The 288,358-nt window shown below is 36.3% G+C and overlaps 1 protein-coding gene across 1 annotated transcript; it reads left to right on the top strand.

Moving 5' to 3' along the window:
* Positions 1-94,507: 94,507 nt before the first annotated feature.
* On the top strand, positions 94,508-235,853 carry LOC131077989 (squalene synthase 1). Its single transcript, XM_058015602.2, has 14 exons — positions 94,508-94,811; positions 96,816-97,017; positions 115,051-115,093; positions 131,217-131,306; positions 162,385-162,460; positions 216,113-216,182; positions 226,418-226,561; positions 226,678-226,782; positions 227,600-227,746; positions 228,758-228,833; positions 233,203-233,291; positions 234,786-234,877; positions 234,991-235,036; positions 235,137-235,853. The coding sequence occupies exons 2-14, from the start codon at positions 96,823-96,825 to the stop codon at positions 235,191-235,193; spliced, it is 1,230 nt and encodes a 409-aa protein (XP_057871585.1). The 5' UTR covers positions 94,508-94,811; positions 96,816-96,822; the 3' UTR covers positions 235,194-235,853.
* The last annotated feature ends 52,505 nt before the right edge of the window (positions 235,854-288,358 follow it).

Here is a 288,358-nt window from a genome sequence, read left to right as displayed (position 1 = left end):
TGAGCTCTAGTCAGTGTGCCTGAATGCATGTCCATTTCCCTCTTGTAATATTATCATACTCCTGCTCACAGTATTATAATATTATGGAACGTCTCAATCCCACCGTGGTTTTTCCCTTTCTATGTTTCCACATAAAAATTTTAGTGTTATGGTTTTGTGCTTGTTTGCATTTTGTTTCTGCATTTTGCTTTTATTCATTTGGGTCTGGTTGTTATAGAATCAGATTAAGAAAGTTGTTAATTGCAGAACACTAATTCACCCCCCCCCTCAGTGTTCATTAATTCCAACAAAGAATACATAAATTAATTACTGTATATAAAGCTTAAGGATTTCAAAGACTCTCTTAATCTTTATTAATGAAAATAGTGGAATGCATTTCACATTTGTTTCCAAGTAATTTAATTTTTCATTTTATTACAATTTGCCCATCGTGCTATATTCCTGACCATTCTTTTTAAAGGCGGTGATCAACTTAATCATAGTTTTAGTGATAGATTTAAATCATCTTCATCAACTTTAAGTTGATAGGCTCACCATATGAGCTCAGTAACTTATTTTAAGGTGAAGGTATGTTATAATATGGACTTGTTCATGGAGAATATCTCTCATATTAGTGGAATGCTTTAATAAGCCACATGATACTTGAGTGAGAAAGATTAAAATAAACCTTTACTCATACATATATATGTATCTATCTATATAGGTACGCATATGTGTGTATCCTTGTTAACTATGTATACACACACACAAATGTGTGTGTGTGTGTGTGTGTGCATATATGCTTACCCAACAATCTCTCCCTTTTTCATTGATGAAAATACTTGACGACATCTACACCTCAAAGAAGAATAATACTGCTCAATATCTCTCTAAAAATATACATCACATTTTTGCACTATCTCTCTCAATCTCAATCTCTCCCTTTGCCTAAACATACTCAATCTCTCCCTTTGCCAAAACTTACTCAATCTCTCCCCTTTTCCATCAAGGACAAAGGTCACAACAAAACTACACACACCACTGCTCCCCCTAAGAGTAGCCACAACATCAATCCAAGAAAAGAAATAGGCATGAAAGTTAACCCTGGAAATATGCATCCCCATAATGCATATTATATTTGATTGAAATATGGAGGGGCTAGAAGAAGTTCAATTGGAATACATTTCTATGAAAGATCGAACTTCCTTCTTAACAAGTTTCTCCCTCAAATAATGATATTTGATTGAAATATGCTTTGTTCTCGAATGCATAACTAGATTCTTTGAAATATTTATTGCACTAGTATTGTCACACATAATCAGAATCGCTTCATCATATGTTGTACCTTGATATCTTTAATAATTTGTCTCATCCATGTCACCTGAGTACAACAAGATGCTACTATAATATAGTCTGCTTCAATAGTAGATAGGGAAACTGAATCTTGTTTCTTAGTGAACCAAGAGACCAATTTGTCCCCTAAAAAGAATGAACCACCACTAGTACTCTTATGTTCATCAACACTTCCAGCTCAATCTGCATTAGTATAGGCTTTCAACATAAAATCTCCATACTCCACAGTACCTTTCAAGTATCTAAAAAATCTCTTCAAAACTTGCTCATGTCTTACCTTCAGATTGGCCTTGTTGATGGGTCTTTTATACTCACCTAAGATGCAGGCCTCTCTTGAAAAGATGTAGGATTATGAAATCTTCGCTCCCAAAGGTCCTGTTGTTGGGTCACAATGATGCAAAGGTAACTCAAGGTTCACGTGACTTGTTCAATCAAGGTGGTATTGTTGGCTACAAAAGACACTTACAAGATTTTCTTAGAAATAAGATGCAAAAGATAAAAGGGGTAAAGAAGAACATGAATAATCATACAAGTTTGTTATATTAAAGATAAATACTTCACACAATCAAATTTTCATCCACATGTAAGATCTACAATCTTATGTGCAAAGGAGTCGATTAAATTTCATACACCATAAAGATGAAATCCACAAAAGACAAAACAATAGTGCTATCTAAGATGAAATAAAATATCAGATCTCAAAAATACTAACTCTATTCAACTTAGATCATGGAACAGGTGATCCACAAAAGTAGCTTGCATTGATTACTTATGAAATAATAATGGTACCAATGAGCATTGATACTTAGTAAGTTTAACAAAGTTTGAAACTTAAAATGTTGGAAATGAAAGTACTGCAAATAAAATCGTAAACTAGGGCCTCCAATCTTCAATTTTTGGACCCTTGAAATGGCTTGATTAGTTACATTTATAGTACCACACCCCCTATTTCATAAGAACAAAATATGCCTATAACCTAGTTACAAAATGGTGGGAGTCACAGTTGACATGCAAGTCACTGCTTTTGAACTCCACTTAACTAACACTACACACCCATGAACAAATAGTCTCTTTCATATGCAGTAGTATGCAAGGTCTACATGTGTGTTGTGCTTTCCTTTTGGTGGCACAATGCATGACAAGTGTACTAGGAATATTTCTTCAAAACTGTAGTCATTACCATGACAATGCCTTTCATGTCTATCGTAGCAGTGGTGCTTTAAGAGGCAATTGTCTGTTTGTTGTTTGTTTTCTTCGTAGTTTCGGTAGTTGCTCGAGTAACAATGAATTGAAGCCTATGGTGGACCCTAGAAGTATTCAATGCAGAATTTGGCAACCCTTAGATTTTCCTTGAGTTCTTCCATGTTGTTGATTAGGTTGTCTACTATTTGAGTGGCTTGGTAAGACTGGAGGATGAGATACATGTACCTTTCCATAACATCCATATTGAACTCTATAGTAGGAAAAAAATTTTATGACTTATATGTATCCCACTATTTAAGCACTTCTTCCTGATTAAGTGATCCTGTTCGCAGAAATTCTTATCCATGCTTACCCAAGACCTTTACAACATATTTCTCATATTCATCAAGGAAACTTAAAAGAGGTGGGTGTCCTTTCAATTCCCTGGCTCTACATTGGTATATAGTGTCTAACTTTAATTCCAAATCATCAATAGGGGCTTGTAGAATACCTCTCCCCCTAATAGATCCCCTCTCTTAATCACCTCCTCACCCAAATCTTTGATCTTCTTCAACATATTAATTTGTTTTGTGATTTTGGTAGATTGGGCCTTCCACTAGGTGGTAAATATGATCAATACCCCTTTCAATGAGATGAGTATCCTCATAGATATCCACAGTGTCTTGGAGAAACATCCTAACCTTACTTATTTGGTCTCCTGCCCAAGTCTTAACAATAGTAGCTACTCTCCTCATTTCATATAATGACTTGACTTCTTCTTGTGGGAGTGTTGAGGTAGAAAGTAGAGTGCCTCTGGTTCTAGAATCCAATGGTTTAGACATTTCAATGAGCATTTGTTTGTACTATTGCAGCTGAGCCTTGATTTCTTTCTTAGACTTGTGCTCCTTTTCTATTCTTGTTTTGATGGAAGTAGTGGTTGCATCTAGGGAATCTATCTCCCCTCATTTAGTTTGTTTACCAAGAATAACCTAACATATTTCATATTTTGGCGAGGCTCGATCTCTTTCTTTTGCATCTTTTTTTGGGGAGGCAATGCTAGCCACAATATCTCCAGAATCACTCCTTGAGAGATGATGAATGCTGATTTTTTTGGTATGCTTGATTAACCATGGGCAATAACTCTTATTGCCCTCCCAACCATAGACGATATATTCATCTCCCTCGAGCACTCTAATTTATATTGATCTGCATATTTTGTTATATTTTTATGTCCTTTGAATGAGATCATACATCTCACTATGTATATGTGATAGATGTCTATACACCAAGGGTCGCCACTCTTCCAAGTGGCACCAATTATTACATTATTAATTCAATATAATAATTATTGTATTATCATAAAATATAATAATTATACATTATAATTATAATATAATTATATTATCACATAATAATATAATTATATTCTCTCATAATAATAATATAAATATAATCACAACCTTTTGTGATATCAATGTTGGCTTGTGGATTCTGATCACATCTACACTAAAATCAACACTTCCTCTTAGCTAGGGAGGAATCCTTCTTAACCTTTAATAAGTTACATCACTTTATTGTGATGATTGTCTACAATGGCTACATCCATATGTGGAAAGGAAAGATATCACCTCACTGTGGTATCAAGCATTATGGATTATCGATAGATATCACCTCACGTGATATCCACCATAGATATATCCTCATGTAATATCCACCATTATGGCTTATTCATAGATATCACCTCACATGATATCCACCATTATGGCATATCCATAGATATCACCTCATGGGATATCAACCATTATTGTGAGATCGTCACCTCACAGTGATGGTAAGATGCACAAGTGTTCATCATTGTGAGATTGTCACCTCATAATAATATTCACCATGGCTCATCCAAAGGGTAAACACACTAGTACAAGAAAAATCACCACGAACTCTCTCACATGGTATTATCATGGCGTCACACACATGACATCCACCAAGAACCATATCAGAGGGTCAAGATTAGGGCTTTCACCTCAAATCTCCCTCAAAGAGAAATGCATTAATCAAGAGTTTACACTTTAAACATATTTTGAAAAAAATAATACATTAGTATAACATATAACTAAATCAATGATGTTAAGACTCAATCTCAGATAGGTCTTCATTCTCTATCATACCAAGCTTACCTCAAAAGTACACAAACTTTATTCTGAAGAGAGGCTTGGTGAGAATGTTTGTCATCTGCTCATTAGTACTAATGTATCTTAAGTGAATAGCATACCTTTCTACCATGTCTCTAACATAGTGATACTTTATCTCCACATGATTTGACCTTCCATGAAATACAAGGTTGGAGTCTGCATTACTCTTGGTGTATTCCAAGCTCAAAAATTATTCATCTATCCAGGAATATCATAACCTAGGAGTCAACATAAAGGCTATGGGACTCTATCCCATTAATCATAGTCCTTTGACTAATCACTAGAGAAATCATCTTGATATGGTCCACTCCCTCTGAACCAATATGACCAAGATCCTTGAATGTCAACTGAAGCACATCCTCTTAGCTACTCCCTCTAAAGCTGAAATGCCAAGCTCCCTTTGACTGTTGATTCTTCCTCTTTGAAGAGATGTCTCCATCCACTAACTCAGTCTCATGACTACAAGCATCAAGTTCTTCCTTTTCTTCCTTTTTTTTTTTTGCTTTGCTTGGGTTTTATAGAATCAAAACAATTTTACATCACACAATGGCCGCCAAACCAATAGATCTCAATTCAAAAAGGAGTCGTGGTTGACCAAAAAACTGCTCCACGTTGTAAACCATGGTGCCCTTGATACACTAGACCAACGAACCAAGAAAAGTTTCAATAGATATGGCTCATAGACAAATGTGATCAGAAAAGATCAAACACGATCAAATAGGTATGCCTTTTGCCTTGAGATATTTGAGCAAGACAATAGCCGTGAACTCCAAATGAAGAAGCACTAGCCAATAAAACCCAATACTCTGAAATAGTGAAAGGAGCTCACCACCCATTTTTAAGTCAATGGGCATACCATTACAAATAAATGCTTGATTTAACTACCAAACAAGCTGAAAGTCCAAATGATCCAACCACCAAGATGCAATAGCCAACATAATAGATCTCGATCACAGCACACCTACACACGACTCTCACAAAATTCCATTTCCAAGAAACAAGGGATTCAATACAGGCGATCCCCATCTATTGAGGCTAAATGAATTTCATTGAGTGTAATACCTAAGAGAGGCTAGTCATGTGGGCAATACAATACGAAACATAACAAAATGATATCTACAATCTCCACCACCAAAGTTAGTCAAGGAATTCATAACCCACGTACCGCTTCACTTGGATCATTGTGTATGCATGAATAGTTGCATACTATCTTTATTCTATTCTATGTCATGCCTAAATCTCCCATAACAAATTGTGGCTTATGATTTTTGGATTATTAACAAACTTTTGAAGTTTATACACCATAATTTCATACAATCGATGCTTTGGAGTGCATATTAATCTTTGTACACAAGTCGCTGCTTCTTTATCTGGATCCTTCAATTATCATTGATTAAGAGAATTAGGATGCCTTGGGGAATGTTGATCAGTATTCCCCTGTTAGTCTCATTTCTTATTTGAATCATTGAAATAATGGATCACTATTTTATCTATGTTATCGATGATATAAGCAGATAAAGACTTCAATATCACTAGGTAGTGATCAGGTTGCCTTTCCTGATGGTAATTTGAGTGCTTACAAAGTTAGGGACTATCTCCGTTATAAAATGATTCATCTTGTGCACCCGATACTATGACTATGACATTTCCCACCAAGAGAAATCAACCTAGATTATAAAATAAGCCACCAACTTTTTCTACTTCCAATGCTGCATATAAATTCTTACAAGAGATCATTGTATTGCCTTGCGAGAAAAGTCTGATGGCGGATACAGATAAAAGACTTCTTAAATGATCCCATCCATAAATTGTATATTTTGTCTTGACTTCTACAAAGGATCACATCTGGTGGTTTTAGTAGTGATCGTTGCAACTCATACGAAGACCAGGAATATATATGTTATGGAAGTATTTCGCCCGACAATATTCCTCATGTTGAATTGACTCCAAACCAATTTCCATCCCTTTCCACCAACCATGAAATATTTCTAAAACCTCATAGGCCTGGTAGAGAACCCGCTCTGATACCATGTTGATTTTTTTAGGTATGCTCGATTAACCATGGGCAATAACTCTTATTGCCCTCCCAACCATAGATGATATATTCATCTCCCCCAAGCACTCTAATTTGTATTGATCTGCATATTTTGTTATATTGTTATGTCCTTTGAATGAGATCACACATATCATCATGTATATGTGAGAGATGTCTATACACCAAGAGTCGTCACTCTTCCAAGTGGCACCAATTATTACATTATTAATATAATATAATAATTATTGTATTATCATATAATATAATAATTATACACTATAATTATAATTATATTATATCACACAATAATATAATTATATTATCTCATAATAATAATATAAATATAATCACAACTTTTTGTGATATCAATGTTGGCATGTGGATTCCGACCACACCTACAATACAATCAACAATGAAGAGTTTTAGCCCTTTTGGTTCTCTTGGATGACCCAACAATACTTCTTGTAAGGTGATACTAGGGAGAATAATATTTTCCTTCTTCTCAAAACTGAAATTCAGCCACTGTGGCATATTAGAGTCTGATTGTTTGCCATGTGTGGTAACTTGAGCAGTTACTATATGGATCTTTAACTGTTGCTCTCATTCTTTCTCATCCTTTTGTTGTTTATTTTCTTCTTCTTGTCAACGCTCATGTTGTTGTTGTATGAGCTCCTCGCGTTGTAGTGGAGGTTGTGAGATTTGTTGTGCCAAATATTCTTGTAGCACTTGTTCATAGCTTTGTTGCTACTATTGCTTCTCAAATTCTTCTAGCTTTTTGCCCACTCCTTGTTCTAGGCCTTATTTATTTACATGATCTTGCAGTTTTTGTTCATCTCTTTCTAACTGCCTAAGGAGTAATTCCTGATCCTATGGAGTGAGCACCATTTGTTCATCTTGTTCATCCTGCTCATCTACTTCCATGGTCTCTATTTGAGTCTCATATGTTTGTGTTTGGGGTAGCCTTGTTGTTAGGTCCTTAAGTTCCTCAACCAATGTTTTGGTAATTTTCTCATGCTGAGGGGTGGATGGTGCCTGTCTTTGCATAAGGCTATCCCTCCTTTTACTGGCCAACATAGAGATTGGCTCATAATCTTGATCTGAATTAGACTCAATATTTCGAACCCTCACTTCCTTGTGAGATGGAGTCGAGGTCGATGCATGTGTTTGAGCGAGAGGAGACCATTGTTCAGTATCTTGTGCTTGTGATGTGCCTTCTCCCATAGCAATACCAATTGTCGGCATAATAGGAGTAATTGAAGTTTGTGGCACTGCTAGTAGCCTAGTTGTTATTTTGTGCTATGTTGTTATTTTAAGGAGTTGAGACTCCTTCATCTTTGCATCTAGTTGTTTCATCAATTCTTCCCTTCCCATGGCAAGCACAGTAACCTCTAGATCTACTAGAGTATTTTTTCTAGATTCAGATCTTGTTCTTCTCATATACTCCTTGGTGTTCTTTGACTAGGGATTACTTGTGTCTTTCCCTTTCTTCTTGTCCTTAGACACACTGGGGCAGATTCTGAGACTCAACCAATGCCTCATCCTTTCAACTACCTTTTCAGTGACTGTGTTGATATCCACTTTCTCCTATTCTGACCATCTAATTAGAGAGAGAGTTATTTTGTCAACCATGGTTTCATCATAGGTTGGGTCGAGTATCACCCCATCATCCTTGAGCTCATTAGGAATATTTGTTTCCACCTTGAATTCCTTGATTTGGATAACCGTTAACCTTTAAAACCCCCTTTTTCTTGCTTCAAAGCTATCTTACATACCTGCCCAAAAATCTTCCAATGTAGGTAGATCGCCATCGTAGGATACCGACATCATAGCCTTAAGTTTTCCAAATGGATCATACCTTTGTCAGGCATAGTCAAATTATTTAAGGCTGAGATCTTGCAACTCATGAATAGTTGTTTTGGATGTTTGTAATGTATGACACTTATAGTACTCAAGAGCAATTGGAAAAGTGACCCCGGTCTTATGCTTCAGGGTCATAAGGGACTGAAGTCCCACAATTTGCCTCACCTATTTAAGAATAATGATGTGGTTGTTGCAGTATCAGGGAAGAAGGAGGGGTTTTCTTGTGAATATTCTTAATTGGATATAGGTGGAGCATTGGTTCTGGAGGAACCAAGTTCCCCATTCTTGTATCATTTTTATGGCCTCGGGAGAGATCCGATATCCAGCATTGCTCATCAGTCTCCATATGACCGCATATATGAAAGTGTCATTGATCCTTTTGAAATAAAAATTGGCTTGTTGGATGGGTTGTTGCTATAATATTCCCATGCTCTTTTTTCCCTAGGTGATTCTCCAAGCCTACCATTAGTATTAAACCCAAGGTAGATACCACTCCTATCCACTACCCACATTACATAGTAGGTCATAAAGAACTTCTTTTTTGCCAATACATTACATATTTGCTCATGGATATTATCAGATATAATTTGTGCCCAATCAAAGTATTCTTTCCCTATGAGAATAGTGTGAATGTAGTGGAACATCCATAAATGGTAATGCCTACAATCCTCTTTACCAAAGGCTCAACTAAGCATAATGATTAGGTCCATTGGTGCATCTTTGAAGTCATCCCTAACGATTTTGTCTGTCACCTTTATTTTTGATTTCCTTAGTTCTTCGAGTCACACCCCATTTATATGACACCTATTTTTCGTAACATTCTTATTGAAAATTTGGATTGCTTCCTCTTCGATTGTCTGAAGGACTTTCTTGTACTTTAGAATATCGAAGGTTATGGCAAGCATGTCGGGTGAGATGTCAACCACTACATTCCCTTTTGTGTCCATGCATCTCCGACTATCCTTGTCATAGTGTAGGGCTATTTCTAATAATAGTTTTGGGGACTGCATCGCTTGAGGAAAGACTATTGCTTCCACAAGCCCATATCTCTTGATCCTCTTGTATGCTGCCTTGAGGTTTGATTGAGCCATTTCCTGCTTAATTCTATCTAGTTCAATATTCCCTATTTCTGTATCGGTAACCCACTATATCTCATTGTCAAATTTGGAGACCAATTTCTGGCCTTGGTATTGGTACTTCATTGTGATTGGGTTCTTCTCAAGCTTGACTTCACTTATGACCGTCTTCTTCCTGGGAGTGGTTGATGTTTCCATAAGACTGCTTCAATCTGCACAAAAGAATATGCATAATTAGCGATTAGTTAATACCCTTAGAAATCCTTTCCATAATAGTGAACTATGAAATTCCAGAATCCTGTGGTTTTGGGTTTAAAATAAACCCTTAACCATGATTTCAAGATCACGGAATTTCGGGGTCCCAAAGTGGACAAAGACAGCTGAAAACAACCTTCGAAACTTTGGGAAACCGGGGTTTCAAAGTTGAGAGAACATGGGATAGGTATACCCTCCGAAATCCTGAGATCCCAAGGTTTCATAGTGGAAAAGGGCAATCCTTGAGAGGGGTTCCAAGATCCTGGGAACCCAGGGTTCTAGAGTAAGGGAGAGGCAAACCAATGAAGGACTCTGGGATCCCAGGAACTTAGGGTATTGAAGTGAGGGAAAGGCAACCTTTAAAGAGACTCTGGGATCCTGGGAACCCAGAGTCCTTCAGAGTGGAGGAAAAAAAAACCAACTAGGGATTCTAAGATTCCAGGGTTCTGGGATTCCAGAGTGGGAGAAGGCAAAGAACCAAAAGATTGGAAAACCCTAACTGTCGATGACAAGATTCGACCTATTGGAGCAAAAAATGTAAGCTACAAAACACGAATATAAATCACACCAAAGAAAAAAAAAACACAAACACAAGGTCAGGAAGAGGATAACTTACTCGGGCAAAGGAAGGAGAAGAGGGAAAGCACCTCATGGGAGAAACTGAATTGCCAAGAGGAGAGAAAAGCTCAAAATATGGAAGTGTGCAAATGAGCTAAAATTCCCCTTAGATGGCTATTTATATTCCTGACCTAGCGTGGGAACAAAGACACGCCTCGAGGTTTCAGGATCTTGGAGTTTTGGGGTGACTAAACGGAACTCTGAAGTTCCGAACTTCCGAGGGAAAATTAGAAAACAAAGAGAACTCGAAGTCCTAGGTTTCTAGGGTTCCAAAGAAAGACAAAAGGGAAGGCTCGAGATTCTGAAAACAAAAGGGGGAGAAACCCGAAATCCTGAGGCAAATAAAAGTGCAAACAAAAGGACTTAGGGACTCTGGAATCCAAGAGTTCTAAAATACAAGAAAACCAAAGGGATACTTTGGGATTTTGAGATCTTGAAATCCTGAAGCATCCAACAAGAAACAACAGAGACTGGAGGTTTTCGAAAACCCGAAATGTCGAAGTTGAACAAAAGAAAAAAGGAAACAAAGGGATGGGATGCACTTCGGGATCCCGGGAACTCAGGGTTCCAGAGTGTGAACAAAGGAGAAAACAAAAGGGACTCCAGGGTTTCAGAAACCCGAAACTCCAGAGAGGCAAAACAGACAACACCAAAAGGAAAGGAAAACACCAGGAAAACAAGACAAAACGGGGACCTGCATTTCTAGGAACAAAATCGAGGGAGCGATTATGCAACGCATAATAGGCCTAAAATCTACCTACCAAACAAACAACCTACATGATCTTTGCTCTAGATGTAGTCAAATACAACAATTCACCAATCATTGATATGTACTTCTTCTGTTCAATTTTTAAAGACTCATCATCTATACTCAACTTGCATCCAATAGTTAAAGGATTAGTAATCGATTTGCAATCATCAAAACCAAACTTCTTCAACATTTCCTTCACATACATGCTCTTAGAAATAAAAAATCTATCTTTTGTTTGATTAACTTGCAACCTAAGAAAGAAAGACAACTCACCAATCATTAACATCTCAAATTCATTTTCCATCTCATTAGAAAATTCTTTACATAGATCATCATTTCCTCCAAATATAATATCGTCGACACAAATTATAACAATCAACTGTTAGATAGTTCAAATAACTGAAAGACAACTGAGAGGAGGGGTGAATCAGTTGTCACATATTACCAGAACCTTAAGCAATTTAAAACTTTAATACCAAAACCCAAAACATTAATACCAGAATGCATAAACCAATTACCAAACTAGAAGATAAACCAATTAAGCATAAACAACAATTAGAGAATAAATACCATCCAAATAACACCAAGATTTATACATGGAAAACCCGGTAAAGGAAAAAACCATGGTGGGAAGCCTACCTATGGTCAAATAATACTTCTGCAATAAGTATGTGAATTACAATTGAGGGGCCTTCACTTACAGGAAGGCCAATAGCCTAGAACGTAATGCTCATCACAAAAGGAGTCTCACTGACTACATAGAAATCCATACTACAATTCGGAGAAATAAATGAAATGCAAAGATAGCATCTCCTATGCCTGAGTATAGTTCTAGTTAAGCTCAATACCAGAGGACTAAATCCTCTTACATAAACCCAACTCGATCTCCAATGATCAAACAAATCCTTTGCCTGAATGATATTACATTATTCGCTCATTACATCCTCACATATCCATTTCTTATATCTTGATGATCTACAATGAGATCTTACATCATATTTATACAAACCCTCGACCATAAACAATCAGGTCGGCCACCAAATAATAAACCAATAACATAATTACAAAATATGTTGGCCTAAGACCAAACAAACAATATCCAGCCCATAACGGAAACACGTCGAGAGGTCCAATCCACACATTACATTAAGCCGGTCCATAACCTAAACAATACCGGGACCCAATTTAGGTCCACACACGCTAAAGCAATGATCCCAATCCACCAAGTCTTGAACATGATCACCATCAACGTCTTGAATCTCCACTAGAAGCCACACCAACACCACTTATGCATATCATCAAAGATATTCAACAAAGCTCTGTCGGTGAAACCCTCGCTAAAACCACAAACTAAGCTTGCTAGAAAAACAAGATAGCATCTGATCACCGGACCAAAACCAACTGATTGAACATGAACCTGAGTAGCATGAATAAGCCAATTCCATAACCTAAACATACCAGAGCATACTGGATCATGTCGGATCCAAACCAACCAAAAACCACACAACCTACCAGGACCAGAAGGGTGCTGGTAAAGTAGCCAAAACAACTAGTGTTGACATCAAGGATAAAACATCAATGCAACACATAATCAATTCCTCCAAATGGCCAACAATCTCCCCCTTTGGCATTGATGGCAACACTAGATGTGACTAACTTCTAAGTACCAAGAAATGCCAAACAATTCTCCCCCAATGGAAAGCAGCCAACAATCTCCCACATAAAGATATAGCAATGAAGTTCTAAAACAAAGACCAACCTCCCCCTGTGAATGATATCTCTATAAAGCTCTGTTTTTCACATATATCTCTCCCCCTTTGGCATCAATGCCATAAATATGACATAAATATCAAAGCAAAAACACAAATCACTGAAACATAAGGCTAACTACTCCCCCTGAGTAGTAGCATTCCTGCATCAATGTCGAAATGAATAATATCTCTGATAATGCATACCGAACTAATGCTAAATAACATCAATCAGTTCTCTGTCGGAGGGACAAAAACCCCTAATCTGTTTTTGAGGTACTCAAATGATTCTTTAGGCAAAATTTTAGTGAAAATGTTTACAATCTGTTCTTTAGTGTTCACATAAACCAATCTGACTTCATTTTCTTCCACCTTCTCCTTCAAAAAGTTATACTTGATAGATATGTGCTTTGTCTTAGAATGAAATACCAGATTCTTTCATATGTCTATAGCAGCAGAGTTATCATAGTGAATAACTACCGGTCCAATGCAATGCACTTTAATATCCTTCAACATTTGCTTCATCCATAGAACCTGTGTACCGTTAGTAGCAACAACAACATACTTGGCTTTAGTAGTAGATAAAGAAGTACATGACTATTTCTTGTTGATCCACGAAACCAACTTCTTTCCAAGAAAGAAAGCTCCACCGAAAGTGCTTTTCCAGTCATCAACATCTCTAGCCCAATCAACATCTGTGTATGCACATAAAGTAAAGTCATCATCCTTAGGGTACCACAAACCATATTTTGATGTACCTTGCAAGTATCTAAAAATCCTTTTCACCGCACTCTCATGATTTTCTATAGGATCACTCTGATATCTTGATGCAATACAAATAACATTCATTATGTCAAGCCTAGTCTGAGTCAAATATAGCAGACCTCCAATCATAGACTTGTATCTTGTAAGATTTATCAGTGCAGAAACATCTTTCCTTATTATTTTCTCACTAGTAACCATAGGAGTACTTACTGGTTTAGAATCTTCCATGCCAAATTTCTTCAACAATTCCCTAGCATACTTAGTTTTACAGATGAAAATACCTTTATTAGTCTGAGTAATTTGCAAACCTAAGAAAAAATTTCATTTCCCCAATCATAAACATTTCAAATTCTTTCTCCATATTTTTAGAAAATTCCATGCACAACTTATCTTTGCCTCCAAAAATAATGTCATCAACAAATACTTCAATAATGAGTATATCATCATCAGTGACCTTATAATATAGATTACTATCAACATTACCATTAGTAAAACCAAGCTTCAAAAGATATTTATGTAACCTTGCATACCAAGCTCTAGGTGCTTGTTTCAATCCATATAAAGCTTTCCTTAACCTGCAAACCATGTTTTTATCATCTGAAAGTAAAAAACCATCAGGTTGCTCAATATAAACTTCCTCATCAAGATCCCCATTAAAAAATGCACACTTAATGTATCCATCTGATAAACCTTGTAGTTCTTATTGGCAACATAGGCAAGAAATAATCTTACAGCTTCAATCCTAGCTACAGGTTCAAAAGTCTGTCCATAATCAATTCCTTCCTTTTGAGAATATCCTTTACAAACCAATCTAGCTTTATTCCTTACAAATTGGCCATCTTCATTCAATTTATTCCTAAAAACCCATTTAGTTCCAATAACATTCTTATTTTTAGGCCAGGGAACTAAAGTCAATGTGTTATTCTTCTCTATCTGATCTAATTCTTCTTCCATAGCTTTCAACCAACATTCATCTTTACATGCTTCAATTACTGGTACCGGTTCAATTTAAGAAATTAAACATACCTCATTAGTTGCTATTCTTCTTCTTGTCATCATTCCATTATTATTATCCCCAATGATCTAATCTTCTGAATGATTCAATCTCACATACCTAGGAGTCTTCTGACTCTTTGTTCCTCTTTCTGGTTCTTCAGTTACTGTTTAATTTTTTGATACTGTCGGAGTAACTAGTTCAATATTTTGTTTTGCTAAAGGTGTTATCGGTTACGTTATGATCATTTCCACTGACGGTTCTTTGTCATAAACTCTTATTTGACCTTTATTCAGCTCATCCACCTTGACATTAGCACTCTCCACAATTCTCTGCAATCTCTTGTTATAACATCTATATGATTTTCTTTCATTAAAATAATCAATAAATATGCCTTCATCACATCTAGGATCAAATTTTCTAATGATATCATCTCTCCTAATATAACATTTACTACGAAAGATTCTGAAATACTTAACTGTAGGTGTATTACCAAACCATTATTCATAAGGTTTCTTACCGGTTTCTCCTTTGATATGTGCTATGTTGAATGTGCAAACCATTGTGCTTGTTGCTTCTCTCCAGTATATATGAGGTAGACTAGCTTCCATCATCATTGTTCTAGCAGCATCCAAGATGGTTATGTTCTTCCTTTCCACAACTCCATTCTGCTGAGGTGTTTGGGGAGTAGAAAATTATCTCCTAATTCCATGCTTCTCACAAAATTTATTAAACTAACCGGATGTGAATTCTCCACCATGATCTGACCTCAAACATTTAATCTTCAATCATGTCTCAATTTCCACTTTAGCCTTAAAGATTTTAAAATTTTCAAAAGCCTAAAATTTCTCCCTTAAAAAAGTAACCCACAACATTCTAGAATAATCATCAATGATTAGCATAAAATATCTATCACCTTGAACACTTTTAACTCTAGTAGGGCCACACAAATCAGTATGAATAAGATCAAGAACATCATTAGATTTATCTTGAATACTCCTAAAAGAGGTTCTGGCATGTTTTCCCATTTGACATTCTTTACATACAGAATTATAGGGCTTCACAATCTTAGGTATATCTCTAACTGCCTTAGTTGAACCGATCTTTACAATGCAATCAAAATTCACATGACATACACTTTTATGCCATAGCCAACTCTCATCAATTTGTGCGATCAAACATGTCTTCTCACTGGAATTCAAATGAAATATATTACTTTTTTTCTGTGTACTGGTTGCAATCTCCAAACCAGATCTATTAATGATTTTGCATTTTCCATCCTTGAACTATAATTGAAATCTCTTATCCACCAATTGTCCTACACTCAAAATATTATGCCTCAAACCTTCAACAAAATAAACATTATCGGTATTTTGCTTACCATCCAATGATATAGTTATTTTTCCCTTGATCATACATGCTTTGTCATCTCCAAATCTAACCAAACCGCCATCAAATTCTTGCAAAGATAGAAACTTCCTTTTATCTCCAGTCATATGATGTGAACATCCACTGTCAATTACCCATTCATCCTTATCTTCAATTTTAGTAGCAAGTGCCTTCTCTATGGGTACATTCTCTTCCAGTGTCAAAACAATTTCCTTAATAGCCAGGAACACCCATTCCTTTCCATTGCCGGAACCACTAGCAGAGTCTTATGTCGGTTCATCATCAGAATCAGTCACACCTTCCTCATCTTCTATGTAGCATGATTTGTCTTTGTTTTTCCTATACTTATACTTGTTTTGATATCTAGGGTTAGCCTTAAAAGATCTTCTAGATCTTTCTTCAAATCTTGAATTCCTTTTAGGACATCTAGATGCAAAATGACCTATCTTATTACATGCAAAACATTTAAAAGGTGTTTTTCCTTCATACTTACTTCCTACTGGTCCTTTAGGTACTCTTCTAGCAAATAGGGCTTCAAGTTGCTCAAATTATTCATCTTCTCTCTTTCATTTGCATATAAATCTTTCCAATCTTGCTTACCAGTTGATGATGCAGATGCATGAAAATCAAGTTCAGACTTCACAGCTCCAGAAGGTCCAAATTCTTCAATCTCAAAAGCAAATAATTTCCCAACCAAGGTATCTCTGTTGATAGAAGTATTAGCCATTGTTCTCAATTCATTAATAGCAGTAGCCTTCATATTGTAAGCCGGTGGTAAAGCTCTCGGAACTTTAGAAACTATTTCATCTTCACTCAGAGTTCTGCCACAACATTGAATTCCCATAACAATCTCATTTACCCTTTTCATGAATACAGTAATCATTTCATCTTCTTCCATCTTCGGGTTTTCATATCTCACCCAGTAACCATCAAGTTTAGCAATCTTCATAGTAGGGTCACCTTCATTAAGAGTCTCCAACTTATCCCATATAGCCTTTGCTAAAGATTTGTCAGTTAATACCATTATTTCCTGATCAGAAAGTGCACACAAGAGGGCTTCTCTTGCTCTACAATCATTCTCAAGCTCCTTATCCAAGTTTTCCAGAGGAGGATTGCCAGATGCCAGATTATGAGGTATAACACCATTCTCTGTGATCTCCAAAATCTCCTTGCCAAGACATCTCAGATTAGTCTCCATCTGGATCTTCCATACTCTGTAATTTGTTCCATCAAGCCTAGGAATATCTCTCTGAAAGATAGCTCCAAATGAACTGGATGAACTTGAACTGTTAATCATCATAGGATCTTCCTCAAGTGGTTAATCTTCTGTAGAGAGGACCAGAGTTCTAATACCAATTGTTAGATAGTTCAAATAACCAGAAGACAACTAAGAGGAGGGGGGATCAATTGTCACATATTACCGAAACCTTAAGAAATTTAAAACTTTAATACCAAAACCCAAAACATTAATACCGGAATGCATAAACCAATTGCCGAAATAGCAGTTAAACCAATTAAGCATAAACAACAACCAAAGAATAAATACCATCCACATGACACCAATATTTATATGTGGAGAACATGGTAAAGGGAAAAACCATGGTGGAAAGCCTACCCACAGTCAAATAATACTTCTGCAATAAGTATGTGAATTATAATTGAGGGGCCTTCACTTGCAGGAAGGCCAACAGCCTTGAGCGCAATGCTCATCACAAAAGGAGTCTCACTGACTACATAGAAATCCATACTACAATTCGGAGAAATAAATGAAATGTAAAGATAGCATCTCCTATGCTTGAGTACAATTTTGGTTAAGCTCAATACCAGAGGACTAAATCCTCTTACATAAACCCAACTCGATCTCCAATGATTGACCAAATCCTCCACCCAAATGATATTACATTATTCGCTCATTACATCCTCACACATCCATTTCTTATATCGTGGTGATCTACAATGAGATCTTACATCATATTTATACAAACCCTCGACCATAAACAATCAGGTTGGCCACCAGACAATAAACCAATTACCTAATTACAAAACATGTCAGCCTAAAACCAACCAAACAATATCCAACCCATAAGACATCCTGGAAACACATCGAGAGGTCCAATCCACACGTTACATTAAGTCGGTCCATAACCTAGACAATACTAGGACCCAATTTAAGTCCACACACACTAAAGCAATGATCCCAATCTGCCAAGTCTCAAACATGATCACCAACAACATCCTGAATCTCCACTAGAAGCCTCACCAATACCACTTATGCATATCATCAAAGATCTTCAACAAAGCTTTGCCGGTGAAACCATCGCCAATACCACAAACCAAGCTTGCTAGCAAAAAAGGATAGCATCTGATAACCAGGCCAAAACCAACTAATTGAACATGAACCTGAGTAGCATGAATAAACCAATTCCATAACCCAAACATACTAGATCATGCTGGATCCAAACCAACCAGAAACCGCACAACCTATTGGGACCAAAAGAGTGTCGGCAAAGAAGCCAAAACATCTAGTGTTGACATCAATGACAAAACATCAATGCAACACATAATCAATTCCTCCAAATGGCCAACATCAACAACTTATCTCCATCAATCTTGAAATAATGATTATTGTCTGCAATACCTTTCCTAAAATTCTATTGAAGTAAATACATGTTCAATCTTGCATACCAGGCTTTGGGCCCCTATTTGAGTCCATACAATGCCTTCTTCAATATGCATACCATATCTAGATCTTTTGTTAATCCGAATCCATCTGGTTGCTCAATGTAAACTTTTTCATCTAGATCCCCATTCAAAAACACTGATTTGACATCCATCTGATAAACTTTAAATTCCTTGTAAGTAGAAAATGCAAGAAACATAGGAATAGCTTCCATCCTTGCCACCAGAACAAAAGTTTCTTCAAAGTCTATACCTTCCACTTTAAAATATCCTTTACATACTAGTCTTTCTTTATTCCTTTTCATGTGTCCTTGCTCATTTAACTTATTCCTAAATACACACTTAGTTCCTATTACATTCTTATCCACCAGTCTAGGTACCAGCTCCCAAGTCTTGTTCTTCTGAATCTGATTTAGTTCTTCTTCCATTGCTTTTACCCAACTCTCATCTTTGTTTGCTTCCTCATAAGTCTTTGGATCTGCCATAGATAGAAAATAGTAATTATCTTGATCTTGAACTTCTGTAGTCTTCCTTCTTGTCTGAACACCTTTTATCTTATCTCCAATTATGTAATTCTCTGAATGATGCTTCTGAACATACTTAGCAGGAACTTTCTCTGAATTCTCCTATTCTTATTCTTCATCTTTATTTTTTTCCTTCTCTTTGCTTTCTTCCGGATCACCTGACTTTTTCCGAAACAACTAAAACAATCTCAACCTTTTGCACTATAAAATACTTGTTCTCCTCTCTATCCTTGATATAATATGCATTTTCACATGTTCTAACTTCTTCTTAAACTCTTTTACCAATCTTCTCCTTTCTGATCACACATCTGGTACTACTAAAATAAACTTCATACCCTTTTCTACATGTTTGACTAACACTTAACAAACTATGTCTTAATCCTTCAACATAATAAACAGCATTAGTCTTATACTTACCATCAATAGAAATGGTTGCAAACCTCGAATAGTTGCACCATCTTCTCCAACAAACTTCACTGATCCTCCATCATACTTCTTGAGATTAATAAACTTGTCTTTATCACCAGTTATATATTTGAAGATCCGAAGTCTATAATCCATGTACTCGGTTCAATCTTAGCATACAATGTAGTTTTAGCCAATTTTTCTACTTACGGTTTCTCCAAAGCATTCTCCTTATCTTGAATTGCTAGAAATAGGGATTCTTCATTCAAATCATCATCAACTTCATCTTCTGATGTATGCTCCTCAATAGAACATAAGCGCTTATTCTCTTTTCTATTAAAATCAAATCTCTTAAAACTATTCTTCTTCTCATCAACATCTAGTTTCTTATAATCTTCTCTATAAGTGCAATTAGAAGCATAATATCCAATTCTACCATAAGAAAAACATTTTAGGGGTAACTTACCTTTATATTTTCCAATTCCTTGTTATAATATTCTCACAAAATTTGCTTCAACTTCATCTAGATCTCCACTACATTTTGGATCATCAAGTAGTAAAATATTAAATGTTGTTTCTCTCTTTTCTCATTTCTCTTGCTCCATTTTTTAAATCTCTTAGGCTATTGAGGTACCAATAAGTTCATCTCCTTCATATGCCAAACACAACTTTTCTCATAAAGCTTTTACTTCCTTCAATCCTTTTACTCTTTTAAACATATGATCACTTATACAACTCAATAGCCTTTGCATTAGCTTCCTTCGACTTTAGCTCATTCAGAGTCTTAGCACTTCCCTGCGGCTCTTTATATCTAGTATGAATGATTTCCCAGATTCCATTTTGTAATGTCTCCAAATGTGAATCCATTCTCTCCTTCCAATACAAGAAATTTGTACCATAAAAGATAGGAACTTTGTAATTCACGTCATGTGCCATACTGAATCTAACTCAAGCGGTTAAGCTTACCTAAGAGGAAACTCTCTCTGATACCAATTGTTGAACCCAAGGTAGGACTAAGAGGGGGGGTGAATCAGTCCAAAACAAAAAACTAAATGCAACACATAAATAATTAAACTTCAACAAATATCCAACACATGAACACCAAGATTTATACATGGAAAACCCAAACGAGGAAAAACAACGGTGAGCACTTGCCCACAAAATATATCCACTATGTATATAAAGTTATTGGAGAAGTTGAGAAATACAACTTCAGAGATCCCAAGAACACCTGCAAGCAAAATACCTGTCACAAGAGAAGAATGGAGGCAAAAAAGTAATAATGGCTCTAAAGAAAAAGATTATCATTCAGAGAGGGAATTTGAAAAAGAAAATACAATACAATCCTTATAAAAAATGATTGTGCAACCCTAAAAGGTGTGCAACCCTAAAGAAAACCTAAAGGGATAATGTATTTTTAATAATAATTATTAAACACCTAATACATGATAACTCTAACACTCCCCCTGAAGATGAACTTAGGGAGTAGCTAAAAACAACTAAGGACTAAAAATGCATGAAAGTAACAATGGGTCCTAGCAACTAGGCCTGATGAGGTACCCAAGTACAAAAGATCTCTCACAACTAGATAAAAGGAGAAAAACACATGGGAAAAATTCCTCTCCTAAATAGAGAAATACAAGTGAAGGACTGAAGAAGCCTCCAAACAAGAGAATGTCCCAGAAAAAAAGGAACAAAGGATGAACATGAAGAACACCACTGAAGCATGAAGCTGCAAACACTGTCAAAGAATAACTGTCGATCTGAAGAACCTCCATTGAAATAGAACATGATCAGGTAGAGAATACTGTAATCTACAAGAGTGCCCTCAAATAACACTACTCGAATTAGATGGCAAACAAAGCCAAACAACTGAACTCGAAGATACAGATGGAAAAAACACCAAAGTCCGAAGAGCTTATCAATCGAAGATGGAAGGTTGCCTCCAAAAATAGGAATGAAAGAGTGTCCATATGGTAAATGATCCATCTCACCGAAATGTATAGGTAACCAGCCACTGCATCTGCCTAGTACATAGGAACAAATACTAGATACATAGCTCACTCCAACGAACCAAGGAAGCATTAGAGCCAACAACTAACAGGAGAAACCCCCCCATAATGTTGACAAGGGATAGGTGACGGGTACACTGAAACTGAATGCCAAGAAAAACTGCAGAATGAAGAACCAAGAACATCGAGAGTGCAACAGAAAGTACAAACACATATAAAGGCTATCGTGGAAGGAACACTCACTTGACACACATCATGAGGCTAATGTTGTGGAAGGAATACTCACCTGACAAAGGTAGATGGTAAATAAAGGCAAACATCAAACCCCCCCATGGCACTTTATAATGGAGTGCGAGTACAATAAGGCACAAGATGTGCAAGATCCCAAGAATGCAAGGCATAGTGGCACTTTATCTCAATGTGTTTGCAAAAAGGAAAATGCTTACAAAATGATATATACAATTCTCAAAGAAGACAGAAAGCTGGAAATACTTGAAAAACAACCAAAAAAGAGTCATCCCACGCAAACTAGAAGTTTTCACTAGCTCATATGTCCAAGTAATTAACTAGTGTGAAAACACAAAAAATTGAATAAAATGTACCTAGAGTAAAATTTGGAAAAACTGCATGGATGGCTATGAAGAGCTCTGAAACACCGTCCCAACACTGTTGGGATCACGAAAAATGGAGAAACTGGTGAAAAGATACGAGCTCGGGACTTAAAACAAAACCTCTAAATTCAAATGGCTATAGAATGTACCAGCAGAAAAACCAGGTGATGAAACCCACAAATCTGGAAAGTAGACAAAACCACCTTTCCAACGATATCTCGTTTGCCAAAAAATGATATCGTATGCCCAAGTTATGGCCAAAATTTTTTAAAAACCCTCTTTTAAGCCACAAAGAGGGTCTCAGGGGCCATGCAAAGGCTTTCGTACTGTTGACGTCAGAGCATGACGTCATGACGTCAACAGAATATTCCAAAAAGGCTCCCCTTTGGCCAAAAAAATTTCCCCATGCCTAAAAACTTGCCAAAAAAAAATATCACAAAAAAAATAAAGCTGGAAAAAAAAATCCAGTGCTTGAAACAATCCCCCTGCTGGGAAAACAAACTGCCGAAAAAAAATTTGTGTTAGAAAAAATAGTCGGCAACCAAAAAAGGGCGGATGGTCCAAACAAGGCACGGGGTCAGTGGTGGAGCCTAAGCAGCGAAGACCGGGCGGAAGTCATCACGGGCAGGGGTCGAAGACAAGGCTGGCCAGCAACCAGAAGGGTAGAGGGCGGGGATGGTACCACCAACCCTACTGCAAGTCGTACAGACTGCAGCAAGGGGTATGCCCCCCCCCCCCCCCCCCCCCCCTCCTTTTATTTTTTTTAAAAAAACTTTTAAAAAAAGTTCTTCACAATGTTTTTGCATTCCAGCCTGGGTATGCCGTAAAATTGCCCAAAAATAATTTATTTTAAAAAATTCGCGAAACCAGAAAAAGGGCAAAAGCCCAACAAACAAACAAAATCAGAGGCCACAGTTGTCCAAATTGGACAAATTTTATATGAAAATGGGGGTTTTTGGGTGTTCTAAGCTCAACAGTAAGGTCCATTTGAGCCCAAAATGCCAAAAACCAAAGAAGCACCCCATATTCAAAATAAATACTCTAAAAGTCTTGAAACCCTAGCCTCCAAAAAATCTTTTGAAAAATTAGGAACAAGTAGCAATAGATGTAGGCTGTGATACCATGAAGAAGTTGACAAATACAACTTCAGAGATCCTAAGAACGCCTGCAAGCAAAATAGTTGTCACAAGAGAAGAATGGAGGCAAAAAAGCAATAATGGCTCCGAAGAAAAAGATTATCATTCAAAGAGGGAATTTGAAAAAGGAAATACAATACAATCCTTATAAAAGGAGATTGTACAACCCTAAAGAAATCTTAAAGGGATAATGTGTATTTAATAATTAGAATAATTATTAAATGCCTAAGTTTAGCTTAAATGTAGAGGATAATAGACTAATAATTAAATAAATAATTATTAGCTAATACATGATAACTCTAACAGTTACAACAAAAAGACCTAACTACTTCATACTTGCAAAACTTGAAGCTAACTACACTCAAGGTGAGATACAAAAATGGTATGAAAAGAAGAATCTCTTGATCATAAAGTTGTCCTTGAACTCTGCATCAAGCGACCAACATCAATACACATAACTCTAATCTCAACTGCCAACACTCTATCTCAACTCTCTATCACAGTCTCAGCACAACTTGCATATCATTCAAACACAACTCTTCTTTTTCTCTTTACCAAACCTCATTGATTATCCTCGCTTCATACATCTACAATCCACACCTCATACTCATTTTCTCTGATCTTTGTTATTCACCACACCATCTACTACTCCACATCTCTCTTCACACAATAACTAAAACATACATGTCTTATATACAAGATAGATCATCAAAGTTTAAACCAAGTCAGCCTCAATCAAGATACATTTTTCGACCATAATACACACATTGATCAACTCCAAGAGAAAGAGGGGACAAAAACAAATCTTCCAAAGATCAATTCATTGATCCGCAATCACCGGAACATAACCAACAATATATCCACACTCTACATATCCATATAAGCAATTAACTAGTCAAGAACATACTCTCTAATGAAAATAACTCAAATCCGGATCTCCACACACTATGGTGAGACCCATGACATATCAAACACTCTTCCACATATCATATTTGAACCTAACGATAGGTCAAACATAGAATCTCACAACTAACAACGATCAATGCCACAACAGCTAGAGAACACAAGGATGTTTTTGAACCACAAAACCATCATATTCATGATACCAAAACTATACCCAATGAAGATAACAACAACACTCAATACTAGCAACAAATTCCGAACCCAAACACTTCTAGAACAACCAATAGAACAACTACAACATCAATAACACAACAAGATAACTTTGCACTACAAACATTTTGAACCAATATACATTCTGGACCAATCTGGAACAACAAGTTTGACATCAATGACAACCACAACAACACATCAACGCATTCTTCCAACAGAAACAATATATAATTCCACTGAAGGTGGATCACCCATCGAAGGTGGAATTTCTCCTACAACCATATTCCCTAGATATACAATTCCCTAAGTGTCTCATATGCAAATTACTAAGATATGCATTATCCTAAGTCAACTTAAGTGTAATTACATGAGACATAAATTACACCAACACATTCTTGCACTCCATAATATATTAAAATTTTATTTAATATATTAAAAAACTTTACAAAAAATTATCAAAGAATTTTTTTAATTAAAATTGTTTTTTTTTTCTAATATTTAACTTCATTAAGACTTTTTAAAAATTATTTTAAAATGATGTTTATTTTATAATTTTTACTTAAAAAAAACATTAAAAAAGTTAAATTAATAAAAGGGACTGCACGAGGGTACTGAACAGGTACCACTTGCGCAAGGCCCTATGCGAGCATGTAAGAATTTGCCTATAACAACCCAAGATCTAGAGGTCAATGAATAACACAAAAACAAGAGAGAACAAAATAGACAAAAACAAATTGTATTCTCATCAAGATGCAAAATGGTCAACTAAAAAATTTAAAATGCAAAAATTTAATTATCACAAAAGTAATTTTTTAAAGTTTTTATTTTTAAAAAAATCATACTCGACCTGCAGCAATGACGTACGTACGACTAGGGAGAGGGGACATTTTCTCAACTCGGGGTGAGGGTGTCCAATTTTGACAAATGAACATGAGATCTTGGGGTTTTTGGGCATTCTGAATATGATGGTGATGTCGGATTTGACCCAAAGTGCACCAAAATTGCAGATTGCTCCTAGGTCAGGTAACCACCCTCCACCTTCAAATGGTTGTAGATTTGGCCTTTGGTGTTGGATTTTGATGAAACAAAAGGCAATTCTAAATTTCTTGAACCTCCTCAATCCAATGGTAACCTATAATTTGACCCAACAACCTCCAATATTAGCCTGAAATAGAAAGCTCCAAAATACAAAACCCCAAATTGCACCAAATTTCTTATAGCAACCCAATAGCACTCTAATGGCTCTAATACCATGTAATAATTGGCTACGCAGGTAGCCACCCAAGATCTAGAGGCAATGGAAAGCACAAGAACAAGCGAGAAATAATATGTGACAATAATAAATTGTATTCCTATCAATGATGCAATAGTTGGATCATCAACTGGATTACATACAGTGTACATGAGCCTACTTATAAAGGAAAGGCTATAGGGAAATGAGAGCACACAATCATGACATGTGGCCCAATGGGATGCAAGAGTTGCTAGGAGTAGGTAGGAGAAACAATAGATAATTCCACTAAAGGTGGATCACCCACCAAAGGTGGAATTTCTCCTACAACCATATTCCCTAGATATGCAATTCCCTAAGTGTCTCAAATGCAAATTACTATGATATGCATTATCCTAAGTCAACTTAAATAAAGTGTAATTACATGAGACATAAATTACAACAACATATTCTTACACTCCATAATAGAAGTTCAAGTTATAATTCAACAATTTGTGATTTGATGCATCTAAAAAAATGTATAATTATTGTGTAACTTTATTAAGCATAAATTTTGGTAATGGAAAACTCAATCGCATTTCTAGGCCAAAATCTCATACTTGAAATTTGTTCTTCGTCTACTCCTTTTCATTGTCATTGTTCTCCTTTTTCTACTTAATGTTATGTTTCCTTGATTTCCATTTTTTCCTAACATAATCATGTCTCTATATATCACAAGATTCCTCAACTATATATGTTATCATCCCTCTGTTTGCCCCCACCGCAATGGGCTATTTTTAACCTCTACCAAGTAGTGGCAATATAATGGAGATTTAGTCTCACGTGGCTAAAATATTATAAATGTACAAGATATTTATGTAATAAATCAATTACAATAATATGCTTACAATTTATTTATTTATAACAATTACACAATGTAAATTGTTTAAATATCACAATTGTACTACATGATATCAAAATAAACAAATAATAACCACATATAGGACATGTTGCATGATATAATTTCTTGCATGATTATCTTATGTAAATCAAAGTAATAAAAATATATTTTCTTTATTTATTGAAATGTAAACCTATTGTAAACTCATCAAAAGCCCCATCACAAGCCTAGAATATACAAACAAATCAACACCAATTGATCTCTAATTCAAGTGCATGCAAATGAAACAAACAATGTATAACTTCACACACTGATAAGCTTGACTCCATTGTTCTCCGATCTTTTAAGACTTTATAGATAATAGTATTTTCTCCGAGCTTTAATCACTAACACAAGATAGAACAAAAGAGTAAAGTGTGGTTGATTGTTTATGCAAGTATGATAGCAAGAAATCAATGATAGCATGTACACTATATGCATGGCCATTAATGAGATCAAGAGGTTGGTTGACTTTTTGATAGAAGTCTAAGTTCAATGAATATAGATAAGGCAATTTAAACATGTGAAGGGGACAAAGTGAAACACTTGTCACATGACTACTAGTTTAGATTTTGATCCATGTGAACAAGATGGAGGGCTAGGATTAGATAGAAGAGGATAATAAATTAATTAAATAAAGAGAACTATTTACTTAATTAAGAGTTGAAAAAGGAAATTAGAATAATTAAATAAATAATAAATATCCATTTAGCTATAGGAAATAAAATCTTAATGAATTAATTAAATAAATAAAAATATTTATTTAATAAGATAGAGGAAAAGGATAAGGAATTAATTGAGTAAATTAAAATATTTATTTAAGTAATAGAGGAATAATGGTAAAATAATTAAATAAATAACAAATATTTATAAGTTCGAATAAATTTAGGTGTCTACATTTTCATACATATGTTAATCACACATCGCGATATAGCACATCATGAAAACATTTATGATTGCTAAAATTATTACATAATCAAACTTAATTAATGTAGATTTGTTATGACAAGTGTCTCTAAACGTTAATGAATTCTTAAATATTAAATACAATTCATATATCCCTATTCATATGCAATAGTGTCAACTAAACAAAAGTCAATATACATAATAATAAGCTAATCCTCATGTGACATCAACACAAATGGCCCTACATAACATTTCAAGGATATCAATTTTGAAATGCTACCTATCGTTATCTTATTTTTTCAACATCTAATATGTATTTATGTAATTATTACACACTAATAAAATAATAAATAAAATAAAGTACAGAGAGTTGTAACACCAAGAACTCAAAGTTTCTAATGTGAAATAAAAAAATGTTTTGTGCATGTCCTTATGTATTACATACATGGATCTAATGGTGCCCTAACCTTAAATCAGTCTTTGAGAAGTAGAATGTTCCATGGAACCCAACTCCAACTAATGGCAAACCTAAAGTCATATCACCAAACACAATACTATGCTTATCCAAAATGAATGAATGTCAACATGATGAGTGTGATACTTATTTGAAGATGACGTAGTAAGCATGTCTTTCATTACAAAGCAATTGATGACCCATGCAACTTGTCATTTATGTAAAGTCCTCTCCATATTCTTAGATTTGATCACTTGAGATGACTCATTTAGAATTCGTTTTTCTACTATGTCTTTCCCTTGACATTCAAAATTTAGCTCTGTGGACTAATAATTTTGCGAAAAAATTTGAGAGAAATCAAAATTAAATAATAAAATATGATTGATGATTTTTGTAATCAAGTCTTTGAAGATCAAGTTACGATATTTGAGAATCAATTAAGAAAGAATCAAGATATCTGATAAAAAACCAAAAATACACCACTTATATAACTATTGTAAAAGAATATAAATGTATAATATTCTTAATTACACTTTTTAATATTAAAAATTATAAATAACTCGCTTAAATTATGCAATAAGTTATTTACACATTAATTATTAGGAAATATTTTAATGTGTGCAATCTATAAAGAAACCTTGAGTAAGGTGATCACATGTAAAATTGGGAAGCATTCTTGAATTGATGAGCACACCCTTTTTGACTAATGGAAAATAAATATATATTATTTAATATCGATAAGGAGGAATTAAACAAGAGACACAAAGCGTCAAGTTCCTGCCGAGATGTTTTAGTTTGTTGACAAACAATCGAAGAATTGAACAAGGTAATTAATTGAGTTAGATGAGCAGGAAAGAAATGATTGACTGCAATATAGGCATTGTATTTAAGTTCTTGTACAAGGAGTTGATATTTTAATGTAATAAATATTCAAATTGGTATAGAGTTTGATGTTCAATTCATTTGCAATTATTATGTACGACCACAATTCACAAACAAAGACAATTAAACAAATAAATCGAACAAGAGATTCTGTTAATTATAAGAGAGGAGCCACCTGTCGAACTAAGAACTTAGGAAAAAGCATTTGATAACGTGGGCATATCTTTAACTTTTCGTCCAAGGAGCTCATAATAAGTTCAATTTTATGGTCAATTATGCACAGGATCTTTTGATTTTCATGTTATTTTGGTTCATAAACTAGTATATGAGATCTTATACGAAGACAAGATTTACTTGTATGCATAGAAATAAAAAATTGGGAAAGTTGGAAACCAGTTAGCAAACAATGAACATTGCTATATTTCAAGTAGAACAAACATATATTTTAAGTGCGAAAATTAGTTGGAAAAGAAGACAATCTTTGACATGATGAAATTGTCTATGAAATACTGAATAGAACAGGCATATATTGTAACTGCGGAATTTAGTTTTGTTTGAGAGGCTAAACACAGAGAAGAAATGGACAACTTAGTATAATAGTTTATCTTATTAGATAGTGCATATTATAATTAATTTGTCTTTTGAGCATTAGGTATTTTTAAAAAAGAGTTGTTGACTGTTATAGTGCAACATTTATGTAGGCAATAATTTCTAGAGTGCAAGATAAATATAAAGTTTTAAACAGAGAAAGCAAATTTGTATCTAATTTGCTTTGATTTGTTAACCAGTAGTAGTCTATTTGACAGCAGTTCTTCCATATGACAAGTATCCGTGATTTATGCCTTAGAGATTGTGTCCTTCCTGCAAAACATAAATTGGTTTTATTGTTTGTAAATTAGTATTTGTTATAATATAGAGTTAATAAAAATGTTTGAAATGTATAAAGGTTAATGTAATGTATCATGTTTACCTTTTTGTAGAAATCATTCGTGAAGAACAAAGGCATGAGTAATGAGGTTGTTTTGGTTGAGAGTGAAGTGGCCTTTTGTTGTAAAATCACATAGAATGAAGATAACTCTTGATTTGTCTTCTTTGTAATCTTCATATGTAGTATTTTGAAGTGCTGGCAACAATTGTTCAATTGTGGACTTATCAAGAGAACATTGTATAGTTTCTTTATTTTCGGCTATAAGTATTGTGTTCAACTGAAGTGAGTATACATAGTTGACTTTTTTGTGACACCTAGTGTAGTTAGCAGTGTTGTCTTCAAGCATGCCATAGTTCTCAAATTTGTAATTTCATTGTGGGCAAAATGCATGGAATGGAACTATGAATGGATTTGCCACTTTTAAGATACCATCAACCTGTAAGAGATGGGTAAATGTTACGGTGGTGTGAAAATAATGCATTTGAAAAATAGAGACATGCATGTTGTGAAAATAGTTACCTCATAAGTTGTATTCAATAAGCCATTGAGCCTTTCCAATGTCCTTTTGTCGTTGAGTTTGCATATGAATGTAGAAAGGCTTGTGCGAAATGTTATTCTTTGGTCCACCTTTTTTACAACATTTGTGAACAACATTGCAGGGATTTCATTCTTTTGTAGATGGTCTTCTATTGTGAGGCATTGTTGGCCAAAAATTTGGTGTAGGTACAACTATGGAGAGTAACATGGTTAGTTATCTTATGTAAAAACTTTTAGAATGCAAAGTTTTTTGTTCTAGTGAACAGAAGTTTGGAACAGATTATTTGGAAACAATTTACAAGTTTTTTACCTGTACTTTGTCTGTTTCGTTATCACCATCTTTGATGTCAAGTGTGTATTGTGAACCTTGTTTGCCTATCCTTGTTACCAAAGCACCAATTGTTCCAATGGGGTACTCATTTGTACTGAAGCGTAGTTATTTTATTGTGGTGCTTGGTATGAAATTGTATTCTTGACACATGCGTGGCATTGTTTCAATTGTTGTTGAATCTTTAAGGATTAGAATACAGTCGCTGTCACCACGATCGTAGTCTGTCTTTGGGGCAATATCAAATCCTGAAATGCAAATTGCAGAATTTGGCACTATCTTTTCTTCATATTTTTCTACAAGGTCACCAGTAACATTAACTATAATTGTCATTTCAACTTTTAAATCAGTTAGATCTACACGAAGGACAGGCCTTGATTTGTTCACTTTGTCAAGTGTGGCTTTATAGACAACAAGCACATCCCCTTCAAAGATGTTGCCTGATTTCCTTGCATTCAAGTCTTCAATAGATATGGCATTTTGTCCTTTCACTTTTGATCTACAAGAATCGTAAGACTAGTGCATTAATATTGTTAACTTTACATAATATTTCTTAATATGATATAAGATAAGTTCAATACCTTTTTGTGATCTATTCTTGATTGATTTGTGTTTGTTTTCCTGATCTTTTTGTGGGCTCCATTGTTCTCCTGCAAAAAAAGATATGTAGTATTGGAATAAATTTTACAATTATTGTGTTTTGTTTGCATGTATGGATGAATTGTTTGTGAATTGTAGAAGCCAACTTTTATATGTGTTTTGGAAATTGCATTTCTATTATATTTGAACACTATGTATTTGTGATTCTATTTGTTATACTTTTTTAGTATTTTGAAGTTTAGTTTGTAAATTCAGTGATATGCATGTTCATAAAAGTAGCAAGGTGATCAGTCTAGTATGCCTCTGTTTTATAAATGGAGCATGTGTTTTTGTATGAATTAGACCAGATGTGATCAATTAGTGGTTTGTTTACAGTGTGTGATTCGTCTAACAAGAAATGTATATTGTATTTTTTCATATAACTTGCAAGCATTTTTTGACGTTTGCTTTGTATGGCCATATCAATATTGAAATCTCCCATAATGTATAGAATTTCTTTGGGGGGAATGTGGGACAATACTTTATTCATTATTGTTAAAATTTCAAGTATGGGAGCATTTGGTCTTGCATAAATATTACAAACATTGAGATCATTGTGCGGGAGTGGTGTTGTTATTGTCATTGCTTCTACATTTCATGATCTGTGTTCTTTTGTTTTTGAGATTTGTAGATGTTTCTTAGTTAAAGTCATAATGTCATGAATGTTATGTATAGCAACAAAATTGTAAAGGTTTAGTAGAGTGTTACTTTGATGAGGATGGGTATGAACTTCTTGTAGACAAATGATATCAGAAGACATTATGTCATAGTCATTTAGAATATCATTTGTGTGTGCTTGTAAACTACGAGTGTTTAATATGCAGACCAAGAGTTGTGCCATGTTGTGGGAACATACATTAATTTTTTCAAATTGCCATGTTGCATTGGTTTGAAGGCGTGACATTTCAAGATGTACCTTTTTCTTTATTTTGAAATTGTTTGTAGTTAGAGGTTTAAGCAAGAATAATGATTGCATTGATTTGGTGCGTGAAAGTGCGGTATATGTGAGGCCATGTTGTCGGATAGCTGTGGGATCAAATGCTAGACCTTCCATTGTTAGTCCTTGTGACCAATGTATGGTTCTTGCACATGCAAGTTGTATAGGAAATTATTTTCTAATCATTATTTTGTTCTTCATTGATATTTTTTGTATGGGTCTAGCAATGCGAAGTATAGGTACCCATTGTTTATCAATGTCATTTGTGTAGCATTGAGCTAGTTTTTTCCTTTCCTGTTGTCCTATTGTAGGGTTGTTTATTTTGAGCCATACAGTGTCAATGTCATTGTATTCTATGTATGCTTTAAATATTCCATCCGTTCCATTGACTAGACCATCTTTTGTGTTATAGTTGCCCGCATAGATTTCCACAAGAATGTTTGGTTTTAATTTTATCTGTGTGGGTAACATAGTTGTATGATTGTACAATCTTATTGTAAAATTGTTTTCTTCATATTCATCTATTGCATCTATGACAATGGCATTGTCTGAAATAATAGATAGCATTTTATTGTTGTGTTCATCAACATCCTTTCTCCTATAAAATAGGTAAGGAAATGTTGGGTCAATGGGTGGTGGGCGTGAGCAATGTTGATTCAGATAATGCAATTCGTTGTTTGTTTGTAATCCAATGCGAATTCTATTGAGGATTGATATAAAAATGTCATCTTTTTGTCTCATTGTACAATTCAGTGAATAACACCTTATTTTCTCTTTCCAAAAGTTGTAGGGCATCAATTCTTTTTGAGTTGGTTTATTTTCAAACACATTAGAGTCAAGTACAGGTTGTGCTTGATATAGATCTCCAACAAAGATTGTGTCGAGGTTCCCAAAATGTGCAGTGGGCATTTGCATTATATCACGTAACCTTTTGTCAATGTACTATAAGAATGTAGAGCCCACAAGTGATATCTCATCTATAAGAAGTACACGGAGTTGTTTGTAATGCTTTGACATTTTGTCTAGTGTTTCAATATTGAGTGGAAGAAATTCGGATTTGTTAAATGGAATGTGAAATGCTGAATGCAATGTGATTCCACCTATGTTATATGTTGCTTTTCCAGTGAATGTTGTTTTAAGACCATTTGGTTTGTCTGGGTCATTTTTGAAAGAGCTGTTATAAATACGTACTAGTGCTTTGTATATCGTGTTTGCGGTGAAAGTCTTTCCAGTTCCTGCTCCTCCTGTTAGAAACAAGTGCAATGGGGTTTTAATATGTTTCAATTTTTTAATCACAATGTCCTTCACAATTTGTTGTTGTTCTTTATTAAGCATTTACCTTAATTTGAAGTACTCATTGTTATCCATTATTTGTGGGTGTTGTCCGATTTCAAAGGACGTTAAAAATTTTCTTGAAATTTTTTGGTGGCCTCTGTTGTTCATGTCTAATTGTATGTCATAGAGTTCCTTGTCTTTAGAATTTGTAAATGAAGAGGCCTCTTCTTGTATGTTTTGATTTTGTAAGTTTACATCATTGATAGCTTCGTCAATGTCACCCCATGCAGAAGTATTGTTGTACGTAAACTTTGAATGATTCATTTGTATTGTTCTTTCATGATGTACATATGCACTTACCCATGAATTGAAATTATCTTTCAAAGTATTCTCATGTGTCGTAAATGGCACATACAGTACCAATTGCTCTCTATAATGGTTTTCTTCATCTATATGTTTGTTGAAATTGATATAATGTATAATATTTGGTTTTTTTTTTCGTTCGATATGTGTACCATTTTTGTTATATTCGGAGGCGAATTGCGCAAGACAAATGTTTTCTATAAATTTGGGTCGATTTATATAATAGTCAATAATGGATTTGCAAATTATGTTTTCAGATTCGTTTGGTTCCTTCTTGATCTGTTTCATAGATTTAAGTATGAATGTGCGGTCATTATCAGATCGTGTATCTATGAATACACATTTTCTTGAGCTATAGTTTAGTGGTAGTGATAGAACAATGTGTGCAGCTTGTTGTGATGACATTTGTTGGAGGTTTAGCAAAGCATTTCCAAGTTTACTTATCATCTTGATTGCATTTATATTGTCTTGTTGGTGATCTTTTTGAATTTTTTGGAAAGCATGTGTCATTGATTTGTCAACTTTTGCCATGTATGAACTACAATACATTGTTGCAGCATATGCATTTAGGACATACTGTGCATCTGTATTAGCCTTCCATAGGGGGGTTATTTTTTTGAGAAACTATTGTTCCAGATTTGTGATGGCTTTCTTTGTAGTAGTAGTGTCGGTCTAAGTAATGTAGATCGAAGAGCTAATATGTAATCTTCCTTTGTTAATTGCATTTCATTTATGAACATGTGAAAGGTGTATGAATTATCATAGTTTTCTTTTTGCAATTTTGAATTTATATTTGTTGCAATTGTAACTAGAGTTTCATTTTTTTTCTGGCAGTGGTTGCATTATTGTAGTATTTTGCATTGGTGGAATGGGGAAATTGTATCTACAAACTCATCTTCTAGATCTCTTGCATTGCCTTGTGTGGTGATGTTTGTGTAGTATAGCTAAATCAGGAGTCAAATGTTCTGTGCTACAAGTGATATACTTGTCAACAAATTGTATTATGTCCGTATAGTTGTCTTTGCCATAGATCGGTGCTTTGTCAATCCATAACAAGAAATGGTCATGTTCATTTCCTCGATTTTGAAATTCAATTACAGAGAAGTAATCTATGACATTTCCAAAGAAGGTGGAATCTGTAAATATCAATTTTTTTAATGCATTTATCCTATGCCTGTAGTATCACGCACAACTTACTGGATCATTTTTGATCAATTGGAATTTATCAATTTCATTTGTTTGATAAGATTCATGTTTTTGTTGCCTTGATTGGTGTAAAGTTTGTAACTGTTGCAATGTATTTGTCAGGGGATCCCAATTTTGTTCTGCACTAGTGAAAGTAACAAAAAACGTTGGAGGTCCAAGTTGTCGTATCATTGCAAATATGTTCTTTTTAAGTTGTTGTGTGTAATCTGGTGATATTCTTATTCTTTTGAAATCGGTGTAACCTATATCTGATTTCAACAATCTCTCTAGGTTTGGCTTTTCCTTCACATCCTTTGCACATAGCTTTCTTCCCTTTAGCTGCCCTTTTCGAATTCGTATCCACATTGTGGACAAAACTTGTCGTATAAGTACTTTGATGGTTTTGAAGAATAAGTTTGTTGTGTGGTATGTAAATTGTCTATGTGAATTTGTCAATTCCCATTGTGCAATCTTTTGGTAGCTAAATCTTTTAACAATGTCTTCATCACGCGGATTACCAAAGAATAATGAGGGAAAATTCATTTCTTCAGCGTATGTGTCCTTGAAGATTCCAATTGGATAGAAATCTTGTGCAGGTGCAATTTCAATGACTTTATCATCCATTTTTTGTATAGATGTAGATTCAGTGAATCCATGTATCAATGTTTCAGATGGATGTTCTTGTTCATTCTCACTATCTGACTCATTATCAGTTGTACTAAGTTCACTGTTGTTTTCATCTTCATTGTTAGTCTCTAAATAGTCTTTCCAGTCCTCATTAATTTGGACATTTTGTGATTTGTATAGTTATGTTTCAACCAATTGGGTTAGAGCTTGCATTACAATGTTTGGGCGTATCATTCCCTTTTGGAAGGCATTTTTATATTGTAAGTGTCTTTTGAGATATACAGCTATCGTCATTGTACTATTGATTGGTTGTGGTAGTGCTTTTTGTATTATGTTCATGTTCACAGGAACGTTAATAATAGAGCCTGTAAGTCCTATTTGGGATCTTTTATAGCCTAGCTCCCATATTTTAGCGAATGCAATTCTGAGTGAAACAAGTCGTTCTTCTAGTAGCGACAGATTTTGTACATAGTCCAATGGTTTGTTTGTTCGTATATTACTTGGTGTAGCATACTTAGGCAACTTTGATTGCTTCAAAGCAGTAAAGCATATTCGACATATGGAATCTGATAATATAGTATTATCACATTTTACTAACTTATAATATATTTGTTTGAGTTTTCCTTTCATGGTTCTCATATCTTTTCTGAAATATAATACGTGGCATATTGTACATGTATGTTTTGGGGTGTCTTCAATTGTTCTTTGGTAAATCTCAATTGGACAATATGATTTTCTCCTTCTTGACTTTGTTGATTTTATCATTGTAGTCTGCCTACGTTGTGATTTATTATTTGAAGTTGTATTCTGAGTTTGAAACATTTGTTGCACTATTTGTTGGATGTTTTCATGTTGTTGATTATTTCTTATCATTTTCTTGAATTGGTGAAATGTTAATTTTTTTTTATGATTGCTATTTTGTTCTCGAGTTTCCTGTTCTGAACAGATATTGTTAATTTCAAACTTTTGTCTTTTGCCATGGTCTATAATTTTTTCATATCTTTTGTTTCTTATCATTTTCTTATGTTCGTGTAATGTTGTTTTTCTTTTATTATTGCTAATTTCTTTTGCAGTTTCTTCTTTTGAATTGCTATTGTTAATTTCAAACTTTTGTCTTTTTCCACTGTCTATATTTTCGTCTTCCCTTTTGTTTTTAATGATTTTTTGAAGTTCAGAGAATTGTGTATTTTGGTGATATATTGCCTGTTTGTTTTCAACTCTTAATAGCGGTTCGAAATGACCACTACAAGGATTAGCGTCACGGAACAAGATGTAATATCGTTGACTTTGCAATGATTTGTTGTAGTGCAAGTACTTCTTCCATGCTGTCGTTGACCAAACACATATTTGTATTTTTAACCAGTTCGATAGCCAATGTATACAAAATATGTCTCCCCATAATCCAACTTCAGTGGGTGGTGCACATGATTTTGCAGACAATCTCATCTTACGTAGATATGTTTCTTGATATGGGACATTGTGTAGTTCAAGAAGAGTAGGTGGATAGAGTTCAAGGTTGTATGAGTTGATTGCTTCTATTTCACCTCTTGCAAGACATGTTTCAAAGTAGTCGATTGTCGCATTTTGCAGTTGAATTGATGTGTATTTTCCTTCCAAGGGTAGTTCAAAGGAGTCAAATAGACAATCACCTACATTTTACTTGAAATTATGTGCCCTGTATAGTCCATAATAGTTTAGCACATTGTCAATGTTTTGTATTTGCTCTCGAGCAGAACACTTATAACTATCAACATCTACTACCTCCATTTCTTTGTTGTCAGTTTATTTTAATTTTTAAAATTTTTTGGTATGTTTTTGGAGAATAAAATTTGGCTATTGTTGATTGTGTCAACTCATCTTCTGATTGTTTAATATGTATGGAGTAGGTTGTATTTTGCTTAGCTTGTGAAGTTTAATTGTGTGGCATATCTCTTGTTTGTGAATACATGTGTCGATATCTACAAGAAAAGTAGATAATGTAAGTACAATATGCTTTTCTTGTATGCATATATATATATATATTTGAATGTACCTAATTACTTGTACTATTCAAAAGCTACAATTATTATTAACTTATGCATATATATGTATTTTCAAATGCATTCAATAAACCATGGATTAAAGTTTTTAATTTTGAAGTGTTTGAATATCATTTCATAATTGACAGTAATTACATTTGTATAAATTACTTTTCTCTAAATTATTTCGTGTATTAAATTATGGGTTTTCATTGCCTATTTCAAAATACATACAAGCAATACAACAATGAATACAAGTTGTAAATGATTGTACTAGTTATATTGTATAGTCATTAAAAGTATATGTGATTTGTACATGAACGACAAGTAAGGCATAAACCATTTCAAATGCTACTATGTATTCTTCTATAGATTTTGATGATAAGGGAGCAGTACAAATTATGTTTATTGACAGAAAGCTTGTTTAAAAATTCATCACCAACCCACCTAAGGTAGCATTTCATAGTTTCAATTTTTTTTCAAATGCATTGAAGAAGAAGGCGACGCTAATTCTTTATAGGTGCATTGGTGAAACGAAGATAATTAAATCCAATTTTCTTCCAATATAGTTTTCCATAAGACAGAGAACCTTCAATGTAATGCTTCGGAAGAACCTTGTAGGGCTTACATCGTTCAATGGTGCAAATAATCCAGTTAGCACAAAGAAAATTGATATGCCAACTAGATCATTTAGACACAAACTCTTCTATTCAGATTGAATAAGATAAATGTATAGAGACTGAAGATTAGAATCTATTATGCGACTTGTACTTTACAAAATAAATAAATTTATAATTTATATAAGTAGGGTTTTGAAAATATGCTCTTAAATGTCGTGACAACCGCCACAAGTATATATTGTTCTAACTATATATACATGGTGGTGGAAAATAATCTTTATTTTAGTAATTACCTTACAAAGTCAAACTTTAAGCATTTGTAAATAATACAAACATATAAAGCTTACTATTGGAACAAATATTCAGCTGGAAATAGTTTGCACCCTTCATATTTAATCTTTCAATATGTCTGCAAAGAAGGGGCTTGGCAAAGAGTTTGCACATTCTGTGAAGATTTGTTATAGTTCAAACTATAATAATATTTCTGCACAACTCTTGACATTGAATGCTTAATAATGTCTTGCAAATATGTGCATACTTCTTTACTTGTTGCATCTCTAACTGAACTTTTCAACACAACTGACAACATTGTTTTCTTTTCTCTGGCAAGCTCCAACCTTTCTATGTTAATGAATAGTAGACATTGCATTGATGTTCATTTGATATGCCATTATTGAGCTATTCACTGTTTGACATGCCCTCCACATTTAAAACATTGTCAGCTTTAATCTGAAGATTTGTGGAGAAATTGTCAGCTTTGTGGCATACAATATTTTGTTGAAGCCAAACTTGACTATTCTCTACAATATATGAGCAAAAGAAATTGTCAGTGAATTCAATTACTGGATAGCAATGCTAAAAATTGGAAAAATCATTTACAAATAAGGTTTATACCAGTTATTTGATGTAGGTATGCACACTTTGAAGTTGTGTGTCCTTCTTTTTCCAAGGCTGGAGTTGACAAATGAGGTGTAGCATTATAATTTTTGAAACAATTACAGGTAATTAGACTTGCATAATTGTCTCCTTTGCCTTTAATAATGTCGCAAACATCTGGCTGGAAAATGTATTTGTGGACAATATCATTCAACAATCTACTACCTGGGGAAGCAGTTATTGTGCTTGCCTTTTCCAGTGTTGGGGTAATTGTATTTGATGTAAACAGTTTTAAAGTAGTTGACAACATGCAATCATCTTCTTGAATGATATGACTAAGATTGTCAATGTCTATGGTACTATGTACAATGGAATTACCATACAAGATTGGTTTACTGTAAATAATTGCTCTAGACATTGGGCTACTGAGATGGTTAATATGAGGAGGACAATAAAAATATGAAAATAAGCATCGAGATGTACAAGTATTATACTTTCCTTGCTCTATCTAACTACTTTTTTTTGGCAGAGATGACAAAGGTCTTGTGTTTTTTAGCAATCTCTCCGTATTTTTATTAGCTTTCTACAACCCCTTGGTAGAAAACCATTAAACAATGAACAATGCAAAGAAGTAGTAGAATATTATGACATTGCATGTCAATAAAGTAATGAATAGAGGAGTGTCCTGTATTGTCATAAGCATGACAAATAGGATGCACATCTCTACAAAGAGAGCGCCTAGTTCTAATGGCAAGTTACTGGTGTAGACAGGGGGAACCATTGTTTAAAATTTTACAGTTCTCTACTACTATGTGCACAATGTAATTTCATGACCTGTACAAAATGTATAGGAGTTTAGTAATTTGAATGTATCTTCTATAACAATATTGTATTGAATATGAATGAGAAACAAATTTTCATGTACAAAATTTAAATCAACAATGTTTTATTTAATTTGTTGTTGTGCCTATGGAGCTACATTTAATCTACAATAGTAAGTACATTTATGTAAACAACAGTGAGAATATGCCAAGATCATTTATTATTGTCAAGATTTTTTCCCTCTCAATGGAACTACATTATCTCTACAATGCTAGGTTGAGTTCACAGTAATATGAAATTTGTACATAAAAAATAAAGAAGTGAATTGTACCTGTATTGCTCAAATCTCAAGGTAGTATTTTAGCTGATTTCCCTTGAATTTTGCAAAATTGGGCTAATTTGAACCCTGCTACAAAACTAGTCAACATAATGTATCAGAACCTACTTCATTGTGATGTCAACTATTTTGATTTGCTTAAAATTTGCAATTAAAAGAATATTTGTAAGTCATCGTTCGATTTATTACTATATAAAAGAACTATTAAATCAATTAAAAATTTGTACACATAAGGGCTAAGTAACTCCTGCAAATATTATTTCACCTCAGTTGAATATGATATTTGAATTATATACGAGGTATTTTCAGCTCAATATAATAGAAAAGAATAGTTAAAAAAAATTTGGTAACTCATAAATTTGTTACTTTTTACATAGACAAATAAGTTATTTCTTACATGTTAGTTATATGTAAAAATAGATAGTCACATTAATTTCATTTAATTCAACCAAAAATTAATGTGTCGTATTTAAGTATTGGTTTCTTATTGAATATTGCATTGTTTCAAGTGATTGGGTAGTGATATTTTTGTGCATTGTTGTTGTTTTTCCTTTGTTTACTGATTGCAAATCTAACATATTAAGTTTACAACATGCACAATTCATGATTGCAGTTACCGAACTCATATTTTCACACACATATACCTCAAATAGCAACAACAATGACACCTTTAAATGTAGACTTCCTTGTGAAAATGTTGTATGTTTATGGCTGAAATATATTGATATTAGTAAACATTGGAACACATATAACTTTTATAGTAGAATAGTAAAGCATAAACGTAGGTGCATGACAAAGATGTCCATGCAAATTAAGAAGACACTTGTGAAGCAAGTGTGGGAAGTGCAGTTGTAATAGGTGGATGAAGAGGAAGATGTGTGTATAAGAACATCAGTGCCTTGAAGACATTTGAAAGCTTTCTTGTCAGATCATGGCCCAAGTGCTCGTTGTGTTCTTTCAGGGCATGTGTAAAAACCAGCTCACAATTATTGTTCACAGCAACTTTTAAAGCATTGTAAACACAAGAAGTTGCATCACATAGTGCTATTGTGTCAGGCGAAAATATACCCCCCAGAAGACCATTATGGTTACTTGCATCATAAGCATTGATAGCTATATTGTAACCAATCGGTGGAGTGAAATAGTCTTGAATATATGAATTCACAAACTTTTCCACAAACTCTGGGTCTTGGACGAAATCCATGCAATTTGACAAGAAACAGGACACCACATCACTGTAGTAGACTGAACTAGAAGCATTCTATAGGAATTCTTCACCTAATATCATCCTCAGAGACTCTTCAATGGAGGGAGAATGAAAACAAAATATGTGTCCCATTGTAGTCGTATCAATTGGCCCAATAATTGGACAATCCCATTTTGGTGGCAGAATATATATTCTCTTACTGCTTCTCACAGTGTATATTTTGTGATAATATGTAATTTGAAGTACCATAAGCATAATTGAAGTACCATCATTTTCAAAATAAATTAAATTCTTTAGAAATCTTTATCTTAGTTAAACAAATGTGTCTATAAATTTTGATTTGGTATGTAAGAAATATTAATGAGAAGTTCAAACAATATATATTACTTTATTGATTGGAAACAATTATAATTGAATAAGTTAAATTCAAAACAATCAATTTGTCTATAGCTAATGTTTTTACAAAATTTGAACAAGGATATAATAGAGTCGCACTAGTTAAGTACCATTAGAAGATATACTGAATAAGAAGTGGAAATTGTAATCAAGAGAATAGAATATATAATATTAGTAAAATTCCATACACGAGTAAAATTTGGGCAGCCTTGTAAAATTCTTTCACTCAAGTAGCTAATTCGCTCAAAGTGAATGTCACTATGCTAAACTTTCCAAAGAGAAAAGAAATTAAAGGAATCTCTGTAATAGTTTTTCATATAGTAAAAATTTAAAATTTTAATTTATATTATTAATTTATTAACAGATTTTTTTTAATATAAATATTAATTTGTTCAAAATACATATAAATTGTTTCACTTTAACATTTCATATAAAATTCTTAATAACATATTTTTTTAGAATATATAATATTACTAAAATTCCATACACTAGTAAAAGGTGGGCAGCGTTGTAAAATTCTTTCACTCAAGCAACTAAATCGCTCAAAATGAATGTCACTATGCTAAACTTTTCAAAGAGAAAAGAAATTAAAGAAATCTCTATAATAGTTTTTCATACAGTAAAAATTTAAAATTTTAATTTATATTATTAATTTATTAACATATTTTTTTACATATAAATATTAATTTCAGATAGATATGTACTCGGACAACTATGTGTTCAAGTCCTTTGAAATGTAGAGAAATCTTAAAGAGCTTTCTGCTTTGTAAGTGCATATGTTCATATTCTAGAGATTGGTGTAAATATTGACAATTTCTTAAATTCAGCTTAGTTTGTTAGTTATTTGGAATTTTTAATCTATTTTACCAATTTTATTTTTTTTAATATAACTTTAATGACTTCCCCCCATCGTCCCCAAAATCTGAAAAGTTAATGCCACCCCGATACTCAGACGAACATTGATTTTAGTTTATCTTACAAAGATAGAAGGAAACATATATCTAAAACAAACTTGAGAAAATATATGTGTTCTCTGTTATTAGCTACTGAAGCTGATTAATCACTAAAAGTCATGATTCAGCAGAAAAAGTTTAAGTTACGATAGCTGGCAAATTCCTTGAAACCTGGTCTCTACTAGCACAGCAGGTAAGATTTAATGTGGAAATAAATCCCATTAGAAGAAGATGTTATAGTAGCAACTTGCAGGCCATATGCCGAAGAAAGGAGGACGCTAACACACTAATATAGCCTTGCACCCTAAAGATTGATTCCAAATTGCCATAGCGATTAGGCCAGGGTAAGACATAAAGCGCCTCTCAACTCACGGTTTTTATCCATTTGGCTTAACTAGCATGGTAATAAGCTAAGTTCAATACACAATGGTCCTGCTCTTGTGCTCATCTCGTAACTCAATGATCAAGCAGAAGATGATAATTGAAAACATAAGGCCAGAAATCAAACCTCAGACCCACATACTACTTCCAATTTACCTAACTGCACTCAATCTACTATTAAGCAAAGGCCTTGACAGAAGCCTTTTAAAAATTACTCAGAATCAAATCTTCCAAAGCTACATACGGCCGGTCCTAGTAATCCAAAAAGTTTTGCATGGCAGATTAAAAGCATAAATAATTGCAACCAAGCACAATGTGACGCACCCTTCCAACAAAGTGCCCGCTAAAAAGTATTGAGCGAAACCTAACATACAACAATAGAGATTTGGAGTGTTTTGAGCTTGCTAAACCAAACAGGACACACTGTTCAATATTTAGTCATTGACCCATACTAACACTATTCTAGTAAAATAAAGCAAAAGAATAATGAAAAGCTAAAACTGTGTGAGACTTTTGTAATATACTTTACCAGAGTATCTTATTAAGTCATTTGCTCCAACAATTTTTGATACCATTCGAACTTGAGCTGAAAAACAAACCTTTAAAACCCTAAATAAAGTTCATAGACATATCACAAGCTTCTGTTTTTAAGTAATACCCTCATAGATTTTCAAGGTACCCACACTCCGTAGCTCTGCTAGCTTCTGCAAACTCGTAAACACCGCTAACGAAGCTAGCTTTAAACTTACATTTTACGGAACACTTCAATGACAAACAAAAACTAAAAATACAATGAGAAATATTCACTGTTAGACGATAATAAAACAGAGAAGGCCAAGCAAAAACTTGTAGAATCGAGAAAAAAAAATGAAAAATCTAATAAGTAATGGAAAGTAGGAAAAATTTACCCTAGGGGAAAGTTATCTATAAAGTTAATATGGTGAATAGAAAAAAAATATATAGATGGCAAAGCTTAAAAAGCATTTACTGCGGATTACATCTAATTAATAAATAATAAAAACAGTAAACAATATGAATATAAGAAACAATAATATATTATTATGATAAACTTTTTCGCTGTAAATGCAATGGGGCAATTCAGCACGATCCAGTTTCAAATATTCTGGTTGCAATAAGACAATCTATCTAGCGAATATGTCCTAGGAATGCATGTACCCTTTTACACCCAGAAGAAAAACCTAGATAAATGGATTCAATAAACATTCCATAGACTTGACCAAGGGTTTCTACTATTGAAACCAGTGAGGCCATCCAGCAAAATCCAGGTTTAAATAACCTGATTTAAAAAAGGGAGCCCCTAACTCAGTGAAACTTTACTGCGATTGAGTGTTCCCTATTCCCCCCCCCCCCAAAAAAAAACTCTATAAATGCATTCCACAAACATTCTATCTGGTAAGTATGGAAGGATTGTTGGGCGAACAATCAAGATAACAAGGCACTTAGCAAGATACAGGTTCAAATCTCCTTACAGTAAGTACGAGATGTATGGTGAGATTAAGATATAGCAATTGCTTCACACAACCATTAAGATATAGCAATTGCTTCACACAACCAAGAATATTATTAGAAAGGCGATGCACATTTGAGGACAAACAAAAAATTTTAGGGACCTGTTAGTGAGTGGTCCATACTTTTCAAAGATGAATAAGCAGATTCCATTCTATTCATACTCATAAAATAAACCCAACTGATTGTGGTGTAAGGACACCGGAGGAATTCCACCTTTGATCCAGTTCGGAATCAGCTCCTCATAATATTGGGGAGCCCATAATTCTAAAGGCAAATAAGAAATTTCGCGGCCTAAAATGAACCCATAAATTTCATTCGAGAATGAACTATATCTACAAAATCCCTCAAATATGAACCCAAAAATTACATTTGAGACTGCCCCATAACTACAAAATATCTACAAAATCTCCCAAATATATTACTTATTTCTCCTTTTCAGATTAAAGACACCCTATTACCTGATCGAAGCTTTACAAGTTGAAAGAACACAATATAACTTGTTTAGAAGAAAGATATAAAGTGAATTGGATTGTGGGTATCAAAAACTCACGTCTAGACATTGACAGTCTCATTGTGGATGGTGAAAATGCTCAGAAGTGTGTGCTTCAGCAAAGACAAGAAACCATAAATAAACAATGCTTCACATAATCAATTATAGCCACTAATATCCAATGGGTTGTGTGTGATGGCAATGGTGAAAATTCAAGCATTCGAGACTCTGTTATAACCTCACCCTTGGCCAATGCTTATTAAGAAAAATGATTTTTAAAAAAAACAACAATTAACCCAGATCCGCCCAACATTATCAAGCAAAAGCATTAATTAAAATAAACCAATTAACACAGTTCCAGCCAGCTTTTAAAATAAATACAGCGCCTACAAAAAATTAAGATATGTCACTGGAGCTTTACAAAATATGTAATATGATTCAAAACTGCTTGGCTAACAAAGTCTTGGGCACATACCTATTTATCAACAGAACACAGACTTATATTAAGTATGTCTTATGTTTGCGGCCTTGAAGCTTAACTGCTCCTCCCAACTCCACAGCCTGTAAATTAAGGGCAATTTTCTCTCAACTTAGCAAGTTATACAAAATTCATAATGAAATATTCATCTTGATTGTGGAAACACATTAAGAAGAAACTTGTTGTACCTAAATCTATAAGCAGAAAGAAAACACTGATAAAATACTGTTCCACTTCTCTAGCAATTGCTACTCAATCGTTCCTGAGGTGACCAAACAGAAATAACTATTTGCAGTACACACAACTGACAGAAACTGATAAAGGCAAAAGAATGGAGAGGAACATTCTCCAGTCAACAAAAGATAATTAATACTCGAACAACTCCACAGAAATTCATGTGTATGCATTAACTAACGGAGGTTGTTTCTAGCCACTTAGTGTAGTATACATATTCTAAAATTTAATGTCTCGACTATATACACAGTAAAATGTACAATACTAATAGTTCTATGTATTGAATATATATGCAATTGTCAAAAAGTATAATAAATATGCATTGAATTATATGACATTTGTCGGAAGATACATATAAAGAAATAATTTTTTATTTAGATTTTCTTGGATCTCATTGAATGCCATAAGATTTTGGTACATCTTTATGGATTTCAAAGACCATCTATCATAATCAACAAGACCACAAATTTATTGACACTTTGGATGGTTCATAAAAATATTGACTAAATAATTGAAGAAAATAGATTTTTAGCAATAACTGTTTGCAAAATTCACCAATAAGAAAGCAAATAAATAGTATTATTTGACTTGTAAAAAAATAGGCAAAAATTAGAACTATAGAAATATGAACAAAGTTTTTAAAATACTCTCAAATGATTGGCTTCCTTAGAAAATAAAATGCACCAAACGGCAGGGACTAATATTGTCAATACATTTGTATTGTATCGACCTCAATCATTAATTATAAGGAAGAATCTTTGGTCATTTAAGATATTAGTTGACCAACTTCAACTTCACATCCCCTTTACTCATCTTACTCATAATTAGAGATATTTTTAATTAATTATTGGTGTGGGACCTCTCTTTATTCACACCTAGATTTATAAATAGAATCAAATTAAAATCTAATATAATTGTAATAGTAAAAATGTATAGTTTCTAATTTTTATTTTTTTTTCAAATTGTTTTATCTATATTTAGTTTTAGGAAATGGTTTTCATTTTCAAGTTTATTTATTTCTCATTTATATTTAAATTTGTATTTTACATTAATGATTTAGGGAACTTGCATAATTATGGTTGCTTAATTATAAGTTATAAATTGAAATGTTGGTACACTTGTTTTCCCTTCGTTTAGTTGTTATTTGTTTTCTTAAAACATGAAGTATTTCACTTGCGTCTTTGCAGTTGTATTTAAGGATTAACCTTAATTCATTTGAACAAGTATAATCTAGAGCATGTTAAAGATTTTTTTTTTTTTTGCATGGATCAAGGATCATCAAGGTAAGTTCGCATGGCATAAACATTATAGAACATACCACTTGGTTTCTTGTTTTCCTTTATCATTGTTCAAAGTCGTTGGCTTACATCCTTCTAGAGTTTGACACAAGGGACATATTATCACTATAATGTGCAACCCCCAACCACACAACCAAGTTTTAATACATGTTAAAAAACAAAGTCAAATAATTCCCAAGATTGAAGAATGCCACAAATCAAATTTATACAAAGGATTAGATATACAAAATTGTGGAATTTATTCCATAATTACACGAGGTATATTCATATTTGTGTAAGTGACCAAGTAAAAAAATCCAAAATTCCTTCATCCTCCAACACCTCAATCCCTATTCTCACCTTTTTCCCCTCAATTTGTTTTTCATTTTCACGTTTGTCTAGGGGCTCCCTTCACCTTTATTTATTGTTTACGCCTCTGTTTGTCATTTTTGTGTTTTTTGGTGTCGTTCTTTAGTTTTTGTTGGTTTTTTTTTTTTTTTTTGGTTTTTTTTTGGGGGGGGGGGTTTTTTCTTAGTTTTAGGTTAAATATTTATCAAAAACCAAAAATTAAACAATTCTTCAAAATATTTAAAAAATCCAAAACATAAAAAATTAAATATTTAAAATCCAAAAAAATAAATTAAAAGTTGAATAAAAATAAAATTCCTTTTGGGATCTCGAATCTCAAAAGAACTTTTGGACCAAAATCAAAAAGTTTAGGATCCTCTTGACATCTCAAACTCTGCCAAGAGGAAGGTCCCATAGATGAAAAGGTCCCAAAATTAATCAAAACCCTAAAATTGTCAAATCCTCATAATTACTTTGTTCAGAAATATATAGGTTCAATAGCAAAGATTGTGAAGATTAATCTTTATTCTGTAAACCAATCAAAGGATGAGATACAAGGCTTGCAAAACTACAACATTAATACTTGAAACTTATGTGCAAATCTGAAAATTAAGTTGCCTTAATATGGAAAACCATGCTTAAATCTGTCTTCTTAATGATGCCAAAAAAATAGCCTACATATCATGCTTAATAATCCTATGCGAACTTATAACAACAATAAATAAAGAATATCATCGCCATAAGATAGCAGCAATGAGGCACAAATTGGCAACTTAAGAACACCACATAACACAGGATTTACATGGAAAATCCCTTGTATGAAAAAACTCTACCAAGAAAAGAGGCCAAGTATGCATTATTGTAGTGTCGTAAATTGTATTGGTATACAATTTCATACTCACTTGGGCCTCACTTTGGCGTTTCTTCCTTCTATGCCCTAATAATGCCTGATTCTTCTTACACAATTCCAAATATGTGATCTTCATCTTCTACCTTGCTTCATAGACCTTGGTTCACCCCAGATGGGTTGGTCAAGGGTGCCTAGCACCATTGACCTCCTAGTTAGGGAAACCTAACATCCTTGTCCAAACCAAGAGGGCCCATTTTTGAACCCTCTGATGGTCAAGAAATATTGAGTTGAAACCTATTTCCCATGCTGGCCTTCTTAATTATTTTCAATATGTTTCATAAGGAGAGGTATAAAAGCAATTCTTATCCCCTCATTTGAAACATCTCTCCACAAGTTTCCAATTATAATTCTTCAAATTCAAGTGAGCAAGAAGTCAAGCATCATTAGAACAATGAAGGAGAGGTCAAGTATTCAAATTTAAAGTATTCAAGATACCATCCATGATCAAGTTCGTATGAAGACATACATGAATTCCTACATAACAACATCAATCTTTCCATCAAGACTTCAAGACAAAGAAGATTCATAAAAGTATAAAATTTCAATTAAGCATTTCAATTTCATATCTAGCCTCTACCCTATAAAGTCACACTTTTTTTTTCATTTCAATTCATCATAGGGTTAATTTCAAACCCGGTGTTTGACCTAGGCAAACCTTATCAACCTAGCAATATTTTCCGCTCTTGTGTGTGTAGGTGATAAATTCTAGATACAACAAATATATATCTGGAAAGGCCAAACTAAGATGCACGAGACCAAATTTTCAAGAAGCAAAAATATTAGGTCAAGGATGCCTAGCATCATTGACTGGCACTTTTATGATGAAATTCTAGAGAAATAATCAAAGCGACATCTAATTCCAAAAAAAATTTTGTTGCTTGCATCCAACACCTTTGGGTCAAGGTCACCTAACATCATTGACCCACATTTACGAGCCCCAATTTTAGCCATAGGTTCCTCTCTGCTTCCCATTTCTAGATCTGTACTTTATGTCTGCATATATTGTTCTGAAATTGTTTATGCATGTTGATCATTCTCAATTTTACATCATCAACCTTAGTTCTTGCATTCAATTCATATAATTCTAAAATCATTTTTAAATAAAATTAGGTAAGCGAATTCAGACTGTGCTCGACCCCTTTCCTGATAGATTTTGAGGATGAGCTACTGAATTTCATTTACTTAAATGTATTTTTGTAAAATTGAATTGATTTCCTCATTTGCATGCATAAACTAGTTATTCTCATTTTCACCTATTACAATTATAACAATAAATATGATTACGATGCATTCACTTCCATTGTCATCTTTTCCTGTGGAACATGGAAGTAGTGTGTACCTATGAATAGCCTCCTTATTGTTACCCCCTATCTGTGTTCCTACAAAATAACTCTACATTCATTTTTTCTTCATTTTATTGTATTTTCTACATCCAAAGAGTTGAATTTATAGAATGGAAAGAGCTCCAAAACCACCAACAAAGGTGTCCAAATAAGGCTCTTCATTCTAAATGACCACAACCCTTAAATTACCTCCATGGAAGCTGAAAGAAGACTAGTTTTGGCTTCAATACTTTCTGTCCAACTAGGACACCCAATCTTGCAAGTCATGCATTACATTAAATATAATAAAAGATGGAATACCAAGAGACACCTCTTGCGTCTTTCAAGAATCCACTTGGAAAATCCTAAAGGTCACTCATTCATCCACTTCCTAAGTCATTAAGTATTTCATTCTAGGTTTTCACATGTAGGGAAAATAATATTAAATAATTGTGTTCATAACTCACCTTTATCACTACTAGTGGAACTAATCACCCATTATGAATGTGTTATAAACAATAGTGAGAATAAATATTACAATTTATTTTTTCAATACTCCCTAAGTCCCATAGGACACTTTTCAAGGATGATGGAACCATGTCAAAGGATTTACAAGGCAAATGGCATATTAATCCTAACATTCTCCCACTTGACATCCAACAGTAAGGTCCATTTGAGCCCAAAATGCCAAAAAACAAAGAAGCACCCCAGATTCAAAATAAAAACTCTGAAAATATTGAAACCCTAGCTTCCAAAAAATCTTTTGAAAAATCAAGAACAAGTAGTAACAGATGTAGGCTTTGATACAATGAAGAAGTTGAGAAATACAACTTCAGAGATCCTAAGAACGCCTGCAAGAAAAATAGCTGTCACAAGAGAAGAATGGAGGCAAAAAAGCAATAATGGCTCTGAAGAAAAAGATTATCATTCAAAGAGGGAATTTGAAAAAGCAAATACAATACAATCCTTATAAAAGGAGATTGTGCAACCCTAAAGAAACCCTAAAGGGATAATGTGTATTTAATAATTAGAATAATTATTAAATGCCTAAGTTTATCTTAAGTGTAGAGGATAATAGACTAATAATTAAATAAATAATTATTAGCTAATACATGATAACTCTAACAGTTACAACAAAAAGAGCTAACTACTCTGAACTTGCAAAGCTTGAAGCTAACTACACTCAGGGTGAGATACAAAAATGGTATGAAAAGAAGAATCTATTGATCATGAGGTTGTCCTTGAACGTTGCATCAAGCGACCAACATCAATACACACACAACTCTGATCTCAATTGCCAACACTCTATCTCAACTCTCTATCATAGTCTCAGCACAACTTGCATATCATTCAAACACAACTCTCCTTTTGCTCTTTACCAAACCTCACTGATTATCCTCGCTTCATACATCTACAATCCACACCTCATACTCATTTTCTCTGATCTTTGTTATTCACCACATCATCTACCACTCCACATCTCTCTTCACACGATAACTAAAACATACATATGTCTTATATACAAGATAGATCATCAAAGCTTAAACCAAGTCGGCCTCAATCAAGATACATTTTTCGACCATAAATACACACATTGATCAACTCCAAGAGAAAGAGGGGACGAAAACATATCTTCCAAAGATCAATTCATCGATCCACAATCACCAGAACATAACCAACAATATATCCACACGCTACATATCCATATAAGCAATTAACAGTCAAGAACATACTCTCTAATGAAAATAACTCAAATTTGGATCTCCACACACTATGGTGAGACCCATGACATATAAAAAACTCTTCCACATATCATATTTGAACCTAAGGATAGGTCAAACATAGAATCTCACAAGTAACAATGATCAATGCCACAACAACTGGAGAACACAAGGATGTTTCTGGAACACAAAACCATCATATTCATGATACCAAAACTATACCCAATGAAGATAACAACAACACTCAATACTAGCAACAAATTCCGAACCCAAACACTTCTAGAACAACCAATAGAACAACTACAACATCAATAACACAACAAGATAACTCTACACTATAGACATTTTGAACCAATATACATTCTGGACCAATCTAGAACAACAAGTTTGACATCAATGACAACCACAACAACACATCAACGCGTACTTCCAATAGAAACAATATATAATTCCACTGAAAGTGGATCACGCATCGGAGGTGGAATTTCTCCTACAACCATATTCCCTAGATATACAATTCCCTAAGTGTCTCATATGCAAATTACTAAGATATGCATTATCCTAAGTCAACTTAAGTGCAATTACATGAGACATAAATTACACCAACACATTCTTGCACTCCATAATATATTAAAATTTTATTTAATATATTAAAAAACTTTAACAAAAAATTATCAAAGAATTTTTTTTATTAAAATTGTTTTTTTTCTAATATTTAACTTCATTAAGACTTTTTAAAAATTATTTTAAAATGATGTTTATTTTATAATTTTTACTCAAAAAAAACTTTTAAAAAAAATTAATAAAAGGGATTGCACGAGGGTACTGCACAGGTACCACTTGCACAAGGCCCTATGCGAGCATGTAAGAATTTGCCTATAACAACCCAAGATCTAGAGGTCAATGAATAACACAAAAACAAGAGAGAACAAAATAGACAAGAACAAATTGTATTCTTCTCAAGATGCAAAATGGTCAACTAAAAAATTTAAAATGCAAAAATTTAATTAAATTTTTCAAAAAATAATCGCAAAAGTAATTTTTTTTAAGTTTTAATTTTTAAAAAAATCATACTCGACCTGCAACAATGACGTATGTATGACTAGGGAGAGGGGACATTTTCTCAACTCGGGGTGAGGATGTCCAATTTTGACGAATGAACATGAGATCTTGGGGCTTTTGGGCCTTCTGAATATGATGGTGATGTCGGATTTGACCCAAAGTGCACTAAACTTGCAGATTGCTCCTAGGTCAAGTAACCACCCTCCACCTTCAAATGGTTGTAGATTTGGCCTTCGGTGTTGGATTTTGATGAAACAAAAGGCAATTCTAAATTTCTTGAACCTCCTCAATCCAATGGTAACCTATAATTTGACCCAACAACCTCCAATATTGGCCTGCAATAGAAAGCTCCAGAATACAAAACCCCAAATTGCACCAAATTTCTTATAGCAACCCAATAGCACTCTAATGGCTCTAATACCATGTAATAATTGGCTACGGAGGTAGCCACCCAAGATCTAGAGGCAATGGAAAGCACAAGAACAAGCGAGAAATAATATGTGACAATAATAAATTGTATTCCTATCAATGATGCAATAGTTGGATCATCAACTGGATTACATACAGTGTACATGAGCCTACTTATAAAGGAAAGGCTATAGGGAAATGAGAGCACACAATCATGACATGTGGCCCAATGAGATGCAAGAGTGGCTAGGAGTAGGTAGGAGAAACAATAGATAATTCCACTAAAGGTGGATCACCCACCAAAGGTGGAATTTCTCCTACAACCATATTCCCTAGATATGCAATTCCCTAAGTGTCTCAAATGCAAATTACTATGATATGCATTATCCTAAGTCAACTTAAGTAAAGTGTAATTACATGAGACATAAATTACAATAACATATTCTTACACTCCATAATTGAAGTTCAAGTTATAATTCAACAATTTGTGATTTGATGCATCTAAAAAAATGTATAATTATTGTGTAACTTTATTAAGCATAAATTTTGGTAATAGAAAACTCAATCGCATTTCTAGGCCAAAATCTCATACTTGAAATTTCTTCTTGGTCTACTCCTTTTCTTTGTCATTGTTCTCCTTTTTCTACTTAATGTTATGCTTCCTTGATTTCCATTTTTTCCTAACATAATCATGTCTCTATATATCACAAGATTCCTCAATTATATATGTTCTCATCCCTCTGTTTGCCCCCACCACAATGGGCTATTTTTAACCTCTACCAAGTAGTGGCACTATAATGGAGATTTAGTCTCACGTGGCTAAAATATTATAAATGTACAAGATATTTATGTAATAAATCAATTACAATAATATGCTTACAATTTATTTATTTGTAACAATTACACAATGTAAATTGTTTAAATATTACAATTGTACTACATGATATCAAAATAAACAAATAATAACCACATATAGGACATGTTGCATGATATAATTTCTTGCATGATTATCTTATGTAAATCAAAGTAATAAAAATATATTTTCTTTATTTATTGAAATGTAAACCTATTGTAAACTCATCAAAAGCCCCATCACAAGCCTAGAATATACAAACAAATCAACACCAATTAATCTCTAATTCAAGTGCAAGAAAATGAAACAAACAATGTATAACTTCACACACTGATAAGCTTGACTCCATTGTTCTCCATTCTTTTAAGACTTTATGGATAATAGTATTTTCTCTGAGCTTTAATCACTAACACAAGATGGAACAAAAGAGTAAAGTGTGGTTGATTGTTGATTCAAGTATGATAGCAAGAAATCAATGATAGCAGGTACACTATATGCATGACCATTAATGAGATTAAGAGGTTGGTTGACTTTTTAATAGAATTCTAAGTTTAATGAATATAGATAAGGCAAGTTAAACATGTGAAGGGGACAAAGTGAAACACTTGTCACATGACTACTAGTTTAGATTTTGATCCATGTGAACAAGATGGAGGGCTAGGATTAGATAGAAGAGGATAATAAATTAATTAAATAAAGAGAACTATTTACTTAATTAAGAGTTGAAAAAGGAAATTAGAATAATTAAATAAATAATAAATATCCATTTAGCTATAGGAAATAAAATCTTAATGAATTAATTAAATAAATAAAAATATTTATTTAATAAGATAGAGGTTAAGGATAAGGACTTAATTGAGTAAATTAAAATATTTATTTAAGTAATAGAGGAATAATGGTAAAATAATTAAATAAATAACAAATATTTATAAGTTCGGATAAATTTAGGTGTCTACATTTTCATACATATGTTAATCACACATCACGATATAACACATCATGAAAACATTTTATGATTGCTAAAATTATTACTATACATATAATCAAACTTAATTAATGTAGATTTGTTATGACAAGTGTCTCTAAACGTTAATGAATTCTTAAATATTAAATACAATTCATATATCCCTATTCACATGCAATAGTGTCAACTAAACAAAAATCAATATACATAATAATAAGCTAATCCTCATGTGACATCAACACAAATGGCCCTACATAACATTTCAAGGATATCAATTTTGAAATGCTACCTATCATTATCTTATTTTTTCAACATCTAATATGTATTTATGTAATTATTACACATTAATAAAATAATAAATAAAATAAAGTAGAGAGAGTTGTAACACCAAGAACTCAAAGTTTCTAATGTGAAATAAAAAAATTGTTTTGTGCATGTCCTTATGTATTACATGCATGGATCTAATGGTGCCCTAACCTTAAATCAATCTTTGAGAAGTAGATTGCTCCATGGAACTCATCAATTAGCTCATCAATCATAGGATTATGATATCCATTTTGTATAGTCTTCTTGTTCAATACTTTGTAGTCAATTCACATCCTCATGGTAGCATCTTTCTTCATCAAAAGAATCATAGATGATGTAAATGGGCTAGAATTGAGTTTAATGTGAGCCATCTCCAATAATTCTTTTATAGCCTTTCTATATTTTTTATTTGCATATTTGGAGATGGTACTACAGGTTGTTAATGACCCACTTAGAACCCAACTCCAACTTTATGATGTATTAGAATACTCCATCTAATGGCAAACCTAAAGTCATGTCACTAAACACAATACTATGCTTATCCAAAATGAATGAATGTCAACATGATGAGTGTGATACTTACTTGAAGATGAAGTAGTAAGCATGTCTTTCATTACAAAGCAATTGATGACCCATGCAACTTGTCATTTATGTAAAGTCGTCTCCATATTCTTAGATGTGATCACTTGAGATGACTCATTTGGAATTCCTTTTTCTACTATGTCTTTCCCTTGACATTCAAAAGTTAGCACTCTGGAGTAATAATTTTGCAAAATTTTTTGAGAGAAATCAAAATTAAATAATAAAATATGATTGATGATTTTTCTAGTCAACTCTTTGAAGATCAAGTTACGATATTTGAGAATCAATTAAGAAAGAATCAAGACATCTGATACGATGAACCAAAAATACATCACTTATATAACTATTATAAAAGAATATAAATATATAATATTCACAATTACACTTTTTAATATTAAAAATTATAAATAACTCGCTTAAATTATGCACATTAATTATTATGAAATATTTTAATGTGATCTATAAAGAAACCTCGAGTAAGGTGATCACATGTAAAATTGGGAAGCATTCTTGAATTGATGAGCACACCCTTTTTGACTAATGGAAAATAAATATATATTATTCTTTTCGATAAGGAGGAATTAAATATTGTCAATGCATTTGTAATGTATCAACATCAATCATTAATTATAAGGAAGAATCTTTGGTCATTTAAGATATTAGTTGACCAACTTCAACTTCACATCCCCTTTACTCAAATCTTACTCATAATTAGAGATATTTTTTTATTAATTATTGGTGTGGGACCTCTCTTTATTCACACCTAGATTTATAAATAGAATCAATTTAAAAGACCTCTCTTTATTCACATCCCCTTTACTCAAATCTTACTCATAATTAGAGATATTTTTTATTAATTATTGGTGTGGGACCTCTCTTTATTCACACCTAGATTTATAAATAGAATCAAATTAAAATCTAATATAATTGTAATAGTAAAAATGTATAGTTTGTAATTTATTTATTTTTTTCAAATTGTTTTATCTATATTTAGTTTTAGGAAATGGTTTTGATTTTCAAGTTTGTTTATTTCTCATCTAGATTTAAATTTGTATTTTACATTAATGATTTAGGGAACTTGCATAATTATGGTTGCTTAATTATAAGTTATAAATTGAAATGTTGGTACACTTGTTTTCCCTTCATTTAGTTGTTATTTGTTTTCTTAAAACATGAAGTATTTCACTTGTGTCTTTACAGTTGTATTTAAGTATTAACCTTAATTCATTTGAACAAGTATAATCTAGAGCATGTTAAAGATTTATTTTTTTTGCATGGATTAAGGATCATCAAGGTAAGTTTGCATGTCATAAACATTATAGAACATACCACTTGGCTTCTTGTTTTCCTTTATCATTTTAAAAGTCGTTGACTCGCATCCTTCTAGAGTTTGATACAAGGGACAAATTATCACTATAATGTGCAACTCCCAACCACACGACCAAGTTTTAATACATGTTCAAAAACAAAGTCAAATAATTCCCAAGATTGAGGAATGCCACAAATCAAATTTATACAAAGGATTAGATATAAAAAATTGTGGAATTGATTCCATAATTACACGAGGTATATTCATATTTGTGTAAGTGACCAAGTAAAAAAAATCCAAAATTCCTTCGTCCTCCGGCACCTCAATCCCTATTCTCACCTTTTTTCCCCTCAATTTGTTTTTCATTTTCACGTTTGTCTACGGGCTCCCTTCGCCATTATTTATTGTTTACGCCTTCGTTTGTCATTTTGTGTTTTTTGGTGTCGTTCTTTAGTTTTTGTTGGTTTTTTTATTTTTTGTTGTTTTTTCTTAGTTTTAGGTTAAATATTTATCAAAAAACCAAAAATTAAACAATTCTTCAAAATATTTAAAAAATCCAAAACATAAAAAAATTAAATATTTAAAATCCAAAAAAATAAATTAAAAGTTGAATAAAAATAAAATTCCTTTTGGGATCTCGAATCTCGAAAGAACTTTTGGACCAAAATCCAAAAGTTTAGGATTCTCTTGAGATCTCAAACTTTGCCAAGAGAAAGGTCCCATAGATGAAAAGGTCCCAAAATTAATCAAAACCTATATGCAATTGTCAAATCCTCATAATCCCATGGATGAAAAGGTCCCATAGATGAAATTGTCAAATCTTCACAGTTACTTTGTTCAGAAATATATAGGTTCAATAGCAAAGATTGTGAAGATTGATCTTTATTCAGTAAACCAATCAAAGGATGAGATACAAGGCTTGAAAAACTACAACATTAATACTTGAAACTTATATGCAAATCTGAAAATTAAGTTGCCTTAATATGTAAAACCATGCTTAAATATGTCTTCTTAATGATGCCAAAAAATAGCCTACATATATAATCTTATGCGAACTTATAACAACAATAAATAAAGAATATCATCACCATAAGATAGCAGCAATGAGGCACAAATTGACAACTTAAGAACACCACATAGCACGTGATTTACATGGAAAACCCCTTGTATGAAAAAACTCTACCAAGAAAAGAGACCAAGTATGCATTATTGTAGTGTCGTAAATTGTCTTGGTATACAATTTCATACTCACTTGGGCCTCACTTTGGCATTTCTTCCTTCTATGCCCTAATAATGCTTGATTCTTCTTACACCAATTCCAAATATGTGATCTTCATCTTCTACCTTGCTTCCTAGACCTTGGTTCACCCCAGATGGGTTGGTCAAGGGTGCCTAGCGCCATTGACCTCCTAGTTAGGGACACCTAACACCCTTGTCCAAACCAAGAGGGCCCATTTTTGAACCCTCTGATGGTCAAGAAATCTTGAGCTGAAACCTATTTCCCGTGCTGGCCTTCTTAATTATTTTCAATATGTTTCATAAGGATAGGTATAAAAGCAAGTCTTATCCCCTCATTTGAAACATCTCTCCACAAGTTTCCTATTATAATTCTTCAAATTCAAGCGAGCAAGTAATCAAGCATCATTAGAACAATGAAGGAGAGGTCAAGTATTGAGATTTAAAGTATTCAAGATACCATGCATCATCAAGTTCGTATGAAGACATGCATGAATTCCTACATAACAACATCAATCTTTCCATCAAGACTTCAAGACAAAGAAGATTCATAAAAGTATAAAATTTCAATTAAGCATTTCAATTTCATATCTAGCCTCTACCCTATAAAAGCACACTTTCCTTTTCATTTCAATTCATCATAGGGTTAATTTCAAACTAGGTGTTTGACCTAGGCAAACCTTATCAACCTAGCAATATTTCCCCCTCTTGTGTGTGTAGGTGATAAATTCTAGAGACAACAAATATATATCTAGAAAGAGAAAACTAAGATGCATGAGACCAGATTTTCAAGAAGCAAAAAGATTAGGTCAAGGATGCCTAGAATCAAAGACTGGCACTTTTATGATGAAATTCCAAAGATATAATCAAAGCGACATCTGATTCCAAAACTATTTTTGTTGCTTGCATCCAACACCTTTGGGTCAAGGTCACCTAACATCATTGACCCACATTTACGAGCCCCAATTTTAGCCATAGGTTCCTCTCTACTTCCCATTTCTAGATCTGTACTTTATGTCTACATATATTGTTTTGAAATTGTCCATGCATGTTGATCATTCTCAATTTTACATCATCAACCTTAGTTCTTGCATTCAATTCATGTAATTCTGAAATCATTTTTAACTAAAATTAGGTAAGTGAATTCAGACTGTGGTCGACCCCTTTCCCAATAGATTTTGAGGATAAGCCTACTGGATTTCATTTACTTAAATGTATTGTTGTAAAATTGAATTGATTTCCTCGTTTGCATGCATAAACTAGTTATTCTCATTTTCACCTATTACAATTATCAACAATAAATATGATTACAATGCATTCACTTCCATTCTCCTCTTTTCCTTTAGAACATGGAAGCAATGTGTACCTATGAATAGCCTCCTTATTATTGCCGCCTATCTGTGTTCCTACAAAATAACTCTACATTCATTTTTTCTTCATTTTATTGTATTTTCTACATCCAAAGAGTTGAATTTATAGAATGGAAAGAGCTCCAAAACTACCAACAAAGGTGTCCAAATAAGGCTCTTCATTCTAAATGACCACAACCCTTAGATTACCTCCATGGAAGCTGAAAGAAGACTAGTTTTGGCTTCAATACTTTACGTCCAACTAGGACACCCCATCTTGCAAGTCATGCATTACATTAAATATAATAAAAGATGGAATACCAAGAGACACCTCTTGTGTCTTTCAAGAATCCACTTGGAAAATCCCAAAGGTCACTCATTCATCCACTTCCTAAGTCATTAAGTATTTCATTCTAGGTTTCCACATGTAGGGAAAATAATATTAAATAATTGTGTTCATAACTCACCTTTATCACTACTAGTGGAACTAATCACCCATTATGAATGTGTTATAAACAATAGTGAGAATAAATATTACAATTTGTTTTTTCAATACTCCTTAAGTCCCATAGGACACTTTCCAAGGATGATGGAACCATGTCATAGGATTTACAAGGCAAAGGGCATATTAATCCTAACATTCTCCCACTTGACATCATACATTGTAAATACACCCATAGGAATCACCAAACAAGGGAAAATTATCCCTTAACTATCTATCTACCATATGAATCTTCAACATTATTTAATGCTCCAACAATATATCTCCAAAAGCAACCATGATAACCATCATCAAAAAAAAAAAAATCCTCATATTATTCGACATGTCACATATGAAAGAAAAAGAACATTCCAAGGTGAAAAATATCAACTTTTACTAGAACCTACACCAATCTTTACACAAACATAAGCACCAAATTTAAATGATAACAAAGGCTTTCAGTAATTGGCTTAATCATACCAGTTAGAATAGCAACCACAACAAATTACAATTCATACAAGCAACCGTACCTCAAACCAAGTTACCAATATAAAAAAACTTTGTGCCATCAACATATCAACTCTAAATATGCAATAAAGTCTTTTTATATCTATCCTCCTATCTCAATGCAACATACTAATGTCGAAATTACCACAGACAAAGCCAAATAAAAAAGTTTGCCTCAATACTAAAATAATATCATATATATAGAATTCAACATTCAATTCATCCAATTGCAACTAAATAGGTGATCATTTCACACAACTACATAACTCATAGATCCAAACACTAAAACATGCAAACTCATCATCACATCAATAATTAAAAAAAACAAGATAGTGAAGAGGATAACCATACATATATATAAAAACTCCCACTTCACGAGTAATGCCAAATCTAAAAATAGATAAAAGAATATGAAGTTCGTCTATAGTACTTTACATAGAGGATGTGGCTAACTCCTGCATTACATAGTGTAAAGGAAACAAACAATGATATGAAAATCCTACAATCAAATATGTTGCAATACCTCTCTTACCACTACTCTTCATAGCTTCCCCATGTTATTCACACTCAACCATGTGAATACAAACATCCAGAAAGAAGAATGAGACCAAAGAGAGAACTTGCAAATCAACCCATATCCTTGTTCCACACTAACGTGTACTAAGAAATGTAATGTAAAATCCCCTTCACCATTCCTAAACTAAAAGAATAAAAACATCTAACATTCAAATCAAATGAAACATGACAGGAATAGATGTAAACCTCTCATACCAAAGGCAAATCAAACATTACCACAACAAAAAGAATATGCCAAAAGTCACAAACCATTTCATGTACCTCACCAAATATGTCCTGAAAACTAGAACAATAGCTCAAGTCCAACAACAAGGAGAACAAAAAAAATCCATAAAACCTATATCTTCTTTTTAATAAATCCTCAAAACCACTATATTCAAGACTAAATTAACATGGGAAGACAAGATACAAAATAAAGAATGCATCTAATAACCAGGCAATAAATACCTCGTAGATAATTCACCTACTAAGTAGACCAAGAGTGAAAAACAAGATTATCATGAGCATACCATACTAAGCAATTCAAGATTGCAATAAATGGCAATCTTCTCTTCAGGTCCATAATGGGTTCACATCCACAACCAAGTGTAGGCTCCTCGGTCTTTATGGTAAAATTATCATCAAAGAGTAACCATCTCGACACATGATCCTAAAAAAAGGGATCTCATAGAATTACTTAAGTCTATATAGTCTCCATGAGCATCCACCAATAAATCCATGCCAACTTCAAATCCAACCCTGCAAAATCATGAAGCTCCATGCAAATGATTGATACTCGAAACCAAAGAGAACCAACAAGACCATTTTCAAAGATCTAACAATAAGATTAGGAATGTATCATGACATCATGATCTAATATCTCCTCAAAGAAATATCATACACTCCAAAGAAAATTTCATAATCAACATCTCACCAAAGAATCAAGAGACTTCCATGGAAAACCAATATGTCAGCATCTCCAAACAACATGAAGATAATCATCCATCGTCAAATGATGAACCCACATCATTGTCAAAGCTCCAACTAAACTATGTAACCAATCTCTCTGAGCATTATGATAACCATCTCCTTACTGAAGATCTTTTGTGGCCCCAACACAATCAAAGAACTTAATTCCAAGAGTTCTCAAATGGAAGAGTCAAACCATGATCTCCAAACCAAGAAGATACAACATCCTTTGTCAATAGAACGAAATATGTCAAAATCCTACTATAGTCCAAATATAGAATTAAAGAGCTTCAAATGACACCAACTCCCATTGCAAATGATTATCTATTTTCTAATCAAGTACTATTAATGGCTCACTACGCATTGCAACAATAACTTACAACCAAAATTTTGAAACAAAGAAGATAGAACACATTATGTAACTACATGAAGCTCCCACTAAAAGTTATACTGAGTTATACATGACATCATGACCAATATCATTACCAAAACTATAGTAAAAGTGAATAGAGCTTCTCATACACCGTAATCTACTTTCTAGGATTCAAATGAATAACAATATTAGGTACTCCCAAAAAATTCCTCTCTCATTGCAATAAACATACACATGTAACAACAGTGACCAACAACAAAGTCCACCAAACCAATTTTTCATCATAAAATTAACAAGATTAGCACATATGCAATATCTTAAATGAGAAATACATAGTTAATGCTCCAATCTTAAATAATTGAAAGATTCAACCCCACATTATTATTGTAGACACCTAAAATTGTCCTATCATAATTAAATAAATATTTTATTTATTTAATTATTTTATCTTAATCCATCTATTAATTAAATAGATATTTATTTATTTAATTAATTCATTTATCCTCTTCTAGCCTTTTCCCTATTTAAATAAATATATATTTTTATTTAAATTTATCTTTTCCCTAAATTAAATAAATATTTTATTTATTTAATTGGTCCCACTTCTTCTATTAATTAAATAGATCGTCATTTATTTAATTCATTCATTAACTTTTTCCCGCCATGGCACTTGTCACTTATCTCTTCATTTTATCCTAACTACCCCCTTCATATTTTATTATTTTCTTTACCTACCCTTTAATCCCAGCCGACCATTTATCCTTTCACCTCTTAATCCTATCCCTAAGGTGTTCTCTATATACACTTTTAAGCAGTCAAGCCTTCATGCAATCAAGTGACTACACAACCACAATCCGTTCTTTGTTGAGCTCTTGTGCACACATACAAAATCTGAGAGAAAATATATCAAACAAGATCAATGGAAATAGGAAACAATGGAGATCAAACCCTACTAAGCATGTAAATGGTATAATCTTTCTATTTTGTTATGATTTGCATGTTTTAGGTTCTTCATTCGTGTATGGTGGATCCTTGATTGTAGAACTAGGGTTTTATGTCATTGGATCTTTTATGGTTTTGCTATAGTTTTGATCTCCAAATTTCACCGTATACAATTATCAAGCATAATAGAGATAATAAGGCATAACATGTGGATTTCCAATACTCAAACACAAAAATAAATGCTATAGTTAATTTTTTGAATAAACCCACATAGGAGTAACCAGAGATCAATAAGAATCCTCCAATAAGCCATGCAAACCTATATTTGTCTTCATCCAAAACATCCTCAATTCAGTCTTATCAAATATATGCATATGGCTTATTTTATTTAACATGTAAAACCTACAAAAATATCTTTGTAAATCTGAAATCCACTTGAACATCCATACATTGACATTATATAAGGCATCTAAATAATGGAATATATACAAATCTACAAACCTGTTATGCCCTGCATATCTATCCCCTATTAGTTTCCTTGTGTCGACATAAGGGTCCCATGTTTCTGCTTTGTGTTGCTTTGTTATTTTGGTTTTTGTTTCCTTTACCTCGAAACCTCGGAGTCCCGACGTCTCTTTCCTTTTGTTTCTTTGCTTTGTCCACCTCGGAACCTCGGACCTCCAAAGTCCCGAGGTTGGTCTCTGTGTCTTATGTTTTTGTGTTCTTTACCTCGGAACTCTGGAGTCCCGAAGTCCCGAGGTGTGTGTTTTGTGTTCTTTACCTCGGAACTCTGAAGTCCCGAAGTCTCGAGGTGTATTTTTTGTGTTCTTTATCTCAGAACTCCAAAGTCCCGAGGTGTGTTTTTTGTGTTCTTTATCTCAGAACTCCGGAGTCCTGAGGTGTGTTGTGTTTTCTCAACCCCAGATCCTTGTGTTCTTTCTTTTCCTTTCTTTACCTCGAAACTCTGGAACCCCGGAGTCCTGAGGTGAAGTGTCTTGTTTTGTGTTTTGGTCGTCGAGCTCGGAACCTCGGGACCCCAGAGTCCCGAGGTCCTGTTTAAAGCTTTTTTTGGGGGGGGGTGTATAAATATGAATAGTGAGCTTTTTGAAGCTCATTTGTGCATTCCACCTTTAGATCTCTTTCTTCCTTGCCTCTCGACTGTGAGCTTTTGAACCTTTGAGCTTCCTTGCATTCTTGGGTGTTTTGTTTCACCAAGTCAGTGATTTTCCTTGCCCTCTTTGTTGTTTGTAGGTTAGATCTTTTCTTCTTTCGTGGGTTTTGTTTGTCTTCTTCTTTTTTGTTTTTTCTCATTTTTCTTGCTTGTTCCCGCATGCCCTAAGTTTCCTACCCCGGACCCTCAAAATTATGGGTTGATTGCTTGTCCCCACTCGGAACCCCAAAGGTTTGGATTATCCTTTGTTAAGACGACGTGCTCCCACTTAGCCCGGAACCTTGGAACCCCAGAGTTCTGAGGTCCACCTTTATAAGTCATCTTTCTAAAGTCCTATTGGGTCTTTTATTTGGCTCGGGACCCCGAAGTCCTGAGATGAGCTTAAACTTTAAACCCCAAAACCCTAGAGTTTTGAACTTCCTCCACACATACCCATCCCGGAACCCCAGAACCTCAAAGTTCTAGAACCATTTATTATCTACCCATCCCAAAACCTCAGAGTTCCAAACTTCATCCATGTGTACCTAGCCCAGAACCCCGAAACCTCAGAGTTTCGGACCCTGTTTTAAAAGGAAAACTTCCTACCCCGGGACTTCGGAACCCCGAAGTCCCAAAGTGAATTAATTTTGAATATTTTGGATAAGGAACTGAAACTTGCTTTCTTCTTGCAGATTTAAGCAGTTAGATGGACTCATCTTCCAACAAAAGAGGCAAAGATATTGATCGACTTCCAACGACCATGAAATACCACTATCAAGGACAAGTCTATGCCTCAAAGTTGGATGATCAAGTCAAATGGGTCACTGACATTGAAATTGGCCATATCAAAATTGAGGATATCATAACCCAGCTGGATAAGCCAAGATTGGAGGCCCCACATAAGAGAATTAAAAGATCAGGCCTAGTAGAGACGACTATCTTTCCATAATCGATGCAAGCACCTGACTTCATAATGACAATTGCCCAATTTTATGACCTTGATACCAGAAAGTGCACCAACACACAGGGAAAAATAGTCATAGATTTATCCCCTAACATGTTGGGATTCGTGTTCGGAATCCCAACCACATGAGATATTCCTCTCAACCGAAGAGGAGGCCTTAAAGGTATGGAATGACAAAGTTACAGTAAACAAAAGGCACATGAATGAGAACTGGTTGGAGGAAGAGAGGAAAATAGGTCTGAAGGCAACAAAGCTCCTGAGAGCAAAATTCAAGGAGACCCAAAGAGACCTGATTATCATGCTAAACAGGGCCTTTGGCAAGCCCGATTGTAAACACTTTCATCTGTGGATGTTTCAGTTCATGACTAATATTGTGATGGGAAAGAAATATTTTGACTGGCCTCAGATCCTCTCAGACAACATCTACAAACAAATGAAGGAGGTCCACCAGACTAAGAAATTCTTCTTCACATCTTATGTCATTTGGGTGGTCGCGAGAGCTGGCAAATTCCCAGGCTTATAGGTGGAGGGTCAATTAGGGGATAAAGAAGGACAAAAGAAGGTATGGGAATATTATTCCCAACTTCCCCTAGTCAATGCAAAGGCTCATTTCAAAAGATTTAATGATGCCTTCATTTTTCCAGTAATAATTAAACTAACGGGAGATACAGGATACCGGATTAGCCTGAAGGCTATGGCTATTATCCGAGAGTGGGTGTGTTGGTTTATCCAAAACCCACACTCCACTTACATCAGGGTCAGTGGATTCATAGGGAACCCGATGCTGCTTCCTAGGTATTGTAATGACAAGATAATTTTGTTAAAATATGTCAGGCAATTATTAGGCCTCTAATCCCTCCTGTCGTCTAAGCACAAAACAGACATTGATTTTTCAGTATCTATTGGATACTTCTCATGCTCTAAGATACATGTGGCAAAGTTGGCAGAGCCAGAGGTACAGGATTTAAACCTAAAAGAATTTGATTATGCTAGGGAATTCTATGATCCCTATGAGAAGCTCAAGCAAGTTATGCCTAAGGTATATGAGGGACACAAGCCTAGACTGGAGGATTTTTGGGCTAACCTCCAGGATAGTTTTGAAGTAAGAGATAAAAATTATAACAGGTTATCAGTACCAAAGATAAGAGATTTTGAAATCGAGACCAATCTCCCTAAAGACCTTAGGGATGATGGAGACCTGCTTGATGTTGCTTACAAAGGATTAAAAATTGATAAAAAATCCCTCTCCCCAATAAGGTGGTCCATGAATGAGGACGTGAATATAGAAAATATTTCCCAAGTGGTCATCAATAGGACCAAACAATGGCTAATTCAAAGGGTTAGGTCGAGTGCTTCAAAGGGAAAACAAAAGGAGTCTACCTCAGGGGTACCTTAGTCAAGGGGTTATAAGGAGTATGCTCGGAAGACAAGATCAAACTCAAGAAAGAATACATCTACTGACCCCAAAAAGCTTAGTGAGAAGATGAGGGAGTTTGAGTTGTTAAAGAAGGCGGCAGACCTCAGAGTGACAGATGGATTAGGAGTAGTACCACTAGCCAAAGTCCTTCCACCAAGGACAACTATAGGGCAGGTTGCAGGAGAGGGTGCTTAGGAGAAAGAGGAAGGAATAGAAATGAATGAAGATGTGCCCGCTCAACTTCCCCCAACAACTACGGTGAATGTTCTAGTTATCTACACCCCTACACCACCATTAGTTAATGTAACCATAGGGCAACCAGAGATACAAGGATTCAGGTCCAGCACTGAAGAGGTGATTATTAGAAATGCAGAATTAGATTCAGATCAGGAAGAGGATCAACCCGAGCAACATTGGCCACTTGGAGAGGAGAAAGAACGGGATGAAGCAGAAGATCTGTTAAATGAGAGACTAGTCTTAACTCCTCAAGACCAAGAAGACCTCTTTAACGACATAGTTGTTGAGCAAGGTGGAACAGAGGCGGAAGCAGATGAGGAGATAACATTCAATGAAGCAGTCAGCGATAAGTTAGGAGAGTTGCACAAGCAGCAACAACTGAACACTAATATTGCTCTCCAAATGAATCTAGTCCCTCACCTCATGATCTTAAACAAACAAATACAAAAGAGAGGGATGAAGCAGAGGAACAAGCAGAGGTGCATATTGTAACTGCGGACATAGTGTCACATTGAGGTGACAAAGATCAAGACATACCACAGTGGCTCAAATTTACTTTCTAGAAGAAGAAGAAGAGAAAGGTAGACCTCCCTAAGGTGACATTGCAATAGGTAATCATGGAGGAGCCCCCAAAGGTTAAGAAGCCAAAAATTGTACATCACTTATCAAGAACAGGTTTCAGTGAAGTGGTTGCTAATGTGGCAGTTCCACTTTAGGATGAAGGTCAAGCTTCTCCTAAATATCAAGTATCCCAAGTGAATTTGGGTAAACAAACAAAGTGGGGAGAGCTGGACATTCTAGAACTAGCCACTAGTGTTGTCAGGGGGCGCATGGAGAAGGAGCATACCTCCAACACGGAGCTTAAAGCACAACTAGGGCAATACAAGTAGTTGTTATTAGAAATGAGCAAACCTCTGGACTCTTGTAGGGCTGATGACCTACCTTCAACCTCATCATTGCCAGATGGAGAAGTGAAGGCATTAGTGGAGGTGAGACGGGTGGCCGCTGTAGCTAAATCATGGGCCCAAATAAATGCAGTGAAAATTAGATTTATTTTGCAGGATACCATGGGGATATATCAAGAGGCAGTACAGGCAGGCAAAGCATTAGCTTCTTGTTCTATGCAATGGGAACGAAAGCTAAGCATTTTTAATAAGGACTTTCGAATTTTGAATAAAGTTCTGCATCTAGGGGAAGAGTTAATAATGGAAGAGGATCTCTTGGGAGGAGACAACTCCAAGAACCTCCAATCTTACGCATACATTTTGGAACTGAAGGTTGAAATGCTTCAGCAATATGTGAAGGATATGGAAGAGATTCGAGTCCCTCTCCTTAGAGAAATTTTGAAATATGAGAATTTTGTGAAGCATATGCTCTTAGCTTTTAGGTTAGGATTAACCAGCACCGCGATAATGGAGGAAGAGAAAGTTTTGAATCAGTGGATGCATATGAGGCCTAACATTTGGGACCTCCGGCTCAATTTGATGTCACTCTCATGGACATATATACATACCTAATTACCCAATGTCAAGAGGTGGCAAAGACAATAGGGGAGTTAGACAAAGGAAAGAAGCATGCAAAGGAGGTTTTGCAGAAATACAAATTTAGAATTAAACATGTAGTTGATCCTCCTGTTCAAGTTGTTGCATGCATTATTGATAATTATAGATATTTTATTAAAAAGTGAAAGATGAACACATAGCTGCTAAAGATAGCAGGCCTTTTGCATGACTCCCAATTTTATATTTTCAGTTGCAGCTCCAACTCACGTTCCAGTTTTGAGCAAAATTTTGCATGACTACGAAAGCTTGGCTCACCTAGCATGGTCTTAGTTGTGCTCATGCAAGCTCCATTTCGTAGTAGTTAATTGGAGTATTAAGATAGAAACTTGTAGGTTAATTGCGACTCCTAGTTTGAGTTCTTAATTTATGTTAGATTTATTTTCTAGATAATAGGGTAGAAAACTTTTATAAATTGATAATTTGGATTCATTTGTAAGGGTCCCCAAATTGATGATTTGTGGCCCACTTAGAGATTTTTAGAGTATTTTGCAGATTGTTAAGAATTTGAGTTATTTTTGTTACACATTCATTGAGATTAATACAAGAAGTAGCTTGTAGATTGTCTGATCTACGTCTATATTCTACAAAATTGTTATGTGTAATTTGGTAATGTCTATTATTTGGAATTATCAACGTGGTTTGATCTTCTGTTTATTGCTTTATGAATCATATTGCGCATGTGAGTGGTGTATGAGAATTATTGTGGTAGGCGATATTGTTGATGATTTTATTTCCATAAGTCTGTGAAATTGATGATTTTGCAGGTTTACTGGAGGTCCGTTGTTGAATGCTAATTTGAATAATATTTGATAATTTCTTGGATTGCAGGGAGCTAACTGAGTAGTTTGTTAATTTGTTATTGAATTGATTTCATTGTTGTTTTCTTGTTCCCTTTACTCTTCGCAGTTTATTTTCTAGAGAATTTTAAATCATAAAATACAAAAAAAAAGGAAGTTTGGCCATTCACAATCAGCAAGATTTAGTTTTTACCAGGAAGCCCCTTAACAGGTACAACCACATCAACCATTGGGCTACCCATCACCGTCATGACCTGAATATAGAGACCTTGGAGTAGTGAGTTTTCCTAAACTCATTTCTTTTCAGAAGAGGTGGTGAGTGTTCACATTGGCTACCTGACTGTTGGTGGGTGTCTCAAAAATAGTCGTCAACAAAAACAACTGCTGAAAGCAAGAGAAACTGCAACCCGACAAGAAAATCAAGTTGTCCAGGAGCTTGAAACATATGAAACATATTATCTCCACAACTCATAAAGAGGTTAGTGACTTATCTTCCAACACACTTTCATGTAACCATGGGCTAAAACCATGAACCCAACATAAGTACCCCATTCCATAGTCCAAATAGTCAATGTCTTCATATAACTAGGTTGTTAATACCCATCCAACACGAACACATTCTCACTATACATGGCCACAAGGTAAAGGAACAAAACCACCAAACAAGAGGATACACACATATTATCAAGCAAGATCTCTAGGTTACCAAACCGTAACCAACTCCATGAAGATTCACAATCATGAGCTTTAAAAGTCCAACATAGATCACATTGACAATATCCATGGTTTCCAATCTCACAAATTTAAAAAATGAGGTAACTCATAGATTATTCATTGTAGCCCCAAAAGCCTTCCAACAACCTTGAATTGATCTTAATAGATTCTCGCAAGTTTTTCAAGTTAATTAATAAAAAATAGAGGAATACCCAAAACCGATTAACCATCATCTCTAATACCAAATGTTGGAAAGTATACATGTTCAATACCAAATATTGTGAAGATCAATCTATATCCAATAAACCAATCAAAGGAAGAGATATAAGGCTTCGAAAAATGCAACATGAAAATCTAAAACTTATATGCAATTTTAAAAATTAAGTTGCCTTTATATGGAAAACCACGCTTAGGTCCTTCTTAATGTTTCAAAAAATAGCCTACACATCATACTTAATAGTCCTATCTAATGTGAACTTAGAACAATAATAACTAAATAATATCATTGCCATAAGATAGTAGTATTGAGGCAAAATTTGGCAACATAAAAACACCACATAACACAAGATTTACATTGAGAAACCCATGCGAGAAAAAAATCCACCAAGAAGAGAGGCCAAGCATGCATTATCAATAATAAATGTGATTACAATACAGTCACTTTCATTCTTCTCTTTTGTACCTGTGAACATCCTTCTTATGCCTCCCACCTATAATGTGGGGAAATAGGGTTCACTAGCTTGTATGGGAAACTAGAAAGCTTGGGCCCATTTCTACTTTAATTACATTGAGAGGGAGAATGATCCACTTGGCCCAAGATGTTATTAGGAACAAGATGAATTTAGTGGTCCCTCGTGGGGGGATTTGAAAGGTGACTCTACAATTTAGGAAGAGGGATGCAAAATAGAGTGACAAGATGGTGCGGTCACGACAGGAGGGTCCTCAAAGAGATCAGTCTGAATTGTGCAACAAGAGTTAACACAACAAAAGTGACACAATGTGATGGAGATAATGTAGAATAGGCTTTATTTATCATGAAAATTAATTACAAACTGTCGGCAACATGCAGGCTCACAAGATTCAGCTCATAGGCCTGAGTACAAAACATGTATGTTATGCAACATTCAGGCTCAAGCAAGAATCCAAGCCAACTCCAGACCTCCTAACCTCAGGATTGTTCTCCTATGTTCTAATAATTGGTTACTGCATGCTTGATTACATTGATTTATATGATCAAGAATGATCTGTGTCAGCCCAAGATGGAACAAATGTCGATGAACGAAATGAAATGTGTAGAACAACAAGGTCGGCCTCTGCTAAAGAGATCCTTTCGAAAAACTTATAGAATGAAGTGTGGACCTAAGGGAAGGTTGACCACATGCCAAGGAATGTTGGAAACAATAAACTAAATATCCACAAGCTACGAAAGTCATCCACAAGATCCACCAATAGCCAAATAGGTCCAAGCAGTTCTGGTGTTCTAAGCCAAAAAACTGTCTCAGATTCCAGAAGTGATAACTTGCCAAAAGAAGATCCAAATGTCCCGCGGACTTAGGATAAGGTAGATGAACATGTCCACAATCAAAACCCATCTCTGCAATATTTGGTGAGCAAATGCAAAGACACACAAAAAGAAATTTTGAAACTGCAAAATAGGAAACAAACTAAAAAAGAAAATGTTTTTGGTTGATGCAAGATTACCATGAACCAAGGATGCTTCTGCATCAAACATTCGGGGTTGTTGAAAAAGTGAGTCCCTCACTTTGCTGGGGTCAGAGGAAAACCAAACCGGTCTACCTCTTTGTGAGAAATCCATGATGAATCTTCAACTGGTATGTCCTTCCACTTCACAAGATACTCCCTGTACTGATTACTCCGGGTGCTACATCCAATTCTACTATCCAAAATGTCTTCAATCTGATCTGGTTCCCTATGGCGTATCTGTTGACTTTCTCTTTGTGCATATTTGTCCTTGATGTCAAAACTGATTGTTTGGTTGACATACATTGATTGGTATTTGTCATTATGACTCATGGCACTTTGGCCTTGGCATTGTGATACTTAGTTCAGTTGATTTTGGCATACTCATTGGTTTAGTTATTCTTGGCATACTTGGTCTTGACATACACATCTTAGGTTGACAGTATTGTGATATTGACTCTTTTAGATTTGATACATTTTGTGTGGTATTGATTTGATTCGAATCCATGTGCAGATAAAGTTGTCTTGCCTATACAGGTGTTGGGTTATGATATTGGCTTTCAAGTGATGTCATTTTATATGTTTTGATCATTATAATTGCTTTGATACTGATATCATATTATTCAGACATATACAGGTGATAGCATTTTATTGTTTAGATTGAAGATAATATGGTTCTTCTTTTATGGCATTTGACTTTAGTTTACATGAGGTATATTGCATTCTCAGTGTGCTCTCTCGAGCTATATGATACACAGTCCAATTTTCTTTGTATTCATATTCTTGTGTTAGATATTTCGAGCTTCATAAGCTTCAAACTTTGTCATGCACATTTACACTTGATGAATACATCATTAGGAGGAGTGCATTGTTTATATTATGTTTATTGATACAATTAACATTGAGTTAGAACTTCATGACATATCACTTACACTTAGTATTTTTTTATGGTGTCGGGTTCATTGTCATATTACAATGCATATGTTATCATTAAAGTGCATACTTTACATAGCACTTAGCCAACCATACCATATGGTATTGGGATCAAATTAAATGTATTAAGTGTCAACTTATATGTTGACATTGCACAGTGAATTATCATTTGATATCGGGTTCACTTGATTGATTGACATCGAATTCACTTTGGACAGTTGATTTATGAGGTTGACTTGGCAATCAGGTATAATTGATTGCACTCGATATTCAATAATATTTCAATGAAAATGTCGATCATGTGGACACTGACCTTATTATGGACAAGGATATGTGGCAGTTGTGTTGGAAATTATGATGTTGGCTATTCACACATTTTTATATTGTATTGTCGGACTTAAAATGTTTGTTCAGTCTAACAAAGTAATCAAAGTATTGCAAAGGGAAAATAGGGAAAGTTTGTTATCATTATGTTTACAACAATCTTTCAAAACCCTAGCCGTCACTCCCTAATGGCAACGTTGGTTATCATGGAAATATGGGTGTAGCTGCTTATGAATTGGCTATTTGACTTGCTTGAGCTGAACATGGAGGTATTTTGGACAGTTATTTTATGGTTTCTCTTTGACTTTCGGCCGCCTAACGGTTTTTTCTATTTTGTTCTTTTTCAATTGGAAAGAAGTTCTTTTGATTCAGTCAAGAAGGAAGATGAAAAACAGTTAAGGATTATGTTTCAGTTTGTTCATTGATTTGTTTTACAAATAAGATGAAAAACAGTTAAGGGTTGGATTGCAGTTTGTTCAGCCTGCTTAATAAGGGTTTCGAGTTTTGTTCAAGTGGGTTGTGTAAACTAAAAATTGTTTTCTATTATGCTTTCATTGTTATAAAATAAATGGCCTTTTTCCATTATGAGGTTATGAGAGTTGATGTAACAATAGGGTTTGCAGACTTGTAAGGGTATTTATTGAAACATCTTTATATTGCAAAAATAAGGGTTTTGAGAGAACACTATTCTCTCTGGTTCTATATAGAGATTGTTTTTCTAATTGCAGAATATTTTTGTAAACAAGTACTGGCATTCATGGTACATATTTTGTAATGGGCTATAATGTAGACTATCTTATTGTATACTATTAAGATGTTGTGATTGCATAAGATAATTGCAATTACAGGACCTTGATAGTGTACATTGCTTATTGAGAAATTCATTGTAAGGAGTTGTTGCTCCTATGAAAGTTGATACTCATGATTTTGAGGTGTTGAGTTGGTGCTCCACCATTGTATAGAGTTGGTGCTCTTTGATGAAATAAAAGGACAGGTTACGATTGGTTTTTTGTACCCTATGAGGGTTTTTCCACTCAGGAAAATCATGTGTTATGTGATACTATTTGTGTTCAGTTTTTGTGCTTAAAAGTTAAAGTCTCTCATTCTGTTATATGTCAAATTGTTCATGCAATGCTCTGATACCTTTTTCATTGTTCAAATCTGTCATGAAAACTTTCAATGTGTGAATGTGATAAATCTGTCATAAAGGAAGTAGGCCATTCAATAATTGCTCTTATCTTCTCAGGATCCATCTTCAATCCATCCACATATATCACAAATCCCAAATAGACTAATTCTTTCTTCATGAAACTGCACTTCTTCATGTTTATCAACTTCTCTTCTCTCAACCTTTGCAAAACTTGTCCCAAATGCAACATATGTTCTTCCTTGCTCTTACTAAAAATCAAAATTTCATCCAAATAAACAATAACAAACTTACCCAATAATTTCTTCAATACCTCATTCATCAACCTCATGAAAGTACTCGGTACATTAGTCAATCCAAAAGGCATCACCAACCATTCATACAGTCCCTCATTTGTCTTGAATTTTGTTTTCCACTCATCTCTTCCTATGATTTTGATATGATGGTATCCACTCTTCAATTCTATCTTTGTGTAGTATCTAGCTCCACTCAAACAATCCATTATGTCATCCATCCTAGGCAAAGGAAATCTATAATTCATTGCGATCTTGTTTATTGCTCTAGAATTAGTACACATCCTCCATTCTCCATTCTTCATAGGTGCTAACACTGTTGGCATTGCACAAGGACTCAAACTTTCCCTAACCAAACATTTCCTCAACAATTCTTGTAATTGTCTATTCAACTCCTCATTCTCTGTCGGTGTCATTCAGTGTGCTGCTTTATTAGGCAAACTAGCTCTGGGAATCAGGTCCATGCAATGACTGATACTTCTCACAGGCGATAATCCATCAGGTACATTATCTAAAATGATGTCTCCATACTTTGTCGGCAACTCCTTGATTTCTTCTAGTAGTTCTCCTTCACGCTCCAGGTTGTTAGTCTTCTTAGGAACTAAGGCAAAACACACATTATCATGTCTCATCCCATCCAGGAATTTCCCTCCATCCACCAAACAAATTCTAGCACTTGTAAAAACTTCACTCTTCGAAGGCTCCTCCAAGGGAAACAAGGTCCGCTTCATCTTGTTTGCAACAATAGTGTATATGTTCTTCCTCCCATCATGTATTGCTTGTCTATCATACTGCCAACGTCTTCCCAACAAAATATGACATATCCATATCCATGATATCACACAAAACGTCATCATGATGAGATCCAATCTTCAATTTCACCAAACATTATTCACTTACTAAATCTTATGATCATCTTGAATCCATGCTATCTGATAAGGCTTAGGGTGCTTCAATCTCTCCAAATTTAGCTTATTCACCATCTCCTCCAAAACAAGATTATCTGAACTACCACTATTAATAAAGACTTTACAACACTTACCAAATACCTTGCATCTGGTCTTGAACAAATTCCTCCTTTGCAAGGGCTCCTCATCACCTCCGGTATGACACAAAGTTCTCCTTATCACCAACAATTCTCCATCTTTTGGTTTATTAGTTGATCTAGTATGGTCTTCTTCTACCAATTTTGCTCTCCCAATGTTATCTATCTTCTTACATTCAAAAGCACTATGTCCCCGCACTTTAAGCAAGTTCCTCTAAACACTCTCTTTATCTTGTCTTTTGTCCTCCTTTCCATAACCCTCATTCCAGGTTACATCGGGTTCTCTTCTCTGGTAAAAATTTATATCATCCTTATGGTATGAACTACCATCTCTACTAACTTCCTTGTCTTTATTCTGATCTGCACAGGGTCCTCTTCCTCTAGGATAGCTTCTTCGTCCTTGAAATTTTCCTCCGAAAAACCTTCCACCTTTTACCTCTTTGTTTCTGCTCATGTCTTTTGTTCAACTTTTCTTCTGCCTTCAGAGCATATTGATAGTCTTCGTCAACACTTTGCAACTTGATTAAATTAACTTCATCTTGTATAGACATCCACAACCCATTCAAATACCTGGAAACTCGTTCAATCTCATCATCAATATGTCCAGATCTGATATTCAACTTGTAGAATGCTTTGGTATACTCCTTCACACTAGATTCCTTTTGCTTCAGATTCTGCAACTTCTAGAATAGATTCTCTTGATAATCGGCGGGCATAAACTTCGATTTCAACTTACTAAGCATCTGCTCCCAATATTTGATCTTCTCTTTACCTCTTCTTTGTCCATCTACTTGCAAATGTTCCCACCAAAGAGATGCATGATCTTTCAACTCAATGCAAGCATATCTTACCTTTCTATCATTCGTGATGACTTCAAAATACTTTTCCATCTCCATGATCCAATCCAACAATTCATCTAAATCCAACTTGTCATCATAATCCGATGGGGTAAAATGTGGTTTGGTATTTGCTCTTAACAATGCTCTTATAAACCTTTCTTCATATATATCATTCGCCAATGGATTTTCTCCTTGTTCTCTAGCTACTTCTTCTTCCTCATCATCACTCACATCTTAAACATGTTAACTTCTTCTCTGGGCCATTTCAACAGCTTCCAATCGAGCTATAATTCCTCGCAACATTTCCATCACAACAGGGTCTGCATTTCCATGCACTCCATCATTTCAATTTCCTCCTCGTGCCATCTTCGCGCAAATCCTCTGCAACTGCAGGCTGGATCTGCAATCTGCTACCCTACAACAAAATCTTATAGGACAACACAATCTCTGGAATGAAAAGTCAGTCTGATACCACTTAGTGTAGTCATGGCAGGAGGGTCCTCAAAGAGAATAGTTTGGACCGTGCAACAAGAATTAACACAACAAAATTGAAACATTGTGATGGATGCAATGCATAATAGATTTTATTATATCAAGAAAATCAATTACAAATTGTCGACAATATGCAGGCTCAAAAGATTTGGCTCACAGGCCTAAGTACAAAACATGCGTGTTATGCAACATTCAGGCTCAAGCAAGAATGTGAGCCAACTCCAAACCTCCTAACCTTGGGATTGTTCTCCTATGTTCTAATAATTGATTACTACATGCTTGATTACATTGATTTATATAATCAAGAATGATCCACGTCGACCCAAGATGGAACAAATGTCGATGAACAGAATGAAAGGTGTAGAACAAGGTCGACCTCCACCAAAGAGATCCTTTCGTAAAATTCATAGAATGAAGTGCACACCTAAGGGAAGGTCAACCACATGCCAAGGAACATTGGAAACAATTAACTGAAGCTTCACAAGCTACGTAAGTGATCTGCAAGATTCACTAATAGCCAAATAGGTCCAAGCGGTTTCGGTGTTCTAAGCCAGAAAACTATCTTAGATTTTGGAGGTGATAACTTGTTGGAAAAAGATCCAAATATCTCGCGGACTTAGGATAAGGTAGATGAACATGTCCACAATCAAAAACCAGCTCTGCAAGATTTAAAGAGAAAATGCAAAGAAACGCAGAAAGAAATGTTGAAACTACAAAACAAGAAACAAATTGAAAAGAAAATGTTTTTGGTTGATACAAGATTTCCATGAACAAGGGATTCTCTTGCATCACAAGATGACCTTTTTGTGTGCACAAGAAAATAGTAAACTGATAGACCAATTTTGGAATAAGATCTAGTAGAGAAAACTATAACTAAACTACAAAAAAAATCTTAGGCAAAATTGAAGGGATTGAGGTGCCCAACTCAACCTACTCCCAAGACTGAGGTGCCCTACTTGGCCCGCTCTTGACAGTTTCAATTTTCATGAATTATAATTGGTAGATCTCCACATGCTTTCTTTGTACCTATTTATGTGGGTTTGTCACTTATTCCTACACATAGAAAAGAGGGAAATTTTTGGGTAGAAAGGGGTTTGCCTAAGTCAAAACATTGATTTTGAAATCAAACTTGAAATTGAATTGAAATGTACTTGAAAAGAAAGTGTTTTGATATGTAGCAAAGGATATATTTGAGAATGAAAATGTCTTATACCTTGATGATGCAAATTCTTCCTTGAATATGATCACAACTACTAATGCAATAGCATGTCTCCATAAAAGACCTAAAAGGAAATCATTAAAGACATTCTTACATGAAGAATTGAATTGAATTGCTTCCTCGTCCTATTCTTCTGTTCATTTTTCTTACATGATTCATTGTTCTTACTCAAAATGAGAGGATACCTTGCTTATATACCTCTCCATAGAATTTCAAGGTGCAAAACTAAAAGCAGGCCAACATAGGCAAAGCTTTTTTGCTTAACTATGCTAGCCAAATGTTATGTGGTTTGAATTTGGGCACAAACACTGGGGAGTATTTCTCCTCCAAGAGCAAGTCACCCTAGGCACCTTTCTCCTGCTAATGTGGCCTTAAATTGTCACCCAAGGTTTAAAATAGGAAGGAGAAATAGGAATGAGATGTGGAATTGAGCTGGGATGAATGAGACTAGATGCGGGAGGCCATACATGCTAAAATAGTGCCTAGCTAAGAAACAAATTGTACGGGGATGCAATTTATTACGCTACATTTATTCCCCACTTTAGCGGGATTATAGGCCTACAAACATAATCATAGTAAAGTAGAATAAAGATAAATAGATAAGATAGATCATTAAGTTCAAGGGAACAAGCCCCCAAATCAAGGATCCTAACTCATACAACCACATGCAAGGGCACACGAAAGGGGTTGGTACTCAAAACAAAGGCTCCAAGTCAACTATTCAAAGAGACTTTAATAATCAAAATATCTCAACCACTAATATCACCCTCAAAATGATATTGCAAGAGCACAAGTGGTCACCTGGAAAGAGAAAGAGCACATATAAAAGATGAGACAAGACTCCGTGGTCCAATCAACTAGAAAAGCATGCTATGGGATAATAGAGGAGAGAGAAGGAGAGCATGGATTCCATGAGCTAGCAAGTTTTGTAATGATAGGTGATCCATGAAAGAGGAAGGAAGATTATACAATAGTCTAACAAGTTATTTTATGCTAGTTCCACTCATCCCAAGAGAGTTTGGTGCAAAGAGAGAGTTGAATACTCCAACAATTTGTGTTATGCTAGTCAACCCATCCCAAGGATAACCAAGGAAAGAATTCTATCTAATGAAATCCACCAAAAATGATGCAAAAGGATGACCAAGGAAAGCATTGTATCCAAGGAAACCAACTAAAAATGTTGCAAAAGGATAACTAAGGAAATAATTGTTTCCAAGGAAATCTGATAAAATTGGTGCAAAATGATAACCAAGGAAAGCATTGTCCCAAGGAAATTCGCTAAAAATGGTGCAAAAGGATGAGCAAAGAAAATATTCAACAAAAAATGATGCAAAAGGATGACCAATGAAAGCGTTGTCTCTAAGGAAATTTGCAATATAACTCACAAGGAGGCCACATATATGCCCCCTCCTTAAGATGGAAACATAGAGCTATGGTGACATCTTAAGGAAAAGAAGAACAAGGATACACACCTTCAATCACCAAGGAGTTGTCCATAAACAAGAATGTACATGCAACCCTAGCCAAAGAAGCATAACTCTTGTGAGCCAAGGAAGAGATAATTATGAGATATCTTGCAACAAGTGTAAAGGGGTCCTTTTGAGGGATACACAAGAAGAAAGAGGAAAAGACCTTTGCTCAAAGACATCTACATCCAAGAGGAGATCTTAAACAAAAACAACATCATTGACCAAAAGAAAGGAAGGAGAACAAAAATTCACATCTTCCTCCAATTGGTAGGTAAAGGGACTCTTTATGAAGGATAACACACTTTTTGGCTCCAAGTGAGGGATTTGTTTAAAATAGAAATACATCGTCAAGTGAGGAAGAGGTTGTACCCAAGAATACAAACCTTTGGCATAAGAGACAGTCCTTGAGCAAACAAATAATTCCACACAAGAAATGACATTGTATCATAAGCAAATACCACCCAACGAAGAAAAAAAAAGTGGATCCCTAGAAAGAATAACAGATAGAATACTTGCAACTCATAAAACAATAGTCAAATAAAAACTAGAGATGGCGTGAACTATCAAAAATTTGAATCGACAACAATCCCTGAAGGAGCAGCAGGGCGATTGCAATGCAGAGAATGGCAATGGTCATGGAGTGAATCATGGTGGCGTGGGAATCTGGGCATAGGAAGCAGAAGATGTTGTCCCTATGGAAACCATCTGGGATCTGGCGGCGAAAGAAAAATGGAAAACTTCGAACTTGGAAAGACCTCGAAACCCACTATTACCACAAGATGGTACACATATAGGCATGCATCGGCTCTAATGGGTGTTTGAAGGGGCTAGACTGATAGTGTAGCAGAGCACCTTCAAAAACATGGGTTTAAGAAAGGTAGGAGTGGGTGGTTCAGGCAAACAAATATTTTGAAAGCAGATCTGGTTGACAATTGGAGATCCAAGAATCCAAGAATTGCCGCCCAAACCAATGAAATTTGGAAAAGAAAGGGAGACCTCAAAGAAACCGGTGAATGCTCCCGGAAGCATACGGAGGTTCAAAATTAGGTGAGTGACCCCTCCATTTTGACAATCCTTTTGAATGATAACAAAATTAATGAAATTAGGGAAGATCTTCCGAATAGATGCATTTTCACCAAATGGGGCGGGGGACACTAGGGCAGGGGCAATTTTGCTACCTGGTGTAGAGATAAATAGGGAAATGGGATTAAGGTCATGTCGCTCCCAAATGATTACTTTTTGGTTGAATTCTCGGATGGAAATAAAAGATGGAGAACCCTAAACAGTGGCCCCTATATATTGGACAATATTGGAGTTCCTTTGTTAGATTGGCAACTGAATTTCAACCCTAGGACCCATATTTTGCCTAAATGTCTAGTGTGGGTAAGGCTATACAATATACCATTGGAATATTGGAATACTGAGGCTTTGAAAGAAATTAGAAATTGCTTCGGATATTTTGTATCTGTAGATGAAATCCTAGAAGACAGGATCTGCAGAAGTTTTGCAAGGATTTGCATCAGTGTCAACCAAATCTCAAGCATGCCAAATAAAATTAGGATCTTGGGCAATGGGGAGGTGTGGGCATAGAGAATTGATAGAGAAGATCAAATGTTTATCTGTCTTAAATGCTCTTCGAGAGATAATATTGGGGTGGAGTGTGAAGCTTCAACAAAAACATCTAGAGCATATTCATGCACACAAAAGCCAAAATTGCCACATGTAGATAACCAGATCAAAGAACAGAGCAAGGATCCCCCCTTTGACTTAGAATTACCAGAGCAGATGAATGAAGTGATGGACAATGAAGAGCCCAAAAGGAAATTATTGGTTGAGGAAATTATGGGAGTTTTTGAGATCCCTATCATCCCTACAAATGGATCTCATCAGGAGATGACACATCAGTCTGACATTGTTTAGATTCAAGCAGACAAATCAATGGAAGACAATATGGTAGAGAAGACTGTTGTGGAAAGATTTGAACATGAGAATCAGAGATTGCAAAAGGAAATCTACATTCACCCTGACCACATAATAGGAGATCATGATGAAGGCACATGTGTAGATGATTTGGAAGTCCATCAGGAAGAGATTGGGGATGAGGATTCTGGATCGGAGTGGGAAGAGGATGATGAAAGAGTAACTAAGGAACTGGGTGATTGCAACATGAAAGGGTTTGAGGTCACTATATCTAAAATCAACAAACCTAACATCAAACCCAAGGGCAGGAGAGGGTGGAAGTCAGACAAAGCAATGTTGAAGCTAGCAGCAATGGCTACTAGACAAACCAAACTTTTAACAGTGAAGGGTGCTCCCCTTCCCCAAGGGAAATGAAGATCATGACTTGGAATGTCAGGGGCTTGAACGCCCCTGATAAATGGCGCTTGATCAAGCGTCAAATGGAGATATTTGGGTTCTACAAGAAGCTAAGTGGAATATAATTGATACCGATAAGCGAATGAGATTGTGGAGACAATGGACTGGGAAATTTGTGGAAGTTGAGGGTGCCTCAAGAGGTATAGGCATTATTTGGAATTTGTTGATGATCAAAGGAGAAGTTGTGGATGAGGGGAAGAACTGGCAAAAATGCAGAATAACTATGCTAAGTTGCAATGAATCCTATTTTATTTTCAATGTCTATGGGCCTACTACTACCCCAAAAAATATGGAACTTTGGAATCTCATCATGAGCAAACTATATGGATGCAATAGGGTAAAAAGTATAATTGTGGGGGATTTCAATGCCACCCTAAATGATCAAGAGAAGGCGGGTGACATTCAGAGACCCAACATTGTCCAAAGAGATTTCCAGAAATTTATTGACCACAATCAACTTATGGATACTGTCCCCAAAAATGGTGTTTTTACTTGGACAAATAGGAGGGCAGGTTTGTCTAATATTGTAGAAAGATTAGATAGAGTTTTGTTGTACATAGATTGGGCTACACAGAATCACCTGATAGACTACCTTATCCTTCTTCTTTCAGGCTCAAATCATTACCCTATTCAGTTGGATATATCCTCATTCCACCCCGAAGGAGGCATCCCTTTAAAGTTTGAAAAAATGTGGTACAGGGACCCCAATATGCAGAGTTTGATCTCAGTTTGGTGGGATAAGATTGATGTGGTACATAACTCACACTTGTATAAATTTTGTAAGAGGTTAAAATACATTAAAATGAAGATCAAAGAATGGAATCAAGAACACTTCAAGAATATTTTTGCAGAGAAAAGAAGAGCGATGGAAGAACTCGAGAGAATCAATGAAGTTATCATTTGTAATGGCATGAGCAATGAGGAATTTCTCAAGGAAAAAATGCTAAAAGATGAGATCAATGAGATCTTGAAAAGGGAAGAAAATCATCGGAGACAAAAATAAAGAGAGATATGGCTCAAGGAAGGAGACATAAATACCAAGTTCTTCCATAGAACCGCAATTGCTAATAGAAACAGGAGCAAAATTTCACAAATAAAGAAAGCAGATGCTAGCATGGCTCAGAATATGGAGGACGTTAGTAAAGAAGCACTGAGACTTTTTGAATCCATTCTAAATAGAGGTAATCAAGTGGATCGAGTTGCTAGGGATAAGATCTTAGACTCCATCCCAGCAGTAATAATTGAAGATCAAAACAAAGAGCTATATAGATGCATTGATGAGGGGGAAGTCAAGAAAGAAACCTTCCAGCTTAACCCGGACAAGGCCCCTGGTTCTGATGGTTTTCTTGCAACCTTCTTCCAATCCTACTGGGGCATCATAGGGAAAGACCTTCATCGGGCGGTGGAAGAGTCAAGAAATAGGATGACTATGTTGGGAGCTATCAATCATACCTTCCTTTCTCTAATCCCCAAAAAGAGCTACCCTTAGGAGATGGGGGATTTTAGACCTAATGCCCTTTGTAACATAGTATACAAGATTGTAACAAAGATCATTGCAAATAGGTTGAAGCAGATTATCAATCTCATTATTTTTTATGAGCATAGTGGTTTTGCCCCAGGAAGATCGATTGTTGAAGGTATCATCACGACCCATGAAACACTTCGCTCCTCCAGAAAATCCAGCGATGCTTGCATGATTTTGAAAGCATATGATCTAATGGATAGGGAATTTCTTTTCGAGGTTTTGGACAAGTTTGGGTTTGGAGATTGTTGGATCAAGTGGATAAAGAGTTGCCTATGTACCCCAAAGTTCTTTGTGCTAGTAAATGGGTCTGCTCATGGCTTTTTCTCCTCTACCCGAGGAATTAGACAAGGAGACCCAATCTCCCTCTTTCTCTTCATCGTTATGGCAGACGCCTTGGGAAGATCTATTTGCCAGATGTACCAGGATGGGCGTTGGGTGGGGGTGAATGTGGCAAATGGAGTTGAGCATACTACTCACCTCCAATTTGCGGATGACACAATTCTCTTTGGTGCTTCAAACATGAGTGAGGCTAGAGTCATTAAATCTTGCTTGGATGAATATTACAATGCATTAGGACTGAGCATTAACTAGAATAAATCAGAAGTCTTCTTCATCAATACATAACCAAGGCTACAAAGAGTCCGGTCTAGGATTCTAAAACTAAGGGTTGCAAACTTCCCAGGAAGGTTTTTGGGTATCCCCTATTTATACGACTGAACAAGATTAGTTATTGGGACATGTTGATTGCAAAAAGCAAGTCAAAGCTTGAAAATTGGAAGGGCAAGTGGCTATCTTTAGCCGGGAGACTCACTATGATCAAATTTGTATTAGTTGTGATCCTTGTATTCTCGATGGCATGCTTAAAAATCCTACAACTGTAGAAGATTACCTCATCCGGATCATGAGGAAATTTATGTGGAACGAAGTTGGTGAACAAGATAAGATTCCCTTGGTTGCCTGGCTGAAAATCAGTTGACCCAAGGAATCTGGGGGGGGGGGGTAGGAATTCACCAACTGTCTTTAATGAACCTATCCATGGATGCAAAGCTTATATGGGCCATGTGTAGTGGGGGTGATAAAAAATGGGTCAGAATTCTCAAGAACAAAAACCTGGATTTAGTTGAGCCAAAAAGAATTCTTACGACACTTAACCCTCCCAAAGGCTCAATAATTTGGAATTACATATTGGAATGCAGGGATACTATCAGTAGTCATGTTACTTGGGAGATCAGAAACATACAAAATGCATCCTTTTGGAATGATTCATGGGGAGGGGGGAAGATTTTGAGCTCGCTTCCAAATTTAAATGAAATTAAGGAGGAGACATCTTGGTTACGGGGAAGTAAGGTCAGTAATTTTTGAGAGATAGTTCAACATGATGGAGTAATGAAATGGAAATGATGGGTTCTTGACAATTTGGATGTAGATAAACAATAAAAAGATAGCTTAAATAATATTCTAAATGGTCGTATGATCATCACATCTGGGAAGAAAGACATTATTCAATCATGTGGATCTAAAGATGGAAACTACAAGGTCATCTTGGGCTACAAGATCAAACAAGCTACTAGAACTGATCAAGAATGACTGTTAAAAATATTGTGGAACAAGTGTTGTTTGCCAAAAGTCGGGGTATTCACCTAGATGGCACTTCAAAATAAAATTCTAACTAGCAATAGGCTCATGAAGTTTGGAGTGTAGGGTCCCAACATATGTGTTCTATGTGGGAAGAATTCAGAAACGACAGATCACCTGTTGATGTTATATGAATTCTTGAGCAAGTGTTGGTGGTATTTCATGCATAAATTAAACCTTTATTGCCCATTCTCGACAGGGATCAATGATTGGTTTAAAATGTGGCCACAAAGGACCAGGAAGGCAATATTTAGGGATCTATGGCTGATTCTCTCATCCATCCTAATTTGGGAATTATGGAAGGTATTTTTTAGGATAAATCTATGGACTCAAGAGTCCTCTGTCAAAAGATTGAATCCCTATTGATTGAACTAACTAACGAAGCTGCTAAAGGGAAGACTTTGAAGAAAAACATATATACAGGATGGGACTGCAGATAGAAACTCACCTTTCCAAACCTCTCAATAACCACTCTCTTTGGAAGCAATCCCAGTAACCCCTCGCCTTTCTCTAGACCCCCAATTCATTGGAATGCTCCAGATCTTGGTTGAGTCAAGGTGAATTTCGATGGGGCTTTGTTGGGAAACCTGGACCCTGGTGGCATGGGATGTGTTATCATGGATGAATTTGGAATAGGTTTAAGATTATATTGGGCATACCACAAACAACATGGCAGAGTTTCGGGTTGCATTACGTGGCCTCTAGGCGGGGGTCAATAGAGGGGCCCGAAAAAAACCACTTAGAAGGCAACTCCTTAAATTTGGTAAACACAATTATAAAAAATGAAACTCCAAGTTGAATTCTCAATCAGTGGCTTCGATCAATCAAATCCTTGTTGGATGGTTTGGATAATTTTTGTATTAGCCACATGTATCAGGAAGAGAATGTGATAGCAGATACTTTAGCTAAAGCGGCAACACTGTCTATAAATTCATGATTCAATGGTATCATGATCACATCATATTTTTAGTTGTTCTGTAATTATCTTCCCTCACGACACATCTCCCTCTCTTTTCTCGGATAGTGGGATCATTGATTTTATTCACTACCCATCCGGATAGATTTGATTTGACATTTCTTAGCAAGGAAAAGATATCACGTATTAACACCATTACAATTGGGATGACTTATGAGTTGGTTGGCACGAGAGATCATTAATGATAGAAGTGCTAGGACATCCCACTTCCCTTTGGCGATCATGAGAGTGTATGTATGGGTCTATTTATAGACCTTTCTCGTTTATTTTTCTCACATCTCTTGGTGTAGTTAAGCTAGATCGAAGTGGTTGGGTTCAGTGTGATAGGAAGGCTAGGGATTGATACGCCTATTATGTTGGAGTCTACCAAGTGACAAATGGCCAACTTGGGGGAAATCTATGACAAGTGGCTGCTAGTAGTTATGGCCACGAAGCATCCTCTCATTTTGCATGTTGTGAAAATAATTTTGGGTGGGGATTTTATAAGAGCTTATCACCACTACCGGGTAAACTCAGACATACCAACCATGTTCGTTGCCATGCTGATTTATATGGTGGCAAGCAAGCAACGAGTCAAGAAAATGACTCAAATGATATTTAGGCATTGCTTCCTTGGTGAGATTGATACAGTCCTAAATAATATTGATGCCAACTTGCACACCCCATTGCCACAAAACTACTATATGTCTCTGGGAGTGGGAGTGGAGGTCAAGAAGTTTGTGGTGGTGCAAGCCCTAGACTAGGAGAGCCTGGTTGCGGGATGGGACGAGAAGGACCAGAATATTTCTTTCCTACTAAAGGAAATTGGCATTCTGCGTGGCCTTAGTAAGGCATGGATGAAGCAGTTCATGTTGGTGGAGGGTCTGAGTGAAAGACAAGACATAGGAATTCAAGAAAATAGTGAGGAAGACCCCAAAAATGATTGGGGGTTTGGTCGCGACAAAGAATGGATACCAGATGATGATTGTCTCCCAGAAGAAATGATAGATTCTGAAGTCCATGCAGATTGCGAAATGGAATGCCCCATGGTGTTGAGAGCGGTCTTGATTCAAAAAGCTAAAGAATGCGAGAAGAGCCTGTAGGAGGAGGAGGGCAGTGAACCAGAGGTCGTTGGTCCTAAGGAGGCAGATGTAGGCTCTGTTTGAGCCTTAGGTTGCTGGTTTTCTCTTCTGTTTTTATTTTCTAGTATTATTATCAGGCAGTAGCCTATAATTTTGTAACCTTGGCATGATACTATATAGGGTGGTAGGATTTTTTGTAGATAGTAGTACTGTTCTCTATGGCAGTTTTTGGTTTACTCAAATGTATTACATGAACATCTAGCCATTTTGGGGATAATAGGCAGTAAGAAAGCTAGACATAGTTCAAAAACATATACATGTAAAAATCTTTTATATTAATATAATGGGTGCTGCCCCTCTGCAGCTATTTAACTATTAAAAAAAAAGGAGATAGAATCCTTGCCCCCAAGCGTGAAAGTCAAGGAAAAGGAGCTATTACGTTGCTCACAAAGTAATATTGAAAATGAAAGCATAATACCATGCAAAAAAAAGAGTCCCCTAAAATGTAAACTACTAAGATTACATGGTGTGGAGAAACATAAGAGGCAAAACCAAAAAAATAAGAATAAAATTAGTTGTAAGAGTAATACAAGCTTTATCATATTGGTCTTGAACAAATTCTTTAAAATCTTTACAATTTCCAAGAGAACGAGAATAACTATTATGAAAGAGACAATACACATCACCATCTTTGTCCTTATAATTATTGTTATATTTTATGAAAGAAAAAGTAACATTCTTATCATACTTCAATCTCCAAAAGATTCTTGTAGCTAGTTTTTCTTAATTACCAATTTGGATAGGTCTTGTATCTTGATATGTAGGGTAAGATATACTAGGCAAATAAAAAGGATTGTTTTCTTGTGGTAAAGGGATTAACAAAGAATGAGGAGGATTGTTTGATTAAGAAGCATGTTTAGATGGATGATAATCTCTATGTTTTGCAAAGTACTCCTTAAGTATTTGAACCTTACAAAGATCATCCATAGTTGTTGATGAATTGGGATATCCTAAAGCTTATATAGTAGATTGTAAGCGAATATCTATAAGGACCTTGATTCCTTGTTCTTGTTTTCCAACTACTTGTTCTCTATAGCCTTGTTTTGAAATAATATCATAGCCAACCTCATAGGATGTTTTTAATTGTGAAGGAGAGGGACTTTGATCATGATTTTTCTTAAAATTGGTTGTGTAAGGATAAGTTGAAGCGAAAAGGGATGAGTAGATGACGAAGGTATAAGGGTGAAAAATTAGGGTTTCCACCATTAGATGTATGAAAAAACCACTAATTTTTGCTTGGGTTGACCATTACATTCAAAAGAGGGAGAATCTAATAGATTCAGTCAAAAATCAACAAAGATTAAGACTGAATAATGATTGGATTGATTTGGGGGTTTCCTCTTTTGTGAGTTGAAATGCTGAAAATGAAGGTAAATATGCAGAAACAGTGAGCTACAATCATAAAATTTTTGCATGCACTTGGATCTGAGTAGTATATACGGATTTAGATCTGATCCTCAAAAAATCTCCAAAGATGTCGGGACCAATGTGCCCGTCGCCCTGGTCCTACTTTTTCGCACGTCAAAGAGGGTTGATTCGTCTTTGCAAATAATGCCTATTCTGAAGAGTGCAACTTTGTACCTATTTCCTACATACTAAAAGAAAGGGAAATAGGTTGGGAATAGGGGCTTGCCTTAGGTCAAACCCCTATTTTGGAAGTAACCATGAAAAAGATAATTGAAATTGTTGTAATGAAAAGTTCTCCTTTTGAGGGAGATGTTGAACAATGATTGAAAATCAAATGATATACTTCCTTGTGAAGTTTGTTTGTCTCCACACAAAATTAGGGCTTGATGAAGTCTTCGAAAAAATAGGATGGATGATGTCTACTTCAATGGTTGATTCTTGACTTTATTGTTGTTCCGAGGCTTGAAGGAAGACTGATTAATGTTCAATTACTCTTGAATTCTTGATTGCTTGATCTCACGTGTGCATGATTTCATGTTTGGATGCTTGTGGATGTTCAAATGAGAGGGGAAATCCTCCTTTTATACTTGCCCATCGGATAAATTGCTAATTTCCTGACATGAGTTGACACAAAGAGAGAAATCCTGTTGAATTTTGAAATAGGACCAAGGGGTCAAATGGAGCCTAGTTTAGGGGGGAACAAAGCATGGTGCCCTGCTCCTACCCCTTTTTAGGGCTAGGATAAATGATGCAATTCATGAGGGGTATGAACATAATTAGGTCCCAATTAGGCCAAGGGGTGCAAACGCTAAGGTAGGGACCCAATGCGGTCAAAATCGTACAAGGGTGCAATTTTAGGATGCTATAGAAGGAATATCCCTTGTAGGGAGATTCTTCTTTCCATCACCATTATTCATATCCTCTTTGGTATGTTTGGAAGGAGGGTCATCTAAATATTCATCTTTTTCATAATACTATGTTAGGAGACAAATCATGAATAAAATGCATAACATCATCTTGTTTTAGAATATTTTGATGGCGAATATAAGATGTAGGAGAATAAGGAGGATCTAAGGTTATTGAAGTGGTTAAATTAACATGCTTAGCTGGTCCCTGTTGCACCAAGGCATCCTTTCAAGGAGAGGGCCTTGGAGCATGGACTTTAGCCTCATTAACAAAAGATAACCTAGGGGAGGTACAATTGGTGTTCATTCAAATTTCATCTCTAGGATTGTCCCTTTTTACAAAAGCTCTTATGTGATCTACATATGCTATGCATTTTCTTAAGAATAACATCATAAAATAACATACAACATGGATAAAAGATTTGAGAAATAATTTGTAAGTAGAAAATATCTTTGAAATTATAATGATGTCATATGCAATAATACTATGAATGAATAAGCAACATGAAGTGAAAGAAACCATTATTCAACACATGATTTTGATAATGTAACTAAGAAGAAATGTAATCACATGTGAAATTGCAAACCAATTGGATTTAATGAATTCCATTATGAATAATGCAATACACAAAAATCAAATTTGAAAATAAGAAGATGAAAGTATAGGACACATCAGGTTCACCAAAATGTAATGTGGGGAAATAGGGTTCACTAGCTTGTATGGGCAAACTAGGAAGCTTAGGCCTATTTCCACTTTAATTACTTTATGAGGGAGAATGATTCACTTGGCCCAAGATGTTCTTAGGCACAAGGTGAATTCAATGGTCCCTCTTGGGGGGAGTTGAAAGGTGACTCTACAATTTAGGAAGAGGGATGGAAAATACAATGACAAGATGACCTTTTTGTGTGCACTAAAAAATAGTGAATTGGAAGAACGATTCCGAAAGAAGATCCAGTAGAGAAGACTATAACTAAACCACAAAACAAATCTTTGGCAAAACTAAAGGGTCCGGGCCACCCAAATCGACTTGTTCCTAGGATTGAGGCACCCTACTCGGCCCAATCCTGATAGTTTCAACTCTGAAGAATTGTAGATTGTAGATCTCCACTTGCTTGCTTTGTACTTGTTTCCCTCGGTCCATCACCTATTCTTGTACACAAAAAAGAGGGATAATGTTGGGTAGAAAGGGGTTTGCCTAAGTCAAACCTCAGTTTTGTAATCAATCTTGAAATTGAATTGAAATGAACTTGAAAGGAAAGTGTGTTGATATGTAGGAGAGGCTAGATATGAGAATGAAAATATCTTATACCTAGATGATGCAAATGCTTCTTTGAAGATGATCGCAAATATTGATGCAATAGCATGATTCCACAAAAGACCTAAAAGAAAATCATAAAAGACATGCTTGCATGAAGGTTCTTGAAGGTTGCCACAATGAAGAATATGGTGGGATGAAATGCCTTGAATACTTCAATTAAATTTCTTCCTTGACCTATTATTCGGTTCATTTGTGTTACGTGATTCATTGTTCTTACCCAAAATGAGGGAGGATATTGTAGACACCTAAAAATGTCTCAATAATCTGCAATAATTATTTGTCGCATTAATTAAATAATTCTTTAATTATTTAATTAAACTAATTAAATTCTTCCAAATTAATTTTAATCATTGCACCTCAACATTGCTAACTATTCTATTTCTATCTTATTAATCATTTAATCATTTTACCATTTATGTATAATTAGTTAAATATTTATTATTTAATTGATTGTGAACTAATCCTTTAATTAAATAATCTTTATTATTTAATTAAATTCAATTTCAAATAATTAAATAATTTCTTTAAATTATTTAATTAACTAATTCATTCTTCTAATCCAAATTTCAAATTTCAAATTCAAAATTCCCTAAATTCCAATTTCATGAAATTTCAATTAATTACATGTGCATTTCACTTTTCGAAAATCCAAATTAAAATTAAAATGAGAATGAAGTGTGAATTTCATGTCAAAATCCTATAGCACACGTTGAAATTCTAACTCCCACTGACTTTTAGTTTGACTGGGCAATCAATTCAGTCAACTGAGCAATCTATTCAATCATCTCCCCAGTTAACCCAGTTAACTCCTCAATCACCTTTTTCAACTCTCAATCAACTTTTTGGAATAGAGTAATATTGATAAATAGTTAACAGATCAATAAACTCAGTCATCTAATCAATCTAACTAGTTCATTGATTAATCAATTCAATCAACTCATCAATCAAATGAGTTAAACTATCAATCAGTTTTGTCTCAAGCAATCTCAACCATTGATCAATTCTATTCCAGAATGAATCTCAACCATCCATTCTCACCCTCTAGAATCTATAAATTCAGCCCATTTCTTCTAATTTTCCTTAACCACTATCTTTAGAATTATTGTGTCTAACTTATTCAGGAATCCCAGCGTGACACTGAGAGCCACACAACACAATATTGGAGAAGAGCAATAGAATTGTGTTTATTTTCTAAGTCATTGTTTTCTATTGTATATTTTATTGTGTTTATGGATTAGTTAATTAGATTAGAGTATTATTAGTTTACTCTGAAGAATTGTAGATTGTAGATCTCCACAAGTTGTACTATGGATAGAGAGACTTACCCCTTGCTAAGATGCCTTGGGTGTGTGCATTGGAATTCTATATAGAGAAATCACTGAAATTTTCTCTAGCTCTACTAGGAGTCTTTTGACTTGACTAGAGGCCACATTGAAGTACATGCTTATTAATTAAGATTTTGATTTGTCCTCTATTTTTCTTGAGTCTATTCCTCTTAATATGATTCACAAAATTGTGGTGAGAAGTTTTAAACTATGATGGAAAGATTGGAAGTGGTATTTAGATATACAATTTCATAATTGTAGACCTTATAGGGGATATGCTTGGTTTTCTTCTCACCTTTATATGGTTTCAAAATTGAATCATATATGATTATTGCAATCTTCTTTGGGCTCTTGGTATTATAGATTTCAAATTGTTTGGTCAAGTATCCTCAAATTGAAACTCACCTATTTTGCCTTGTGTATTATCTACCAAAGTCTTCCCATTGGTACCAAGTTGATTTAGGTGGGCATTATCAATACTTCCTATTCATTTCGTAAAAAAACATGAGAATTTTAAGAATCTATTCTAATTTTGTCCTAGGACCCAAGTTACTTGAAATTGAATTACTAATTCTTGTAGACCTTTTGGGTTTGGACCATTTTCATGGCATACACTTCTTTTTAGAGATTAACACAAAATTCTTGCTAAGATCATCTAGATTTGACATGTTTTTAGGGTGAAAATTATTTTTAGCATTTGAATAGACATAAATTTTGTTATTTTCTCTAGTTGTTTTGTTGATATTCACTTCTTTCTTTATAACAAACTATGATTTATTCCAATATTCTCATGCAAATTCAAGTGCAAGCGACTAAAGTTGCACTCGAGGTGGCTCATTTGCATGTGCTTTTGGATCATTAGGATGATTCATTATGTATGGTTGCTAGAGTGTCATCAACTTTTCTCTCTAGTAGAGGTCACTCATTTTCTTGTGGATGTGGATGTGGATCTAGTTAGAATGCCCAACGCAGACATGACTTTTAGTCACATGCTTCCCAACCCCCTCCAAGAAGAGCCAGGGACCAAACTATTTGTGGTTCGTCTCAACCATCTCATATTCCTTTCGACATTTTTGAGCCTTGTGATTACACGACCCTCAAAATTTTTTCTCTTCTTGCTTGGGTCATTTCCCTATTTGTGACACTCAACCCCTTGCTAAAGAAGAAAATGAAGAGGGTATGATTAAATTGGCTTGGAGTGTGTTCTTAAAAACCCAAACATTATTAATGTTTGAAGAAAGATAGATGATCATGATCCATCCTTTGCTAGTGACCTAACTCCTGTCCATTAACAATCTTGTCTCTTATCTCTTCAAGTTTGTTAGTTAAGACTATGTTCCCCTCCAAGAAGAGCTAGGGACCAAACTATTTGTGGTTAGTCTCAACCATATCATATACCTTTCGACAATTTTGAGCCTTGTGATTAGACGACCTTCAAAATTTTTTCTCATCTTGCTTTGATCATTTCCCTATTTGTGACACCGAATCCCTCACTAAAGAAGAAAATGAAGAGGATATGATTAAATTGACTTGAAGTGTGTTCTTAAAAACCTCAACATTATTAATGTTTGAAGAAAGATAGATGATCATGATCCATCCTTTGATAGTGAAATCTATTCACATTTGTTACTTAAGACTATGTTTTGTCTCAAATTTAAAATAATATAAGATAAATAGTCATTTAAAAATATTTAAAAACCTATGAACTACACAAAGACATTTAGTTTATAGAAAATAAAGAATTAAGAATGTTAAGTGCTAAAACTAACTCGCTTCCATGGTATTCACGACCTACACAAAAAAAACATCCCTGTAACATTCCAACACCCTCCGAAAAAATCACTGTTACTGTTAGATACGGACGTTATTCGTTTGTAACAGAATATTAACTATAGTTATCACTGCCAGCATGGAAATGTCTGATGAAAAAAAACAATCCCTTAATAAAACCAGACAAATTATTATTATTATTCTTAGATTCCAGCTGTACAAATAATAATATTAATAAAAACTGAATTTGTAATCAGACGTGCATGACATATGAGAAGCGCAAATTTTATTTTCGTGTTCGGAGAGTGGACTGGGCGGGGATCGAACACAGGACCTCTAGGGCTCCAGCTGGCCAGAAAATTTCAAGCGCAAAACCCTTTTAATTCAACCGAGAGCTCGAATAGCACTGCAGATCGGGTTTTTATTGTTGTCGTGCGAAAATTTTCTGGTAAATTTAAATTTTTTCTGGAAAGATTTGATCCGTTGTGGCTGGAAATTGTTCGTATTTGTTAGAGATTTTGAGCTTATGCAGTCGATTCGAAATAGAGTAAATGCTTGTGATGTTGAGTTAAATTCCTTTTTCTTTTAAAGTAGATATTCGATTTGTTGTGGCAAAACAATTGTCTTGACTCTAATGTATCCTTATTGTATACTCTAACTTTTTTGGACAACGATTTGATTTTCTGTTGCAAACAAAATGTCTATTTGTTGGAGTTATTTTAAGCCGAGAGACTTAAGTGTAGATAGAAAATTCTTCTTCTGCTGGCGTCAAGTTTTTCTGCAGCGATTTGATTTGTTGTAGCTGGAAAAATGCTTTTATTGCATGGCTTTTTAAAAAATTGTGAGAGCTACTTGCAGATAGAAAAGTTCTTCTTGAGCCAACTTCAATAATTTCTGCGGCGATTCGTTTTCTGGTCGGTGAAAAAAATGTATTTATGTATAAGACCTTTTCGAGAGAAAAATGCTGCTAGCGCTGACTTCAATTTTTCTGCCGTAACTTGTTTTATTGCGTCTTAAAAAATTCCTTTTCTGTATTTAAGATTTTTTTAAGTTAATTACAGATGGAAAAATGCATTGTGTCCTAACTTTAATTTTTACTGTAGCGGTTTGATTTGCTGTGGCAAACAAAATGTCTTAATGTTCATGTTTTTTAAGTTCAGAGTTAATTACAGACAGAAAATGCTTCGCGTGCAGATTTCAATTTACCTGTAGAGATTTGATTTACTGTGGCAGAACAAATTTATATTTGTTTAATAGAGTTTATTAATGTCGACTTTCTAATTTTCCTTAATCGATTTGATTTGTTGTGGCTTAAAAAATATTAATTCAGTATACTTTTTAGCTTATCCAGTCAGTTAAAAATGGATAAATGACTTGTGGTGTTAGACTTCATCTTTTTCTGCAGAGATGAGGTTTGTTGTGTGCTTAGGGAGAGGATTGCGGATATAAAAGTGCTGCTGGTTCTGATTTAAAATTTTGTTGCCTGAATAAGTCGAGAGCATTAATCACAGATAGAAAAATGCGTTTTGTGCTTACTTCATTTTCCACTGCAGCGGCTTGATTTGCAGGGGCCAATACAAATATTTATTCATTGAAGTATTTGTTTTAAGCTTATACGGTTGAACTACAGACTGTGAAAGTTCCTGCAGCGATTTAATTTTGTTATGGCTAAAATACTTCCCTTTCTGAAGTAGAGCTTTTTAAAGTTAATTGCATATAGATAAAATCAAAATGCTTTTGGTGTTTGACTCCATTTTTTAGGGATCAATCTGATTTATTTTGTCTGAAAAAGTGTATTTATTTATTAGAGTTTTTTAGAGTGCAGAGAGTTAATTATGAATAGAAAAATGTTATTGGTGTTGATTTCAATTTTCCCTGCCACGATTTGATTTATTGCAGGTAATTTTTAAAATTTGTTTATTAGAGTTTTTTTAAAGTTAGTTACAGATTTAAAAATACTTCTTGTGCTGGCTTCGATTTCACAGCATTGATTAATTGCAATTAGTAAAGTTCTTGTGGAGAATCTGTGTTCAAAGATTTATACATTGTGATTTTGGATCACAACATATATGATTTCTAGCTTTTTGATTCAACTGGGTTTGTTTTCTTGCATCAATGTTTTGGATTGCACTCAGTTATCTGAATTCTGAAACATCGATGCAAAAAAATCTAAAAATAAAATCAGAGTTGCATCCAAAAGCTAGAAATAATCTGCATGGACTGTGGAAAAGTCATGTCTAATATCAGAAGATATATCTTCGTCGTATTGATTTCCCCAAGGTTTAGCAAGGCAGCTTACTTGAAATATTGAGTTGAAAAGAAAAACTGCATTTATGTTGAGAAGTTTAAACTTTATATTACTTATTTAGAATATTGATTACATGATTTGCTTGATTTAAGGTTTGCTATACTATGTTATGATTGTAAATATCTGTGCAATGTGTTTACTTAGGCTAAAAATGTCGAGCATTGGGGCCATATTAAAGCATCCGGAGGATCTGCTAGCTTTGCTGAAAATGAAGTTTGCAGCAACGCATGCCAGTAAGCAAATTCCTTCGGATCCAGACTTGGCATTCTGTTACACAATGCTGCACAAGGTCTCTCGGAGCTTTGCCTTTGTTATTCAGCAGCTGGGAGTTGAGCTTCGCAATGCTGTAAGTGAACACATTTCTGTTTAACGTGACAAATGTATTCACTGTGGAAGTGGATTGGTGAGGTTCAATTTCTCTAGTTTGGTTATAAAATAAAAATTCATTCAGTACAAAATTTTAATGTGTATAAAAACCAACCTAGCCACTAGAATTAACTATAATTATCCACTAGCTTGAACAATGTGCAGCTAGAGCTTATAGTTCTGATTGGCCATAAAAGCCTTTCACTTAAATATAGGCTTTTTGAATGTCCATCCACTAGCATGTCTTTGTAAGCTGTCTCTTAGTTTTGCAATGATGATTTTCTTCCTGGTTACCCGGTAATGTGACACTTTTTTTCTTGCTCTCTATTTTGTCATTCCGAAAGCCGGGATGATTCAAGATCAGATGTTCGATTTCATTCTACCTTTTATCATTGCCTTGTCTAATAGAGTGAGTTGGATTTGTGATTAATTTGAACGATGTGTTTCTGCAGATTGTTATACCACTTGGCTGTATAAAACTTTACCAATTTTGAACAAGTCCATGCTGAAAAACTGGAAATTTTCAAGTATAAAGTTCTTCTTCAGACATGTTATGTAAAAAATTGTCTAGAGTTCTATGATAAGCTAAAATAAATGAAAAGTGGTTTGCCTCTTGCCTGAACAATCTGCATCTAGAGCATTTTTTTGTTAAAAAATCCTATTACAAGCCACGAGCATGGAAAAATACTGAAAAATTTCAAGAACTTATCTGACTAGGTTTCTATGGCTAGACAGTAGAATGAAATGTGATTTGGCACTCGCTTTAAGAATGTGCTCAGAGAATTTAGCTTTCTACAAATCTCTTATTACAACTTGTGAATTATGAAAACTTGAAAATTTTGAAGAACTTACTTGAAAATTTGTAATTTCAAATTTTAGCTGAAAAATTAGCACTTTGAAATGCTTTAAATAGGGTTTAGTTCACCAGTTTTTTTTCTTTTCATTTCAATTTTGAAGATTCAAACTGGCAACCTGGAAATAAGCAATTGATAATTTTCCTTGATACTTAAGGTGTTTCAAGGGTTCTATATACAGCCACTATGGCTAGGAACTGGCCTGTAAAATGTGCATCTAGAGTTTGTAGATTGGAAAAAATAACATTTTACTGAATAGTTTGTGTCCGTTGGTTCTAAGTTTGCAATGATGAGTACATTTTTGTATGCTGATCATATTCTCTGGTTGGGTGATGATGTTCTCGTAACATGAGACTTTTTTGATTTTGGATGATTGATTTTGTTCAAGATAGATGTTCTGAAACTCCAACGGTCAACTATTAACTATCTACGTGAATTATCCCCACTAGAATGCACTCTGATTTGTGACTAGTCCGAGTAATGTGCATTTAGAACTTATGGTTTTACTGTGATATCGAAAATTCTTATTAATTGCAAACTTTTCTTTGGTGAAAAACTGCAAATCTTTAATTATAAATAGAACTTTGAGTTCAAATATGAAAAAGCTTTTGTAGAGCTCTATGGGTAGCCACTAATTAACTCCAATTTGCTTCTTGGCTGATAAATGTTCTTCTAGAGCTTATAATTGTGAAAAAATGTCTCATGACAACTTGTTAACATGGAGGAAAACAATTATATGGTGAAAAACTAGAAATTCTCAATGTTAAATAGAACTTCAAGTTCAAAGCTTTTGTAGAGCTCTATGGGTAGCCACTAAATGATCTGTAATTTTCTACTTGCCTGATAAATGTGCATTTAGAGCTTATATTTATGAAAAGTATCTTATCACCACTTGTTAACATGGAGGAAAGTCGGATTATTTTGAGAATCTAACTGAAAAACTTGATTATTTCAAAAAATTGTCTATGAACTTGGAAAAATTCAAGAAGTTTAGCCAAAATTTTTGAGCTTTTAAAAGAACTTAGCTGATAAATTTGTACGTTGAATTTTGAAATACTATAACTATGATTAATTTTCCTTATTAATCCATATTTATAATCTGTTTTGAGGCTTTGAACAACAATCTCATCCATTTGATGGATTGTTCTACCTCAAACACAAGGAATTTCAAGGGTTCCATCCTTAGGCAGTAGAAGAAAATGTAGATTGGTGCAGCTTAAATTCTAAGGGTCTTATTGGACAGTTAGAATAAGCAGCCAAACGACTCACACATATGCAAATAACTACTCTGAAATTTCATTCCATTTGAAAATATGTTCATAGTTTAACAATTATAGTGATTTAGGAGTTCAGTTGCAATTCAAACAACATGATTCTTCATCCACCGTCTTGTCAAAAAACACTTGTTGAGAACAGCCAACTTCTTCTTTTTGTAAACATTGAATCTGCCTTATATATGATAGTTGGGAAGTTGAATCGTTTGAAAATTGTCAGAATTGAATTGTCACCAAACATTGTGCCTTCTAGGAATTTCAATCGTCCAGCATAATATTCCATTCCATTTTGTCTAAGGGTTTTAGCAAACTCTTTCATTGATGAACCTGTTTTGGTAAAATATTGAATGAATTAATGAAATGATCAAACGATCATTTAAAGAATTACAAAGATGATGTTTCTATAAAGAAACAATCGTAAATTGAAGAAAAATAGAAACTAACTAATATGTACATTATGTTACATTTTTGAACATTAATAATAAATAATAAAGATATTATTCTAAAACCCTCCTTTAATGGTCAATCTGTCAACTACACCAAGTTGCCCCCTAAATTTTAGAAACTTGTCTGGGCTCAGAGACTTGGTGAGAATATCTGTTGTTTGATCCTTTGTTGGAATGTACAGCAACTGAACTGATCTGTCTTCAACCAGCTTCTGAATGAAGTGACAATAAAGTTCAACATGTTTGGTTCTCTCGTGGAAAACCGAATCCTTGGCTAGTTTGAGCACCCCTTGATTGTCAAAGTAAAGGGGAGTATCTGCTTGAGGCATTTGCATGTCTGTAAGCATCCTCCGAAGCCAAACTGCCTCACAAGTTGCCTTAACTATTCCTTGATACTCTGCTTTTGTTGAGGAAAGAGCCACTGCTTGCTGCTTCTTGCTAGTCCATGTGATTGCACCGGATCTGAAACTGAAAACATACCCAGAGGTTGATTTTCTATCATCAATGAAACCTGCCCAATCTGAGTTTGTAAAACCAATGAGTCTAGGATTGTGACTCTTGTTGTACAGAAGACGAAAATCATGAGTGCCCTTCACATAACACAGCACACGCTTCGCTGCTACCTGATGATTAGCCTTGGGGGCTGTCATGAAGCGTGAAATGTAGCTCACTGCAAAATTGAGATTAGGCCTAGTAGCAGTAAGGTAGATGAGACTGCCCACTAGTTGCCTAAATGCTGATTCATCCACCACAGGTGAATCTGATTTGGCTGTTAGCTTCAGCCCTTTCTCCATAGGTGTGGATGCAGGTTTGCAGTCTTGCATCCAAAACTTGTCCAATAGACCATGGGCATACTTTGACTGAGATATGAAGATACTACCTTTAGTTTGCCAAACTTCAACACCTAAGCAATATTGCAGAAGTCCCAAGTCTGTCATGTCAAAGGATTGGCACAAACTTTGTTTGATCTAATTGATCAGAAGTGTTGAACTACCAATGATAATGAGATCATTAACATAGACAACAAGGATAAGAATATCGCCACCAGTGTTTTTGACATATAGATTAGAATCAGATGGACTCCTTTGAAAGCCATTATTTTTGAGGTACTTGTCAATTTTGATGTACCAAGCCCGAGGAACTTGTTTCAGGCCATAGAGTGCTTTCACCAGTTTGCACACCTGATGTTCTTTTCCAACAACCTTGAACCTTGGAGGTTGCGTCATGTGGACTTCTTCCTGCAACTCATCGTTGAGGAATGCACTCTTAACATCCATCTGATGGACTTTCCAACCAAACTGAGTTGTTAAGGTAAGGACGAGCCGTATGGTACTCATCTTGGTCGTAGGAGCAAAAGTCTCCTCATAGTCAATGCCTTCCTTATGTGAGAACCCCCTAGCAATGAAATGAGCTTTGTACTTGTCAAGGGTTCCATCGACTTTGTACTTAACCTTATACACCCACTTGCAACTAATGGGCTTCTTCCTTGGTGGAAGATTAGAAAGGGCCCATGTGTTATTCTTCAAAGGACTGTGTTTAGCTTCCATAGCCTTTTCCCACTTAGGAATTCGTTTAGCCTCAGAATATGTTTGGGGCTCAAAAACACTATGAATGTTGGCCACGAGAGCAAAGTTGATTGTATTTTGCTGCTTGCTCTTGTTTCTGGAAGATCTACCCTCGATGAGCTCATCAGGACGAAGATCACTTATGGTCTTTGCCCACCATTTAGGCTGAAGAGTAGAAGGACCAACATCAGATGTAGGAGGAATAACTGGAACTGGATCTAGAACAGGTGGAAGATTAACATCATCCAGAGGAAATTTAGGTAGTGCATCATCAAATTCAGATTCTGCATTGCCCCTCCCATCAGGTGAACCAAATGGAAGACATACACCCAAATTAGTAGCCTTCAAAGGCCGATCCTTAGAATTCTACATAGATGAGGATAATTGAAAAGGTCCTCGTTCTTCATCAAAGACAACATTGCAACTGAAGATGAGACGATCAATGTCTACATCAATTAGCTGGTTAGCCTTGTCGTTGTCACTGTACCTTGTGAACATAAGTTTTTGACTCATGGAATCCAACTTGGAGCGCTTGGCATCTGGAATCCAAACATATGCTAAAGAGCCAAAGGCTTTAAGATGACTGATCTTAGGTTTGTGACTAGTCTATGCTTCCTCAGGAGTCTTCCCCTTAACAGCCTGCGTGAGAGACCGATTAAGGAGATAGACTGCTGTATATACTGCTTTTGCCCAATATTTCTTGGTAACACTCGTGTGTTCCAAAATTGAGCTAGCCATTTCAGTTATAATGCGGTTGCGACGTTCTAGCCATTCTGTTGAGGAGTGTAAGGTGTGGTTAATTGGTGTTTGATGCCGTGTGTATCATAGAAGTTGGAGAAAACGGTAGAACAAAACTCCCCCGCATTATCTGACCTAAGAGTGACTATAGGATTGCCTGTCTCTTTTTCTACTAAGGCCTTAAACTTCTGAAATACAGTAAACACATTTGATTTCTGTCTAAGAAAGTACACCCACATTTTACTATTGAAATTATCAACAAAAGGCAAGAAATACCTGGAACCAGTAATAGAAGGTGTATTCATTGGACCACATACATCAACGTGAACCAATTGTAGTACCTTTGAGGCTCTCCATGAGTCACCATCCTTGAATGGTGTCCTGTGCTGCTTCCCAACTTGACAAGCTTCACAAACTCGATGATTCTAACTCTGGAGATTAGGTAAGCCAAGAACTAGATCCTCTTGAACAAGTTGAGCAAGATAATGAATGTTCAAGTGGTCGTACTGCTGATGCCAAAGATTGTTGATGGAAGATGATTTAGCTACAAAGGTATGCTCAAGAGAATCACCCGTATCCACAAGTCTATATAGACCATGATCCTCGATGCTAACAACCACAGTAGTGCGAGTCACATGATCAACAATCAAACACTTGTGTGAACTGAATACCACATCAAGATGAGGAGAGTGCCGCATAATCTGGCTTACAGAGAGAAGGTTTAGTTTCATGCCAAGAACATGGTATACATTGAGGAAAATGAGATTCCTCCCGACAGACTGAATCTGAACATTGCCCTTGCCAACAACAGTATACTCTTCTCCTCCAAAAATGACTAAACCAGTGAAAGGAGAGAAGTTTGTCAACCAATTACGTCGATGAGTGAAGTCTCGAGATGCACCAGAGTCTATATACCAAGCAGAAGTTTTCACATGTTCTACAGGTCTTTTCGCCATGAAAGCATAAATGCAGATTCTCTCTGCTTTGAGTGCTCTGCGACATTGGCCTTAGACTGAGACCCTCCTTGCTTTCGTTGTTCGGAAGCCAACTAATTCCAACAGTCCTTTATCAAGTGACCATATTTGTTGCAGCAGTTACACTTGACTTTCTTCTTCTTCAAGCTATCCTGAGACTGATTGGGACTTTCTGCTGAGATGACTGAGATTTTCCTTGTGAAAGAATTTGGCTACGAAGGCTTGTTCTGAGGACAAAGTGGCACTGCTACCAAATTGTTGTTTCCAACGATCCTTCTGCAGAAGTTTGGTGCACAATTCTGGAAATTTCAAGTCAACATTCGTTGAAGTAATGTTGAGCGTTTCTATGAAGTGCTCATAAGATTTAGGTAGACTCTTCAAGGTGATTACTACCATATCCTCTTCCTCCATTTTTTGACCAATTGCTTCTAGCTGATCTCGAATGCTCTTAATCTTTGTCAGATGCTCCTGTAAGGACATACGCTCATCCATCATGATAAAAAATAGCTGGTTGTTCAGAAAGAACGCACGACTCTTGTCTGATGTCTCATGGAGATCCTTCAACATAGTCTATATCTTTGCAACCGTCTTGCCGGATGGCACTTGAGGTAGCTAATCATTAGTAATTGAAAGTTTGATAAGCATGACTGCTTCTCGGTTGCACTCGTCAAACTTTTGTTGATCTTGTCCAGTTGTTGTAGGATGAGTCTCTTTACCCAGAACGAGATCATCAAGGCGACGATATTCAAAGATTTTCATCATCCGCTACTTCCAAGTGTCGTAATTTTTGCCATTGAATCGTTGACTGCCTTCCAACATTATGTTAGTCAAAGATGCCATTGTGCATGCTTTTCGAGGCATCGAAAATGAGAATCTCTAAAGAAGCGAAAAAACTGATTTCTAAAGGGCACAAACCCAAGGCACAAATCCCAATGTAGAAACTAAGGTAGATTCAGGTGCAGACTTCAAGACAAAACAAAGTACGAATGGCACAAATCCCAAGGTACAAATTTTGTTAGACCCAAAAAATTCTGACGAAGACCCAAAAATCTTTGTAAAAAACACACAAAGAATCACTAGGTTAAAATTTATTCCGACAAAAAAATGTGAGGATATTTGCCGCCAAAGGTTGTACAGCTGCAAAAAATTGTGTCGAGTTGAGCAGAAAACAAAAAAAGGCGCCTAAAAAATCCATCGTGTGAGTTGGGTGTGGGCAAAAAAAGAATTGTGGCTGGAAGAAGAGGTTCGTTGTGGAGATGCTCAGAAAAATCGCAGACAGAAGAGAAAACACGGGCAAAAAGAACAAGCAAAGTTGGCTCACGAAATCCTGGAATGCGCGTAGATTGTTCCTAAAAAAATCGCAAAAATAAATGCTGATGGGTCAGTTTCAAAACCCTTGATGCAACCCGCAAAACCCTCGAAATTTTTCAGAAAAAAACTTCCATGAACTTCACCAAAAAAAAAAAACTTCTTAAAAAATTTCTTTCAAAATTTTAGAAAACGATTTTTTTTGTTTTCTTGCTCTGATACCATGTTTTGGTAAAATATTGAATGAATTAATGAAATGATCAAACAATCATTTAAAGAATTACAAAGATGATGTTTCTATAAAGAAACAATCGTAAACTGAAGGAAAATAGAAACTAACTGTAGCGTCCTAAAATTGCGACACTTGCAATTTCGACTGCATTTCGGTCTTCACGATGGCGACGCAACACGCAACCTGAATGGAGACCCCGAAACTTGTCCACGACACTGAAAACTGCATTTTTCAAGCACCCTGGCCTGAACCTCCTTGCACCCTGCTGTCCCGGGAGGTGGGACCAGAGCGCCCAGCGCCCTGGTCCCTGGGTCCTATTTTGGGCCCGGTCTCCTAAGGGGTCTCGGGTCTTTTTGTTTGCAAATTGGAAATTACATTCCCTGGTCGGCCTAAGGTCGGGAAAATCAGTCTATCAGCCCTAAATGACAAGTATATAAACTACATTTTTCTCTCTCATTTGGCATGATGAAGAGGATATGTGTACAAAGCGTGGAAACTATACTCAAGCATTCAAGCATTCAAACATTCAAGCATTCATTCCAAGTCTCCATTCAAGGCTAAGTGTTGCATTCAAGACAAGGATTCAACCATTGAAGAGGAGATCACATACTACATGCTACAACATACAACATACAACATCTATACCTTCGCACATAAGGATACAAACATCCTTAGAACAAGGTATTAGTACTTGTTTTACAGTCATTTACATTTACAACACTTGCTCATTTCTTAGTTAATTCCAAAACCGGGGTTTGACCTAAAGGCAAACCCCTAATCCCTAACCCCCCAATTGTCTTCGCTTTTCTGTGTGTAGGTTGCAGGTACGCGGCTGAAATTGAAGATCTGGAATCCTTGTGCAGAGACGAACAGATCCCCCTTCATTTCGCGGATTTTTCGGAGGACCGTGGCGCCGGAAGCCATCGTCCCGACAACTTTTGCTCAAATTTGCAGGACAGCACCGTATCGACATTTTACTGCTAATTCCAGGTCCGCAGCTTCATCCTATATCCCTATCTCAGTTTATAAGCGAATCTTTGTCACTTTCTATGCATTCCTAGCTTAATTCTTCTATGCACATTCTTTACAAAAGAGGGTAGCCTTGCTTTCTTAACCCCTTGAAACACATTTAGCATCCAATCTTGCCTTGTGTGGGATTGGATCTTGTGAGTTTCAACCCCTCTTTTGAATGTAAAGTCTCTCCCCTAAGTGAAAACCATCAACCCTAGTGAATCTCCCTTCTCTCTCCTTGGAGTTGGAAGAGGGGAGAGCAACTAGGGTTCGATCGCGATTTTCCGCTTTACACTAACTAATATGTACATTATGTTACAATATTGACCATTAATAATAAGTAATAAAGATATTATTCTAATAGAACTCTTTTGTTGGTGAACTATTCTGTCGGTGAACTCTTCAGTTAGCAAACTCTTTTGTTGGTAAACTCTGTTGGTGTTGGAAATAAGCCACACTCGGACCGACGATGGACTGGTCCAAGAGGGGCCAGTAGCTCAGTGGTAGAGCACTCCAGCAGCGTATGGAAGGTCCTAGGTTCGGGTCCTAGCTGGTCCATGTCTTAACATGGTATCAGAGCCAGGTCCAGGCTAGGAGCCCCAAGCACACGAGAGGTGTGGCTTAAGAGGGGGTGTTGGTGTTGGAAATAAGCCACATCCGGACTGACGATGGACTGGTCCAAGAGGGGCCAGTAGCTCGGTGGTAGAGCACTCCAGCAGCGTATGGAAGGTCCTAGGTTCGGGTCCTAGCTGGTCCATGTCTTAACAAACTCTTCTATTGGCAAACTCTTTTGTCAGCAAACTCCTTTGTTGGCAAACTTTTAAGTTTGCAAACTAGGGAATGTTCTGAAACTGAGTTTCTAACTCTTTTCAAAGATTCCAAGTTGCTTCATCACTTCGCCAAATTTAGAGTTGAACAAATTTCCCAAAGATAAACCAAAACAAACTGAAAACACAACCAAAATGGAAAGCAAAACCAGAAAACAAACTTGAAATGTTTTTGGGTGACCAAGATTGCTTGTGAACCTGAATGCTCTTGCATCAAACACGCTGGGTAAGTGAAATATTTCATGAGGCTGCAAATCATGAATATTTAGGTAAGTTGGGAATGGGTACCACATACTTAAACCAATTTAGAACCTTGTATCCAAGAAGCTTAATTTGCTGGTCGATCTTCTCATCAGACAAGAACCTCCATATATTCCTTTCCCCTTGTTCACTTAATCGCTCAAGAATCAATCACCTTGTCAATTTGTTCAAACTTTTTCTTAGGTAAATGATGTATCCACTCAGGTGCATCCTGCAAATCTGAATTTGAATTCTCTCATGTACTTGATTTTCCTTTATGATACTTATATAAATCAGCAACTCTAAAGATGTGGGAAATATCAATGCTAGTTGGAAGCTGTATATCATAAGCATTTTTATGAAAACTTTCTCAGTATCTTACAAGGAGCTATCTTTTTCCCTTTCAGTTTGTTATACATTCCCTGTGGGAATCTTTCCTTCTATAAATGTGCCATTACCAAATCACCAACTTGAAATTCTTGCTCTCTCCTGTGCATATCAACTTCTTTATATTTAATGAAACTCTTCTCCAAAGCTTAATTTTCTTATGCAAATCATGAATATACTCAACTACAATACTTTTTCTGCTTAAATCAGCACTATCTCTCAACTTATCAACACCCCGGGGCTATATACGCAAACAACATGAAAAGCATTTTTCCCTAGATTCCTATTGACTGAATTATTATAGGCAAACTCCGCTTGAGCTAATACCAAGTCCCACTGGTTTGGTTTATCACCTATCAAACATCTGAGCAAATTACTCAAACTCCTATTCACAACTTCCATTTGATCATAAGTCTAAGGATGGCATGCTAAACTGAAATTCAATTGTGTACCCATTTTCTTCCACAAGATACACAAAAAATGGCCAACAAACTTTACATCATGGTCTGAAACAATACTTTAAGGTAAACCATGTAGCCTAATTACCTCTTTGAAAAATAATGCAACAATATGGGATGCATCATTACACTTTTGACATGGAATAAAATGAACCGCCTTTGAAAATATTTCCACAACAAAAAAAATAGAATCATTACCTTGTTGTGTTTATGGTAATCCCAAAACAAATTCCATATTTATATGTTCCCATGGTCTCTTAGAATAGGTAGTGGCTGATACAACTTTGTATTCTGTTTTGCTCCCTTTGTATATTGACAAATTCTACATCCTTGCACTAACTTCTTCACATTTGCACTCATTCCATGCCGACAATAAGCTTCATTCAGTTTTGATAATGTTTTATCAACACCAAAGTGCTCACTCAATCCACCACTTTGTTTTTCTCTCATCAGATTATTCCTCATTGATCCACAAGGTATACATAGTCTCTTACTTTTGAACAACAAACCCTCCTAAATTAAATATTTTAGATGTGTTGTCTTGTCCTTTGTATATTGACAAATTCTACATCCTTGCACTAACTTCTTCACATTTGCACTCATTCCATGCCGACAATAAGCTTCATTCAGTTTTGATAATGTTTTATCAACACCAAAGTGCTCACTCAATCCACCACTTTGTTTTTCTCTCATCAGATTATTCCTCATTGATCCACAAGGTATACATAGTCTCTTACTTTTGAACAACAAACCCTCCTAAATTAAATATTTTAGATTTGTTGTCTTGTCCTTCTCTACTGGATTTATATAAGCTGCCCATGTTTCTTTGAAATCAATATCCGCTTCATACTATTCTCTCATAGAGTCAAAACCAACTACATTCACTCTTAGTTCATTCAATAAGAGACATCAGCTACCTAGTTAGATATTCGACTCCTATGTTTCAAAACAAAAGAACTTTACATAAATTCAACCCATTTCATGTGCTTCTGATTTCAAAACAAAAGAACTTTACAGAAATTCAAAAGAACCGTTTCAATTTCACTAACAATTTATTTTCAGCCTCTGCAAGACAAACCTAACATGTTGCAAATTTTCTTCTTTGGTTCTACTGATAATCAATATATCATCAAAATACACAATAACAAACTTACCAAGGTAGGGTTTTATCACATCATTCATTAACTTTTTGAAAGTATCAGGAGCATTTGTCAATCCGAATGACACCACCAACCATTCATACCAACCATCTTTTTTTTTGAAGACAGTTTTCCATTCATCTCCCTCTCGTATTCTTATTTGATGGTACCCACTTTTCAAATCAATTTTAGTGAATTACCTTGCCCTAACAATCTATCATATCATCCATCTGCGATAACAAAAATCTATATCTGATTGTGATTTTGTTTATAGCCCTGGAGTTTGTGGTCTATAAACATCCACCACTACCCATTTTTTTGGGTGTCAACACTGTTGGAATTGCACATGGGCTGAGACTTTCCCTGATTAGCCCCCAATCCAAAAATTCTTGTACTTACCTATTTATCTCCTCATTTTTAATAGGTGACATTCTAATGGGTGCTTTGTTTGGTAGATTTGCACTAGGAATCAAATCCATACAATGACTTATAGCTCCAATAGATGGAAAGCCATCGAGCAATTCCTTCACCATTATTTCTGCATACTCATCCAGAATTTTCTGAATTTCTATTGGCATCTCTTCTTACTTCTTTGTTGTCACAGTTGTTGCCAGTTCAGGAATAAAAGCATAGCACACTCCTTTCTTTAAATCCTTTAATTTTTTTTTCCTTGAAACTAAGCAAACCTTAGGAGTTATTTCATCTTTCTTAACTTTCATTGGATTCAAAATAAATTCTTCCCCATCTTTCTTTTTCTTGTATGTGATTGTTCTCCCATCATGCACAACTTGTCTATCAAATTATAAAGGTCTTTTAAAAGAATATGGCAGGCATCCATGAGCATAATGTCAGACAAAATTTCATCTTTCAAATTTCCAATCTGAAATTTTACAAGACTTTGTTCACTCACCAGCAATTGATGTTCCTTTTGTAGCCAGGAAACTATGTATGGAATGGGATGTTTCACTTTCTTCAACCTCATCTTCTTCACCATTTCTTCTGACACAATGTTGTCAATATTGCTGCTGCCCACTATGACTTTACAACCATTTCCCCCCGCCTTACATTTTGTCTTGAACAAATTTCTCCTTTGCATTGGTTCTAATTTTTCTTTCTCAGGATTCAACAAAATCCTTTGCAGCATCAAAGACTCCATCTTTTGGATCCTCTCCACACTTTAGTGAAGCAACACTCTCTTCTGCTTGGGCCACACGAATTTTGGCCTCTATTCCTTTACTACTACTTTGTTGTATTTGATAGCATTCAAATGCCCAATGTCCAATTTCTCTACATTGAAAACATGTGCCAGTGAATCCTTTCCCTTTACCTCTACCAAAGTTTCCTCTTCGTCTTGAAGATTCTCCTCTCCCTTCGAAATATCCTCCTCTACCACCCATCTCTCGAGTATAAGAACTTGATTGGGAGGTGCAGGCTTCCTCCTGTTTTATAGAATAAACTTTTCCGCTACTTGATTGTCCTCTTCCCTAAGAAATTCTGCTCCTTCCGCTATTATTATTTTGTTGTTTTTTGTCTATTTTTCTTCTGCCTTCAAAGTATATTGATTTGCTTCTTTTACATTACACAATCTAACCAAACTCATTTCATCTTGAATGGACATATGCAATCCATTTATATCTTGAGACTTGTTCTACATCATCATCTACATGCCTTGCATTTATATTTAAATAGTAGAACTCCTCAGTGTACTCCTTGACACTTGTTTCTTGTTGTTTTAAAGTTTGCAACTTCTGAAATAAACTAATACTATAGTCCTCCAACAAAAACTTTTCTTTTAGTGTCACCATCCTTTCCCAAGTTTTTCATCTTCTCCTTTCCTCTCCTTTGTCTGTCAGTGTGCAAGTGATCCCACCATAGGGATGTATACCATTTCAATTTGGTGTAGGAATATTTAACAACTTGTCTCAATTTTTGAATTTTCAAAAATAGACAACCCCTACAAATGTTTACTCAAAATTCGTAGTTTTCTTCTCTAAGACATGTTTTACGAGGTTTTATTTGTTAATGTCAAATCATCAATGGGTGTGTTTGTCATCGTTGTCCAAGTTTTGGTTAGTTTTGGCTTTCATTTTCCTAGCTTTTTGTGCAATTTCGGGTTTTGAGTTCCTCATTGCAAGTAGAAACATTTTGCTGTCACTGCAAGTAGGGACTTTTTGAAGTCATTGCAAGTCAACTTTACTTGCATGGGGTCGTAGAAACCCGATTACAACTTCACTTGCAATTGCGATTTAGAAACCCAATTACAAGTAAACTTGTTTTTATAAAGTATTTGTGCACTTGCAATTGGGTTCCTAAAACCTGATTACAAGTAAAGTTCGCTTTACAAGGACGTGAAATAAAGTTACTTGCAGTTGGGATTTAGAAACCTGATTGCAAGTATGAAGGTATTTATCTTTCTCTTGCAAATTGTGATTACTTGCAATCGGGTTTCTAAATCCTGATTGCAAGACCTTGTTTTGCCTTTGCATTTTACTTGCAGTCGGTCCATGTTTTTTTATCATTGCCTTTCATTTGCAATTGGGTTTCAAAACCTTGATTACAAGTTAATACTTACCTTGCAAAGCTCTCACACTTGCAATCGGGTTTCAAAACCCCGATTGCAAGTTGGTGCCTTCTTGGGCAAGCATGCTTACTTGCATTCGGGTCTTCAAGACCTGATTGCAAGTATAAGTATCTTCGTTCTTCCCCAACTTGTGTTCCACAAATTCCGCATTCCAAGTTTGCTATTATCCCTTGCACTTGCATTTCGCCTCCCAAGGTCCGAAATTCGCCTTTTGACTCCACACTCTCATTCCCATGTCTTTCCTTTGCAAGATCAATACTTGCAGTCGAGTCCTAAAGACCCGATTGGAAGGGGTTTTAATACATGTAAGGACATCAAGCAAAAGCTAGTGCTGTCATATGTTGATGGTAGTAATGATGTAAAATGAAAAGAGTACGCTATCATATGTACAAAGAAGATCAAAATAGCATAAACCATGAAGCAGAAAACGGTAGCTAAGTCAAGTCCTACCTAAAATCAGGGATGACAGTTTTAGTCTCACCATTGGGAATATTTTCTTTCCTTTGTAAATGTGGAGGTCGATGCCATGATAAGAGAGAACTTGACAAATGAAAGAGTAATGCAGTAGAGGAATGCATTGTTACAATGCATTGTAGTAGCGCTAAGTGATGAAGAGTAGTGACTTTCACTATCACAATGGCCAACGGAGAATGTTAATTATCTTTATGTTTAGTGGTTGATCTTCATAAGGTCAATGCCATTACCATTCATGGTCAAATGATGCAAGTTGATGTTCCTAGACAAATACCTTCACCGATCTTAAATACTTCAAGTTCCAACATCTTGTAGCAGCATGAAGACCTCTTAGATAGACGATGATGTAAATAGAGTTGTGTCTTGGACACTTGGATTAGTTTCAATTATACATTTGTAATTTCCCTTTGACAAATTACATGTAATGCCAAAAATTGTAATTGCAAGTAGTCACATTACTTGCATTCTTGTAACTTGTAATTACATGTAAACAAATTACAAGTTGAAAGACAATAGGACTGTAATTTGGAATAAGTCATAGTTAGTTATAGTGGTTGTGGAAAAAGTCCTAGTTAGTTAGACTTCTCCCATTTTTTGCTCTCAACCCCTCTCCTATATATATCGGAGGGTGCTCTTTGTAATTTTTATCTTATTAGCCAGCAAGAAAACTTTGCAAAAATTTACAGTCATAAAGACATTGTGTTTTATACTTGTAAATTGATTTCTCAAGCAATATCAAGAAGGCATTTGAGTTTCAAATTTTGTGTTGAAACCTTGTTCCTATATCCATTGTGTTCTTATGTCATAGTGGTATATTTTTCTACATATACTTGACATTATGTTGAGATTGTTAAAAGGAGCTTTAATCTGATTTCTTGCAGACTTTGTGCTACAAATATTTAAAGTTAAATTAGTATAGTTAAGTGTCAAGATAGGAAGAGGCTACAAGACTTTGTGCTTGTACTTGTTCTTATTCAATAGTAGTCAAGAGTACATTATACTAATAGACTTTGAGCTGTTATATGTTGTACGTTGTTATCATACTAATCATTTTGGAAGGTAGATAGGACAGTAGGAAAGTAAAGACTTTGAGCTTTTGTTTCTACATTCCTGTCCCGGGGAAGTGACGGAAGACTTTGCGTTTTCATGCAAACTTTGCTTCCTTTATACAAGTATCTTTGTAGTTGTTAAAATCTCTTAAATTTATGTATTTGTCACTCTAGTTGCAGTTTCTTTTCTGAAAAAAGAGAAAAGCATATCATCTTTTCTGAAAGAAGAGAAAAGGATGTTGTCCCACCCAAGTTAGATTAATGTTTATGTGTTATAGTTAATTTGTAATAGTAGGAAAGGGGGAGCCTTCCTTTAGAATTAGGAGAGTTTTTAACTCACACACTGTGGTTGAAACCACAATTTTGCACGCCTTCCCAGGTGTACAAAATTTTCAACCAAAATAACCTTCCAGTTGTCTTCCGTACTTGCAAAATCAAAATATTTCTCCATTTTGGAGATCCAATCTAGCAATTCTTTTGGGTTTAAACTCCATCATAATTCGGAGGGTCAAATCTGGGTTTGCTATTAATCTTCATTATAACTCTTATGAGTCTCTTTTCTCCTTGATCAAGTTGTCTTTGGTTGGCTACATGTCTGCCCTCAACAACTTGATCTTCTTCATCATTACTTAATCTTTTATGTTAACTCTTCTTCTCTATGCTATTTCAACAGCCTCAAGCCTTGTTGTTATACCTCTTAACATACCCACTATCGTTGGGTCTGCCCACCTCGGCGACCACATCCTTTGTGTGCCATCTCACGCAAGTTCTTTGCAGTTGCAGGTCTACACCCTTATTCACCCACAACAAGAATCCTTTAGAGCTTTGCTTATTGACAGTTCCAATCTCTCGGTAACCACTTGGTGCAGATCAAATTCTAAGGGTCTTATTGGACAGTTAGAATAAGTAGCCAAACAACTCACTCATATGCAAATAATTACTCTGAAATTTCATTCCATTTGAAAAATTGTTCATAGTTCAACAATTATAGTGATTTAGGAGTTCAATTACAATTCAAACAACATGATTCTTCATCTACCGTCTTGTCCAACAACACCTTTGGAGAACAACCAACTGCTTTTTGTGAACATTGAATCTGCCGTATATATGATAGTTGGGAAGCTGAATTGTTTGAAAATTGTCAAAACTGAATTGTCACCAAATGTCTTGCCTTCTAAGAATTTGAATCATCTAGCATAATATTTCAATCCATTTCGTTTGTGGGTTTTGACAAACGCTTCCATGGTGAACTCTTCCATCAGTGAACTCTTCTATCGGTGAACTCTTTCATTGGTGAAATCTTTTGTTGGAAAACTCTTCTGTAGACAAACTCTTTTGTCAGTGAATTTTTAAGTTTTGCGAACTTGAGAATGTGGTGAAAACTTGAAACTGAGTTTCTAACTCTTTCCAAAAAATCCAAGTTGCGTCATCACAGCCAAATTTTGTTTCAAACAAATTTCCCAAAGATAAAACAAAACCAATTGAAAACACAATCAAAATGGAAAGCAAATCCAAAAAGAAATTTGATATGTTTTTGGGTGACTCAGAATTGCTTGTGAACCTGGAGGCTTGTGCATCAAATGGTGCTTCCTCCTAAGATTGTCCAACCTTGCACCCTTACCCTGGCAAATGGAAGCTTCATGCTTCCTCCTAAGATTGTCCAACCTTACACCCTTAGCCTGGCAAATTCTTATATGGATATTATCCGATCATGGTGGTGGTGGCTGATGATGCTAGTAGTTTTCCTTGTTACCATTCCAAGAATTGATGAAGGTATGTGACTGCACCACTTTACCAACTCAATCTTCATTGGCTTCTTTTCCCTTATTTCCCAAACCCTGGTTTGGCTATTTACATTTGTACTTGTACTCTATTGTCAGGGTTTACCTCCCTTGTGTTCAGCCCTTTTTTGGTGCTTTCAGTTGTTTAAGTGATATGGATTTGGTTTTAATCACTTTTTTTGGCTTCCAGAGTTCATTTCTACCCTTATCTGTTATATCGCAACTACATGTATTTTAAATTCCATCAATCTGCTTTGGTTGCTTGTGGAGATTGATAACATGCCTTTCTTTCTTTCTGGATGCTAATTGCTTTCCTTTTTACTCTGGCCTTGAAAGACTTCACAATCATCTCATGGAATGTGGGACATCAAAGTTTACATGTAGTCTCAACCCAAATCAAGGGTTGGAATGACTGGATAAAGGGCAAATTTTTAACAAATTAAATAATATGCAGATCTGTGTTTTACTGTTTTTTTCATGAAAGTAATAGAACATATTGATTTGAATTTTGAACTATATAAGCATTATGGATTAGAGGCTAATGACAATTGTCTTTATTGTCTTTTTTTCCTTTTTCACATATTGTTGTCTGGAGCAAGATTTCAATTATTTTGTATAAAAGAGTGCAGTACGATTGTTTTTGGCTAACATTATACTCATTATTTTGGTGTACAGGTTTGCGTTTTCTATTTGGTTCTTCGAGGACTTGATACTGTTGGTTAGCTCTACAGCTATTCCTTAAAGTTGGTTGTATCTCTGTTTTATTTTGTTGAGTAAAATTATGCCCCTTCTAGACCAACCACAAATGCAGTTTATGAAGATATTATCCTGCTTGAGTCACATTCATCCAATTGACATATTTTTCACGAAATCTAGTGCTGAAATAGAAAATGAAGCAGCCTTTTTTGTAAAGACACTGTCCAACTCTGTTACCTCTTTTGTTATTTATGTTGCTTGGTTGTTTTCTATTCTCGGAAGATTTGGTTGTATTCTGGGTTTTGTATCTTTCTTTAACCATTCATGTCCTAGAGACTGTATATGTTTTCCTTTAGAGGCTACAAAAGTATAAGCATTAGAGCTAGCCAGTGCTTAGGCCTTTCTTCTTAACAAAAGATATTTATATGAATAAAGCATAATGTAAGAGAACTACAATTGGTGTAAGGGACTTTAAAACTGAGTTGTGTAATTGTAGTGCCAGTCAGACTGAGCAGTTGGTGTTTGCCTTTTATTACTACACATCTAACACGTAGCACCTTCATCTATATTAATCAAGTGCATATGATCCTTATGACAACAAACATATTGAAGAATTCCACTATTTGTTAGAGAAATGTACAGTTTTTTGATAACAGTAAACCTTTGATCCTTATATAATATCTCAGTGTAGAGTTTGATCAATTCAGTGCTCATGCTAATTTGGTAAACAAGCTGTAATTTGGTAGCTCTCTAAAACTAGTTCCATTTTAGTTGAAGTACCCTGACAAACAAGCTAATGACGTAACAGTAGCAAAAGATAACATATCTCATTCCATTTCATATGAGAAATTTGCTATGATGTATTGTGATTTTTTTTCCCATTGTAATCAACATATCCCCAATCAATTTTTCTTGCTACCTGCCCTTGCATTGCATGTTGTTTCTCTTGTATAACATGTAGCTCTTTGGGCAAGTTTTATATTTTAAGATGGAAGAGCTTGGAGGAGTAGGAAGCGGCAATGGGAGAATTCAAAATTCAAATTCTCTGCAAGGTGGGAACTCTGGTTCCAATGGTGGGAGCGGCCAGAATGAAGTAGCTGGCCCCATGGGAGAGAAGGACAAGCCTCCGGACATTCCGGAGGCTGTTGACCTCCCACAGACTGGTGGTACTCAGCCAGAGAAGAAAGAGGGTTCCTCTGGGCTTTTGGGGGAGGGGTCCAGCGGGGGGCCCAGCCCACGTGAAGAGACCTTGGAGAGCGGAAACCATTTGGTAAATCCTCTTTACCTCCTGTCAAGAATATTTCTGATCCTTCCGGTGGAAAGTTCACTATCTCTATTCTTGATCTGGTTCTGGATCATAATATAAATAGTATGTCGAACTCCCTGGTAGGCAAATTTATGGGTTCACGTCCAAATATCGAAGTTGTTAGTGAAAAATAAATTGAATGAATGATTCAATAATCGGATAATCTATTCAACAATATACAAGCGTATATAAAGAGATTACAAGGATGACGTTCTAAATTAAGAACAAGTCGTTTAAAGTGAACTACTAAAAAGCTAAACGCTAAATAAAGCTTAAAAGCTAATTAACTAAAAAGAAAAAGCTAAATGCTAAATAAAGCTTAAAAGCTAAATAACTAAAAAGCTAAATGACCATTAAACAAGGAACTAAATATAGGTGACTAAAATATAATTAAATATTCTAATACCCTCCCTTAATGGTCATTCTATCTACTAACTACCTGTTGTGACGTTTTCACACATCGCCCCATTGCAAATGGGGACCCATGTTTTTTGCTCGTATTCGCTTTGCTTTTTAGGGTTTTGGTTTGGATCCAGTCGGTTTTGGGAGCTTTTTGATTTTCCTTTTCTAGAATGCAAATTTTGAATGCAATGAATTCGCCAGAATGGTCTAATTTTCAATTGGAATGTTGATGCAGAGCTTAAATTTGTCTAAGTGTTGAAGATGAAATGTGAATTTTTGTCCAATTGAATATTTTTGACCAAATTTTGACATTTTTTGATTTTTGATCCTAGGCATCTCAAATGATTTGTTTTCGCCTTGTGAAGTGTTAAAATGTGTAAAATCATGTTATTTTGGCCCGTAGGAGCAAAATCGCTCCTGTCCCTTAGTGAAGGACGGGAGCTCGTTTTCAAATATTTTACTATTCCTGCAGGGTCAAGATGAATTACGAATTGGAAGTGATGGAGAAAGGCGAGATCTTTCCATTGAATATAAATTGAAGATTTTCATGAGCACAGAAATGCCTCCAGGGGAAAAATCGCTCCTGTCCCTCAGTGAAGGACCGGAGCTACAAATCCAATTTTGCTTTGTCCTTGCAAGATTTTAACGTCTTGACGATGTGAAAAGGTCCAAAGAGGTGCATTTTATCAAATGAATATAACTTGAAGCGTCGCCCAGGGGATCACATAGGATAGCAAGTCCGGCTTGAGTGAAGTCCTGATCCTGAAATTTGGCTAAGTCTGGAATGCCCTGATCCTGAAATTTGACTAAGTCTGGAAACTGAAAAAACCTCCAAAAACTAGATTTTGCAATATAACTCCTGGAGGTCTGAAACCACTCTCAAACATCCTGAAAGTATATATGGAATATAACTTAAAGTATAAGAATCACTTATACTTAAATGTTATATTCCATTAAAATTATCCTGATAAAGAGTGCGAAAAGTCAAATTTCGCTCGTGTCCTTCTCCAAGGGTCCAGAGCGAAAAGCGCTCCTGTCCCTCTCCAAGGGACCAAGGCGAATCGCTCGTGTCCCTCACCAAGGGACCAGAGCGAAAATGCTTAGTTGAGCCATTCCTGACCTTGTTTGGACGAATCGAGACATCATAGGCATGGTGAAGGACGAAATGAGCATGATAGAGCATCCAGACTTGATCAAAAACAATGAAATGATGAAGTTTTTGCCTAGAGGGTCAAATTCGCTCCTGTCCCTCACTGAAGGACCAGAGCGAAATTCTTCATAAGGTACGATCTGGGCAAAGATCAAGCAAATTTTATGTTCGAAGGCAAGAAAGGAGGTCAATCGAACCCGTTGAAGACAAATTGAAGATTATCAAACGTCAACAAAGGACCAAAATGCTTAAGTTCGCTCCTGTCCCTCAGGAAGGGACCAGAGCGATTTTTGTTGTAGATGATTTTCTCGCCAAATTTCAACCGATCTCAAGGCATGAATGAATGAAAGGAGGCATTGCGAATCCGTTGAATATAATTTTCGAAGGTGATGAAGTGAAATGAGGCCCACAAGAGCAAAATCGCTCCTGTCCCTCTCCAAGGGACCAGGGCGATATGATAAGTATGATGCCGTTCCTTTAAGTTCAAGACACTCCAAGTTCGAATACAAGGTGGTGAAGACATTTTAAGGCGTCCTAATCAAGCGCAAAGTATCAAAGGTTGCTAACATTGAAGAATTTACACCAAGATTCCCAGTTCGCTCCTGTCCCTCAGGGAGGGACCAGAGCAAAATTTGCATAAAGGCTCTAAATCTTGAAAATTGATCACGTTCCAAGTGTCCAAGGGAATCAAAAGGACATTCAATCGCAAGGATAAGTCAATCAAGTTCGAAGATCCCAAGGAAAATGGCAAATTCAACGTAGAAATGAACACCTTGGACGTAAAATATGCAAGGATCATGACCAAGGTAATGGATCGCTCCTATCCCTCAATCAGGGACCAGGGCGATGAGGTACGTATCCTTCATCTTCAAAATTTGGCGCTCAAACACATTTTTTGAATTTATTTAAATGCTAGAAAAAATTGATATTTAATTAAAAGCATTTAAATAGCGCATGGTATGTATTTATTAATTATTTTTGCCTTAGTAAAAAATCGAAATTTATTAATTAAAAATAAAGGCATTTAATAATTAATTATTAATTTAATAAAAATCAAAAGGGAGCGCTTGGTATTTTAGAGGTCGGCCTTTATTATTTATTTAAAAATCGTTTTAATTGCTATATTTTGCAAAAAGTCGGCCTAAGGTCAATATGAAGGTGAGCGCCTATAAAGGAAGGTGTTTATTTCATTTTCACATCATCATTTATCATCTCTCATATGCAACTTGGAGAAGGCAAAAGAGGAGCGAATTTCATACAAAGGAAGGGCGAAATTATCATTCAAGAAGAGGAGCGAATTCAATCAAAGGTGGTGCGAAACTACTATCCAAAGGAGAGGCGAACTTGAAGTTTCAAGTTAGGCGAACTTGCCAAGGACATTGAAGAACACATCAAAGATTCCAAGGGTGGCGAATTAATAAAGAGGACGTTCATTATCCTTCAAGATCAAGTCAAAGGCTTTAAATTTTGATTTTTGCCTAGGCAAATTCCTCATTTTGCATTCTAGAGTTAGCTCTCTCCTGAGGTATGGCGATATTGGTTTTATTGTCTTGATTTTGAATTGTTCATCGTCATTTCCTTAATTTTGAATTTTGGAATTTTGTTTTTCCTTAGCTCAGTCTTTTTTAGGAAATGATTAATAAAGGACTTATCATTAAGTTTCCTAAAATTTGCTCTCTAATTTATGTTATGTATTGCAAAATCATGTTACTAATTTTGAAATGTTGTGTAGGCATCGAATGAAGATCTCTTCAAGAAAAATCAAGCTGGATCAAGGACAGTCTTCGCCAGGACGATCAAGCAAGGACAGGGGCGACCTCATCTAGTCTAGCATTGGCAAGGACGACCTTCTTTGGACTAACGTCATCAAGGGCAATCCAGCGTTCCAAGGCGAGGTACATCATCTTCCTGCACATCAAGGACGCAAGGAGTTAGAACAAGGGCTCGTTGAAGAAGCAAATAGTTCTAGATGAATTAATTAAAGAAAGCTTCTCAACAACATCAAGTTGAATATTTACCAAAGTTACAAGTGTCAGATGAGGTGGCATCCTAGTCATCATTTCTCCAATCAGTGAGGTCCATCTCAGCATGTCCAGATTCAATGTACTTAACTCATGGAAGGTGACACAAACTCCAATGTACCTACCCCGGCTATCCATTGGTCGATTTTTCTAGAAGGGACATGTGTCCAAGCAATACAATTATTTCATTGGTCAAGCATTAAATGTTATGTAATGGTTGTAACAAACCCTAATTAGGGTTTTCATTGTTGAATCTTGGCCATTGATCTTGAATTGATCTAAGCCATCAGATTGTATTGTGGGCACTATATAAGCCCAAACATTTCATTTGTAAAAGAGAATTAGAGTTAGAGAGATTAGAGGATTAGAGATAGTATAGAAATAGTTGAAAGTAGTTAGAGAGTAGAATAGGAGGACAAGGCAAGAAATTGTTGCCATTGATTGTAAACAAACTCCATTTTCATTGAAGTAATGGTGAAATATGTCGTTTTCTTGCAATTTGCATGGTTACTTGTTGAAGTCTTCAATCTTAGATGGTAGATGATTAGATGAATGGAGGAAATGTGATTAATTGATGATGGAATTCGTATATCCATACTACTAGCAGTTTGTTGATTGCAGACTTGCCTTGTGTAGTCAACTGGAATCGTTCAGCTCAAGCTCAATTTCAATTTGTCGCTTCTTCATTGATATGCATCAACTTGGATGGTATCTATGCCTGTGGTGATGATTTGAACATCATAAAGCTTCCTTAGAAGATCGCACTAGCCTTGTGTAGATGTTCCATTGATGTCAAAACAAGACCTAGTTAGAGTTTCATCAAAAATCAAATCATTGCTCCTACATTCTTAGTATTAGGATTAGATCCTCTCTTCGCCCTTATCCTTTTTCCATTTCTTCAAATCTAAGTTAGTCAGAGCCTGTGTCCAGCAAAGCAGATCGGAAGTTCAATGTAAGTCCCCTTGTGATTCCAGCAAATCACATCGTACCACGAAGAGCTTATCCACACGTAGAGACCCTACATTAAGGAACCTTGGAGTCATCCTAACTGATCCTTCATGCGTATCTTCAGCAGTTAGAGGCTTTATTCAAGAGAGGATAAGATGCCCTTAGGTATTTTATTCTGTGTATGATGGTGTACAAAATACACGTCAACACTACCCTACAGAAGACACTGCAGGTCTTTTGATCACGAATGAAAAGAACACTCTGCTGCGGTGGAGACCCTCCCTGGATCTGAAAAGTGTTAATGACCAAGAAATACCAAAATCCATCCAAGCTGGCGTTGGGTAACCAAACTAAAACTTGAAACCATGATTTTGAGGAAAATCGGCAAACCCTTTTGCAAAAGAGTATCAACTCCAAAACTGACTGCAAGATATCACGGTTGCAGATGTTCGCCCTGGCAGGTGCGACCCAAACTAATTGCAACAAAGCACGATTTTGAGGAAAAAACCGTCAAACCTTGAAACAGGAAAAATCCCAATTTTGCGAACAATTTTTGAGGAAAAAATCGTGAAAACCCTCCCATGATTTTTTTTGTGGAAAAAATTAGAAAACCAATAGACAATTTTTTAGGAAAAAATCGTGAAAACGCTGGGACCTGTAGGACGAGGTCTGGCCTAAATCAATCTGATCAAGGCAATGATATTCAGATATCGTGAACGTGCACTGTTTCCAGGTGTTGTGGTAGTTGTTGAACTTCTGACTGTGTTCCAAGATGATGTTGGTCAAAGATGCCATCACAAAAATGGAGGTTGAACGAGGTCAACCTAGTGGAAGCAAAAGAATCTGATTCAAAAATCAGAATAGAAGCAACTGCACAAAAAATCTGAAACCTTGGAGGAGAATTCTGGCACTAATTCTAAGGTGCAAATTTTGAGGTTTGGAAGAAATCTAGAAATTAAAAAATTTCTGCAAACTTAAAATAGCATAAATGGTGCCAAAAAAAACAGCAAAAATCCCAACGTCCACAAAAATAGCAGAAATCGTGAACTGTTTTTAAATTCCAAGGCAAATTTGCTGGCATAAAATTCGAGGTGCAGAAAACAAGGCACCCAAAAAATTCTGAGACCAACCCCAAAAAGCTCTCGAAAAACCCACCAAAAATTTGAAAACAGAATGCAGATCTGACGGCTCAAAAATTGATGCACGGAAAATGATGCACCCAGAAAAAATCCAACGACAACCGAGTTGAGGTCTCGAAAAACCCACCAAGAATCTGCAAGAAAAATAAAATTTCAACTTGAACTGAAGGGTCAAAACCCTAGTTGAAAATTGTAGAAACCCTAGGAAAATTTTCAATCTTTAAAAAAAAAAACCTCTAGGTTGCAGCCCTGAAAATCTCCAGAACCCTAAAAAAAACATGAACTGTTGCCTAGCACAAAGAAATTCGCCCATGAACCAGAAACCCTTGAAACCCTCAAAAAGCCTTCAAAAAAGCAAAATCGTTTTTTATAAAAAAACAATTAAAAAAAATCTGGAAAATATTCCAGAAAGAAGGCCATGAAATTTTATTAAAAAATTCGCCAAACTTTAAAGAATCCCATCGAGCTGCTTTGATACCATGAAAAATAAATTGAATGAATGATTCAATAATCGGATAATCTATTCAACAATATACAAGCGTATATAAAGAGATTACAAGGACGACGTTCTAAATTAAGAACAAGTCGTTTAAAGTGAACTACTAAAAAGCCAAACGCTAAATAAAGCTTAAAAGCTAATTAACTAAAAAGAAAAAGCTAAATGCTCAATAAAGCTTAAAAGCTAAATAACTAAAAAGCTAAATGACCATTAAACAAGGAACTAAATATAGGTGACTAAAGTATAATTAAATATTCTAATAGTTAGGGCTTATGTCAAACGAAAATGGGCTCTGAATGGCAATGTTGAAATCTCGGCTTTACCTAAAGGCCTCCTGTCTTTTACTTTTTCATGTGAAGAAGATAAATTAAGGATACCATGTGGAAGTCCCTGGATGGTAGGAAAGATAGCTTTGGTTCTTCGGAAATGGCATCCGAATCTGAACATGAACGACTCTCTTTTGGCACAAGTCCCAGTATGGGTAAAGTTACCAGGTTTGCCTCTTGAATATTGGGTAGAAAGCATCTTCTCAGGAATTGCAAGCTCCTTTGGTGAACTCCTCTCTATAGACCTAGTCACAGCTTCAAAAAGGAGACTCACTCATGCTAGGTTTTGTGTAGGGATAGCCCATGACGCAGACATGCCGGAATAGATAGATCTAGTGTCAAAGCTGGGAACATGGAAACAGCAAATCGAATATGAATCTATCCCCTTTGCTTGCTTCCATTGTAAAAAAGGTCATTGGGCAAAATCCTGTCCAATCAAGCCGAAAGTAGAGCTCAAGTAGACTAAACCCTAGATTGAGAGCAAAAAGGCTCCAGAAAAAATGGTATGGCAAGTTAAAAACTCAGAGAATAAGGAAGCTGACTATAATCGCTTTGAACCATTGGGGGAGAATAAGGAAGTGTCCTCAACTTTTGTCTCCAGCCCCTCAACCCAGGAAGTATTGAGAAATGAGTCAACCAAAGTCAACACCTCTGTTACAACTTGAACAGAGGAACTGAAAGAACAGATTGAATCTTCAAATGACATAGTTGAAGTGGTAGCTGACACTTATGCGGGTAAGGAATTGCCAGAGAAAGAGGACCAACTTGAGGAAGGGGAGATCCTTGGCTCCCAAGAAGAAAAGACTGACTCTTTATTGCTCATGACAAGTTCTGAAATGCAAGAAGCCCAAAAATGTGCAATACTGGGTATGAACCTTTCGGATTAAGACCAGAACTCAAAAACAGCAAACAGTGATTTAAATGTTTCCAGAATTGCTAATTGGGGTAATGAAGACGAAATTTCCAGAATCCTCAGTAACCCGGAAGCGGCTCTTGAGAAAGATGCTGAGTGGAAAATACCAAAATACAGGAACAAGAAAGGAACCACTCCCTCGCCTTCTCAACTAAGGAAATCCAGTAGAATAGCTCAAGTTGATGTTGGGTATATCTCCTCTTCCCTAGGTCGACCCTCTAACCATAAAGTTAGAGACAAGAAGGCCAGTAAGAACATTGCAGATGGGACCCAGAAGACTCTTAAAGAGTTAACTATGAAGATTATCTCTTGGAATATCAGGGGATTTAATAATCCTCATAAACATGATATCATTAGGAATATGATAAGGGATAGTAAACCTGATGTTTTTCTAATTCAAGAAACCAAAATGAGTAGAGAAAAAGTTGAATCTTTGAAGTTTTTCAAAAATGGGAATGTCAGTGGTGGTAGTTCGGAAGGTGCTTCAGGAGGCATAGCTACCATCTGGAACCTTAATATTGTCAAAGGCCATGTTCTGATTCAAGAATTTTTTTTTTCTTGCATTAAATTTGAGCATTTAAAAGATGGTACTTCATGGGTCCTCACTAACATTTATGCTCCCAATACCTTGAAAGCTAGAAATTCCTTCTAGAAAAAACTTATAGGAGCTAGGGACAACTTCAGACACCTTAGCTAGTTGGTCATGGGAGACTTTAGTACTCCCTTGAGAGAGGAGGAAAAATTTGGAGGAAGCCCCTCTCAGCTAGAAAGTAGGCTGGCCCTTATGGACTTTATTAACATTCAGGCTCTCAATGATGTGGAAATACAGGGATGCAATTACACTTGGACTAATAGGAGAACTGGTAATGATCTTATCCAAGTTCGTCTTGACAGGACTCTCATCTTAGATGACTGGTACAGTCATTATTTCTGTTCTCTGTCGGCCTACATCCGGGTTGGGTTAGATCATTTTCCTATCACCTTCACTGCCGACCCAATTAATAGAAGGAGACACTTTCCCTTCAGATTTGAAAAAATGTGGACCCATCACCTAGATATCAAAAATAATATTCAGAAATGGTGGAGTATCCAAGTTGAGGGAGCTGCAATGTACAAAGTTGTTAAGAAGCTTAAAAGTGTAAAGGACAATATAAGACTCTGGAATAAATCCAGCTTTGGGAATATCTTTGAGGCCAAAGGTAAAGTCTAGGATGACCTTAAAAAAATACAGGCCCAAATTCAGAAGGATGGTTTCAGTACTGTGTCCATTGTTGATGAAAATGAGACTCTTAAAAAATACCATGAAATCATTGCTTAGAGGAAACTTTCTGGAAGCAGAGATCAAGATGCATTTGGCTTAAGGAAGGAGATAGGAACACAAGAATTTTTCATATGTCGACGATCAAGCATAAAGCGGCCAATAGAATAACTAAACTAATTGTGGATAATAGGGAGTTGGTCAAGGAGGAAGAAATAAGGAATGAAGCTAAAAGGTACTTCTCGGAACTGCTAAAGAGAGATCACAGACTGGATGCTGAAGCTCAAACTTCTTTCCTTTATCATATTCCCTATCTCATTGATGGATAGATGAATGTCGCCCTTTCTTCCATTCCTTCGATCTTGGAAATCAAAAATGCTGTTTTTTCCTTTGATGGTAACAAAGTGCCTGGTCCAGATGGTTTCCCCATGTTCTTTTTCCAAGATTTCTGGGACATTGTCGGGAAAGATGTCTCCAACGGGGTCAAGGAATTTTTTGGGGCTAGAAAACTTTTGAAAGAAATCAATGGTACTTCATTGCTCTTATCCCCAAAATCCAAGGTGCAGACTCTATGGACAAGTTTAGACCAATCAGTTTATGCAACACTTTTTATAAGATTATCTCCAAGGTTCTTACTACTAGAATTCTGTCTATCCTTCCTGCTTTGATTAATCATCAGCAAAATGGTTTTGTCCCTGGAAGACAAATTCTTGACTCCATTATAACTGTCCATGAGAATATTCATTCTCTTGTTTGAGCTAAGAAGTAGGGTCTCATCCTCAAGCTTGATCTCTCCAAGGCCTATGACCGGGTTGACTGGCCTTTTCTTGTGAAGGTTCTTATGGCTTATGGTTTTTCCACTAGAGTTATCGACCTCTTCAGCCAGCTAATTACTTTAGCCTCTTTTGCTGTTCTTGTCAATGGTTCCCCTTCCCCCTTTTTCCAAGCTTCTAGAGGACTAAGGCAAGGGGATTCCATTTCCCCCATCCTCTTCATTGTTATGGCAGAATGTTTTGGTAGGTCCATGGAAAATATGGTTATGCAAGGCTCCTTTAAGGGACTCCGATCTTCTTCTGCTAACCTTATTTGCTCCCATCAACAATTTGTGGACGATACTATTATCATGGGGGAATCAAGTATCTCTGAAGCTAAAATCCTGAAGAGTACTCTTTGTAAGTTTGCCTTAGCTTCTGGTCAGCTCATTAATTGGGTCAAAAGCGAAGTTTTTTTCATCAATACTCCTGAAAGAAGACAACAAAGAATCAACAGAATCCTAGAATGTAGGATTGCTGATCTTCCTGCGACCTATCTTGGCCTCCCCATGGGCATTGCACCTCCTGATCCTTTTTGGAGCTCACTAGTGGATAAATTTCATAAAAAACTAGCTGGTTGTAAAGGAGCCCTTTTAAGTCAGGCTGGAAAGCTTCAACTTCTAAAAGCTTCTCTTCAAAGCATACCGATCTATGCCCTAAGCCTTTTCAGAATTCTAGTTAAGTATGTTGATGCAATTGAGAAAATTCAAAGAAAATCTCTATGGTCAGGGGTTGAGGACAAGAAAAGAATGTCTCTTGTGGCTTGGGATCAGGAATGCAGACCGAAAAGTAAAGGAGGTCTGGGCCTCAGAAGAATCCAAACCTTAAATGAAGCTCTCCTGTCCAAACAGGTCTGGAGAATGTTCCATTCAGATACTGAACGGTGTAAAATCTGGCAAAGTAAGTACTCTCTTCTATCCTCCTCTCTTTCTTCTTTTATCAATTCGGAAATCAGCATTAATGGGTCCCATATATGGAATCATGCATTTAAGTGCAGAGAAAACATTGCTAAAGGAGTAATCTGGAAAGTAGGAAATGGCAAGAAAGTTAAATTCTGGGAAGACCCCTGGCTTTTTTATAAACCTTTGACTGAAATCCCTGAATGGGCCCCTCATGCTCCCTCTTGTATTAGAATTTTCGGCCCTTTAGTTGAAGTGTATTGGTTTGGCAATAAATGGTAGAACATTGAAAGTATCCACCCAAGCCTCACTAAGCTCAAGATCCATATGTCTTCGGTTTGGTTGAACAAAGAGGAATACTCCCTCATATGAAAACATGAACCCAAAGGTATTATTATTGTTTCTTCAATGTATGGTGTTCTCTCCTCCACCCCTCTTGTTAATCCTTTCTGGTCTAAAGCCTGGATTAAGAGTTTGACCCCCAAAATCAACTTTTTCTATTGGACCATCCTTCAAAATAAGATCTTGACCCTAGACAACCTCAAGGGCAGAGGTTTTGCCTTCCCTAATAGATGTGCTTTGTGTCTTCAGGAGGAAGAGTCAGTGGACCACCTGGCCATCCACTGTTCCTATTCTACCTCGGTCTGGGAAAGATTTCTTAAAAGTTTTAGCATTGATTGGGTGTTTCCTAACACCATCAGAGAACTGTTCTCCTCTTGGAATTTTCATTGGTCTAACTCCTTTTTGAGATCTCTATGGCAGCTATCACTTCCTCACATCCTGTGGGGATTATGGAAAGAAAGAAACAATCGTATCTTTAGGGACATATCCCTCAATCAGGATATTGTGTTCTAGAAAATACAATGGGCGATTGTGGAGAATATTGGGATCATTGAGGGTCCCTGTTTCTCGACCAACCCCCTGGAATCCAACATTTTAAGCTCCTGGAATTTTAAGAATGTTGGTAGCTCTGACCCCAAACAAAACAAAAGACTTGAAGTAAGGTGGCAAACCCCCCCTCATGGTTGGTTCAAAGTCAATTTTGATGGTGCTGCAAAAGGTAACTTGGGCCCTGCGGGTTGTGGAGCTATTCTTAGAGATGATAAAGGTATTTGCAAGGAAATGATTGCTGGCCCAATAGGGAGTTAAACAAACCATAAAGCAGAAGCAATGGCAGCTCTCCAAGGTATTATCCTCGCTAAAAAATGGAATTGCCCCTACATATGGGTTGAAGGGGATTCTAACAACATCATCAAATGTCTCAAGGGGACCTCTAAGCCCTCATGGACTATCAACAATATTATAAAAGCCGCTAGAGACCTTATCAGCACTTTTGAAAAGAGTTACATATCCCATATCTACCGTGAAGCCAATGGGTCTGCTGACTAGGCAGCCAATGCAACGGTCAATAAAGATGCAATGATTACATGGACAGGAGAACGAGGACTCCTTGAGAATGTTAGACTAATCATTTTTAAGGACCGATATAGTAGCACTCCAAAGATTTTTGATGGACAGAGTAATAATGAAATGGACTAAATGGAGTACTTCAAGTATTTATAATAATGTCAGCCTCATTTATTATAATACTTATTCTATCACTTCCCACGCTTTCTGGGTAAATTTGATAGTTTTGAGAAACTTTCTGTCTAAAACTCTCTGCAAATTTCAAAATTCGGCTTTGAACAACGAAAATATGGGTGGAAACAGATGTCGATACGAACCTAGTAGCTGCAAGGAATGGAAACAGAAGGAGACGGTCTGGAGCATTTTGCAGAAGGGTGGATTTTCAAAATTCATGGAGAGACTCCATGGACGGGATGGCACGGTTACCAGTTTTTTCTGCAAAAACTGGAGAAAGGGCACTTTGAAAATGGGAGACCAGTTGGTTGTAACTTGTAATTGATGAAGACCTTATTGCCCAAGCCACGGGTCTTAGAAGGGAAGGATGCAACTTCTATAGAGACAAAAAAGTCAGTAAGGAGGCCATTGACAGATATCCTGAAACCGAAAAGGAGAAAAAACGCTTGGTGAAGCTAAGTAAAACTTACTATCCCCCTAGGGTTTTTGTTAAACCATGGTGGGAGGTCCTCTTTGTTTTAATGTGCTACATTACATTGGATGGTAGATTCACTAAAGTATATGGCTACCATTTTGTTTTGCTGAATCATTTTAAGCATGATGAGAAGGTTAACTTTGCTTATTTCCTATTATGCTCAATGAATGCCACCATTAAGGCCTACAAAGAGAACCCTATGGGGGACACTGCCATGCATCAAGGCTTAATGGTCCTTATTTATGACCATCTCAAGGCCTATCAAATAGCCCGCCCGCAGCCCTCTATTGAGTCTGAGGAAATATATAAAAACAAGACCTTCTTCCTCAAAGGGTAAAAAACCTAAAGGCAAAATCCTCTAGATTAGCTCCTCCTCCTCCTCCTCGGAGGTCTCTGAAGACTCAGAGAAGGAGAAACCCCAGTGTTCTCTAAAAAAGAAAACTAAAGTCCATACTTAGACTAGAAACAAGCATAAGAGAAAGGAGGAGAATGTGAAGGAGCTGGAGGCTCATAAGCAGGAAAGGACTTTGGAAGCTGAACAGAACCTAAAGCAGGTGACCACTGGAGAGGCTCTTAGGGTTGACGACACAGCTACTGTTGGTGACACTCCAAAAAAAGAACAGGATAACCCCGGTAAGATTGATCTTCCCCCAAACCCTCCTCCTGAGGGTATGCAAGGTTTTATGGACACTTTGGAGTGGCTAATAACTGGTTACAAGAAAGCTGTGGATGACAACAAAAAGCTCAGCCACAAAATTCAGATTCTGGAAACTATCAACACTGGGGAAGGGCAAGACTATGGCTGATTACATTGAGGACCTAAAAAATACCATTGCAAAAGCTGAAAATATAAGAGACGCCTTCAACCCCAGATTTGAGAAAATAGATAAAGACCTTCTGGAGAGGAAAACTCTTGCTGACGCTATGGATCAAACTATCTCGGGCACTGCCAGTAAAGTCAGCAAAATTGAGGATTGCCTCAAGAGTATTGCAGAACAAAGCTTAAGCATCCTGAAGATTTCTGCTAGCAATACTAAAACTCTCATCAGCAAATTGGACGAGGAGAAGGAGGCCCTATATATTGACCCTGACACTGAAGACACAGGAGACGCTCAAGGACCCAGAACTAGAACCGGAGGCAAAAAGAAAGAAAAGAAACCTAACAAGGACCTGGATGATCTCAAAGTTGTTGGGGCCACCTATGACCAGTTGGTGAAAAAGGCGGAGGACCTTCTGAAGACTATAGCTGTGTAGTGCCTTCCTAGTTTCTTTGTTGTTTCTTTCTTTTGTTGTCCTTTTGGTATGTTGGCTTTTTTGCTAGTCGTTTTGTAAGCGGTTTATATGCTCTGGACTTTTTGATGTCTTATCTTAATTTCCTATATTAAAGGTTTCGGGTCCTGAAAACCTGTTTTTCTTAATTAATCAGAACATGTAGCTCTTTGGTCCTGACTATTTAATGCAGATTGACTTTTTTTTCCAATCGTTCAAGGTGGAAAGGCCACTATATATATATAAACTATCAAAAAGAGATGCAAACATTTCATCTACAAAATTTGTGGGTAAGCAATCTCAATTGTTGACACAGTAGAGGGTGATCCTGCAAGGTTCAAACTCGTGTTGATGGCTCTATAGGGATAAAGCTCCCCCGTCACACCACAAGGTCTCCCCTACTAATTCTTTATTGCGGATTGATTTATTCTAAGTAGTTCTTTAGCATTTTGATGTCCAATTACAAAACACTTGCTAGTGGAAGAGAGAGATGCACACATATATAAATTCATAGATTATGAATAATTTTTCATAGTATTCCACATGACTAAATATACTTGTAATGCTATTTATATTAATCTATAAAAAAAATATGTGTGAAAGAATCATTACCCAGAATGTTCTTCACATGGTGTTTGTCTCGTCTTGTTTGCCATATGGCCATTCTCACCATATTAACAAAACTGACAGGCCTTAAGTAGGCAACATGGTTGTGGGCATTGTCAAGAACAGAAAGGTGGGTGCACAACTATCTGCACTTTGATTACACTATGAGTAATCTATTGATGCATTGCATTTCTTTATGATACATGGTTACACCATTACAAGTATGGTGTCTGCTTTGAGCTAAGATTTTCCTGCCTTACTAACATAGCATAATTAATCACACATCTATCATGTGGCCTCTGACCTAGGTTTGTGTTCATCCAAGACTAGATATCGAGGTGGAAATATTTGCTCTTGATGCACAAGGCTAAAATTCAGAACTATAAAATTAATCACGAAGCATGTTGGACTCACGTGACAACTCTTTTTTCTATATTATTGCTGCAAGTTGTGCATGTAAAGGTGAAATATTCTTGGTTTTTTATGTATGCTTTAAGTGTTCTATTTTGTTTTCTTAAGTCAATCACGTTTTACTTTACAGAGGATGATATGAGTATTCCAGTGGATACAAAGCTACCAATTTTGACGAATTTCCATCAGCACATATATGATCCTTCGTGGCACTTCTCTTGTAAGAATTTCTGTCTTTTAAACCTTCCTATGATGGGTGTACTTGCTTTTACCTTAGGTCAGTGGCTTACAAAAATATTAATTCATTCTTTATTTGAGCATTGGTTATTATAAACACACGTGGTTGTAATTTAATTTGTTCTTCTTTACTTACATCATTGAGCATGATCAGAAAATATCAAATGTAGTGTTCTAGGGAATGAAGCAACTTTGAAAATCGTTTCTAGTTTGATTCATGATTTTTCATGTAACTTAAATGATTACATAAAGAGCTATGCTATTTTTGTAACCCATGCATTCAGAATTCAACATGTTAAAGTTTGTTTGAATGAATTCTTAATGCAAAAACAGCTATAGTTCAATATAAAGTCAACAGTCACCATCAACCAAACATTTCAAAATTATGTCTTTTCCTTGAAGTTTCAAAATTTTCTATAAATTACTTGAACAGAAAACCAATTTTTAGGTTGGTGATCAGGATTTATTCTATCTGTATGTACCTGCCTTGTGATGCAAGAGTATCTCAGGGGATTCAGCTTTCTTGCATCAACAAAAACAAAAGTTGTGCATTTGTCTTTGTGTTGCATGCTTTTGTAGATGTGGTTAGAGTTATTGTGCAGTTCCACATGTATGAAAGACCATTTGAATAAACATTAGTGTTAATGCAAATCCTGTTGGGGGTGGCATTATCACTGCATGAAGTTCAGATGGTCAGGAGCAGTTTGAACTTGTGCGGTATCAGCTGTGACTGCACTCATCACTTAGAAGCCACAAGTCAGCACAATAGATTTATAAGTTCCCATTTCCAGAATTGGGAGTTGGTTTGAGACCTAAGTCTAACTGGATGTTTGCAGGTCATTTCTTTAGCATGCGCTAGCCAATCTGCGGCCCATTTTGGAAATGTAGTATGGTTGAAGGAAGAAAACATGGAAACAAGCTGGTCGATGAGTAGTATGAACTTACTAGGGAAATAAGCAGGACATTTAATGTTATATGTTTTGTATATGGATGGTTGCTCTGCTTCATTAGGATTATGTAACATGTTTTTCTAAAAGCTCATTTATGTATATGTGAAGCTGGGTAACCTAGAAGGATAGGCAAAGCTGAATGAAGATCTATAGCCCCAAATAGTGTGCGAAGAAGGATTGAATCATGAGGTAGCAAGCATGAGTTAGAAAAGGATGAAGTGGAAGCTTGCAGCTGGTTTGTAGTTGTTTTCTAGGAGTGTTGTAGGGCTTAAAAGTGAGATGTTTGGCTTGATGTAATTTTGAATGGTTAATGAAAATATTTTATTCCTAGTAAGTCTCATTGACTGTGCTTTTCACTCTGTGATTGTTTTAAGTATTAAGGCTGCAGGTTTGAACATCCCGTAGCTGGGACCTCTGTCCACAACTGCACCAATTAGTATTAGAGCAGGTGAAAATCTTGCAAGTATAAGGGGTGAGTCTAGACAGAGTACAAAAGTTAGGCAGTCTACAAGAGTGGCATCTCTGAGTAAAGAGTTTGTCGGGTAGTTGTCTATGATTGTTCTCCATAGAGATAGATGGGCAGAGAACAGTAGGCTCTGAGAAAGTTAAGGGAAAAGGTTGTTGCAAGGGAATAGTAAATGACCTAAAATTTTGCTTGAGATGTTTGATCTGGAAGTTTCCACAGTCGGGTGTGCCTACAATGTGTTGCAGGTGTTTGGTAGATTGTTTCAGGTGTTGGGTCAGCTGCTGCACATGTTTAATAACATATCACCTATAATCTTCATCCACCCTAAATGGCATAGGGTTTTTAGGGGAGGTTGTTCTTGATCCTGTGTGAGTTGTTTGGGAATCTTTCCTTTACTGGAATTGCTATTGTGGGTGATTCAATTTGCTTTCAGCAATGTTGCAAGTGCTGGAAAGGATGGACAATGAGTATGTGGGTGGAAATTGGTTTTGTAGGCATCTTGGTGATTGTCCAACTTCAGAACATCATCATTAAGTTTGTGGAGTCAGTTATCCAAATCTACACTTGCTGGAAGTCAATGGTGGAATTTTGATGTGTTATTCACTTTTAGAGAGTTTCTAGGTGAGCGAAGGTTCTAGAACTTGCTAGTTCTTGTTAACAAGTTTGATCGCAATATGGTAAACGATATCAAAAGCCTGTGCAGTAAGAATGCAGTAGAGTTAGTCTTTGCAGTTTGGCGTGGAGGTGTTTTATAGTCTGGTGTTGCCATGGTAGCAATTGCATGAGGTCTGATTAAGAATTGGTTATTGCCTTGTGAATAAGTAAGTTGTTGGAGTGCATGCCATGAAAGTAGAGGATAGGTATGTGTTATAGAAGATACTTTGGATTATTGCAGGTTATAAAAAGTGATGTCTTTGTTACTGCAACTCATGGCTTGGTCTTGGTGGTATTATAGGAAGACAGATTCACTATTAAGTGTGTCTGGTCAACAACCATTGGCTAAATTATGGGATTATTTAAGTAGATATGATTGTCCATCTGGAGATGTCCTATTGGAGAGACATGTGGTATGATGATGCCATTTTATGGTTGTGATATGGTTTGTATTTCATAAGCAGTTAGAGTGCTGGGTCAATTGGTATTCTAGACAAAAGAACTCAAGGGTACATCTAGTTTGTGGTGCGGATGGAATAGGTTGATGCAAAGGTTGTGCCTAATGATGTCGTGAAGTGTGTATTTTGAGATAGTACACTGTAGTCTTTAGATTAAGGTGCAAGGAGACTTATTGTATATGGGGTTTGTTTCACAAATTAATACAATTGTTAACTCTCTTTGTTGGTTGGATTTTTCTTGAAAGGGTTTCCCCTTTAAATCCTTGTCTCATGTGTATGATTATATACTCTTTCATATAATATTTGCTAATCGAATTGTAACAATAATTTAATTTCCATTTGAACTGCATAGCCTGTAAGGTTCTGTAATGATTGGTTTCTACTCATTTTGGGATCAAATTACCAACACTTGGGATTAGAGTTGACAGTTTGATATCAAAACCTTATGCTTTGGTACAAGAACTTCGTTGTTTGTGTGAGGCCAAGTCATGTGGTGCGACAATCATAAGCATTTGTTGGCGAATCCTCACGCCAAGGTTTATTGTGGGTTGGGGGGGGGGGGAGGGGGAGGGAACACATTTTCTTGCCATATTTGTATAATTGCCTTTGGAAGGTTCTATGAGAATAAAAAGCGTCCGTTGTTTGATTAATAGCTAGCATGTCGAGATTTGAGATTGAAAGATTCAATGACTAGAATTTTGAGTTGTGGTATTTGAAAGTTCAAGACTCTTGGTAGAGAAAGATCAATGGACAATTATGTCTTCTTTGTGACAACCTATAATTATGTTTGATGAGGATTGGAATAAACTAGATGAGAAAGTTATAAGTACTATTTGTTTATATCTTTCAAATTGTATATTATTGAATGAATTAGAAGAACCAACTGCATATTTGCTGTGGAAGAAGATTGGAACCTTGCATTAGGCCAAGAGTTTGGCAAATAAACTTTTCTTGAAAAGAAAGTTGTAGCCTTTGAAGGTAAAAGAGGGAGACTATTAACAATCATATTAGCACTTTCAATTTAATTTTGAGTCAGTTAATGTCAATTGGAGGAAAGCTAGAAGAAGAGAATAAGTGCATAATATTACTTTGTTCCTTACTTGATTAATGGGAGAATCTGATTATCACAGTCAGTGGTAACTATTCTTGTCCTGAACTTGAGGACATTGTATGAGTTTTTAAAGTGAACAGATTAGAAGAAAGTCCATGGATGAATCCTTTGGTGATACTTTATTTGTAGGGGTAGGTCAAAGGATAGAGGGGGTAAGAAGAAGGTTGGAGATAAGAAGTCCAAGGGAAAGTGTATGTCCAGGTCTCTTGGTAAATCTAAAGTCAAGTGTTGGAATTGTGGTATTAGAGGTCATGTGAAGGTGTGCAAGACTAAGAAAAAGATGATTTCTTTGATTAATTCTTGGGGGATGAGGAATTGTTAGGATTAAGGTGCCATTACCTTATAAATGCTATGTCATATTGCATGGTTCTAACATCTTTGGAAAGTGTCCCTAGGCACTTAAGGTGTATTTGAAAAATAATTTGTAATATTTATTCTCACCATTTATTGTAATACATTCGTAAGGGACAAAGGTTCCACTAGTAGTGATAAAGGTGACTTGTGGACATAAATATGTAATTAATGTTTTTCCAAATGTGAACATGTAGAATGGGATGGTAAAAGACAAGTGAAGATGACAAAAGAGTGATTGTTGGGTTTCTCCAAGTGGACATTTGGAAAGAAGCAACAAGTGTGTCTTGATATTCCTTCATTTGTGTCATTACGTGTGATGTTTCATTTCCAAGTTTGGGCGCCTAAGTTGGAGGAAAAGTTTTGGAGCCAAAGCGTGTTTATTTACATTCCTAGGAGGACAATCAAGGGTTGAGACATTTGGAATATATAAGGGAAAGTGTATGTCCAGGTCTCTTGGTAAATCTAAAGTCAAGTGTTGGAATTGTGGTAGTAGAGGTCATGTGAAGGTGTGCAAGACTAAGAAAAAGATAATTTCTTTAATTAATTCTTGGGGGATGAGGAAATTGTTAGGATTAAGGTGCCATTACCTTATAAATGCTATGTCATATTGCATGGTTCTAACATCTTTGGAAAGTGTCCCTAGGCACTTAAGGTGTATTTGAAAAATAATTTGTAATATTTATTCTCACCATTTATTGTAATACATTCGTAAGGGACAAAGGTTCCACTAGTAGTGGTAAAGGTGACTTGTGGACATAAATATGTAATTAATGTTTTTCCAAATGTGAACATGTAGAATGGGATGGTAAAAGACAAGTGAAGATGACAAAAGAGTGATTGTTGGGTTTCTCCAAGTGGACATTTGGAAAGAAGCAACAAGTGTCTCTTGATATTCCTTCATTTGTGCCATTACGTGTGATATTTCATTTCCAAGTTTGGGCGCTGTTGACGTGTATTTTGTACACCATCATACACAGAATAAAATACCTAAAGGCATCTTATCCTCTCTTGAATAAAGTCTCTAACTGCTGAAGATTCGCATGAAGGATCAGTTAGGATGACTCCAATGTTCTGGTTAGTAGGGTCTCTACGTGTGGATAAACTCCAGTGGTATGATGTGATTTGCTGGAATCACAAGGGGACTTACATCTGATGATTGAACTTCCGATCTGCTTTGTGTTGTGACCATTTCACACATCGCCCCATGCAAATGGGGACCCCCTCTTTTTGCTCGTTTTTCGCTCGCCCTTCATTTCATTTTTAGGGTTTTGTTAGATTGTCAGTTGTCTGGATTTAGGGTCAAGCCTTAGGGTTTTAATTGCCGTCTTTTCAGGCCAGAATCCAGTCAATTTTGAGAGCTTTTTGAGCTTCCTTTTGTAGGATGCAATTTTGAATGAAATGAATTCGCCAGAGTGGTCTATTTTCAATTGGAATTTTTGAGTGCTGAGCTTAAATTTGTCTAAGTGTTGATGATGAAATGTGAATTTTGACCAATTGACCAATTTTGACCAAATTTTGAGTTTTTTGATTTTTGATCCCGGGCATTGTAAATGATTTGTTTTCGCCTTGTGAAGTGATAAAATGTGTAAAATCATGTTATTTTGGCCTATAGGAGCAAAATCGCTCCTGTCCCTCAGTGAAGGACCGGAGCTACAAATCGAATATTGCTTTGTCCTTGCAGGATTTTGATGACTTGATGATTTGAAGAAGTCCAAGGAGATATGTTTTATCAAATGAATATAACTTGAAGTGCAAACATGAAGAAAAATGGTCTAGAATGCCAAAATCGCTCCTGTCCCTCTCCAAGGGACCAGAGCGATATTCTTCATAGGACATGTACTAAGCGAAGATCAAGCAAGTTATAAGTTTGAAGGCAAGAAAGACGATGAGTTGAACCCGTTGAAGACAAATTGAAGATTACCAAATGTCAACAAGGGATCCCAAATGTCCTAGTTCGCTCCTGTCCCTCAGGAAGGGACCAGAGCGATTTTTGTCTTAGATGATTTTCTTGCCAAGTTTGAAAGGGTCTCAAGGCATGGATGAATGGAATGGAACATTGTGGATCCGTTGAATATAATTTTTGAAGGATATGAAGTAAAGTGAAGCCTACAAGAGCAAGATCGCTCTTGTCCCTCTCCAAGGGACCAGGGCGATGTAATGAGTATATTACTTCTTATTCAAGTTCAAGACATTCCAAGACGGAGAACAAGGTGGCAAGGACATTTCAAGACATTTCAATCAAGCACGAAGTATCCAAAGTTGCCAATATTGAAGGAACCTCACCAAGACATCTAATTCGCTCCTGTCCCTCAGGAAGGGACCAGAGCGATATTTTCATAAAGGCATAGATTTCAAAAGTTAAGCAAGTGTCAAGCGACCAAGGGGATCAAAAAGACTACGTTTTACACGATGATAGCAATTACAAGTTGGAGAACGCAAGCATAAGCTCAAAGTGTTGAAGTTCGCTCCTGTCCCTCTCCAAGGGACCAGAGCGATGTCTATTATATTGGCCAAATCTCTCAAAAATCACGTAAGGTCAAGGTTTTGCAAGGCCGTATGAGGTCCAAGGCATGATTAGAAGGTGATATACAAAGACTTCAAACGTTAAAAGATCCTTAAATTGAACACAGAAGCTATATCGCTCCTGTCCCTCTCCAAGGGACCAGGGCGATTTGTATGGGATCCTTCATTTTCCTTCAAATTCATGCCAAGTCAAGGTTTTTCGAGATCACACAAGGTATAAGGTGTCTTTTGAAGATGATATGCAAGAGTTTTGAACGTCAAAGTGTTACCAATTTGTGCAAGGAACTCATATCGCTCCTGTCCTTTGGACAAGGACTAGGGCGATTTCATTAAAACACTCATGATCCTTTAAATGCATGTCAAGGAAAGTGCACGTGAGATCAAGGACGTCCTTCAAAAGGCAATGAACGAAGAATCAAGGTTGAAAGATCACACATTTTGGCTAGAGCTTCCAGATCGCTCCTGTCCCTCTCCAAGGGACAAGGGCGATAATTTTTCTAAAGTCTAAATGCCTTGTAAAAATCAAGTGGAACCAGCATGGAATGAACAAACAATGTTATTATTCGCCCTACAATGAAGATTAGAGATTAAAGATGCCAGGTCAAGGAGAACTTATAAAGATCGCTCCTGTCCCTCTCCAAGGGACCAGGGCGATATTTGCCAAAACACATGTTATCCTTTAAAGATCACCGCAAAATAAAGTTGCACAAGGTTTGAAACGTCTTCTAAAAGGTGATGAAGGAAGAGTTAGAATAAAAAACGATGAATTTCAAGCTAGAAGACAAGGATCGCTCCTGTCCCTCTCCAAGGGACCAGGGCGATAATACATCCAAAGGCACTCATGCACACATGCAAGTCGATCTAGTTTGAAGGACCTAGCGAAAATGGTAAATCCAACGTGGAGATGGAGACCTTGGACGTAAAAATTGCAAGAATCAAGACAAAAGTGATGGATCGCTCCTGTCCCTCAGTCAGGGACCAGGGCGATAAGGTTAGTATTTTCCATATTCAAAAAATTTGGCGCTCAAGCAAACATTTTTTTTTAATTTATTTTAAATGCTAAAATCGATAAGTTTGAAAATCCTATTAAATTAGCATTTAAATATTGCGCTTAACATTTATTAATTATTTTGCCTTTAAAAAATCGAATTTGATAATTTAAAAACAAAGGCATTTAATTAATTATTGATTAATTAATAAAAAATCAAAAGGAGCACTAAGATATGGAGGTCGGCCTTTATTACTTATTAAAAAATCGTTTAAAAATTGCTTTATTTTACCAAAGTCGGCCTATATGGTGGTAAGAGGTAAGCGCTATAAAGGGGAGGTGAAAATCATTATTTTCGCATTATCATTTTCATCTCATATGCGATCAAAGGAAGAAGTGCGATTTGGAGTTTACAAAGCTAGGTGGTGCGAACTACTATCCAAAGTGGTGCGAGTCCAAGTTTCCATTTGTGCGAACTTGTCAAATCCATTGGAGATCACGTTAAAAACTTGAAGGGTGGCGAACTTGATAAGAGGAACGTTGATTTGAAGATCACATCGAGGACATATCAAAAGGTGGTGAAATTGATAAGGAGAGATCACGTTGAAGACTATTTATACGTCAATTTTGCCTAGGCGAATCCTTTTTATTTTGCATTCTAGAGTTAGCTCTCTATTGAGGTATGGCGATTTTTGCTTTATTGCTTTAATTTTGAACGTTAATCGTCATAGTCTATATTTTGAATTTTGAATTTTGAATTCCTAGCTCAATCGTTTTATTTTAGGAAATGATAACTCAAAGACTTATCATGAAGTTTCCTAAAATTTATTCTCTGATCTATGTTATTTATTGCAAAATCTAGCTTCTCATTATGAAATGTTGTGTAGGTATGGCAACCCCAAAGGCGGGAGCATCCACCAGTCGTTTAGCTCTCATGAAAGAAGATCAAAAGACCGAAGAAGTGGAGACCAAGATCGTGTCGAAGTGGAGCAACATTGGAGATACTAACTTGGGCAACTTTAGCACGAAGAAATTTCGAGAGGTCCCTTACATTGGTAAGCCATCACCTGTCGCCTGGAGAATAATCGAAAGTGGCATCATTAAGGCGGCAGGCTTTCCTCCAGCTATTCAGTGCCATGAGTTGATGATCGAGTGTGCTCGTCATTATGATCCATAGTCCAGAACAATCGTGTCCAATGAGGGAAACACTTTGGCGTACCTTTCAGAGGAAGCTATAAGTGAAGCTTTCCATCTTCCAGAGCACAGGGACATGATATACAAGAGCATAGAAGGAGCCAGATCAATGTACGAAGATGATCCAGATGCTTGCCTAAGCATAATTAACAAGAACTGGCTCCTCAAAAGCCGTCCCTGTCTAAGCAAGATCCCGAACACACCGCACAGGATTGATTTCCAGGAGGAGTACAGAGATTTGATTACCATGCTCAACCGAGTTACAGGATCCCCTCACGCCTTCTAGTTTGAGAAGTGGATGTTCTACTTCATCCAGGTGATCGTTCAAGGGAAAGGTACGATACATTGGGCTAGGATGATTAGCCATTGCTTGGACGTACAGTTGAGAAGACTCAAGGCTACTAAGTCTTTCTACATGAGTTCATATGTCATCTATGCCTTGATTAGGAGTGTTGAGTACGCAGGACTACCTCACAGAGGAGTGATTGGAAGAGGACCCGGCGAGGTCAGAGCTTGTGATTCCTATGCCTACTTGCATCATCCGCCAGGGAACAACTATAAGTTGGTTAATGATACTTTCACGATGAACATCACCAGGACGTTGCAAGGTGGGATTCACAACAGATTATCTCAGGATGCACAGGAATTCATAAAGAGGTACGGTGCTTGGTTCATTCAGTTTCCCAAGTTCACTTATATTAGAGTGCATGGATGTCTTTTACCTCCATACATGTTGCCGAGATATCCGACAGACAGAATTGTGTTGCTTGAAGTAACAAGACAGTTGGCAGCATATGTGAAGGCATTCAGACACAAACATCAGAATGGAGTTCCAGTACCTATCATTTTGGGTAATTCAGTTGAGGTATGTCCTAATGCTTTAGCTATGGATGACGCAGAGAAGGAGTTAGCCTTGTATTCTTTTTCATCTTTTGCTTTGAGAGAAAGCTTTGATCCACATGGACATTTAGAGGAGACAGTCGGTAGAAGATTTAAACATGAGTACCAAATTGAAGATTTTATGATGAATCTCTTAGATGATCTTGAAGTGAAACGAAAAATGCATTCTAGATTGCCTTTGGATCTCATCAGGAAATGCAGGATTTACAGAGTGGCCGACCAAGCTCAGGACAGTGGCAGACATGTCCAATCTTCCTATGATCGAGAAAGCAAAACAATAAGGTTGGATTGGAATGAGCCTGAGGTCGTGGATCTAGATACTTTGATGGCACCAGTCTTGTCTTGTACTCGCAGATGGGTTGACATACAACATCAGAAGTTGAGAGAACAAGGCATAGCTATGACTTTCACTTTGGAAGAGAAACCAGCCGAAGGTGGAGCTAGTGTGAGTGAAGGCAATCCTAATCCTAGAAATTCAGGTGAAGGAAACCTTCGATGTGCCAGTGAGGGCAATCTCCATCCAAGGGGTTCGAAGAGAAAAGAAAGGTCAGAAAAGAAAGAGTCTTCCAAGAGGAAACAAGAGGCTAACAGAGATCGATCATCCGGTACTTCTTCTAGACCTGAGAAGAGAACAATTCAAGTGGAAGAATCCATGGAGTCTATGGTACAGAATGACAGGCAGGAAGAAGGACAGGCACAACATGGTTCACCAAATGGATCTCTCCAAGATTATGATTTAGATGAAGATAAAGAAGACAATGAAATGACATCTCCTCCCAGACAAGAAGAAATAGTGCACAAAGAGATTCAAGTTCAAGAAACAAGATCGATTATCCCAGATTGGTTGAAGGAAAGATTAACTAAGGTGATCGTAGTAGAGGACGAGGACAGTGCAATTGATTTAGAGAGCCTTGTTGGACATTCCCAGGAAGTGACAGAGAAGAGAAAGGCTACCAAGATGTCCAAGATGATTCGAGATGAGACTGGATCCAGAAAACTGCAGATAGCTACACCGGCAGCAGACAAATATGAAGGTGAGATCCTAGCAGAGGAATATGATATACAGACATTTGAGCTAGGACCATCCACAGCAGAGCAGACTTTAGACGATGCTACCGACTCATTTGAGGCATTGAAGGACAAGCTTAGAGAAGAAATGGAGAAGAATAGAAAGCTTGAGAGAGAGGTCGGTGCATGGAGAACTTATTTCAGTCACATCAATGAACCTTTGGGACGTCAGGATCCAGCTAGATCACCAGTGCAAGCACTTCCACTTCAATCAATCAGTGAGGCAGAAAGATTCAGGAACATGGTCCAACGTACAAGTACTTGGATGGATAAATCTCATACAGTGGCCATAGAATTTGTAACAAGGATGATGAAGATTATTCATCAAGCTATCCAAGTTCTTGAGATAATCCACAATTTGATGATAACAGTAGCTGCATTTGCCCATACCAAAGATGTTATCATTCCTGTCTTGAAGGTAATTAGACATACATCAAGGAAGATCTTAGCGCAAGAGAAGATTTTGGAGGGAGAATCTCACAGTTTGTTTCAGTGGTCAACCTTACTCCATATGAAGAGTGTTTTCTTTGAGGACATCAGTACTAGATGTGGCCAAGTTGAGGAGGTGATCAATCCGATCCAGGACAGAGTATTTGAGGTACTTCGTACTATTCTTGGCAGAAGGATCGAGGTCGAGACAGATGTGGATATGCAGGAGTTAGAGGATAGAATCAAGGTCATCTTTTGCAAGGACGCAAATGTTACAGATGAGCAATATGATCAAATGTTTGCCACCATGCTCCTGATTGAAAGAACAAAGGAACTTGAATCTACTTGGGACGCAGCTCTTCTAGATGCATTCGATCAGGTCATCCACTTGGAAGAGAGTATGAAGAATCTTCCCGAAATTCCAATTGCAGAAATCGAAGGAATCGTGACAAGATTCATTGCATATGCCAAAAAAGAACATTGGAAAGGGAATAAGGTTCTAGATGAAAGGTTGTTACAGATGACATGACATCTTATTTGTCATTGGTTTATGTCTCCTAGGTTTTTGTGCCAAATTTAATATTTGGCTATGCATTTAATATTGTTCAGTAAAAAGGAGTCCATTTGTAACAAACCCTAATTAGGGTTTGGGTGTCATGATCTTGACCGTTGATCTACTTTCGATCTAGACCTTTCATTGTAATTGGGGATGCTATTTATACCCCCATTTTTCATTTCATTTGGTAATAGTTAATAGTCAATAGTTGATGTAATAGAGAAGAGAGATAGCTAAAAGATTAGAAGTTAGAAGCAATTTTATTTTGTAGCAAGATTGAGTTTTGAAGAGAGGAATTCAAGCAATTGTTGTACATGATGACTTGGAAATCAATAAAATATTGAAGTTATGGTGTTTTGTTGCAACTTTCTTGGTTTTCTTCATGGTTGTTTAATCTACTTGAATCATGCTCAATCAAAGTAGTGTGTTAATTTGAAGGACATTGTGTGAGACTTGATCTTTGGTAGGATTCGTAATCCAAACCACTAGCTTCTTGCTGATTGTAGGAACGCCTTGCGTGGTCAACTGGAGAATACTTTGAGTCCCTTAATCTTCAATCATTATTGTATCTTAGATATGTACCTTCGTGGTAGTATCTTTGATCTTTGATGCATTGAATATCATTTTGTTACCTTAGAAGATCGCATCAATTTCAATAGAGTTGTTATCTTATGGCGAAATTGAAGTTGGTTGAATCTTGCCAAGTCTTGTCCATACGAAGTCATTCCTAGGGTTAGGCTAGATTAGACCTCTTTCAAACCCTACTCTTTTGTTATTTTTGAAAAGTTTCTTTAGTTTTAGTAAAATCTTTGAACTTTCGGAATGCGTAAGACCCCTTGAAGGAAACAGCAAATCACATCATACCGCTGGAAGCTTGTCCACACGTAGAGACCCTACTAACAGAACCTTGGAGTCTTCCTAACTGATCCTTTACGCGAATCTTCAGCAGTTAGAGACTATTTTCTCAAGAGAGGATAAGATGCCTATTGGTATTTTATTCTGTGTATGATTGTGTACAAAATACACGTCAACACTTTGCTGGAACACAGGCTCTTACTGGCTTAGATTTGAAAAAATGAAAAAAGGATGAGGGCGAAGAGAAGATCTAATCCTAATACTAAGAATGTAGGAGCAATGATTTGATTTTTGATGAAACTCTAACTAGGTCTTGTTTTGACATCAATGGACCATTTCCACAAGGCTAGTGCGATCTTCTAAGGGAAGCTTTATGATGTTCAAATCATCACCGCAGGCATAGACACCATCAAGTTGATGCATATCAATGAAGAAGCGACAAATTGAAATTGAGCTTAAGCTGAATGATTCCAGTTGACTACACAAGGCAAGTCTGCAATCAACAAACTGCTAGTAGTATGGATATACGAATTCCACCATTAATCAATCGCATTTCCTCCATTCATCTAATCATCTACCATCTAGGATTGAAGACTCAACAAGAAACCATGCAAATTGCAAGAAACGACACACTTCACCATTATTTCAATGAAAATGGAGTTTGTTTACAATCAATGGCAACAATTTCTTGCCTTGTCCTCCTATTCTACTCTAATTACTATTCTATCAATTTCTAACTACTCTCTATCTACTAACTGCTTTCTATTATTTACAACTCTCTCTCCTTCCTTTTACAAAATGAAATGTCAGGGCTTATATAGTGCCCACAATACAATTTGATGGCTTAGATCAATTCAAGATCAATGGCCAAGATTCAACAATGAAAACCCTAATTAGGGTTTGTTACAACCATTACATAACATTTAATGCTTGACCAATGATAAAATTGTATTGCTTGGACACATGTCCCCTCTAGAAAAATCGACCAATGGATAGCCGGGGTAGGTACATCGGAGTTTGTGCCACCTTCCATGAGTTAAGTACATTGAATCTGGACATGCTGAGGTGGACCTCACTGATTGGAGAAATGATGACTAGGACGCCACCTCATTTGACACTTGTAACTTGGTAGATATTCAACTTGATGTTGTTGAGAAGCTTGCTTTAATTAATTCATCTGGAACTATTTACTTCTTCAACGAGCCCTTGTTCTAACTCCTTGTGTCCTTGATGTGCAGGATGATGATGTACCTCGCCTTGGAACGCTAGATTGAAAGAGGTCACCCCTGTCCTTGCTTGATCATCCCGGCGAAGACCGTCCTTGATCCGACTTGATTTTCCTTGATGAGATCTCCATTTGATGCCTACACAACATTTCAAAATTAGCAACATGATTTTGCAATGAATAGCATAGATTAAATTAATTTTAGGAAACCTCATGATAAGTCCTTGAATTATCATTTCCTAAAAAACGATTGGGCTACTGGAATTCAAAATTCAAAATTCAAAATTTAAGCTATGACGATCAACGTTCAAAATCAAAAACAATAAATCCATATCGCCATACCTCTATTGAGAGCTAACACTAGAATGCAAAATGAGGAATTTGCCTAGGCAAAATTAACGTTAGAAGCCTTCAATGTGATCTTCAAGGATAAGGAACATCCTCTTTATCAATTCGCCACCCTTGGAGTCTTTGATGTGTTCTTCAATGTCTTTCGCCTTAATTCAAACTTCACGTTCGCACTCCTTAGATGATGTTTACGCCTTCCTTTGATGAAATTCGCACCTTGAACGCCACTCGCACCTCCTCTTGAATGATAATTTCGCACCACCTTTGGATACTCCAAATCACACTTGAATGTGGATGATAAAATGATAATGTGAAAATGAAAATCTTCACCACCCTTTATAAGCACTCACACCACAATTACCTTGAGGCCGACTTGGTAAAAATAAGGTAGTTAAAACGATTTTTAAATAAATAATAAGGCCGACCTTTCAATCCAAGCGCTCCATTTGATTTTTAATTAATTAATAATTAATTATTAAATGCCTTTGTTTTTTAATTTAACAAATTCGATTTTTTACAAGGCAAAAATAATTAATTAATATCTTGCGCAAATTTTAAATGCTATTTTAATTGAATTTTTTAATTTATCGAATTTAGCATTTAAAATAAATTAAAAAATGTTTGTTAGCGCCAAAATTCGAAGGTGAAAAGTACAAACCTCATCGCCTTGGTCCCTGACTGAGGGACAGGAGCGAAATATCAACTTGGTCTTGGTTCTCGTGCTTTGGACGTTTAAAATCTCCATCCTTACGTTGAAACTGGCATTTTTGCAAGGGATTTCGAACTTGAGTGACTTGACTTTGAAAATGAATGTCCTTTAGATGTGATATCGCCCTGGTCCCTTGATGAGGGACAGGAGCGAACCCTACGTTCTTACTTGAAATTCTTCGTTCTTGATTTTAACTCCTCGTTCATTACCTTTCAAACGACGTTTTAAACCCTTTGCAACTTTGTTTTGACATGATTTTCGAAGGATAACAAGTGTTTTAGCAAATATCGCCCTGGTCCCTTGGTGAGGGACAGGAGCGATCCTGGTGTTTCTCTCCTTGATCTCGCTTCTTTAATCACCAATCCTCTTTATATGGCAAGCAATGACATAGTTTCTCCATTCCACGCTTGTTTCACTTGACTTCCACAAGGCATATAGACGTTTGGAGGATTATCGCCCTGGTCCCTTGGTGAGGGACAAGAGCGATCTCCATGTTCTAGTCAAAACTCGCCATCTTTCAACTTTTGTTCTTCGTTCATTGCTTCCTAAATGATGTCCTTGATCTTGCCTATCCTTGCCTTGTCTTGATTTTGAAGGAAAATGAAGGATCCTGTGAAAATCGCCCTGGTCCCTGACTGAGGGACAGGAGCGATATAGCTTCCTTGGCTCAATTGATAGTCATTTGACGTTTGAAACCTTTGTATATCATCTTCTTAAGACACCTTAGACCTTTTATCATCTCACATAACCTTGACTTAACGTGATCTTTTGAAGGATTTGGTCAATATGGTAAATATCGCTCTGGTCCCTGACTGAGGGACAGGAGCGAACTTCAATGTCGTGGGCTCATGCTTGCTTTTAACAACTTGCCATTACTTTCATCGTGTAAAATGAAGTCCTTTGATCCTTCTTGGTCGCTTAATACTTGTTAAACTTTCAAAATCTAGGCCTTTATGAAAATTTCGCTCTGGTCCCTGCCTGAGGGACAGGAGCGAACTGGGTGTCTTGGTGTAATTCCTTCAACATTGGTGACTTTGGATACTTCGTTCTTCATTGAGATGCCTTAAAATGTCATCACCACCTTGTACTTCGTCTTGGAGTGTCTTGAACTTGGAGGAAAGGCAATATAACCATCATATCGCCCTGGTCCCTTGATGAGGGACAGGAGCGATCTTGCTCTTGTAGGCTTCATCTCACTTTGCTAACTTCAAAAATTATCTTCAATGGTCTTGTAGTGCTCCGTTTCACTCATCCATGCCTTGGAAATCATTCAAATTTGGCAAGAAATTCGTCTAAGGCAAAGATCGCTCTGGTCCCTGACTGAGGGACAGGAGCGAACTGGGCATCTGGGTCCCTTGTTGATGTTTCGTAATCTTCAATTTGTATTCAACAGGTTCAATTCATTGTCTTTGCTTGCCTCAAACCTAAAACTTGCTTGATCTTTGCCTGAATTTTGCCTTATAAGAAATTTCGCTCTGGTCCCTGGGAGAGGGACGGGAGCTACAATGGATTTCGCCCTGGTCCTTGACTGAGGGACAGGAGCGATTTTTGCAATTTGGTCCACTTTCTTCATGTTTGTGCCTTCAAATTATATTCAACTGGTAAAATGCACTTCCTTGGACCTCTTCAAATCGTCAAGTTGTTAAAATCCTGCAAGGACAAAGCAATATTTGATTTTGAGCTCCGGTCCTTCACTGAAGGACAGGAGTGATTTTGACTCCTGGGGCATTTCCGTGTTCGTGAAATTCTTCAATTTATATTCAACGGAAAGATCACGCCTTTCTTTACCATTTCTACTTGAAAAATCATCTTGATCCTGCAGAGACAGTAAGATTTTTGAAAACGAGCTCCGGTCCTTCACTGAGGGACAGGAGCGATTTTGCTCTTACAGGCCAAAATATCATGATTTCACAAGTTTAACCACTTCACAAAGCAAAAACAAATCATTTCCGATGCCCGGGATCAAATATCAAAAAACTCAAAATTTGGTCAAACATACTCAATTGGACAAAATTCACAATTTCATCACACACTTAGACAAATTTAGGACTATGCATTCAAAATTCCAATTGAAAATAGACCATTCTGGCGAATTCACTTTATTCAAAATTGCATCCTACGAAAGGAAGCTCAAAAAGCTCTCAAGACTGACTGGATTCTGGCCTGAAAACGTCAAAATGAAAAAACCCTAAGGCTTGACCCTAATCCAGACAACTGACAAACTAAACCAAAACCCTAAAAAGCAAAGCGAAAACAAGCAAAACGAGCAAAAACATGGGTCCCCATTTGCAATGGGGCGATGTGTGAAAACGTCACAACAGGCGCCTAAGTTGGAGGAAAAGGTTTGGAGCCAAAGCGTGTTTCCTTACATTCCTAGGAGGACAATCAAGGGTTGAGACATTTGGAATATATAGTCATCTTTGGATGCCAAGTTTGGTGTATAAGACCTCTTTACAGCTCTTTAAAATCAGCTCCTTGGATGTGGAAAAGAAGAGGAACAGTTGAATTTAGAATTATACTGCAGGTGCAATGAACATGTTGGAGCACAAATAGGTTGTTCACAAGTAAACAGGTGCTGCCATATTGGAGGCAAAAAGTAGAATGGAAGTGTGTGACAAATTGTAATCTTGTATCAAGGATAATGCATACTTGGCCTTTCTTTTTGGTAGAGTTTTTTTCCCACAAGGGTTTCTCCACATAAATCTTGTGCCCTGTGATGCTTTTATGTTGCTGATTTGTGCCTCTTTGCTGCTATCTTATGTTGATGCTTTTTTTATTTATTGCTGTTATAAATTCACATAAGGTGGTGTTATTAAGCATATTATGCTGCCTGATTTTTAGCATCATAAAGAAGATGGATCCAATCATGGCAATTCCACATTAAGGTTGTCTACTTTCAGATTTGCATACCAATTTCAGATTTTTATATTGTAGAAGTCCAAGCTTGGTATCTCATCCATTGATGTCATAACTTGAGAACAAGTCTTTATGTTAATTCATTGGATAAAGATTGAATTTTTTTAAGAGAAATTAGCAATGATGCTTTTATCTTTGCTAACATTGTTGGTGATGATATTTGGTCGATTGACTCGTGTGCATCATTTCACATGACTCCTCATAAGTAGCGGTACTTTGAATACAAGGAGTGAGATGGAGGATAGGTTTTCCTTGGTGATAATAGCTCTGTTTGTATAGTTGGTTGGGGAAGGCGAATGTGTCCTTAAGGGATGGAAGAGTGAAAATCTTATTTTATTCTATAATGATTGATTTTGGAATGCATGTTACCTTCAGTGAGAAGGGTTGCAAGTTGGTTAGGAGTTTGGTGCTTGATAAAGGTGTTAGGCATGTTGCACTCTTTAGGCTATAAGCATCGACTTCATGCTATACCACCAATTTACTTGAACCCAAATTAAGTATATTATGGCACCATAGGATGGATCACATAGGAGAAAAGTGTTTGAAAATGTTTGAAAGTAAAAATATGGCGGATGGTCTTTCAAAGTATTCTGTTGGATTTGAGTTTTGTGAACATTGTGTGTTTGTAATGCATAATAGGATAAAGTTTGCTTCAGGAAGTACTAGAGCAAGGGAGATATTGGAAGTGATTCACAATGGTGTGTTTCGTCTTGTGGATGTGTACTGCGTTAGTAAGTCTTGGTGTTGTCTCCTTTATTGCATTATTCTAGACATGCTTGGGCATATTTTCTTGGAAAGAAGTTTGTGTTTTCAAAAGTTTAAAGAGTTTATGACACTTATAGAGAATCAAATTGGTAAGAAACTAGAAGTGTTAAGGCTAGATAATGGTGGAGAGTATTGCTCTAATGAATTCTTCAATCACATTGGAATTGTTAGATAGAGGAAAAAACCCTACATACCACATTAGGATGGGATAGTTGAATGGTTAAACAAAATCTTTGATGGATTGAGCTAGAAGCTTTGGTCTTAAAACAATGCTAAACAATGCTGGATTAAAACAAAAGTTTTGGGCTGAAATGGTCAATACTTCTTGTTACTTGATGAATAGTTCTCCCTCATTTGTGCTTGAGGAGAAGACACCATATGTAATGGAGATAGGCAAGAAGCTTGTTGTTACACATTTGAGAGTTTTTGACTATAAGACATTTGTTCATGTGTTGAAGGAAAAATGATGTAAGTTGGATTTTAAGGCTGAGAAGTGTATTTTCATTGGGTATGGTGAAAATATGAAAGGCTATAAGCTTTGGAATTCACATACCTTTTGGTTTTCAAAAGCTATTGGATATCCTTTTTGCATTAACATTGCTCCAATTTTTTCACCCGAGGCATTGGATTCTAGAACAAAAGGATTTGGAAAGTTTGGAATAGCTTGTATAGGACATGAACTTACTACCTTCTTGAGTTCTTGATGTCCCCTTTTGGATTTACCTTATAATTTGCCCTAAAATCACAAATACAATAAAGCAAGAGATGAAATAGGGTTAGGGTTATATCTTTACCAAGTAAAATATATCCTTTTTAACAAGATGAACCCTGATTTAAACCCTGCATCCATAATCAAGGATACCTATATACTTTTCAATCATTAGGGTTAGATTATATCATGTAATAATCTATACTACTTATTATTCAATCACATTAGGGTTTAGAGGAGGAGCATGATAGGTCCACTCGGAGCCATCCCCGTACTAAGCCCAAGAGTGGACACTCACCCTCTTGGCCTAGTGGTAGGCACATTGGACATCCAATCGGGGTGGTCTCTGTTGCCAGGAATAATCATTATGTTATGTTGTTATATTATGTTTATGTTGTCGTCGGTAATAATGAGTTACGGCGGTCAGTTAGTTAGCCGACGGGTAGGTAGTTGGAGTCGCGACGGTTGTGTCGCACCCCTTCAGGTATTATATATTGTGTACCTTTTCTTCGAAAGGATCATGTTAGTCGTGTCAAATGTAATGTTATAAGCACTTGATGTACATGGACTGTTGAATTAATATAGAGACTGGTTATTTAATGTATTTCCATTATGTTCTGTGCATTTACGTTCTGCATTTAACCGTTTACCCGAGAGGGCAAACAGTCTCCGTCTACCTGGTGGGGTGCTTGTATCTGCTTTCCCTATTCATGCCTCATTCGTCTAGGTCAATAATCAATCATTGTAGAGTTGGGAGAGGAGATTGTAATTGGGGACCTTGTAATCTTCCTATCTAAGCCGAAGAGTGGATCTTTGCCCTCTTAGCCCCAGTGGCAGGCACATTGGACATCCACTCGCAGTGGCCTACTTAGATGGAGATCTTATCATTACTCCCTTTCCTTACACCACCTTCCTTTCCCTATGTGATTGCTTGGAGGTTACAAACAGATCCATATGTATTTTACTTTCAACATATAGAAGAGATCATATCATAAATACTAACTTATAGTGTATAGGCTGAACATATACCTCACTGATAGTTATTAATGCTATTAGATGTTTGGTATGAGAAATCTGGATCTGATCTGTTACAGTTCTGATCTTTGTTTGTATTTGCTGGTTACAATGATCTTTGCCTGATTTGGACGACTGGTGTAGATGTTCTAATCTGTGGATGTTCTTCTCCCAAAGATGATTGCTTGATGCATACAGATTATATATATTTATGAACTTCTGATCTTACTCAATAATCTGTTCATACATGCATTGCCCCTCACGATTTCTGCATATACTCCCCTTTCCAGATCTGCTTATAATATATTTATGTATCTGCTGTTTATACTCAGAATTCTGCTCTTAAGATGGACTGAGATATCCTATTTTTTGCTCTGATTGCTATGTATATATATAATGATCTGATTCTGCTTCAATTCCTCCGTTCATGCTCTCTACAAATGATGTGTCTCCCCTTTAGTATCTTTTGATTGCGGAAAGGTTACATCCTTCCTTTAGCATCACCTCCTTTGGAAGGGATGCATCTCTTCCCCAAGGGCTGCCCTGGAGTGCAGTAAATATTGAGTGCTAAATATATTTCCCCTTTAAACTATGCACTGGCCCTTACTAATATCCTAGTCGGCCTTATTGCTGCCATTAATCTTAGTCAACCTAGTTGGTCCTACCTTTTAAATAGTCTCAGTTGGTCTATTAAATTAAATAAATATTTTAATCTTCCTCGATTCTAGCCGGCCATGGACAGGTGGCTAAAGTAATCATATTTTTCTTTTATTGGTCGGGCTTGCTATTAATCCTTTGAATGGGCTCAGCTTCCCTTGATTTGATATTGTCCAATTTCGGTATAAATAGAAGCTGCAATTTTAAGGGTTTGCTAATGGCTGCCAATTCTTTTATATTGGCAATGAATGGACCAATTTCATATACTATGAATCATCATTACAAAATGCAATGATATCCATACCTATTTTTAGTTATGAAGGAGTCCTCCTGTTTGACAGGTTGAAACTCTGATCCTTCTTTCTGCATCATTATCATCTCATCTTCCTTGACTTCCTTTGGTGCTTCTACATTCTTCTCCATTTCAGGTTCCATTTTTGCTGCTGCTAAATTTCTCTCTTTTGTTCTCATCCGTCTTATGTTGCCATAAAGTTCCCTTTCCCTTGGATTTATCCAATCCAAATATCTCAAATAATCATCACAAACAAATACAGATTTAATTTGATCAAACAGCCCTAAATACTGTTTAAAGATTTTGATGGCTTCCAATGTGTACCTTTTCGGATCCCATCGTTCCAATCCAAAATTCTCTTTGCAGGGTTACTCCTTATATCTATTTCTTCTTCGCACATTCATTTGAAGTTCAAAGTAGTCAGCAAAGGACAGATTTTGACGTATAGCTGGCCTTAAGTTCATATATTTGGCATGACATCTGGCCACTTCCCTAGCAGGTTCATCTGATTGTTGTTTTTCCTTTAGGTATTCTATATCCCATCTTTCTAATAATTTGGCTTTGAATAGCATAAAGAATGTGATTGGATCCATAGCTTCTTATTTTCATGGATCTGCATCACAACCCTCAGTTGTTGGCAGAAAGGTGGCTCTGATACCACTGAAATATACCATCTTATGAAATAACGAACATTGAAATAATATTCTTCAGATTTGAGGAAAATAAAACATTTATGTGCAACTCAGATTTACTGGCTCAGATCATAATCAACTCAGCAAGTAACAATCAGATTCAAACACCAGGTTCAGACCATATCTAGTTTAGTACAATTTTATCAGTCCTATTCCATTTACACCATTGTCATGTTCTAGCTTACCAGGTTCGCCCCTTGGCACCCTTGGTACCGGTCCGACCTCGGTTCAACCAGGGTTCGCAAAAATCAGAGGTGGTTCGACCTGGCTCGAACCTGGGCAGACCAAGATCGAACCCCGTCGAACCCGGGCGGACCCAGGTTGAACCTGGGCGGCCCAAAAAGCCATATTTTATGTAAAATTTAATTATTTTTTGGAATCCGCCATGTAAAAAGTGAATTTTATACCCTAAAAGTGACTTCTAAAACATAATCTTGGGTCATTTCTCCTCATTTGTGTTGCAAACAAAAGTTTTTTGACAGCATGTTGAAGAAAGGTTGAACAAAGTTTGGCTTCCAAGATCAAATAGGAGGAGTTGAAGACTGATTTTTGAAGCTTCAACAAGTGTTGCAGCATCATTTCCATACATTTGCAACCTCCCATTGGCTACAAGAGGTAGGTTTTTTGACATTTTTTTCCAACTATTTTTGTTTCACAAATTATCAAACATGAAACATTAATTGTTTTTCATTATTTTGTTTTTGTTTTTGTTTTTGAATATGTTTATGTCATTTCTTGCCATACTAACTAGAATGGCATCTACCTCTTCCTCCATTGGCAATGAACAAACAATTACAAAACAAAGAAATGATCCAAATTCTCCCTTATGGAAGTATGTTGACATTTTAAAACCACTTCCAAGAGGCGGGGGATTCCGTTGGAGATGCCAAGGATGTGGTATTGAACGTAATCGTTCATATTATTGGGTGGTAGGCCATTTGTGTGGAATAAAAGGAAGAGGCATTAAAAAATGCCCTGGAAAAGATGGTAAACCTATACCAGATGAGACAATGATGAAATATATTAGGGATCATGAGGAGGTAGAAGAGAGAGAAGCCCGTAGATTGATTCAAAAGATTCAAAATGCACCAAAGAAAACAAGGGGAATGCAAGCCCCATCTAATCCCGATGTTGTAGTAGAAGACCACGCCTTCTTTTCCACAAATGAACCTGGAAGTGAACCACCCTTGACACGCAAAAGAACAAAGGGGCCTTTAGAAACTGCATTTCAAAATGAGAGTAGAGACATTGCTGACCAAGATGTAGAAAGGTGCATTTGTGCAAATGGGTTGGTTTTCAATGTTGTTCGCTCCCCATATTGGAAGCAAATGATAAAAAGTGTTAATGAAGCTCCAAGAGGGTATAAGGTTCCAGGTTATGAGAAGGTACGTGGAACATTATTGGACAAAGAGGTGAAGAGGGTTGAAGATGCATTGAAACCCATGAGGGATTCATGGGCCGAGATAGGTGTAACAATTGTTTCAGATGGGTGGAAAGATGCTAAAAATCGTCCCTTGATCAATGTCATAGCGGTGTCCCCTAAAGGGGCAATGTTTTTGAAAGCTGTGGATTGTGAGGGACAAGTAAAAGATGGCCAATTTATTGCAGAAATTCTCATCTCCGCATTGAGTCAGTGGGACCCCGCAATGTTGTCCAAGTCATAACAGACAATGCAAGAAATTGTAGAGCTGCTGGTTTGTTGGTTGAGGAATGCTATGATCACATCTTTTGGACACCTTTTGCGGTCCATTCACTCAATCTTATGCTACAAAGGATTGGGACTAAAATAAAATGGATCAGAGATGTGTATGCAAAGGCCGAGGACATCCAAATGTTCATCACAAACCACCACATGTCTCAAGGGATTTTTAGATCCTATTCAAATTTGGAGCTATTGAAGGTAAGTGAAATAGTAATTTAATTTTACATTTTCTAATTTTTTTAATTTCAATGTTCATAATATCATTGTGTAAGCTATATTGTGTATTCTTCTTTAAAGTTTGGCTTTATTTTTTAGTCATTTTGGCATTAATTTGTGTTATAGGCTGTTGAGATCCATTTTGTATCAAACACAATCGTCTTAAGACGACTTGTGAAAGTTAGAGTGGCACTATGGAATATGGTGATCAACAACAATTGGATTGTATGGAAGCAGAGTAGCAGTGAGAGGGTAGAAAAAATTAGGGAGAGAATATTGAATGAGAAATGGTGGGATCTTGTTACATATCTCCTAAGTATCATTGAGCCCATTATTTGTATGATTCACTATACCGACATGGATAGGCCTTGCATTGGTGAGATTTATGATGGCATTGACTCAATACTTGAAAAAATATAGTTCACTATAAATCAAAAGATAATGACCCCAAGGAGAAATTCTTCAAAGAAGTGAAAGCAATTATTGTAGAAAGGTGGAATAAGATGACCATTCCTTTGCATCTTCTTGCCTATGCCTTGACACCAAAGTACTATAGCAATCAGTTTCTTGATAAACCAGGAAGGATTCCACCATGGAGAGATCTAGAAGTATCTGATGGGTACAAGGTAGCATTTCTTAGACTATATCCTGATGATGATTTGCGAGATATTGTTACAAATGAGTTCATAGAATTTGCAAATGGAAATGGTCTAAGTGTTGATGCACTTCGTCATAGATCCAAGAGGGATGCTCATAGCTGGTGGTACTTCCATGGTGCATGCTTCCAACACCTACAACCCCTCGCTGTAAATTTTTATCACAAGTAAGTTTAATTAATTAAACTTTATCACAAGTTTATTTATAGTTTACTTTGTCTTCATAGGTTGGTAGTAATTTTTAATTTTAATTTTATTAATGTATAACTTTAATTGTTTACTTTGTCTTCATAGGTTGCTAGTTCATCTGCTTTAAAAAGAAATTGGAGCACATACTCTTTCATCCACTCTGTAAAGCGCAATAGGTTGCTATCAAAAAGAGCGAAGAATTTAGTATATGTGCATTCCAACCTACATCTTCTTTCACACAAACAACGTGACTACACACAAGGGGAAACAAAGATGTGGGATATAGAGCCAAAGCATACTGATTTGGATGCTCCCGCTTCTTAGCTTCTTGCATTGACACTTGATGACTCGAGAGCGAGCAAACTTATAGTGCAAGTGCAAGTGCAAGTGGCATTGGCTCATCTAATGTCAATGTCAATGATGAGGAGGAGGATGAATTAGCTGATCCATTTGATGATTAAACTTGATGTATATGATGCTATTATGGTATGATCATGATGCTATGTGACATGCTAATCTTAATTCATGCTTATAGTCTGCACAAATATTAATATATATATATATATATATATATATATATATATATATATATATAATTTACATGTTTTTGTACTAACAAACCCAAACCCCTTTTCAAAATTTTGCCGTTCCGGCGTACCGGTTCTTCGAACCCGAACCGGCAAGCTAGGTCATGTTCAAACCAAAGAATGCATATAAAATAAGTCCATTTTCCCTAGTGACCTACAGGATGGCAGAAATTTCTACTTGTCTGAGATCTGTTCCAGTTGCACAAGATCCTTCATTGAATAATCAGAACTGAGATAGTCAACCTTAGACCTTCCCTTTTAATGACCACTCATGTGACTGTATGTGACTGAGTTGCTTCCGCCCTAGTCTGGCTTGAATCTCCAGGTATGAATGTTATGCGGCTGTCTCCTTGAGCGCCAATGCTAACCTTTGCTCTGTCGAGGACAAAAGCAAAGAAAATCGTATTGTGCTTGAGCTGTAATTTGTTTCATGAGTCTGCGTCTGATCTCCTCAACTTCCTTGGGCGTCTCCTATAGAGTAATATGGCTCAGACAACCCAAATCTAATATTGCAAGCCTAGACAACTGAATTAAATAATTAGAATCTTAAGCTGGTAAGGGCTACTTCCTACCAGGAGCAGAAACTCAGGTTTTCATCTCTCTGTTTGCATTCGTTTAATGCAGAGCAATGTAAAACCTTCCATGCCCCCTTAAAATCCTCCAACCTGTACTTATACATGCATCTCCTTATGTCAGCTCAACCAAAATAATTAGTTTAATTGCCTCCAAGTTGGCCCAAGTTGATCTTTGAAATATTTTAATAATTACTAAAATTTCATGTTAATTATTTAAAAATCTTTTTATACCAAGTTGGCCTAGATTCCTATGCCACCAAAGTTGGCCCTTGAAACAATTATTCAAAAAACTCACTAATTCATTTATTAATTTAATGTTTTAAAGTTGGCCGACTCAAATAGAAATTGGGATCATTGCACCCACTACATGAGAGTAGTCTCCAAAATAGAAAGTAACTCTTCTTACATATTGACATGTTATAGATTCCATTGTAACATACCATTAAACCTACTTTATCTTTCTTATGAGCTCCATGAGTGCATTGATTGCATTGTCATTTCCTATTTTGAGGGAGTTGCTCCATAACTCCCAATTATTGATTACAGTGTAATAATTACATTGATATTGCCTATTTTGAGAAAGATGCTCCATAACTCCCAACCTTTGACTTCCTTTTGTAACCTCCTTTATTCAATGCCATTAATATAATACCTCACATAAGTAGGAGAATGACAATAAAATGATATGCCTCAACTCCTCATGAGTTCCCAGGTTACCCACTCCAAGAAAATTGGAGACCGAACATTATACCTTAGGATTGCAATAGAAACATCATACTATCCCAACAATCCTTCTAGCTAGGATTAAGCCCCAAAGCATCAACAAAATCCTCTAACAAAAACGTTGAGTTCAAAACTGAAATATTCAATGTGTGTAGGGCAGGAGCAACCACCATCTTGACATACTAACCCTACTGCATATGAGGCACCCACAACAGAATTAGAAGAATGTATTCTAACATGGAGCAGTGCTGAAGAAGGCAAGGAACTGATTTTGATTGTTGGCTGAGCAAATTTGTACTCTACATTATTTTGGGTAACGACCAAACCCTCCATAACCACAAAAGATGTAAAAGATGCTGAAATGGTGCCATTTTCAATGACATCATGCAGCCATGCAAAATAAGAGCAAGAAGAAACCCTATTCACAGCATTAATCTCTTGGACAGAAGCACAAATACCTTGCAAGGACATCTGAAACTTGTCTTGAAGAACCACTAGATATGAAGGGGAGGAGACATTTGCCAGACCTCCCACCCTAAGTAATGACGAACAACCACCAATAGGACAAACAAGAGATTGTTTGATAGAATTGAAGCAACCATCAAGCTCCTCTGCTAAAAGATGGGCAAATGTTAATTGATTGTGTTTATTGTTGTTACACCTTACACAAAATTGTTTTGGAGTTGCATATCGTAGTATAGTTATGGTTAGCAACATTTGGACATTCCCTAGTAGAATCTAGTCTTTTCCAGTACGAGAAGTTTATCTTAGATGAAATCTAACATTGCAACAAATGATTTGGATCCTTAAAGAAGGAACTAAGTTGCTTACATTGGAACACTAAAGAGAGAACAAAAGACTAAAAGAATGTTACTAATTGCTGTCCGCAATTGTCAAGAATTGCTTCTTAAATTTGTAGCATCGTAAATTGTAACTGGTACAATTTAAACCTCATATTTGTGCTCTCGCTTTGATGTGTCCTGTCTTCATTCACCCTAGGCCCGTTTTAGCCCTTCTTACTTCGAATTTGATGTCACTTGTTTGCACCGCTGAGTGGGACATATCCCCGAGCTGTCTTCCCCCATTTGCTGATTTGCTGGTCCTATTTTTGGAGGACTGTTAGCATTTCACAAAGGGAGATTGTTGGCATTCCAGTAAGTTTGTTGGTATGAGGATATTGAGAAGGTTGTTGAAGATTGTGGATATAACTGAGAAAGGATGATTACTGTCTTAATAATATTATTTTGTCATTGATGTCAAGAAATTGATTTTATGATACAGTATGATGTTGCCATATCTTAATGAGTATGTTTTGATAAGTATAAAGATGTCGGTAAGTGACACAGAAAGAATGAAAATGATGGGGAGTAATAAGTTATTCAATGAGACAACTATTACCGATTTAGACAATGATGAGATTTTGTTGTTTTGATTATTTTGATATCCTATATATATATGAGTATTCTAAGAATGAGAAAAGATTTCATTCATTAGATGAGTTAAGGTTTGATATTGTTCTATGTTACCGAGTATGAAGCTAGTCGGTAAACACTAAGGTTATCGATATCGGTTAAAGAAGGCAGAATATCTACTGAGTAAAGGATCAGTATTTACCGAGTAACAACCGAGTAATAACAGAACGCATTGGATGGATAAAAGCATTATTAAATGAAGGATTTCAATGAGTTGGAGATGTATAGATGATTGGTATGTCGTGAAAGAAGTTTGTTGAAGATCTACGACAACGAAAATACAAGAGTTATATCTACAACGCAGATTGAACGGTCATAACCTAGCACAAGTTCCAAGGAAGGAATACAAGTTCCAAGGCGAGATAAAACGTTTTCAGATCGAAGGATACAATGAACCTAGTCAAGTTTGAAGATCTGATGGCTAAGATTGATCATGGGAAATGTGATCAAGGAGATTAAGTGGTTAGGAATTGTTTATAAATAAGAAATTGTTGATGAACAATAGAAGCGGGCAAATAGAAGAACAGTGATACTACAGTAGTGATCATCGAGCACAGAAGATTGAATATCTGATTAAAGAACAGATTGAGAAGCCCAGCAAGGAGCAAGATAAGTCTTATGACAAGATTATTTTGAGCATATAGAGTCACATCTAGCAATGTGTTTATGCAATCTGTAACAGGATTGGCTTTTAACCGAGCATACTCTAGAAGGGTACATTTCTTAGTGGGTCCAAAATCCCACAGTGGTTTTTCCCTATTTGGGTTTCCACGTTAAATCTGGTGTTAAATGTGTTATGATGTTTTAAGTGTATCTGTTTATGAGTTTGAATGATTTATAGTCATAGTTGCATATCAGTAAAGGCTACCGAGGTTGAATCTGATGAATACATTACGTGTTGAGTTTTTTATGGTTCACCCCCCCCCCCCTCTCATCCTACTAACAAGGACTAGGGTGTGGTGGCGCCCTGGTCCGGACTAGGGCGCCCCATTGCCCTGGTCCCCCTTAAATAGAACCCAATTCAGATTTGGGCGGGGTCTTCCCCTCCCCAATGGATTTTGGTCACTTTGCCTCAATGTGACCATTGGAGGTCGGCCTAATTGGTAATTTACCTAGGGAACCCTATATAATTACATCCTATCAATTCATTTGAACATAACACACATACCTCATTATTCGTGCATCTGTCATGCATTCATCATCAAGTATTCTCAAGCATTTCATCCTTCAAGCATCATGGAGCAAAGTCACATCAATATTTATGCAAGCATGCGTGTTTGATTAGGTCATTCATATTAATGTGATTGTCATGTTATTGCATCCAACATTCGTGATTACATCTAAAGAGCATCGCATCATCAATCTTCTACCTACCATTGCAAATTTGAGGATAGTCTTCCAACATTTACTTACAGTATTTACATTTCATGCTTCAATGCAATCCAAGGTTAATTCCTAAATTGGGATTTGACCTAATGCAAACCCCTATCGACAACCCCTTTTCCCTTCTTTCTGTGTGCAAGGAATTGACTCAGGAGTTGTGGTTGAAGATTTTGATAGAGTTGATGATAACGAACAAGTTTAGATTTTGGAGGAGCAAAAAGCAGAGGACCAGGGCTACCTACCACCACGGTCTCGGGAATTTTTCCCAAGCTTTTGACAGTGGATCTCGTGCATCTCCCTAATCCGAAAAAGCTCCCACTTGCCTATGCAAGAGTTACAAGACCAGGGCGACTTACCACCATGGTCTCGACAATTTAGCCCGAATTTCCAACAATAGGTTATGATCCTCTTCTTTTGTTCAGATCCCTGCCTATGGCTTTGTCTAATGTCTATAACTCTCTGTTGCTTCTGATTCGCTTCATTGATCTATTGTTTCACCCTAAGCCTCACAGTTCACATCCAATTTCAACTCCAAAAGGGGAGACAACCTATAGGTAAATTTAATTAATATCTCAGCCCTTTTTCCTAAATGATTTGTGGCTAGATCTATTGAATTTCCTCCCCCTTTTAATGTATGGTTGATTTGATGAGATTAGTGGTTTTATTATCTTAATTGGTGAAACCCTAATTTCCAAATCACACCATTACAAAATTTAATTGATAAGTTTCCCAGAAAGTCATCTAAGGTTCTATCCCTTTGTATTCACTTTTATCCACTCATTGAATCTCACTATTTCCCTGAAGAAAATATTGATATTGAGTCCCAAAGAGACTTTCAGTAACGATGATGGCTGTAGTTGCATACATAAAAAGTCAGACAGTTGAACAATTTGTTTTCGCTTTTAATTTTGTTACATGTAGGATTTGTTGTCAATGTTAGTGAAGGAAGAAATCCATAGGCAAAACTGCTGTAATTTTTAATTTTTCACCACAATTTTGATTTACCTCTTGAGATTTCGTCAAGACAAGGTCTTTCATTTATTGCAGTAGCAGATGGTGATTTTTCTACTGGAATAGTCTTTAGGGTCACCTTTAACTTATCATTTATGGAAGATAGTGAAACAACTGTTTTCAAATTAATAACCAGTTGCTTCCGGATTAGATTGATGCAAAAACTCTCACACAATCTAATCCGGAAGCAGCTGGTTATTAATTCATGGATTGTGGAAACTTAATGTCTATAACTGTTTTCAAACCTATATTAGAAAGCTTTCTGAAGTGTATGGGATTTTCTTAGAGATTTTGCTTTGATGGGCTGCCTTTGTCAAATGATTCTATTTCTTTTGGTCCTTTGGACCTGGTGTGGTGCTTTTCTGGTCCACCTTCTATTCCCTGTATGCAAGAGTTGTTGTTTACAGGTTTATTTTACTCCAAAATTTCAGATGCAAAGGGTGTGAAGGTGAGAAAAGTTCTTTAGTGCCGCAAGGGATCAATTTATTGAATTTAGGGCTATTTGCCCTTATGAAGTTTCTATTTGGAAGATCTGTTTGCAAAATCTTTTATACCTTCTAAACTTGTGAAACATCGTAAGCTTCAGATTAAAAAGTATAGTATTTTAAACAATTTTATCAAATCAGCTATAGATGTACAGTAGTCAGGTCAAAAGAAGGTTCTTCTCTTTGATGCCATTTTAATCTTTTGTAATTTCCAATTTTGGTTATGCAGGTGGAGTTAATGACTACAAAGAACTGATGGACCAATTTCATCACGTGTCTGCTGCTTTTTTAGCGCTTGGAAAGAGGTGTGCTATATATTCCCTGCCATACTGAAATACACAATTAAACACAAGTGGCAGTATTGTCTAAGCCATCTTGATAAACTTGATATTTAGAAATCCAATATATCAGTAATTTGAGATGTCATTACATATATAGTATGTACCTTGTGGACGATGGACATACGATAAACATATTTATTATGCTTAAGGATGAAACTGATCCTTTTTTGTAATGGGTGTTAAATGAATCTATGTACAGTTATTATTATTGTGTCTCAGACACAAATTTAGAGTGGACAATCATAGATTAGGATTCAAAATGTACATCTTGCACCAAATAAAAGCTTCAAATTTCAGCTTCTTGCAAACTCCATAATGCACACTTAATCCTCTAGAATACCATTCAACTCATAACTGCACAGATACAGGAAATCTTCAATAATGACAATTTCATAGAGGGAGATTGATTGATTACATTATTAGAACCCACATTCCATTTTAGATGTGATTATTGCGTACAAATAAATACAAAAAGCACCATTTTTAATATAAACAACCCTATAATAGTTACACATTGATCAATTTTTTTTTAAATTTCTGAACATGCCACTTATTACGAAATTTAGCAATATGGCTACTTCTGTTCTTAAGTTGGTTTGCAAGTGACATTTCTTTAAATATTCTTTACTCTTATTTTTTTCTATGTGGTTAGCCACCTCTTAATGGAATAGGCATTGTATCTCTCCCTACAGTTGACTGCGATTTCTTTCAACTAATTTATTAGCCATTATATACCTATAAACTAGCATACAATGAATTCTAAGACATGATAAACTAGCATACAATGAATTTTAAGACATGTCCATTATTTTTATCATATATTTTTCGTGGTAGTGAGGTTAACGAAGAAAGAAAGAAAGAAACCATAATAATGTCCACTAGTGATAAAAAAATGTCAATGGGACCTAAAAGTATGGGAAGCTATTATAGCTAAGCAAGAGTGCCGGAAGTAATTCAACCCTCAAAAACAAGATATCTTACACTAAATTTAGATTTAAATGTAGCAAGCAACATAACCTGATAATAGGTAGGTAATTTCCAAATGATTGGTCTCTAGACAAATAAATATAAATAAAGCCATGTTGTGATGACCTTTAGTGTTCAAGTTTGTCTACCAGTTCTAGAACTTCTTATGAAGTAGATTTTCTTCTACACAAAATAATATTTAACTGCAATAGAAGCATCCCACCTTACCCAGTTTTCTTCATAAGTTAACGAATTAAACAGTTGCACAGAGTTTACGCCACAACTTAATGTTCTAATATGCAGATCCAAACAACGTATATGGAAACAAACTAGATCAGACTTAAATTAAAGAGAAATCTCTATCACATAGCAGGTTTCAATTGACAATGATCATACAACAAATCTTTCCTTCAACTGTAATGATTGTGGACTACTACAGGGTGTTCAAACAACTAATACACTTACAGTCCCACCATTTCAGCCTGCGATTTATGCTTCCTCATCAACTGTAATTTAGATCTGGGTCTGTGATTTTTCTATTTAGGAGAGGATGACTCTGGGACTTCTGTGCATAAATTTGTTACCAATAAGACCCCCTTGTGTAGCAATATGGAAATTCTGTGCCAAAATGAGGGTCTGATTGTCCCTTTTTGTGCATGTTGCTGGATAAAGTAGCACCTTTGTGGTGAGATTAGATGGCCGGCAGCCTGGTGTTGTCCTGTCCTACATTTGATCTGCACACCTTTTTGAATACTACTCCAAACTCAACTGAATTCCTCCCTTGGTAAGTTGCTTCTACTGCAGCTCACCTTTAAGCTCAGCTCAAGTGGCCTTGCATTGATCTCAAACTCAGCAATCTGGACTTCTGAAGTAAATCTGATCTGAAAGCACAGGTCTGCTCTAGTTACAATATAAAACGTAGGCATGCAAATTACAATTTAGAGGTTGGTAGACAGAATAAGGTAAGGGGTTTCCCAAAATCTTGTCCAATGTCCGCTACCATTCATCCATCTAGCTGACTTGAATTTATACTTGTTTTGAAATAAAGTCAATGCCCGAAAGGACAACCCAGGTTGGCTAGGATATTATTATTATTTTTAAAATATTAAATAATTCAAGGTTAGCGCCCAAAAGAGGTCCAGGTCAGCCCAAAATAAAAAGTTTAATAAATAATTATATATAAATATTATAGCAGTAGTGTTGAAAAACACTTTTATTATTAACAATGGTCAGACTTTTGGCATTAGGTGAGGGGGACATCATAGTCCTCTCATCCCAGATATTGCTTGTCCTCAAGCAACTTTAGACTCAAATGGTCAAAGATTTCAGCTCCTTACCATGTGGCATCTTTGATAGGCAAGTTCTTTCATTTTACAAAATTTTCTGGAAAAATCTTGCTCTTCAACTTCTTTTCCTTCATATTAAAGATGCGGCTGCAAAATCAACTTTTCCTCATCATCAAGTGGTGGCAACTCTAATCAACTTTTGCTTTCTTGAGGCATGATACATGAAAAACATTATGTATTTTGCTGTTTGCTGTAAGTTCCAGCTCATATGCAAGCTCACCAATTTTTCCTTGTGATCTTGTAGGGCATATAAAATCGTGGCTTCAGCTTCTCAACACCATTTCCTTGAGTAAAGATTACCTTTAGGGCTACAATCTCAAAAATACTGTGTATCCTACCTCAAAACTCTTTTAGTTTGGTGGCGATCAACATACAACTTCTGCTGTTTTTGGGACTGCTATAAGTTCTCTTTGAGTGCTTTCATCATAGCCAAACTGTAATAACCCCCATGGTATCACTTGATGCAAATTATTAAATAATATTAATATCCTAAAGAAGAAATAAATCATTAAATATTGTAAATAGATGATTTAAAATATTAATGTATTTAATATATAAAATAATAAAGAAAAATATTATTAAAAATATTATTAAATGTCAATATAAAAGAAAAATAATAATAAAAGAAAATATATTTAATAGATATTAAAAAAGTATTATTTTATATTTAATACATTTACAATGGCAATATTTAATATATAATTGTTATTCACAAACATCAAATGTTTAAAATATAATAAGTAACCCCCCCGCACAAATTAATATCAACATATACTAATTCTTATTAAAACCCCCACCCCCATGATTACCCCCGCACAAAGGGATGCGATGGTAAACGCAGCCTGGGCTGCGGTTACCCTCTCACCCCTTCATGCGGAAGGGGACCGTGGAGGGGCACATCCCTTCACGGGGTTTAAAGGGGAAGGAAGGAGGGTGGGAGAAAGGGAAGGAAGGAGGGCGGGAGCGGACTGCAGGGAAAAGGAAGAAGGTAATCAGACTTCAAGGTAAGAATTCCTCCCTATATTAAATAATAGTATAGTATATGATAGGTTCTTATTACTAATATTAATAGGTGGTATTAAGGGTAAAGGCTCATTAATATTAGTTAATATTAGTTAATGAACAATGGGTAATGGGTAAAGTCCATTGATAGGTAATGTTAATGATGGTCTAGTGAATATTTATACACATCTTAATGTATAGTATTCACTAGTCATAAAAATAGGGATAAGATATAATTTTGTAAATGTTGTATACATAAGTTTGCATATTAAAGGATTATGAATACAAGGTATTTTAAGAAATATATTGCATATGTAAAGGATGAAAAATCATATTGATATATATATATATATATATATTAATTAAAGAATACATTAAGAATCTATGTTAACACAAAGGATAGTTTATGAACTGAAAATGTTATGCAAATATATGGCTTGGTTGACTAAAACTCAACCAAGAAGAGAAGGATCGGGTCAATCCCCTTTGAGGACGTGGATGATGGAGGCATCACCCAAGACAAGGAAAGGCAAGGGTCTTCCTTGGCTCGCTGGGGTGTAAGAGGTTATACCCCAGACAGGACTCAAAGGTCGGACCAATCCCCTCTGAGGACTTGGATGATGAAGGCATCACCCAAGGCAAGGAAAGGCAAGGGTCTTCCTTGGAGGGCTTGGGTGTAAGAAGTTACACCCAAGACAGGATTCGAATCCATCTTCGATTTCCTGGAGGGCGCCGCCTAAGGACATACTCACGTATGGCATTGTATCCTTTTTTTTTAGATGAGAATTATGATTATGTTAATTGAGCATTCAAGTTAGATTGCAATTCGGATTACTTATATATGTATATATATGTTTGTTATGTTCTAACAATCTATTTTGCAGGTTAATGATCTCTAACTAGTAGGGACATTACAGTGGTATCAGAGCATAATCCTGCCATCCTGTGGGAAAGGTTCTTAGTTTATGATCACATATCAGAGGAAGAAAGGAACAAAAGCAATGGCTGATCAATTAGCCAAACAATTCCAGACTTTCATGGAGCAAACCAATGAGAAATTCGAAAGAATGAGCCAATTAATCCTCCAAAGTACCAACAACAACAATAGAGATATGTCAAACACCCTAGAAGAGAGACACACTCTAATCACGCTGACGACGAACGATCGCCTCAGAGTTCTAGGCAAACAATTCTCGAATTTCTTCCTAGGGAAGAACATGTGAGAGAGGAGGAACCGACCGTACTTGGGGTGGAAGAAATCGCCCAAATTTATGCTAGATTGGAACCAGAAGTTCAGAGGGTGGTGTCCTTCAGGGACTTCTGTGAGTCCAAGACTAATGAGAGTAGGAGGAGGAAACCTATGGGTAACGACCTCAAAGCTAAAGTCAACAAAATGTCCCTACCCTATTTTGATGGGGCAGGGAAGGATGTTGCCCAAGCTTGGGTACAAAAATTAGACACCTACCTTTCATACAGTCCAATGACCGAAGGAGATGCTATAAAATTTGCCATCCTACATTTAACCGGCAATGCCCATAATTGGTGGCATAACAGTCTCATTACCCTAGGACACAAAAACTTCTCCACCTACAATGAGTTTACCCAAATGCTCATCAGCCGATTCGACCAGAAAGACTCAGAATGGTACTTCCAAGAGCTAACACACCTTAAGCAAGTAGGAACCATTGAAGATTATATAGATCAATTCCAAAACTTGTCAGTAATGGTCCCCGACCTATCCCAGAAAAGGCTTACCTACATGTTCTTAGAAGGTCTGAAGGACCCCATTAAGAATTTTGTTAAACCCGTAGAACCACAAAACTTAGGAGAAGCCATTAAGAAAACTAGGATGGTCGAATTTAATGCTCCCAAGAACCCCACAACCAAAACGCTGCATAGGAATGAAGGACCCCAGAGGGACCACCAAGAGAAGCCCTACTGCTTTTGCAAGAAACCTTGGAGTTTGAATCACCAATGTAAGGAGAGAGGGGAACTCATGGAGAAAGGGTTATGTTTCAAATGCAAGGCCCCATGGGGGAAAGGCCATGAATGTAAAAGAGGACTGTTAAATAACACAGAAGAAATCCGGGATGAGGAAAGACCCTACAAAAGGGCCAGATTTGAAGGCTAAACATTAAAAGGAATTCCTGATGGCTCTCCAAAGACAGTATCGTGTAATAAAATGGAAGAAATTCTTAGGCATAATCAAGGAGAGTGGATCGCCCAATGAATGGACTTGGATAAATTTCCGACCGAAGGTCAAATCATTCATAGTGATATACAACCCACCCTTAGGAGACACAAAAAAATAAAATAAAAATAAAAATAATAATAATAATAAAAATCTTCAAAAACATTCCCCTGGGTTTACCCACAAATAGGGGATTTGAACATTCCATTGAATTAGAAGAAGGAGCAAAATCTGTCATCACCACTCCTTACTGCCACCCCCACAAATTTAAAAAAAAAAGGGGCCGACCTAAATATGCTTGAGGACAAGCAAAATTGAGACGGAGGGACTGTAATAATCCCCATGGTATCACTTGTTGCAAATTATTAAATAATATTAATATCCTAAAGAAATAAATCATTAAATATTGTAAATAGATGATTTAAAATATTAATGTATTTAATATATAAAATAATAAAGAAAAATATTATTAAATATATTATTAAATGTCAATATAAAAGAAAAATAATAATAAAAGAAAATATATTTAATAGATATTAAAAAAGTATTATTTTATATTTAATACATTTACAATGGCAATATTTAATATATAATTGTTATTCACAAACATCAAATGTTTAAAATATAACAAGTAACCCCCCCGCACAAATTAATATCAACATATACTAATTCTTTTTAAAACTCCCACCCCCACGATTATCCCCGCACAAAGGGATGCGACGGTAAATGCAGCCTGGGCTGCGGTTACCCTCACACCCCTTCATGCGGAAGGGGACCGTGGAGGGGCACATCCCTTCACGGGGTTTAAAGGGGAAGGAAGGAGGGCGGGAGAAAGGGAAGGGAGAAGGTAGGGAGCGGACTGCAGGGAAAAGGAAGAAGGTAATCAGACTTCAAGGTAAGAATTCCTCCCTATATTAAATAGTAGGTATAGTATATGATAGGTTCTTATTACTAATATTAATAGGTGGTATTAAGGGTAAAGGCTCGTTAATATTAGTTAATATTAGTTAATGAACAATGGGTAATGGGTAAAGTCCATTGATAGGTAATGTTAATGATGGTCTAGTGAATATTTATACACATCTTAATGTATAGTATTCACTAGTCATAAAAATAGGGATAAGATATAATCTTGTAAATGTTGTATACATAAGTTTGCATATTAAAGGATTATGAATACAAGGTATTTTAAGAAATATATTGCATATGTAAAGGATGAAAAATCATATTGATATCTATATATATATATATATATATATTAATTAAAGAATACATTAAGAATCCATGTTAACACAAAGGATAGTTTATGAACTGAAAATGTTATGCAAATATATGGCTTGGTTGACTAAAACAAAACCAAGAAGAGAAGGATCGGGTCAATCCCCTTTGAGGACTTGGATGATGGAGGCGTCACCCAAGACAAGGAAAGGCAAGGGTCTTCCTTGGCTGGTTGGGGTGTAAGAGGTTATACCCCATACAGGACTCAAAGGTCGGGCCGATCCCCTCTGAGGACTTTGATGATGAAGGCATCACCCAAGGCAAGGAAATGCAAGGGTCTTCCTTGGAGGGCTTGGGTGTAACACCCAAGACAGGATTCAAATCCATCTTCGATTTCTTGGAGGGCTTGGGACCAAGGGGTTTCAAGAAGGTGAGCCTCATGGCCGCCTAAGGACATACTCACGTATGACATTGTATCCTTTTTTTTTAGATGAGAATTATGATTATGTTAATTGAGCATTGAAGTTAGATTGCAATTTGGATTACTTATATATGTATATATATGTTTGTTATGTTCTAACAATCTATTTTGCAGGTTAATGATCTCTAACTAGTAGGGACATTACACAAATTTTGTTGAATCAAATATTTACCTCGTTGTACTCTACTATCTGAAATAATCAAATTTATGAATGAAACAACATCATAACCATAGAGTGCCTTGAAATGAGTCATACCTATAAACATGTGGCGAGTATTATTGTAGCAATACTCACCAAGGTGTAACCATTTGATCTATGTTGTTTGCTGTCCTGTAGCATAATTCCTCAAGCAACCTTCTATCCATTTGTTCACAATTTTCATTTGTCCATCTGTTTAAGGATGATAACAAGCCCTTGAAGTCAATTCTGTACTTGTCAATTGAAAACGTTTTTGCCAAAACAAGCTGATAAACCTGCTGTCTTTGTCATGATATTCCTTGACAGCCCATGAAGTCTGAAAATCTGTCTAAATAATAGATCAGCCAATTAAATAGCCCTATATTTTGAAGATATAGCATGATAATGTGCATATTTAGTGAGCCTATCAAAAATCACATAGATGGATGCCTTGGTGTAGAATGAATGCTGCTCAAGTATGCCAAGTACCTCATCTATGCCCCTAATGTGATCCTCTCATGTCTTACTGAAAATCAAGATGTCACCAAAGAAAATTAGCATCCTCAACTATAAAATAAATACATGATTTATGCTTGACCGAAAGGTGGCGGGTGCATTGGTCAACCCAAATGGCATGACCAAGAACTCGTAGTGCCCATGATGACATCTGAATGTTGTCTTGTGCACATCCTCATCTCAAACGCTTGTCTGATGATATCCTGATTGTAAGTCAAGCTTGGAGAAGTACACTGCACCATGTAGCTCATCTATCAACTCATCAATCTTGGGTATGGAGTAGCAATTGTTTAGTCTTTTTGTTTAGAGTTTTGTAATTGATACACATCCTCATAGTCCCATCTTTTTCTTTTCACCAGCATTAGGGATGAAGCAAGGTCATATGTGCCCCATGTCCAATAGCTCCGTAATTGGCTTCTCAGTATTTTCCTTGTATCCTCGGGTGGTGATTGTTGAGACATGAACCAGCTAGGACTCGAACCTAGGACCTTCCATACGCTGCTGGAGTGCTCTACCACTGAGCTACTAGCCCCTCTTGGACTAGTCCATCGTCGGTCCGGGTGTGGCTTATTTCCAACACCAACACCCCCCCTTAAGCCACACCTCTCGTGTGCTTAGGGCTCCTAGCTTGACCTGGCTCTGATACCATGTTGAGACATGGACCAGCTAGGACTCGAACCTAGGACCTTCCATATGCTGTTGGAGTGCTCTACCACTAAGCTACTGGCCCCTCTTGGACCAGTCCATCGTTGGTCTGGGTGTGGCTTATTTCCAACACCAACAGTGATTGGGCATAGTGATGATGGGTTTAGCTCCTTCCTCAAGCTCAATCACATGCTAAAAGCCCCTATCCAATGGTAAACTAGGAGAGATTTCACCAAACAACTTACTATGTTTGTCCAAGTTGGACTAAATATCAAAATGGTAGGATCTCCCATCCTTGGATGGACCTTAATTTGTAATCAAGCATAATGCTGCCCAAGCCACTTGTTCTCTACAAAATGCTCTAACCATCCTCTTGGTTGAAACCATCATAGGACCTATTGTGACATATTTCACACATCGCCCCAATGCAGATGCGGACCCCCTGTTTTTGCTTTTTAGGGTTTTTGTTGTAGCTCTGCAATTTCATAAGTCCATTTTCTTTCAGAGTTTTGAGTTAGAGTTCTGAAGTTATCCGAGCCAAATAGAGAAATCATTATTAGAATCATGTTTGAACATTGTCAAAGTGCTTAGAAGGTTTGAAAGACGAGGATCATAATTGCTTTGGGTCATTTCTGACAACTTTCTTTTTTTAGGAATTTTTGTTTTTTTGCTTTTTTACTTTTTTCTAAAAATAGAAAGTTTTGTTTTTGGCACTTTGGGCACATTTCAGGAAGCAACTTTTTTGGCTTGCTTTTTGCTTTTTTTTTTTTGCTTTTTTGAAAGTAGAACCTAGGTTTTGTTCCTCATGTCATTTGATAACTGCCCATGTTGTCGGATTCGAGAAATTTTGCCTCTTAAGTACAAAAAACAAGGTTATCTTTTTTCTGAGATTAGGGTTTTGTTCCTCAAGCCATATCATTATTGCCCATGTTGTCAGAATTAAAAAAATTGGTCTATAAGGGTAAAAAGCAAGATGGAAACCCTAACTAGGGCTTTGTTCAAGAAGATCAGCCATATGATCAATGCCTATGTCCTCAGATTTGAAAAATTATGTCTTTCAGTGTAAAAAGCAAGGCAAAACTTGAATTAGAGTTTTTGTTTCAGATGATCCAGGTATGAACATGGCAGGTTAGAGATGGACATGACAATTTGAATGAAGATGTTTGGAAGAAAAAGTGGCATGAAGATGAAAATTCAAGGGAAGACCAAGTTTGACCAGCCAAGCACATGAAACGATGGTAGACAGAGGACAAATTCGCCCAAGGAGAGGAATGGCAGACAAAGGTTGAAGTCCGCCTTGTCTAGAAGCATGGAAGGTGGCACACCAACTTGGATGTCCAAGCTCCTCTGAAGTCCGCCCAAGGCAAGAAGCAAAGTTGGCATGCACATGGCAAACTCCTACCTTTAGTTAAACAACTCATGGCAGAGGTTAATCAAACTCCTACCTTCAGTTAAGGTTAAGCAAACAAAGATGGCAACACATTGGCCAAGTTTGCCTTGGCATGAAGACCTCCAACTTCGCCTTACCTTGGCACAAACTCTTAGGGTTTAGGCAGATTTGGAGCAAATACAAATTAACAATTATATGCAGATACAAACACAAAAGATGAAGAAAAATGCATAACACAGATAACACAATGATTTAACGTGGTTCACCCAAGATGGGCTACATCCACATAACACAACTATCCAATCTTTTCTTATTATCCAGTAAATCAATACAACACCATTACAATGCCTTTTCATTCCAGCAGCTTATAACATGCAATTTTTAGGGCAACATACAAAGTTGGCTATTTTAGTGTTTTTTTCAACAAAAAATGGCAATTTTTTTTTCCTCAGGTGCTGCGCCCCCGAATCCCCGCTTGGGGCCCGGCCCAGCCCTGAACCCCAGCGAAGATACATAATGAGTGTACACTACTTGCATGATTAGTCGCCACATACCAACAATCTCCCACTTGGAGACTAATCAGGCTCCACACCAAACACAAACTCCATGAAGTTCGACTTAGTCAAGGGAAAGATGGCAAACAATTGGCAAATTCCTACCGTAGGTCAACTAACCCATGCCAAGAGTTAACCAAACTCTGACCTGCAATTAGCATATTGAGCAACAGCTAAGGAAATCTAAGTGGCACATGAACCTTCAAGTCCGCCAAGAAGAACTTGCTCAATGATGCATGAAGTCTGATCTGTCTAAGAGAAAGACGTCCAAGGTAATGCCAAGCCCACCCTTGGAAAAGCATGATCAAAGTCCACCAAGGATTAAAGCACAAGCAAAAGATGGCAATCAAACTTCAAACTCCGCCTTGGCAAAGCCTTTGCCAAGTCCGCCTTGTCCAAGGAGCCTCCAAGTCTGCCCTTGCCAGAGCTTCTCCAAAGTCCGCTCTCTAGGAGAAAAGACAAAGGCAAAACATAAATTGGCAAGGCACATTCCAAGTCTGCTTTGGAAAAGAAAGACATAAGCAATAAAGCAAAACAAAGACGCCTAAGCATACATGTCCAATGACCTTCCAAGACCACCCTGCCGAGGGAAAGTTTGGCATGTCAAAGAAAGCACAAAATCCGCCTTGATAAAGCATGGCACAAGGAAGATGAACTCCGCCTTGGCATGAGACACATGAAGTCCGCCTAGGAGACAATGTCCAAGCATGTCTAAAGTCCACCCTAGACACATTAAGTGAAGTGGCAAGAGGTTGGTAAAGTCCGCCTAGGCAAGTATGGAAGGAGACCATCCAAGTCCGCCACAAGGAGAAGAATAATGCAAATTGTGTCTAAGAGAGTTCAAGTCTGCCCAAGTAAAATAATGAAGGTGGCAAAGACTAAGCAAAGTCTGCCTTAGCCTATGGAGTTCAAAGTTTGCCTAGACATGATAGAATGAAAACATGAAGAATTTGCTCAAAGGAAAATTAAAATTTCCCAAAGAAGATTGTCCAAACATCTTAGAAATTTGATCAACTAAGACTATGTGAAGATGCTTGAGCCTGATGAAAATTTGCCCATGGCCTATGTGTAAAACATGAAGACAATCAACTTGCCATGATGCAAGACAAAAATTGGCTAAAGGAAAAATAATTTTGACAAAAAATTTGCACATGAAATCAAGGGTCAATCAATGAATGGGTTGGAAATTAAATTTTGACACATGAAATATTTTTAATATTTTTCAAACAGTTAGAAATATTTTCAAAAAGTTCAAGAAAATTCAATTTGAAAGAAAGTTCTAGAAGATTCTTGGTTAAGGATGAAATTTTGAGAGAAAATAAAACTTTCCATTTTGGAAAGATTTAAAACATAAAAACACACACAAAAAAAATAAAAATTAGAAAAAAAAAACAAAAAAAAAACACAAAGAAGAAGCTTCTAAGTTTAGAAACCTTAAACTTTACATATTTTCAACCAGTCACTTTCAAATTCATTATTCAGGTTGAGAATTTGGAGAGCAATTGAGGAGGAGTTTTCTCTCAAATTTTGTGAAAATTGATTTCTTGAACATAAATTTTGAAGGAGTAAAATTCTTCTAAGTGTTGGAAGTCAAAAAATCAAGTGCTTTCTGATTTCAAGACAGATTTTCAGAATTGAAGGTGAATTTCAGTCACAAAGATCAATTTCTAAGACACAAAATCTGAAATTCACTGAATTTTTCTATTATCCTGTCTTATTTCTCTCAAATTTTATCAATTTCTTGACTAAATTCTTCACTTTCAGTCTGCTTTTTCGCAGAAATTTAACCTTTTAACAGGCTGAAAGTGAAAATTCCAAGAAAAACGATAAAAAATCAGAATTAAAACTTTAGAAATAATATTGAATTTTCATGTGTTTTGCAGGTTGATGACCACCAAAGAAACACCTTCCAGAAAAGTACCAATGAAGTTCGCCAGTAAGGGAGTGCAGCCAAAATCCAAGATCAAATCTAAATGGAAGAACGTCACAGACACTGACCTTGGACATGTAGATATGGAAGAATTCAGCAAGAGAATGTACGGGCATGATGGACACCTCCCGACGCCCATTGCTTGCCGGATGATGAGAAATGGCATCGTCAGGCAGTTGGATTTCCTCCGGCTAAGGAGTCTGCTGAGTTGATAGTTGAATGTGATATTCATTACAATGCACAATCAAGAGAGATCATTGCACCTGATGGAAGAGTTTTAACCAATCTTTCAGAGTTAGCCATTCAAGAGAAGTTTGGAATTCCAAACTACAATAAAACCTCCTACAAGACCAAAGAAGTGTTAATTTTAGCACTTTCAAATTAATCTAAACTCAGAAAATCAAAATTTAATTACTAACTAAATTGATTAAATGAAGGGTTTGTAGTTTTTCCAGATTTAAGCATAACAAAGAAGGGAACAAAATAAGAACAAGACACGGTTACCTTGGGAAAACCTCTTGGGAGGAAAAACCCAGCCAGAAAAGATCCTCAGATCTGATTATGAATTATGTTCATATGAGGGTTACAATCTCAAGTACTTGAAGGTGTTTGTACTTAGGACTGATAATTTCTTCCACAAAACTGCACTTTCACAAGCATCAAGTAGTCACATCTGCACCTTTAACCCTTCCAACAACAATCAGGTCCAAACCCTAGGTTGGTAATGCATGAAGTCTGCTCTTTGATGGACAACAACCTTATCCCTTAGTTCGCTCTCTTCATTAATGAATTTCGCACCTCTACTGGCGTGTGTAGTTCGCTGATATGATAGGGATAAATCCCTTTAATTGCAGATGTAGTCTTCCTCTTGAATTCGCATTGGTAGGCACATATATTTCGCATGGATGGAAAAACTGAATGAGTGAATGATAGAGTGAAGTTGGAGTTTATTTATATGGGGAATAATAATCTTAATCATGTCGGCTTGCATTATGATTTAATGACTTTAATTTATTTATTTAACCGAAAGCATTAGGATAGGGTTGGCCCAATACATGGTGGCGTGTTGGCTTGAGTGTAGTGTGGGATCTTCATTTGATGCTGTGAGGTATAGGGCCCAGCCCTACGGGGAAGGGGCTGGCCCCCTTGGGTGGATTCCAATGTTGCCCATGGCAATTGGAATCCGCCATCCTATTGACGTGTATTTTGTACACAATCATACACAGAATAAAATACCCAAAGGCATCTTATCCTCTCTTGAATAAAGTCACTAACTGCTGAAGATATCGCAAGAAGGATCAGTTAGGATGACTCCAATGTTCTTTTTAGTAGGGTCTCTACGTGTGGATAAGCACCAGTGGTCGTTGTGATTGCTGTGTCATCAAGGGGCCTTACGTCGCCGAAGATTTTTCCTAAACTAAACAAACTTTCAAAAAATGCCAAAAGAGTAGGGTTTGCGAGAGGTCTAATCTAATCTAACCCTAAGAATGACTTAATGTGGACAAGGCTTGGTGAGATTCTACCAACTTCAATATTGCCATAAATTAACAACTCAATTGAAATTGATGCGATCTTCTAAGGTAATAAATGATTTTTCAATACATCAAAGATCAAGGACACTACCACGAAGGTACATATCCAAGATACAACAACGATTGAAGGTTTAAGCGATTCAAGTATCTCCAGTCGACCACGCAAGGCGTTCCTACAATCAGCAAGAAGCTAGTGGTTTGGAAAGCGAATCCTACCAAAGATCAAGTCCAACACTTTGTCCTTCAAATTAACACACTACTTTGATTGAGAATGATTCAAGAAAAATGAACAACCATGAAGATAACCAAGAGAATTGCAACAAAACACCATAACTTCAATATTTCATTGATCTCAAAGCCATCATGTGCAACAATTGTTTGAATTCCTTTCTCAAAGCTCAATCTTGCTACAAAAGTAAATTGCTTCTAAACTCTCTAATTTCTCCTTAATCTCTAATTTTCTAGTTCTAGTTTTTCTAGCTCTAAAATGAAAAGCAATGAGGGTATATATAGCATCCTCAATTACAATGAACGGTCCAGATCAAAAGAAGATCAATGGCCAAGATTATGACACCTAAACCCTAATTAGGGTTTTATTACAAAAGTCCCCCTTTTATTGCATAACATTAAATGCATAGCCAATTATTAAATTTGGCACGAAAATCTAGGAGACATAGACCAATGACAATTAAGGTGCCATGTCATCTATAACAACCTCTCATCTAGAATCTTATTCCCTTTCCAATGCTCCTTTTTAGCATATGCAATGAATCTAGACACGATTCCTTCGATCTCAGCAATTGGAATCTCGGGAAGATTCTTCATTCTCTCTTCCAAGTGGATGACCTGATCAAATGCCTGGAGAAGAGCAGCGTCCCAACTAGGTTCAAGTTCCTTAGTCTTCTCAATCAAGAGCATGGTGGCAAACATCCGGTCCCGTTGCTCATCTGTGATAACATTAGCATCCTTGCAAAAGATGATTTTGACTTTATCCTCCAATTCCTGCAAATCCACATCTGTCTCAACTTCAATCCTCCTGCAAAGAATGGTACGCAGTACCTCAAATACTTTGTCCTGGATCGGGTGGATAACCTCCTCAACATGATTGCACCTAATACTGATGTCCTCGAAGAGAACTTCCTTCATCTGGAGTAAAGTTGACCACTGAAACAAACTATGAGGTCCTCCATCCATTATCTTTTCCTGTGCCAGGACCTTCCTTGATGTTTGTCTGATTACTTGCAAGACAGGAATGATAACATCCTTAGTATGAGCAAAAGCGGCTACCGTTATCATCAAGTTGTGGATAATCTCAAGAACCTGAATAGCTCGGTGAATGGTCTGCATCATCCTTGTTGCAAATTCAATAGCAACCGTATGGGATTTGTCAATCCATGAGCTCATAAGCTGAACCAAACTCTTGACTCTCTTTGCCTCACCAATTGATTGAAGGGGAAGTGCCTGTACGGGTGATCTTGCTGGATCCTGACGTCCCAAAGGTTGATTGAGATGGCTGAAGTATGTTCTCCATGCACCTCTCTCTCTCTCAAGCTTTCTATTTTTCTCCATTTCTTCCCTAAGCTTATCTTTCAATGCCTCAAATGAATCGGTGGCATCATCTAGTGTCTGCTCGGCCGTGAGTGGACCAAGCTCAAATGTCTCTACATCATATTCTTCTGCAAGGATTTCACCTTCATACTTGTCCACGGCCGGTGTAGCTATCTGCAATATTCTGGATCCAGTCTCATCTCTAATCATCTTGGACATCTTGGTAGCTTTTCTCTTCTCTGTCACTTTCTGGGAATGTCCAACAAGGCTCTCCAAATCAATCACATTGTCCTCGTCCTCGATTACAATCACCTTCGTTAATCTTTCCTTTAACCAATCTGGGATGTGTTGACGTGTATTTTATACACCATCATACACAGAATAAAATACCAATAGGCATCTTATCCTCTCTTGAGAAAAAGCCTCTAACTGCTGAAGATTCGCATAAAGGATCAGTTAGGAAGACTCCAAGGTTCTGGTTAGTAGGGTCTTTATGTGTGGACAAGCTTCCAGTGGTATGATGTGATTTGCTGTTTCCTTCAAGGGGTCTTACGCATCCGAAAGTTTAAGATTTTACTAAACTAAAGAAACTTTCAAAAAAAAAAAAAATAACAAAAGAGTAGGGTTTTCAAGAGGTCTAATCTAGTCTAACCCTATGAATGACTTAGTATGGACAAGACTTGGCAAGATTCAACCAACTTCAATTTTGCCATAAGATAACAACTCAATTGAAATTGATGCGATCTTCTAAGGTAATAAAATGATATTCAATACATCAAAGGTCAAGGACACTACCACGAAGGTACATATCCAAGATACAATAATGATTGAAGATTAAGGGACTCAAAGTATTCTCCAGTCGACCACGCAAGGCGTTCCTACAATCAGCAAGAAGCTAGTGGTATGGAAAGCGAATCCTACCAAAAATCGAGTCTCACACTATGTCCTTCAAATTAACACACTACCTTGATTGAGCATGATTCAAGTAGATTAAACAACCATGAAGATAACCAAGAAAGTTGCAACAAAACACCATAACTTCAATATTTTATTGATTTCCAAGTCATCATGTACAACAATTGCTTGAATTCCTCTCTTCAAAACTCAATCTTGCTACAAAATAAAATTGCTTCTAACTCTAATCTCTCTAATACAACAAACTCTCTGAAATCTAACTATTGACTATTACCAAATGAAATGAAAAATGGGGGTATAAATAGCATCCCCAATTACAATGAAAGGTCCAGATCGAAAGTAGATCAACGGTCAAGATCATGACACCTAAACCCTAATTAGGGTTTGTTACAAATGGCCTCCTTTTTACTGAACAATATTAAATACATAGCCAAATATTAAATTTGGCACAAAAACCTAGGAGACATAAACCAATGACAAATAAGATGCCATGTCATCTATAACAACCTTTCATCTAGAATCTTATTCCCTTTCCGATGTTCTTTTTTGGCATATGCAATGAATCTTGTCACGATTCCTTCGATTTCTGCAATTGGAATCTCGGGAAGATTCTTCATACTCTCTTCCAAGTGGATGACCTGATCGAATGCATCTAGAAGAGCTGTGTCCCAAGTAGATTCAAGTTCCTTCGTTCTTTCAATCAGGAGCATGGTGGCAAACATCTGATCATATTGCTCATCTGTAACATTTGCGTCCTTGCAAAAGATGACCTTGATTCTATCCTCTAATTCCTGCATATCCACATCTGTCTCGACCTCGATCCTTCTACCAAGAATTGTACGAAGTACCTCAAATACTCTGTCCTGGATCGGATTGATCACCTCTTCAACTTGGCCACATCTAACATTGATGTCCTCGAAGAAAACACTCTTCATATGGAGTAAGGTTGACCACTGAAACAAATTGTGAGATTCTCCATCCAAGATCTTCTCTTGCGCTAAGACCTTCCTGGATGTATGTCTTATTACCTTTAAGACAGGAATGATAACATCCTTGGTATGAGCAAATGCGGCTACTGTTATCATCAAATTGTGGATTATCTCAAGAACCTGGATAGCTTGATGAATAATCTTCATCATCCTTGTTACAAACTCTATGGCCACTGTATGAGATCTATCCATCCAAGTACTTGTATGTTGGACCATGTTCCTGAATCTTTCTGCTTCATTGATTGATTGAAGTGGAAGTGCTTGCACTGGTGACCTAGCTGGATCCTGACGTCCCAAAGGTTCGTTGATGTGACTGAAATATGTCCTCCATGCACCTCTCTCTCTCTCAAGCTTTCTATTCTTCTCCATTTCTTCTCTAAGCTTGTCCTTCAATGCCTCAAATGAGTCGGTAGCATCATCTAAAGTCTGCTCTGCTGTAGATGGTCCTAACTCAAATGTCTGTATATCATATTCCTCTGCTAGGATCTCACCTTCATATTTGTCTGCTGCCGGTGTAGCTATCTGCAGTTTTCTGGATCCAGTCTCATCTCGAATCATCTTGGACATCTTGGTAGCCTTCCTTTTCTCTGCTACTTCGTGTGAACGTCCAACAAGGCTCTCTAAATCAATAGCATTGTCCTCATCCTCTACCACGATCACCTTGGTTAATCTTTCCTTCAACCAATCTGGGATAATCGATCTTGTTTCCTGAACTTGAATCTCTTTATGTACTACTTCTTCTCTGGGAGGAGATGTCATCTCATTATCTTCTTTGTCTTCATCTAACGCATAATCCTGGAGAGATCCATCTGGTGAACCATGCTGTGCCTGTCCTTCTTCCTGCCTGTCATTCTGTACCATCGACTCCATGGATTCTTCCACTTGAATTGTCCTCTTCTCTGGTCTAGAAGAAGTACCGGATGATCGATCTCTGTTAGCCCCTTGCTTCCTCTTGGAAGATTCTTTCTTTTCTGACCTTTCTTTTCTCTTCGAACCCCTTGGATGGAGATTGCCCTCACTGGCACATCGAAGGTTACCTTCTCCTGAATTTCTAGGATTAGGATTGCCTTCACTCACACTAGCTCCACCTTCGGCTGGTTTCTCTTCCAAAGTGAAAGACATAGCTATGCCTTGTTCTCTCAACTTCTGATGCTGTACGTCAACCCATCTGCGAGTACAAGACAAGACTGGTGCCATCAAAGTATCTAAATCCATGACCTCGGGCTCATTCCAATCCAACCTTATTGTTTTGCTTTCTCGATCATAGGAAGACTGGATATGTCTGCCACTGTCCTGAGCTTGATCGGCCACTCTATAAATCCTGCATTTCCTGATGAAATCCAAAGGCAATCTAGAATGCATTTTCCGTTTCACTTCAAGATCATCTAAGAGATTCATCATAAAATCTTCAATTTGGTACTCATGTTTAAACTTTCTGTCGACTGTCTCCTCTAAATGTCCATGTGGATCAAAGCTTTCTCTCAAAGCAAAACATGAAAAAGAATACAAGGCTAACTCCTTCTCTGCGTCATCCATGGCTAAAGCATTAGGACATACCTCAACTGAATTGCCCAAAATGATAGGTACTAGAACTCCATTCTGATCTCTGTGTCTGAATGCCTTCGCATATGCTGCCAACTGTCTTGTTACTTCAAGTAACACAATTCTGTCTGTCGGATATCTCGGCAACATGTATGGAGGTAAAGGACATCCATGCACTCTAATATAAGTGAATTTCGGGAACTGAATGAACCAAGCACCGTACCTCTTTATGAATTCCTGTGCATCCTGAGATAATCTGTTGTGAATTCCACCTTGCAACGACCTTGTGATGTTCATCGTGAAGGTATCATTAACTAACTTGTAGTTACTTCCTGGCGGATGATGCAAGTAGGCATAGGAATCACAAACTCTGACCTCGCCGGGTCCTCTTCCAATCACTCCTCTGTGAGGTAGTCCTGCGTACTCAACACTCCTAATCAAGGCATAGATGACATATGAACTCATGTGGAAGGACTTAGTAGCCTTGAGTCTCCTCAACTGTACATCCAAGCAATGGCTAATAATCCTAGCCCAATGTATCGTACCTTTCCCTTGAACAATCACCTGGATGAAGTAAAACATCCATTTCTCAAAATAGAAGGTGTGAGGGGCTCCTGTAACTCGGTTGAGCATTGTAATCAAATCTCTGTACTCCTCCTGGAAATCAATCCTATGCGGTGTGTTCGGGATCTTACTCAGACGGGGACGACTCTTGAGTAGCCAGTTTTTATTGATAATGCTTAGACAAGCATCTGGATCATCTTCGTACATTGATCTGGCTCCTTCTACGCTCTTGTATATCATGTCCCTGTGCTCTGGAAGATGGAAAGCTTCACTTATAGCTTCCTCTGAAAGGTACGCCAAAGTGTTTCCCTCTTTGGACACGATCGTCCTGGACTGTGGATCATAATGACGAGCACACTCGATCATCAACTCATGGCACTGAACAGCTGGAGGAAAGTCGGCCGCCTTAATGATGCCACTCTCGATTATTCTCCGGGCGACAGGTGATGGCTTGCCAATATAAGGGACCTCTCGAAACTTCTTCGTGCTGAAGTTACCCAAGTTAGTATCTCCAATGTTGCTCCACTTCGACACGATCTTGGTCTCCACTTCTTCGGTCTTCTGATCTTCTTTCATGAGAGCTGAACGACTGGTAGATGCTCTCGCCTTCGGGGTCGCCATACCTCAATAGAGAGCTAACTCTAGAATGCAAAATGAATAAAATTCGCCTAGGCAAAATTGACGTTAGATAGCTTTTCAACGTGATTTCTTCTTCAAAATATCAACTTCGCCACCTTTGATATGTCCTTGACGTGGTCTTCAATGTCTTTGATAAGTTCGCACAAATGGATCTTCAAATTCGCACCCCTTTGGATAGTAGTTAACGCCTTGGATGATACCTCGCACCACCTTGCATAAACTAAAATTCGCTCCTTGAATACAACTCGCACCTTCTTTGTCTTCCTCAAATCGCACTCGAGATGGTAAAATGATAATGTGAAAATGAAGATTTTCACCTTCCCTTTATAGCGCTTACACCACAATTACCATATAGGCCGACTTGGTGATTAAATAAGGCAAATTAAAACGATTTTTAATTAAATACAAGGGCCGACCTCCATAAAACAAATAAATACCAAGCGCTATATTTAATTTTTTATTAAAATAATTAATTAATTATTTGCCAACGTTTTTAAATTAATTAATTCGATTTTCTTACAAGGCAAAATAATTAATTAATACTAAGCGCAATATTTAAATGCCATTTAAATTGAATTTTCAAAAATTATCGATTTTTAGCATTTAAATGAATTCAAAAGTATGTGTTTGAGCGCCAAATTTTGAAGATGAAAGATACGTACCTCATCGCCCTGGTCCCTGACTGAGGGACAGGAGCGATCTATCACCTTGGTCATGATCTTTGCATTTTTTGACGTCCAAAATTTTCATCTCCACGTTCAAATCGACATTTTAGCTGGGTCCTTCGAGTTTGATTGACTTGTTTGTGCGAAGGAATGTCTTTAAATGTGATATCGCCCTGGTCCCTTGGAGAGGGACAGGAGCGATCTTCATGCTCTCTCCTAGATCTTGCATCTTCGAACTCCAATTATCTTTGTGAAGGACAAACAATGCTATTCTTTCATTCCATGCTCATTTCGCTTGAATTCCATAAGACATTTAAACGTTGGAAGGATCATCGCCCTTGTCCCTTGGAGAGGGACAGGAGCGATCCATGTGTCTTGGCTCAAATTTGCAAACTTTTGATCTTGGTTCTTTGTTCATCACCTTCCAAATAGCATCTTTGACGTTGCCTATCCTTGCCTTGTCTTGGTTTTGAGGGAACATGGGTATTTTAATAAAAATCGCTTTGGTCCTTGTCCAAAGGACAGGAGCGATATAGACCTTTTGTACAAATTGGTAGCATTTTAACGTGCAACACTTTGGTATATGACCTTCAAAAGACGCCTTGAACCCTGTATGTCCTTGCAAAACATTAACTTCACTTGATTTTTGCATGAATTGGTCAATATATTCAATATCGCTCTGGTCCCTTCCTGAGGGACAGGAGCGAACTTCAAGTTTTTGGGTTCATGCTTGCGTTCTCCAACTTGCAATCGTTTTCCTTGGGTAAAACGTAGTCCCTTGATCCTTCTTGGTCACTTGATGCTTGTTTAACTTTCGAAATCTATGCCTTTATGCAAATTTCGCTCTGGTCCCTTCCTGAGGGACAGGAGCGAACTAGGGTATTTTGTACAAATCTTTCAATGTTGATGACCCTTGATGCTTTGTGCTTGATGGAGATGCCTTAAGACGTCCTTGCCACCTTGTTCTCCGTCTTGAAGTGGTTTGAACTTGGAGGAATAGCAATATAATCATTATATCGCCCTGGTCCCTTGGAGAGGGACAGGAGCAATCCTGGCCTTGTGGGCTTCATTTCACTTTATCATCTTCGAAAACTACCTTCAACGGATTCGTAATATTCCATTCCATTTACCCATGCCTTGGGGTCCATTCAAATTGAGCAAGAAAATCATCTAAAGTAAAAATTGCTCTGGTCCCTGCCTGAGGGACAGGAGCGAACTTAGGTATTTAGGTCCCTTGTTGATGTTTGATAATCTTCAATTTGTCTTCAATGGGTTCAATTCATCTCCTTTCTTACCTTCAAACTTATAACTTGCTTGATTTTCGTCTGGATTTTGCCTTATGAAGAACTTCGCTCTGGTCCCTGGGAGAGGGACGGGAGCTACAAAGAATTTCGCCCTGGTCCCTGACTGAGGGACAGGAGCGATTTTGGCATTCTGGGTCATTCTCCTTCATGTCGGCACTTCAAGTTATATTCATTTGATAAAATGCATCTCCTTGGATCTCTTCAAATCGTCAAGTCGTCAAAATCTTGCAAGGACAAGGTAATATTTGATTTGTAGCTCCAGTCCTTCACTGAGGGACAGGAGCGATTTTGACTCCTGGAGGCACTTCCGTGTTCGTGAAATTCTTCAATTTATATTCAACGGAAAGATCACGCCATTCTTCATCACTTGCAATTCGAAACTCATCTTGACTCTGCAGGGACAGTAAGATATTTGAAAACGAGCTCCGGTCCTTCACTGAGGGACAGGAGCGATTTTGCTCCTACAGGTCAAAATATCATGATTTTGCACATTTAATCACTTCACGAGGCAAAAAAAAATCATTCCCAATGCCCGGGATCAAAAATCAAAAAAGTCAAAATTTGGTCAAAATTACTCAATTGGACAAAAATTCACATTTCATCATCAACACTTAGACAAATTTAAGCTCAGCACTCAAAAATTCCAATTGAAAATAGACCACTCTGGCGAATTCATTTCATTCAAAATTGCATCCTACAAAAGGAAGCTCAAAAAGCTCTCAAAATTGACTGGATTCTGGCCTGAAAGACGGCAATTAAAACCCTAAGGCTTGACCCTAAATCCAGACAACTGACTGACTAACAAAACCTTAAAAAACGAAGCGAAAGGCGAGCAAAAAGAGGGGGTCCCCATTTCAAATGGGGCGATGTGTGAAATGGTCACAACAAGATGGCAGATCTTGTTTCTTTAACCTGAATCTCCTTAAGCAATTCTTCTTTTCTGGGAGGAGATGTCACTTCGTTATCTTCCCTATCTTCATGCAACTCATTATCTTGGAGAGATCCTCCTGGTGACCTTTGAGATGCCTGTCCTTCTTTATCATTCTGCACCATTGATTCCATGGATTCCTCTATCTCAAATGTCCTCTTCTCCTGTCGAGAAGATGTGCCGGATGAACGATCTCGGTTGGCCTCTTGCTTCTTCTTGGAGGATTCCCTTTTCTCAGGGCTTTCTTTCCTCTTCGAGCCTCTAGGATGGAGATTGCCTTCACTTGCGCTTCGAAGGTTGCCTTCACTTGTATTTTTGGGATTAGGATTACCTTCGCTTACACTTGCCCCACCTTCAACTAGTCTCTCCTCCAAAGTGAAAGTCATAGCTATGCCCTGTTCTCTCAACTTCTGATGCTGCACATCAACCCATCTGCGAGTACAAGACAAGACTGGAGCCATCAAAGCATCTAGATCCACAAACTTGGGCTCATCCCAATCTAACCTCACTGTTTTGCTATCTCGATCATAGGATGATTGGAGATGTCTGCCACTGTCCTGAGCTTGGTCGGCCACTCTGTAAATCTTGCATTTCCTGATGAAATCCAAATGCAATCTAGAATGCATCTTCCTTTTCACTTCAAGATCATCTAAGAGATTCATCATAAAATCTTCTATTTGAAACTCATGCTTATATTTCCTACCGACTGTCTCTTCTATATATCCATGTGGATCAAAGCTCTCTCTCAAGGCAAAGAATGAAAATGAATACAAAGCTAACTCCTTCTCCGCGTCATCCATGGCTAGAGCATTAGGACATACCTCAACTGAATTTCCTAATATGATAGGTACAGGAACTCCATTTCCATGTCTGTGTCTGAATGCCTTCGCATAAGCTGCCAACTGTCTAGTTACTTCAAGTAACACTATTCTGTCTGTCGGATATCTCGGCAACATGTATGGAGGTGAAGGACATCCATGAACTCTAATATAAGTAAATTTCGGAAATTGGATAAACCAAGCACCGTACCTCTTTACTAGCTCTTGTGCATCCTGTGATAGCCTATTGTGAATCCCGCCTTGCAACGTCCTGGTGATGTTCATCGTGAAGGTATCATTAACTAACTTGTAGTTACTTCCTGGTGGATGATGCAAGTGGACATAGGAATCACAAACTCTGACCTCACCGGGTCCTCTTCCAATCACTCCTCTGTGAGGTAGTCCTGCATATTCAAAGCTCCTGATTAAGGCATATATGACGTATGAACTCATGTGGAATGACTTGGTAGCCTTCAGTCTTCTTAACTGTACGTCCAAGCAATGGCTAATCATTCTAGCCCAATGAATTGTTCCTTTTCCCTGAACTATCACTTGGATGAAGTAGAACATCCACTTCTCGAAATAGAAGGCTTGAGGGGCTCCTGTGACTCGGTTGAGCATTGTTATCAAATCTCTGTACTCCTCCTGGAAATCGATCCTATGTGGTGTGTTCGGGATCTTGCTCAGGCGAGGACGACTCTTAAGTAACCAATTCTTGTTGATGATGCTTAGGCAAGCATCTGGATCATCTTCGTACATGGACTTGGCTCCTTCTAAACTTTTATAAATCATATCTTTATGTTCTGGTAAGTGAAAAGCTTCACTTATAGCCTCCTCTGAAAGATAAGCAAAAGTGTCTCCTTCCTTGGACACGATCGTTCTGGATTGAGGATCATAATGGCGAGCACACTCGATCATCAACTCATGGCACTGGACTGCTGGAGGGAAGCCGACCGCCTTAATGATGCCACTTTCAATTATCCTCCTGGCGACAGGTGATGGCTTGCCAATATAAGGGACCTCTCGAAACTTCTTCATACTGAAGTTGCCCAAGTTGGTATCTCCAATGTTGCTCCACTTAGACACGATCTTGGTCTCCAGTTCTTCGTTCTTTTGATCTTCTTTCATAAGAGCTGGACGACTGGTGGATGCTCCCGCCTTCGGGGTCGCCATCGTAACACCTACACAACATTTCATAATAAGTAATAGATTTTGCAATGTAAAACATAGATTAGATTAGAGATTGAATTTAGGAAACATCATGATAAGTCTTTGAGTTATCATTTCCTAAAAACGATTAAGCTACTTGAAATTCAAAATTTCAAAAATTCAAAATTTAGGGATATGACGATCAAAATTCAAAATTAAGACAAGGGATCACATCGCCATACCTCTCTTGAGAGCTAACTCTAAAATGCAAAATTAAGAAATTCGCCTAGGCAAAAATCAATGTTTGATGACTTCAACGTAATCTCTCTCAAACGAACGTCCTCCTTAGCAACTTCGCCACCTTTGGGGGGTCTTCAATGTCTTGATGGCAAGTTCGCTCAACTCCAACCAAACTTCGCACTCCCTTTGATGATGTTCGCACCTTGTATCCTGGATGAAATTCGCACTCCTCTCTAATGATAATTTCGCACTTCCTTGTCTTCTCCAAATCGCATGCAAATGAAGGTTGAATGATGATTTGAAAATGAAATAATTTACCTCCCCTTTATAGGCGCTTGCCCTTTCAATTACCTCCAGGCCGACTTGGTAAAATAAGGTAATTAAAAACAAATTTTAAATAAAATTAAGGGCCGACTTTATAAAATAAAGTAAATAAAACCCAAGCGCCCCAATTTTTATTTAAAATAATAATTAATTCATTTAATGCCTTCGTTTTTAATTAATTGGATTTTTTAAAGGCAACAAATAATTAATAAATGTTCATGCACAATTTTAAATGGCAATTTTAATTAAATATTTCAATTTTCATCGATCTTAGCATTTAATATAATTTGAAAAAATGTCATTAGCGCCAAAATTTGGGAGATGAAAAATACAAACCATATCGCTCTGGTCCCTGGGAGAGGGACAGGAGCGAATTAGCATTTTAGCCTTGATTCTCTCGCCTTTTACGTTCAAAACAACCTTCTCCACGTGGAAACTGGCATCTTCGTTGGGTACCTCGAGCTTGATCGACTCAACTTTGTGGATAAATGCCTCTTAAGGTCAATATCGCCCTGGTCCCTTGGTGAGGGACAGGAGCGAACTTTGTGTTTCTCCTTGATCCTTGTTTCTTCGATCACCAATCTTCATCACGAGGTAAGTAACAACATTACCCCTTCACTCCACGCATACTTTACTTGTCTTTTACAAGGCACATTTGATGTTTGAATGATTTTCGCCCTGGTCCCTTGGTGAGGGACAGGAGCGATCCTTGTGTTCTAGCCAAAACTCGTCATCTCTTTAACCTTAACTTCTCGTTCATGACCTTTCAAATGACATATTCGATCTTGTGTACCCTTGCTTGACATGATCCTTTGGGACGAATGATAGATTTAGTGAATATCGCCCTGGTCCTTGACTGAAGGACAGGAGCGATATTGTCTCCTTGCTCAAGTTGATCACTTTTCGACGTTTGATTTCTCGCATATCACCTTCTCAAGAACACTTTTGCCCTTGTGCAACCTTGTACGTCCTTGCCTTGACGTGATTTTTGAAAGAACTGGCTAGTGTAGTGAATATTGCCCTGGTCCTTGCCTGAAGGACAGGAGCGATTTTTGATGTCTTGGGCTCATCCTTGTTCCTATCAACTCTTAATTGCCTTCACAATGTAAAACAATGTCCTTTGATCCTTTGTGAACGTATGAAACGAGATTGACATTCAAAACTTAAGCACACCTAGAGATTTCGCCCTGGTCCTTGACTGAGGGACAGGAGCGAACTTGGGCATATAGTGCAAATCCTTCATCTTTGGCGATCTTTGTAACTTCATTCTTTGTCGAGGCGTTCCAGACATCATTGCTTCCTTGTACCCTGACTTGGAGTGATTTAAAACTTGGAGGAATAGCCACATAACTAATATTTCGCCCTGGTCCCTGGTTGAGGGACAGGAGCGAGTTTACACTTGTAGGCTCAATCGTGCTTTGCTAACTTCCAAATTTATCTTCAACGGACTTGTTGTGCCCCCTTTCACTTATCCTTGGCATGGTATTTGTTTCAACTTGGTGAGAAATTGGTCTAACGAAGAAATCGCTCTGGTCCCTGATTGAGGGACAGGAGCGCCTAGGCAAATATGGGCCTCGCTTCGGTGTTTTACAATCTTCAAATTATCTTCAATGGGTTCGTTACACCCTCTTTACTTGCTTCAAACTTAATCTTCACTTGATCTTTGCCCAAATTTAGCCCTATAAGGAATTTCGCTCTGGTCCCTTGGAGAGGGACGGGAGCTATCATCAAATTTCGCCCTGGTCCCTGGCTGAGGGACAGGAGCGATTTTGTTTCTAAGTCTAATTTTCCTTATGATGACATTTCCAAGTTATATTCAACTGACAGGATGTACTTCCTTGGTTCTCCTCAAATCGCGAAATTGTTGAAATCTTGCAAGGACAAGGCAATGTTGGATTTTAAGCTCTGGTCCTTTAGTGAGGGACAGGAGCGATTTTTGCCCCTGGCACATTTCCATGTTCGTGAAATTCTTCAAATTATATTCAACGGAAAGAACATGCCTCCCTTTATCTCTTCCACTCCGAAAATCATCTTGATCCTGCAAGGACAATAAAATTTTGAGAAACAAGCTCCGGTCCTTGACTGAGGGACAGGAGCGATTTTGCTTCCACAGGCCAAAATATCATGATTTTAAGGGTTTAATCACTTGACAAGGTACAATTAAGCCATTTCCAATACTCGGGATCAATTATTAAAATTTTCAAAATTTGGTCAAAATCATTCAATCAGACAAAATTCCATAATCCATCATTTAACACTTAGGCAAAAATTGGACTTTGCATTCAAAATTCCGACTGAAACTAGATAGATTCACTTGACCACCTGACGAATTCACCCTATTCAAAATTGCATCCTACGGGAGGAAGCTCAATAGCTCTCAAGATTAACCGGACCCTGGCCTGAAAACACTAAAACGGGAACCCTAAGGCCTGACCCTAATCCAGACACCTGACACACTAAACCAAAACCCTAAAAAGCAGAGAGAAAGGCGAGCAAAAACGAGCAAAAAAGAGGGGTTCCCCATTTTAATGGGGCGATGTGTGAAATGGTCACAACATCTGGCGACACCACTGAGAAATGTTGGAAAACATTTGGGAATCAATCTTTCTTAAAGAAAACTCAGAAAACCTCCCCTAACAAAACCAGGAGTTAAGAAACACTTACAAGAAGAGACCATCAAATTGAGACAAAGCATCAAGTCCACAGTTACCCATGTGTGTGCAAATGCGTTAATTCCCCTCAACAAGACAATCATGGTCTCCAGGTTCCCTTGTGATAAGCTACGTAGTTTATCTGGACTCCAAAAGCATCCTGGATAGAGCCTCGCTGCCAGTCAGACGTCTATAGTCCCGACGAGGTTATCGCCGCAAGCTCACGAACATTGCTCCATTGCCAGTCAGGCATCTATAGCCCCGATGGAGTTACTCGTATATTCCCTTTTAGCCAATTTGATATTTCTTTGCCAGCTCATTTTCTTTCTTTTTTTTGATTTTTCTCATTTTTCATTTTCTCATCTTTTTCTTTTGATATTGCTTTTCAGTTCCGTCAATTCTTTTGGCTCGTGAGTAGTAAAACTCACTAGGGTTTGAGGATTGCGGTGGCGCTGAAGTCAGATTTTAGATTTTTCACCGATCACAGCTTTGCCTGGAAAACACAATGACTCGGAGATTATAAGTGTGAAAAGATATAATAACTGGAGGACAAAATACGTGAGTTCAATAAGCTAATCTTGCTTCATTGCAAGTACGTCCTGACTCAAAGCTTTACTAAAAGAAACTCCCTTTGTAGTTCCAAAAGACCTCATGATTGTCCAAGTGCAACCAACAATCTAGCGGGAAGTCAGAGTGTTACATAATAAAAATCACTCAATTTCAAATGGATACCCCTCAGGACAAAACAACTAACCTAAGACAAAACACCTAGACTAAGAACGAAAACAAAGCGAAAGGCAAAGCAAAACAAAAGAAAAGCAAACGAACAAAAGCAAACTAAACTAACTATATACAAGGGAAGGCCTTGGGCATCTCAGGATTGGAAATAGTGTTTGAGATATCTCCCATTGACAGGCAATGGGATGTCTTCTCCAGTTAATGTCTTCAACCTAAATGCATTTTCTCCCAAAATCTCTGAAATTTGATAAGGGCCTTTCCAAAGCTTATCAAACTTGTCATGTTCTCCTCTTTTTTCGTGTGCTTTGTCCCAGTATATGACGAGATCTGAGATCCGTAATGCTTTGACTCTAGCTTGTCGATCGAACCATCTTTTCACCACTCCTTGGTGTTTTGCGAAGTTTTCCAATGCTTGATCTCTCTTTTCTTCTAGATTCATTAACTGCGTCAATCGGGCTTGAATAGCATCGGTATCTTCCATGTACTCCTGAATAAATCTCAAAGTCGGGATCCTGAGTTGCATGGGAAAGACTGGATCTTGGCCATAAACCAGAAAATAAGGTGAAATGCCTAATGCGTTCTTGGTTCTGATTCTGTCCGCCCATAAGGCGAATCTCAACTGGGTGTGCCATTCCCTCGGACTTCTTTCTAGCAATTTCTTGATAACGCTGAGTAAGTTCTTGTTGGTTGACTCAGCTAACCCATTACCTTGAGGATAATAATTTGATGAAAATTTGAGGGTTATCCCATATTCAAAAGCCCAATTCGAGAATCTCAATGATGTGAATGCCGAGCCATTGTCGCAAACCAACGCATAAGGACATCCAAACCTTGTGATTACGTTTTCCTCCAGGAATTTGATTACAACTTCAGTAGTGCAAACTTTGAGTGCTTGTGCCTCCGACCATCTGGTACGATAATCAGTAGCTGTGATGATATACTTGTGTTGCGCCGAGGATGCGGGATTGATGACACCAATAAAATCCATTCCCCATTTGGCAAATGGTCTGGCTTCAATCACTGGATTCAGTGGCATAGCAGGGTTTCTTTCTCTAAAAGCTGCGACTTGGCATGTGTGGCAAGTCCTGATATGATTAAATGTATCTTTGAAAAGTGTGGGCCAGTAATATCCTGCTCTTAGGATCTGATGAGCTGTTGCGAGGTTGGCTCCATGTCCGGTTCCAAACTTGGAATGAAAATGTTCAATTATCTGTTTAGCCTCATCTTTGCCAACACACCTCAGATATACTCCTTCATGATTTCTGCGATATAGAACAGATCCTTGAAGCATGTAATGTTGACACTTCATCCGTAGTGCTCTTTTCTGCGTGGGCGTCATGTGGGCAGGACATCTGTGATTAAGCAGGTATGTCACAATATCTTTGTACCATTCATCAAGGGTGACATCCTCTAATTCGTAAATTTGCTGGACTAATCCTGGTCCATCAATCGCCAATGTCTGCGCCAAAGCTTGTCCTCGAACAAGTTTCATGGGCTAGATTTCAATATCAAATTCTTGGATAATGGCGACCCACTTGCCTCTTCTTTCTCCTAATTCATTTTGCATGAGAAGAGTCTTGACTGCTGCATCTGGCACTATTGCATAAATTTTGGCCCTCAAAAGGTAATGTCTGAATTTCTTAACGGCCTTTACCAGTGCGTATGCTTGTTTTTCAATGTTGGGATATCGGAGTTCTGCATCTTTCAGTGGGGTGCTCATAAATGCAATCGGATTTTCGTCCCTTTCTTCACTTTTCTGGGTAAGAATGGCGGCACAAGTGTAGTCGGAAGCGAAGGAATATAGATAGAAGGGTTTGAGGTAATCAGGACTAATCAATACTGGCGCCCTTGCGATTGCCGTCTTTATCTCCTCAAATGCCCTTTTTGCTTGTGGTGACCATTCAATCTTTGCGTCCTTCTTCAGCATCTCATTCAAAGGTCTGACTATCTCAGCAAATCCAGTGATGAATTTTCTGACAAAGTTAATTTTGCCAAAGAACGATTTAAGTTCCTTCTTGCTAGCGGGTAAATTGATAGTGGATATGGCTTTTACTCTTTCAGGATCGATGGAGATTCCTCTCTCTGAAATGACATGTCCTAAAAGTTTTCCCTCTGTTACCCCAAATATACGTTTCTTAGGATTGAGAGAGACACCGTATCTTCTGCACCTTTGGAAGACTCTTCTTAAGTCGCCCACATGATCTTCTCTTTGCCTGGAGAAAACTGTGATGTCATCCATATATATAACAATACATTTTCCAATTAAGTCCCTGAAAGCGATATCCATGGCTCTCTAGAATGTAGCCCTGGCATTGATAAGTCCAAAAGGCATTCTCTTGTATGCAAATGTTCCCCATTTGGTGGTGAAAGCAGTCTTTAGTCGATCTTCTGGTTCGACCAGAACTTGGTTATATCCCGAATATCCATCTAGAAAAGACATCATCTGTGACCCATTGACAATCTGCAATACTTCATCCAGTGATGGTAGCGGATAATTGTCCTTTTCCGAAGCCCGGTTGAGAATTCTGAAATCAACACACAATCTAATCTCTCCATTTTTCTTTCTGACAGGTACCAGGTTGGCGACCCACGTTGAATGCCTTACTGGGAAGATGATCTTGGCTGAGAGCAGCTTCTTCACTTCTTGGTATATCAAGGGTTCCAATAAAGGATTAACTGGTCTTTGTCTTTGCCTAAATGGCTTGCTTCCTGGCTTCAAAGGGATTGTGTGAGTAATAATTGCAGTGTCCCAAGTCTTGAGATCTTCATAACTCCACGCAATGACATCTGGGAAATCCCTCATGTTTTTCAGGATCCCATTTCTTTCGGTTGTTGTACAAGACTTTCCGATAAACACATTCTTAGTTTGTATGTCGTCACCTACGTTGATTGTGTCACACATGTTTCCTTCCATGCTGTGGTTCTTCATCTCCTTCAATTTGTCGGGATCAAAAATTCTTTCTAATTCTACCATTCCCTTTGGAATAGTGTTTGTCTTTAAATTCAAAACTCCTTCGGCATCAAATTCTGCTTCTCCCACTTCTTCTTCATCAATGATCTGGGCTAGGAAGACATCTGTGTTGGTTAAGAAATCCAGGATATGCTTGTCGTCTTCGAAAACTTGAAAATTGGTGATGTTATCTGGGACCGAAGGGACTGATGTTAATTCAACTGTGAACTTCTTCAATCCTTCCATTGCCAATGGTATCAACGAGCTGGCGGCTTGTGCAAGGGAATTAGCCACTTGATTCTGATGTCTATATATAGAATTGATGTTGAAAGCTTCAGAACTCTCAATGAGATCCCAGACTCGATTTCTGTATCTAGTCAATCTTTTGTCATGGCAAACATACTGCTTCCTGATTTGCCTTATAACTATTTCTGAGTCTCCATACACTTGTAGTATTTTTGCCTTCTTTTTGATAGCTAACAATAACCCATGAATCAAAGATTCATATTCAGCTACGTTGTTGGTGCAAGGAAATTGTAGTCTGTGAGCGGCGAGGTAGGTCTCTCCTGTTGGGCTAATTAATTCATAGCCAGCTCCAGATCCTTGTTTAGACTTAGATCCATCGAACCTCAATGTCCATATTGCATTTTCTTGATTTTCTGTCTCTTGGTCTTCCTGACTTTCAGTTGATGTATCGGATAGGGTTTCATCTTCCGCAGAACTTTTATTCTCTGAATCTTGAATTTCTTTTGTGGTCAATGTCTGCGGGGCTCTTTTGTATACTTGCTCTAATGCAGTGTGACATAAAGCACAAGATAGTTCTGAATGGATGGCATTGTGTATCCTACACCAATTTGGAAGAAGCAAATCTCGGACGGATGCTAAGTTACCAAGTTGCACACTTTGCTGCATAGATGAAAAACTCGGATTTTGCAATAACTCGGCAAGGCCAAAAAATTTTAAAAACTCGGGACTCGCCAAAACTCGGCAAAACTCGGCAACTTTATCGAACATTTGAAAATACATTTTTTTTTTATATATAATTCAAAAACACACATTTACACCAAATTTGTATAACATATATGATTTCCATGATATATAAATCAAATTTTTTTGGTAATACATAGCAACAAATGCAAGTATCATAGCATAAACCAAAAACCAAGTGCAACATATGTATAAGAGTTCAATACATATCAACGTATCATAGTGACAGTCTCATAGAGTTATAGAGTCATAGACCATAAAACAAGAACATCTGAAATTCTGATTACATATCAAGTTCAAAGTTTGGTATCAATGAAATTATGAAAATAAGAAATCATAAATTGCGTCTACGACTAAAGCTCAAAATAGATTGTGGCCGCTGGGTGGGTGGTGCTGAAGTAGTGGCAACATCCTCAACACTAACAGGTGCCTCTTCTGCATGATCAACCTCCTGCTCCTCCTCACGTGCTGCCACTTCCGCATCCCATTCCTCTCCTGCCCTCTCCAACTCACTCAGCTGCTCATTAGTAAGGAATGGATCCAAATCATTATCAACATCATCAGGAGAAGCAACCCATTCTGCTGCATATGGATCAATGTCATCCAAGTCAAGTGCTTCATGTGAATCTTGCCCTAGCACCTTCTTCTCATGTAATCGAATGTTGTACCGCACATAGACAAGATCATTCAAGCGTTGTTGAGTCAACCTATTGCGCTTTTTTGTGTGGATGTTCTCAAAAACACTCCAGTTGCGCTCACAACCAGAAGCACTACAAGGCTGTGATAATATGCGGATGGCAAGCTTTTGAAGATTAGGCGTTGTGGCACCATAATCTTCCCACCACAAATCTGCAAGGATACAAAATGTGATTTATAACTTGTAAAGATTTCAATAATCTTAAAGAGAGAAATAAATGGTAAAAATTAAACATATGTTTTTTTTTACCTGGTCGTAAGGTGGCTCTCCTACGTTTGCAATCAGGTGAAGAAAACAATTCCCCTAAGGCCTTCTTATAACTCTGCAACTCATCAAGTATCAGGTCTCGAAGGATCTCATCATCAACTAATCTCCGAATGCATGTGTCAAGGCCAATTCTAACCTCTGCATCTGCTTTGAAACTCGGAGAGTAAAAAAACTTGGGATTCAAGAAGTAGGCAGCAGCATGAATATGTTGGTGGAGTTGATGGTTCCACCTCCGATCAATTATGCGCCATATGGGTTCATACTTGGTCTTGTTTGACCCATACAAGTGTTGAATCGCCTCTTTGGCCTTATCCATGGCCTCATATAGATACCCCATGGAGTTATGATCCCCATCCACCATTCGTAGCACCCTCACCAACGGTTCCGACACCTAGATATAAAAAATCTAACAAAATCAGCAGATTGAAATATTAGAAAATTAAATAATAAATCATCAATTAAAGTTTCAAAACTTACATTGATGATCTCCTCCACCATCTTGGCAAAATTAGTATCAAAAATGGCAATCACAACCTTCTCTGCTTCAGGCTTTGTAGCATAAGGACTCCCCAACCATCTTTCACTCACGAACATCCGCTTCAGGTTGGGCAATGTAGCAAGTATGCTCTGCAAGGTGAGGAAATTGGTAGCAAAGCGTGTGACCCCCGACCGCACAAGATCCTTACCTTCAGTGTGTTCTCTCATAAGATTCAGGACCCATGTGTGATTGTAGATGTATTTGGTGATATTCCTTCCATCTTCAACCACTTTCTTTACCCAACTTAGTTTCCCTATGTCCTCAAGGAGCAAGTCAAGACAATGGGCAGCACAAGGGCTCCAAAATAATGTCGGATGTCTAGCCATTAGAAGTTTGCCGGCTGCCACATATGCAGCTGCATTATCAGTCACAACTTGGATGACATTCTGCACTCCCACATCCATCACCACTTCATCCAACATGTTGCACAAGGTCTCCGCATTCTTCACTTCATTGGAGGCATCAATTGATTTTAAAAATACTAACTGTCCTCCTAAAGCAACTAGAAAGTTGATGAGTGTCCTGTTCCTACCATCTGTCCATCCATCAGAAAGAATGGTGCAGCCATTCTTTTCCCAAATAGTCCTTTGCTCTTCCACTAATGCATGAGTGTTTTGGACCTCATCCTGCAATAACGGTCCACTTACCTCGTAACGGCTTGGGGATTTGAACCCCTTACCTGCCACAGTCAACGCGGTGACCAATTGGTCCCAAGATGGACTAGAAATAGCATTGAACGGAACATCGTTGTAGATAAAAAATCTAGCACACGCCACCTTGGCTTGTTGGTGAGCCTCTTTATTCCATGCAGTGCCAAGCAATCCAGGTTGTGCACCAGGAGTGTTACGTGGAATAAAGAAGTTTTCCATGTTGCTGTCCAAAGTTCCCTTTGCTCGTATCCGTGGCCCAAGGGAAGAACCAGATGTCCCCACATCTGTATGTGACCCCATGGAACTCAAATCTGCCCTTGGGGCTGCCATTGCCTCTGCTGTTCTCTTTTTTGTTGCCTTCCTTTGATCATATGCTTCAAGCGTTGCTATTGCATCTCTCGTAGCCTCTTCAGTACATTCCGTACAGCTTGTGGTATCTCGGCATTGAATTTTTGCAAGGTGATATTTGAACCTATTAATGCCACCTTTTACAATTTTTTTGCAATGGTTGCAAAAAACATCTCCTCGTTTTGGACCTGGTCTCCCATGTTTCCAACAAGGGTCTCTCTTTTTGCCACCAACTTTAACTGTAGAAGCTGAATCCATTTTCTTTCAAAAAGATGTGGAAAAGAACCTAGCAAAAGAGAGGCAACATTTAGAGATAAATAACATTGTTACCAAAAAAAATCACAAACATCCAAAAATTACAATGACTGTATAACTGTATTTTATTTACAGTCAAAATAGATGACTCTCTAAAATTAAAATTTTTAATTGGTTGTGTATTTTTTTAAGTTTTTAACTTCAAATTTAAATTTAAATGAAATACTTTAATACACATTGACATTACACAGTTGACAGTCATTTCAAATGACTATGAGTATTTCACAATTGACTGTGTAATACACAGTCATTAATTACAATGTACATTAATGATTAATGTATTACACAGTCATCAGTCATTTGAAAATGACTATGTATTACACAGTCATTTCAAAATTTCAAATGACCGTGTATTACACAGTCATCAGTCATTTGAAATTTTGAAATGACTGTAATGACTGTGTATTACATAGTCATTTGAAAATGACTGTGTAATACACAGTCATTTCTCATTTGAAATGACTGTAATGACTGTGTATTACACAGTCATTTGAAAATGACTGTGTAATACACAGTCATTTGGAAATGACTGTGTATTACACAGTCATTTCAAATGACTGATGACTGTGTAATACACAGTCATTTGAAAATGAATGTGTATTACACAGTCATTTGAAATGACTGTGACTGTGTAATGATGACTGTGTAATACACAGTCATTTGAAATGACTGTGACTGTGTAATGATGACTGTGTAATACACAGTCATTTGAAAATTTGAAATGACTGTGTATTACACAGTCATTTGAAAATTGAAATGACTGTGACTGTGTAATACACAGTCATTTGAAATGACTGTGACTGTGTAATGATGACTGTGTAATACACAGTCATTTGAAAATTTGAAATGACTGTGTATTACACAGTCATTTGAAAATTGAAATGACTGTGATTGTGTAATGATGACTGTGTAATACACAGTCATTTGAAAATTTGAAATGACTGTGTATTACACAGTCATTTGAAATGACTGTGACTGTGTAATACACAGTCATTTTCAAATGACTGTGTATTACACAGTCATTTCAAATGACTGATGACTGTGTAATACACAGTCATTTGAAATGACTGTAAATTGTAATTACTAATTACTAATGATTGTGTATTACACAGTCATTTGAAATGACTGTGACTGTGTAATACACAGTCATTTGAAATGACTAAGACTGTGTAATACACAGTCATTTTCAAATGACTGTGTATTACACAGTCTTAGTCATTCGAAATAAAACAATACAAAAAGATACCTGGTTGTGCGTGCAAATGCAAACAATACAGTCATTTTGACTGTGTAATACACAGTCATTTCAAATCACTGTGTATTACACAGTCAAAATGACTGTGTATTCGAAATAAAACAATACAAAAAGATACTTGGTCGTGCGTGCAAATGCAAACAATACAGTCATTTTGACTGTGTAATACACAGTCATTTCAAATGACTGTGTATTACACAGTCAAAATGACTGTGTATTCGAAATAAAACAATACAAAAAGATACCTGGTCGTGCGTGCAAATGCAAACAATACAGTCATTTTGACTGTGTAATACACAGTCATTTCAAATGACTGTGTATTACACAGTCAAAATGACTGTGTATTCGAAATGAAACAATACAAAAAGATACCTGGTCGTGCGTGCAAATGCAAACCCTATGCAAATTGCGTGGCGTTTTTTGCCTTCCGGAGTCGCGCGAGCCGCGAAATGGAATAAAGACTTCGGTTTTTTTTTTGCCTGCGACTTAAGTCGCGTTTTTCTCGCATTTTGTGCCGCGTTTCGGGCGGGTTTTGGCCATTAACGGCGATTATTTGCCAAAAAAATCGCGGCGAGTATATAAAAAAATCGCCCCGAGTATTTCCGCGATTAACTCGCGCGGGATTATGGATCGCGATTACTCGCGAGTTTTTGAATTGCTCGCCGAGTTTTTCATCTATGCTTTGCTGTATGTTTCTATGTACGAACCTCTTGAAATTTTCAAACATTCCATCGTCTTCTTGGTCGGATCCTTGATCACTCTCGATGACAATTTCTGTAGATTCCATCACTTCTTGCTGGCCATCTTTATCTTGTATGTTTTGTATCATCAGAATTTCCTCCACTTTAGGCTTGTATGTCCCTAGGTCTGACTCTAAGAACAGGACCTCATTGTCTTCCCCGTACTCGGTTATCATAAGTCTCAATCTTGGGGTGCTATCGATCTTGATTTGGTTTGGGACTCCTCTCCATGGTAGCCACATATGTGCGAAATCAGTCGATACATACCCATTCAATTTTCGTGACCAATCCCTACTCAGGAGCATCCCATATGAATGAGGAATATCCACGACTGATATGTCTATGAAATTTTGAACTCTTGGGTCTGCGGCCAATTGCATGTGGATATTGTTCAACTCGCCCATGACTGGAACCTCTGTCTTATCTAGCTGGGTGACCTTTCTTTTGGTAGGAGCGGGAGTTATTCCTAGTCTTTGACAGACAGCCAGGGGCATTACATTACTGGAAGCTCCTGAATCATAAAGGCAATTGTGTAATAATTTTCCGAAAATTCTAACTGATAACAGGAACGGGGCCGGTTCATCTTTTCCTTGAGAAAGGGCTGAAGAATCCCCACTGTGTTCTTGATGTTTCACTTCATTAACCTTTGAATGATTGTCCTTTACTAGACTCTCTTCTTTTGAGTGATCTGTTTTGTTTGAAGATTTCCCTTTCTTGACCGCATCTTTCTTAATTGCAACTTCTTTTTCTGGAAGAATCTGGCTAGTGGCGAGGCCTTCTTTGATAGTAGGCTGAGTTTTTTTAGTCTCGCCCCTTTTTAGTAATACCTTTCCTTCCAACATATCTTCCTTTTTGGCTGGGAAGGTTATGGTCTGGACCATGCATTCATTTTGTTCAGATTGTCCTTGGTCATTGGCTTCCTCTTGGGTCACATTGATAGTAGCTTGAGCTCTGTTGGTCGAGTCCTGAACATTTGACCTTACTGTACTAGACTCACTCAAACTATTGATCACTGCATCTTTGATTTCCGAAACTTTGAGCAACTCGTAAAGTGGTAGACTAACTTTTACTTTCTTGAGTTCCTCTAACACCAACGTGGCCAGTCTTTTCATTTCATTGCCCACGGGGGGTGTAATATTCCTCTGTCTGTATTCTTGTGTGTTTTGTGGATATTCTGGATTGTTGCTGGCTTGGGGATCGGGAGGAGTAGAGAAATTGTTCGGAGGAATTGATGTAGTTAGGGGTTCTTGATTCCTCTGATTCCTGTGATAAACCCTTTGGTTCACACCTCCTGAAGATTGGTGAAATACCTCCTTTATCCCTTCAACTAGGACACTGTTGTTCAATGGTGGAAAATAATACTCCGAGTCTTCAATGGGTCCGTTTGCAGATGCAGGTGGGAACTGGGAACCTGGGGGTATCATTGGTCCATTAGCCGATTCTGGTGGGAATCTCCCATTTCATGCTTGATTATCATCTTCTTGTGAATACTGGCAGCTTTCCACAATCATAGCTTGATCATATCGTGTAGTTGGGACCATTTCATATCCAGTTGTTGGTGGATTTTCGGGTGGATCAGTGCTACGCATCTCCTGTTGGAATATGTCGGCCGCGATTTTGAATTCAGGACACTGTAACTCGGAATGTTGGTGCGTGTTGTGAAGTCTGCACCAACTGGACAAGGCCGCCTATGCTAGAAACACTTTGCTGGTAGAGGGACTTTCTTGATTCTGAGAATTTGGTGGATTGTCTAGTGGTGTCACCACATTTCCATTATTGGGAGCCGTATTCCATGGTCTCCTCTGGAAGCCTTGGTTATTATTTCCCTGATAGTTGTTTCTGAAACCTTGATTGTTATTTCCTTGGAAATTTTGATTATTCGTATGTTGACCATGATTGACTCTGTGCATACTTTGGAGTTGATTATTCTGGTTCCTTAGGTGAGTTACTTTGGTCGAAAGTTTCTTGACTTGTTCAATCAACTCTTTCATTTCATCCTTTTCTTCCTGTGTTCTTGATGAGCTTGTGGCATTTTGCAGGTACACAGGTTGTGCTGGTGGAGCTTGTGAAATTGGAACTCCAGGGTGAAGGACCAACTGATTTGTCGGTTGTACGCTTGGATATGTTGCTTGTGGAATCGGATTCATAACTGGAGTTTGGTTAGCCAATGCCATTCCAACTGCCTGCATCTGGTTTGGGGCTGCGACCGGTCCCATGTGTAGTAGTGGCCCAGTGATATTCTGTCCCATGTGCTTACTAACTTCAATAGCCTTTGCATATGCTGCGTTTAGATCATTTGGAGTTGGATGCGTCCTTACAAACATAGCAGTGAGATGGTCCAAAGCTCCATAGTAAATTTCCCTTGGGTCCGCAATGAGATAAGGATGCCGTAACATTGTATATGCGCAGTGAAACCTGAGGGGGACATGACACATGTAGTAAGGAACAACGACTTGAATTTGGTTCCATGCTAACTAAGAGAACTATTGGTAAAGCCAAGAGAATAGGGTTCTTGTTTTTGCTGTTGTACTCACTCAACATGGACATCCTTTAGCAGACCATTCCGAGTCATTCAATACTATTGTGCAAAGGTACTCTACCTATGAGAAGGAGCTCTATGCAATTGTTCAAGTTGTGAAGCAATGGCAATACTATCTTAGGTAAGGGGATAACATTCACTTTGACCAAAAGCTTGTTGATTTTCTTCATTAGAAAGTAAGCTAGAGAATGCAAGGTATATGAAGTGGATGACATCCTGTTGGCATTGTCAAATTCAGAAGGAATTTGAAGTTATCATGTTGAAAATTTTGGTAAGGCACATGAAAGGTATCGCTGAAAAACTTTTCTGAGTAGCTCACTTTGGAGAGCTGCATTTTGGAGCCAGATGAATATTATGAGAAATGGCTTTGGGGATTTGTTCACATGCTATCACTAAGCATATTAATCAAGTTACAGCCTCTTGTGATCAGATCGGATATATTTTTCAAGCACTTGATTTGAGGGGTTAACAAAGGTTCACTGTGTGCATTTTCATAATTGTTTGAGTAGCCTACTTTGGAGGCTTGCATTTTACACCCAGTTGTTTTTCATGACAAACTGCTTGTTCCCCTGTGTTCCCAGCATATTTGTGTACCCCTAGGAAAACCTTTCTCAACAAATAGGCCCAAGGGTTTCAGGAACACTCATCCATACCACCTCTTGGACTCCCTAAGGGTTTCAGGAACACCCGTCCATACCACCTCTTGGGGCTATTATAACCGCCTTTCCCTAACAAAACCAACCTATCCTCATGAGGGGCAATAGAGAACGATTAAGGATTAGACTATGAGTATACTATTCTCTCATGCATTATGAATATTTATGTAAACAAATGAAATTAAGCATAATTGCTATATAAATCTGATTTCCCTATTATTAACAATTATAAATCTGATTGGCATTGTCTCTGCTATATGTATATATATGAATCAATGAAACAGTTTATATTATACGCCATATATCTGCCCCTTATTCCTAATAGAACTCAAATATAATATTCTATAATATAAGATTCAGCGTACCAATCTGCTGTCACAACAATGATTACAGTAATATAGATGATCTGCCAGTAAATTAGTACTCTGTCCTTTCGATGCCTTATTGAATGATTATTCTTCTGCTTATATATCCCCCTTTATTGGCGGGAGGGGTATGTCCTTTTCACAGGTCAGTGTCCTCGTAAAAGTGGCAACTCTTATGTGACTTTTACCCTTGATTAAAGGTAGTTAAGGGTAATTTTCCATTCGTTATCCTACTAATTGGGATTGCTGCCTCTTATTAACTAAATGCGTGCTTCTTCTCTTCATGCAACATTTGGGGACCTATCCATTGCCATGTAGTTCATCCATCTCACCAACCGTTGATCTAGGAAGAGATCCTAATGTGTGGAAACTGATCAGAATAGACACTCAATCAAGACAGAAAATGGTGAAGTCTTATTTGTAAGACCATTTTCTGATTATTGTTCCTAGTATGTTGCTTCCTTGTTTGTGCAATGGAGGTATATCAAGGCAGGTTCATGACAGTTATGGCAGGGACATGACATATTTGGGGGCAAATGTCTCAAGACAAAAAGCTCTTACTTGTATCCTCCCTAATAAGGGTCTCCAAAATACAAAACAATGACCAAAATTCAGATTTTTATGGTAAATAACGATTTTTTTGGAGCTTTTATTGCAATAAGTTGTAGTGGTTCATTTCTTTTAGTGTTAAATGGTATAATGTCTTATTTGATATTGCATCTTGTATATTGAATAACTTTGTGAATGTTGGAAAAGAAATACTTGGTATTTTGGTATGGTTGGTGCCCAAAATTGCTAGCCCAAAAGAACTTAGAGATCAATCATATATGCAGACAAATATTATGTCATTCTTGTCACATCAATGTCAAGTATATTATCTTTCTTTTCAAATAGTCAAGTCCTTAGGTGTTGTTATGTCATGGTCCATTAACAGTGTATGCAAGGTGTTCATCATGAAGATTGTAAATCTATGAATTCTAAAGGAGATTCCAACATAGTCAAGGGAAGGAAATGGTGAATTCAAAAGAAAGACTATGTTGGCATATGCTAGATAGAGGTAGGAAGCATAAAGGTTAAGGCAGAACTACTCTAGCTCACTAAGACAAAATCATGTATGGGGATTATCTTTTCAAGCGTAAAGCTGCTAGTACAGAATGTGCAAAATTCAAGTTAGTGGTTTTAGAGTTTACTGGAAATCAAACTTTTTATGTCTAGAAAAAGTTGCTTTTTTGCTTCTCAGATTGAGGAGGAAAGTCTAAAAATCAAATTTTCTAGTTTTAGAAAGTTGCTTTTTTCTTTTTTCTATTTTTTTGGAGAATGGCAATAGATGGTAGAGGCAGGTTGTTGTTAGAGTAGGTACAAGTTTCATCATGAGAAAATGGAATTCAAGGGAAGAATGGCAATAAAAGAAGATAATAAGTTCATCAAGGATAGTGGGCTTTTTTGGCGAAGTGTTCCAAAATGGAAAAATGGATATTTAAAAAAAAAAAATTTCAAAGGTTTTTGCAAAAATCATTTGGAAATTCTCCAATTTGGGGAAGGGTGGAGATTTCTCTAGTACTTGTGGAGCAGTGGAACGTGTTGGATGGCTCTTCAATGTCTAAACCATAGATGGACTACTTGCCGAAAACTCGGCGAGTTTCAAAAATTCGCCTATTTTTTGAGCCTGGCGAGTAGTTACTACTTCTACTCACCAGAAAACTCGCCGAGTTTTTGGCAAAAACTCGGCGAGTCCGACTTAAAAACTTGGCGAGTCCGACTTAAAAACTCGGCCGCCTGGGTCTCTTAGCCGAAAACAGCAAAACAGTAATGCATTTTTTGTTTTTTGATTGTGTATTGGGCTGAGAAGGGGGAAGTGGACTTGTAGTGAGTTGCAAGGTGATTTGGAGTGATTTTTGAGTGATTCCAAGTGGATTTGAAGGGGATTTGAAGGGAAAATCAGATTCCCAGGTAAGTTTTTGCATTTTTTTTCTATGCTTTTTTAAAACAATTTGTTTATTTTTTGTTGCATTTAGATGGATTAGAAATGATTCCTAGGTAATCTAAATCATTTCTAAGTTATTTGCACAAGATTTAACACTAGATTTGACAAGTTTTGTTGAATTTTCACAATTTTTTTGAAGAATCTAGTTTTCAAAAAAAAATTCAAACCCTACTTTTTTTGAAAAAAAACTTTGAATGATGTCTAAATTTATTTAAACTAATGTAGATAGTTTGCTAAATTGTTTAACTAAAATGTTAATTTTTTTTTCACTTTGTGTGTGTAGGTTAAGTAAGCATTAATCATGGCAAGGGAGCAATGGCCACTAGATCCATGCCCATCTGGATATATAGGCACCTGTCCTAGAGGTGCTAGAGATGGGGCATGGAGGTATGCCTATGAGGGACCCGATCCTGGGTCAGTGATATGCATAAAATGTGAGAAAATACTTCATGGGGGCATCAATCGCCTCAAACACCACCTTGCAGGAATAGATAGGCATGATGCTAGAGCATGCCCTGGGACCAATGAAGAAATAAAAAGACAAATGAATGCCCTACTTGTAGCAGGGGAAGAGAAGAAATTGCAAAGGGAGAGGGCAAAGCTAGCCATGAGATCAGCCATAGCTGAATCTCAAGGTGTTTTTGTTGACCTTGAAGAGGAACAAGAAGCACTTGAGGGCATAGTGGGCTCTCAGCGTGGCCCACGTATCCGCAAACCCACCATCACCTCGCCGATTGCTTCTGCTTCCTCTAGTAGAGTACCTGGCACTGTTCCACTTCCATCTCTACGAGCAGGGTCCATAGGTGATTATTTTGTGCCCAAGAACACACCTGGAGCACAACCATCATTAGAGGCCACTGGATGGAATAAGGAGGTACATGAGAAAATTGACATTGCAGTAGTTGATTTTTGGTACTTCAACAACATTGCATTCAATGTGGTGGAGAATGCTTATTGGCTGAATTTGGTGACTGCTATGACAGTTTTAGGAAAGGGGTACAAGGCCCCTTCTCGCAAGGATTTGAGTGGGAGGTTAGTAAATTACTACATAGTCCACTTGATTTCATTTTTAATTATTTTTTAGATTTCTTGTTTATTAAATCAAAATTGTGTAGTAAGACCTAATTTCACTTTGCACTTACAGGCTGCTCACAATGACAGTTGGTAGGGCAAGAGAAGTGATGGAGGATCAAAAAATTGAATGGGCAAATTATGGCTGCACCATTCTTTCTGATGGGTGGACAGATGGCAAGAACCGCACCATCATCAATTTTTTGGTTGCTTGCAAGGAGAATGTAGTATTCTTGAAATCTGTTGATGCCTCCAACAAGGTGAAAAATGCAGAAACATTTGCTGGAATGTTGGAGCATGTCGTCATGGAGGTGGGGGTAGAGAATGTGGTGCAAATCATCACAGATAATGCAACAACATATGTGTCAGTAGGTAGAATCCTTTTAAATTATCACCTTTAGGCATTAGCAATATTTTCATTTGTTGTGGCTTTGTTTTACTTGGTTGCATATTTCTTAAGAATAAATTCTTCTTTTGCAGGAAGAATCCTCCAAGAGAGGCACCCCACTCTTTTTTGGACACCTTGTGCAGCACATGTCCTTGACCTTCTCTTGGAGGACATAGGAAAACTTGAGTGGGTGACTCCAGCTGTGGAAGATGCAAGGAGGATCACCAAATATATTTACAATCACCCCTCGGTCCTACATTTGATGAGACAACACACCCAAGGGAAAGATTTGGTGAGAGCTGGTGTCACAAGGTTTGCAACGATTTTCTTGACGTTGCAAAGCCTTCTTGCTGCATTGACTTATTTGAAACACATGTTTGTGAGTGGAGAATGGCTTAACTCACCTTATTCAAAGAAGCCTGAAGGAGAGGCTGTCGCGTGCATAGTCTTCGACAGCCAATTTGCACAAAGGGCTGCAGAGATTGTGAAGGTTGTTACTTTAAAACTTTAATTTTTAAATTTTAGTTATTCTTGATTCAAGTCTCTCATTACTAATTTGTAACTTCATTATTTAAATTTTAATCTTTTTGTAATTTGTATTTTTCAATTGTAGGTGTTAGAGCCCTTGGTTCGAGTTCTTCGCTTGGTGGATGGGGATAAAACCCCAATGGGATATCTTTACGAGGCCATGGATAGGGCCAAGGAGTCTATAAAAAATTACTACAAGGGGGATAGGCTCAAATTTGATCCCATTTGGGAAATTGTTGATAGGAGGTGGAACAATCAGCTCCACCAACCCATTCATGCAGCAGGGTACTTCCTCAACCCTCGTTTTAGGTTTGGGGGCTCTTACTCAGATTCGAATGGAGAAGTCATGGAGGGCCTCAATACATGCATTGAGAGGATGGTACCTGATGTTGAGGAGAGAGACCTCATTGTGAGTGAGCTCCAAAATTATGAGGGAGGAAGGGGTAAGCTATTCTCTTCAGAGCTGGCTAGGAGAGGAAGAACCACTCAAACCCCAGGTATAACATTTGCCATTTGGATTTTGGGATCTAAAGACGAAAATGATTGATAAATTATGTTTTCTCTTTTCTCTTTGCTTTCTAACTTTTCCATTTTATTTATTTTGCAGATGCTTGGTGGCAAAATTGGGGTGGAAACACCCCACATTTCAAGAAATTTGCCCTCAGAGTCTTATGTCAGCCTTGCAGTTCATCCAATTGTGAGTGCAACTGGAGCTTGTTTGAAGCAATCCACACGAAGAAGAGGAGCAAGTTAGCGCAAAAACGGCTCAATGACCTTGTCTATGTAATGGGCACCCCTTGTTCGGCACTAAATCTATGTCCTTTTTACTTAGTGTAATTTTGTCAAACAGTTGGCTTGCAAGCTGACTACTGGATTTTTGGTTCTTGATTTGCAATAGGATAAATTGGATAAACTGTTATTTTTTGTAAAGTTTTCAAAGTTTATTCAATATAATAACAACCAGACATATCAAATACCAAAAACAAGAAGATTAATGCTGATGGTATTTATTTAATTCCAACTCCAAGCATACAAATCAGATTTGAAGAATATTACAGACCATATGATAATAAACAAATTCAAACCTGAACTCCACAAGTATAGACCTGCTGAAAACACTGTTCACACACTGTAGCTGCACTATTCACGGCACTGTAGCATTTTTACTATTCACGCGGCATTGTAGCAAAACCTATTCACGTGGTACTGTAGCAAAACACTATTCACGTGGTACTGTAGCAAAAACACTATTCACGCGGTACTGTAGCAAAAACACTATTTTCAAATCTGCACTTTCAAACCCCTGTAAAAACTTCATGCGAGAGCACCAGATGAAGCCCAATGTGTTTCCTGAATGAAAACACCATTAATCCTCCTGACTGTGTTTTTCAACAGCGAAGAGAATGCTAGCAAAGAGGGATTCCGTCCTCCAAGCCCAATAATCAGATCTCTACGAAATCCAACAGCATAACATTAATCTCATCCCAGCATATCAAAAGAGAGCTCTCAACCTCCATTTATATCTTCTTCCTGGATGCAAACACTTCATTTCCTAAATGTGGGATAATACATTTTAGAATAAAATATTATTTCCCACAATGTACACATTAAAGGGAACTTTTAATATTTTAAACATTACTTTATATTCCCAACCTTATAATATAACGATAAAGTTAAATATTTAATTTAACTTTACACTTTATCGTTAAATATTAAAACATTGTTGACAATCCCTTTAAATCATTGTCGCCTTCAAATATTTTTTTACTGATAATTATGCCCACCAGGGAAACACTAAAAATTTCAAGTCACTGCTTGGAGACTAACTTACTATAAATAGTAAGTGTCTAGAAACCCTGTCAGAGTAGCACCGATTGGCCTGAAATCGAAAACACCTAGGCCAAAACACCTCAAGATCCCATCAATGTCTTTGTTAGCCTTCGGGACCGTGTCAGAATAGGCTAACGACACCCCATATCATGTTGCGCTAAAAAGGGGACATTACAGTCTACGTGCAATATAATCTTCGATTGCGTGTAAAGAAGGTAGAGGAACTACAAGGTGGTCCAATTGACTTGGATGATATAGATCCTTACAGTGATTTGACATCACAGGAGCAGCCTCCATTGTTTTTCGACACTGACATCACTGATTTGGAGAGGTAGGCTATGGAGGAGGGGGGTGTATTTGGTTTCAGGCTGGATGACATTGAGGAGGATGAGGATGAGGATGAGGATTCATTGCCAGTGCCAGAAGCAGGTGGAGACATAGCTTCATCCAGGATGGAGGATGAGTCTCAATCAGCCATACCGAGCGAGGAGGCACAGTCACACCCAGTCCCACAACAAACTTATACGACAAGACAGTCTAGACCCTCTAGTTCTACCTCTCCCCAAGTTTTTGCTAGAGCTGGGAAGAGGAAGTTGTAATTGTAATTTGTAATGATGTATTTACTTTTGTTTTTACAAAAACTATTTAGTAATTTACTATTTTGCTTCTAGGCTTCCAGCCATCAGCATTCCTCATGAGGATGCAATTTTGTAGACACTTTGCATTTAAATATATCTAGAATCAGCTTATTTCTTTTGTGTTATCATTTATTGACTCATTGGATGCATCTTCTCATTAAATTTTGCAAAAAAAATGCAGTTTTTACTAAGTTTAAGCGTGTTTTTAAGTTGCCGAGTTTTTCCGAGTTTTTCCCGAGTTTTCCCTGAGTGTTTTTCCCAGGGGCTTGGCGAGTCGAGCCGAGTCGCGATTAGTTCAACTATGGTCTAAACCTCCACTTTTTGGCTTGTCAGGTCCAAACCTCCATGAAAGCATCCCAAGCACCAAGCTTTGACTCAAGTAGGTGTTCTACTTGGCATTGCCATGTGAAAATCCCACTTTTTGGAGTCAATGACTCAAACACTCCACCTCGCATCAAACATTGGAAGGTTCCACTTCTTGGCATATAAATATCAAGTTCCCCACTTAGTGTCTATTTATTAATTCCTACAGATTGATGTCTATTTGGTGTTAGTCATGAGATAGTTCCAGTCTGTAGCATTCAAGTTCTGAATTCTCCATCTTTTCACATCCGATATCCAAATTCTCCACTTGGCATCAAGAAATAAATTTTCTACTTGGCATTAGCTTTTAGAAAGTACCTCTTTGGTGTTAGTGTTTTAAATATTCCACCTGATTTTAAACACAAGAACTTCCCACCTAGCATGAAGATTAAAGCTTCTCAACTTGGCATCAAACTTTATAATCTTCCATGTGTGCATTAATCTTGAAGGGTTCCAGTTGGTGCCTAGAATGAGTTTCACTTCTAGCATCAATTATTGAAGCTTCCACAACTTGGCGCCCATGAGTAAAACCTCCCATAGCTTGGAATCAATGACAAAAAGTTCTACTTGGAGTTAAGAAATCAAACTTTAACTTTTTGGAATTTGTGACCAAAAACTCCACCTAATGTTAAATTTCTAGGGTTTTCCAACCAGAATTAAGAGAGAAAGAAAGCAAAAGTGGTGCCTAGGTTTGACCAGTCACCCGAGTCAAGATTGAAATCACATAAAGTGACTTAAAGTGAAATTTAGAGGATCTAAGCCTATCATTCCTGTGGGTGCCCAAGATGAGAAATAGAAATGGAAACATTATGTTGAAATTGCAATTTTGTATGTTTTTGAAGATTGAAGTTGCAATTTAATATTATTTTTGAAGGATGAATGCTAAATAGCTCTAAAGTTTTTATTTTATTATTTTTTAAGCTTCAAGAAGCTAAATCTAGAAACTACTGATACATGTCATTTACACATGAATAATAATGATAATTGAAGGCAGATTTATGTTGTGGAGGCTGCCACTAACGTTTGAATTCAAGTTATGTGTTGTCTTTTGTGTATAATGAATGCTAAGTTGAAGCTTGCTTACCATGATAAGTTTCAAGTGTTGTAACTGTGCAAGGATAAAATCAATTAATAGAAGATCTGTGTTAACTTTATGTGACATTGGTGTTCAAAGTTATGAAATAACTTTGAATAATTTGTAATAATTTATTGTTGTTTTCAAGTTTTAGGTGTCTTGAAGATCAAATTAATTGCTGATATGATTCCAAAGATGTTTGTTTTAGTCTTTGGATAGCATTATCTTTTATGTTTTAGCTGTCAAATATTGAGAAAATTCATTGGTGAGAGAGGATGTTTTCAAGTCTTGTGCTCTAACCTTTGAGATTAACAACAGATAGGTCAAGTTTGCTTTAATTATTGCATCTTTATGCAAAATCCGGAATAGTAAATTATGTAGTGTTTATACTAGTGGGCTTGTTTACTACTTAGATTAGGTGTAGCTTAAATCAGGGAACTTCCATTGTTTTGTTTTGTGTTGTCACAGAAGTGACAAATAGTTAGTTTTTAGGATCAGACTGATAATAACATGCAGAAATGAAATAATGAGTACACAGAACACAGCAGTACCCTGGGAAAACCTCCCTCTTGGAGGTGAAAAACCTAGCAACAAATTCTCAGTTTGTATTATGTCAAAATCAGTAGAAGTCTTACAATTTTGCTTCACACTTGAAGCAATATAATCTACAGATAATAATCTGAATTAGGGCACACAGTAAGATGAACAACACTCAGACTTATCTGAAGGATTCCTGCTGTAGCTGGTTGCTGATAAGACACAGAAGTGCAGATCCTTCGCTTGGCAGGAGGACAGATTGCTATGGTGATTCGCTAGACATGAAGATGATTTGTTGCACCAAAAGACACCTTCGCTGTCCCTGAGAGAGAGTTCGCTGTCCTTGGATCAGGTCACTTGCTGAAGGTATAAAATCAATGCTTGCAGAAGGAATTCGCTAACCAAGAATGCTGCTCCAGGTTTGCTGATCAATCGCAGCCTCAAGGAGAAGTTCGCTGCTCCTCTACATGCATTTGCTGCCCTAGATAATGCAGTCTTCAATCTTGAATGAAGTCGCTGATGCAGAGGAACCAATTCGCTGATTACAAGATAGTAGTCGCTGATTGTTGACCAGAGATGTGTTTGATACTTGCAAAAGACTTCGGATATATATGTTTCCAATTCACCTAGACACCTCAGGTTGGCCCTTTCAACTTGGCGCCAAAACATAGGGTTAAATTACAAGTTACATAAGATAGGGCTTGCCCTATTCACAAGTTACATTCAATATAGGACCTGACCTATCCACAAGTTACATCGCCCAATTAGGGCCAGTCCTAAAGTAAGAATTACACATTTGAATTTTGCCAAATATAGTTATGGCTAAGGCCGACAAGCCAATTAGCCATCAAAAGATGCTAGGTCGGCCCTAGAAGGGATCCGACCTAGCTACAACATCAACACTCCCTCTTAGCTAGGGAGGAGACCTTCTCAAAAGCTGAGTCACATAGTGACATCCACCATGGCTACTCCCAGAGGGTGGGTCCATCATGGCTACTCCCACGGATTAAAAAAAAAAAATGAACACAAGTACCCATCACGAAATCCTCAATGTGATGTCGTCATCTCATCATGACGCTCACCATGGCTACTCCCAGAGGGTGAATAAACACAAGTGCTAGGTCATGGAGTCTCTCACATGACATCCACCATACCTACTCACAGAGGGTGGAACAAGGGCTTTCACCTCAAACTTCTCTCGCAGAGAAGAATGCACTAACAAGGGCTTGCACCTCAAACTTCTCTTGCAGAGAAGAATGCACTAACAAGGGCTTGCACCTCAAACTTCTCTCGCAGAAAAGAATGCATTAACAAGGGCTTGCACCTCAAACTTCTCTTGCAGAGAAGAATGCATTAACAAAATCTTCAAGACGATGTGGCTCCCTCTGAAGCTGGAATGTCAGCCTTCCTCTGAAGCTGAAATGTCAGGCTCCCTCTGAAGCTGAAATGACATTCCCTCCTTTTAGAACAAGAACCCTTTTGAGTTGACATTTGACCTTGGCTCCTCCTGAGGTGTCCCTATGTCAACTTTCGCAGAAGAACCTAGAGGAGGAGACCTAAATTTGCACTCTCGAGCAATGTGGCCATACTTGTCACACCTAAAACATTGAATGTGAGACAAGTCCTCCTTTTTTTGGAACAGGATCTGGATCTCTATCTCTATCCCTCTTTCTTCTTTTGCCTCTTTCCATAGAAGTGTGCGTAGCAAGGACTTGATTTTCCACATCATAATGGTTATGCTCAATTCCTCTTGATATCAACCTTGACTCTTCTTGAATACAATTAGCACGAAGGCGATCAAATTTGGGAAATTTGGATCTCCCACTGATGCCTTGGATAAATGGCTCCCAAGAGTAAGGAAGGCCATTCAATGCTAGCATGACAAGATCCTTGTCCACAACTTCATCTCCAATGGCGCTAAGCTGATCTCTCAATTCTACAATCTTCATGAAGAAGGATATGATTGATTCTCCCTTTGCCATCTTGACTTGATGAAGTTGTTGCTTCAATGCAAGTGCTCTACTTGTGTTGTTGATCTCATACATCCCTTCCAATGTCTTGAACATATCTTTGGCTGAAGACATCTTGGAAATGATAGGCACGAGGTGGTCCTTCACGGAGTCAATCAGGATCTTCTTTGCTTTGACAGCATTCTTCTTGAATTGGAGTTTCTCTTCTTAATCTTCAGGTTGATCTTTTCCTTCTACAAACAGAAGTAGATCATTCTCTTCAAGTGCAATAAGAACTCTAACCTTCCATGACGTGAAGTTCAAAGCTCCGTCAAGTCTATCTTCAACCTTTAAACTGGTCACCGTCTTCAATTCTGGAAATTGCTTGATGAAGGTGAAGTAGGAGAGAGTGCTTTGTTGCTGTCAGACAGTCTGATCACGATCGCTTCAAACCCACTCTGATACCATGTTAGTTTTTAAGGATCGGACTGATAATAACATGTAGAAATGAAATAATGAGTACACAGAACACAGCGGTACCCTGGGGAAACCTCCCTCTTGGAGGTGAAAAACCAGTAACAAATTCTCACTTTGTATTATTTCAAAATCAGTAGAAGTCTTACAACTTTGCTTCACACTCGAAGCAATATAATCAACATGTAATAATCTGAATTAGGGCACACAGTAAGATGAACAACACTCAGACTTATCTGAAGGATTCCTGCTGTAGGCGGTTGCTGATCAGACACAGAAGTGCAGATCCTTCGCTTGGCAGGAGGACAGATTGCTATGGTGATTCGCTAGACATGAAGATGATTTGTTGCACCAAAAGACACCTTCGCTGTCCCTGAGAGAGAGTTCACTGTCCTTGGATCAGGTCACTTGTTGAAGATATAAAATCACTGCTTGCAGAAGGAATTCGCTAACCAAGAATGCTGCTCCAGGTTTGCTGATCAATCGCAACCTCAAGGAGAAGTTCGCTGCTCCTATACATGCATTTGCTGCCCTAGATAATGTAGTCTTCAATCTTGAATGAAGTCGCTGATGCAGAGGAACCAATTCGCTGATTACAAGATAGTAGTCACTGATTGTTGATCAGAGATGTGTTTGATACTTGCAAAAGACTTCGGATATATATGTGTCCAATTCACCTAGACACCTCAGGTCGGCCCTTTCAACTTGGCGCCAAAACATAGGGTTAAATTACAAGTTACATAAGATAGGGCCTGCCCAATTCACAAGTTACATTCAATATAGGACATGACCTATCCACAAGTTACATCGCCCAATTAGGGCCAGTCCTAAAGTAAGAATTTACACATTTGAATTTTGCCAAATATAGTTATGGCTAAGGCCGACAGGCCAATTAGCCATCAAAAGATGCCAGGTCGGCCCTAGAAGGGATCCAACTTAGCTACAACATCAACACAAATAAAACACTAACATGCATCCCTTGTTCCTTATCTTGAAATGGTCTCAAAATTTGATCCCTAATCCTCTTGTTCTGCCATCTTCAAAACTTGATGCAAAATTGGTTATATTGTAGATAGTTATATTGATTTGGAGGAGTTCCTTTAAAATAAAGTAGTTTAATTGTAATTTATCATAAATTATCTCTATATTGTGTATACCCATCCATCATCTACTTTATGTAGGTAAAGATGTGTAATGAGTTGACATTACCCTTGCAAAATGTAGATAGGAACCTATCAAGTGTCATTATTTTTGAAGAAGCAAAACTAATATTAGTAGGAAACTATTTTTTGAAGGAAATTTTATGGACTTCTAATATTTCCACTGCTTTAATGTTGGACTATTTTTTTTCAAAATTATACGAAGAACCTTTTCCTTAGTCATTATTTCAATGTTTGATGTTAAAGTAGGACACCCAAAGCAGATTAGTGCTTGGAAGGGCGAGCTTGATTTTTTTTGGTTACCACACCTACTTGCCCTTCAATTCTGCATGCTTGTTATTTGTTGTAGATATCAAGAAGCAATTGAAGAGATAACTAGAAGGATGGGTGCAGGGATGGCAAAATTTATTTGCCAAGAGGTATGTGAATTTTCCATTCTTTACTTAAGGTACTTGATTATTTAAAATAACAAATCCTAGTTGTTTGTAATATCAAGAAAACATTAGGCTTTGATTCACTTGATTGATGAATTTGAGGTAATTTATGAATGCATCTCTTTCAGTTTTGGTGATGCTGATCTGCAGTACAGGGCCTAGAATGGTCCCATGAAGGAGAACCCAATAACTTAGCTAATAAACTACTGTGTTACAAGGCATGTTTAATAGAATTCAACAGGACAATCCATTGCAAATTCATTTACATGATGAAATAACAAAATAATGCTCTTTTATTCACTATGAAAAGATAAATGTGTATACTTAATGAGAAGATTGAGAATGAGAATACAGTATACCTGCAACCCTTGCAAGCACAACTACACAAAGAATAATGGGGGCACATGCACAATCAATAATGTGGATTGCACCTGCAAATCCGAGTAACACTTACAATGCTGGCCCTAGTGTTTTCAAAATGTTTGATAGATAGATATATATTTTAGGGCTTACCACTTCTTAATGAGAGAAAAACCCTTATCAACCCAACTCTTAATATATGGTAGGTGGAAAAGATGTTGAATAATAACTAGGGATAAAGGATAACAATATGTTGTTATTGGGTACAGAACATGCCCTCCCTCTTAAAGAGTTTTGTCCCTAAAGCTAGTAAAAGATATTAACTAGAAAAGAACAAAGTGGGAATGATACTTTCGCATACTAGTGGAGGAGATGCTAAAAATGGAACCCTCTGCCACCAAATGACAAAATATGGCTGAAATCAACCCACTAAACAATACATCCTAACAAAACTTGTACATGAGAGTAGGGGCCTTTTAGTTGAAATTTGTCTACTCCTATGGCCTTCTTCGAGTTGGCATGTTCTCTTTCCTTTCCATTTGCTTGTTGACAATGCTTCCAAATAAATTCCTCACTCTCTAGAGTTTCATCTCCTACTGTTATGCCTCACTACTTCACATTGTATAGCCTAACTGTGCTCTTCCTAAGCATCTGCACCTCTAACCCAACAGTTCCCTCTTGTTCCAACAAAATACTTGCCTTGCTTACCATAGGATTTTTTGTCTATGGGATGTTGTGCACAACCTTCTTGAAACAAGGTTAGACTAAATTGGTGATTCGTCCTATGCTGGTTTGCCTATTGCTTCATCTGATTTTGACTTACTGTCAAATTGTCCTTAAACAATGTTAGTACATTCTGAATTTCCTCCAATGTGTTAATTGTTGCCAGTACCTTTCTTCTGTGAACATCACAATCCAAAGACCAGAGAGGCTTGTAACCATATAGTGCTTTAAAAACACTTATCTTTAATGCAGAGTAGTAAATGGTGCTGTTCTAGTATTTTGCCAAGGACAACCTATATACTCATTTATCTTGTTTGAGGATGCCAGCTATTGTTTTCTTCCAAATGAAGCTGGTAGTGATATTCCTATATATTTTTAAAAACCCACAGGCCCAACAATTTGTGGTGGATGCCAATGGCTCAAGGGCCTTATGAATGAGAGGTGATCCCATTTAGAGTTAAATGTGATCTTGAAAGAATAGTGTGTTATTCTGATTGATGTAATGTCCCCTACTTGTTATAGGCCTTGTAGCAATGATTTTCCTATTTTAATACATTTATAACTGGATTTAAAATGATTAATGAGGAGACAAATACTATCTAATGTCTTTAATTAAAGTTCATTTTAATGAATATATGAAACAACTTATGATCTTAACTCTATCATACGAATTATAACTAATATTTCTGAATACTAACAACAGTGTATAAAGTAAACATTGTGACTTACCTTGTATTGGAAGAATGTAGTCTTGGGAGAACAACCTGCACCCAAGAAAACAAACACCTACATACATATTCCATTATTATAATTAGATCTAATCTATTCAAGTAGATAGAGTTGGGTAGTTGGAACATGAGAGGGGTTGCGCGGGTTTGTTGTCTACCAAGCCCAAGGAATGGTTGCTTCTAACCTCCTTGCTAGACTTGGCAGCCCATGTGGCTTGCCCTTCAAGTCCATTACCCATACAAGTCTTACCTTGTGGGTTTACCATAGAGGGTGCAATCTGGCTCCTTGATTCCAAGGGTCTTTATGACCACTTGTGAGCCCCTTGTTGCCACTGGATCACACCTCTATCCATCCCTCACAAGATGCACAAACAAAACTTATTCATTACATATGAAATGAAAGGGCATTAATAAACCAGTCACTATATCATCAACAGTTACAGTCTGATATGATTCATATTACAGACTTGTTTCCTTATGGCTAATTCATTTTATAGTGGATTAACAGAGATACCATTCAATAGAATTTACATTAAATTATTATGTCTTCATTCAGAACAGTAAAGTAACAGCATATTGCTCAGTAAATATCTATTTTTAACATCTGAACATACCTTAGTTCTTATGCAATAATGTTAGGGTGGGAGAAGTAGATTCTCACAGTTGTGAGTATGCTGAATAGGCTCTTCCAACTGAGCCTATGCTGTCATAGTATTTCTTCCCTTGTTGGTTTCGTTTCTGCCTTCTGTTCTTTTCTTCTTTTTAAGTCTTCAGCGATTCCCACTTTCTTTATTTTCTCCTCTACTATATCCTAGTGTTTCTTCGGTGCTGACTGATTGTTGCCTTATTTAATTCATTGCCCCTTATGTTGCTCTTAATATATTATTGTTGCTGCTCATTGCTTACTGCCCTTAGGATTTATCTCTGCTTATGTCTGCTGTTCCATCCTAGGATATTTTATCCCATTCCTTTATATCTCTCAATGTGAGGGAGAAGTCACACCTCTTCATCATGTATGCCCTTTGGCAAGAGGCACACCCCTTCACCATTAGCACCCTTTGAAAGAGTGCAACTCGTCATTATTTCTGCCCTTTGAATGGGACACAACCTTTCACAATTCAGATCTGCACTTCTTATTTAAATCAGATCTGCACTTCTGGTTGTAGATTCAAGTAGTTGTTTCAAATGAAGTTCTCTTCTCCTTTTTATACCTCATGTTTGAGGGAGTTACAGCTTTTCATTTCATGCCTTTTAACCATTCATTAAACTTAAATAAATTTTAATTATTTTAATATTTATTCTTTTATATTTTAATTTTATTATTAGTATTTATTATTAAATCTGATTTCAAAATGGGGACATTACAAATGACTGAGCCTTCCCTTTCTTAGCTTCAGTAATATCCCATGTAAGCTGGTTTGTACTAGTGTCATATTTGTAGCCTTGAAGTTCTTCCAACCAGGTTGGTTTTCTTATAGAGATGGCACTAATATAGCCATCTCATCTGAATAGGACAAATCATCTGCAACCACATTATCTTTCCACTTATAGAATACCTCAAAATATATGCTTGGAATCTATAAATCTATTTATGTTGCTCTTCCGCAAGAATTACCTATGCAAAAATGTTTCAGACTAAGATGGTTAGTCATCATTAAAAAATTAGTCCCAAGGAATAATTTATGCCATTAGCTACTGCATGTAGGATGGCGATCATCTCCTTACCATACATGGACGTGCACTTTTCTTTGGCAAACCTTCTGCTTTCAAATATTATGGGTCAGGTTCCTTGTGATAATATTTCATCAAATTGAAATCTGGAAGCATCACAATTAATAACAAATGCTGGGAAAAATTTAGGGATGATTAAACCAACAGAGGCAGGGGCCCTTTTGAGTTATTCAAATAAATCTTATGCTCTTTTTGACCAAAGAAAGTAATCCTTTTTGGTAAGTTTAGTAAAGGGTCCGATTATTGATAGAAGTTTCTCACAAACCTTCTAGTAAAAACTTGCTAATCCTAAGCAACTTCAAATTTTCTTGTGTGTCTTGAGTGTAGGCAAATCACATTTGACCTGGATCTTTGCAGAACAGGGCATACCCTCTCTACCAAAACAGTTTAGGTATCATACTTAAAAGATGGCTAGATTACACACACTTGAACTCCTTACCATATAGATCTTTCCTTGCTAATGTTGAAAGAATATTCATATGGTTAAGATGTTCTATTAGTGTTTGACTGTAAACAAGGATATCATCAAAAAATACAAGAAAAATTTGCAAAGAACTTATTGAAGACCTTGTTTGTCAATGCTTAGAATGTAGCAGAAGCATCACCAAGGGTAAAAGGCATCACTTTGAATTGGTAGTGTCCATAGTGACTTCTTCATTTTGAAGGTGACAGGGATTTGGTAAGATCCCAATTCAAGATCAATATTGGAGAAATAATTGGTTCCATGCAACTCATCTAGTAAGTCATGGATCCAAGCTATTGGAAACTTGTACTTGATGTGATCTGATTGAGTGCTCTATAGTCAATAGACTCAATACACAAGCAATTGGATCCATCCATTTTCCTACCTAATTCTGTTGGTGCAGCATACAGACATTTTCAAGGTACAATGATTCTAGTTTCCAATAACTCCAGCACAAGCCTCTGAATTTTTTGAATTTTTGAAATAATCATACTTGTAAGGACAAACGATCATAGGTCTCTTTGTTGTAACAACCTCAATGATATGCTCATCTTTTGTATCGAGGGCAAGTTCCTATGGCAGGTCCTAAAAAACAACTTGATACTTATGAAGAAACTTGAGACTCCTTGACATTTTTTTTCGGTTGCCAGAATGACCAACATCCGTGCAATATAAGTGAGTCATGAAATCACAGTGGCCCTTGAAAATCTTTTCCATCTAACTAGAGTTGAGTACCTTGACCCCTTTCAAAGATAAGGACTTGATATCACCCAAACACAAGAGTCTTGCATGTTCTCGTGTAAGTGGTGCCTTTAGTGACTTACAGATGATACTTGGCAGAAAAATTGTACTTTGAGACACTTATGTACAGTGGGCTTTGCTTAAGTAATCACTGGCAAACAATTGACTACAGATGACCTTTCCTAAAGCTTGGCTGTTCATAGAGAATTGTTGTGGAAGATAGGTGGCTTGAGGCTGCACTATTAAATGAGAGGCAAATTTAAAACGAAAATAATTGGATGCCTGAACACTACTCCAAATGGTTCCTTATATAAAACAAGGAGGCTTCTAGAAATTTGTTTGAACACACTATTCTATTCACTAATCCAATAGTAATAGGGGTCCTACCACAACCACTCACTAAATGGTGGTGTCTGCATTTCAAAGTATATATTTACCTTATAAACCCCACATGGGTTTTTATAATAGTCAGGGCAGCTAGCTATTTTTGTCGACCATAAGTTCTTGTTGATATGTTGTACCTTTAGATGCCTTCTGTTTCATTGTATCCACATGGAACAAGCATTCAGTAGGTGGATGTCCTTTTCCCCACTTAGTCAAGATTTCATCAATTTCTAGGTTTATTGGAGAAATTGCTTGTGCATTAGATATTTATGCATTTGATGATGATGCTGCATATTCAATCCTGTGACTAATATCAACTTCAACCCTATTGATGAGTAGAGCTGGCCATAACTGATGTCCTATCCACTAATTATTGTGATAGATATGAGTGATGCCTTTTATGAATGCTTCTATTGGAATAGAATCTTTAACAAAACTTCTACTCAGAATGAACAACTTTTGTAATAACCCACCTTGTTTAACCCAACAAAATTTGACAATTCTTTTTTTTTTTGTTTAACTTATCATTTGTGTTTGATTCAATCGCATACTCTGGGCATCCATCCATTAGGATTAGGCATTCATCCATCCGAGATGAGCATCTAACCATACGGGTTAGGCATCTGTCCATACGGGGCAGGAGGTTTCATCTATCCAATACGGGATAGGCATCTACCCATACGGAGTAGGCATCTATCCAATTAGGATAGGAGATGCTCTGGCCAGAGACTTAGACTCATCGGGACCATTCAGGTCCTGAGTCACTCACTAAGTACTACACTCCTCTAATAGGAGTGCATCGAGGTCACTGTCCTTAGGAGTAATCAAAATAACATAATACAAGCTTGAATTCTGCCTCAGAATTTGGCTTAAGGCCTCGGGAAATCAAGCGAATCCATTCGGGATTCCTTCCGAGTATGCATTGAATTACATTTTTCTTTTTATTATACTTATCTTTCAAATTAGGATTCTACTCAATCCTTCTTCTTACCAAGCCTAGACCTCACCCACGAATGCCTGAGTACTAGGGACAACTCCGTCCCTAGACTACCTACATACTCGTTTCGGCACGAGGTCAAGGCGTAAAGTATGTAGTTCTATTTTCTACTCTATGGTTTGATGTAAATTGATTTGTGGGTACGCAACCCTTTCTAGGGTCAATGTTCCAGACAGTTTCTCTACGGTTGCTACCCACGGTGGTAGCGCTTAAGCAAAGGCTCAAGATGGCCTATTGCTTGTGGCCTAAAACAACTAGATCCTAATTCTTATCATAAGCGTCACCCTTGACCAATTGCCAATTGACAACAATTATTCGAGATTAAATCAATTCCATAAAAGCATTTCACTCAAACAACCTTAAGGGGGTTTACTATGGTTTAACTCAGCGGATGAAAAATCATTTAAGGATTATCTTATTAGATTATTGATCCAAGGGGGATTACCCGCCCCTTGGATTTTAACTTCCAAGTGTCTCTTATTACTCCTCGACGATTTATAGGGACGATGCCACAAACGTCGTTGATGCAGCTTTATTAGGCGTTAAGTGCAGTAGTTCAACACGACGACATTACCCATAAGCGTGACCCAGAGGCACTGTATATACCGAACGCTGCTAGGTTTTGGTTTTCCAACTTCCTTTATTTAGTTTTCTTAACTAATAAACTTATGAAAACATCATGCTTGAAAACAATTATGACTTGAACATGCAAAATTGGACATTGCAAAACTTAATTAATTGAAATAACTACTTGATGAACTATGTGGAATAAAAACCATAAATAAAATTATTTATTATTCAAAAATTGAAATATAACTTGCATAATAATGACAATTATGAAACTTGCATATTAATAATTAAATGTGTAACTTGCATGGAGATGAAAACGTCAATAAATGTATAAGTAATTTGCATGATACAAGAATAGTGTAACTTGCTTGCAAGATTAAGCAATGCATGATTCCTATCACGGGAATAATTAATTATGGTCATAGGTTCCAAAGATAGCGATTAGTTTAGACATTTGATTCAAATCATATTAATATACATTAATTGCTTTTAATGAGTCCAAAATGCCAACTAAGTGACCCAATGAATTTTAAGTAGTTTTTATAAAATTCCAATTATAAAATTTAACACAATTTGATCTACAATTAGAAAATTGCTTAAAAGAAATTAATTATTATAAATTTTACTAAGGACAATTATAAAATTTAATTTACAATTTAGAAAATTGCTAAAAATAAATACATTTCGAAATTACCTAAGTTAGTTTTTATTAAACTAAAATTTTGATTAAAAAGAAAAATTTAAGCAAGTCCATATTGCCACGAGTTAAATTTTATAGTGGAATGTTTTTTTTTTTAAAAGGAAAAGGGGAGGCAAGTGGGAGTGGGGCCCACGGGTCCCATCACCACTGCGGGTCTGCGAAAGCAGGCCCGCAGTGATGAGGGGACCTCGTGGTCCCCTCCACTACCCTGCGGCCACTGTCGTGACAATGACCGCATGGGAAGTGGGGGGTACCACTTCCCCGGCGGTTACAATAACCGCCTCCCCCCTGCACGCCGCCCGATACTCATTCGGAATAAATTCCGAAGACCATGTTTTATTTTTTTTTAATATTAAAATCACTTTGAAACATTTACTATATTCATTATCGTTTGAATTAAATTTAATACATATATATATATATATATATATATATATATATATATATATATATATATATATGGTTTACATTCCCAGATTATTTAATGGTATTAAAGAAGCTATAATAACAATAAGAACAAGAGTTTATTCACAGGAATGAAATGAGATAGGGAGATTTGCTTCAGCAAATAAAACAGAAAATCAGATTATCACAGAGGCAGGAAAATGTTTAAATTGATTCCACAGGAATGAAAATAGAGAGATTTGCTTCAGCAAATAAAACAGATAATTAGATTATCATAGAGGTGGGTAAATACTTTGAATTGATTTCACATAATCAGGAATTTAATATTTACAAAGAGATTTATACCTTAATTCCAACTAATATTCATAGAGAGAAGTATATAACCAGATATATGTGAAATAAAAATATTAATGTAAACAAATGAGAATAAGGATTTATTCACAGGAATGAATAACATAGAGGATTGTTCACAGAGAGATTTATATCTTATTATCAGGCATTTTTTGTTCGTAGGGAAGTAAGATTTTAATGTAAGAAAAGAATTACATTTAAATTTCCAATCCAGTAATGAATTTGAGGGAAGAAAAGCAAGATCTGATATTTTCTAAAGAAAATTTAAACAAATAATAAAGCTATCTTTCATATGCAAGCAAGATCTGATATTTCTTTTCTAAAGAAAAAATTAAACAAATAATAAAGCTATCTTTCACATGCAAGCAAGATCTGATATTTCTTCTCTAAAAAAAATTAAACAAATAATAAAGCTATCTTTTTCAATATTATCCCTAAAGAAGGATTTACCACTAAAATTTTATAAAGGAAGATCTAGAAGCTATATTTTTGGATAATACCATTTTCTCATAGGTGAATGTGAAATAACAAGAAGAGAACCTGGCTTATCGAAGTTCGATGTTGAATCCTCTCCAATCTTCTAGCTATCCTCCTTAGATCCTTCCTTGCAACTTGAGAGAAATCTTCCAAACAATTTAACAGTCCTACAACCAAAATGTAACTACCAAGGAAGATCCTACTACTAACAACAAGGAAATTTGGGAAATTTTCTTCGAAACATAATCAACTCCCTTCTTTGAAACTTGCATACCATTTATAAGAAAAATCGCTCAATTCCACTATCTAGAGAATTTAATTAAAAATGAGATTCTTTTCCAATATTGGACTCATGCAAATTGATTAAAAACCTAGTGGGGGAGTTACATTCAAGGCATTGAAGATTCCTCTAGAAGCTTCTAATTCCTCCTACAACATGTGCCATAATTGGGAGTGGGAAAATAAAAAATAAAAATAATGATTTTTGAATTATATTCTCCAAGTGTGTGTGTGTGTGTCCATTTTTATTCTTTTATAATATTTATTCAATTATTTTTAATAGCTCAACCAAAAATATAATAGAATTGTATCAAATCAAAAAGTGATAAAGGAGGGTTGTGACAACTTCAACCCTATTGATGAAATTCTTTGTTGTGTGTATTTTGCTCATTCTATGCCTGCTATTTGCACAATTTCTTTTTTGTTAATGGACATTTCATACTGCTGCAAATTGATCAAATCCTTTAGGGTAGGTTGCTGAGGGATGTAGGTTAAGAGCTAGCTTGAGACAATTTAAGTTTAATGTATCTCCAAGGTAATAAACCTAGTGATTACAGATCAATCTACTGCCACAAGATGGCCAAAGATCTAAGATGGCCTGTAGTGGAAAGTCCATAATGGACTGAAGTGTTTCATGTATATGCAATAGAGAGATGCCAGGGGTAGAGTGGATGAAGTTCAAACATTGAGATGCTACCTATATGCTAGCCCTTTCATCTTCTACATAAACCATCTGTCATTGCTCTACCTAGTATGTAAGCCTATAATGCATGGATGAGTGACTTGCTGGTTTTAACTATTTTATTGCTACAAGATTACAGCCAATCCAAAATGTCATGTGATGGCAAACTAGCTTTTGAGAATAAATATGGGGACCGCTAGATGGAGTTCTTGATTGTTCTGCTCATGCTCAATTGTCCCATACAAGATGTATAACAAAAAAGTTGACCAGGCTAACAGGTTAGCATTCACAAGTTGTCGAATCATGTAAATTAAATTTCAAAAAACTCAATTTCACATAGCCAATCATTGATGCTATATTCTATTACTGAAATTTGAAACAATTTGTCAACTAAGCCTTTTGGGGGGTGGTTGCTAGCTAGTAAAATTAAAGATGACTTCTTTTCTGTGATCTTGAAAATAGAGAAACATCTGCATCTATTCTGTTCTTTCCTTGAATTCATTGAGATGAAATTTTATTAGTAGATCAGCAAATGGGCAGAGCGACTTTGGTAATCAGTACTATTAATTTCATGCAATTAATGTTTTCTTTCTGTTTGCATGATAGATTTTGCTTTGCTTGATTTGCAGGTAGAAACAGTTGAGGACTACGATGAATACTGCCATTATGTTGCAGGATTAGTTGGTTTGGGATTGTCTCGACTCTTTCATGCAGCTTCTCTTGAGGACTTGTCTCCAGATTCCTTGTCCAATTCAATGGGATTGTTTCTTCAGGTGGAATACTTGATTTGGCAGTTTTATTATTTTCTTCTTGGTGTAATATATCGTACATAAAAGATATTTTCATTGCTATCATTGGTTATATTAACATGTATTTCATATGTTTTCAGAAAACCAACATTATTAGAGATTACTTGGAAGACATAAATGAAATACCAAAATCACGCATGTTTTGGCCACGTGAAATATGGGACAAGTATGCCATCAATCTTGAGGTAAATTTGCTGCATGCTGATTACTCTAGAAATGTTTTAAGTTTTGGTTAACCAAGTCTAAAACTTATTGTTTCTTTTTTTCTTTTTTTTGTGGTGCCAGCATAAATTTGATGCCCATTTTGCAATTTTGAATCCTCATGGTTAACATTTTGTGCTGCTGACTTATGGCTTGCTTTGTTCAACTTAGTCCATTTTATACTTTGCTGACATCAGAATGATGAAAATGTATATTTGGAATAGAACTAAGATTGGTTAGGAGAAATGTTTTACCAACCTATAATTAAACACATTAACATTAATGGCATCACTGCCTCCCGCCAATCAAGAGAATTTTTATGCTCTTATCATGTGATCAGTTCCAGCACTGCTTGGTTTTCACTGATTAAAGGGCATGTTCGTAAATCTAATGTTATTATAAAGATCCAAGTGTAAAATGTTATCATATGTTGCCTGATCCTCTGTATTCGGATTTTTCCTTCTTTCTGACTTTCTCATTTTTTTCTTATCATATGTGAAACTTATCTTGTGAACAAATTTTGTTTAGATCCTAAGGAAAGACGACACTATCTTATCATGGGAGTAAAAAGTGTCTTTGTTCATATCCGCTGGCATTCTATATATTGCTTATGTATTGTATTTTGGTTGGACTAACACAATCTAAAATTTCAATTCTTTTATATACATAATATGAAAGTTTCTCTGACATGCTTGGTTAATGCTTGATTCATTCTTGCACTCTCTGAACTGCTGGTATTAGATTTACCTTTGTACTTGTTTTTTCTATGTGCTTTATTATTTGATAGATTAATGTTATCAGGATTTGAAAGAGGAAGAGCGGTCAAAGGAAGCTGTTCAATGCCTTAATGAAATGATAACTAATGCACTAAGGCATGCTACCGACTGCCTTAAGTACATGGCAGCATTACGTGATCCAGCTATATTCCGATTTTGTGCTATCCCACAGGTATGTTTGACTTATTGTTGCTTTATTGCTATTTGTTGGAATCAATTTATTTATTTTTTTGTGCCAGAAGGGTAAACTCTCTTTTTTCTGAGTGAGTTTGACCCTAGACGATGTTACAAAACTTATTTGGAGCTCACATTTCTATTGTAAACTATTTAGGGCTCTAGTTCCATCTGGTCTTGAACTAGAGACTATTGCTTGGCAATGGCCTATTTTATTCATTACACCCAGCTCAACCAACAACACTTTGACTTTATTGATTATGGCTACAGCTTTTTAAAAATATTTTTTATGGTTTGCTTCACATTTATTAATAAAATAATAAATAAGTATTTCATTGTCAGCCACTTGTATATTATAGACACGAGTTCAAGTGTACTTTTCATGTCTGGAGATTTATTTACATTGTTGGAGCAGTTTGTCTTTTTCATGTCCTATGTTGTCTAATAATGTGCCTATTTCATCTCTCTTTTTCACCTTCGATCTGTGCCAAAACAAATACCTTGAAATTTTATTTTGAATCTTTTGAAATTTTATTTTGAATCTTTTGGGTGGATTCATCTTAAACACTTCATTTGCATATAACTAAAATATCAGTGATATAAATCTTTAATGTTAAACAATTTGTCTTGTCACCCTAGTACTTTTGAGTTCCACTGACCTACTTTGATCATCAGTGCTAATATAAGTTCTTCCTTTTGTCCTGGTTCGTCACTGTTGATATTACAATTATCTTCTTGTTGAAAATTGGCTACTGTAAGCAATTACTTTAGTCTTTAGGAAACCGAAACTTTGGTGGTTGATTCAGAGAGCAAAGAAGAAATAGGATAAATAATAAATAACTAACACATTTGTGTTCTCCAATGACAAGGTTAAATTTTTTGTTCAGAAATTTGTTCTTTCCATATGAATTGCATGTAACTAGTAACTTATAGCATAATTATGTTGTATGGCAAAGCCTTGAAGGGGAAGAATGTTTGTGGCTGTTGATGGTGTCCTTTATTTTTGCAGATCATGGCTCTGGGAACGCTAGAAATTTGTTATAATAATGTAGAGGTATTCAGAGGAGTTGTCAAGATCCGGCGAGGTGAGCAATTTGAAAATTTCTTTGCAATAGTTTTTTTTGTTTGATAGAAACAGAAAAATCTTTAATTGTAGTTCAGCTTACAATGTTAATGATTAAACTTTCCTGTTAGTCTTTGTAATTTTCATCATGATATGACTGATTGCAATTTATAAATCTACACTAGAATCCATATTTTTGTAAATTAAATGATTGACTAAATCATTATTGGTTGTTTGACTGTGTCGTGAAAATAATTGGTGGAAAAATAATTTTTGATTATTTAAAATTTTAAACAATAAATTTAACGTTTTAAGCAAAATGGTAAAGAAATAATTTTTAAAACATCTGTTGCATTAGTTTTCCTAGAAATTGTAGAAATCTAAGAATTTGAAGAGTGTGAAGCCATCAAAATTGTTTTACCTAAATCATATGAATGATGAAAGGGTTTGTTCTAAGTATCTTTGAGCGGTATTTGATTCAAAATTTATCAGCGAAGTTTTTTGTGCGAGCAGTATCATCATTTCAATCAGATTGAAGGTAGCGAGTGGGCTCGTAAGGAGGCCGTCTTAGTAGGACCATTGCAGCCTAGGACAAAGAGGGCACTTACAGAGTCAAGTAACCCCCTTACAACCTCCCCCCAATCCTGCAAGAGGGCATGTGTCTTTAGGAAGATGAGACATGAATGGGGAAAGTGAGTACAAGCCACCAAGCAATCAAGAGGTCTGTGGTTGACATCCCCTTGGGTTTGGTGTAGAAATGGCTTTGGACGGAATCGGATGGACCTATTATGTCTCTTCCTCCAAACCCTATTGTGCTTGTGTAGTATTATTAATAATCTATGATTATGATTGATCTGCCTAACCCTAACGATTAAGTATATATATATGTACATTTGCATATGTTGTCATGTTGTGATTGCAGGTCTCAAATTCAGTATAGCATTATCAAAGAAATATTTAGTTGATAAAATATAACCTTAACCCTATTTCCTTGCAATTGTGATTTTAGGGCAAATTCTAGGGCAAATTAGGAAGGGGACATTACATTCTTCTTACCCTTCACATACTATTTGTATTTTAACTTGAATCGTATGGCTAGTGGTTACCTATTTTGTGTTCAACCCTTTTGTCATGTTCTTTTGGGTTAACCATCATGCTATTCTTGCATTTTTCAATGTTTGGTTCTGGTTGCTTATTTAACTTTTGTAGTTATTTTTACCAAGTACTTTATTGTTGTAAGTTACTATTTTGGGTTCCATTTACCTACATAGTTCTCTTACGTACATTAATAAACCCACCAATCACCCTTGTCATTGTCTCTCTTTCAACATTATGTTTCTACTTTGTATCAGCTGTGAGGGTCTAATAATCTCCCATGCTGTGCCATTAATTGTTTCTTCTTATCTCCAAAGGTTCATTCACCTTCATTGTAAGGAGATGTTCTAGGGGAAGTTCTTTGCTTCATCCTTAAATCATCCAACTTGGAGCCCTTTGTTACGGACATAATTAAATCACACATATGGTGGATAATGTTGTTGGTTCTTCTAGCTTGAACCTTGCCACAAATTTGTGACAACACTTTTTCCCAGCCCTGGACTTCATCTCCAATCTTCATTAACTACTCATTCATATTTAGTATGTTTCATTCCGAATTCATCAGGATGACCTTAACGTGTTTAAATTTGACATAAATGATTTAGATTTCTGTCTCTTAAGTACTTTTCTTGAATAGCGTAGTTATCTTTATAATTATGATGCCCCTTAAGTGTTGAAATGGATATTGTGGAGCATAAAATGAAGTCAAGCAAAGGACTGCAAAAATATATTGAAATGAGAGCACAAGAATTTGCCGTGGACAAACCTAGTGTGAAGAAATCTAGACAGATGGGCCTGTTCTCCACTATCATTATGCAAGATTTACAAACCAAGTGCTTCATTGTAGCCTCAAAGAATGCATACGGACTTTTGCAGCACTACTAGAATGCTCTATGAGCTTTCCTAACCATGAAAACTTGCTCAAACAACATGCTTAACTATTCTTCTCAGCTGTACATACATCCTACAACTAAAGAGTGAAGAATACATGACCGTGAGGGGTTATTTATACAAATATATGAGCAGTTGAATCAAAAGAAACTCCAAATGCCTGCCATTTCCCATGAAGAGATGGAAGAGGAAAAATTTTAGCGTTTTCTTTGGAAACTTGAATTTCTTTTTTTGTTTTTGATCTGGATTCTGCACTGGCTGATTATGTTTGCGTTTTCCTTGTACTAAATGACTTTGGTATGTATCAAACATGTTCAGATATCCATCAGCTGATGAATAAATCACTACAAACTGTTTGATCATCTATTGTGCATGCTGCATATGTCAGTGCAACTTGTTTTCATATCTTTTGTTCACCTAGGATGTTGAATCATCCTTAACCCTTCTTGCATCTGTATCCTGACTCAATTGAGCTTTTAAAACTATATCTTTCCAATTCTATCCTGTGGAGTGATTGTGAACATGTCTCAGTTTTCATCATTCATCCAGACTATGAAGTTGATCTGATTACTTCAGTTAAATTAATATTACAATATTCATTCTGTAGGATGAATTTGGATCAATTACAAACTATGAAGTTCAGCTTTAATTTTTATTCAGAACCAAGGATTTATTTTGCCTTCACAGTTTTTAATTCTAAAAGGTAGTTTTTAAGGTCACTACTAGGCAAGACACGAATTTCGTGTATCAGAGCCACCTTATGCTAGCAGTAGCATTCTACAAGTGAAACATAATGAGGTGTACAATCCCTCTCCTCTCTGGATTCAAACTTGTGACCTCGTTAGATCACACAGGCCTTGATTGCAAGGTGCTCCATTGTAAGTGGGTGTCTTTTTTGTCTCATTAATTTAACTCTGACATTTTATGCTATGGATACTACTGTAACTTTTTCTTTTTTTTTTTTGAATGCAGACCCTTGATAAGGTTTGATCCCTTACATGAATATCTATATGTTTAGTATCAGGCTACTGGGTCTCATATATGTGCATCAACTTATCTGCTTCATGTTCCATGTTCATTATTGTTCACTGCTTGATTTGGAGAGGTTACCTACTGTATAGATGGTGTGTGGTGCTAAGTTATTCAGTATTGACAGACATGGTCTCAAAGCTGGAATTTGGTCTGGCACTGAGATCTCTGACTTATGTGTTCTTGACATTGCAGAACCAAAAGTTGATGAATTTCTGATAGTTGAATTCCAAATCTTCAAGTTAAAGAAAAAGATTTTTTTTTTTTTTTGGTGAATGATGACTTGATAATTATAGTAAAAACATAGATGTTGAATATTGAATTTCTTCATTTTGTTACAAGTATACTGTCCTGTCGAGTTGCTTGTTCAAAATATGTGAGCAGTAGGATCATTTAGAAATATTCCTAGGCATATTAGTTTTCCATCTAAAGATTCAGGTGATTCCCGATGTTTCAACTGATTAGCATATTGAATGTATCCATAATCCTTTAGGTCTAATTTTACGTAGAAGACTGTCAAAGTCAGTCCTTGGACCCATGGATGAGGACAGTCATCAATGATTGTTCCCTACAGGATCATTGTTGGAGAAAAAGTTCTGGATAAAAGTCCTGTCTGCAATACCTTGAGATGTGTGCATTATCTGAGGATCACAAATCTTGGTCCTCAATAGCCATAAGAATTTTGTCTGCACCATAAGAAGCTTGATGCTGAGATCCCTTCAATAGGAGTAATGATTTACATTTTCTCTTTTGAAATAGAGATGGTGGATCCTTAGTTTGTGTTATAACCTGAGTTAGTAGATGTGAGCTAACGAATTATGTGACAGCAATAATGTGAACAACTTTGAGACTTGCAACCAAGCTTTTAAATGAGACAATATGCAGATGGAATCTTGCTATATCTGGATATTGATGTGCAAGGTTGATTTTTTTATCTTCTTTGTGATCACCTTGATTAATTGATAGTAGAAAGGTTTGAGAAATGGTGAAGAACTCAGATATTGGCACAATTTGGGGTGTGGACTGAGATAGGCACATTGAGTGGATTTAGTCTTTTTATCTATTAACATATATACAGGAATATATGTATTAATTGGGTTTTGCATTCCATAAGTTAATCCTTGATGTACCTGCTAGGATGCCCTTCTTTCTTTTTGAAGATATTTCTCCACATGTAAAGATGTTGCTGAGGTTTTTTGAGTTACCAAACATATATTCGTAAACAGAGGAATTTATTCTTACATACATAATTTTTTTATGATTGACACAACAGCAGATTTGAAATTTCAATAGTTTTACTTCAAGAATGTAACTACTAGTTCATTCAGAATATTGGCAAAGTGGCGGCAGTGATCGTAATGATTCTTGTTTTGCAGGTTTGACAGCCAAAATAATGGACAGGACCAATGGTATGGCTGATGTGTATGAGGCTTTTTTTGATTATTCTGGAAAATTGGCATCCAAGGTATATTATAATTTTATCGCCTAAAAGTTAAAACTGTGCTGCCCACTACAAAACACAAAATCCACACTCAACTGGTTTATGTTAGAAAATTTTGCATCCACGTATCATGTTAAGACTTAACTGATCATGAAGTGCCAATAAAATGTGAAAGTGTTAAATGCCGTAGTACAAAGTATTTATAGCTGGATGTAGGCTTTAGTCTGTTTGGCATTCTGTAGTATGTGTACCCATTTCTGGTTAATAGTATGCAACATGTTTTGCACTTCATTAACCATCTGCAAATGCATAGATCTTGGAATCCTGCTTTGTTTTCATCCTACTTGATTTCTACAGATTAAAGACAACATTTTGTCATTGGTGATTGCATTCTCATGTTAGCATCAAAAGAGAGAATGAATTATCTCATGCCAAATATTAAAATGTCAGTTCTCATAATCTGCAATGCTGCATACTCTTCTTGATGTTGTTTTCTCTTGTTGGAAACACCAAATAGAAAATTATTAACTGCATGGACAAACAAAAGAGAACACAGAAATGAACGCTTGGTAGTCGGAGAGAGAAATGTGTTTCCTTTCACCATGAGTACCCAGATACGATCAATATGATGGGGAAATGGGAAATTTATCTTCAAGAAGCATACAAAGCATTTCCATTAAGGAGTATCAAAGATAATGAAAATGAGAAACTAAAGCTTGATTCAGAAATTTTGCTAGAGACAATTATAGCAAAAATAAAAAGGCTTAAAGTTATATGAGAGATTGGAAAATTACACAATTATTTATTCTGTATTTTTTAGTTGCCTTTTCTATCTAAATTTTTAGTTGTCTTTTTTGCTATCTAAGGATTCAGAGAGAAGTTGCCCAGGTTTGGAAATTTGTGCAACCATGCACCTAGGATATTTTTAAGTCCCACTGTTTCCCTTGCATTTTGTAGTATCATAGTTTCTTTTGATTTCTTGACTATTATTTATGCGGTGTGTGTGTGCTATACATCCTAGGGTAGTAACATAAGTCGTACATGGTTGTAAGCTTGCCTAGGGTTATTTTACTTCGTGGACAAAACTTGTGTGAAAAGTATAGAAGCGTATATAAAGTTTCACGCTTAATAGGAAATGAACAGCAAATTAAGTTGTTAAAACACCCAAGAAGAATAACTTGAATGAAGTAATTATTATGGTAATTTCCTTCCATTCTTAGATGGAAATTTGATAAGCTACTGTGCTTTTGTATGTGGTTTTTATTTATATCTTATAAAGGAAGTGAGCAACCAAAAGAACCAGTCTTTTCTTGCTAAAGAAAATTATGGTTAGGAGATACTGTAGACGGTGACAAGCAGATGTTTATAACTTTATAGTGTTGGTAATTAAGTTCTTCTTCTTAAGAAAATTCTTCTCAGGAATACCCACTAATCAAATTCAATAGAACTATATCCCATTTTTAGTATTCATTAAGGACCCAGTATTTTCTGAACAAAGCTTTTTGTTGTTTTCTTCAGGTTCCAAAAGATGATCCCAATGCTGATGTGACATTAAAATACGTTGATGACATACAAAGGTCTTGCATCGCCTCTGGCTTGCTATCTAAAAGGTGTAAAAATCATCTTCTTGGACTTAATTTTGTTTGCTTGGATTTTTACATTTATCGAATTATCAGTATGTCATTAGATTCAGACCAATGGTAACGCTTGAGATATTTGGCAGGAGGAGTTTAACTATCGATAGTAAAAAAGGACATGAAGTATTTCTGGTAAAGATCTAGTTTCTTTCATTGTTTTGATGATCTAGTTTTACCTCTCTGCTTTACGTAATGATGATGTCACCAATGTGGCTTTTACTTGTGGCTGCAGGCAATTTGTGTACTTCTGTTGGCCGTTTTGCTTGCTATTCTCACATTCAAACTGTAAATGTGGTGTGAAGAAGATTTCTTGTAATCAAATTGTAATTTTACTTTCATTTTTGGCTTCCTTATTGGGTTTTTCCCTCCTCTTCCATTTTATCCTTCATGGGGTTGATAGGAGGGGCTGCTGTTTTGTTCTGCTAGTATTCGGATTCCGCCAGGATCAGTCCAGCTGACCGATTGAGAGAATGTGTGAGGGGTTTTACCAGAATGAGCGAGTAAATTAGTGACAGTTACTGATATGAGGGTTCTCTCCATGCTCATGTGGTTTTTTCACCCCTTAGGCCTGCCAATCTCCCATTATCTGTTCAGCTTGTGCTTGATCATTTATCTGCACTTTGCCCTGAAATGCAAATGGGCAATTATTTTTCTTCAGCCTATGAGCTATCTATCTGGTTTAGACCAGACTGTGTACTTGTTAATTTTGCAATGTTCTTTTCAAAGTAGTCTTGCGCATGTGACCTGAAGCGAATGCCGTTTACTGAAATTCATTATCTGGTATGAATGGTAGTCTTATACATAGGTTATATAGGTTATATGAGGTGCAGATAATTGAAAACATTCAAATCATAACACACACACATATTATTGTAATTGTTAAATACAGACATATATTTCTGTTTGGAAGTTCATGTGATGTATGAATATGCGGACTTTCTTTGAAATACATTTTTAGATGAAGTAATTGCATGAATGTAGATTTGAAATGTTTTTACGACTTTTTTCCATATTTGTTCTATGTTTAAACATGCCAGCAATTTGGCATGGGCGTGCCAAATACAATAAACATTGCAAACAAGAACGGCGGTTAATTTGATTTATGTGACAGATTGATTTAAGACTGCATGTTTTACAAGAATTTTTTTTCACTGTTTCTCTGAATATTGCATTTCCATACTGCAAAACAAAATATCAGAAGCTTTCTAGTAAGTACAGGATGATTCACAAATACTTTCACAAAATAGAGATGAACATCATATTTCATACAATTGACAAGCTTGGTTCCATTGTTTTCCTATCTTTAACAATCTTGTGTCTCATAAAGAAATTGATTATAGTTGATTGATGATGCAAGTTATGACGTAATGATAATGAAAGTTACAGATATTTTGGCATAATAGATATAGACTCAAATTGTTGATGTAGAAATAAGAGAGAAAGGTTTCTTTTATGGGAGTTTTCAAGAGAATCAATGTTCAAAATTAAGAGTTGAGCAAATGAATGAAGGGGTGAGATTAAGAAGTGGGAGGAATTCTCGATGAAAAGATTCAATGAGAAGAAGAGTTGATTGAGATAATTACAAAGTTGACTAATTGCATAATTGAGATAGAATTGATTGATCGGTTGAACTCAAAGTGAGTGCGAGTTGAGGAGGTGAAAGTGAAGACTTTATATATATATATGATTGTACATAAATAAATAAAATAAAGATTTTATTTATTTTAGAAGAATTTAATTTCGAAAAGTGAACAATTTAATAAATTATAAAATTCATTTAATTGTAGAAGAAATAGTTAACTAATTAAATAATTAAAATTATTTAATTAATGAGAGAAAAAAGAAAGAATAATAAAATAATTACATAATAAATATTATTTAACTATTGTGTAAGAATGAAATAATTAAATAGAAAAATATTTAATTAATTTTAAAAGGGGAAAAATTTGAAGTATGAAAATGATTTATAAGTATAGTGTTAGCTTAATTAAATAATAAAATTATCTAATTAATTTAGAGCAAGTAATGAGGTCAATTTTAGGTGTCTACATGTATTATTCATATCATGAGATATGTAGGCAAAAGATAGTTCAAGGAACACTACAAGAAAATGAGATTTTTAAAAGGATGAATATAACAATAAAGGATCATATAAGGAGAATGAGATTGCATGCAGGATTGCCTTTATAGCTTAGGGCAAATGCTATGGATATTATTGTTTACTTAATAAGTAGAGGACCTTCAAGTTCCTTAGATGGTGGTATTTGAGAGGAGACATGGACAAGTAAAAATGTAAACTATTCATTTCTCAAAACATTTGATTGTGAGGTATTTTGTTCTTATTGACACATAAAATAGAACAAAGCTCGAAGCAATATCCAACAATTGTACTATTATTCTTGAAAATTGAGTTAATGATTTTGGTTATCATTTATGAGATTATGATAATCACAAAATCATTAGGAGTAGAGATATGATATTTAGTGAAAAAGTCGTGTACAAAGATCAATTGACAAAAATAAATAGGAAAAGTAAAACATAGAATATACAATAAATCCTAGAAAATGCAGTTTTGAAGGTGTCGGAAAATTAAAACATTTAGCAACCAAAACAACAACAGTTACCTCTCCTACAAGATGATCTACCAAGATAAGTAGACCAATTGAATGATACTCTCCTTCATTGTATTATGTATTGTTGATTGATTCTAGTGAACTAGAAAGCTACGAAGAAGCCATGTAGGTAGAAACTAGAAAGAAGTGGGAACTAGTAACGAAAGAGGAAATTGACTCTTTCAGAAAAAAACCAATCTTGGGACTTTTTTCATTTTCTTGAAGTTAAAAGAGCATTGCCAAACAAATGAGTTTATAGGTTGAAGGAAGAGCATGGATGCAAGAAATTATATAAAGCCAAACTTGTAGTAAAAGGTTTTGCACAAAAAAATTGTATAGATTTTGGTGAAATATTTGTTCTTATTATTAAAATGACTTTAATCAAAACTATTCTAGGTGTTTTGGCTATAGAAAACTTGCATCTTGAAGAATAAGATTTAAATCTATTGCTTTTCTCTATGGAAATTTGGAGGAAGAAATTATATGTACCATCCACAAGGATATGAGGTCAAGGGTAGGGACTTAGTGTGTAGGTGAAAGAAGAGTTTGTATGGCTTCAAGCAAGTGCCTCAACAATGGTATTTGAAATTTAATAGTTTTATGGCTGAACAAGGATATGACAAATGTCATTTAGATCATTGTGTCTATTTTAAGAGACTAGATAATGGTGATTATATTATCCTATTATTATATGTTTATGATATGCTTGCTGGTGGATCTAATATGTAAAATATCAATGAGATTAAGAAAAAATTACCAATTTCATTTAATATGAAAGATTTGGGTGTAGAATAACATGAGACAAGAAAAATCAAATATTAACCTTATCTTAAAGTGAATACATAGAGAAGATGTTAAACAAAATTCATATGCAAGGTGCAAAACCATGTAGTACACCTTTGCTCGACCATTTTAAATTGACTAAGGAGATGTGTCCTAAGACCTAAGAGGATATGGATTACATGTCCAAAGTTCCATACACTTTAGGACTTGACAACTTGATGTACACCATGGTGTGTACAAGACTATATATTGCACATGCAATGGGAGTTGTAAGTAGGTATATGAAAAATCCTAGAAAAGAGCATTGAAATGCACTAAAGTGGATTCTTAGGTATTTGAGGGTTAATACTACTCAGGCATTATGTTTTAGAGGTTCCTACTATACTCTATAGGGATATGTTGATTCAAAATTGGTAGGTGATATTGATAGTAGGAGGAAAACCATAGGGTATTTGTAGGTAGAACAACAATTAGTTGGATTTTACAAATGCAAGTGTCGTTGCACTTTTAACAACCTGAATTAGAGTATGTTGTTACTACAGAGATTAGTAAAGAGATGATTTAGTTGTAAAGTCTTATGGAGGAATTGGGCAAGACAGAGGAGAATAGCATGTTGTATAATGATAGTCAATGTGCCATTCAATTTGCAATGAACTTAGCCCTTCATTATAATATCAAACATTTACAACTTAGGTACCATTCATACAATTAATTTTAGAAGATGGACAATAGGAGCTAGAAAAGATACACACTAGCCAAAATACTACACATATGTTAGCGAAGACAATAAGTTGAGAAACTAATTTCCTTCTCGATTGCTTTTGGCCTTCAAGCATGATAATAGTGGAAATGAGAAACAAGAGAAGTCTAGGTGTGTTAATCTAGTGGGAGCTCCAAGCGCAACGATGTTCATCTAGGATTAGTCTTCAAGTGGGAGATAGTTTGGTGTTTGGTGTGAAGTCTAATAAGTCTCCACAAGGGATATTGTTGGTATGTGGTGACTAATGATGTTATCAAGCTTAAATTTTTGTGACTTTGTCAATTATGTTTTCTCTTAAAGTGAAAATTTTGTATTATTTAATAAAGCAGCCTATTATTTTGGTATGAAAATTGACCTTTGTAAATTGCCAAAAAGGCTTGATAAATAAGTGAATATAGATTTTGAAAATCAACTAGATTTTAATTTTCTCTTTGTTAGATAATATAAAGAAAGTGGAAGGTTGTTTCTTTGTTGATGTAGCCCACATTGGGTGAACCACGTTAAATTTGTGTGTTATTGTGATTTGTTATTTTTCATCTTTTCTTCTACAACATAATTAATATTATTTATTGCTTCAATCTATTTAAACTCTAACATTCATAATCTTAAGCAATCATGTGTTCATCTTGGTCTATATAACTCATAGATCTAATTGGCAATATACACGACTTCCAATCTCACAAATTTGTAAAATAAATTTAATTCACATAAAATTCATTGCATTCGCACAAGCCTCCAAAAATCCTTAATTCCTTCTTATAGATTCCCACAAAATTTCTAGGCTAAGAAATACAAAATTAAGGAATGCATAGAACCAATTAATTTTCAACTTTGATACCAAATGTTGAGAAATGAACAAGTTTTAACAACAAATGTTGGATAATTCAATCTCTATCTAAATTATTAATCAATGGATGAGATATAAGGCTTAGACTACTACAACATAAAAATATGAAACCTATATGCAAATTTGAAAAATGAAGTCGCCTTAATTTTATGATGATAAAAATCAACAATCATATCATGCTTAACATTAACACCTTATGTGAAAATGCCATGCTTAGATCCTTCTCCCATGTTGCACTTATCTATAGGTTCAATATTTTATGGTGTTTCCTTCCTAATTTGAACAAATGGGTTTCAGATTCTTGGTAGCCCATTATTGATGACAGGATTGAACTTTATCCTACTATTAGGTTTCTTTGCGACATCCCTTCAATTTGAGGATGATAGGGCTCAAGTGCTCGGAGGTGGTATTTGGTTGTGGGGTATGCATTCACTTTCCCTTAGGCCTTGGTTCCCTTCTTTCAACCCTCTTTTTGAAACTATTAGTGTTTTTCCTACTTGGGTTAGACTACCTAATCTACCTCTTTAGTATTGGGATAAGACTTGCTTTGAATCTATTGGTAATGCTATTGGGAGGTTTAGTATGGTTGATGCTTCTTCTCTAGTCTTTGATCATCCTACCTTTGATCGCATTCTTGTGGGCATAGATACCTCAAAAGATTTGTCTAGTTAGGTTATCTTGATGTTTGGGGATAGACCTTGGTCTTAGATTCTTGATTACAAGGATCTCCCTTTTCGTTATATGAGATGTTTTGCCATTGGTCACCTTATAGCTAATTATCAAAAATCTCGGCATATTGATGTGAGTTGGTGGAAAAACTCTCGTCATGAGGGTTTGGAATAATGGATTAGGTAGATGATTCTTGCTTTGAGCATCTTATCAATTTTTTTAAAGATAACCTTTGCAACTTTAGGACTATAATTCCTCTGATTTTGTCTGAACGGTGTTGCACCAAGCTTGAGCGAAATGTGGTGTTGTATTTCCTCATTCTTAAATTTCTTGAGATTAGCATAACACCATGCAAAGATATCTTAAAAGCGAGTCAACAAATCAATTAGACATTCCTTTTCTTGTGGAGAACAACACTTCCCAATACAAACCAACTTGGGATCGTCTTCCGTTCCTATATTAACTTGCTCGTATTTAGCTAATGTCCTAAGATGCCCTTCACTTTTCTGTTTGACATATCTATCATGCCTATCAAAGAGGCTTTCTAGGAAGACTAGGCCCTTAGGGATCTTATTTCCTTTAAGCATAATTATTTCATTTTTTTTTTATCATCCTGGGAATACATTTCTCCCTCAGTGGTGTCATTGCCTTCTTCAATACTTCCTTTAAAGGATAGGTTGGTGAATGTCACGACTTTCTCAAGGAAGTTGATAATCTGTTTGTCATAATTAAAAACCTACCAATGGTTGGTGTTGTCAAGCACACTAGGTCTATACACCACTTCAATATTATACACTTTATCTTTAAAGTCTAGATGTGTTAGGAGAAGGGATGTTGATACAACCAAAGAATCAACCCTACTATTTTGGTCTCTAGGTACTACTTCAATTGTGAAGGCCTCAAAATTTTCTAGGCAATCACACACTCTATTGTTGTAGTGCCTCAATGTCCCATTTTTAGTAGTGTATATGTTCCTTGCTTTACTACAAGTCTTACATCTCCTCTAACCTTCAACTACTTAATCCCTTTCTCTTTTGTGACTGCTAACCCTAGAAGCAAAGCTTCATATTCTACAATGTTGTTTGTGTTGTCAAACTCCAGCTTAAAAGCTGAAGGAAAACTATATCCATTTGGAGAAGTGAGGACTCTACCAGATCCAAAGGATGAACAACTTCCATCAAATTATAGGGTCCACAACTCATCACATAGCATGGGACTGACCATCTCATCATCTTCTTTAGTAATAAAAGTAAACATATAAGTACCAAGGCTAGTTTCTACATATAATATTTTAGACCTCAAATCTCTAGATTTCAACATGGTGAATTTTGCTTTAGAATATGGTTCTAGGCAAACTTTCTTCCCATCCATAGGTATAATCTAGCATAGGACTAGTCCATTTGAATCTCCCCACCTAGGTCTTTGTAGAAGATCCTACTCAATGACATCCCATAACTCGTAGGAATATTAGCGACTAAGATCATGAGTTTCAACCTCTTTTTAGGAAAAATAGCTAAAGTAGCCTAGGCATCCTTGATTTGACCTAAAATAGGCACTTGGGTGGAATCCATAGAATAAAATTTCCCATGGGAAGAGGTAATTGTTAACCTGAGGGATTTAGCTACTTGGAAAACCATGACATCATCTAAAACCCCAAGTCTATGACAAAATTATTTAGCCTATATGCATTTATATAGAAAGATACAAAGAACGATTTTGGTTTTTCACTAGGATTATTAGAACCATGGGATTTTGAATAAGAAGTCAAATAATTTTGATCCTCAATGACGATAGGGGCCTCACTAGACACTTGAGCATTGACAAGAGGACTTGTAGGATTTTTCTTAATGAACTTAATCAACCTATCCAACTTAGAGGGGTTGAGTCTAAGGTACTTGGCCTATAAGATATTTGAATATCAGTGTTTTTGCAAGACTCAACAATATCAAAAGAAAAAATGAATATCATTAACAGGGGTATTAGGAAATACCTCAGGAACAATGACTTTGGGGACCTCTTTTTCTCCCTTACCATGGCTAGAATTCGTACTCCTTGACAAGATGGATTTAGGATTGTGTTGAGCATTGCTAGTTTGTCCCTTTGAAACCCAATCTTTCTTTTGTGCTTGTTGTCCTCTAGTGAATACCATGCAATTTGAATTTTCTATCTAAGTGAGTACATCTTCCCCTCTCTCGGAATTTGATTCATATTCAAGATAGTTCACACCGACATCTCTTGATGGCGACGATTCTTCAACAGGATATGCTCCTTTTGTTTGTTCATTAGTTGAGTAAAAATCTTGTCAATTTTAGGATAAGATGAACCGCCATGGTCCATGGTGAGATGGAAATTGCATACCATATGGTTGTCTTTATTCATGGGAGGGCCCTCCTCAATAGGCAACCTTTGAGATGGGCCAGTTATGGATAACTGCTTCGAGTGACTCCCTTGTTGGCCTTGGTCTTTCCTTGACATATTTTGATACAAAGGTTGATTGAAATTCTTAGGCATTTGTCTTTTTAGAGTGATTATATCATTTTCCAATATTTGAATAGCAAGGTTAATGGAGCCAGTTGCTTGGGATTTCCCTGTTTGTAATTCCTTATTCCACTTCCCACAGTTATGAGGTCATCTTCCATTGATATAGTGAGTGTTTGCATTGTCACCAAATTGGTTGCCCCTTCCCTTTTGATGGAAAAATTAACATCAAGGGGGACAATGTTAATGAAGAAGCTCTTCAAGAGAGCATCTCCCAGCCTCATAGTGTTTCAAATTTTGTTTGTCAGTTTGTATAATTTTCCTACAAAGTCATGCATTGACTCATGGACTTCTTTCTTCATTAAAGAAAATTGTGCCACCAAGGTATTTCGTTTTTTGCAATTTTGAATCTATTCTCGATATGTGTTCTCATGGCATTCCAAGAGCCAATTGATGCATTTGACGAATGATAGAACCATTATGTTGTGTCATCAACCCAAGATTCAACAAAGAGCTTGACAATGTCTCCATGTTGAACACCCAATATTGAGCAGGTTGCAAAGAAAGCATTAAGATGCTCTAATGGTGTGACCTTCCCACCTCCTCTAAACTTTGGAATTATTTTTTCGGATCCCCTAGGTAGGTCATTTAATTGGGCTCCAAGGTTAAGGGATCCAATAGCAACTCCCCAAGGCATAGGTAGGGCTATATTGACTCAGATGGGCACAAGACAATGAACTTGTAAAGGTAAGACAAAGCTAACAAGAAGAAGTGCTTGACAAGACAAACTAGGGGGGACTATTTGGCAAGGAGGAGAAGATGGTCTACTTAAGGACTTGACCTTTCAAGTAGGAGAGAATTTAAAAAAGTTAACAAACCATAACAAGTCAAATTTTGGATCAACCAAGCCTTTCTTCCCATCACCTCTAGTGTACCTCTTAGAAGCCAGTGCTACCTGGGATAAGGAAATTAAATGAATAGAGACGCAAACCTTTCAACAATTATATAGTGAAGGATTTTACTGATAATGGGGTTGGTTTATAGGTGGTGTTTGATCTCTAGGAGGTGGATTTCTTGGAATGACTGTAACGAGATGCCTTCTTTCTCTCTCCAATACCCACCTAGGGTTTTGTGCTAATTTTTCCTCTTCCTCCAAGACTTGTCGTACTCTTCTTTAGTCTTAAGTGTTACTTTTGTATCTCCAAGCCAATGTGTTCAATTATGATACAATATCTTCTTGCTCATCTTATCAACCTAGATTCAATTGGAGCACTAAAAATATATTTTCATGAGGTAATACCATTGTAACTCATTTTAGGTAACTAGATTATCAAAGCGACTATTTAAATATCCGTTCCCCAGTAGAGTCACCAAAAATTTGTTTGTTAACAAATTTACCACCTAACTTTATATTCTTTCGCCCATGGAGGTGGCAACTGAAACTAACAGTTGAGCTAGGTGTAATGATATTTTACACCCACTCTTTGCAAATTTATAAGGTGCAACTACCTTCTAATAATATATGCTTTTAACCAGAAAGCAAATAAGGGATAACTTTTAACCAAACAACCTTTTAAAGGTGAAAAATCATATCAAAATTATAACTAAAAAGAATGCAAAGATTCTATCTCAAATTATTGTGAGATTTTGCCAAGATCAAGAGGCAATGGAAAACACAAATAATAGAGACAAAATATATGATAGAAATAAACTGTATTCTCTCAAGATGAAAATACTGATCAACTGGATCATCAATCGATGTTAATTGTCCATACAAACAAAGTAGATGAGCCTGCTTATATAGGCAAGGCTAGATGGATATGTGAGCACACAAACATGACATGTGGCTCAATAAGAAACAAGAGTAGGTAGGAAATAGGTGTGGGTAGGTAGGAGAAACAATATAATATTCCACATGAGGTGGATCACCCACTGAATGTGGAGTGTAACAACAAGATCAACACCATAGAAGGTTGAAATTCTCCTACACACACTATCCCAATGTGGCACAAACACCCAAGTGTCTCATACCCAAACTACTATGAAATGCATGTACCTAAGTGAACTTAAGTAAGGTATAATAATATCCAAGATGAATAATTATTTACACCAACACACCCCTTCAGTGCAACTTAGGGGAATGCACTTAAGTCTACAATGCTACTAAGCAATGTAAGATGGGTCCCGACTACTAGGCCATATTAGGTACCCATGTATAAATGCAAATGCATGCAAACCAATGCAATGAAATCTCTCACAAAGTGGGGAAAGAGAGAAAAACCCAATGGGAAAAAACACTCCCCCAAAAGAGAGATGAAAACCATATACAAAGAACTCTAATAGAAGTATGTGAAGGACAAAACCCCATGTGAGGAAAAAGTCCCCCCCATATGAGATAAGAATAAGAGAGACTAGGAAGCCACCCCTCAATGTGGAATCTGCACCAATGATAGAAGCTCGAAGATGAATGAAGAAACTGCTCCATGAACGTCGAACAACATTCTTCCCCTTAGGAAGAAACAAAACCAAAGGTGTATCCATGAAGTCTCCCCAACCATGAAAGGAAGATGTAGGAAAAATACTCATGATGAAAGGAATCTTTGAAAACTGCTCAAGTGTCCCCATGTTGACGCTGAAAGGTACCACCTCCAAAGGTGGTAAACTGTGCCACACTGCTGAAAAAGGCACTCTAAGATCTAGTGGAGATGAATGTAGAACAATATCCAAAGACTCATATGTCTCCTCAAAAGATAAAGAGACCTCCTCCAAGTGTTGTACAAAAGTATCCACAATCATGTCAACCTCTAAAGATTGATCATGTAGAGAATGCACAAGAGGGTTAGAGTTATCCCTCACAACAATCAAAGAAGGATCATCTTCATCAAAGAGAAGATGAATGTCATGAATGGTGTCTCCCAAATCTGCAATGTAGGAGTCCACAAACAAACCTGCAATGTCTGTCAAGTAGGCATCCCAATCAACTGAAGCTGGAAGACATGAAATATTCTGCTGCATTGAATCATAAGAAGGCAAAACTGTCGCACTAGTTGCATCATCAGGTGCAGTAGGTGGTGTGATATCAATAGAAGGAGATGAAATGCAAGGCTCAAGAATGGGGTAACATGTGAGAATCCCCAAGTTCAAATGCACAAAGTTCTCCTCAAAATCTAAATCATCAACATAGGAAGAACCAACCTTATCAATAGGACCAAAATTTGAAAAAGAGTACAACCAAGATGCATGATCAACCACCCCGATCGCAATGATAGTTCCACTCTCCAAGTCTTTAATGATAACTGAATCAAGTGTGAACTCCACAGTTTTCTTAGTTACCCCATGTGTGATTTGATAGATGGAAAGAAGATTATTTGTCAAGTGGGGTATACACAACACATCATTGAAGGAGTTATCCCCAATGGCAATAGATCCTTTCCCAATCACATCCATGTATGTATGATTGCCCATCAAAATCTGTGACATGTGGCAAGGCTCAAATGTAGAAAACAGAGACTGCGAAGATGCCATATGATGAGAAGCCCCTGAATCTAGAAGCCATCTCCCTGAATCATGACTTGTAGTAGCACAAAGAGCTTGTCCCTTTCCTTTATCTATCCCAAAAGAGTGATCCTTTCCTTTATCCTTGGAAGAAGAAGCCGATGTAGACATTCTAGAAGGTAGGTTGATTCTGTTCTTCTCAAGAAGATTCTTCAACTCATCAATATCCTTCTTATAACAGTGATGTTCATCATGTCTCGACTTCTTAAAATATCCACAAAACAAATTGTCCTCATATGATTTCCTCTTAGGTGAGAATGGTGAATCACCTTGTTATGGAGAGGAAGATTGTGCTCCATCTTGTTGTGGTTTAGACTTAGGTTTCTTTTGATTCTTGCCCTTTACTTGCTTACTTTGATTACCTTTGTTAGCCACCAAAGCTTGTGACTTTGAAGATTTGAGAATCCCCATCGTGGTCAACTTAGATTGCTCAAGTATCAACATCTCCGTGAATGAATCAAATGAGGGAGAAGTGTATGAGAAACCTTGAGCTAACCTATGGGTGTGAAAGCTAGATACAAAGGTTGCATACTCTGAAGGAAGCTTTTCCAACACGTTATAAACTAATTGAGCATCCTTTTTGTCAATTCGACAATCCTTTAGCTTTGCTCTTAGCTTAGTTGCTTTTGTGACATAATCTTGGATTGTATCAAAATCCTTGGGATCCAAAATTGTGAGTTCACTATGAATCTTGTAGCCCTTAATCTCATCAACTTGACCATACAATTTCTTAAAAATATCCCAAGCCTCTTTAATTGTTGTACACTTATCAATGTGAAAAATGAGGTCATCTGATACATACTTTCTAAGAGTTCCAAGGGCCATAGCATTCTTAGTAAGCCATTCAATTTGAGCATTAGGATCAGCCTTAGGATCAGGTGGTGCTGTAATAGTTTCATTTACATAATGAATGAGTCCTTTTTCCATTAGTTTACTCCATGCCTTAATTTTCCATGGTGCATAATTATGAGGAGTTAAAAGTGGAAATTTAGGAGAACCCATAGCACCAAAATGAAAAAAATAAGATAGAGAGGCACAATCACACAAGACACCCCCCCAAAATACTCAATCAAGAAATCCCCCCAAAATGGTGATTTTGACACTTTATACTTAGTGCGTATACAATGGGCCAATTAGAAAAACAAGGCAAAGTGGACTTCTGATTTCAATTTACAACTTCTCAAAATGAGATCTAAGAGACTTCAACAAATACTACTAGTGATCTAAACTGAGATCCAAGCAAAATGCAAGTACCAAATATGCCAAAAATGGCTAAATACTAAAAGTACAATTTCTACTTAAAATCACTGCAAACAGATGGCAGATTTTGAAAGTAGATGAAAAGATATGCACTTTCAAAAAAAATGGCACCTAAAAAGGAGTCCATATGAGCCCAAATGAAGCCTCCAAAGTTGTAAAAAATCGAGATTTTACGATTTCCAAAAAACATGTATCCGAAAATCAGAAAAGTCCTATGCCATTGTATAGATCACGAAATTCTACCCCAAAACAAAAAAAATTCTCGAAAAAACGAGTCCGGATGAGTGAGATATCGCTATTTGAAAATTGCCTGCAAAATTATAATTTCTGGAAAATTTCCGCCGCAACGTCAAACTTCAAATGCCTCTAGATTTGGCCTCTGAAGTCCGATTTTGATGAAACAAAAGGCAAAATTGACTTTCCTGGACCTCATAAATCCAATGGTAACCTCATATTTGACCCATCAAGCTTCAATACAAACCTGCAATATAACACTCCAAAATACTCAACCCCAAATAGCATCAAATTTCTCTCAATTAGCAAACCAATGAGACTCTAATGGCTCTGATACCATGTGAGATTTTGCCAAGATCAAAGGCAATGGAAAACACGAATAAGAGAGATCCAAAATATATCACAAAAATGTGCATATATCAATTTTCATAAACCATCTAACAGATATTAAGGAAAGATAATAACCGACATTGTAATAAAACCGTAAAAAGGCGAACTTTGTTTTTGCCCTAAAAATGCATGTTATAAGTGGCTGGGATGCTTAAGGCATTGTAAGGTTGATGTACTGTTTTTGTTGGATAATAAGAAAGATTGGACGACTGTGTATGGTGGACGTAACCCATTCTGGGTGAACCACGCTAAATCTCTGTGTTATCTGTGTCTTGTTTTATTTCTTTATCTTTTGTATTTAAATCTGCATATAATTGTTAGTTCATATTTGCTTCGGATCTGCTTGAAACCCTAACAATTGGTATCAGAGTGAGGTTTTTTGTAAATTGGCAGGACTTTCAGATTTGAGTGGGAGCAATGGAGGATTCCAAATTCAAGGTCGAAAAGTTTAACGACTAGAATTATCAGTTATGGAAAATGTAGATGGAGGATTACCTGTATCAAAAGGATTTGTGGCGGCCATTGGAAGGAAAGGAAAAGAAACTGACCACAATATAAGATGAAGAGTGGGACATTTTAGATAGAAAGGCACTAGGATCCATTCGATTGTACCTTGCGTCATCTATAGCATTCAATATAACAGAAGCAAAAATGACTGTAGATTTGATGGCAACATTGGCTAAGTTGTATGAGAAACCCTCGGCTTCGAATTAGGTATTTCTTATGAAGCGTTTGTTTAATTTGAAAATGAGTGAGGGAGGATCTGTAGCAGAGCACTTAAATGAATTTAATACAATTACCAGTCAATTGTCTTCGGTAAAAATTACCTTTGCAGAAGAGGTTAGGGCTCTCTTGATTTTATGTTCTTTGCCAGAAAGCTGGAATAGCTTGGTTATGGCTGTAAGTAACTCTGTCTCTAGTAAAAATACTTTGGTATTTGATGATATTGTTGGTGTTATCCTAAGCGAGGAAATGCGAAGGAAAAGCACAGGTGAGACTTCAACATCATCAGGTAGTGTTTTGAATGTGGAGAACAGAGGAAGATTAGGATAGAGGAAAAGGCCCTAGGAATGAGAAGTCACGAGGGAAGTCAAAGAAAGGATGCTCTCAATCTAGAGGAAAGAAAGATTGCTGGTACTGTAGAAAGCCTGGTCATCTAAAGAAAGACTGTTGGTCTCGAAAAAAAAAGGAGACAAAAATGAAAATGATAGTAAAGAAGCTAATATTGCAAGTAATACTTTACAAGATGCTTTAATCTTATGTTTGGATAATGTTAATGATTCTTGGATAATAGATTCTGGGGCTTCATTTCATGCTAGACCCCATAGAATTTTTTTTCTAGATTATGTTCAAGGTGATTTTGGACAGGTATATTTGGGTGATGATGAGCCCTATCAAATTGTTGGAAAAGGAAAGATAAAGATCAAGTTGCAGAATGGTAATGACTGGTTTCTGCAAGAGGTAAGACATGTTCCTAATTTAAGAAGAAATTTAATTTCTGCAGGGCAACTAGGTAGTGAAGGTTGCATAGTTACCTTCTCAGACAGTATGTGGAAGGTCACTAAAGGATCATTAGTAGTAGCTAAAGGTGCAAAGGTAGGCACATTATATCTATGTACTGGTAACAATTAATCTACCTTAGCTGCTACAGATAAAGTTACTGCAGGGACAACAACAATAAATGTTGCAAGAACAGATTCGATAATGTGGCACCATAGGCTTGGGCACATGAGTGAGAAAGGGATGAAAATCCTTCACTCCAAAAATCTATTGCCAGGACTAAAGAAGATTGATTTAGAGTTCTGTGAAAACTGTGTTTATGGTAAACAGAAAAGAGTCAGATTTCTCAAGGTTGGGAAAGAGAAGAAGAGTGAGAAGTTAGAGCTTGTACATTCAGATGTATGGGGACCGGCTCAGGTATCATCTCTTGGTGGCTCTTGTTATTATGTTATTTTTATTGATGACTCAACCAGAAAAACATGGGTATATTTCCTAAAACAAAAATCAGATGTTTTTGAAACTTTTAAGAAATGGAAAGCTTTGGTTGAGAATGAGACAAGAAAAAAGTTGAAGTGTCGCAGATTGGATAATGGAGGTGAGTATTGCAGCAAAGCATTTGAAGATTACTGTTCCTTAAATGGGATTCGAAAGCAAAAGACAGTTCTAGGAACTCCACAGGAAAATGGTGTGTCAGAGAGAATGAATAGGACTATTATGGAACGTGCGAGGAGCATGAGATTGCATGCTGGATTGCCCTTATATTTTTGGGCAAATGCTGTATATACTGCTGTCTATTTGATACATAGAGGACCTTCAACCCCTTTGGATGGTGGTATTCCAGAGGAGGCATGGACTAGTAAAAAGGTAAATTATTCTTTTCTAAAAACTTTTGGTTGTGAAGCTTTTGTCCATGTTGATAAAAAAACAGAACCAAGCTTGATGCTAAATCTCAGAAATGTACCTTCATTGGATATGGGATAGATGAATATGGTTATCGGTTATGGGATTTTGAAAACAAGAAAATAATTAGAAGTAGAGATGTTATATTCAATGAGAAGGTTATGTATAAAGAACAGATGCAGGAAAAGAAGCATGAACAGGACAAACAAGAATATGTGGTGTTGGATGAGATTCCTGAAAAAGAAATGCCACAGGTACCTGATGCTCAACAACAACAGATTGTCCCACAAACTCCTGCAAGTGTTAGACATTCTACGAGGACAAGTAGACCCCCTGAAATATTTTCTCCTTCTTTGTATTCTATTTTATTAACGGATACTGGTGAACCAGAAGAATATGAAGAAGCAATGTAGGTAGATGCCAAACAACAGTGGGAACTAGGCATGAAAGAGGAGATGGACTCCTTGATGAAAAATAAGACTTGGGACTTAGTCCCTTTACCTGCAGAAAAAAGAGCCTTACCTAACAAACGAGTTTATCGGCTAAAGGAGGAGGAAGGAGGTTAGAAAAGATATAAGGCCAAACTTGTGGTAAAAGGTTTTGCACAGAAAAAGGGTATAGATTATGATAAAATATTTTCTCCAGTTGTAAAAATGACTTCAATTAGAACTGTACTTAGTCTTGTGGTTGCAGATAATTTACATCTTGAACAATTAGATGTCAAAATAGCTTTTCTCCATGGAGATTTGGAGGAGGAAATTTACATGTTGCAACCACAGGGATATGAGGTCAAAGGTAAGGAGAACTTGGTGTGCAGGTTGAAGAAAAGTCTGTATGGCCTAAAGCAAGCACCCCGACAATGGTATTTAAAATTTGATAGTTTCATGGCTGAACACGGTTATCATAGATGTCATTCTGATCATTGTGTATATTTTAAGAGATTTGATAATGGCAGTTATATTATCCTATTGCTTTATGTTGATGACATACTTGTTGCTGGGTCTAACATGCAACATATAAATGATCTTAAATAGGAATTAGCCAGGTCATTTGCTATGAAGGATTTGGGTGCAGCTAAGCAAATTCTCGGTATGAGGATTACACGGGATAGGAAAAATAGAACCTTAAATTTGTCTCAAAGTGAGTATATAAAGAAGGTGTTGAAAAGATTTAACATGCAGGATGCAAAAGCAGTTAGTACACCTTTGGCTAGTCATTTCAAATTGACTAAGGAGATGTGCCCAAAGGCACAGGAAGAGGTTAATAAAATGTCTAACATCCCGTATTCATCAGCTGTTGGCAATCTAATGTATGCAATGGTATGCACAAGGCCAGATATTGCACATGCAGTGGAAGTTGTGAGGAGGTTTATGAGTAATCCGAGTATGGAACATTGGAATGCTGTGAAATGGATTCTTCGGTATTTGAAAGGAACTACTACGAAGACATTATGTTTCAAAGGATCTAATGCTGCTTTGAGTGGATTTGTTGACTCTGATCTAGCGGGTGATATTGATTCACAGAGGAGTACTACAGGGTATGTTTTTACTATAGGGGGAACTACAGTCAGTTGGATTTCTAGGTTGCAAAAGGTTGTTGCACTTTCAACCACTGAAGCTGAGTACGCTGTTGCTATAGAAGCTAGTAAGGAGATGATTTGGTTGCAATGTTTTCTGAAGGAATTGGGTCAGACACAAGAGGATAGCCCATTGTATACTGATAGCCAGAGTGCCATTCATCTTGCAAAGAACTCTGCTTTTCATTCAAAGACAAAGCACATTTAGCTTAGGTACCACTTCATCCGGACTATTTTGGAGGAGGGTCAGTTACGGCTTGAGAAGATTCACACAAGTGAGAATCCTGCCGATATGTTCACAAAGGCAGTTCCACAGGAGAAGTTGATTTCTTCATCAGTTTCTGTTGGTCTTCTTGATTGATAATTGTGGAATTTATACTAGTCAAGTCCTAGTGTTTTATCTAGTGGATGTTGCATGTACAGTGGTGTCGTGTAGTATCAGTCTCCAAGTGGGAGATTGTTGTAATGTGGTGACTGATCAATAAATTTTTTTTGCCATTTTTTTCATTGATGAAAACCGACATTGTAATAAAACCCTAAAAAGGTCGACTTTGTTTTTGCCCTAAAAACACATGTTATAAGTGGCTGGGATGCTTAAGACATTGTAAGGTTGATGTACTATTTTTGCTGGATAATAAGAAAGATTGGATGACTATGTATGGTGGACATAACCCATTCTGGGTGAACCACATTAAATCTCTGTGTTATCTGTGTCCTGTTTTATTTCTTTATCTTTTGTATTTAAATCTGCATATAATTGTTAGTTCATATTTGCTTCGGATCTGCTTGAAACCCTAACATAGGCATCCCAATCAACTGAAGCTGGAAGACATGAAGTATCCTACTGCATTGAACCATAAGAAGGCAAAATTATCGCACTAGCTGCATCATCAGGTGCAATAGGTGGTATGATATCAATAGAAGGAGATGAAATGCAAGGCTCAAGAATGGGGTAACATGTGAGAATCCCCAAGTTCAAATGCCCAAAGTTCTCCTCAAAATCTGAATCATCTACATAGGAAGAACCAACCTTATCAATAGGACCAAAATCTGAAAAAGAGTACAACCGAGATGCATGATCAACCACCCTAGTCGCAATGATAGTTCCACTCTCCAAGTCTCTAATGATAACTGAATCAGGTGTGAACTCCACAATTTTCCTAGTTGCCCCATGTGTGATTTGATAGATGGAAAGAAGATTATTTGTCAAGTGGGGTATACACAACACATCATTGAAGGAGTTATCCCCAATGGCAATAGATCCTTTCCCAATCACATCCATGTATGTATGATTGCCCATAAAAATCTGCAGCATGTGGCAAGGCTCAAATGTAAAAAACATAGACTGCGAAGATGCTGTATGATGAGAAGCCCCTAAATCTAGAAGCCATCTCCATGAATCATGACTTGTAGTAGCACAAAGAGCTTGTCCCTTTCCTTTATCTGTCCCAAAAGAGTGATCCTTTCCGTTATCCTTGGAAGAAGAAGCCGATATAGACATTCTAGAAGGTAGGTTGATTCTGTTCTTCTCAAGAAGATTCTTCAACTCATCAATATCCTTCTTATAACAATGATGTTCATCATGTCCCGACTTCTTGCAATATCCACAAAACAATTTGTCCTCATATGATTTCCTCTTAGGTGAGAATGGTGAATCACCTTGTTATGGAGAGGAAGATTGTGCTCCATCTTGTTGTGGTTTAGACTTAGGTTTCTTTTGATTCTTGGCTTTTACTTGATTACTTTGATTCCCTTTGTTAGCCACCAAAGCTTGTGACTTTGAAGATTTGAGAATCCCCATCGTGGTTAACTTAGATTACTCAAGTATCAACATCTCTGTGAATGAATCAAATGAGGGAGAAGTGTATGAGGAACCTTGAGCTAACCTATGGGTGTGAAAGCTAGATACAAAGGCTGCATACTCTGAAGGAAGCTTTTCCAACAAGTTATAAACTAATTGAGCATCCTTTTTGTCAATTCGACAATCCTTGAGCTTTGCTCTTAGCTTAGTTGCTTTTGTGACATAATCTTGGATTGTATCAAAATCCTTGGGATCCAAAATTGTGAGTTCACTATGAAGCTTGTAGCCCTTAATCTCATCAACTTGACCATACAATTTCTTAAAAATATCCCAAGCCTCTTTAATTGTTGTACACTTATCAATGTGAAAAATGAGGTCATCTAATACATACTTTCTAAGAGTTCCAAGTGCCATAACATTATTAGTAAGCCATTCAATTTGAGCATTAGGATCAGCCTTAGGATCAGGTGGTGCTGTAATAGTTTCATTTACATAATGAATGAGTCCTTTTTCCATTAGTTTACTCCATGCCTTAATTTTCCATGATGCATAATTATTAGGAGTTAAAAGTGAAATTTAGAAGAACCCATAGCACCAAAATGAAAAAAAAACAAGATAGAGAGAGGCACAATCACACAAGACACCCCCGCAAAATACTCAATCAAGAAATCCCCCCAAAATGGTGATTTTGGCACTTTATACTTAGTGCGTATACAATGGGTCACTTGCAAAACAAGGCAAAGTGGACTTCTGATTTCAATTTACAACTTCTCAAAATGAGATCTAAGAGACTTCAACAAATACTGCTAGTGATCTAAACTGAGATCCAAGCAAAATGCAAGTACCAAATATGCCAAAAATGGCCAAATACTAAAATTACAATTTCTGCTTAAAATTATTGCAAACAAATGGCAGATTATGAAAGTAGATGAAAAAATATGCACTTTCAAAAAAAACGGCACCTGAAAAGGAGTCCATATGAGCCCAAACGAAGCCTCCAAAGTTGTAAAAAATCGAGATTTCACAATTTCTGAAAAAATTATATTTGAAAATCAGAAAAGTCCTATGCCATTGTACAGAACACGAAATTCTACCCCAAAAGAAAAAAAAATTCTCGAAAAAATGAGTCCGGATGAGTGAGATATCGCTATTTGAAAATTGCCTGCAAAATTATAATTTCTGGAAAATTTCCGCCACAATGTCAAACTTCAAATGCCTCTAGATTTGGCCTTCGAAGTCTGATTTTGATGAAATAAAAAGAAAAACTGACTTTTCTGGACCTCCTAAATCCAATGGTAACCTCAGATTTGACCCATCAAGCTTCAATAAAAACCTACAATAGAAAACTCCAAAATACACAACCCCAAATAGCATCAAATTTCTCTCAATTAGCAAACCAATGACACTCTAATGGCTCTGATACCATGTGAGATTTTTTCAAGATCAAGAGGCAATGGAAAACACAAATAAGAGAGACAAAATATATGATAGAAATAAACTGTATTCTATCAAGATGAAAATACTGATCAACTGGATCATCAATCGATGTTAATTATCCGTACAAACAAAGTAGATGAGCCTACTTATATAGGCAAGACTAGATGGATATGTGAGCACACAAACATGACATGTGGCTCAATAAGAAACAAGAGTAGGTAGGAAATAGGTGTGGGTAGGTAGGAGAAACAATATAATATTCCACATGAGGTGGATCACCCACTGAATGTGGAGTGTAACAACAAGATCAACACCATAAAAGGTGGAAATTCTCCTACACACACTATCCCAATGTGGCACAAACACCCAAGTGTCTCATACCCAAACTACTATGAAATGCATGTACCTAAGTAAACTTAAGTAAGGTTTAATAATATCCAAGATGAATAATTATTTACACCAACAATTATAATATCTTAAACATCACTGTCCTATTTGTTCAAAGCCAAAATATATCACAAAAATGTGCATATATCAATTTTCATAAACCATCTAACAGATATTAAAGAAAGATAACCCAAATAGGAGAATATTCAACATAAGGAGAATAACCAAGCCATCAACCATAACTTAAATTTTATGATCTATGAATCTACATTCACATCCATTCAAAAAGTCATCGAGTCTATGGAAAAGCAACAAAAAGATCCATTTCATAAGCATACATCCAACATGTATAGATATCTTGCCTAACTGTCTTGAAACTAACAACCTCTTAAAGATGACAATTTTTAAAGTAACTAAAGAGTCTTAGCATAAATTAAAATAAGATAACGGCCCTCCAGAGCAATAGTTTTTTGAGCACCCAATCAAGGAAGACATATAGAAACAACAATAAAACAAGATTTCATGAAACGATAATAGCTCCTTCGTTTTTAGCTCCTCCACCTCAATGTGGTGCCTCCTCTGCTACATCATTTATAGGTGCTTCCCATGTCACTCATGCCAACATCTTTGATCTATATGCCCTATTTTTTTAAATGATTGGTGTAATTATTGTAGCATCAGGGTTAACAATTATATTTACCCTCACCTTGTACTTGCTTAACTTTTGATCTGCTTCTATAACCTTCAAGCGTACATCATCAATTTGATTTTTAAAACCTAGGAAATAGGATGCTAGGATCTTCAGGGTTTCTATCATCCTTTCGCTTATTCTTTCAACAACCAGCTCTTCATTTATTCATGTCCTAAAGATCTAGACTACATCAATGCTCTTACACAACTTATCATCATCTTCGTCAAATGTGTTTAGCTCTAGAGCCAACAAGTGATCCTTTAAATCCCTGACTTCTAGCTGAAACTACACCATAGTTGACCTTATTTGGGTATCTAACTCATGAATTATGGAGACTTTCCATTTCAACATGTCTACCCATGTGGCAGATTTGTTCTCACCCTGATTGTTGATTATTGTTTCATTCATCAAAAGGGCCAGGGGTAACTGAGAAACTTCTTGTAACTCATGAAGGATCATTGACAAATTGTTTTTCTCTCTTTTCACATTATACAAATCATTATTCCATGCCTTCATCTTTTCTAATATCAGAGCATAAGCTCTCATAGATTTTTTAATGCATATTATTCCATCCAATATAACTTTGTTGGCCCAATTATCCATAGCTCAAGTAAGAAATTGACTCCTTTTGATTTGCTTTAATTTACTGGGGTCCAAACCCTCAATAGGAATACTTTTAGTTTGATGTCTATATTGATCATTTGTCTACAAAATGGATTGAATGACATCAAAGTGCTCACCTACCTTTGCGACACTAGATCCTTTTGTACCTCAAGTTTGACCCTTTTTGAGAGAGCTCCCATTGAGAATTTAGCATGCTAGATGACCCCCTCAATGGTAGTCGAACCGATATCTACCCTACTTAAGTTGAAGTCTAATTATGTGACTTCATGTTCATTTTGTCATAGATGGGATATGTAATTCCCAAAAGTCTATGGGCTAAGATAGGGTCGACAATCATCTTGGACATTCTTCTAGCCTTTTTAGGCTTGGGACTATCCTGCAACAATTTAACCATTGTATCTGATGTCACGGAAATGGAAACAAGGCAACAACAAAGTTCTATGTTAATAAGTTAGTTTCAACCATAAAACCAAAACAAAGAACTAAAAACCATTCCAAACATATCAAAAGAGATTTCAAAAAAGCATGAAAGAATTTTAACAAAATAAAAGAAAGGAGAAGAGCCTCCCTAAGATGCTTCCATGATGCCTTTTGATGCTTCTCCCTTGTTTCTCTCCTCTCCAAGTCCCAAATGAGTGTAGCTCTCAGCTTTTAGCACTAGCCATGGATTCCATATGGAGATTAAAGATGGTTGGATGTGATAAACAAATGCTATGCAAGTGTAGATAGTGATGCTATGAAAAATCTCTATGCTAATACCAGTATAACAACAATACTCTAATGCTTCCTTCTTTGCTTGAGGAGAAGGGTTAAGATTGAGCAATCTTAACAAGGGTTAGGATTGAAATATATTCAATCCATGTGAGACTTTCAACCCAATCCCATGTTGACAAGTGTCACCATGAGGAGGCTTGAGAGGAGAGATAAGGAGCATTGAATGCTTGAGGGAACATGATGGTTACCCTAGGGGGTTGGGTTAGGGTTAGGTTAATGGATATTCCTTTTATCCAAGGGATAAATGAATGTGCAAGGGTTAAATGGCTACCTTAGTCAAAGAAATAAATGATTTGAAGAGACCCATGAGTCAAAAGGATGGTTAAGTTCGAGGAAAGTCTCTAACCAAAGGTAAAAGGTGAGTTAACCATAAATGATTATGTAAGAGCCTTTAATGGTTTGGAAGACTTTAGAGGTTAACCATTTGAAGACATAAAGCCTTTAATGGTTATTGAAGACTTTGGAGGTTTTTGAGAAGTGACTTCCTTTTATTTAGGAATGTGACAATGATTAGGATAGGATTAGACTAATTAGAAAGAGTTAGAAGAATCTAGAAGGAATTTAGGCATGCAAGTGGATTTTGTAGGAGAATGCAAGTGGGAAGAATTTTGAGATTTTCAATTGAAATAAAATCATTTATTTCAATTAAATGGTGTAATTTGCATTTGGATAGATATTTAAATAAATCTTAATTTATTTACACGAGAAAAGGGAAGATAAAGCATTAAATGCTTGAAGACTTTGACGGAAACCACTAAAGGCTTGAGAAGACTCTAGAAGGAAGCCATTAAGTTTGAAGACTTTAAGGGAAACCATTAAAGGCTTAAGAAGACTCTAGAAGGAAGCCATTAAGTTTGAAAACTTTAAGGGAAACCATTAAAGGCTTGAGAAGACTCTAGAAGGAAGCTATTAAGTTTGAAGACTTTAAGGGGAACCATTAAAGATTTCAAGTGGGTGAAGATAAATAGGATTTTAAATAAATAATTTATCTATTTAAAATAGTTGTGCAACTTGCATTTGTAGGAGGATAAAGGTGATTTAAATAAATGTTAATTTATTTAAATGTGAGAGAAGATTTAATTAAACAAATATGATTTATTTATTTAATTAATGGTGTGAATTTGGTTAAGTGAATTAAATCAAATAAATTGAATAATTTATTTAATTAATAGGAGAAGAGGGTTAAGATGAATTAATTAAATATTAATTTAATTAATTATTGATGGATGGTTAAATAATCAAATAAACACTAAACATTCATTTAATTAAGTGGACAGATTTATGTGACTACAGTATGTTGGCATTTTTGTTGTTTATGTTGTGATTGTCATTGATGGACACACGCTTGTATTGAGATCCCCTTTATATGTATGAGCTTGTGCTCAACCGGTATTTGTTCCAACCGGTATGTTGTATACTAGTCTTTAGACTAGTGGTGATTTTGCAGAATGTGTTTCCCGGTCTAAAGTGGCATGTCGACCCCAAGTGGTTCGTAGATCACAAGCGGTACGAGGGAGCAAAGCGGCACAACACATTCTTACTAGTCTTCATTTTTGTCAAACCGACAACCGGTATTTTGTATGAACCGGTAATACTCTGTGATGAGTTACCAACTGGCATTTTGTGATGAGTTACCAATCCACCGATTGTTTGACAGTGCCAACACATTGACGGTGCTTTTTGTGTCGTGTTACTGAGTATGTCTAGATTCATTGAACCTAGAAAATCATAATGTAATCCTATTGGACCGACATGAAATCAAATTCCTTTAAAAGGACATCATGTCTAGGGTTTTAAGTTGTTGTTGAAAGGGTTAATGTTGATCCAGGGGTTTAAGGTGGAAGTTGAGAATGATCTTATCTGAGAAGATCGAGTTGTAACTGTGAGAGAGAGAGAGAGAAGACTGAAGTAATGCTGGAATGCATTAGCTGTGAGCAATACTGGATCTAACCAAGCAGTTTGTGCTATTAGATAGATCAAACATTTGTTGATTACTCTCATCTTTGACAAGTCTGTAGCCCTTAACCGGGTAGGCCTCAAAGCCTTTGTAAAATCCTCTAACAAGGTGGTTCACACATGTGAATCTAAAATCCTCTAACACGGTAGTCTTTAATCAGACTTATCTCCTAACAGAGATTGAGATTCCTAACAGGATTTGTTCTGGTGAAGAACATTGTAAGACCTTAACCGGTCTGACCTTAACCGGTCTGGTTTCTATTCTACAGATAGTGACTTGTGAGTTCCATCTCACCATGGTTTTTCCCAGTTGGGTTTCCACGTCAAATATCTTGTGTTATGGTTGTATTGCTTTTGTGGGTGAATGCTTTATTTGCATTTTGGTTTGCATGTGTGGTAACCGGTTTGACTATTAGACTGCTTTACCGGTTTATCTTTAGACTGTGTAAGTGTTTTAGTGCAGTAATTTTTGGCATACTTATTCACCCCCCCCCTCTTAGTATTCATCACAGTATCCACTTTAGCATCTAGCATGGAAGTATATCTCTTTTTCTTTTATACTACCTTCTTCAATTATGGGGGTGAGGCAACAACAGATGAACTAGAGACATTGGTTATTGCATTAGTGGGTGGTGGAGGTACATAATCAGTAGGAGCGAGAAAACCAAGTATGGAGAAATCAGAGCTATCAAAGAATGTATTGGCATGATTATGTCCACCAATCTATTTGAAGATAAAAGAATTATTTTCTTGGGAATGGCCCACAATAGTTGACAAGTTGTCAGATGTGGGGGTAACAGGAGCAAAAGCTTCTTTGTTTGCCTTTTTCTTGGAGGAGGTCGGTGCATCTTCCTCACACACAGATTTCAACTTTGCAATATCCTTTGGTTGCTCTCCATCTCCTCTAGGCTGAGAATTACTCCTTTGGGATGTTGGAGTTGAGATGGTTGAAGCTTTGGAGGTGGCAGGATTTTGGGAAGTGCTATGTTCTAGGTTTGGTGTCCCCTTTGGTGCAAAGGAACCAACACATTCTCTTGTCTTCTTTTTAATCCAACTTTTGGTCCTTTCCAAGACATGATAGGTCCTATTCTCAATATCCATGCTATTCTTATTTGACCAGGATGGTTGAGGGAGGGGCACAAGAGAAATATTTTGATAAATTTCATCAATTGTCTTAGAACCATCATCAATCAGATTTTCAAGAACAAACACAGGTAGCTCAAAGGCCTTGACTTGACTTGGGTCAATCTCATGTAGTCTCGCTTTTGTACCTCTAACATTTGGGCAATTTTCCTAGTAGTCTTCTAATTATAGTTGATGTAGGCATGCTTTTGCTTTGTGAAAATGAGCTTGAACATAGCCTTTGTTGTCATAATAAGGCTTATGTGACATAAATTAAAAAAAATGAACTTCGATAAAAATTTACTTGCTGGTTTGGCAGCCTCATTGCTCTTACAAGAGAAATCGATCAAGGAAGTGGAAATGAATACCCATTTTTCTTCAAGTGCTCTATATATCTTAGATCCACCTTTGCCATTTGACAGAAAACTTCTAGAAACATAAAATAATTAGAAATACATTTAGGCAATTTGCATCTTCAAAACCCCCAACCCTCAAGTAGGAGAAACTGTCAAATTGAATGAAATAGCTACCAAAATTGGGTCACAAAAGTTGTGGCTTTTGAAGATAACCTCCTTTTAGGAAAATCTTAAATTCTCTTAATCAATGTCCATAGAAAAACATCATTGACACAAATATAATCTTTCATCCCCAACTTTTTTGCAACTGTGAGAAGTAATCATATACAAGCGTATCTGCCATCAGGGAGTTTAGGGTTTGCAAGATGGGCCAAGCCACTTCTCTGCTAGGAAGGATACATATCAATAATGAGCATGCATATAAAAAGACTCCTTCTGATGATAGCTAGATAGTTGTTCACGCAAATGATAGCTTATTAATCTTGCCCAATCAACGTACGAATTATCACCACATATAACAATCATAAATTGGCACATACATAATGGAAACTCTTCTACTTTGGTACTTCCTATAGTCTAATGCAATAGGATAATCACATCATACATTTCATCTTGGAAATGACCCCTTTTCAAAAGTGAAGGAAGTCTAGACTCGCCCTTCTTTTTAGCCTTCAACCAACTAGTTGCAATTCGACTTAGGCACCATTCCTTTTTATCAACAAAGTAATCCCATTTTAATGCTATAGATACATTCATAAATTGCTCACATTCAAGAAGCTTAAACACTTGAGACACAATTTCAAGGTCAATTCTGGTGAATGTTGAACCATTGGAAGTTTGAATTTCATGGGACTCAGAGTGGTAATGGTTGACACAAGAGACAATTAACTTAGGGTAGGGGACGACATGTGGAAAACCATCAGCTTCAAGTAGGCCACTTTTAACCACTTTCTTGGTAATGGGAGAGGTAGACTCTTCTCTCATTCTCTTTAGGATACCATGCAGACTCATGTCACCTAGCTCTATATTTGACACATCATCCAAGCCATTTTCTATATTGGGAGACATGGAAGGAATGAAGGTTTGAGACTGGTGGTATAAAAAGAAGGTAATGAAAAACTCTACAATGCTTTTTGGCAAAGGATATTGTATGCTAGAGTCTCACCAAGTAGACTCATGATGAGATTCCCAATTTACAACACTAGCTAGACTTCTAAAAAGTTTTACTTTTAATTCAAAAAAAAGAAGAAAGGAAGGAAATCTTTAAATCTAACTTGTTCTTGGGCGTGGCTGCAATTTTCTTTCACCACGGAAACTTGAAGCTTCTTTCTATTAGCTCCTTGAGATGAAATGAATTTTTTGAAGTGATATCACCCTTCTTTTTCTATTAAGGGGTAAACGCTTTTTAACCCGGAGCTATGAATCGGTGGGGCTTGAACCTTGATGGCAAGAACAACAACACAACAATTTAACCATCACAACATGCCACTATTGGCAAGTGATATCACCCTTTTAAAGAGGAGCATTAAATTCATTTAATTTTGGTTGCAGGAGTACCTTCATTCTCTTTCAAAAATCGTGGCAACATACTTGCATTTCTTTTGCCACCTCACCTATCATTAATGGCTCATACTTGGAGGTACTTGGAATGACTATTCCTTGGAGGATGTGAACCTCTTAAGTCAGAGCATTAGTAACTTTTTGAACTTTTGAACTATAACTACTAAGGGTATTGAGGTTTGAAGAAACTTCCGAATGGACGACTGTAAGACAAGACCAACACAAGAGACTGATGCCAAGATATACTAAAGAGTAGTCAAATGGGTGATAGACTTAAGAACGCATGAACTACACAAGTGAATAGGTATGAGGTTTCAAAACACACATGATTGATTGATTAACCCATGAACATAGAGTGGTTGGGTGAGCGACAATTTCATGAAATTTCACACCATAAGCACTATGTTCTAAAACTCAAGGGTTTGCCAACTAGGTACAATAGTTGGGCAAAGGGAAACTAGGAAATATGACTTAGCGGTAAAAATAAGGTGGGTTCATGCTAAGGGATAGACTTCAAAACAAAACTTGCGTGCCAAAGAGGGGATAAAAAATTTCTAAATTTTAGGGTAACACATTGCATGGTCTCAAATGGATCCTTAGGTTTGATATGAGAAAATGGATAGCTGAATTTCCATTTTGTCACAACCTTAAATTTTATCAGACATAATTATTTTTAATATTTTGGACATAAGGTAACATAACTAGAATAGTAATTAATATATATTGACTGTTGACTTTATACTTATTTTAAATTTGGATTATGATCAATTACTCATGATGTTTATTTAGAAATACATGAAAATTTTGATGATGAATATTGATTTTTGTATATAGATAGGCTGATGTAAAATTGAGTTTCTTAAGTTGATGACAGGTGTGAAGATGAGAACATGGTTGAGGTAGAGTTTGGCTAGCCTTCTAGTTGTGGTCGACATGATGGAATCTATTCACACACACACATAGTTTCATATGAATGCATGTTTTTGATTGAAATGGCTGACCAAATATTGATTTCATTGTGAATTTTATTTCTTGTTTATTTAAGTTGAAAGTGTTATTCAATTTGGTTAATTTATAATGATAATAATATGTTGTTTCATCTTGGATTGTATTTCATTTTATTGGTTAAATAGAAATATTATATTCTTTGAATGTTGAAATAAAGAAAATAAAAAAATGGCTTGATGCTTTCACTTGATTGTTTGCTTAAATTTTGATTCAAAATAAATATTAGTGTTTTGATTTGGCTATATATTTATATATAATTTGTCATTATGAAAATAATTATTATCTAATATTATTAAATAAAAAATTATTATTACTCTCTTTCATGCATTTCATTGTTTAGATTCTTTTGATGTTTTAGTTGTGCATGAGAATCAATTAGTTAAAAACTCACACTCTTTCCATGTGATGTTCACACAAAAATTTCATGCATGATAAAGAACTATAACACCCTAATTGTTTCAAACAAATTTTCACACAATTCATGTTTTAGGATTAGGTAAGAAAGTCATGCATTCTTTGTGTAAAAGGTTTTTCTTTATATAAGGAAATGATTTTTACTTGAATATGCTTTTGGATTTGGAAGTTTTACACGTTACACTAGCATCAGGATTTTATTTTGGCATTAGTGGGGGGGGGGGATTTGGGGAAAAGAAAAGAGAAGGTTTTTGCACATTTCTCTTGCATTTATTTTGCATCAAGGATAGAAAAAATTGGGCGTATTTTTTTAAAAGATGTTGAGGAGCTCAAAGGAGTAGATTCCATCATGGGTTACATGAAGAGGGGAAAAGGTGACATTTTAGGAGGACAAAAAATACAGTTGAACCAAAGGTGAGATCCGAGTAAGTTCATAATTTAAGAATTTTCTTAAATTTCATGCTTTCGATATACACAAAGAAATTCATTATTATTTCTATGAGGTTTTTATTGTTTAATTCACTCCCAAGGTCTATTTGGTATGGGAAGAGGTTGGTATAAACTGGCATTTGAAGAAGTACCCTTGGCCTTTTGACGAACAATACAAGTCTCCACATACTTTTTCACATCTTGATTCATCTTAGGCCAATAATAATACCTTTGAACCAACTCTTGAGTCTTTTTGACTCCAAAATGACCACTAAGGTTGCCATTATGCTTCTCTTGTATGAGATTTTCTCTCATTGACCCTCTAGGCACACAAAGTTGTCCTCCTCTAAACAATAACCCATCTTGCAAGGTAAAATCTGAATGCTCACTATGAAAATTATTTTGATACTCTTTGCATACCTTGTAGGCATTTGATAAGTCTTCGTCATCCGGGTATAGGTCTCTAAAACTGTCAACACCTATGCTCCTTAACTGAATTTCTTGGACTGTCAAAAGTCTTTTGCTCAATGCATCAACAACCTAGTTTAATTGACCTTTTTTGTGCTTGATTTTGAATGTGTAGGCTTTCATATACTCTACCCACTTCACATGTTTGTGATTGAGTTTGTCTTGTGAGTTTAGAAATCTTAAAGCTTGGTTGTTTGTGTAGACTATAAATTCCTTAGGAAGGAGATAGTGTCTCCACTTCCTCAAAGCCTGCACTAAAGCATATAATTCCAGGTCATATGAGGAGTATTTCCTCTTTGCATCACTTAGCTTCTCACTATGGAAAGGTACTGGTCTTTCTTCTTGGCTTAGGACAACACCTACTGCAACATTTCTTACATCACATTCCACTGTGAAGAGTTTCTCAAAACTAGGCAACACTAACACCGGTTGAGTAGCTATCTTTTCCTTCAAGGTTTCAACCCTCTATTTGCTTGTTCATTCCACTGAAGCTTTTCCTTTATTCCACCTCTAATAGTGTCCAACATTGGTGCACATATAGCACTAAATCGCCTAATGAACTTCCTATAATACTGAGCTAGTCCATGGAAGCTTCTCACCTCTATTGCTGACTTAGGAGTAGGCCAATTTACTATGGCTTCAACCTTGCTAGGATCCATCTTGAGGTTTCCTTGAGACAACACAAACCCAAGGTAAACCAACTCTTTCTTAACAAATTCACACTTGTCCAAGTTCATGGTTAGCTTCTCTTCATACAATCTTTGTAGCACAATTTGTAAATGATTAACATGATCTGCCCTATCCTTACTGAAAATGAGAATATCATCTAAATATACCACCACAAATTTACCTATAAAGTCCTTCATCACCTCACTCATGGGTCTCATGAAGGTGCTTGGAGCATTAGATAAGCCAAATGGAAATACAAGCCATTCATAAAGACCCTTTGTTGTCTTGAATGTTGTTTTCCATTCATCACCCTCCTTAATCCTAATTTGGTGGTATCCACTTTTAAGGTCAATCTTGGTAAAGTATTTGGCTTCCCCTAAACAATCCATTAGGTCTTCTATTCTAGGAATTGGAAACCTATATCTAATGGTGATCCTATTTATATCCCTAGAGTCAGTGCACAATCTCCAAGTACCACCTTTCTTTGGGGCTAAAATGGTAGGTACAACACAAGGGCTAATGCTCTTCCTAATTAGGCCCTGGTCTAAAAGCTCTTGGATTTATTTGGCAATCTCAACATTTTGTTGGGGAGTCATCTTGTAAGTTTCCTTGTTAGGTAAGGATGCTCTGGGAATAAAGTCTATTTGATGGCTTATCGCTCTTTTAGGAGGTAAGGTGGCTGGATGTCCATCACTCACTATTCCTTTGAACTTTTTCAATAGGTCTTGAACCTCTATTGGCAAATCTGGCTGCTCTTTAGGCTTCATCACTAATGCAAACCCTACACCTTCACCTTCCTCAAGTGTCTTCAAGAACTATTTTTTAATCACTAAGAGGACATTAAGACTTGCGGCCCTCTTTTCACCTTCCTCAATGATAGATTGGATCTTGAATGTGACTCCATCTTTCTTGAATGAGTATGCATTCTTGGCTCCATCATGAATAGTTTGTCTATCAAATTGCCATGGTCTTCCTAGTAGAAGATGGCATGTATCCATGGGTAGGACATCATATAACACTTAGTCCTTATACCTCCCAATCGTGAAATCCACCCATGCTTGCTCATTGACTAGGACATGTTGGCCTTTGTAACTTAAGCTTACTCACTGCCTCTTCTAACACAATGTTGTCTATTGACCCTGCATCAATGATCACTTTGCAAAATTTGTACATAATCTTGCATTTGATCCTAAATAATGACCTCCTATGGCTAGGTTCTTCTCTAACAGGTTCTTTTATCAAAGTTCTTCTTATCATCAAGTTGTCACCTACCTCTGATTCTAAGGCAACCTCTGAAGTCTTGTTGCTTGAAGACTCTTCTTGAAGATAGTTCACTCTCCTTTCACTACTCTGTGATGATGATCCCTTCTCTGGACACCTATATGTTGGATGACCAAGCTAGTTACAATGGTAACACCTCATTGAGGCAAAATATGAGGAACCTCTACCCTATCCACTAGACCTTCCTCTAAAACCACTGTTTGACCCCCTTCCTCTATTGAATCCTCCTTTACCAGTGCCACTTTCTTGCTGCTCAGTGAGTTTAGACTCACCTTGTGTTCTTTGTTTTGAGTTTCTTCCTCCAAAGTCTCCCCTATGGCCTCTATTTTCTTTTCCTCTACCCCTGCCCCTATTACTACTTGAATCATGTTTTATTTTCAGTTTTTCTTCCACTTTAAGGGCAAGTTGATAGCTTTGATGAACTATCTTTGGGCTCATTAGACTGATTTCCTCTTGGATGTTCCACCGTAGTCCATTTAGGTACCTAGCAACTTTGAGACTTTCTTCTTCGACCACATGAGATCTAAGGCTAAGTTTGTGAAACTCCTCCATATAGCCACTTACATTAAGCTCTTTTGTCTTAGGTTTTGTCTTTTCCTATGAATCTGCACTCCATAGTCATCAGGGAGATAGACTTCTTTGATTTTGACTAACATCCTTTTCCAAGAAGAGATGGGTGTTTTATCCATTTTCTTTCTCTCATCCTGCACAAATTTCCACCATGTGAGAGCAACTCCTCTCATCCTACACTTGGCCACTTTAACTCTTTGAGCTTCAGTTATTCCTTCACACTCAAAATGGTTCTCCATGCCCTCCATCCATTCTAGAACCACTTCTTCTTCCATCTTACCAGTAAACAATGGAAATCCTTCTAGTGATTTATCACTTAAAGCTTTCAATGCCTTTAGGAAAGCTTCTTGTTCTAAGATAGGATCAGGTTCAGGTACTTTGTCTATCTCTGACACCTCTTTATCCTTCCCTTTTGCTCCTTCAACCTTTACCAACACTTCATCTGCCTTGGTTTCAATCTCACCAAGCTTACTTTCCAATTCAATCAACTTTTCCTTCAAGAGTCTATTCTCTTCCTCCTAATCATCCACTTTTTTTTCCAGCTCTACATTGGTCACCATGGTGTTGTCTCCTATAGATTCCACTAAGGATATATACTCTCCTAGCCCAAATCTTATAGGCTCTGATACCAATTTGATATGGTTGGCCTAGCTTGCTCACTCTTCACCTAGTTGGTGTTTCTCAATTCCACCAACCTCACCAAGTCTAGCTATGCTCCAAGACCTCCAAGTCCTTTCCAATCTCTGCTAGGACTTGCTCCTTACCAATCTCAAGGTGTTTGCAACAAATGTTTGACTAAGAACCTTACCATTTCAATGTGTTTCCCATATGCTCAATTTTGCTATCTTGACAACAACTTGTCAATTTCACCCCCATAGTGTTGTGAGTCATTGTAGAGGTGTGGAGATGGCATTTACCATGAAATTAATTCAATTTGGCTCATTTTTAGTTTTTCTTTCACTATCTTCCTTACCAATTTCACCAATTTGCCTAGAAATAGGGCTATAAGGATGAGCCCCTATTAGGCCTCCAAAATCCAGTTTTTAAGGGTTTTTGGTTTTATGGTCCAAAATGCCTTGCAAAGAGTGTTACTTTTCTTCATTCACTCACCTATCCCAAAGAGATTTTGGTATTTTTGGCTTCCCAACTTACCGTACAGTACCCTAACCCAAAAATGAGGGTTTGGTAGGGTTTCTAGGCCTTTAACCGACAGTGACTGTTCAATTTTGAGGAATGGTCATCTAAAGGTCTTGTAAAGGATTCTCCTTGTTGTTGTAACTCTATATGGACCTCATGAATCTCTCCAAATGATTTGGCTAAGGTTTTATGTTCACCTCTGCACTATGCACTCAATTTTCACCTTGTCTTCTCTAGCTGTGTTGCTCCTAGACTCGCTTAGAACAAGGTGGTAACCATGATGAACTCCACTTCCAGAAATCCTCCCTGCATATTTACACTATACATATGGTTTCCTTCCATGTCCCAACAGACCGTGATGGTAGCACGAAGGAATTTTATGGGGCAACCATTTTACACGAATTTGCTATTTACAAGCCAAAACTGGCTGATTGGAAACAAAACAATGAAAGTAATAGCACACCCTATCTACAAAGAATGAAATAAAACAAAGAGTACTTGAACACACCAAATAACTACAATCCAAAACTAGATCAATGGATTGAATCCATTAGTGTTCACATTTTATGCAAAAGAAGACCAAGACAATGATAACAATCCGAAAATGAGTAGTTTATTGATTGTCAATCATACAAAAACAAACTTCCAACCTTGGTAACCATGCAAGAGGATGTTTAAATAGTATTCCCCATGTTTGGAGGCATCCTAGGGCATTGTTCTATCCATAACTCCACCGCTAAGCTCTTTAGGACCAAAGTTGTCATGACAACTTTTCACATTTTGTATTTCCAACCTAAGCAACCTATTTCAAGTCATTACTCATGACTTTTTAAACATTCCTAACACTATCCTAAACCTCTCCAATTCTCATACCAATTCATGCCTCTTTTGATCATCAAGAAGGCCATTTCAACTACTCAAACTATTACCTATTCACAAAGTGCAAACCTAGGAAGAAAACCAACTCAACTAGGCCTACATTTGACTCAAATCAAACATCACACACACACCTTGGACCCTCCTGGAGTCCTTATTAGGAACCTAACTTGGCTAAGGTCAATACAAGACAAAATTGTGGAAGGACTATGAGCCTAAGTCCTAGCTGCTTCTGCACCAGTGGCAGACATTTTACTTCCAACAGAAAAAAGAACAAAGCCCTCCAATTGGAAGTATTCTTTTCAATATCAGGTTGTTATCTCTGGTTCATGTTCTCTGCAAAAATTTGTGGGTAGATAAAAGAATATATTTTTTAAGATCCATTGCTCTTCAATCATGGTTGATTGGTTGTATAAGAACATATTTTCTTCCTCTCTCTTTAGGCAATTCACTTCTTCTTGTCTGAGTTTAACTTCTATGGGACCCTCGGATTTTCAATTCCAGGAAATTTCTCTTTCACAGAATGCAAAGGATAACCTAGTTCATAGCTTGATGTTTAATTGCTAACCTTTCCATGTGGTTGGTCACAATCTTCCCACTGCTAGATCCTCATCGAATGCTCCAAATATCAAATTTATGGCACATGATATCCTTATCTCTGTCACATCAAACTTGATTGATGAAATTGTTGTCAAGGAATTCTTGGAAATTCAGGATGTCCCTTTTGTTGATGCTATGCCTCTCGCTCTTAATACTTCACCACCCACTTTTTTACCCCTTTTGGAATCTAGTCATGTTGATCACCTTGTGGCTGAAGATAATTCATATCAGCCCTTTCAATTTCCCACACAGCTTGACTTTGATTTTTCTCAACATCTCTCTCTTGCTCAATCAGTCTCTTCATCTCCTCTATTATCTAAAGCACCTAAAAAAAAGGTCGGAAGCCCAAGATTCTTAAAATCCAAGAAGGGATCGCAGCTGGTATCTAGTCTACAATTGTAGACAAGTTTTCACCCCATTCAAGACTGAGAAGAACATGTTGTTCTTCTCGGGTGCAATGAGGATCATATCTTGGAATTTCAGAGGTTTGAATGCCTCTGACAAGAGGGGGCAGATCAAGCAGCAGCTGGATTCCTCCCAAGAAGACACCATTTTATTACAAGAAACAAAGCTTTCTAATGACACCTCTCAAAAGATTTTTAAATAATGGACTTTATGGGATTTAATACATGTTCCTGCAGTAGGGGCTTCTGGTGATAGTCTGACCTTCTAGAATCCCAAGACAATCAAAGCAAAAACCTTGAACCAAGGGAAAAATTGGCATCTTATTCTTATTGAAAATTTTGATTTATCCTTTCTCCTCTTTAATATTTATGGTCCAACAACTCCTCATGAGAAACATTCTCTTTGGAATACTTTATCTTGTTAGATCCATCAGTAGGGAGTTCAGAAAATCATCTTAGGAGGTGATTTTAATGCCATTTTGTCTCAGGATGAGAAACAAGGAGGCAACTCTTCTGCTTCTAAGGTGATTAATGACTTTAGATCTTTTATGTCTGATAACGCCCTTTCTGACATTTTACCTTCTAATGGTCAATGTACATGGACAAACCGGAGAACTTCCCTTCAAATTGCAAGCAGATTGGATAGGTTTTTCACTTCATATGAATGGATCCTTCAAAAATATACTTTCAGCTCTAATATTTTATCTTTCTTTGGATCTGACCATTTTCCTATCTCATTATGCTTAGATAAACATGAAGTTTCTCATCATAGACCTTCTTTTAAATTTGAAATAATGTGGTTCCGACACCCACACTTTCATGCTTTGCTTCGTCAATGGTGGGTAAGTGCCCCCTTCTGTAGGGGGGACAAAATGTTTCAACTCTCTATGAAAATGCAGTTTGTAAAAGCAAATATCAAAGTCTGGAATAGGGAAGTATTCAAAAACATATTTATAGAGAAATCAAATGTGGAGAAGGAATTAAAGGACATCAACAAACTTATCTTTTCTAATGGGATTAATCCCGAAACCTTCTCAAGGCAGAAGCATTTACAAAGTTACTAGGAATAATTATGCTCTAGAGAGGAGTATTGGAGACAAAAATCAAGGGAGCTATGGCTAAAATATGGGGATAAAAATACTAAGTTCTTACAGGCATCTGCAAAGATTACACAAGTTGCATCTACTATCTTTTCTATCGATGCCTCTTTTTCGGGTGTAAAATTAACTAATGAATAAGAAATTAGGGAAGAGGGTGAACTCTTCTTTAAAAATCTTCTTGCTCCCTCTCCTTCATTTGTTCCTAAGGAGTCCAATGTCGAGGTATTGTTAGATTCCATCCCTTGTCTGATTTCATAGTGTGATAATGATTATTTGATGCAACCTTTCTCTCTTGTTGAACTCCAAGAGGTGGTAGTTTCGATGGCTCCTGACAAGTCTCCAGGTCCTGACGGTTTTACCATGTTATTTTATCAAAAGTGTTGGGACGTTTTAAGTTTTTATCTTTTAATGGCTTTGGATGAGTCAAGACAAAAATCTTTTATTCTCAAGAACTTTAATATAACCCATCTTCCTCTTATCCCCAAATCTAACAACGCTCAATCTTTTGTAGAGTTTAGGCCCATCTCCTTGTGTAATACAATTTACAAGATCTTCACAAAAGCTATTTATCTCCAGTTGAAATCCTTGATTCCTAAAGTAATATCTCCTCAACAAGGAGGTTTTGTTCCTGGTAGGGAAACATTGGAAGGTGCACTTGTGGCCCATGAAGCTTTGCACTCAATTGACTCTTCACAGTCCCCTTCTTTCATAGTTAAATTAGACATGTTGAAAGCATATGATAAAGTATGTTGGTCTTTTATTTTGAGAGTGCTTAAAAAGTTTGTCTTTTCAGATAAGTGGTGCAAATGGATAAAAATTGTCTCTCTGGTGCACATTTCTCAGTTATTATTAATGGTAATCCTTCTAGTTTTTTTCAAGCCACTCAAGGAGTTTAGAAAGGTGATCCACTATCACCTGTTCTCTTTATTATCATGGTAGAAGCTTTTAGCAGATTGGTCAATAAGAAACTGACTCTGGGTCTTTGGAAGGGGGTATGCATCACCCACCCTTTATTTGCAGATGATACACTTTTATTTGGTTGTTCCAATATTCAAGAAGCAAGGCATATTAAGAAAATGTTGGACATATATACTTCCGGATCTGGGCAGAAAATTAGTGCCTAGAAGTCTAAATTATTCATATTTAATACTTATGAAATGGTGTCTAACAACATTATCCAGACCTTGGTCTTTCCAGTGAATTCGCTTCCATCTTCATACTTGGGCATCCCTTTCTTTATGGGAGCAAGGAAACCTTCTTTTTGGAATTTTGTGATTGACATATTAAAAAGAAGAATTTTTGTGTGGAAAGCTAGATGGTTATCTCTATAAGGTAGAATCCTTCTTGTCAAAATTGTTTTGGCTACAATCCCAAACTACTACATTTATGTCCTTCAAGCCCCAAAATCTATTGTTTCCCATATCGAAAAAATTATTCAAAATTTTATTTGGAAATGCAATCTTTCAGAAGATAAAAAGATCCCTCTTGTGTCTTTCAACAAAATGACTCCCAGTAAAACTACGGGTGGGGTTTCTCTACACGATCTTTCAAAAAGGAATAAGGCCTTTGAGGGAAAGTTGGTTTCGAATATTTATGTAAAACCACATGCTTTGTGGTGTCAAATTATGCAAGAAAAGTATTTAGATACTCCTACCCCATCACATATTTTTACTATCCTTGATCCTCCATCAAGGTCTGTAGTTTGGAACTTCATGATGGCTTCTAGGAATGTGATTACTAGATATTTATCTTGGCAAGTACATAATGGAAAAGATATCAACTTTTGGCATGATTCATAGAGTGGTCTCCCCCCTCTTAATCTTGAGCAATCTCTATTAGATGTGATCCCTATATTTATTACTCATTGGGGATCTTACCTTTATGATTACATAGATGACCTTGAGAAGCCTTCAAACCGTGTCATTTAGAAGAACCCAACTTCACTCCCAATATCCCCAGATCAAAAGGTAAAGTTTTCTTTGATTCTCAAGAACCGCATTGTATTTATTTATAATGGTTTGGACAAATTGATATGGTGCCCTATGAAGAACAGAAATTACTCTATCAAGGAAGGGTATAAGGCAATTCATCAAATGTTTGTTCAATCCTATTCATAGAGAGCTTATAACTTATGTTGGAACAACAGTATTCTTCCCAAGGTAGGGATGTTTGCTTGGCTTTCTTTACACAAGAGAATACTTACTAGTGAGAGACTTGATAAATTGAATATTGCATCTCCATTTGCCTATGTACTTTGTAGTGAGCATAATGAAATGTTAGATCACCTTCTCCTCCAATGTGATTTTGCTCATTATTGTTGGATGTTTGTGCTTGCTAAACTTTCCTTTAGCATCCCTCTTCCAATTAATGTGTGGTATTTGTTCCAGTCCTGGCTAGTCTTATACTCATCCTCTCTTTTTGTATGCATTTGGAAGGTGATCCCATCCACAGTAGTATGGTCACTTTGGTGGGAAAGAAATAAGCGTATTTTTAGAAAGAAGACATCTTCTCTTTCTGATGTTCTCAATTACATTGAAAAATCAGTATCAGAACTGGTTAATGCTCATATTTCAAATCAGTTCAATCCAAATAGGGAATTTACTTCTTGGGATGGCCAAGTTATTAATTGCTGGAAGGGCATTTCTATTCCTGTATCACCTTGCTTTCTGAGAGTGAGAATTAGTAAAATTGATAGAAATAAAGTGAAATGGTGTCCTCCGAATTCGACGCATTTAAAATTGAATTTTGATGGTTCCTCTAAAGGAAACCCGGGCGATGCAGGAGTAGGGGTATGCATAAGGGACCACACAGGGTGTGTTTTTGCTTTAAAATTTGTTTCCATTCCACCGGATACTAACAACTTCGCAGAGGCATATGCTTTGCTTGAAGGCATTCTACTAGTTAAAAAATTGAACATCTCTTATATTCACATCAAAGGTGACTCAGCTATTATTATCAACGCTTGCATGAAGAGAAATATTGACAATTGGCAGATAAGATATTTGCTTAAACACACATGGGCACTTATTGATACATTTATAAACTTTACCATTTCACATGTGTATAGAGAAGGGAACCGGGTTGCAAATCATTTGGCAAATATGGGAAGTTCCAAGGTGGAGCTTAATATGATGGGTCTGAATTGTGATCTCGATTCTTTTCCAATTCTTAGAAAAATAATTTTGGAGGACATGTGTATAGGATAATATTGCACATGGCTATGCAGTTGTCCTTTTCATAATGATAAAAAGTTTGTATTTGAGGTATTATAATTGTAGGGTTCCATGGTTTTGTTGTATCTGAATGATGTGAATGGATGCCTATTTGGGCATCTATGAAGCATGTTGGACTTCAAGCTGCATAAATGCTTAAGTTAGGCAGTCTGTGGGCTGCTATGTAAATGTGTACAACTTTCATGATGTTTTGGTTCAGACTTCATCTTGCTGAACATACTCCAGGAAGCATTCGATACTTGGGGATGATTTGTGCCATTTGGTATTCTAGGGATTATGAGATATATTGTACCTTTTTGGCATATTAGGGATATAAGCTTCACAACCTTTCTATGTATTATCGAGCAAGGATCAAAGTTTTTATTTCCGGTTCTTTTCTCCGGGAGCTCTTTGAATCAGCTTTTGTAAAAAAATATATAAATAAAATATATTAAGTGGTACTGCCACCTTTATTAAAAAAAAAAAACATTTGATTTCATATTGGATTTGAATTTTTTCAAATTTCACTTCATAAGGAAAAAAATGGATTTGAAATTTCACATCGGATTTAATTTATTTTTAATTTATGATTTTAATAAATTTAGTGCAACCATAATAGGCAACTGAAGAAGGCAGTGCAGCGTGCGGTTCTTAGTGACAACTTTATCTGACTCCTGGGGTAACAAAAAAGATTTGGAAATTTACCTAGTAATTTGTAATCTCTTTGCTTAACTTTTAGCATTTTAATATGGCAATTAGGATTTTTTTCTTAAGTATTTTGACATGATTTGAAATTTGATTTGGAATAATAAAGAATAGTAGGGTAAATGATTTTGAACCTTTTCTCTGCACATTGGAAGCGATTTGACCTTGTGATCTGAGTTTTCATTTCTCTTCTCTAAATGGAGTTTTTGTTAATTTTTGTTTGAAAATTGTTATAAATTTGTGCTTGGAAGTTGGATTGAATATTGCCTTATGATCACAATCATTTTTTTTTTCTTTTTGCTATTAACTTTAGATAAAATGATTTTTTTAACTTTTTTGGGTTTAACTTAGAAGTGTTTCCATTAAAGATTGGAGTTTTTCGTAAATGAGCAAAATAGATGAAATATCAATTGAAGCAATTGCATGCATGGCTAAGTGTAAATTATTTGAAATCTTCATTAAAGAAGGGCATGTCTAAGTATATGTATTTTGTCACTACTTTCATAAAGAATGAGAAATGTGGTTTCTTTTTTAATCTTCTTGTCCTGTTTGCAGAATGAACCATCTTCAATCTCATTGGACTTGGGATAACCTAATGGAAAAGATGATTCATTACTGGAAAAATCCATTTCTTCAAAATTAATGGAAGAACGAGGTACAAAAAGTAACGTGGATTGAGGAATATTAGCTACAAAATGGTTGCCAGAAATCATTGTTCATATTGTGAAATGTTGAAAATCTTTACCTAAAACGTTTGGATATGAATTTTTTCAACAAAATGTGCAATGTATCCATTTGAATGGAGATAAAGAAAAAAATGATAATTTTATTGAGGGAAGATATTGTTTGCATCTAATTCATTTAGAGCCATGAAAAATTTGGTAAGCTAAAAAAATCATTCCATTCTCTCCCATTTGGGGAAGTTTTATATTAATGATTAAAGAAAATATCTAATGATGTTATTGAATGGTCGAAGGCTATAGATATTTGTAATTTGTTGTACAAACATTTTGTTCTTTACTTTTCTATATAGTTTTTAAAATTTGAATATAAAAATCTAACATGTAATACATTTAATTCTTAAAATATAATATTTTTTTTAATTAAAAAAAGACTATAATAAAATAAATTATTTTTTGCAATTTAATAAATTATTTTTTTTACTTTCAATTGATTTTTGTCTTAATACATTTAATTCTTAAAATATAATATTTTTTCAATGACAAATTAAAAAAAATGAATATTTTATGCCAATTAGATAAATAATTTTTTTCATGCAATTAGAATGGTTTTTTGGAATTGAAAAAAAAACATAAGCTTATGTTAAGATTTCTTATATTCTATTAACATAACAATTAATATTTAGTTCCATACAGTAGAGCATAGTTTGCACCATTGCCTTGATAAACTAAAAAATCTTAACTTCCAATTTAGAAAAATCAATAACAACTTTGATGTTTCAAAATTATAAATATATAAACATAATGTTTCTAAATTCAAAAAATTGAGTTAAATGCATACACAAATATTTGAAATATAATATATAACTTTTAATTTCCAATTTAGACAAATCAAAAACCATTTATTTATTTCCGACTTTTAAAAATATAAATATCATGAACATTCTAAATTCAAAAAATGAATGTTACATGCATACATAGATATTTCAGAAATAATATATTATTTTAAATCACATTTTCTTTCTTTATATTAAGAAAAATCAATAAAAACTTTGATGTTTCAAAATTATAAACATTAAATTCAAAAAATTGAGTTAAATGTATACACAAATATTTTAAATATAATATATAATTTTTAATTAAAAATTTAGACAAATTAAAAACCATTTATATGTTACTAATTAAATGAATATAAATGAGAATGTTTTTTTGTTTAAAACAAAATAAATTAAGTTTGATCAGGGTTAGAGTTAAGATCAAGGTTGGATTCTACTTAAGGTTACCTTGTTAATATTAGGGTTAATATATTAGGGTCATATTTAACCTATTAGAATTAGAATATATATAGAGTTTAAATTAGAATTAGGGTTAGTGTTAAGGTTAGGATTAAAAAAAATAGAGTTATGGCCTTAAGCATAATGTTATATCCACAATCCTAATACTAACTCAAACCCTCATTATTTTAAAGTCTTGCATGTGCTGGGTTAGGATTAGAGTTTGAGTTAAATTAGGGACCTTAGGGTTAGGGTTTAAGTTAGAGATAGGGTTTAATTAGGGGCTTCAATAAAGGTTATGGTTAGTTTTGAGTTAGTATCAGGGTTCTAGGATAAATCTTGAGATGAAGGTCAAGGTTGTGGTTGGGGTTGGGGTTTATTTAGGGTTAGGGTCATAGTTTATTAGGGTTAGGATAAAGATTCTAGGAGAAATCTTCAAGGGTCAGGATCAGGTTTAGACTTGGGGTTCGTGTGGTAGTTCATTTAGAGTTAAGGTTAACGTTAGGGTCAATTAGGGTTATGGTTATGTTGCCCCACATTTGAAATACCCAAAATTTCAACTTTGAATGGGTCCTAAGGCTGATGAAGGCTCAAATATGTGTCTCTGCAAAACGAGTGAGCATGTGATCAAAGGTTGTCATCATTTTTCCCACATTGTGGTCAATCATAAATATGCCAGTCAAAATGTGAAAAATGGACGAGTTTTGAAAATTACAAGGAATTGAGGGAAATTGCTTTGTGAACATGTCCTGAGCATCATTGTGTGTCATATGATCAATTTTTGTCTGAACGGAGTTCACAGTTTGTGATATTTTTTTCAAGTTTTGACGTCCCTTGCTCTAAAATTAATTAAAATCCCTCATCCTAGGTTTCATCATGGGGATTAAATGATGGTATATTCTCATTTTCTTACCTTGAAAGAATGTTTCAAATTTCAGAGTCTAACTCCTTACCATTTAAAAGTCATGGCCGATTTTCCTAAATTTGGGTATTAAATTTTAATGGGAAATGTTTAAACTATTTTTCAAAAATAGTTTAATATTTTAAATTGGTTTCAATATATTTCCTATTGTGATCATTTCAGGGGGAAAGTTATTTAAAATTACCATTATTTTTATTTCCCTTTTCCCACATTGTGGTCAATGGTTCATACAAGTCCAAATTATAACCTTTGAGAGATTTAGGTTAGAGATGCTTTGTTTTGGAGCATTCCTGACCCAAATTTATAACTGCACAATTAGAAGTTAGGATTGCTCCAAAACGGAGCATCTCTAACCTTCCTTTCTAACCTTGTGTGGGCTCGCTTTATGAGTTACATGTAAAGGTTAGAAATGCTTTGTTTTGGAGAATTCCTAACCTTTCTCACAAAACAAATGAAAGAATGCTCAAGAGTATTTGAACTCTATTGCCTCTCATCCACTGAACTGAACACCCCCTATATATAGAAAAGATTGATACTCGGACCAGAGGCTCGACACCAATCCCCCAACTCTGGTTAGCAAATAGAAAGCATGCTCAGGTAGGTGATGAACGAGGGAGTGGAGATATATTGATGGAGAAAATTGTTTGACAACGCACGTGAACTGTTTGACATAATACATCAAAGTGAATGTCATCTCATGGTACACCGTGATCAAAAGATTCTGTGTGGACTATTTTCTTGGTGCCCGATTCATGCCAAATGGAAGCACGGGTAAGTTACTTCAATTGTTTGACATAATACCTCAAAGAGACACTATCTCACCACTCAATTTCGTAGGGTATTCTCTCAAGTGATTTGTTGAAAAGGTTCTCTGTAGCAGATGCAATCAACATGGGTAAGGCCAAATTCTATAAGGTTTCATTGATTGTTGTCACATGGAATTTAATCATTTTTAGGATATACATAAACTGATTTGTTACAAAGACTTTAGAAAAATTCAAGCAAATGCAATTGCCCTACGAACATGCATGCAAAATATGGAAGGATAAAACAATGCACACAAACTGTTTAACAGAATGCTTCGAAGAGATGTCATCTCATGTAATGCAATGATTGCAGGATATGCACCGATGACCATGGAAACAGAGAAGTGATGTTGATGTCGATGTCGACATCCCCATAGTCTAGATAGGTCATTTAGTCGAGCTGTTGTATTATATAGGTACTATGATCGATAAAATCCATCATGAAGGGAATATGATCTATTGTGATTGAAATGCAATCGCTAGCCTAGGCGAACACTCTTCATAAGTGAGTGAATGAAGACTCTCACGAGCAGACTCATGCCATATAGTAAATAACTAACATACTTAAGGTTGAGTGCTCTATGCAGGGTGGGAGAAGATGGCAGAGTTCTAGATTAAGGTTGAGTGCACCCTTAGTGCCAGTGGGAGCTATTTATCTTTCCCTCAACCTTAGGAGAGTTAGAGTCCTATCTCAAGAGCGCATTTCAGCCCTAAGTTTGCAGATTCAACAGATTCAAAGATTTCAAACAAATAAAAGGGGTAGGTGTAAAACCAAACCCGTAACCTTGCTATCATTCTCGTTGCCTGTGCTTAAATAGAAGACTTAGAACAGGGTATGAACAATGACCAAGGCAAATGTAATTCGTAGGTGTAAAACCAAATTGCATTTGATGTTTATATAAATATGAAAGCCCTAAACAGTATATGGGCACTCATCAAAATGATTGAATGAAAGATTTTATTAGATGTGATATGTTTTATGTTGGCAACTGTAGTTAGTTACAAGCATATAACAAAATAGGGTCAAGTGGGTGATAGTTTTCTAGTCATAATGAAGTATAAATTTCATAGTCTCGATTATGCACCCATTCTCAAATGTACGCTTCTAAACATTGGTGATACGAAATTAGGAAATGTAAATCTTCCAGATTTTTGAAAATCAATGGAAAAGAAGGACAAAACTTTGACAGCTCAGAGGTTACTAGATAGTGGATTGGCACATACGGCAGGGTACCCCAAATCAATCCATTGCCCATAATTAGTGTTAGAATGTATGAAAGCATTTAATCTGAAGACAAAAGAAATTAGAATAGAAGAAGGTAATGTAGTGGCTAAACTTGATCCAATTCCCATTGCTATAGTGTTTAGATTGCCTTTTAGAGCAATTCACAAAGGTAGACAAAGAGTATGGAGATAGTTATTTTGTCAATAATGAAGCCCAATATCTCAATAATATAGCTAGAAAATGGTTGGAAAAAACAAAAAGAGGGAAAACATAGCTTCCAAAGATAATACACAAGTCTCTGTTGATGGAGGATATAGTATATATGGTCATTTTCTTGAACCGGGTATTGGGAAATGAGGATTTGAATGACTTGAAAGAGGGGATGTTCTTGTTTATCAACATCATTTGTGAAGGCATACAATTTATTAATTGGGCTGAGATTATTAGTAATAATCTTTGCGATCAGCTACTCAATTTGAGAAAGAATTATAATTTCTATATGACATCATATATTTTTTACACCATTGTCGGAATGAAGAAATGTCCAGGGCTGAATGTTGAAGGCATTTATGATGATGCAACTCAGATTTACAATTATCATCCGCAGCTGCAGTTGGAGGAAATATATCATCACTTTAGGCGGGTTAATGATGCCTTTACTATGTTAACAGTAAGAGAACTACAAGGTAACATTGGACTTAGAATATCTCTATAAGCAATAGCATTGGTATAGAAGTATTGTAGTTACTTCATACAGTTTTTGAAGTTCACATACATCTCGATAGGAGGTTATGATGGTTTCCCTCTCATGTTGCCAAGGTTTGTTGAAGATAAGTTGATCCTCATTGAGGTGTATAGGCAAATTGCACAGGTCAACAAAATTTTCCGGAATAAAAGAAAAAGCATTATCTATTTTCTTATTGGAGTCGGTTATTATAGTTGTGAGAGCTACTCAGATGCTCAAAGTATCGAGAGGGCTATAGAAAAGATTCACCTGTACCCTTATGATATGAGGTTTCCTTTTGATAGCAAAGGGTATGTTGTAGGAGAGTTGGAACTTGGTACCGGATTTGATCACTTTCCTAATATAGAATATTTCTGGAAAGACTGTGAAGATGATTTTGAGGTACGAAAAAGGGATTGGATGAGGCTCACTGTCAAGCAGATAGTTGATTACAAAACTGAAATAAATGTGAATGGAATTGAGGATGATGAATCTGATTTGATTGATGCTTTTTATTTTGAGAGGATTCAACTTCTTCCTCTTCCACCCATAAATTGGTCTCTTCCAGAGATAAGAAGCATTTATGAAAGATCAGTCTATGTCGGTCAAAGAACACTTGAATGGGTTAAAAGTAAGAGGATTGAGGCTATAGCAACCCGACCTTCACATAAAGGTAATACTTCAAAATATAGAAGTGGTGCACAAGGAAGTTCTTCTCTTCTAGCTAATTCACATAGGTCAAATTCAGCTATGAGTCTACACCAAAATATATCCAAGGGAGGTTATGATGAAGAAGATCCAGAAAAAAGGAAATGATATTGCAAAGGCATGTGAAGTTAGTTCTGTCATTAAGAAAAAGAGGTCAAAGACAAAAGGAAAGACAATGAATTTTGCCTAGGAGCTAGAAGCTGAGTTGGGACGTGTATTTCACATCAACATCCTTCTAGCATGGATAATCAACAAATCCCCTTTGTCTCACCTTCTATCATTATTTCATCACCACAACATGATGACTTTGCCATTCATGAGGAAGCTGAAATGAATTATGTCCATACTGAAGTTCAATCTCCACTCTTTCCAAACAATCTAACATCTTTAAGATTGACATTTGTGAATAATAAAGAATCATTGCCATCATCTTCATCATTTTGGTTACAGCAGAGCTTATAGAATAAGAAGAGAACTATTCAGTTGATAGCTCCTAGTTTTGATGTGGTTGCAAATGCACTTCACAGGACAACCAAACCCAAGAAAATAAAAGTTGCATCTAGATTGGGAATTATTTCTTCATTAGGAAATGTATGTGTTGAGGTAGCCCAACCTATTGTTTAAAAAGATGTAACTGAAGCTACTGAGGAAAATTTTAATGTGACACGGGTGGATCTAGGACCTACAACACATGAGGGAGTTGTTCAAAATTTTCAAATTTCCGCAACTATTCTTGTTGACAAAACAAACAAAGATAAGGAAACAAAGGATCAAGTAAAGCAATAGATATAGGTTCTCTCATCATATATCAAATCCATTGTGGATTCTTTAAATGCACAGTTGGAGTTAGCATCAACTTCGGCATTAATGCATGTTGAACAAATTATTGAAAAGAAGGTGATTGAAGATATACATAAATGCAGGAGACACAATAAAATGGCAGAGGAATGGATTAATCAAATGAAGTTAGAGACATTAGACGTCATTTAAAAAGCCAAGGATGTTCACATGAAACTTGATGTACATGAACAAGAAATTGCTACAGAATTGAAGAATGCCAAAGAACAAGAAATGTCTTGGCAGGATACTTTGAAAAAAATTCAAAGAATAGCTAAAACAGATATGGATGTACTCATTGTTGAGAAAGTCTTCTCCCATAAAGAAGAAAATCAATCAAGTACATGGTGCAAGAGTATAAGTTGGAAATTGGAGAATATCAAGCAATGCCTAGGTGAGTATAAAAAACTCTTGGCAGCTTGTGAGCAAACAAAAATGAAGGTAATAGAGGACACAATAAACATTATTGGTGATATATCAGTAAAGGAACAATTTTAGAAAATGGATAGTCAATTACTCTTAAGAAAATTTCATGATAGAATCAATGCTAAGTTAGTAGATGTCCAAGTTTCAGATGCAGATAGAATGAAGAGACTCGGTGTTATTTCAGTTTCTTTAGATTCTTATGACATGCCTTCATATTATCATGATTTGATTCACATTCAAGATGGCCAATCTACTAGCAAATTGAAGATGAACAATGTGATCATTCCCAGATACAAGTTCATGGTAGATGCTCTCAAAGCATACAGGTTGTTCAAGTCCAAAACACTAGTTCAACAGGATCCAGTAATCAGCCAACATGCTTCTCCATGATATTGAGAATTAATATCATGCTTTCATCTTTGTATATTCTCTTTTGTTGTATTTTGATTAATTATTCTCAAGTATTATTTTCAATCTTATTGATTTAAATTGAGATTTTCCATTTCATGGAGTTAAATGCTAGAAAGTTGACTTTTTCTGTGCATAAATGTTTAAGTTATCAACTCATTGTAATTTGTGCAGAAAAGAGTTAGTTACTAACTCAGGATTAAAGTTGGTTATGAGGTAGTTGCTCATAGGATATTATAAATAGTGGAAAGATAGATTGTTAAAAGACTTTTTGGACTTTGTGAGTTTTGCGATAGATAAAATTTTGGATTGTATAGCTCCATCTTTTGAATACAATGCAAATTGGAAGTGTTTCCATGATTGTCAAGTATTCATTTGCTTAATGTTACATAATTATCATGTGATATTGAAATAACAAGTTTGCAAATTACTTTCCCAGTTTCATGAAGACAATGGTAATATGACATTATAAACTTCTTTGGTATCTTTGAGGTAAATGGGTGTAATGCAAACTTCAATGCTTCATTTCACTACCTTCTTATGTGTGGTCTAGAGTTGATAGTGATGAGGTTAGAAATCAATGAAATCTTAATAAAAATCGTATGTTTGTTGTGTAGATTTATTCTACATTCATTTATAGTTAGTTTCCCCTTTTTCTTTTCAAATTAACTTTATTCAGAAATACAAATACCCCTATCATACGAGGGAGATTCCCCTCTCAAACGTAGAGGAAGATCGTATCCAAAGAACGATCTATCCAACTATTGGGAACCTTTTCTTTGTCAATCCTTCATTGGGCACATAGTAGAACATTTCAAAGTGAAGGATCTATTTACCAACAGGTTAGAAATACATTTGTTAAACTTGTTATAATTAATGCCTTACATCATTAGGTTAGGGTTAGGGTTAGGGTTAGTGTTAAAGTTATAGAATAAACTTTGGTATCAAGGTTACAATTAGAATTAAGGTTTAATTATGATAAGGTTTGAATTAGGAATATGGTTGGGGTTTAATTTGGGCTATAGATAAAATTAGAGTTAGGGTTAAATTGGGGTTAGGATTAATGTCAAGCTAGGGGTTAGTATTATGGTTAAATTAGTGTTAGATGGTTAGATTGAGAATTAGGGATAGGATTTGGATTATTGTTAAATTAGGGTGAGGTTTCAATGTGTTAGGGCTTAGATTACTTAAGGTTAGTGTTCAACTTGAGTTGTGGCTTAAGAAGTGTTAAAGTTAGGATTTAATTAGTGTTAGAGTTAGGGCTATGATTCAGTTAAGTTAGGATTTACTTAGGGTTAGGGTAAAATTACGGTTAGGGTTCAATTAGGGTTTTAAGAGAAATCTTCAAGTTAGGGTTACAGTTAAAATAAAGTTAGGATTAAAGTCTAATTATGATTATGGTTTGAATATTATTAGGGTTAATATTAGGTTAGTAAGGTTAAGGTTAGGGTTAATGTTTGATTAGGGTTCAATAAGAGTTAGGCTAGGGCTCAATTAGGGGTAGGGTAAAATTATGGTTATAAGAAAAATATTTGAGGTGGGGTTAATACATGGTTAGGGTTTAAATAGGTTAAGGTTAAAAGATTAATTATGGTTAGGATTAATGTTAGATTAGGGTTTAAATAGGTTTAGCATTAGGGGTCAATGAGGGTTAGATTTAATGTTAGATTAGGTTTAAGGTTAGGTTTAGAATTAGAATTAAAGATAGGATTAGTGTTAGAGATGAATTAGCATTAGGATCAATGTTACATTATTGTTTAAATAGGGTTAGTGTCTAGATTCAATTGGGGTTAGATTTAATATTAGATAAGGGTTAAGGTTAGGGTTAGACTTATAATTAGATATGTGATTAGGGTTAGGTTTCAATAAATATCACATATATAAAACCTAATATTTATATATAAGGAGATCATTGTAAATCAAATGTTAAATATTTATATTTTGAATTTTCCTTCAAGTAGTCTAAGTGACTTATTGAACCATTTCACGTCAATTTTATTACAATAAACTCTTTACTATTATTTATGAATGCTAAATATTTTTAAATTTGATATCTCTCGGCATAGTTTACTTAGATTTTTTCAAATATAGGTATGCTAGTAATAATAATAATAATAATCACTCTACCTATTGTATTACAGTTGGCTACACCATTAAATTCTTATCCTTTGTTTTTGCTAAACAAATCTGTAAAAATACATATGCATGCATTTCAAATCATGCTATGGAACAATGAGGTTTATACTAAATAATCTAATAGACAACACAATTTATTAACATCGTCTTGCCCTTTTCTTCCACATAGAGGCCTTTGGTAGAATGGTGAAGCCTTTATTTAGTTTAGCAAATAGTATTTTGGGAGGTGAAATAAATAAAAATCTGCTCTTTGTATTCTTTCTTTTTTCTTTATAAACTTAAGTTTTACCTCCTATCTCCTTAAAATGAGGAGGCACAAAGAATTACATAAAAAGAGGAGGTGGAAAGGAAAGGAAAGGAAAGAATCTTTTATAGTCCACAATGCCAGTAATTTGTACATAGGTCTACAAATGGGCTAGAGCAATATGGAACTACCTTGTACTCCTTGCGGGAGGCACCTAACTACGTTACAAATGAGACATACATACCTTACCCCCTTGTGAAATTTGAATTTGTGTCCTCTCTTTCAAGAGAACAAGTTCTCCACCATTAGGCCAAAAAGAATTTCCCTAGTGCCATGCCATGTATAGTCCTGAAAAAAAAAAGCACAATAAATAAAGAAAATAATTTAGGATGAGGAAAGGAGGGGCCCACCCAAAATCTCCATTAAGTTAAGAATCTAATTTTTCCCAAACTTAGCTTTTCTCTTATAAGAACATGTAATATTATATTCCCTTTAAAAAAGAAAAAGAAATAAAATAAGAATAAAGGATGACTATTTATATGTTAGAAATTTAACATTTTTGTTATAATTTAAGTAACTTTTAAATTAACCCACTTTTAATGGACTTATTATTAGATATGAAATTAATTTTAGATTTAATTCTTTTAATATTATTTTGTGGGAGTTAGAGTAGAATAACTTAAATAGTAGTATCATAAGTTTTTAATTTATTTATTTACATGAGTTATAGTTCATTTATCATTAAATGAATAATCATTGCAAGATTATGGAAATTTGAAAATAATTTAATGATATTATAAAAATGTAAATTTATATATAAAAGATGTATTTGATTTATTTATTATTTATACAAGGGATGCATCGAGTAACTAATGAAGTAATCTATTATGTTGCTTTGGAATTTGAAAAAATACAAAATAGAAGTTAAAGAGTTTTCTTCTTGGAGATTAGCGATTGCTTGAAATTTCCATATCTGAAGATCGTTGTCAAAATTTGTCTATTATTAATGTTGTTGAGGGGATAAAGCTTATCTTTTGATTTCATGGTAATTGACATTGTATGAGATGTGACTTAGAAATGAGCATGTAACTTATGCAAACCTACCAAGAGGGGTAGTTTACTTTTCTTCCCAAAGAATTGTTTTTACCTGGAAATTGATTTAATTCGTATGATTATGGATGGGTGCCGAATATGGGTAAATAGAGAAGGGTAGGTCTATGCTTTAGATCTACCAGTTGGTAGTCGACTTAAAAGATGCTTTGGCCAAAGCTTATGAAATCATCTTGTGAATGATTGTGTTTCTTTTACTCTCTACCATATCATGACGTTAGAAGCATATCCTTTTCTATGTGTGTGAATTAGTATGCTAGATGCATGTCATGCTTCACCAGATTACATCCCGCTTACCAGTTCTAGATTGCTAGTTACCTCGTGCAAGGTTGGGTTTTTTTTTTATGAGAAGAATTATAGGGAAGCTTATGCTTTGTAGTTGGGAAAAAACAATTGTTGAATCATGTTCTCGTCTCATGGGTTGCAGTTGAAAGAGAGTTTGTGGCAACTAGAGACCTTATAACCTTTTTGTATCATTATTTTTATTTAATGTGATGAGATGGGCTAAATGCCTAGGTCACAAGAGAATAGTTGATTATTTGAACTTTTGTGAAACCATTTATTATGATATCATTATGAAAGGATGAGCTATGCAATTATATGGAGATGAAATTATTTTTAATGTTGAATTATTGACTCGTTGAAGCAAATTATGGAAATTATGATTTGAAAATTCCTAACCTTACTTTTGGCTATGGAATTTATATATTGAAATTGTCCACATCTTTACACACAGGGAGGCTATTTTTATTCTTGTGTTATATATTTATTTCAACATCCAAATTTATTACAACATCCTCAATAGAGTA

Source organism: Cryptomeria japonica, chromosome 5 (genome assembly GCF_030272615.1).
Source record: "Cryptomeria japonica chromosome 5, Sugi_1.0, whole genome shotgun sequence".
NCBI lineage: Eukaryota > Viridiplantae > Streptophyta > Pinopsida > Cupressales > Cupressaceae > Cryptomeria > Cryptomeria japonica.
The sequence above is the reverse complement of the archived record's forward strand: the minus strand, read 5'-3'. Positions and strand labels throughout refer to the sequence as shown.

Coding starts and splice junctions, on each gene's coding strand:
- LOC131077989 (XM_058015602.2), top strand. CDS start 96,823: ATGTCGAGCATTGGGGCCATATTAAAGCATCCGGAGGATCTGCTAGCT. Junction 115,094..131,216: donor TCGAGGACTTGATACTGTTG/GTTAGCTCTACA, acceptor TTTACTTTACAG/AGGATGATATGAGTATTCCA. Junction 226,562..226,677: donor CAATGGGATTGTTTCTTCAG/GTGGAATACTTG, acceptor ATATGTTTTCAG/AAAACCAACATTATTAGAGA.